This window comes from Acomys russatus, chromosome 9 (genome assembly GCF_903995435.1).
Source record: "Acomys russatus chromosome 9, mAcoRus1.1, whole genome shotgun sequence".
Classification (NCBI taxonomy): domain Eukaryota; kingdom Metazoa; phylum Chordata; class Mammalia; order Rodentia; family Muridae; genus Acomys; species Acomys russatus.
In genome coordinates, this window is record NC_067145.1 from 41,690,357 (window position 1) to 41,978,714 (window position 288,358).

At 41.5% G+C, this 288,358-nt stretch overlaps 2 protein-coding genes across 2 annotated transcripts; both read right to left on the minus strand.

Annotated features, from left to right (window-relative positions):
- Positions 1-9,526: 9,526 nt before the first annotated feature.
- Positions 9,527-65,901, minus strand: Gad2 (glutamate decarboxylase 2). Its single transcript, XM_051151237.1, has 16 exons — positions 65,504-65,901; positions 64,772-64,831; positions 64,432-64,581; positions 63,225-63,458; positions 58,744-58,834; positions 58,147-58,259; positions 53,078-53,193; positions 42,626-42,705; positions 30,209-30,263; positions 28,226-28,342; positions 26,683-26,747; positions 22,616-22,694; positions 16,837-16,986; positions 13,234-13,341; positions 12,846-12,935; positions 9,527-10,505 (listed from the first exon to the last, which is right to left on the minus strand). Exons 1-16 carry the CDS (start codon positions 65,577-65,579, stop codon positions 10,332-10,334), a joined length of 1,758 nt encoding a protein of 585 aa, XP_051007194.1. The 5' UTR covers positions 65,580-65,901; the 3' UTR covers positions 9,527-10,331.
- A 4,204-nt stretch (positions 65,902-70,105) lies between these two features.
- Myo3a (myosin IIIA) lies at positions 70,106-230,416 on the minus strand. The gene is made up of 33 exons (XM_051150895.1): positions 230,237-230,416; positions 226,986-227,120; positions 212,079-212,183; positions 211,238-211,337; positions 197,189-197,265; positions 192,772-192,917; positions 190,177-190,242; positions 187,257-187,412; positions 169,694-169,793; positions 166,780-166,896; positions 165,524-165,628; positions 165,348-165,431; positions 161,081-161,283; positions 150,547-150,645; positions 150,342-150,456; positions 137,656-137,782; positions 131,231-131,441; positions 126,272-126,416; positions 116,079-116,232; positions 114,157-114,245; positions 112,239-112,368; positions 110,489-110,568; positions 110,090-110,167; positions 107,023-107,228; positions 101,392-101,503; positions 98,824-98,986; positions 97,217-97,340; positions 92,164-93,064; positions 90,451-90,595; positions 76,079-76,185; positions 73,792-73,832; positions 72,636-72,779; positions 70,106-70,226 (listed from the first exon to the last, which is right to left on the minus strand). The coding sequence occupies exons 1-33, from the start codon at positions 230,402-230,404 to the stop codon at positions 70,106-70,108; spliced, it is 4,854 nt and encodes a 1,617-aa protein (XP_051006852.1). The 5' UTR covers positions 230,405-230,416.
- Between the last annotated feature and the right edge of the window lie 57,942 nt (positions 230,417-288,358).

Consider the following 288,358-nt stretch of genomic DNA (forward strand, 5'->3'; position numbering starts at 1 on the left):
GTAAGCATTTGAAAAAGGAAAATATTTCCATTATTATTGTTACTGCTTCAGTTTTTTGTGGAAGTTTTGTGATTTTCCTTCCTCAGCCTCCAAAGTGCGAGGGTTGGAGGGACAGGCTTTCATCTCTGGCCTGGAAACATGATTGATGGCTCATTAGCTTCTAGTGATTGATGTACAGATCTCCCTGCAGTCCACACTCTCCCAAAGCCGCCACCGAGCCAGTTTAAATCACTTTTACTAAGGGCTAGGCTAGACTTATTTTAAACCTGTAATCCCATTGTTTAGCTTCCTGAGTAGTGGGATTATAGATGGTTGACCCCATGGCCAGCTAAATTTGTAATAAAAAAAAACATTTGAATTACGATTTTTATTTTCTTTGGAAGTATACTTGATTATTTCTGTGGTTAAATTGTTCTTTTTTTTTTTTTTTTTTTTTGACTTTTTGACAACTGCACATATGAATAAGGTACATTCTGATTTCCTGAAGGTCCGTTTTCCCCAATCTCCTTCCTATTCTTATTATTCCCTTTGCTGCTGGTCTCTAACCCACAGGTGTGTTTTCTGTTTTGTTTTGTTTGTTGTTTGTTTGTTTTCTTTTTTGAGACACACCAGGTTTAAGCAGGAGTGTCCGGATTTGAGACTATCCTCTGAAACCTGGCAGACGCCTCAGGTATGGCCCCATGAGTGCCCCCCTGATCCATGATTGACTTGGTAAGCCCAGCCTTGTGGAGGCTCATTACTGGGAGCCACAGCTGCTGTGAAGTCAGGACTAGATTGGGTGAGCCATGTCCTGAAGACAGTAGCTCCCAGCCCTTTTTCCTACTGATAGGACCAGACCAACTCCATTTTGAAAAAGAAACTCCATTTTGTGTTAAACCTAGCCAAGGGCTGAACCCAGATTCCAGAAAAGCCACAGACTAGTCTAAACAGAAATCAGCTCACTTTGGGAAAGTCCAAATATACTCTCTGCTGGTCAAGCTGACCAGCAGGTGGTCTGGCACATAGCACCAAGCAATTAGGAGAAGCCAGGCCAAAGTTCCTAACGCCCCCGTGATTGCTTCAGTCTTTTCTATAGGCCAACTTGCCCCTACACCTATTACCCAACCATAGAATGCCAAGGCTTGTAATTCCCTGCTTGCAGCTTTTCTGCTCAAATGCCATCCAATAATATACTGTAAAACCCATTTCCTTGTCTAAAACCAATAAAAACCTCTCTCAATTGATACTCAAGGATGCTTTCCTGCATCTACCGTGTCAGTGCACAGGAGGGTGGCCCAGGTTCGAACCTGCATTAAAGACTTCCTTGCCATTGCATTTGGACTCAGCTCTTGGGTGGTCTGTTTGGGGAGTCTCTCGAAATTTTGGGCATAACACTACTTTTTGGCTAACATTCTTTCTGCTCCGTCTTATATGATGAACCCCAAGCCTGACCAGGGGTGGTGTAAATGCTCCTTTTAGGCTTGTACAGTTGTGCATGCCTGAATCCACACTGTTCATTGCCAAGAGGCTTCTGTAACGATAGGAGTAACATTTATTTATGTGTACAAGCATAAATATTTAAAAGTCATCTTGGCACCATGATAATTTAGCTAAACAACACTAAGTTGACTCTAGAGCTTAAGGCCTCCTCAGTCGTGGGTTTTTCACTGCATTTATAGTACCACGCTTAAACCCTCCACAGATCAATCCTCAAATCCAACCAGAGAGCAGGTGGTTATCTCTATAGCATTTGTACCACTATTGCACCGGTTGGCACATCTTGCCTGGCAGATTGGTATTGTAGTTCAAAAGTCAGTAAGTAAGACTGTTAACTCCTTTTGTTCCCCAGCAGCCTGTATAGTTGTACCTTTTGGCACTATGAAAAGCAGGAAGCTTCCAACTCTGATTCTCTGATTCTGTTGCCTGCCTTTGGATCCCTTCCCTCTAACTGGGCTGCCTTGTCAGGCCTCAGTGGGAAAGGATGTGCTTAGTCCTGCTGTGAGTTGAGGTGCCAGGATGGGTTGGTACCCCTTAGGCCCCTCTTCTTTAAGGAGAATGAGGGAGAGGAGGATATTAGGGTGGGACTAAGAGGAGATAGGGGAGAGAGCTGGGATTAGGCTGTAAAGCATTTAAATAATAATTATAATTATAATAATAATAATCAGTTACAGCTTGGCTCGTCTATGCCTTGGAACCACAGTGTGCGGTGTCTTCAGCAAGGATCTTATCATCTAGTTTGGCGTACAACCACAAATGGAAAGACCCCTGCAGTATTTGGGGGCTACTAGGGCATCTCTGGACCAACAACTCTGAAGAAATTATTTCACACTTGGCACTGAGAGTTTTGCCTAATAACCCTTGAGTTTCAGGAGCGGCATTATCCAGCCAGACACACCAGGTGTCTCCCTTCTGACTACCTTTGACTTGTATTTTTAAGTGACTTACAAAGCAGTAAGTTTCCATATGGCTTTTTTGTACATGTCTGGTTTTAGTTAACTCTTCCTCCCTCCCTCCTTCTTAAGCTTTCCATCCTCAAATTCCCCTTTCTCTTTTCCTATTACCTATGTTTTGCTATTCCTTTTCTCTTAAGATGTCCCACACTCAATGGCCCTTTTCTAGATTTCTTACTTCCATAATTATTCCAATGTAGACACATAAATATGAGCATTTGAAGCCAATATCCACATATGAGGGGAACATACAGTATTCATCTTTCTGAGCCCAAGTTAACTCTCTAAGTATACTTTTTGCTTAGTTTCATTCATCTATCTGCAAATTTTGTTTTTCTTTACTGAAGGGACCTGAGTACTGTGGGGTGCTGGACTCTGGACTCCTGGTTAGGCACAGACCATGCCCAAACACCAACTTCCAAGGAAAAAGCAATACAAAGAGGTCCTTTATTAAGCAAGGCACAGAGATAATGTGGCTAAATATGACTTGGGCAGAAACAGCAGCAAATATCTTCACAAGTATTAATTTTAAGAGGAAAAAAGGGGGCCTCTGGTGTTAGAATGAATTAGGACATGTTGGTAAGTTCTGATTGGGTATTTTAATTAGGCTAGTAAAAATAATGAATTTTAACTGATGGACCTTGATGGTTTTTAAAAAATTATTATTTAAATGCTTTACAGCCTAATCCCAGCTCCTTCCCCTATCTCCTCTTAGTCCCACCCTAATATCTTCCTCTCCCTCATTCTCCTTAGAGAAGAGGGGCCTAAGGGGTACCAACCCATCCTGGCACCTCAACTCACAGCAGGACTAAGCACATCCTTTCCCACTGAGGCCTGACAAGGCAGCCCAGTTAGAGGGAAGGGATCCAAAGGCAGGCAACAGAATCAGAGACAGCCCCTACTCCCATTGTTAGGGGACCCACATGATGACCAAGCTGCACATCTGCTACATGTGTGTAGGGGGTCTACTCTGCCCTATGTAAACTCTTTGGTTGGTGGTTCAGTCTCTGTGAGTCCTCAGGGGCCCAGACTAGTTTTGCTCTGTAGATCTTCTTGTGGTGTCCTTGACCCTTCCAGCTCCCTCTAACCTTCCTCCCACTCTTCCACAAACCTTCCCAAGCTAGGCCTATTGTTTGGCTGTGGGTCTCTGCATCTGTTCCCATCAGCTGCTGAATGAAGCCTCTCAGAAGACAGTTATGCTAGGCTCCTGTCTGCAAGCATATCAGAGTGAGTGTCATTAAGATGTTTTGATAGTTGGACCTTGCTTATCAGCCTAGGGAGTGAGTCAGTAGCCAGAAAAGGGAATGGACCTTAAAGGTTGTTTTTATCCAGAAATGTTTTTTTCTACCTTAATTATAACAGATAGTTTTGCTGAATATAGCAATCTGGGTTGGCATCTTCGGTCTTTCATAGTTTGAAGTACACCACTCCTGCCCTTCTGGCTTTTAAACTTTCCATAAAAAATTAATTTTTCATTGTTATTCTAATTGGATCTTTTTCTTACCCAACTTGAACCTTCTCTCTTGTAGTTTTCAATATTTCTTTGTTCTGTCTATTTAGCCTTCTGACTATTATATGACATGGAGAATTTCTCATCTGATCATGACTGTTTGGTGTTCAGTGTGCCTCTTGTACTTGGATGGGCATCTCTTTCCTTAGATTTGAGGAATTTTCTATGGTTTTAGTGAAAAATTTCTTTGCCTTTGACCTGGATTATTTCTTCTTCTCCTCTTCCTCCTCCCATTTTTCCTCCTCTTCTCTCCTCCTCCTCCTCTTTCTTTTATGTCTATAATATTTATAGGTTTGCCTTTTCATAGCACCTCAAAGATCCTACATGTTCTGGCCATGTGACCTTGATTTATTGTTTTATTAGACTGAGCACCGAAGTTCCTCTACCTTGTCTTTAAGCCCTGATGGTTTATCTTCCAACTCACCCACCTACTGGTGGAGTTTTTTACTGAGTTTTTTATCTCAAGTTTTATCTTGGTTTGAGTTTTATTTAATATTTCAACTACTTTATTAAATTCCATTTTCACACCTGGAACTGCCGTCCTTGTTTTGTATGTTTTCTTAATCTTCACGCCTTCACCCATGTTCTGTTTGCGTTCCAGGAACATATACAATTGTTCTTTTGAGTTCATTGTCTTATGTGTCAGTCATTTCAGCCGTTTTCACCGGGGATCATTACTATGGGAGTGAAGATTTCTGGAGGAAATCTTTGTTTTTCATGTTGTGATTTTTAATGAAGAGGACCTGCGTGGGTGTCTGGTGTTAGGTTTTTGGTCATGACATGGTCTGGCCCACCTCAGTGGAGTGGGCATTTGCTGCTCTGTTTACTGTTAGGCTGCTTTGACAAGCTTTGTGTCAGCTAATGCCTAAAGTTCAAATCAGTCTTAGGGCCACTCAGTGCTGACTTGTGGGCAGGGCAGTGGAGGTATTTGTAGCTTCTGGCCTGACCAGCAGACACTCCGGAGACCAAGCAGACTTGTTCCTTGAAGCTCCTCAGAAACTGAGGTTAGTGTGCCGGAGAGAAGTAGAAATAGAGGGCTATGGCGGGACATTTGGATATTCAGCACAGGCCCTCAGATAGTAACATTAGAGTCTCTGAGGGAGGGAGATGTGAGAGCTCTCCGTGGAGCAAGCAAGCCAGCGGGCAGGTCCTCATTTGTCCAGCATTAGGAGTCCAGACAGAGGAGGAAGTGAGCATCCCTTGTGGAATGAGCAAGGGACTCAGAGCAGCCCTCTGATGATGGTGCTAGGTTCCAGAATTAAAGGGAGGAGAAAAGCATACCTAAGGGGAGAGTGAGGGATTCCACACGGATACCCTGATGGGAGATAGTAAGCACGAGGTATGAGATATGAGGGCCTTTAACATGACAGGCACTTGAGGGAGTGTTTAATTAGTCACAGGGCAGAGTTGGAAGGAGAAGGTCTGGGATCTCTGACCTGTAAAGGCCGAATGGAGACAGGCCTAACTTTGTATGTTGAACCATGTCTCAGCCACCTTCTTTCTAGGACCCATTCCCTCAGCTCAGGGAGGTCAAGGACATTAGTGGACTTAATCAAGATTACACTAAACATAGGGGAAAGATGCACAGGATATGAATGGAGTGACTTCTCACTGTAGGGTACGACAGGAGACTGTGGGGGAATCTTGCTAGGGCTCTATGTGTTTTCGTTTTCGTTGGGGGCTGAGTAGAAAGGACCAATAGGATGGCTGGATGGTGTACATGAGTAAGCAGAAGACAATGTCAAATATGACTTCTGGGCTAAACTTGTTAGTTGGGTATCCAACTGAACGCCACTGACCTTGGTCAGCAGAAGAGGAGCACAGTGGAGGTTGAGTACTTAAGGAGGTGACTTAACAGAATTCATGTAAAATTAACAGTGGTATGACACAATCAGGATTTGTGGGCAGCTCACTGGATGCTGTGTCTGTTCCTTTTCTCATTGCTGTGACAAGGTGCCCAACAAAAGCAATTTAAGGAAGGGAGGATTTGTTTGGCTCATGGTTTGCTGGGATACAGTCCTATTTGGAGGGAAAGCGTGGCAGCAGGAATGAGAGGTGGCTGGCCACACTGCACCTGCAGTCAGCGGGTGGAGAGGGATGACTGCTGGTACTCAGCGCTCTTTTTCCTTTTATGGTTTTTGCTAAGTCCAGGACCCCTGCCCAAGGCGTGATATTATCCATCCTCAGAGTGGGAAGACGCCCTCATGGGCAGATGTCAGGTGCATCCACTCAGCACAAGCTCCAAGAGCCATGCTAGGCACTGTATATACATCCATCTTAGGCAACACAAAAACCTTATGTAGAAAGCTGTGAGACTGGGGGACAACGTCAAGGGGCTGGGTGATATTGTTGGGACATCTCAGAGGGTCAGTGATTGTCCTGGGTAACCCAGCTACAGAACTTACAATTTTGAGCTGGGCACAGTGGCGCACACCTTTAATCCCAGCACTCGGGAGGCAGGGGCAGGTGGATGGATGTGAGTTTGAGGCTAGCTTGGTCTACAAAGCGAGTCCAGGACAGCCAAGGCTACACAGAGAAAAAAAGAAGAACTTAAAATCTTAGTGTTCCTGAGACATATTCCATCACACAAGAAAAGAGTTGGGGATTCTTCCTGGGCACAGAAAATGACAGGATTGTGCGTCCCTTCTATCTGAGAGTCTTTATCTTTACTCATTCATAAAAACATAATTTGCTCTTGGGGAGAAAGTAGTGTAGAGACATAGATTAAATAAGATTTGGGCTCTACAACATTAAGGTTGAAGACAATGTGGGATTTTGTTATGTTGTTTTTCTCATTTTTCTAGGTGAAATTTTTAAAATGATAAAATAGTTTTAATTGATCATTGATGTTTGAAGAAGAAATCAGAGTTTGTGCAATGTTATCCTCCCCATATGGCAGGAGAGGGTGATAGCAGAAGTAAGGACCAGAGACAGGAAAGTCATTAAACATTTCCTTCACACCACATGGCAGAGTGGGAAGTGAGCGCGCACACAGCCAACATGTCCACATTTACACATTTATTTTGGTTTAGGGAGAAAACACAGGTAAAATGCTTTGATCATACACAAGTTTATATTTGGTAGGAAGAACAGGTTGCCACGCTTGTATATTTTGTTTGCATTTTTTTTCTGTCTTTAGTAATGGAGGGGTGCTGGGAAAATGTTGGTGTTATTCAAAAACACCAGTTGGTAACAAGAGCTTCGCACACTAATTAGTACACAGTGTTTGCAGTTAGCACTTGATAACAGAAAAGCACGTGCAGGACGACACCTGGTTTGATGATTTGGATTCTTTGTCCTGTTACTATATTTACACCTGTGCTTCCTTTGTCCCTGTTCTGAGGAGCAGCACCTACCCCAAGTCCCTGCAGTGTCAATGCCTGCTGTGTCAGCAGCTTGTGACACTCTGTAATTGGTTCCTCTGGCCTCAGAGATGAAGCATCTCTCCCTTTGAATCTCTGTGCAATCATAGGCTCCCAAAGAGATTCCTTAGGGTGGGGCTTAGTTGAGGTGATGTTCACTCTAAGAGCTGATGATGTACAGGGTACACAGCTTTGGACATGGCGAGAGGGTGAAAGAGAAGAGAGGCAAGAACAGGAACAGATGCAAAGGTAGTTCTCATAATCTCAAAGTTCAGTACAGCTACCACACAAAAGACATACTGATAACGCATTGTCCTAGCTTTTACAGCAACACAGGTTGATTTGCAACATGACAGAATTCAATATAAAGTGCATAACCCCAATCTGAGGTGATAGGACACACACACACACACACACACACACACACACACACACACACACACACACGAAATTTTCTTTTTTTTCTCAAATCCTGTGACAGCACATAAAGTCTATGTCTATACCATTTAGAAGTCTCAGAAAAACACATACTGCACTTTTTTTTCAAGTATTTTAAATAATAAATGAAATATTGCTGCATAAATAAAAATGGCCATATTAGTTCTGATTAAAGCTGAAACCAATTTTTTAAAATGAGAGAAAAAATGAGAGGGACAAAGGTCACAGATAAAGACCTTTGGCACTGGGAATTTGGACCATTGCTGAGCTCAATCTCCCTCTATTCATCTTCTTTCTTCCCATCTTCCTTCCCTCTCTCTTTTGAGTGGATGGCAGAGCTACAGTAAAAAGCATCTATTAAAGCGTTGGGTCCTATTAAGCTTGCATACACCTCCTCCTCTAGGATACAGTGGGAAGAGGTTTCCGCATCTGAGCAAGCCTCCTAGATATTTTGAGAAAGAATCGGAAGAAGGGAATTGATTTGATTCACTAGTAAAAGTATTTTTGCTCACATGTGGATGCAAGTTCTTTTTCAGTTCTGTCACCTCATCAAACTAGATGCCTGCTTCTGCTACCAAGATTGTCCCCTGAGGGCTCAGCTTTCTGTCTGCCAGGACACTAGGCCCTACTGCCTTCTTTCAGTGGGACAGTGGGGTGGATAAATGGGTGTCTGTCTGGGAAGTGAGATCTTTGGGCCTGAGGCTCACAGTGGACAGACAGCTGCATGTTTATTTTCCGCAGCCAGTTTCTAGAAAGGAATGGCATGCTTGCCCAGTAGAGAGTGTCTAAAGAGGGAGGCCATCCCTTTGTGCAAATCTATGGGTTCTCTAGACAGTAAGGGCCTGAAGCCACGCTCACACCGAGGGTCTGTGTTTGCACCGTAGCCTGGTCAAATAAGGTCTGGGGTAAAATCACGAAGCTCCCATGGTTGTTAAGGACAGGGCCTTGTTTCTTCTGTCCCTGTAGTCTGTCTGGTCCTGAAATGCCCATCCATACCGAGTGGGACAATGTTTTCGGACATGTATCTAACACTCGCATGTGAAAGGTTCTGCCAGTGCTTAGGTCTGTGCATCTGTGACTTCCATTATCATTGGAGCTGTGGACAGCTCTCGGCCCAGTTTATGGGGGAAAGAGACTTATTCTTAAAATATTATTTCAAATTTTAGTGACCTCCGCATACTCTGGTCACTGTGGAGCTTACTGGGAGGCAGATAAAAGATGTTTTTACGCTATCTTGGACCCGCTCGCACAAGGAACTTATTTCTGGAAAGGAAAAGAGCCACGTGGGATATCCATTTATTACAGGGGATCTGGGGGCAGGGACTTTACCAAGAGAGACTTGAAAGTGAGACTTTAGAGAGAAGGAATGGTAATGAGAGTATCCAGGATGCAAATGACCTTTCCCTCAGACAGTAGTAAAATCTTCGCATTTGATTAAGCCATTACTGTCTCCCATGGCTGGGTATCTGAGCTCCTAACACTTAAGAACTGTGTGGCACCCTGTTTGCTAGTGCTGATGAGGTTTTTATTTTTAGTTTTTTTCTTATCAGTCTAAATGACCTAATAAAAAAACATGGTTTAAAAGACACTTCAAGAACTAATATCAACTTTCTGTTCAAAGCAGGCTACATGGGAAAGCAGACAGGGCATGCTGGCCCGGATTTGGGACCATTCTGGGCTTGCTAGGCTTATAGAGTGGGTCTTCTAGGGCCAACTAGTGCAAAGCCTGAACAGAAAGAGAATCTCAATTGTTGATCTGACCGATTGTTTTTAGAAGTTTCATTTGTGTGTGTGTTTGTTTTGAAATACTATCTTTAGGGATATGATAAGCTATAATATATACTAAAGTAAGTTATTACATGTTTAAAGAATTTTGTGGGTTTCTATGTTAAAAATTACCTAGCTAAAGTATTTTATTGTGCCTCCATGAAAAGAAAAAGAGGGAAAAGGAAGAAAAAAAAAAAAAGAAAAAGAAAAAAATCTGGCTTAGGTTTCATATCTGCCCCTGCAGTTTGTATAACCCATATAAAATAAAATCTATATGTTACAAAATAGGATTTCTTTTAATATATATTTTTTCTTTTTGTAAAATTATATGTATTTAAATACATTTGAAATGTTGCTATAGGTAAATTAGAAATTTTTTTCTAATACTATGAAAAAGGCAAGAGTTCCTATTGTCAGCATACATTTCATATTTACTTTGTCCTTTTCACTGCACCCCAGAGAACCTTTTATGATTCAAGGGTGACTTGGCACTATTCAGTATGACTGCCCTGAAGTGAAAATAAAGCTGGATTAGCATACTACATTAAAAGGGAAGTGTTTATAACAACTTTATGCTTTCCCTTACTGATTAGAACATAGCCTTTTGTCACTAGTTATTTAGAGAGGTATTCTAAACTTAAGAAAGGATTTTTTTTTTAAGGAGTGATGTTTCTTGTTTGTTTTAAGTTTTTTAAACTGTACTCTACTGTGACACCACAATATAGAAATAGATTTACTTTGGAACAAACTACAAATACATTTACACAGTTTGTGACAACTTAACTGTCTACCTAGAGAATTGAAACAGTTTGATGGGCGAGGTGATTACAAATCTTGTCCCAGGCGTTCGATTTCTTCAATGAGGAAGTCGATGTCTTGGTGAGTGGCTGCAGGATTTGAGATGACCATACGGAAGAAGTTGACCTTGTCTCCCAGGGGCTGGTAGCTGACCATTGTGGTCCCGTACTCCATCATTCTGGCTTTAATCACTGGCGCCACCTATAGGAGAGACCACATCAGTGCAATACCGTTCTCTCAGGACTCGGACCTCCTTTCTGTGAGGAACCCCACAGCTTTTTAACTCAACAGGACCACAGTTTTCTCTTGAAGGAATTGCTTCAAGTTTTCATCAGATCAGAGAATAAAAACAGCTCAAAACATTAAAAACCGTAAATATAATAAGAGTAAGGCACAAAAGGCTAACAGGCTCTTGACATCTTGATTTGTGTGTATTGCAGGGAGTGGTAAGAATCTGGTCCTGGGGCTAAAAAGGTTTAGCAGTACTACATTGGAGACAGTTTCACCCCAGAAAATGCCAAGTCAATGAAAGGAAGAATTATTGGTAGAATTATTATGAGGGATAAACCTCAATATCAAGTGATGGATAAAAGTAGCAGACCTCTGAGGAGCTGGGAGAGTGCACTTGCTTGAAAACATGGGAGCATGTGTTACCCTAGCACCCATATAACAAAGCCAAGAGGGGTTGCATATTCCTGTAGCACCAATTCTGCAGGGAGGAGACAGGCTGGTCCTAGAGCTCACTGGCCAGCCAGGCTACCTGAAATGGTAAGCTTCGAGTTCAGCGAGAGACCCTGTATCAAGAGACTAAGTTGGGACTGGAGAGATGGGTTAGTAGTTAAGAGCACCAGCTGCTGCTCTTCCAGAGGACCTGGGTTCAATTCCCAGCATCCACGACAGATCACAGCTGGCTATAATTCCAGTTCCATGGGAGCCAATAACCCTCTTCCAGACACATGCAGGCAAAACACCAAAGGACATAAAAAAAAATCGTAAATTTCTTTTTAAAGAAGTAAAGCAAGAGACTAAGTCAGAAGCAGCTGAGGAAGGCATCCATTGGCTTCTTTTGGCCTTCCCCTCCCTCCGAACCCCAAGGGTACATTCCGCACCACCACACATAGACATCAAAGAAACATAAATAAAGACAAACATATTTCTGATAACTTTCCTGTGATCCCAAACTTTTCCAGTTTCTTTTAATGTTCTTTTAAAATTGTTTTCACTTATGAGTGTTTTGGGGGAGAAAAATCCCTTAAGGATAATGAAGAATTATATGGGAGTAAATCCACAAGATTTCCTATACAGAAGAGTCTGTCAGGCAAGAATTCAGTATTTTTGTTAGACTGTTCATTGCAGTTTCATGGGTTCTATTTTTGCTGTTTCAAATTCAGTTCATGCTCTCTAGCTTCCCACAAAGGCCTTTTGTTGTCAGCTCCAAGAATTCGTCTTCAACTGCTCACCAAAGTGAATCTTCAACTCTGACAAGGGTAATTTATTAAATATCCCTTGAACCATCTACATCTTTGTCATTTCATGTCTATCATCAGTCTCATCATGGGACACCCTCCCAGGCCACACCCTCCATCCTCTGCAGGATGGCCCCACAGTGCTACAGCAGCTGCAGACCCTTTCCTGCCCATCATCAACCTTGTAAGTTGTAACTATGTGGTCCTTTCACGACGAGTCTAACAACATCCTAATTTCTTAACTTTAGCCTTGCATTGATGAACAATGTATTTTCTCTTTCTACCTCATCTGTAAGCTGATGGAAGGTAGGCACAGTGCCTTTTCATTCCTTCATTTCCAAACATAGTTCAGGGCACACTTTACCCATGTGCAAATGTTGGGAGCAGGTAGAGTTCAAAATTGTATTTAAAAAGTATTTTCCTGACCAGAGGAGACTTTGGAGCTCTTTGGGCTCTGGAGTCAGACTTACTGTGAAATTTGGGGAAAATTACATTTTCCTACTGGCATTCAATAGAATAGGACAGCAACCGCGTGGCCATATCAACTCACATGGGCTACTATGAGACTTCAAAAGACCTGAAATCTGATAAATATGGGGTCTGGGACACAATATACACTGTAAATTGTGGCTGCTAGTATTTTTGCTCCTTCCACTGGGTAGCCTTGACCTTGGTATCTCAAGAGATATCTGCAACAGCTTTCCTCCTCCTCCTCTTCCTTCTCCTCCTCTTCCCACTCCTCTCCCCCTCCTCCTCCTTCTTCTTTTCTTCTTTGTCTTGGCTAATCCTTTCTGATACTTGAAGTTTCTTTTGTATTTGCAACTGATATATTTTTGCTTTAAAAAACACCCACTAACCTTCAAGCATAGTTCTTGGTACTTTCTGAATTGGATTATCACTCAGTCAATTATTTTAAGACATCATAAACTCTTTCTCTAGAAACAAGTGAATGGAATTGTGAAAAGTCAGGAAATACAGGCTTTGCGCCTCCTGGCTCTGTCAGAGTCCACAGAGGGTATGGATCCAGGCACAACATAAAGAGGACACATATAGCATGGGCACTCTCAGCACCTACCTTTGAGAGGCGGCTCATTCTCTCTTCGTTGTCTTCCAGAACGCGCAGACTAGGAGGTACAAACCAGAAGCAGACATTTGTGTGTTGAGGCTACAGAGAAGAAAGTAGGGTTCAGACCCAGTCCAAAGTTCCAAAGATGTCTCAAATGTATTTATCCTTCAGGTTCAGAACAACTAATTGCCTTGGGAGCACCTCCCTTTCCCGTTCTGCAGAGTCACTTGTGAGTCTGATCTTTATTCCAGCTCCAAGAAGCCATCCCACCACCTACTGCTTCCCCTTTGTAATGGTCCCACTCAGACAGACAGCACATTACTGACATCAGAAATTGCCGGGGGTGAGAAACGGGAATGAAGATGCTTGTGGCGATTGTAGAAAGGTGAGTACATACCTTCCCGTCAAACACCATTTCATATCCTTCCCGGTTTTTTATGATATTGTATAAGTACTCTGCCAGCTCCAAACATTTATCAATGTGTGCTTCAAACCCAGTGGTCCCCTACAAAAGAGAGAAAGGAAAAGCCTTAGGCAGACCGAGTGTGCGGGCAGCTCTCAGATGGAGATGGAGGACATGGCACGAGTGCTCAGGAGACTAGCGGTCACCCTGACCCTTCTTAGACAAGTCTGCTCCTAAGGGCGGTTCTGGTGATTACTCTCTTTTCACTCTTCCCCCCATGGTGCATTTGTCCCTTTTCATTACGAGGCCCCACACAGCTGACTCCTTTTGTTCCCAGGGCTTAATTCCCCAGGCAATTATTTTGATTACTCAAGGGGAAAATTTGCCCCTACAGCTCTTAGATGCAATCATGGAAGTCATTAATAACAGAAGGGCTGGGCTAGTCTTTTCCTGTAGATAGGATGCCTTGTCAGGGAACATCCCCCCCCCCAAATGCCTGTTTGGCCTGCACTCATGATGGAAATTATCCAGCCCCCAAACTCCTCTACGCATGAGTAAGAACAAACAGACACTCGCTAAATGTCAGTTGATCAAACAAATGAGTCTTAGGAAGTCTGTCACTCCGCCTAGCTTTTTGGTGTTCTCTGTGCTGACGCATGACTCATGTCAGCTGAGGTTGCCACTGAAGTCTTTTGCTTCTCAGCTCTGGAAATGTTGCATCTGGACTTAGGAAAACCAGCACAACAGTCTTGGCCTGGAGCCGTTTAAGCAACGTCTGGTCACACAAGGGAACTGATTTCCAAAATGCCTTTCCTCCATTTGCTAAGAGCAAATGAAAATCTCGGAAAAGCAGTCAGTGTGTTGGAACTGGCATGCCAGCTAACCCAGCATGGAGACCAGGGGAAGCAGCTGCAACCTTAACGGAGTTAAGATGAGTGTGTTTTCCCTTTCTATGCAGGGACTTCTTGTCCCCCAAAGGGAAGACGCAACACAGCCCATGCAAAGCCTGCTTCAGGATGAGCTGCAGTGAAGAAGTTATTTCAGAAAATGTTGGTTGCTGAAGTGATGTTCATCTCTTATCTATTCCTCCTCATTATTCGTTTCTTTAGATGAAAGAAAGATTATCACACATTCAGTATGCCAAGGCAAGCGGATTGCTGTGAGTTTGGGATCCGCCCCACTTTCGGACTAGAATCTTGTCTCAAAGCCATGTAATGAATGTAGCCAAATGGTCATTCTTGCAAGGACAGCTTGAGTCCCATAACAGGCACTGTGAGGGAGTGGTGGATGGGACAATTATCCACACTTCTGTCTAGGCTGAGGGACTGGGCTCAGTACTTTGATAACCATTATCATTTCATCTTGGAGGAAAAAAATGAAGCTTTAAGTCAGAAGTCAAATGAAAAAAATTGTTCCATTTGGATGTTTCAGCTATTTGAAGCTCTGTGTAACAAATTGAAAGAAGCGCTTAAGCAGTGCAGAGTGGCCTTGCCCATCCACCTCTCTCTGAGGGCTTTGGTTTCAGGACTGAGGAGAGCTGGCTCCCTCCCCCTCCTCTCAGGGGCTGACATGCCCCTGCTGTTTCATCCACTCCTGCTATCCTTTAAGCTATGTCTCTAAGAACCCAGGGCCGCCCACTCAGGAGCGGAGGCTTCAGGAGCTGGTGATCATCACTTAATACAAGCATCTCTGGAGAAAGCAATAGAAAGAACTGTGCTTGAAGGATGAGAGAACTTCCACCCTACCTAGACACTAACCTTTCTTAACCTACTATCTGGTGTCGCTGATTACTACTTTGCAATTCCCGTTCATCAGTGAAATGAAGCCTACTAATTTTAAAGGTTCATTGGGAACACACCAGCAGTGTATGACCTTATGTTTCCTCCTCCAAATCAAAGTTGTGGCTGAATGACCAAGTCTTATGCTGAGGAACAGGGGCTGCTTATATGTCTTTGGCAGATGCTCAACTTTGGCTTTGTTTTGTTTTTGGCTCTGTGAGACTGGGTCTTTTTCTATACTTTTGGTTCGCCTCCGACTTGCTATACTCATCAGGCTGGTCATGAACATACAATGATCCTTCTGCTCCCAAGTATATGCTTTCAGTGTGGGTGGAGTGTGGGTGGGATGGGGCTGCCAAGGTCCGATGGGAGCCCAGTACACTACCCATAGTAGGCTTACTAGGCAATGGTGACACTTGAAGCAGTTTGAGAAAACTCAGTGGGGGTAAATGTCACAAAGGAGACTGCCTGAAGGACATGCTATTCTGGGAACCACTTCAGAGTTACTTCCATTTAAGCTCATCTTTCTGTTTAAACTATGTCTTTTGTTCAGAATAGGCTTAAAGGAGATTCTACAAAACACTTGTGGACCACACTGTTTCTCTATCAAGGAAATAGTTCCTCTTTCATTCTTGGCCATGCCGTGTGTATCTGAACTGTATAAGATCACTCCCTCTATTTGGAAAAACTTCCCAAAACAGTCTGTGGAGTTTATCACTCCTGACACAGTTTCTGCCTCTTTACAGAGACCCTTGCCTGCCTTCTTTCTGGAGGGAAACATGCTGGCTGATGAGTTGCTTACTTCAACCTGTGGGACTGAGCCTGCTGCCCATTGTGTAAGCAATGAAAATGCGGAGTCAAATGTGTGGTCAAACACACAGGAAGGGCATGCCCACTTCCCTTTCACGTAAACCCCTGGCTTGTTTTCCGTTGCTTTCCCTGAAATAACGTTTCTCAGTTAGGTTCTGCGGCATATGCATTGTCTGATTTTGTGATTTGCAAATTGAGAGTCTAGTCAAAATTTAACTAAGTGCCTCACAGCAAAATCAACCCCCCCAAGACTATAGAAGTGGGATTTGGGGGTGGGAAAAAGAAAGGGTAGATGGACAAGCATGACTAGAGTGCATTACACATATGCATGAAATTGTCAAGAACTAGATTGATAGAAATCTAATCTCTGACCTGCACACCCTGCATACATTTAGCACAACTGTCTGCTTCCAGAAGGCTGCAAAGAGGTCTGGCCTATACTGGACACCAAGAGCTACAGAAGTGACTTTGCTGGTATAGAAAGGATCGTCTCCAGGTAAACTTTGGTGTATACAGAGGCCCATACAAATGACTGGGGACTTCTGAAGTTTTAAAAAATGTTTTCTCATTAGAAGTCATCCCTTGAAGTATCCTCTATGAGTGGTCACGGTCAGCACTTTTCATTCTGGCTTTTTCCTACAAAAACACTAATTTACCCAGTCATTCAGATGGATCATCAACCAAGATGGAGAAGGGGGCATAAAATAAACCAAATGACAGTGAGGATAAGGATGTCAACAGTAAGAGGTACCTGTTGAAAAATCAGAGTGTCCTGCCAGATGCATCAAAATGGGTTTTTGAGTTGAGTGAGCATTAGCAACAACTAAACTTGAGGGGAGACAAGACAATGGGTGTAATTGTGCTCTTTGCCTGTGGAGCATGCAGGCACGCAGAGGCAGGGTTAAGGAGAACTTCCTGGAGTAAGTTTTCATTCACCGATCACTTTTTAACAAACGTTGCCTGACAGGCTCCCTTTTCTTCAGCTGCCATTCAGCTGGCCTGTGCTCACCTTTGCCCGCCACATGAGCCATAGTTTAAAGACATCAACGTGCCGCCCACACTGCAAGGCCTTGTCCCCGGTGTCGTAAGACAGGTCATAGTGCTTATCCTGCTGGAAGAGGTAGGAAGCGTGCATCTGGTTGCAGCTCTGCATCAATCCCTATAGAAGCAAAGAGAAAGTTCAGGGCACTCGCTTCACTCTCCCTTAGCATTGCATTGTGGTGGTGATCGTTTAAAAAAAGGACAAATCATAGACCCAAATGTTACTGTGTCTCTTGGAAGAAGAAAACACTACGTAATAAAAAGGAAAACTACTGGGCAAGCCTGTCCAGCAAGCAGCATAGCCTGACTCTGGGACAAAGGCTCAGGTAGAATGCTGCCAGAGGTCAACAGAAACACACATTTTTATTTTCTTTATCCTAAGACATACATTTATGTTGGGTGTGATGGCACATGCCAGTAATCCCAGCACTCAGGGAGGCAGAGGCAGGCAAATCTCAGTGAGTTTGAGGCCAGCCTGGTCTGCAAAGCAAGTCCAGGATAGCCAACACTACATAGAGAAACCCTGTCTCAAAAACAAACAAACAAAAAAGCCCAAACACATTTATAAAAAACACATAGATAAATAAAACCCACAGTGTGATGCTCATTTTCTGAGAGATTATATTAGTCTAGTTTTGTGGAAATTAAAACATTTCAGAAACCCAACACTTGGGAGGCAGAGGTAGAAGGATTGCTGCAAGTCTGAGGTCATCTTGGTCTACATAGTGAGTTCCAGGGCAGCCTAGGTTACTCTATTAGAGTAAGATCACCCTTTTAAATGGTAAGACAAGGAAAGAGAAGGAGAAAAAGGAAGGGGGAGGAAGAGGCTTCAGAAACTTAGGTTCTTTGGTTTTTAAGATTTATTTTATGTATGTGGGTACTTTGCCTGCAAGCCTGTCTGTCCACCACCTGTATTAGTGCCCAAAGAGGTCAGAAAAGGGTATTAGATTCCTTGGAACCGGAGGCACAAATGATTGTCAGCTTCCATCTGGGTGCTGGGATTCAAACCTGGCTCCCCTGAAAGATTAGCCAGTGCTCTTAAACTTTGAGCCGTACTCTCTAGCCCCAACTTTCTTGTTTGTCAAATATGATTAACCGTGGTTCTTCTAGTACTTTCACTCCTTTGTAATCATTAGAATTTGAGCTATTCAATAGCTCATTGCTCTTATTTTTATACATTGGAATGTAAAAAATATCCAAAGACACTGCGATCCTGAGTTGAACCCAAATGAACAAACTTTCCCATCTCCTGTTCCTTTCCCAAGGACTGGGCTTAGAGATTGCATTTTCACATTCAGTTGTTGCTTATGGTAGTTGCAAAAGAGTTTCCTGTCAGTGACCATGAATTTGCCCAAAGCACCATAACCCTAATATAGAAATAGGCAGCGAAGCGATTGTTCCAAGGAACAGTGAATGACTCATGCTTCTAAGACTACAATAGCATTGCCGCTCTCTTACTGGAAACCCCACCATGACTCCATTTATCACATCCACTGGGAGCTCCTGCGTCATCTGTCAGCTACTGTGTAATTGTGATTTCAGAACAGCTTTGACATTTGGTTTTCTTTCTCTCATGGCTCGTGACAAGAGAAGAAAAGACGAAAACGTGATCACTGAGCTGCAGTAGAAGTGAGAAGCTTTTGAAACAAGTCATCCAAACTAGAACCGAAAGCAACGCGGGCAGTGTTCTTGGTAGACAATAGGACTGACTCCACCATTAGCTTGAGCTTTGTATTACGTAGAGTCCATAGTTGTCTTTGAAAACAAGAGACAAATGACGTGTTTGTATTAGAGCAGGAGGAAGGTACTGAATTTGGAAAAGCCTATCCCCTTACAGACTAGTAGGGTGCGGCATTATAACAGGTGCTCCTATTTTGTTTCATGGGCACAACAACTTTGTGCCAGTTTTTCCTTGGCATTGAAAGCTCACAAATAGATGTGATCAGCACTGAAGGAAAGAACCTCAGAGGGCATGGGTGTGCACATAAGGCTTCAGTGTGATAATGTCCTGGTTCTGAGCAAGGAAACAGCCATAGACCAATGAGCTCCAAATGAACTCCCACACATGGGTGCTGCACAAAACGGAAGTCTCATGTTTAAATAGACTTAGGAACCTATATATTTAAATGTCTTTTGTTTAGATGTTGTAATGTATAACAGAATGTTTACAGGCTTCAACAACCCCTTGGAATGCTAGGATTTGTTTAAAACTCTCATCAATACATTTCAAACCTTTTCACTACAGAATGCTTATTGCAATTTTATATGGTACCATTATTCACTGTATTCCAAGGGTTGGGACTGTGTGTGGTCAGAGCATTGTATGCTCTTGGAACTGAGAGAGTGCTTAGACTTAATCTATCACTTTCTTTTCTTTGATTTATTTTTATTTTAATTATGTATCTTAATGTGTGTGCTAGTTAGTTTTTTGTTGACTTGACACAAACTAAAGACATATATCTGAGAAGAAGGAGCCTCAATTGTGAAAACGTTTTGATCAGATTAGCCTATAGGCAAATCTGTGGGGCATTTACTTTATAAATGATCCATATGGGAGGTGCCACTGTGAGTAGGCGGCCCTTAGTTGTATAAAAAAGTGAACAGAGAGCCAAGGAGAGGCCCTCCCACAGTGGGCTGGGCCCACCCACATCAATCATTAATTGTTAATGATTTTTTATAAAGTGTTCCTTACGGTTGGAAGTTTCACTTCATGGGGTCCCATACATAATTTGACATCAAGAGAAATGAAAACACTGCAGGTGGGGCCTAACCTGTGGAGATACCAACATTTTTGCACTGAATTTATACATCTTTTATTGGTCTCATTTGCTTTTTTTTTTTTTAAATAAGATTTTGGTTTGTTGTTATTGACCCTGTACAGTACACACTGAAGTCCCCTGTCCTTTTCACAAGTCCTAGCAGTAAGTGAAATGAGCCCGCCTCCTCAAGGTCAAGTGTAGCCTGCCCAGCGTTAGCCCTTCTTTGATGTGCTCCCCCATTCATCCCCTTTGGAACAAGAACATTTACTCTGTGCCATTGTAGGTCTTTAGGTTTTCAGTGGTTCGCAGCCGACAGGTAGCGTTGAGTCTCTGAAGAGACTTTGGGACAATGTTGAAATTGTTGAGTTACAGTGATTTCTGCACTGTCTGCATTTTGCATTATGAGCTAGCCACGTGTGTATGGATGGCCAGGGGGAGGATGCTGCAGTTTGAATGTAAAATGTCCCTTCAGAGGCACCTGGTTGAAACCTTGGTTCTCCAGATGGTGGTAGTGCTGTTTTAGGGGACTGTACAAACTTTAGGAAGAAATGGCTCACTAAGGGGAGGTCTTGGGGGTGACTTCCTAGCCTAACTTCCAGCCTATTTGTTTGTGCTCTGTGGAGACTGGAGGTGGCGAGCTATCTCAGCTACATGCCGTACATGATTCCTCATCATGATGGACTGTGCCACCTCATACTGTGAGCCAAAGGAGACCCTTCCTCCCTTAAATTGCTTCCTATCAAGTACTTGGTCACAGGTGATGAGAAAATCAATTAACACCAACCCCCTTTTGAGATAAGACTAGTCTGTAAGACACAGCCTGTATCAGATTCTGCCTTCCTCTTATCTGAAGCAGATAGGCGCTTCCATGTCTCAAACTGTCAATGCGTATTCGGGATGGGAATGGGTTAGGTGCCAAGCCACAGGGCTCTATTCTGGGTAGCATCAAAGTGTCAGACCTTTCTTTCCAGTGCAGACATCTAATCAGATCCAGATCATCCTGTTTCCATCTGACTTGCATTTCTCTTTTTGGCTGGCTGTGACAGAATGCAAAACCACCACCAAACATCCGGCTGAGACATAAATAACAAAGATTTATTCTTTCCTTTCCAGCAGTACAGCTGAGGTGCACATGGGCTAGGGCACATGATGATAAAGTAATTGAGTGTTTCTTTCAAAAGCAGTCCCAGGGGATACTTTTACAATGTGTTCCTCACTTTTTTTTGGGAGGGGGGGGGGGAGAAATTGTCTTCAATTTGTGTCCAGAATTTAATTTCTTTATTAAAGACACAGAAGGCACGCTGCTTAAATTTATAGCTGTTAGGGAGAATGAGAGGTGAAGGAAATAATAATGCCCTTTGGCACAGAAATCCTTCTTAAAGGAATTGATAATCAGAAAAGGGATAAAGATAAGGATTTTTCAAGCAACCAGGTATTATGTGATAGAATATTAATAGACCATTAAAATGAAGTTTTTCAAGGCCAGTGGATCTAAACCAAGTGGTGGGGGTGAGGGGGGGGGGGGAAGGGGGTGGGCTGTACAAACTGATGTACCAACCAAGGACCATGCATACAGAAAACCTAGACCACCTGTCCAGATGTAGTGAGTGGGCAGCTCATTCTCCACGGAGACTGCCTCTGATATGAACTCTGTTGCCTGCAATTTGATCACTGCCCCTTAGAGGAGAGGCTCTGAGGGCACACAGAGGAAAGGTGGGGGGCACGGAATGTAGGCTATCTGGATGAGACATGATAGGCTGTGGTCAGATGGTGGGGGAGGAGTGGCCCCCTGTCAGAGGTCTAGGGGAGGGGAATAGGATGGAGAGTGGGACAGGAAGATACAAGGAAGGAGATGTAAGATGAATAAATTATAATAAATAAAATTTTTAAAAAATTTAAAAGTGAAGTTTTGAAATAACTGTGTTCATCCTAGAATGTTAAATATAGAATGTATGTATATGCCATAGATAGTATCAATTTTATTTTGATGCATAAAAATGTATTTATATATAACATATACATTCCCAGAGAATTGTGGGAAAATGTATTTAAAGACAGTAATGATATCTATCTCCAAATAACAGAATTTTGGGTGAATCTCAATGCATCTGTGTTTTCTAAAATGAGTGAAATATTGTTAAAGCAAGTAAAGTTAAATATTTAAATATTAACCATGACCAAATTTAATTAGGATAAATGGAAACTCTTTATTCGGTTCTTGTTTTCATTGGCTTGGTTTTGTCGCTTGTTTCAAGGCAGGGTCTGGCTCTGTAGCCCAGGCTGGGCGGGCTTGAACAGTCTCCTTCACGCTACAATGTCCAGTGTGAACCCCACATTTGGCGCTTTGCTTAGTTCTTATTAACAAGATGAATGTAAAAGTGAGCACATTTGACATGGTGCATCCTGGCACCAGGAAGGTAGATGCAGAGGTGTTGGCAACAGTGAGACTCTTTCTCAGACTTTTCAAATATCTAAATACCTTGAAAGAAAGTGCTCCTTGCTCATTCTTGTAGTAAATACGTATTAGATGGGCTAAATCTAGATTCTGAATATGACATTCAATTTTAGATTTAACTATGAGATATATAATATACATATGCGTATATATCATGCATATGTATCTAAATCCTAACACTAACTTTAATTATTATATGTACACTTCCTATGGTATAAACTATTCCTCTTTTTCATATTTCCAAAAACAAACTGTGGATTTAATTTTCTGAGGTTAGAACACAGAAGGTCTCTGTATGCAGGGGTGCCAGGGGGAGGGGTCCAAGCTGAGGAGAGAAGTTTGTAGCAACATGCAAATGAAGTCTAAAGGCTGAGAGTCAAGTCTTCCGTTCCCCTCTGGACATCAGATCTTTCCCCTCCAAAGAAGAGGTCAGAGGAGCTGTCTGTGGGAAATGGGCATCTGGACTCCGGGAGGGAACAGGAGAACAGTTAGATCCCACCCCTGGACTGGGCCCAGAGTCAGGAGAAACATACCTCCTCCCTAACCAGGAGAGCCGAGCACTGCAAGGGGACACCCATCATCTTGTGTGGATTCCATGTCACAGAGTTGGCCCTAGAAAACAATCACATAAGAAAGAGGGCCACATCAGGCTCAGGTGACTGAGGCCCTGCCCTTTGCCCCACAAAGCTTCCAGTTGGCTGTGCTTTTCTCATGCTCCAGGATGACACCCCATGTGCAGAAGTGTAGCCTTCCACTGTTCACAGAGAGGAGGAGGCAAACAGGATTCTATCTCTTTCCATTCTCTGCACCTCCAGTGGATGCACACATTTGCCTCTATGGTGGTCTCGGGGCCCTTAAGTGTGTCTTGAATCACAACTCAGGGTCCTGGCTTTAGCTACTGTTGACCCAGAGCACTGGGCAGATGAAAGGATCACCCTTGAACTTCTGTTGTCCCTGCTTCTGACTCTGTCACAGTGGCCTGCATGAGGAAACATTACCACATTGATCATCGGTCCCTCCTTTGATGGCATTTGTCCTACTCACATGTGTCTTCCCAGCAGGCCTTCTGGCTATGCCTCGGAGGCCATCTTCCTCTAACCCGATTTTATGTGTGGTGAGCAATGCGGCCCATACAAGGTTCTACTCCGCTCTCCTCTCCTCTCCTCTCTTCTATTCTTTTCTCTGAAACAGGCTCTCACTACAAAGCCTACGATGATTCAGAGTCCTTATCCTCAAGCCTCAGCCTCCCGAGTACTGGGATTATGGGTATGGTTGCCTATACCTGCCTTACAGCAGAGATGCCAATCAATTCTGCCCTCGTTCATTTGAAACACTATGTTCTTTCAGTAACTGTGGCTCTGAGAGGCACAACTCAGGGACTTACACGACATTATGACCATGGTCCGTATTTCTTTAGTAATAATTACTATTAGCTTAGTCTGGCGAGTCTGAACTGACCCCCACCCTGGCACTGGCATTATTTTACAGTTTTCTTTATGGTCTCTCTTCTTCCTATACTGTCAGCATCCACCTTTCCCTATAGCTCAGATTCCAAACTGCAGTACATGGCTACTGATGTCCCAGGATGACCTCTGTGTTCAGCCTGTATCCCTTCCCTTCCTTTAGTAACTTCCATTACACCAGATTCCTTCTTGTTCTCTGAATATTCGATTCTACTCTTGGGCCTGCCCTCCTCTTTGTGGTTTCACTTTGTTTAACTTTATTTGTCCCTTCGTCCAAATTTGTAAAGCATCTCTGCGGGCACACTCAAGCTCCTTTAATTTCTCCCCTTCACTCTGGCTGCACTACTCCAACCTCTTCCCTCCCAGCGCCCAGAGAAATCAACTGTTCCCACCAAGAATTCCATATTCATCAAGCAAACTCAATGCTTGCCAGGAACCTGAAGGCCTTTGGGATGAGACTCACAGCATGACTTTTATATAAAGACATCTACAGGAGGATGAAGTTAGTGGAATACAGCCCATAGCAGCTGTGGCCACAGTGCTCTCGCTTGCTGCTCCCCTAACCCTCCTTTCGAAGCTTAGCATCCTTGGGAAGAAATGGTGAATGGAGGATGACCTCTTCCCAGACAGAGAACACTTACTGTACCAGGAATCTTATTTAAGCCCATGAACAATCCAGCTCAGGAGTCCGTAGCGTTTGGACAGCATCTCCAGTGACATACTTGTGGCAGATATTCTGTCAACTCCTTGGACAGAATTTCTGTATTTCTACCACTTTCCTGCCCTACCTCTACACAGAGGGTCACAAACATACCCTACCCTCCAACCAGACCAAACTCAACTTTCTTCCAGGACATTAGCAAGCATCTCTGCTCCCCAGCCATGATACCTTGCTTTCCTTTCCATCCCTCACTGAATGATGCTGGGCGCCAGTGATGTTTGGTGTATCAGATGACATCTGGGAAGAACCATTTTTTTCCTCCGTCTTTCTTATCAGCACATTTGCCGTGGTCTCAAGTAGGACTGGAGGCAATTGACAGTGCAGCTTCTGTTTTACTGCAACCCTCAGAGAGTCCTCACTTAGGTCTCCCAGAAGAGGGGACTAAAGACTTGGATTGCAACATCAGACATGCTCTGGCATATGCAGGCTCCCAGCAGGCCTTCTTGACTACACTGGCTTTAGAAAAGGCAGTGCTAGCAAGAAACAGAGTCACCTGAAGGATCTGGTTTGTTCCCAAAGAGGATGTTGGGTAGCGCTTTGCTATTATGCTGTGAGAATGTCACTTATGAATGCCCTGAAATCACAGAGGGCTGAGAATACACCATGGATTTCCCTCCTCTTTCGAATGAGTCTTAAACTTGAGCTTGGGATACTTAGAGACTAGCTATTTCTTTCCTATAATTAAGTCCACATGCATAACAGTTCTCTGATCTTATTCACCAAAGAGAGAACACAGCATGCTAAGAAACTGTAGGATGATTGTCATCTGCTACATGTGCCAGAGCACATGACAGTGCCATTATTTCTGAGTATTCCATCCTTGGCTGCTCCACTTGGTACATTTAGTTATAACCTGGTTTCGAGATTTGTGGCAGGAAGAACACAGAGGACTCCATGTTCCAAGATGAACACTTTGAGCTTTTCTCTCTCAAATAACGGTCTGCAGTATAAAAGCGCGTGGGTGTTTATTTTTCTGAGGCTCCAGGCAGGTAATTTAGTGAGCTTTCAAAGGTGGTGGCAGTGGGGTGCTCCGTGGTTCTTGGTGCTTGGAGCGTGAGGAAGCCATTAAAGGTAGTATAAACCGTGCTTGTTCCCTGGAGCAGTCAGAAATAGTCACAGGAGAGAAGGTATTGTGCATTGGCCACTTCTGCAAGCACACGAAACAGTTCTGGGTAGGTATGTATGGTACTAGGGATCTAGCTGAAATTAGGTGGAAGTACACCTGTCTTTATCTCCCCTTACCCAAGGATAGCCTAGTGACTTCACTTTGCTGGGCCTCAGTCAGGCTTCCTGGTAGCAGACCCAGGGACGGTCACCCCCATGATATGGGGCTTGGCTGCTCTGTCTTGAATCTTCCCCAACTTTGTTTCTGCTATTCAACAGGACACTCTTGGCTCTACCCTTAACCTTCTCCTCCCTTCCCTCTACCCTCATGGGTTCTGTGTATGTGAGCAGGCCTGGTATCACACAGATCCTCTCTGGTCTGGCCTCTGCGTGCTGACAGATGCTCCCAAGCTCACAAAGCCTGCTGCTCTCTGGTCCTGACATAGGACTTATGCCAAGATGTCTAGGGGCACAGCCAGGGTGAGGCTTTTCCTGGGTGGCATCTGGCTGCTTGGCAGGGCATGGTAGGAAGTTGGCAGTCTCTGATGAACTAAAGCTTTCTCTGTGGTCTGGAGTGTCAGAACTCACAACTGCAGCTGACCTGGTTGGCTTGCTATGTGGTGATGGGAAAACTGGTCGCCCTCTGCATGCGGTGCAGAACACAGCCCGAGGCTGTATTTTGTATTCTCTATTTCCTCCCTCGGACCTCAATATGCTTTATGCTAATCAAACATTACTTCCTTTGTGCTTTGCAGCCTTTCTCAATGGTCTGCTGCACCGGCCACAAACAAAAGCTACTTATTGCATCAATCAGAGAGCTAGGTCAGGAAAGGGTTATTGTAGAATGAAGCCAGGAGCGTGAAATCACTGGCATGCCTTACTTTGACTCACCTGACTGTGTCTAATCCCAAAGGCAACTTTCAGCATTACAAATGGCAAGGCATTTACCTGCTTGGAGAAAACTATCTATTGCTTTTGTTAAAGCCTTAAATGTTATTCTTACGATAACATGAAAGCTATAGCACATCTCTCCAGAGAAACATAGACAGCCTGCCCATTTTAAAGTCATGGTGGTTGATCCAAGACACCAGGAATGAACTCTAGAGACAAACCCCCATTTTTGAAATGGGGTTACTGGGTTACTTAATATGTTATTTGATGTTTTTTCTTTTTGTAGCTACACATAGGCAAGGCTCCCAAATATGAGCAGAGTGGTCTTGCCAGCATCCCAGGACTTCCTCAGAAGTGGAATGCCATTTTCTCTTATGTAGCTTTTCACATTCTACATTATGAGCCAGGAAGTTACGCGTACCTCTCCACACCGCTCAGCTTCCACTTGTGTTTCCGGGACATCAGTAGCCCTCCACCCCAAGCTGCCTGAAAAAGCAAAACAGACAAGGAAGAATGCAGCACCTTTCAATGGTATGAAAAGGACCTGCACAGTTGGTTAAAAGAGTGGACCACTTTCTCCTAATGTGAGGGCTTTAAATTTCAAGGCTGAAGCCTCAGACTCCGTCTTACATTTACATATTATAGATTTATAATTCTGGAGCCAAATCGGAGACACATTTCCTCAATCTGCATAAGCTGGAGAAAGATGGCTGTCCTAGCCCTTCCTGCGGTGTTTCAAGTTGCTCCTTTGGAAGGCCCATGCTCTCAGAGTGAGAAAGCCTATGGTTGCCACAGTTGGAGTAGGTAAGATGGCCCGGGGAACCATTAAACGGGCTCCACCTTGAAAGTCCGGATGATTCAGGTCTGTGCCACCTGCACTTTTAGCTTACAGCAACATAAGGAGTTTGTCCCTGGATGTGTAACAGAGTATCCCTCCCCATAGGGGAAAATACTGAAACAAAAAAGATCAGCTGAACTATGCATTGCACTTAGTTGGCGATGGTTTGTGGTCCTTTCTTTATCACAAATATCTTAGCTCATTGTGGATGGTTAGCAAGCACTTTGCAGATGGCAACCTATCTTCAAGCCATACCAAGCGACACACCCAGTTTAAATCCCTTCAGTTCAGCTTTATAAAAATGGATGTATTTTCATTAGAAAATGGTGGTGTTCTTCCTTCATAGTTTGGCACAATTAAGCCTTATGTTAAAACATCTCAAATACAGTTTGGCTTCTTCGTTCACCAAACCCTCAGGGATTTGGTAATCTGTATTTCCCAGTAAGCTGTCAAGCCTGTTTTACCCACTGAATACACAGTTATCTAACTTGACCTTGAGGTTTATAACTTTTTTGTTTTTGTTTTTTTGAGATGGGTTTCTCTGTGTAGCCTTGGCTGTCCTGGACTCACTTTGTAGACCAGGCTGGCCTCGAATTCCCAGTGATCTGCCTGCCTTTGCCTCCCGAGTGCTGGGATTAAAGGTGTGTGCCACCACATCCAGCTAGAATTTTTTGATTTTTGTTACAAATATAAGTCCAGATTATACCTATAAAGGAGACCTGCATATGTGTGACTGTGTGTATGTGAGTGTTTGTGTGTGTGTGTGTCTGTGTGTTGTTTTTATTCAAGGACATTATGGATCAACAAATCGAGGACCAATCATTCAGCTCAAATAGTCATGTCAATAATATTTTCATGTGGGAACCTTAGTACATAATCAGTCTCAGGCTGTTTCTGTGTAAGACTATACACTATGCAAGTTCCGTGACTCTGAAATCTTTAAAAGCTGAGATTCCACCTTTCTGAGCATAAGGAGAGAAGAGAGAGAGAGAGAGAGAGAGAGAGAGAGAGAGAGAGAGAGAGAGAGAGAGAGAGAGAGAGAGAGAGAGAGAGAGCATCCTATTCCATGAGTCTAATGTAAAAGCTCTGCAAAGGTGTTTATGGGTAGCCATTAAGGGGTACTTACATCAACGTGCATCCAGATCTTATACTTTTTGCAAATGTCAGCAACAGCCAAGAGGGGATCAAAAGCCCCATAAACAGTGGTTCCCGCTGTGGCGCTCACAAGGAAAGGAACAAATCCCTACAAAGACAACAAAGCCCCAATTGCGTAAGTGGGGTCTGTGAGCTTATTTATTCATTTATTTTTTGAGACAAGGTCTTGCTTTGTAGCTCAGTCTGACTTGGAACTCAGGATGTAGGCTGGTCTCAGTATGTGACAGTCTTTCCTCCCTGAATGCTACAGCAATAGGCATGGGCACCACACTAGGATTCAAGGCTTCTTTTAGTGAGATGATTGAAAACACGGAAACTCTCCCTGCCGCATACTTTGTTTTATTCATCAGAAGACTTGTCATCACTCCAGATTGGTAAACCAAGGACTCCTCCAAGACGCTGAAGTGTTCACTAAGCTGCATCTGACAGGTGCCCTATGACAGCAGCAGGTAGCCACACTGGCTTTGCTGCACTGGAGGTTTTCAGTGATGTCACCAAGCCATCTGCATACTCCAGGTAGGTTGACAGGTCTTTCTCATTTGTTTTTCTCATTTTCTAGTATTTCCTCTTCTTCACAGCCAGGGCCCTTAGCTTAACTCCTGCCTTAGCATGGGCAGGTGGGAGGGGTGGGGGAAAAGAGGGACTTTGCCAGGCTATGCTATGCTCCTATGTAGAATACCTTGGGTGATTTGTTTAGGGTCTTAGAGGGGAGAGCCACACATGGGGCCAGCCATTCTCCAACCCATGCCAACATGAAAATTGATTTAAATAATACGATATGGTAAGAAGAGGGTGGAAGAAATGTCACTCTAGGCTGCCTTGACTGGCCTGTTGGCTTATAGATGCTGATGTGTCAGAGATTGTCTTTAGGTGGCAGCAAAGCTCTAACCCCATGGTGTATATTACTAGTCACCTTTGTAATACAAGGAAGCTGTAGGAGAGAAAATAAACTGCACATGGAAATAAATGATTGCTACTAAGCACATAGCTACTACGTCTACTGCTAAACCAGGCACGGTACCTTTTATTTGCTAAATATTAATCAGAGGATTCTAAGAGCAACTTCTGTCATGAGCCACTCAAGGGCACATCACTTGATAGACAATGTTATTTTTATTTTTATTTTTGAAACAAGCTCTCCATATGTAGCTGAGGATGACTTTGGACTTCTGATTTTCTACCTTGACCACACTTAGTTTATGGATGCTTGGGACCAAAGCTGGGCCTTTTTGCAAGCTAAACAAGGTCTCTATCAATTAAGTCATATCCCCAGCCTGGTATTGCTATTTCTAAAAGAGTTGTAAATCTGTGCCTTCCGAATCGGATTATGCTTTAATATGGTCCTCTCCAATATCTGCAACAGTCACTCACATGCTGCCTGAGCATGCTAGCTGCGAGAAGTGTTGTTTGTGTGTTTACTCAGTGGCAAGCTCAGCATGTAGGGAGGCTTCAGAAGCCCATTTCTGTATAGCGTTATCTACTCAGCAACTTAAACTTCTGTGAAACACATATATACATGTACATACACACCACATACATGTGTGGTATGTGTGTGTGTGTGTGTGTGTAAGACCAACATAATGGGGATAACCATTCTCCAAGCCATGGCAACATAAAAATTGATTTACATAATAAGATATGCCTGAAAGAGTGTGGAAGAATGTCATAGATACAATCAGCACAGTCACTCTAAGCTGTCCTGACTGTCCTGTTGGTTTATAGACCCTGATTTTCAGAAACATGTGTGTGTGTGTGTGTGTGTGTGTGTGTGTGTGCATGTTTGTGTGTATACTTAGAGACCAACATGTTGAATGTATATAAAATTCATATTCTTGTTAAAGCTTGGAGATTGGGGTTTAGATCTTTTTCTTAAAATAAAACCCAAATGATGTTTTTTAAGGTTATAAATTGAAATACATGTTGCTATGGGTCAAAGATCACTATAAAAACTTACTTTCTGTTTGACTTCAAGGATTCTTCTTTCAAGATCGGATGGGATCATTTTCCCTCTGCAAGGAAAGAGGAATATGCATAGATTTACTTGGATGAGTTTGCTTTGCTGTCTTTACAGTATAAGGAGCATCAAGACGGTAGACTCCAACTCATATCATTAACTAGTGCTTAGTTAAGACAGCTCCTTGGCTGTCTCGAGGGGCAGAAACAAATGCATGTGTGACATGGGACTACTGCTTCATATGTTTGGGAGATACTTGACCACAGCATGTTCTTGGTAAAATGGCCACACTGCCCATCTACTTTGCCCACAGACTGCCAAAACCCATCCTTTTGATTAATTTGGGACATTCCTGGTTGAGAACAAGGTGATTTGGCAATGTAAAACAAACTCAGAAAATATTTTCACTCCAAATCTTCCAATGGATTGATATGTAGGTTTTAAGAAGCAAGAATCCATTGAGACATTTGGATGAAAACTGTAGGGCCCCAAAACACCAATATACCCACTATGTCTGAAAGCATAAAGTAAGCCAAAAACCAAGAGATGCAATTTTCAAATACTTAGACGAGCACACGAGGAAGAAACATCATGTCGTTCCCAATAGATCTTTCCCAAGGGACAAAGCTTCCTCTTTGCTTGCTATGATAATCCCATAGGAAGGCATGAGAAGAAGAGGCAGCCTGAATTAGGACACCATTTCTTTCCTAAACACACAGTGACCACTGGCTCCTTCATCATACCTTCTGGTGTCCTTCCAAAAATATGTGATTTTAATACACGTTAATCCTTAACTTTTCTTTAGTCTTTAATATAATCTGAAAATTCTGTAGTGAGCATGCCAGTTACAGTTTTTCTACCATCTTTATTACAGATTAAAAAAAAGAAGAAGCATGGCAAAATAGTTGACATTAAATCTCAAAGCTTTGACACCCACTGGCTTAGACGGTTCTGCCAGAGCAAAGAGATTCCTACGTGTTTACACAGGTAATAGTGGTGGGTTGGGTTTCTAGGGACTGGGTTGTCAGGTTGGAATTTAGCAAAAGGCATTAGAGGTATATTGCTGTGAAGAGCAAGTCCATAAGACCAGAGCATCCCATCTTCCAGACTCCTGCAAGATGGCAGAAAAGAGAGAGGGAGATGGGCTTGGGAATGAGCACCTCACACCCTACACATCCCATCTTTCAGAGATTCTCAGGATTATCCTGTAAGGTTCAAGCGTCCCTAGACCAGCCTTCTGAAACATTTTATTCTATTCATGGCTTCCTTTGCCCGAGAAAGTTTTGTATGTTCTATACACAGATATAGAACAGGTGCACAGGCAAAGAAATTTGTTTTATCTTATCTGCAAGTGTGTATGCATGTGTTCACATGGTCGTGTGTGTATACAGGTGCACATGCCTACAGGTACACACGTTCGTGAACGCATGTCTGAGGAGGCTGGTTCTAAGGTTCCAGACACAGTTTCTTTTGAGGTAGGGTGTTCTGCTGGCCTGGAACTCACCAACTAGGCTAGGCTGACTGGCTAGGAAGCCTCGGGGATCTGACTGTCTCAGGCCTAGCTTTTTAAACATGAGTTTTGGGGGGTTGAACTCATGACTTTGAAAGGCAAGTACTGTAGACTGAACCACTTACCTAGCCCAGAAACTTACATTAGGCTTTGGCATGCATTTAATTCTACTGTTTGTTAAGGAAGGAAGCAAACATGCAATAAGATGCAGGCACCTGCTTCATTTTACACAAAGAATTAAACCTTGGCTGAATACTTTATGCTCTAGGATGAAGATCATCTTCAGGATTTTCCAGAGTTGATACATGTATTTATGATGGCAGTTAAAATTAATCATTCTAACATATAATCCAGAAATATACTAATTTGATATTTTTATGGTGAAGTGTGACAAACAAAAACCATTAAAAGTCTGTTTTGTAATTGAAAAATTGAGTTACTAAAGTGTCAGAAGAACTTGTAAGTACAGTTAAAGCACTGAGTTCCTAGAGTCCAGTAGCCGTTAGTCTTAGCCAGGTTGTTATGGCTGATGGTTGTCAGTACTGTGCAGCCTGGAGGCATGCACTGAACACAGGGTGCCTGCCACACCATTCAGAACCAGGTCTGCAGCAAAGTTGCTCAGTACAGACATGAGTGGGTGCTGCCAGAAGCATTTTGGAATCACTACACCCTGATTTTGAATTACCATTCACTCGTTGCTCAGTCATCATCCTTTTACTGATGCCAGACTTTTCATGGCCCCACAGTTAAGTGACCCTAGATTGGGTTGTGACCTGCCATTGACGAAGCTGTGGCCCAGATCACAGAATGTTCCACCCTGCTTTCAACAAACTGTTCAAACTTCAGAGGAAAGCCTCCCGATTACAAAGCAAGTTAAAATTGGCATTGTATTTTTGTAGGTAAACACGGAACTTCAAAGGAAACTCTTGGAAACTGGTTAGGCATTTCTTGAATATCTACTTTCCACAAGTGTGGAGAGTCTGGGGTGGACTGATAATGGACGTTTGCTCATCAGATTACATCAGGGTATTTTATCTCCTATGAGTCACACAGCTGTCACTGAGTAGTCAAGAGTTGGGGCACATTACAACTGGGGGTGACCTTAAGGCCTGGCTCTAGTTCACCTCATTTATCAAATGGGGAGGAGGCTGAGAGGGGAAATGACCACCTGACACAGAGGCTGCCAAAAGGTCATGGGTTATAGCAAAAAACCAAACCAAAACAAAAAACATAAGGCTTCCAGAACAGACTTAAAGGGACTGCCATGCTCTTAGTAAGGCTATTTGAAAGGTTGGTTTTTTTGTTAGTGTCTGAGGAGTTTATACACACATTTATTGTGTTTTGATTAAATTTTCCCTCCACTATCTCTCCTCCAATTCTTCTGCTCTCTTCACCATCACTGTTTCTCTTCATTGGCTCTTCTATTTTTTTTCTGACCCACTGAGTCCACTTTGTGGGGGCTGGCTGTGTGTAAGTGGGTGTGGGAACACCACTGGGACATGGATAGATAGTCTTCCAGTGGCCACATCCCTGAGGAGAACTGAGGAAATGTTCTATTCTTTAATGATAACATTCTGCTTTCAGGAATCAGACTTAGCATCCAGCACCTGGGAAACAGCAGTGAATGCCGAGTTCACTTCCAGTTACATTTCCATAGTGCAATACAAGAATGTCTCTCTCATCAGAGAGACAGTATGGGGCTGTGGACATAAGATTTATCATCTTTTCTTATTAATTTTATTTTGTTTTGAGAACTTCATTTGTGGGTACTATATTATGTCACTTCTTCCCTCCCTCCCTCCTCTAACTCTTCCTGTGTTGTTTCCCATCATCCCAAATTCAAGATCTTTTCTTGGACACATGTGTATACAGGCCAATGAGCCCATTTAGTGTTTCTCAGATGTACATGTACCCACCCCCCTCATCAAAGAAGTTTCTTTTAGCTATAGATGGAATTATTGCTGAGATCTACAACTGGACAAAATGCAGAGACTAAGTGACAGTGGGATGCCCAACTCCAGCTGATACACCTACAGTGCAACCCCTACACCCAAGGATCCAGGAGAATCTCAGAAGAGGAGGCAGAGCACTCATAAGGGCCAGAGGCTCAGGCCACCTGTTGATAGACAGTGGCCCCTAGACATGACAGGAACTATATACCCATGATATCTCAACAGTGTGGTTGCCTGCACGAAGCTGGTGTAATGACCTTTGCATTTTTTGATCTTAGAATTCACTGGATCACTTTGGGACACCAGTGCCTAATATTTAGCATGCCTAAAAACAATCACTCAAATACTACTTTAAAGTGTGAGTTCCTTGGGTTCAATCTCAAGGATTTTGATTCAGGAGGTCAGTATAGAGTTGAAGAATTAAGCTATTGGACTAATATTAATGAGCATCCACAATGTGCAAATATCATTTATATCATTCTTTGATCTGGGGTGCAAGGTGACAGAACAGGAGTTTTGTGTTTTGCTTTTTGCTTTGGTTTTTTGAGACAGGGTTTCTCTATGTAGCTTTGGCTGTCCTGGACTCACTGCAGGGCTTCTCCCATGCTAACATGGTAGAGAAACATTAGAGAGAGAAATCTATAGGACACCCACCCACGTGATTATGATGCAGGTAGACCCAGGTTCACACGTACAGAAATAGTGCTTTAGCAATGTACACTCAGCCTGGGTAGCATTGAAATAAAGTAATGAGCCAGCTTTTCATATGATCTATGGTTCAGGCAACAAGCAGAAGGGACTCCAGATGTAGCAGACACCCTCTGCCTGCCCATATGCTGTGGGGCAGAGAGCACTGGGTGACCACCAGCAGCCTTTCTGAGGATTTGTAGCTGCCTGTCTGGTTTCTAGCCTTTCCAGATGAGCACTCCATAGCACATAAGAGGCTCTGTATCCTCTCTATGCCTGGCCTACCAGGATCACTATAGTAGAAATGTCTTTCACATTTACACATCTAGCATCCAGTAACCTCACAATAGCCAATGGTGTGCACCATTAGTGTGGTGGAAGGCACTGACAGCTAGGTGAGGGCAGCTGAATCAAGCTGAGGGAGTGGTACAACGATTTCATATTGAAGTTCTTGGTAAGTGGTAGTTTTAAAAAAAGTCACACTGTAGTTTCAGATACAAAGTTGCTTAGGTAAAATTTTGGAAAGATGCTAGTCAGTTAGGAAAGTCTTTGTGGTAAGATACCCTGGACTGTGGGCTGTGGTTCATCCCTGCATACCCGTGGACCCAAAGGCAAACACTGTCTTCCTCCATGGAGCTCATAAATGGAGAGGGTGTATCTGTACATGGAACTCATTCATAGAGCGGGGGCGTCTCCAGACAGGCTTCTAGATGGCTACAGAGAAGGTGCTGCATTATTGCATGACCTTGTCTATAGCTCTTCAGAAACTGAAAAGTTCCTACCAGTTTTTCTCAAGTTATTAGGAAATGGGCATGGCTTTGTCCGGCGCGTTCATGTGCAAAGAGAGGACTTATACGAAATCTAGTGCGCCATATTTGACCATGCCCTCTGGATGGGGAGGCCTGGCAGCACTCAGAGGAAGGATAGCAGATTACCAAGAAGAGACTTGATACTGTATGAGCACATACTGGGGGAGGAGGACCCCCTCAGTCACAGTCATAGGGGAGGGGAGTAAAGGGGAAAATGGGAGGGAGGAATGGGAGGATACAAGGGATGGGATAACAATTTAGATGTAATATGAATAAATTAATAAAATATATTTTAAAAAATTGTTACCCATGTTGCAGCGCCTCTGGCAGCAGTAATGAATGGGCAAGCTTAGAAGCATTCACCCCGTTACGCTTGCTCACATGATCCCTGATCTCCCTGCCAGCAAGGCAAGAGAATCATCACGGCTTACTTGGTGGATAAGGAAGAGACAACTGAAGATGGGAGAATTGGATTCTGTCGAAGATTCAAGGCTTATTAGCGGTATTAGAAGAGATAAGTTTTCCTTGTATTGATTTATAAAATAGTAGTGCTTGCCTTGTGGATTTTCTATGAGGACTAAATGGTGTGGGAAACACAAGCACTACAAAATACAAAACACGAAGTTCTGCCTCGCATACAACACAATGTACGAAACCATGCTTGGCTATTCTAAATAACATGAGAGGTCAGAAGAAAGTAAAAATGGCTTTGATAGAACATAAAAAAATGAATGATTCTGGAGGCCTAAGTCAGGGTAGGTTCTCAGGGGGATATGAGAGGGACTCTAGCAGAGATTCCTAGTAGCAGGGGCCACAGAGACAGAAGAGGGCACCTCTAACTAGACAAGTCTCCTAGTAGAGGGAGGGGAACACCAACACACCCATAAAAACTTCGACCCAAAATTCACCCTGCCTACAAGATGTGCAGGCTTTTTTTTTTTTTTTCCTTTGAGAGAGGGCTTCACTATGTTGGCCTCCAGATACTTCTGCCTCAGTTTTCCAAGTGTTGGTATTACAGGCATGTGTGGACACATCTAGATATGAAAGGCATTTTTAACAATCAGCAATATCTATTCCAGAGAAGGAGGAAGGGGGAGGAGGAGGAAGAAGAGGAGGAGGGAGGAGGCAGGGGAGGTGAGTGGAGAAAAAAAGAAACTCCTGGTAATTTAAGAAAACTAGGGCACTTCTGTGACACAATTAAAATCATCTATCTCAAAGTAAATGTCAGCATTATACAAAAATGTAGTACCCTAGATACTTGTCCATTAAACTTAACAACAATAACACTATTTAATTTTTTTTCTTGCAAACATTCTTCTTAAGTAACAGAAATTCCAAGCATTAACAAGTAAAGAGATTGAATTAGAAAAAAAAAAAAAAATTACCATGAAAACCTGCCTCAGCACCTACTGTCTTTACTAGTGAATTTTATTAAACATTTAAATTGAGGCTTAACAAACACTCTCTACAATCTTCTGCATAAGGGGAGAATTATTATTCCAAACTCTTTCTGCAAGAATTACTTTGATATAAAAATAAGGAAAATACAGTACAAGAAAAGAAGCCCGCAGGGTAATAACAGATGAAAGACTCTTCCAGGAAACCAGGAAGTGCAACACAGCAATATTTCAAAAGCAAGCGACACTGCAGCCAAATCTGATGTGTCCTTGTCATACAGGATGAGCCAACATACACATATATCAAGAGACTGAAAGACAAAACCATCCCCATCTCCACGGCTGCAGGAGCAGCATCTGACAGAAGTCAACATCACTTCAATGTTAAAAAACGCCCAATGAATCAGGTATAGAGAAAGTGTATGTAAAGGCACTTGAGGCCATATATGAGTAGCTCATCGTATTCAGTCCTGAATAATTGGAAGCTTAAGGTCAGAAACAAGACAGGAGTGGCATGACTTGTCACTCTTCATAAGCCTCGCACCCTAAGCCCTAACCAGAGACAGCAGGCAAGGAAAAGAAGCAAGACACAGCCAAGTGTGTTAGAAAGTAAAGATTCTGCTTCTAGATGACATGATCGGATGTAAGGAAAACTAAAGACTCCACCAAAACATTGCTTAGAAACAGTATTGAATTCAGTGAGGTCTCTGGACACCAAAATGCACAAGGGGGAAAATATCGGTGTCATCCTAGATGCCACCAATGGTCTATTCAAAGGAGAAAGTAAGAAAATAATTCATTTCAATAGAAGAAAAAGAATAAAATACTTAGGGATAAATTTAACCAAGGAGCTAATAGAGTTCTATACCTCAACCTGAAAATGGATCAATAAATGTGGTACACATGGATACAATGGGATATTATTTACCTCTGAAAAGGGATAAGCAGACAGACCTTGAGGACATTATGCTAAGAATTCCCACCAAAAGTCACTGTGTGATCATCCTTTCATGAGTGGGGACTGAGCGTGACAGAAACTTCTATCAAACTCATAAAGAATATACAATAAATATAAACAGTGGTTGGCAGGCACGGGGAGAAGGTGGTGAGCAGCTGTTGTCTGATGGGCAGACTGGCACCTTTCATTTATGATGAAATGTGCACACAACGCAGTTAAGGTGGTGCTGTGCATTTGATTGTAATAATGATGCTCATGAGAGAAAGTAGTTTTCTTAACTGGTGAAAGTGAGTAGTTCTCTTTTGAGTCCGAGTCCTGACTCTTTACTGACCAGCCACGTGGCCTTAGACATAGCATCTCTGGACATATTGTTTTAAATTGTTGCCTGTGTGTCAACATACCGCAGTACACTGTGTTGGTAAGGGTACGTGTGAGGCAGTGTACCACTCTGAGATCAAGTACGTACAGCAGCAATGGGTCTCTGTTGTTAACTCTTTCATAAGTTCCTCAAACAGGACATCACAAGTTCCCCAAATCCTTTGCATAAAAACTCAGAGGAAACTGGATGCTTGGGCTTCCCAGCTCTGCTCTGTGATAACCATATCTCTGGCATAGTCTGCCCTGTTACTGTGCTCTCAGGTGCTCCCTGGGGCCTGAAGGAGCTCATTAGCACTCTCAGTGGTAGCACTGGCCACAGTTCAGTTAATTTAACAAAAGAGTTTAATGACCCCAGATTATGTACAGTTTCAGTTGTTTTAGTAAATTGTATGACAAAATGTGGCACCTTAGCAAGCATAGGGAGCTATACTCTTAAAAGCTGGGTGAGTGTTTTTAAAACAGCAAAAATGTGTACAAAACATTAGTAGTTAATCTGTGTTCTAAGAACATTAGTCAGAGTAGCTTAATAGAATCCTTGCTGCCTGAGCTGGGTGCAGCCAGTCACCCCCCTTCTACCACTGTGCCAGCCAGGTATTGCATGTCTCTGTCAGAGTTATCTCCTGTAGAGCCACAGCAAATTACTAGCAATTGAGATAACAGAAAGGGAAGTCTGAAGGGAAAAGAAAAAAAGAGATGGAGACATGGAAGAGAGGGGAGAGAGTGAGTGGGAGATGGTCACGGAGGGGATCAGTTTCTGGAAGTACCCATGAGTCCATGCAGGTGATAGAGGAAGAGAGAGAAAGAGAAGATACAAAAACACAGGCCTCCCCTTCCCCTCCTGTTGAATGTAGGGTTTGACAAATAAGCAAGAAAGGATGGAATTAGAAAGGGACAATTTTGCAACCATCAAAAACAATTCAGATAAGAATTAGAAATGGACGCTCAACTAACTAGAGGCTGGATGCTGCAGGACTCAGCGCAACTTCTTCAGTCATGCATGCACTGCCAAGAGAGTACAGTTGTTCTGTGATGTTTATAGTTGACATCACTAACAGTGAGCCCAACCTCCAGAGGCAATGCTCAGGAGAAAACATGTTTCTATGGAAGTCCTTCTCCAGACACATCCCTGGAATTGAATCACGAGTAGAATCAGATAATCCAAATAAATGATCTAGCTCTTCAGACATAGGGTCAGGTGTTCTCAAGCAATCCCAGGCAGGAAGGCCAGCCTGAGCATCAGGGTGAGAGAGAAGGAAGGAAATTAAGACAGAAAAGAAAACAGATCATCTGACGAAAGGCAAAGGACAGCAGAAGCAAGGCTCCATGCTAAAGGAGAGTGAAGAACTGTTTAACTAGAGTGCCAGGTGGTGGTCATGGTGGTGGTCATGGTGGTGGTCATGGTCATGGTGGTGGTGGTGATGGTGGTGGTGGTGATGGTGATGGTGGTGATGATGGTGGTGTGGTGGTGGTGCTGGTGGTGGTGGTGGTGGTGGTGGTGATGGTGGTGATGGTGATGGTGGTGGTGGTGATGGTGGTGATGATGGTGGTGGTGGTGGTAATGGTGGTGGTGGTGATGGTGGTGGTGGTGATGGTGGTGATGATGGTGGTGGTGGTAATGGTGGTGGTAGTAGGGCTCAGCTAGCTTAGATTAACCAGTGAGTTCCTGGTCCATGACAGATTTGTCTCAAAAACAGGTGAGCAATGTCTGAAGAAAACAAATCAGGTTTTCCTCTGGCTTCAACATACATCTGCTTACACATACACAAACACACACACACACACACACACACACACACACACACACACACACACTTTAAAAGTAATTTTAATATAAAAAATAAATTATTACTGCTATTATGGAATATTTCTGAGTTCTATTTGGTAGTTGATTTTAATTATTATATATTGTTTTCAAATCAGATTATAACAACTTTGAGAAAAAGATCATCATTGGCAGTTATAGTTTCTGTAGTGCCTATTACTTTACATAATAAATGTTAAAAACTTTACATTTTTATTAGCTAAAAATTGAAAAAGTAAAGCAATCATGCTCAAATCATCGTGGGTTCCACACTTCTCTCCTGCTTTTGACCTATCAATATTAAAAGACACACACACACACACACCAGCCATGGCCTCAGCTTTTCTGGCATCAGCATTTCTAGGCTCACCCTTTAGGACACAGACATTTAGCTTTGGTGTTTTCTTCCTTTCCACACCTACCACTCAGTGTCAACCCCATAAACTGCCTTCTGCCTTTCCTCCTCCACTGAAGCTGCTCAGACAGCCTAATCAGCTCCCTCCTAATTATAGTGCTATATCAACGGGCAGCTAGTCACTCACCTTGGCTGGAAGCAGAGCTGACACTGTTAATCAGTTTCTGCCTCTAGAAACTCTCCTGGCCATTGAATCTATGCCCCCCCCCCCATCTTCCTCTGGCCACTCTGGATCTCCTCTCTTGACCATTTCTTTCCTGGGTTCCTTCCTAGGCCCATTGCTACATGACTTCTTTCGTGTCCCGAGCTCACCTGTCCAACCACCACTTGTTACTCTCCCTTGATATCTTTTACACTCAACATCTCTATATCTCCTCAGCTCCTCCCTTAGCCAGAGCGCCTCACCTTAGAGAACAGCGCTGAAGCACCCTAGCTGAGAAGCCAGAGTCCGGCATCCATCCTGGATGCTCAGCCTCCTCAGTGGCACTCCTGCACTCGTCTTCCTGCTGGTTGCTACTCCCTGTTCACATTACTCCCATAGCCACCAGCTTCCAGCCGTTATCCCACATGCCACCCTCCTTTAAGATGATCCTGAAAACAGAGCTGTAACGTTGCTTCCCCGCTCAGGACACTTCAGTGACGTCAGCTCACGAGCTCCTTCCTGACAAGGACATTGTGACCACACCCTGACTCATGTTTGGAATGTGCTCTGGTCCCTGTGTGAAACATTTTTTCCCTTTTCCTCTTTATCCATCTAACTCCCAGCATTCTTCCTCCAGAGGCACATTTAGGTGTGTATGAACCAACGTGTGACCCCCCCCCCCCTCTAGTAGTACTTCCATTCTTCATCAACTGCTGCTTGTTCCACGGCATTTGTACCGTCTGTAATCACGGGCATCGTGCCTGCCACTGCACTGCAGCCAAAAAGTCACTCACAGGGCACATGTTGACCACATATTAACTTCATATCCTTCTACCTTATCATTCGTACAACACACATTTCTTTTCCTCTTCTTTGACTAAGTCTTTGAGAAATATCTTTTTCTTCAGGGGCTTATTCTAACTGAATTATGTAGCTTTTTTCCACACATATTTCCCCCTAAGTATTAATGCGCTTCTATGTCCTTAAGACACATGAACATGCTACTGATTTGGATTCCACTAATTCAAAAATCTGTGACTATTACTTCTAAATGAGATTGTACCAACTTTGAGAAAAGACCCAATGACACACGAATAAAAATTTAGTAACCCTATCACCGAGAATATTAAAACTTTTACCAGCAAGCAAGGAAAACTCTTAAATTTGGGTTTGTGGGTAAAGGACTTACTTTACACCTCACTCCTTTGGTTGCAATTCATTTTTACATATAAACATAATTTTCAGTTATGGTAATTTCTATTAAAGTACAAATGATGAACCAAAGATTTATATTGCCTTTTCTTACTCTACTTTTATTAGAGTATATAAAAATTTAGAATGCTTCTTGATTTTCAATGCAGGAGAACACAGTCTAATCAAATGAAAACTTAAATAAAATATGTGCAGCATCTCCCCTTTATGGTTTCAGCTAAGGACTGAGTTTTGCTTTAAACAGACCACCAAAGCCAGTCCCCATGATAGCTGTGGGCGTCTCCCTCCACATATGGGTGTGGGTCTGTCCTCTGACTCCCGTCACTAGAATAGTTCTCTCTAATTGTGAACCTTTGTTGAAAAAGAAGGGCAAACCCACTACTGCACCCACAATATATACTACACTGAAAATCCAACCATACAACAGTCCCCTTCTGATCCACAGCATCTTTCCACCTACACATCCTGCTGTCTAAGTACTGAGATGAGATGTCCAGAGCCTGGTGACATGGTGACAGTCAGAGCACAGCTGTCTGATAAACACCTTTGGACCAGTCAATAGCTGAGTGAACTGCTTCCTTTTAATTTAGTGAGACTTCTTACTTGATCCTTTAAAGATTGGATCTGATTTTTCCTAAATTCCAGATTTATCAGTCAGCTTGTACTTCACATGGATAGCCTAAAGATGATTTTCCCTGCTCTCCCCACAATGGTATCTCACCCATTTCCTCAAAAGCTATGAAGTCTGGGTACCAATTAGGAAAGACTTTCCTCTGCTGCCCAAAGCTGTTGAGCTGATGAGGCATCATTTTCTTCAGTAAGTTTACATAACCCATGCTGCTAGGTGCTGACTCAGCATCAACTAGTGCTTCACTCTCCCAGGGCTAATGTGCCCAAGTGATAAATGTCCCTCTACAGCGGCTAGTGCAGACATTTTTGATTGATTTAACAAAGGTTCCAGTCCATCCAGGAATTGTGCAAGGCTCCGTGCTTTCGAGAAACAACATCTGGAGAATGCAAGCAGGCCTGTGCTCCAAAGGAACTGTGCGGCCGGCCACGGCACTGGTACCCAACAGTCAGCTCCTCTTTGCACAGAGGTAGCTGTGGGGGAATTTCTAAATTGCTAACCAACGGGGTTGAGGGTTCATTTGCTCACCTCTCATCACATTTAATCAGAATCACGCTGTCTGTTCCGATCCCTAAGGCGGCAGCCCCCTTCTTGAGAGAAAAGTGGCTCTGTTAAAAAAAAAAAAAAAAAAGCACATTTATGATTAGTTCTCTCTGAAGAGCACATCTTATCTCTCTGCTGGCTTTCTGCCTTCTTGTTCTCCTTTTGCTGCTTTAATGCCTGGGCTTCTCAGGGGATAACCCAGTCACTCATGCAGGTTTTTGTTCATTTTAGTTATTATGTATATGGCTTTTATATTTTAATTAGTTTATTTCTATTATATGTGTGTCTTGCCTACATGTATGTCTGTGTACCACGTGGGTGCCCAGTGCTCACAGAGGCCAGAAGAGGGCACTGGATAGCCAATGATGGAGTTACAGACAATTGTGAGCAGCCACATGGGTGCCGAGCTGGTTGCCAAGGTCCTTCAGAAGAGCAACCTGTGCTCTTCACCTCTCAGATATCTCTCTAGCCCTCCTAGCTATTATATGTCTTAAAACAATATCCTATTTTAATTAATTCTTTGAGAATTTCATACATGCCTACAATGTATTTTCACTACATTTGCCTCCACTCCTCCCCTGTCTCTTCCCAAATCTACCCCACATCCCCTTACACTTTTTCCAACTTCATGGTGTCTCATTCTTTTTCCTCCTCCTCCTCCTCCTCTTCTTCCTCCTCCTCCTGCTCTCCTTCCTCCTCCTCCCCCTCCTCCTCCCCTTCCTCCTTGTCCTCCCTCTGTATAACCCACTAAGTTGAGTTTGTGCTACCTACTTATTCATGAGGGTGGAGCCATTCACTGCAGCACAGTCTACCTACCATGTATGCTCTTAAAGAAAAGTCAACCTTCCTTCCACAGCAGTCATCATTCTCAATATATCCTCAGCTAGAGAAGGGGTCTGTGAGTCCCTCCACACTCTGTTATAGAGCATAGATTGGCTTTGTCTTGTACAGGTCTTGTACAGGCAACTACAGCTGCTGTAAGTTCATAAGTGCAGTGATCCAATCATGTCCAAAAGACCTTATTTCTATCTGGTCCTCCCTGACCTCTGGCTCTTGTGATATTTCTACCCCGTCTTCCACGATAGGGCTTATGGGAGGGATGGGGTGTGATATAGATGTACCATTTGCACTGCACAAATATTTAATCTCTGCACTTGGACTAGTTTTGAGTTTTTGTGTTAACCAACATTTTCTGAATAAAGAAATTTCTCTGATGGGGGTCTGAGAGCTACAATACTTTAGGGGGGCAGTCTGATATTGTGTCAACTTAGCAAAATAATAAATATTAGTAGGTTTACCTCTGAAACTGATGAGCTTCATAGCCCTGGGTTTTTGGTCAGATGCCAGGCATGCATTTCCTTCTGTGGAGCATGCTTTAAAGCCCATCGGAAACCAGCTGTTTACCCCCATAATACTCATGCCACTATCGCACCCACGGTTATAGCTTGAGTTTGAAGGGGTCACGGCTAGATAGTCACTCACGGTTTTAAAGATACTGTGGTGACTTGTATGCTTGTATAACTTGAATAGCGTGCTGACCGTCTCTGAGAAATAACCATTTCTGTGCTCTTAACTATTTCCACATCGTTGTGCACCAATTACCACCACCTATTTCTCAGAACCCTTTCATGTGTAAAACCAAAACTCTTCACTAAACAGTACCTCCTCATTCTCTCTTTCCTCACCCCTGACAGCCACCATCCTGTTCTCTGTCAATTGGACTGTTTGGGGCATAGCATTCACTACATTTTCTTTATGTCATCTTGCCATGGACACTCGGGTTACTTCTACCTTTGGATATTGTGGATAGTTCTGCTAGAAACACAAGTGTAAAGATACTTCTTCTTTCAGTTGTATAAGGTAAATACTTAGAAGCATAATTACTGTACCATATGGCTAATACGATTTTAACTTCTGAGAAACTGCCATACTACCCTCTACAGCTACTGTGGCATTTTTACACTCCTACCAACAGCGCACAAAGGTTGCAGTTTCTCTACATCTTCACCAAGGCTTATGATTTCTGCTTGATTTGGAGACAGGTTCTTTCTGTGTTGCCCAGGCCAACACTGGCTCTGGTTTCAAGTGGTTCTATTGCCTCAGCCAACATGTGTTTTTCTGGATTTTGAGGACAGTCTCCTAACACCTTGTGCTTCCGCTCCGCCCGCCACCCCCTCAAACATAAGCCAGGCGAACTCTGTCCCCCTTGCTCTGGCTACTGCTCTCATGTTTACATCTTCCATCTCCCAGGAGGGACATACTGGAATTACAGACACTGTGAACATCTAGTTTGCATGTGGGTTCTGTGGGCTCAGAATTCAGTATCTTTTACCCACTGAGCCATTCCCCCAACTCTGAACCATCTTTCTACAAACACTCCAGTAATGCTGCGCTATATGACTCTCAGACTTACAATTCAGAGGTTAGGTTCCTTCCTTTTGTCCATCCTTTCGTTCTTCTGATTTTTTAAATCAGCAAAGTAAAGAGTTTCACTGTGGCGTTCCCATACATAGTGTTTTCCCTCGATTCATCTCTTCTGGCCCTCTCCCCCATCCTCTGTTCCTCTCGGGCTGGCTTTCTTTCCTCCTCCCTGTGGTCCCCTTCTGTTTTCACATCACATGCTTTCTATTCCCCCCTCCCCCACTTCACACACATCTTAAGATCTTCCTCCTCCTGTTCTTTCTTGTCTACTTTCAACAAACTATACCTAGCTTTGGACAAATTTAGTGACATTGTATGCATTCAAGTAGAGAGAGAGAAGTTGTCCCTAAGTCCAGCACTCTTCCCCTGAAGGGATAGGAGGTGCGATGTGTCTGTGGCCAGGCAGGTGGGTCATACTGACAACCAGCTGCCCACTCTGTGCTTTCGCTTCCTGCCTGGATTTTCGGTGACTGTAATCACTATAGCATTTGAAGAGCTGAGGAGACCTAACCTAAGCCCAGCTGTACTGCATCTGCCCATCAGCCTCTTACTATTAACTACAGATCATTAAGCTGTCCAAAAGGAGAGCAGCTCCCTCAATTTACATCTCCAAAGGCTGCTGAGTGGAATTTTAAATTGTGCCTCTAAAAGAGGCGTTCTCTTCTCAAATGCCCAGTCTCCACTCATCCGAAATTTTAAGTAGGCAGTGCATAAACTCTTCACATGTATATTTTTTAGGGAGACTGTCTAATAAAGCAGGAAATCACATTTGTAACAGAAACAAACAACATCAACCAATAAAGGGAACACACCAAAGGGATGAGTCTTAAAAACCTCAGTGTAGCTGTTACTAAGATACCTGGGAGCTAGGAGAGAGATTGCTCAGTCGGGCCAGGGATTTTGAGCATGTGAGGGATACCTGTTCCTCCTCCACCCTCTTTGGCCACAAACCATTCTTTGTATTTGGCAGAGACTAGGGAACCCAGAGTAGAAGATCAGAGGGAAGCAGTGCACAGCCTCTTATTGCCAGGAGGGCTCAGAGCAGAGAGGCCAGCTACTGTGCCTGAAAAAGCACAGATACCCCAAATCCTGCCCCTCAACAAATGTGCTCTGCAGGTTGGCAAATTGCAGCTAAGAAAGAGATCTGCTGCACCTGCCCACGAGAGGCGCATGCTTGTCTGGTCTTTAATGAGAAAGACCAGGGATCTGTAATTGAGGAGTAATTACGAAGGATAATTGATTGCTGTAAAAATGCCGCGGATTTAAGGAAACCCACATGCCCCAATAGAGAGCTTAAAGACGGGGAACAAAGGTGATGCGAGGCATGAAAAAAGAAAATTAGGCACCAAGCACTATTTATATTTCGGGAAAAAGAGCAGAGGCTTTTAGCTAAGTGGTATCTACAAACAGTAAGGCATCCATGGACAGGAAGGAAATTCAGGGTCACAAAGACATTTAATAAAGAAGAAACAGCATCGGCAAGGTGCATGGCATGCCTTTCTATGTACGAGACAACATTTGACAACCGTGTTTAATCCTTAGTCTCTGGTAATAGAACCATTTGTGAATAAAACAGAGGAGGCTAGCATCTAAAAGCCAGTCTCCTTCCAGGATGCTGAGCATTCTGGGGAAAAGGGTGTCCAGGGAGCACTTAAAGAACACTTGTCAAAAGCACAGTAACAGGCTCTGTTCATGAAGGAATGAATAGCTGTCCCAACATGGGGCCGGGAAGGATACAGAATTCTTTCTGGCTGGCTTCAGAAGGCCAAATTATGAGCAAATTTGGAAGCCTCAAGGACAAAACTTTGTCTCCCAATAATGAGGATTAGTGCACTATCCTCTTGCTCATCGCTGGGCACACTCCTCTGTTCTTCCTTGATTTGGAAAATGTAATCAAGCTTTGACAGAGCTCGGTAACTACATCATATTTCCATTCATGAGTAACAGGCATTAAAACACACCTGATTTTTATTTTAAACTAAACCAAGATTCCAGTTTGATGGAAAGTTTCATTTCTGTATTTTTAACAAAGAAATATTGAAAAATGCCAGAGGAGGACACTTTGGAACAAAGTTACAGGAGACAGTTTCTGAGCCACACTAGCACAGAAAGCAGACCCCCAAACTGACAAATGAGACTTCATAAAATGAAAAGCTCCTGCACAGCTGAGGAAACCAGCAGCAGAACGAGCTGACAGCCTGTAGGATGGAGGAAGACCTTTGTCAGCTCTACCGCAGACAAGGGGCTAGTATCAAGGGTATATAAAGAATAGCAGAAATTAAACACCTCAGAACCCCAGCTGCCAAGCCACAAATGGGCCAATAATCTGAACAGTTATCAAAAAAAAAAAAAAAAAGGAAACACAAGTAGCAAATATGTATTTTTAAGTGTTCATAACATCTCTAGCAATTAGAGAAATGGATTCTAATTCGCCCCAGTTAGAATGACTACAACCAAGAAAGCAAATGACAACAAATACTGGCATACTCCTCACAAGGATGTCTGGGAAAAGAGGAACCCTTATACATTGCTTGTAGGAGAGTAAACTAGTGTGGTCACTGTGGCATTCAATGTAGAGGCTTCTTAAAAAACTAAACACAGAGTTGTCACATGACCCAGCTATACCACTCTTGGGCAGTTACCCACAGGGCACTCCAGAGACACGTGCTTAGCTGTGCTCACTGCAGCCCTCTTCACAATAGCCAGGAAATGGAATCAGTGCAGATGTCCTTCAAGTGATGGATGGATAGTGAAAATGTGGTGCATATACACAACAGTTTTGTTGTATTAAGGAATAATGAAAAATGAAATCATGAAAATTCCAAGAAAATGGATGGAGCTGGAATACATTATATTAAGTGAGATTACCCAGGCTCAGAACCAGAAAATGTTCTCTCTCATGTGTAGATCCTAGCTTTAATTGTCAAATATATGTGTCCAAGTGAGGGAAAACAAGGAGGGCAGAGTACAAGGAGAAAGGAAGATGGGGGCAAAGAGTAAAACAGGGAAAGTGAGAGCAGAGAGATAAAATAAAGACTTTCTCTTCTCTCTCTCTCTCTCTCTCCCTCCCTCCCTCCCTCCCTCCCTCCCTCCCCCCCCTCTCTGTCTCTCTCTCTCTGTGTGCGCATGCGTGCATTTGTGCATATGCACCTGGTCAACCTTGAGTGCCCTCTTCAATCAATCTCTACCTTATTTTTGGGACAGAGTCTCTCACAGAACCTGGAGCTCGCTGGTTGGCCCTGGGCTGCCCTGGCTGATAAGCCCCAGAATCTTTCCTGTCTCTGTTTCTCCAGCACAGGGATTATGAGTGCACATGGCCGTGCCTGGCTTTATTACATGGGTTCTTGGGGGGCGGGGTTCAAATCCAGGCCCTCACGTTTGCATGGCAAACACTACTGACTGTGCCACCCCTCCAGCCTGTGCTCCTTCACTGCTAGTAGGGACAGCAAGCTTCACCCTCTGTTGGTGATGGGAGGGGAACAGGTGGAATGGCAGGCAGCTCTGAGACAAACCACTTCCGGATCACAGCCCTTGTCATTATTAGTCTTGGAGGAAACAAAGAGAGCTTAGATAGCCCTGAGTACCCAGCCGTCTCTTCTCTTCTCGCACCCCTCCATTCTCTAGTTTGGCCATTCTGGTCATCACTGAGCTTGCTAAACTTATATTTACCCATGGCCTTTGCTTACTGTCCCATCTTCCAGGACTTCAGCACTTACCATTCAATTGCCTTTCTGATAATTATATGTATCTATCCCTCATTCCACAGAGGTCTCTGTGTCAGCTGAACAGGGAGACCTTTTATACCTACTACTCTATAAGACAGCCACTTACTGCCATATGAAATTACAATGAGTGCTAACTAGTTCGCTGTCTGACAAAGGAATTGTATAGGGACAGGTTTTGTATATGGTTGATAAATGTTTGTAGACATTGTTGGCCAGATGCTCAGAGACTAAATCCAGCAGAATGTTCACCATTTACTGTTTAGGCTATCTAGTCACAAATACTAGTGTTGAGGTGTGAGTTTGGTGCCTAGCTAGATCACAAAGGACTGAATGGACAAGGTCCAGTCTAACAGCAAATCCAAAGGTTTTTCTGGCCAGAGGCTTGGAATGGCCACCAGCCCTTCTACCCTGACCATCTGCTTGGCGAAGGAGAAACAACCCATAGACTTCAGAGGAAAGAGAAATGACACAGTGCTTTGGGAATCTCTTCAGCACCCAGCTCTTCAGACTTCCCATCAAATGCCCTACCTTCCGGCTTTGAGAATTACTGGGTATCTTTGGGATTGACACTTTTTCACTGATGGGTCTCTCACATCTTAACTGATTGGGGATTTCCAACAACTAGATCTGGAAGCCAAATCTATAAATGAACTAGAATCTGCCTCTTTAACTATGTCTCAAGCTTTAAGCAGGCCCCATACTCCTCAGTGACCCTCAGTACCCTCCTGCAAATGCCTCCCATATATCCTTTGGTTTACCTTCACTGAGGTGCAATAGATCTGCCCTCACTGGGGCTAGTGTGAGAACTGTAAATACAGTATATGAAGTACTTATGGAACACACAGCCCTCAGTGGGCGCTTACAAATCATAGTCCTTTTTCTCACATACTCTTACCCAGTGTGATGACATCCTCAGGTCTCTCAGGTGGAATTTTGAAATCTTCAAGTAAAATTAATGACAACTTACTAGATTTCTTAAAATAAATGTATGTTATATGGAGTTGTAAGGAAATCTGAAAATGATATTTATAGCAATAGAGAATTTAAACTCTTCTAGCAGCGTAAATGCTGGTCATCACTCTGTTCCTGGAGGTGAGGAGCTGTACCTGTTTTAAAGAATGAATACACCCCAGACATGTCCTCATCTCACCTCTCTCTCTGCTGCATCTATCTCGCCTGGATTGCTTCAGCTGTTTTTACACAAGAGATGCCACTGGGTGTCTGGCTACAGCAGCAATGCTGCCCGTCATCACTGGAGTCCCATGAAGGGTCAGGCAGGTGGGCTCTGCCCTTCCCATGTATTTATCAGCCTACTGCATCGTTCCTACAACTATGTGGGTAGTTGTTCATTTTACAGAGGAATAGGAAATGAAGCCACTCACCCGAACTAATGCCTACAAGGAGGCTAAGATACAACTATCCAGGCACTTCTAATCTGGTCCTCCACCTGCCGTGGGATGCAGCTTCTTGAGTTTTAAGAAAGATGACTTCCCTCCAGACTTTTCCCATGACAACAACATAAGCTCTTTAAGCTCCCACATTGGTCTCTTGCTACTATCTCCCTCAAGAAAGCAACACAGGAGAGTAGGGAAGGGGAAAGAAGGGGAGGGAAGTTGAAAGAAGGGAAGAGGAAGGAAGGGAAGGGGAGGAGAAAGAAGGGGGAAGGAAGAAGTAAAGAATTCATAGCTCAGGGATTATGCCACACTGCCCTAATCCCTTATTAGTCACTGTTATAAAAATACCTACAGGAGACATAGATTGTGGTTTAGAGTCATGTGCACCTAGACAGGGCTTTTTAAGTTCTCCGTCAGGAGTAATCCTGAAGAGAAAGCAAGAAGAGAGTGGAAAGAAAACGAGGTACAGGACTCTGTCACCTGCCTTTGGATCCCTTTCCCCTAGCTGGGCTGCCTTGTCAGGCCTCAGTGCTAGAGGATGCGCTTACTCCTGCTGCGACTTGAGGTGCTAGGGTGGGTTGTTACACCTTGGGGCCTCCCCTTCTCTGAGAAGAAGAAGAAGAAGAAGAAGAGGAAGAGGAGGAGGAGGAGGAGGAGAAAAAAGAAGACTAAGAAGAGGAAGAGGAGGAGGAAGATTAAGAAGAAGAAAAAGGAGGGGGAGAAGAAAAAGAGGAAGAGGAAGAGGAAGGAGAGGAAGAGGAAAAGGAGGAGGAGGAAGAGGAGGAAGATTAAGAAGGAGGAGGAGGAAGTGGAAGAGGAAGAAAAAGAAAAGGGAAAGGGAGGAGAGAAGGGAAGGGCCTGGGATCAGCCTATAAAGTGATTAAATAAATAAAACATCTTAAGTGAGGTGCAAACGCAGAAGGAGATTGGGTGTATTGAAGTTGAACTGGCGCCCAGTGCGTGCCATTGCATTTCATGAGAGTCTCCCTTATCCATGCTGTGTGGAACATTAAAAAAAAAACTTTGTGTATTTTTGTTGTTTACTTAAGGAGAACTACTTTGGGAACTGATGCCTCCATAATGCCATATATAAAAACTGTAAACTCTTTTCTACTGCACTTTGGAGAGTCACCTCCCAGTTCCCACGAGAGGCCAGAGCAGGTGTCTGATGACCCATTCTAGAAGACATGGGCACATGCAATAGTTGATCCGTGAAAAGTAGAGCGAATATTTTCTACCAATTTGCCTAAAAGATCCCTCTTTCTCTTACAATTATGAGGTGATTTTTCCTCAGTGACATCATGCTGTTTCATGGAAGCTATTTTCTGGAAGAGCTTAAGTCACATGAAGAAAAAAAAAAAAAAAAGAAATAAAAAGAAATGTGAAATAATACAACTCAAAGTGTGGGATTTCAGAGGTTCAGAGTGACAGATGAGATCTGAGCTGGGATTTTTAGCTCTCTCTCTATCAGCTTTTAAGAACTTACCCAGAGCTCATTAGACTACTTTCTGTCAAGCTTTTCTTTCATAGAAGACTTGGGGGAGGTGATGATTCAGCAGAAGGTGACTGTGGAATAAATAGACTGTATGGCCCTTCCAGTGTCGTGATCTTGTGATGCTATATATTGCAGGGAGATTGTCTTAGAACTCTTTGCTCATGGCCTCACTACTACTCTTGCTGCAGTTCATGGACTCACTTGCTTTTCATGCCATTTGTTTAGTTTAATCCTATCCAAGTGTTTCAAGAAAGAAGTTCATTTGAACACAGAGAAAAATGTAATAGCTTGTCCTGCTTATCAGCTAGATGAAGTTCCAGTCTGCACTGATCTCTGAAAAAGAGGAAGGTAGGCTTGGTGGCAGGGGTGGCGCGGGGGTGGGGGGGCGATGTCATGTAAGAAACAAAGGATGACTCCCCACCCCACCAGTGTGTGACCTTTCCAGTTGGATGTAATGGGCTATGGAGTTGCTAAACATTACTTTCATCTCCATGGCTGCGCTGGATAGTTTCATGTCAACATGACACCAGCTGGAGTCACTGGAGAGGAGGGAGCTTCAGTTGAGAAAACACCCCCATAACACTGGCTGTTGGAAAGCCGGTAGGGCATTTTCTTAATTCGTGATTGATTGGAAAGGGCCCAGTCCATTATTGGTGATGTCACCCTGGGCTAATGGTCCTGGGTTCTATAAGAAAGCAAGCTGAGTAAGCCATGAGGCACAAACCACCTGAAACCAGGAGGGAGAGTAAATCCCCCCCTAAGCTGTTTTGTGCTAAGCTGTAACTAATACAAGACTAAGTCAAGTCGGCCAGCTTAGAGTTAAGTGGCTAGAGGCACCACAAGGTTCTAAACACCACAGCTGCAGCTTTAGTCAGAAAGAGACCATCAACAAGGCTTTGTAGTGTATAGATTAGATACAGCACTGCATCGGTGACTCGGAAGAGTTGAAGATCACACTGCCTCTTCTCTTGCTCCCATCCCCCAACACACAGCATTACAGAGACATGGAGAACGGGAGCCAGTTGGTTCAGTGGTTAGAGAGCCAGGTACTGTTTTTGCAGAGTGCTTTCCATCCATGCCAGTTGGTGCTCACAGCTGCCTGTAACTCCTGTTCCAGGGAGGCCTCTGGCCTCTGTGAGCACCAGCATACATGTTCACACAGCCACACACAGATGCACATATAATTGAAAATAATTCTTTAAAATAAAAGGTAAAGGTTCTGCTTTATCTTTGAGGTGTCCCTGCGTTTCAGGGACAAAGAAGATACCCCAGTGGACATCTTAGCTTAGTCAGCTCTCCCCTCATTCTCTCAAGAAGTGTCTCCTAGGAAGTAAACATCTATAGACAAAGCATTTCCGGGTGTTGTTCATTCAACTGGGCTTATAAACACATAAACACATACATGCTCTGATGTGAAGGCGATCAGTCTGGGCACTGCAGCCATCCCTTTCTCCTTGACTTCTGGAAACATCTTGTAGCGGGCAATAAGCATGGCGTACATGTTGGAGATGGCGCCACCTACAGGACACAGAAACAATTACTTTCTTGTACATCAACATTTCTCATGCAAGCAACATTCTTTATTTCCATGGATCTACAACAGTTTCTATTTATTTATGTATTTATTTATTTATTCTACAACAGTTTCTTAAACTGTTGTTCACAGCCCGATATGGGATCGTATATCTTAATTCGGTGGGGAGCAGGGGTTAAAAAAGTTGACCACAGTAAAAGGTTTCTGAATACACAACAACCAAGAATTATTCCAAGATCAAACATGTAATGAACCTAAGATGTTTCTTGTTCACGTTACATCATGCAAACTCACTGTAACCCTGGTTCTAAGCACACACCATGTTCACTTGGCCCTGTGCACCATGTCTGCAGTACCAGAGAACATCAGATGCAAGAGTATTGTATGTTATGAATAGCAGTGTTTTTACTGGACACACACACACACACACACACACACACACACACACACCACACAATTTTCTACTATTACAAGAACTTGATGACTTAATTACATAAAACACACATTTACTATTTCTTCACATCATTGTTAGAACATATCTATGTACCTGGATTGTAGATTTACAAGCTATGACTATTTTATTTATGTGCTTATTTTATATGTCTACAAACCCAGGCAGGCTCAAAGCTTCCCAGGTAAAAAGGGGTCATGAGAGCTGGGCAGTGGGGTGCACGCCTTTAATCCCAGCACTTGGGGGGCAGAGCCAGGCAGATCACTGTGAGTTCGAGGCCAGCCTGGTCTGCAAAGTGAATCCAGGACAGCCAGGGCTACACAGAGAAACCCTGTCTCAAAAAACAAAACAAAACAAAACAAAAGGGGTTATGAGTAGGAAATGTTGAAGAAACCCTGACCTAACATTCTGGGAAAATGCTTATAGCTCCTTTGAAGCAGATTCAGATTCGAAGATATAGCTAAGAGGTTTCAGGGAAGCACATTGGGCTCAACTGCAGCAAGAAAAACATCTTAAATGCTTGGCTTGGTAGTGCCTGCATTCAGTGCCAGCCTAGTCTATGTAGTGTGTTCCAGAACAGCCAGGACTACAAAGAGATCCTCTCTTTTTTCTTTTCTTTCTTTCTTTCTTTCTTTCTTTCTTTCTTTCTTTCTTTCTTTCTTTCTTTCTAAAGCACCTCAAGGGGAATTTTCATTTACTCCACTTCTTCTGGGAGCTCTTTAAAAGATTTTCTCATGATCTTAATTCATGATTCTCCTGTCTCAGCCTCTCAAGTGCTGGGATTCATGTATGTACCACTATGCCCATCATGTAGAGACTTTTGAAAACAACTTCTTTTTCTTTCTTTTCTCTCTAGTTTATAAGAATAGCCAGTCAGCATTCGTCCTGTAAGTCCTAGTACTTTGATGGTGACAAATAGGTATTTCTTTTCATTTCCAGCAATGCTTTGTGCTTCAACTGAGACAAATAAACTGCTGTTAATGCTGCAGGCTGCTAATGGCTCCCACAGAATTCGAGATAAACATCTACGTTCGTCTTATCATTCTTTGTTCATTCCTCTAAATAGGTCTTTTTTCCCCTCAAAGATATCCCTGAGATACAATTGCATTCATTAACAGAATGCTGTTTGGTGATTTCAGCTTCATATAGAAGTACATTTTCTGTATTTCCCCAAGACATGATAATGTTTTACTCCAGTCTTACTTCACGAGCAATGACACTTTTCTGCAGAATTGTTGAGAAGCTTAGGAATTTTGCTATCCAGAAACTATGAATGCACTGACTATGCTAGCACAGAGGACATGAGACCAGAAGGCAGAGTGAAGTGAAAGTTATATCTGCCCCACTCCAAAGAAGAAACTCTTGAGACTATTTCATGGATGGCTTGATCAAGCATGTCTTTTAGCTGAGGACCAGGCTCTGCCAAGTCAAAGAGCCCAGGCAGAGATATGACCTTTGCCTTATGAGCCCCGAGCTCTAAAAGAGGCAGGCCACTTGGTACAAAGCAGCCATTAACCAGACCTTGGCATCTCTACAGCCAGAATGCAGGCAGTTACTACCTTGTTAGATACTAGAGATCCAGGGCAGCAGAAAAACAAGTCAAGTATGCGCGGATCGGATGCCCGATTGAAAGACAGACTGTGTTTCTATGATGCTAGATTCAAAGGAAAGCTTTTGAGAGAGTCTTACTCTACTTTATGCTTTCTCAGTCTTAGCACTTACTGACATTTTGAGCTATAGAATCCCTTAAAGGCAGTGTCTTAGGCAATGTGGTGGTTTAGCCTCACTCATGGCTTCCAGTTGCAAGCAACATTTTCTTTAAGCCATGGCAACTCAAAATACCCACAGACATTGCCATTTGTTCTTCTGGGAGGGTGACACTGGCTCCCTAGTTGAGAACTGCAGCTGTTGTTACATTTCCCAGTCTTGGGAAGGGGTTAGAAAAGAAAGGGGACTGGGTGCCGAGAAAGTGCTCTTCATATGCAGTTACTCCAGAGGCTTCCAGCCATGGCCTCCTGCTCCTCACTTTGTACCTCAGCCACCCTCCAGCTAAAGGCTCTGCAGCCCTGAGGATGATGAAGAGATTTGTGTAAAACCATGTGAAGATGAGAATAGATGCCCAAGTCCTACAACCTCTAAGGGCTCTATTAGGAAAAGACCGGTGACTAAGCCAGGCCTCTTCTCCCTTAGTCCTTTATGACCTGACAAAAGGTGGTGTGTTCTCTGATTCTCATGTGTAGGTAACATCACATATACAGAATCCTTCTAGGAGTCATAAGGAAATTTCCGGTAAAGCACCAAGTCTCTGGGTGTTAGTGGTAGGAGTGAATAGAACTGAACAACAGCCAAAACAAGGTAAACACTTTGTCCAAGTCAAAGATCCAACTCTTAAAATTTATTCCCAGGATCTCAGAAACCAAGGATGCGCCTGTGATTCCAAATTCCCTACTCCCATCCTTTGAATCGTTTGACTCTGTAGGAGCAAGGCTAACTGTTATCTAGTAAAACTTCTACTAGCAAATGAGGATGCTATGAGGCACCACCCTTCTTGTGGGAAATTGAGCAGAAACAGATCCTCACTGCTTTCTGCTGCTGTCCCCTCTGACTTTGGGATATTCACATTACAATGTAACACCACGTCTATAGCTTTCACACCGAGGTGAGAGCATATAAGTCTTCAGGTTCAAAGGAAGAAACTCTACAGTGTCTAGGAATGATTTTCCACCACCCACTGGGTCACACAGAACCCAGCAGAAACATCAGTGAGGATTCTTTCTTGGGGTGTATGTTTTCTGGGGTGTGGGGGGTCCTAAGGCAAACTAGGCAATTAGGCATGCCCGTATTTAGACTAGCCTGACTTTTTATAATCGAGAGATTCCTACTTCTATGAACCACTAAAGTTGAACCAGGTTCCTCTTGTTACATCTCAGGGTCAGCCCAATCCTACAATCAACCCTATAAGAAAAGGAATAAAGTAGAAACCATGTTGACATTGTAACCCTTGTAACCACACCTAGTTGTTCATGAAAATATGTCCTAAGCATCAATTTCAGACAATAAAGCGAAAGGGACAAACTTCACATCAAAAGAGACTAAGTACGAAATTGCCTAGAAAAGGAAAGAATCTAGTCGGGTGGTGGTGGTGCACGCCTTTAATCCCAGCACTTGGGAGGCAGAAGCAGAGGCAGGCAGATCACTGTGAATTCCAGGTCAACCTGGTCTACAAAGGGAGTCCAGGACAGTCAAGGCTACACAGAGAAACCTGGTCTTGGAAAACCAAAAAAAAAAAAGGAAAGAATCCGTCACTACCAATGTTCAATGACTTGTTTTTAAAGGCTAATTTTCTGTTCCATTTAACTAACACTTTTCCCTTTAGCATCTGTAAAAACATGCTATGTGCTTAAAAACGTAGACTAACAGATGAGACATGGTTAGACAAACATGTATAAGTCTTGCCCACCGGGCCACTCTTGCTTGGTCACTGTTTCATCTTCATGCCTTTGTTTTTCTCTCTCACCCCTCACGTGCCTTTGCAGATTTGCTTAGGAGGGGTCCGCATCTGGTCCTGCTGTGCCTGACAACTGCAGGTGTGCCTCTGGCCTGTCAGACCCACCCATCATAGGGCGCTGAAGACTGGCATCTCTCACTGATTAGGCATTGCTCTTACACTAAGCTTCTTTTTTCATGGGTCAGTGACTTTTTCCATTGCCTTCCTAAACTTCTATTTCATCTATGAATCAAGTGAAGGTCACATTCCTAAGCTAAAGGCACAGACTGTTGTTTGTCTCTGGGTTGATTCTCTGGGCCGGAAGAGGTGTAAATACTGGAGCTTAGTATGCAGAGGCTGGTAATCAAAGGCGAAATGGAAAAGATCCGGTGACACAAGGGTACTGTCTCAAAGAGGTCACCACTCTCCTTTAGCCCTAAGGTGTCACCTCCCCCACGCACTCTCCGCCCTCCTTGAAATTAGTCTAAATCCACGTCCCTGCCTGTTATTCCAGACACTAGGGAAGAAAATGGACTCTTCCGAGGAAACCCAGCTCAGTACACGCCTTCACACTGTGAGTGTTGTATTAAATGGATTACATTAACAATCGTTTTCATTTCACCGACGGTGGGAAATGCGGCAAGGGTGAATTTCCTCATCAGCAGTCACTACTACAGCCACTATCTGTACATCATACACATAGGGTCATGGTAGACGTATGGGGGCAATGCCATGGCGGACTGTCCTCTGCTGAGCACAAACAGCTGATGTCTATAAGCATGGGATCAGTAAACTTGAAGGAGCGCTCACTGGACTCAGCTGCTCTCTCTTTATTTTGGCAGACGCACAGCCAAGGCAACCTAATTGTAAACTCAGAATGGGTGTTTAATTTTCCTAAGTTTGTAACATGGCATACCAGAAGAAGAAAACAGAGAAAAAAATGAAATATATATATATATATATATATATATATATATATATATACACACACACACATACCAGGAGAAAATATCCCGTCGCCAGCGCCACCTGGCCAGCCAATGATTTCTCTCATTTTCTTTAGCGTGACATATTCTAGTAGCACGAATACAGGAGCAATCTCATAGGTGAACCTGAAATCGAGAAATTACCATATTTTAGGTACATAGCTCTGACACATCATTTACTACCATAACATCACAGAATTTCTCCTTTTTAAAAAAACTTACACCCATAGATGTAAGGATTATAACATTAAATATAAAAGTATTTATAAAAGGTTTTCCAAAATATTGCTTATTTTTTTCTGTTGCCTTGAAGTTCAGACCTTCAAATACTGGTGTAATGTGCAGGGGTAGGTTTATCACATCGGATTCGGAACATTCCACAGTGGGAGTAGGTAAAAGGTGACACTGGGCTCTATTTCTCTTTCACACAACACGTTGTTTTAAATAAAAAAGTTTAAAGTCTCATTTGTATTTTAAAAATTTGCATACTTTGATAAAATAAAAAAAAATAGAGACTATTTTTTTTTTTTTCAACTTAAGCCAGAGTGAGAAGAATACATGGTGCAAAGTGATGCACACAGAAGAGGTCTTTGTGTAATCGACTACTTACATGTTAGTGTTTGCTGTTGATGTCAGCCAGTCTGCTGCTAATCCAACCATATCCAATCCAGTAGACAGCTGATTAAAATATCGAGGATGCCCTGAATAAAACGCAATCAGAATTGCAACCAGTGAAAATCAACTGTCTCTAAAGGACCTTGAAAGACACTTCAGCTACAAGAGATGCATATTCAGAAATTAAATATGCAAATGTGCCTGCGAGCACAAGACACAGGATCCCATGCACCCATGTGCACACACATGCTCAAGCAACCTTTCCTCTAGCCAGAGGCTGCTGAGGGTTTAGTATTTCCTAGGACACACTTGAAAGATCTCCTCTCAAATATGTCCTATAAAAATAATATGCTCTTTGCAGTGCAGAGACTAGATAATTTCCTACCATACTTCCAATATAATTGCAAAGTAAGATGCTATGGTATCCCAAATCATTAGTCTTACTTGTGTTGATGGTGCTAACGGCCCTTTTGTTGAGCTGTTCTAAGAATCAGCCATACCATGCCGTCCTTCGGGCATGCCAAAATTCATAATAGTATCAGTGACAAATGACCGATGATTACAAAGACAGGACAAAAATGGGAAAATAGGACACTGTGACGAGTGGTCAGCCCTGGATTAAATGGTGATGAGTGGCTGGAGATGGCACAGACAAAGCCAATTCTTGACAGTTCTCCCCTGTCTGAATATTTGATTATAATCCACACAGCCCCCTCAGAGCTGAGATTAAGAACCGAGCTGAACACTGTCCGCGTTACTGTCTTGCCAACAGACATGCAAAAGAATATATTCCATAGATAGATTGATCCATTAAAAGGATTATCTAATCAACTTCTGGATTTCTCTAAAATTCTGTAAATGGATTGACATTCACATATCCCCCCCCCCACTCCTTTCCCGAGACTGCTATATAAAATGTGAATATAAATTCTCATTGGGAGTCTGGTTTATCAGCTTGTCCCATAGAAGCCTACCGATAAATCCATGTTTTGTTTAGCATCAGTAATTTGGGAAGAAGCGTAATTATGGAAGTGGCATCTGATAAAAGAAAACAAAACCGGTTTCTGTCACTCTCTGGACATCTGTCTGGTGCCTACAGTGTGAGTCTCACATCCCCAGCATGGGCAAAACAAGATAAAGAACGGCACTAGAAAAAGCACATTGCTTATCTCGGGACTAGAGGGCTTTCTTATCAGCCCCAGGCACGTGGGGAGAGAGTTTGACAATGGGGACAGATAAGCAGAGGAAGAAGCCCATTTTAGAGGGGCTGGTATTTATGTGCCTCTAGTTAATTCTTAGCATCACCTCCTTTATGGCCTCATCAGGTCCCTACCCCCCCTTTTTTTTTCTCTTCTGCAGTCCCTTTGACTCCGACCTCATCCCTTTACTCATTCAGAAAAGGTATAAATTCCCTCAGCTGCTGCAGCTGCTGATGCAAGACACCACCCCTTTCTCTCGCCTCATTGACTCCCCATTTCATTGTAGCCCTAAGCTGACATCACAGCCTACTTCTTTCTCCAGAGAGCCCTCCACTCTTCCATCCCCAAATCATTTTTTGAGTGAGGAAATCAATCTGGGTTTATAGCTTTATATGAAAATTTTAGATCAACCTACCTATTACCACATAGGATTTAACTCTGTGGGAGTTCTGACATGAAAATCTCTACATAAAGCTTAGAGGAAATCTAAGGTGCACACAGAAGCTCTGGACATCAGAACTCCAGGCCACTCTGAAAAAACATTAGAGGTAAAATAAAGGCGAACTTGATATCTCTTTTTACTGGGTCTCCTTTGCTTCTTTTGACCAGGCTCTGCTATTTTATCTGACTTTCTCTTGCATCACAGTTTTCATTCAGTGATTGTGATGTGGAACTACAGAGGGAGGTAGTGTGACAGCTCAGAACAGCATGCCATTTGGGGTTCTGGCAGAAATATCCCCCCCCCCCAATTATATTTGTTCTGCTCCTGTGGCCCCTAACCAGCTCCAAGGGATTCCCACTTCACCCATCCAGGGCTGTCTGAGAGCTTGATAAACTGCCTCTGTATCCATCAGCCATTCCAGCAGTGTTAGGCATCCATCAGCCCCTGGCCCATGCGATATGAACACGCTGAGCAAGCCATACTCCCCTTCAAGCACAGGAAGTCTTCTGCACAGATGAACAAATGAATCCCAAAGAATGCACAAAAGCTAGTACCTGGCAACTGAAGCCCGGTGCTCAGTCAGTTGGAGAGGAGCCAAAGGCTTTCTAAGACTGATTTTTGTGGACTGACAACCCACAGAAGGATGCCCCTCCTACACTGGCTTCAGTTTCCTCTGCAGACAACAGTAACATCACCCTATTCTTTCAAGCCACCACCAATGAACATAGCAATCCCCTCAGATAAGTATCCTAGCATCCTACCATTCCTGGAAGCTTCTAGTTCCAACACTTCTTTTCAAGGGATTTGAACAAGAAACAGACACAGCATTTAAAAATCTCCACTGCCCTTTAATCTTTCCTAAAGTTTGAGGCCAAATGGAGATTAGGTTAAGAGAGACCAGGTGACTTTTTTTTTTTTTTTTTTTATAAAGTGATCTTCAAAGGGTCATAAGAATACTGGATGGTCACGGGAAGAGCAACTGCTCTGATAGACTGGGGGCAACGCATAACAAGGCGTAAGCTTTCCAGTTGAAGACAAAAGCTGCCTACTGATGATTTTTTTTTTTAAAGTGCTATTTGGAGATACATGGGTAGAAGACAAAACATGACATGGTTAATGTTGAGATACTCATCTTAATCCTCCCTTTAAATACATTTTATCCTCACTGTAACTAAAATGCACCAGAGCAGCATTTGACTAACAATTTTACAAAAACTATAGCAACAATCTAAGAATTTAATTGACCCATTTATTTCTCCTGACAGTAAACAGAGCATTGATATATAGAACTATTACTTTCATTGACTGGCAATTCCTGTTATCTTAACTTGAAATTGCATTTCAAAGACTAGCCGCTTTTAAGAACAAAAATGTAAAAACAAAAACAAGTATGCATTTTCTTTATTTGTGAGCAGCATAAGCAATAGGTAGCAATTTGCTATTAGTGTATTTGAATGTCAGGCGTGGGGGATGGGCAAAGCAGAAAAGAATTAAACGCATTGCTCAAGGTTGCCTGGATGGATACATGAAACATAGGCTGGAGCAGAGAATCATTTCATGCTTTGTATGTATATCCTGCTGGTTTTTCAGAAGGACTAACTGGTGTTATTTAATAAATGTCCAAAAATTATAACCCACAGAAATCAACAAGTTAAACTCATTTCCCCTCATATCTATTTCCAAAGCTTACAGTCTTAAAAGTGGAGAATAATTACACAACAGATCAGTTTCTGCAAGCCTTCTATGCAAACCTTTCTTCTCTGACCATATAAAGAATGTTCAAGGGGAGAAAAGGCTAAACTATTTTGCTAGCAAAATTCTTAAAATGTCATTTGTTATGCTAATAAATTACCCATGAAATGGCAGCATAAAATATGATGTTCTCATGGTAACTAATGCTTACTTAATATTTCACATTTATTAGTTGTCAGAAAAATCTTTTTAATTCTACAAAGCACTGTAGATCCATAAGCCTCCCCTCCTCCACCTGGGAAAGGTCTTCATATTTATCACTTCAATCTGTCTCACTGTGTATCAAGAAAATTCGAAACAATATAGAAAAAAGGGCAGGGCACCTTAAGGACCTGGGTGGAAGAAAGCTTTCAAGGCACTCATCTGGTGTTGTGCCTGGAACCACTGCATCATTTTATCCTGTTTTAAAGGATGCGATGTGAATCTAATAGCGCATCACACCATCTTTAAAATGGACCCTTAACCATGTCAGATATTCTTATCCACATATGCAATAGCTGTGAGGGAGACAAATCCTTGTGTAATGCCTCTGGACTGCTAAGCTGGTCTATGTTGTAGTGTGTGTGTGTGTGTGTGTGTGTGTGTGTGTGTGTGTGTGTGTGTGAATTAGAATTCAAATATAAAGTTTAGTCATTTGAAACAACGTCACAACATTCTCCCTCTAGCCAGAAGATTATACAGGTTGGCTAACCTGGGTTCTTTATTAATTCTCTGCCAAGAAAATTGCCTGAGGCACACCTGAGTTCAGGCTTACTGGGTCACACCTTTAGTCTTTACAGCTCTCCTTTCCACATTCCCTTTCTTTTTCCATTTTAGGTCCTTTCTATTGGCCCATGCTGACAAGTAGTTGCTTTTACAACCTCTCATTAATCTCCGCGCCAGTCTGACAATTTATACCCCCCATGATGGCTCTGTTATTATTAACAGGGTGCTTTTGAATCACTCTATAATAATAGCTATTTTTAAACAAATGTAACTCTGCAGTTTTGAAAATAACACAACCCAACATAACAGAAACGATTTTTAAAGAAAAAAATGAAAAATTGCAAAAAAAGGCTTTTATTATCGCTGGTGGCACAATACCTGTTTTAATGGCATATTTTAGAGTTGTTTGGCAATGCGTCAAAATTTCCTCCAAATTTTGTGGCTGGTCTGCCAATTCCCAATTATACTCTTGAAGAAGCTCATTGGGGTAATGGAAATCAATCACTTTAGTCGATCTATCGAAACTTTTCACCACATACTGAAGCAAAATGTTCATAACGTCTTGCAGAAATGCCAGCGTGGGCCTTTCTCCATCACACGCTGGCAGCAGGTCTGAAGAGCGGAACGGAAAGGACACTTTAGATTCCACTACGCGAAGATCCAGACAATTACTGATGTGCCTGTTTTGCTTTGAGCTGATTTTATTAGCCCATTAATCGCAGTGCTCAAGAGTCTGATGCAAGGGGGAGGGGGTCGCTAGGAGTTGGAGGCCAGATCTGGCTTGAGGGGAGTAGACCCTGTCTCAAACAAAACCACAGCATCTGGAAACACAAGCGAATAAAACCTCCGCTCGGAATTAATTTTTGTATTTTATTCGTAACGTATCGTGTTGCTTGGTTTATTCTTTCCCACAAAGAATGGCTCAGCTTGTCTGTTTCACAGGCGTTGGTTCTAAATGTCCTATTTGAGTAAATCATCTTAATTGCCTGTCAATACTCCACTTTGGAAATGTTTAAGAAGTGCCTTGGGGCAAACAAGGAAAAGTGGATCCTGCCAGGTTATGATCTCTGGCTCTTGAAGGCCAGATGTTTCCAAGGTTGGGGTGTGTGGGTGTGTGCGCTTGCTTGTTTGCTGGTTGTTTGGGAGACGCGAGCCATGTACATGGAGGTAAAATTTAGGGCCCAGAGCTCACGTATACAGAATCGTTCTTCGATAAAATAACGGTTAGAAATTACTCTGTATCTAATCGAACACCTAAAAATGCTTGCCGTTCCGAACTACTTGGCAGTACATTTGGAAATCTGTCCTCCCCAGGGGCTGGGGCAGCATCGAGAAGCCAACCAAGTCTCACACGGCTGTCTCTGCCACCCCCAGCTTTCAAGGCTGCACCGCGCAGAGCGTTGTGGCCACCTACTCGAGTTGGGAAAGGCCAGGGCCGGGTTTTTGGCGAGCTCCAGCTCGCAGACCCCAGATCCCTCCAATTCCGAGGGAGATTCTCAGAAGGCCCGCCCCCGCTATCCACTTGGCGCCGCGGGGTCAGGCGTCCATGGGGCGGAGCGCAGTCCTGGCCAGCCGGCGCCTTTACCTGTTGCGTGCAGAAACGCGTAGTTGACATCCGCTTTGGGGCAGCTGCAGGGTTTTTGGTCACAGGTGCAGACGACCTTCCGGGAGGTGGCCCGCGGGGCCACGCTCCCGCCGCTCTCTGCTGGTTTCTCGGAGTCTCCGTAAAGCAAAGCTGGACAAGGACAAGGGGCGCGGGGCCTGGGTTAACCCGCGACAGTCTGGGTTCCCACATCCTCGCCCACCCTCAGCCGAGGACAGGCCTGAGGTTAGCTGCGGGCGCCCAGCGGAGCCAGTGAGACTGCTCCCGCTAGCCCCGAGTCCCCGACCTTGCCCGCCCTTCTCCGCAGCGCGCCACTACTCACCACACAGCTTGTTTCCGATGCCACCAGTGAACTTTTGAGCTACCTGGCACCAAGCTCTCGCTGCAATCGCCGGGGAGGGGAAAGCGAAGCGGAAAGAGAACAGACGGGCGAGTGAGAAATTTCGTTCCGAGTGCGAGGTCTCTGCGTCGGGAGTCTGGCGCCAACCTCGCGAGCGGACGCGGGCTACTTGGCTTTCCGCAGGTGGGGAGCCCAAGAGAGCCTGAGGCTGGGGCCAACCCTCGCTTTACCTTGTCCCAGGAAGAAGCCCACTTGGTGGCTCTTTGCATTTGTTTACCGGGTGCTCTGGTTTCCAGGTCTTCCCTTCCCGCGCCCGTGCCTTACCTAGACCCCAGGTTGTTCGTTTCGCCGCTCTTGCCTTTCAGATCCCAAACTCTACTCTATCCCTTTCCAATTTTGTCTAGACATTGCAAAGCCAAGCCAGAGTCCTTGAATTCTGACTCCCACAGAAGCTGCACTTTTTTTTTTTTTTTTTTTTTTTTTAAGAAGCCTACGCTTAGGGGAAGGGGCCGAGTCACCCTGGGCCTTTTCCCAGGGGATAAAGGGCTGCGGAGGGTTGGGGTTCTAGCACAGTTGAGAACTTAACCCAGAGAGTAGGGCAAAGCGCCCGAATAAGTTTCCTGTTGCAGATGTCAAAGCGTTGGTCATCTGCGTAGCCCTGCAAACCCCAAGCCACACACAAAACTCTCCTGCAATAGCTCCTGATTTTCCTACCTGTGCCAGGATTCTCGGGGTCTCCAGAGCCATCTTCAGATCCGAAGGACCAAAAACCGGAGCCGGGAGAAGCCATGGGCTCTGCGAGATTGGCGCCGGTCGCCTCCGAGTGGCTGAGGGCAAGCTGTCTTCGGCTCGACCCTGCACGCGCGTGCGTGCGTTTGTGAGTGTGCGTGTGGCGGGAGGAGGGCACCGCGCGACGAGGATGGGTGTCACACAGGGACAGGAAACGTGCTGTCTGCGTGTGTCAGTGTTCCTGCGTGTGTTCGAGACAGGGCGTAGGGACGCGCCGCTGTGCTTTCTGGCGAGGTAAAATAGGAAGCCGCCAGGATCCTCGCAGTCTGGAGACTTAAAAGTAGAAAGTGCCCAAGAGATTTTCTTTTAGGGAGAAGGAGCTTGGTGAGGAGGTGAGGGAGTGACGGAAGGGAAATGGGGGAGCTGGGTCGTGAGGTGTGCGTTCTTGCGCGAGTCAGATGCGGGGGAGGGAGGCGTGCCGGCGCAGCGCTGACCCAGCTACAGGCGCTTGTAGCCCATTTCAGCCCCTGCGCGCTGTCCAGGGTGCTACTGCAGCTCGCAGCCCGCGAAACGCGGCTACCCTAGGCACCCGGGAGACCTTGGCAAGACTTAAAGGGTAGCCGAGACCGTTTTTTTTTTACACGCGCATCGATTGGCTCATTGTTTGAGGGCTGGCTCTGGCCGAGCGTAAGCGGTTCTCGCTCCCTTATCCCTTTAAACCAGTGATGAGGTCGCTGTGACCTCAAGAGCTCAGGCTACCTGGTCACAATCGTGTACAGCTCCAAAGAATGGAGAAGGTCCCAAGGGCGGGGAGGAAGGTAGGCTGCCTACACGCCTACGGACTCATTTCATCTTCTTAGCAGAGCCTAACGTCTGCCTGCTGAGTTGAGCCAGCCCGGGGGGCGCACGGTTCCTGTGCAGTCATGCGCTGGATCCCCAGACCCACGGTCCAGATTTTGACTGACGGCTGAGGAGAAAGACCGCTGATTGAAGCAATTAAAATCCACGCTGGAGTCTATCACTGAAGACCTCAGGCTGGGAAAAAATTAAATAAATAAAACGAGCAGAAACTTCTTGAAAGGGAACTGGGGAGAGATGACACAGCCCACAGAATTTATGGTTGATGGAGGAGGGGATCGGGTTACTCGATGACCTTGGCTTATAGAGCCTGCTGCATATGCGTGGCTTGAGAAATGCCTGAGCATAGGAGGAGTGCTGGGGTAAGCAAGTCCCAGGAGAAAATGCATCTTTTCAGGGGTACTCAAACCTCTGCCCTTTCCTAAAGGAGTCCTTACCATCATGGGGTGCATAAGAACATAAGATTGGCAACTTCTAGGCCCAGAGAGAAGCAGTTCCGTTTTTCCCCCCTTCTAATAAAGGAATGAAACAACCCTTTCTGTTTTCCTTTCCCTAAACTCTTAAACACAGGGACGGCGGTGCGCCTTGAGGATTTGAGGTTCCCGGAGTTCGCTTAGCCTCCTCCTGCCTATAATATACTCATGGCTCCGGGCTACAGAGAGCCCCCCAAAAGAAAAGTGCTGCTGTCACCCATTTCCGACCTCCCCCGCTACAAGTATCTGCAGTTTTCAGGTCTCCACAGCCCTTCCTTCATTGAGTTTTAAAATGAGGCACCAAAGTTGCCTTCAGAGCAAGGACCCTCGAACCTTCAGTTTTGGCAACCCGGCTCACTTTTTTTGTTAGGTATCCTGAGACCTTGGGTGACCATGCAGAGGCCCAAGGCCAAGGCTTAGGTCTCCAAGCGCGTGCGTTCTTTCCACAAAGCTTTATCTTCTTTCTAAGTGCCCAATTCCAGGAGGCCCAGAGGATCTAGCTAGTGGACCTCATTGAGGCCACGGGATCCTGGGATGCGACTGGCAGGGTTAAATGCTCCCCAAGGCTTGTCTCCAAGCTTGCTCTATCAAGAAGTAGTGGCATGCTGAGGGAAGGCTGTAATCTTGACCCTAGGCCTCGCCTTGGTCTGCCTTTAGGGCACTCCAGTCCAGCTCTGGTCCCTTTACGCTGGCAGAGCAGCACCAGCTTCTGGAATGCAGAGAGCTTGGCTCCCTGACTACTGGACCCTTGTTCCATCCAGCCTTGCCGATATGACTAGGAGAGCCTGGTTCTTTGTTTAAATCCATACCAAATCCTGCAAATAATTCTCTTCAAGCCAGCTGGCTGGGGTTGAAGCGTTTTACTATGGATGAGTGGTCGGAAATAAAAAGGCTCATAAACACACACACACACACACACACAGCCCTACCGTCCAAGGAAAAAAATGGATGAAAACAAGAGAAGGGTAAATTCTCAACATCCGCATTTAACTTTCTCGAAAGCAGTGACTTTAAACTTTAAACGGTAATATTAAATGCAATTCCGCAGCTCTGAGCATTTTTAAATCGAATGGTGTTTACATTAAAAATGCTTTCCCCTACTCCCCTCTTCAGATGGAGGTTGGAATTGGGTTTATCCCCCCCCCCTCTTTTAAATCCATCCCTTCTTAGACAGCAATTTGCTTTGTAAATTTTTTTTCATTTCCCACAAGAGCCCCCCTCCCTTTGCTCCTGGTTGGTGATAACAAAAGAGCTCTGGGAGGTAATAATTACAGTCATTAGTTCACAAAGGAGGCAGCACAGACTGGGAAGGGAAAACTGCGACTGTGGAAGCCTTTTCCTCTAACTAGGAGACCCACACCAAAATCTCCAGCATAGCCCACAGGAAGATTTCATGGGGAGATCTATTTCTTGTCCACTGTGCACCCCAGAAATCCGCAAGGCAAATGGGGTTAAAGAAAGATATTTGGTACAAGTTTTCTCTGGTGTCCTTTTGGTGCTTAAATGTTGAGGGGCCGAGAAAGAATAAAAAGAAAAGGGAATTTTGAAAACAAGGGCAACATCGGACTGTTTCCTCTTCCAGCCTTACGTCGGCAGGTAGATCTGTTGCCTCTCTACTCAGCAATTGAATATACCTAAGCAGGCACTCTTTGAGGACTCTGCTATGCGGGGGTCCATTGGAAGCCTGGATAAAGGACAGGGCAGCCGGGCAGGGCTCCTCCCTGCTGTACCTGCTCCAGGTGGGGCGCTGGGGAGCAGGAAATCTTAGCCAGCCCTGGCGCCAGCACTCCTGCCTCCCCCATATCAGTCTGTGAGCCCCGCTGTTTCGGTTTCCTGTGCTAGGTACAGGTCCTACCGCTCCAGGGGTTTGGCACATTTAGGTGACTCCTTTGTCCAGTCTGTTTTTCCGGAGCGGAGTTATCTAGGGAAGGAGCAGGGAGGGGAGAGCACTTGAATTTGGGACTTGACGCTGTCACAACAGGAGGCCCCTCCTTAGCTGGATCTTAATTGTAAAATGCGGGGCCAAGTAAGCACCTCTCTGGGTCGCTTTAAGGGCTGACGCTGCCTAGGCTTTGACAGCTCCTGGACACAAATGTTATCAGTGCCCTCTGCTTTGTTTTATTTTGTTGTTTTGTTGTTGTTGTTTTTTTAAACGAGGAGCTAAGCCCTGAGCTGAGCAGAACTTGTTTGTCCATTCAGTCTCCCTTAGAACCCCCACCTGCGCATTCTTTCCCCGATCAAGGTGGTGTAGAACTGGAAAGTGTCTGTTAGGGAAGGGTTAACCTAGAGGTCCGTTCTTTCCTCCTTTTTCTTTTTTGATAGGTTACAGCTGGCAGCGGTGGTAAGGAAACTCGTGCCTCCCACCTGCTGCCCTTCGGTTCACTTTTATGTGGCCAGCTTCCAAGGAGGGGAGGGCTACTTCAAATCCGCAGAGTGAAAGAGCTTAAAATCGGACAGTCCTCAGTCTGAGGATCAGCGTGCAAGCAAGGCACTGGAAGGCCGCCTGTAAAAGATAAGGTTTGAGAGTTTGTCTGCAGTCCGCAGCATTACTAGGTCAAGTTTAAACTAGACCGTGCTTTAAAGTGACTGGGGCAGGTGTGTGTGTGTGTGTGTGTGTGTGTGTGTGTGTGTGTAAGAAAATTTGCTGATGAACACAGAAGTCATCTCAGGCCCAGCTGCATATCAGAGACAGAGGACCCCAAGGCACAAGGCAGACAAACTCTTGTACAACACAGGCTTTCCAAGATGCTTATTTTATTTAGCGGTAGTTGTAATCAAGAGGGGGAGAAAACTCAAGTGTGAGATGAGTTTACCTTCAAAGTTCATTTCTCTCCCAACTTACCTTTGTTCTGGCCTACCCAACCAAGAGTGACTGCCATTTGGTCCTGGGAAAGCCATTTCAAGAAAAGCAATCTCTTAAATCATTTTAAAATGAGCAAGGGGATAGTGACAACTCTGGGGCAGTGGGTACTGCAAATCACAAACAGCTGAATAAAGGGCTACACTAGGAGAGTGGGGGTGACAGGCGGTGGGTGTAGGAGAAGTCTGGGGGTCCAGCATTTGCAACTACCCAAGGGGTTCAGATTCTCTTAATCCCAGGTTCTCTTGGGCCTGGAGGTGGCCCTGGCATTTGAGAGGGAACAGATCTGGCAGGCCATCAGAGGCGTCAGTGACTGTGGGTTCTGGTACTGGCTGCTGCTTTGATCTTTGTTGTAGCTCAGGGTCCCGCACTTTCTAATGCTCTGTAGGTGTGCTGCTACAACTGATGCACCAGGCGCTGCCGCTGGGAGGTTTTGCGCAGAAGCCTCCTGTAGTCATAGGGATTGGCTGAGATCCCTGTCTCTTCCTCTGGGCTTTCCGCAGCAGCAGTCCAGCACCTGCAAGTCAAACCTGTTTTCAGAGTCCATGGCAGCTGTTTGCAGCGGATTTCCAACCGCCCTCCCAGAGTTAGTTGGTTCTCTTCCTTGAGCCCTTGAGCTGTCCACCAACCGCAGGCAGTTAAGAAATCACAGTGTCAGGCTAAATGTTCCAATGTAGCTCTAAAAAAATGCTCTGCAGGTTTGCAAAGTTGAAACTAGTGGCTTTTGTGTTCAGATGAGAGCGAAGCATTAGCAAAGTAGATATCACAAAGGCTGCTTTGTTCAGAACAAGAATAATTCACAGCTAATAGAGAAATACTTATTTTAGTGCCTTATTTAGTTTCTAAACGACTTTCACTAAACAGGAAGATTTGAAGTGCATAAATTGATGCCCACCTCCTGGATTTTTAACCCGCTCAAATGTTTCTTTTAAACACCAAGTGGATCTGACCAGTCACTCCACACAGGGACTATTTGCTCTTTTGGCAATCTTTTTTTTTTTTTTTTCAAGATTTTTTTATTATTAATTTATTCTTGTTACATCTCAGTGGTTATCCCATCCCTTGTATCCACCCATTCTTCCCTCCCTCCCATTTCCCCCTTATTCCCCTCCCCTATGACTGTGACTGAGGGGGATCACCTCCCCCTGTATATGCTCATAGGGTATCAAGTCTCTTCTTGGTAAACAGCAGTTAAAATCATTGACTCTAAGTCTACAAAATCCTATGTTCAGATTCTCTGGCTCCATCAATGAATACGTGGGTGACTATTTACAGTCACTAAGCCCTGGAGACTTAGTTCCCACACTCATGAAAGAGGGCAGCCAAAGTAACCATCTTGCCTGTTCAATGAGATTGTAGCATAGTACCTAGGTCAGAGCAAACGCTCACCCAACTTCTTCTAGTGGGTATTACACACACACCCATGGATGCTGCTGGGAAGCAGGCAGCGTTTCCGGGATGTAAAATCTTTACAGTAGGCATGGATCTATCTGCTAGTGAAGGAGAAAGAATACACTGGAGAGGAAGTGGAGTCAGCTGCTAAAATAGAGAATGGGAAGTAACTGGCTAGAATATGAAATCCCTGGGCTGGAGAACCCTTGCTCAGTTTGTGACCTTAGACAAATCATTTAATCTCTCAGGCACCTGCCATTCTATTCTCCTGCCTAGAACTCGGTGCTTCTCCTAGAACACACTAAGTTTGAACAGGCCGTAGATTTTGGTTCCAAGATGGAAGAATGTGTCTTCTTTTTTGGAGACAAGGGCTTAGAAATCCCAGGCAGATTTTGAAAAAGCAAAGGAAGATAGACAATAACAGCCATCCTTATTTATAGAAAAACCTCTTCCATGTACATAGTGTATAATCGCTTTATCATTTCGTTTAATCTCTATAACAAGATAGTGAGGCAGCAATTTGAAAATTCCTCTGGAAGTGTGAAAACCAAGGCTCAAAGAGCCCAGAAAACACAGTTTCTCAAGTAGCTCAACTAGGGTCCAAGGTCCAAACCTAAGGCACTTTGAAAGCCTTCCCGAGAATCACCATCTCACACAATAAAAGAAGGATGAGGGGGTCTGTGAACCCACGGCTGACGGGATGATGGCTAAGCATTTCAGATCAGCTCCCAGTGGACCCGCAATGCTATTTCCCATGCAGCATGCTTATCTCCTACTATGCACCTCAGTCTTGAAACTTCACAATAAATTCTGGAGGAAGGGAGAAAATTATTCCTAATGTTGTAAATAAGCTGCAAGATAAATTATTTAATGCTCCAAATTAGTGTTAATTTGGAAAAAGAAAAAAACTCCGCATATCCAAGACACCTAGTTTTTACTATGGATCTTTTTCCCAAAACAGTTTTTAGTTTGGCATGCCTCAATTCTGAAAATCAGAAACATAATTTAAAAATCCAATATGGGAGGCCAATCAGGGTGGCACACACCTTTAATCTTAGTACTTGAGAGGCAGAGGTAAGTAGATCTCTGTGGTTCTAGGCTAGCTTGATCTACATTTCCAGGCTAGCAAAGTTAAACGGTGAGACCCTGTCTCAAGAAACCTTTTGTAAGTGACTAATATCACATTATTTAGAGGTTAATACAGCTAAAGGTATACTGTATAATTAGGATGGGAACACAGGTTATCACTTAAATTGGCGCATTTTAAAGGGACATGAATAACTATAGCAAGCAACAGGGTGTGCTTGGGAACTTTTTCTAGGAAACGTAGGATGTGTGATTGTACTGCCATCCCATGCATGGCTTTACTGTGAGCAATATATCAGTAATGAGACGAAATATTTGGGAAAATATGATGTCATTATATATATATATATATATATATATATATATATATATATAAAATTGCTTACATTAAAATTTAAATTCCCATTCAACGTTTATTATTGAATGTTATGCAGCCTGTAAATCTTACCTTTCATTCCTCTCACTGCATCTGTCCTGGGGTTCCTTCTTTGCTCTTCCTCCTCTTGTGTTAGAGCTGTGTTCCTGTGGTCCAGAAGGAGTAGGCAAAAATTCCTTATAGTAGAAATCTTCCAAACCTAGTAGTTTCCCTTGACTGAAAAGGAACACACAAACATGCTAATGAACACACAAACATGCTACACAACCAGTCTAGTGTCTACTCACCTGACTTACAGGCAAGTGTTTTCTTCTTTGGAAGTATTTACTGTAACTTAAAACATCCCACACATGCCCACGTATATGGGAGAAATCTTGAAATGTAGACAACAGTACATCCTGTTAATTAAAAGCATCATTCATCTCTTACTTTGACTAAAACATTAGCTGTGGGACAGGCTTCTCCTGCTTTTATCAGGCTTAGTTAAACATGAACTGGTAGTTTCTAGAACTGCCAGTGGCAATGTTGTCCAGTTTAGCCAGTCTATGTTCCCATTCACACCTGGGTCATGGGTAATTGTCATGAGAACTGGCCTTGACGAGTGAATACAAAGCATTTCAAATGTTTTCATCCATAACCCTAAATGACTTCCAATATAGGTACCACCAGGTGATAAATAGGGAACCCTGTTTATACTCTGTATAAGCATCCTCTTACATCCCTAGCCTTTTCTAAAAGTTATTTGACATGATGATAAGATTAAAATGTCAAAATATTGGAGTATTGAAGGACTGAAATATTGCAGGGAAAGGCAAGTCAAGTAAAGGTAAGTGTGCCATACTTACAAACATCGCAGCCCCTGCCATCCTAACAATCCACAAAAAGTATAAAATGTGACAATGAACATGTATCAAAGGACCATAAAACAAAAAGGGAAAAAACATCTGTGGATATTGAAGTGTTCTTATTGCTTAATTGCCATTATTAAATGGGCAGAGGAAAGCAGCGTCTGTCCCAATGACGCAGTGCATCCAAATCATAGCTGAATTCTTAAAGAAAGCTTTGTATAGTTCTGGTCAGTCTATTTAATTTATAGGTTCCAAATGATCCTCACGTATATACATATTGAGACCATGCTACATATATGTGATTTGTAATAAAATTTGAACATAAATATTTATAGTTTTAATTGAACAAAGCAATGCTACAATTTAGAAAAGATAATTACCTGTCTTTTCTTGGTCTCCGTTTTTCTTCTTGGATTGACTTCTAAAGGGAATAGAAGAATTGAAAACATATAATATATAGTAACATGAAATCATTATATATAATATTATTTTAATAATAGATAAGAAAGAGGGAGATTCAGGATAAGGGATTACTAGCTTATAAAATTATTTCATATTACAATACTATGTGATTCAGTTTATATGAGATTTTATATGAGGCAAGTACATAGATGAGAGTCAATTAGTGATTGCTTAAGGCCTTGGTCAGGAATGGAGTGTGGAAGTGACTGATAATGGGTAGAGTCTTATTTTGGAGTGATAGAAACTTTGGAGAATCGACTGTGGAGATGTTTGTACTAAAACCCATTTTGTTGTGTTCTGTGTTGTGTTATTTGTGTGACCTGTGACACATCCCAACACAGCTGTATGAATGAATGCACCTCTGTCTGAACCTCTCTGTGTTCACATCCCTGTAGATTATGTAGTAAACATCAGGTTGTTTGCTATTTGTGTTTGGAGCCAAAAGTCCTGAACTGGGCAGTGAGCAAGGTCATGACAGCTGATGAGATTGTTCTCAGGAGCTGAAAGGCAAAGAGGTTGCACATTTGGAATCTGGGCAACGTCATGAGAGAGATGAGCATCTTGCAGAAATGTGGAGAAGTCACTGGAGGGAAGAGAGAAGACTAGAATTGGCCCAGCTAACTGGGAAATCATGTGCGAGCCTCTCGTTTTGCCTGTGCTGTGTGACTCTGTTTCCAGTGAACTCTTAGATACGCTGTGATTTCAAGGGCATGGAGAAGTTTAGCTCCTCTCCACCCACGACACTGCAGAATGTGGGCAGATTATGTATTAGGAGGGGAGGGACCACTGGGGTCAAAGGGAGCCTGACTTGGAGGCTTAGGGGATGCTGTTCCCTGAGGCAGTTTAAGCTGTTCCTATGGTGAGCCGACATAGGGGCAGAAGCTATGTTCAGTGGGGAAGGAATTGGAATCTGGACTTCTTGCTGAGCCAGTTGAAGTAGGGACATAATCAGATTCATGGCGTGGAGAAATCTTCTGGCATATGTTGGGGAGGATGAGATTTGGAGCCTGAAACAGTCTTCTTGAGAAATGGTGGCGGTCAGAACTGGGGAGACTCTGTGTGGCAAGAGAAGGAGGATGAACGCGTAGCTAGAAGGCATAATGTAGAACAGCTAGCACAGGTGTCAAGTATAAAAGGAAGGCCAAGACCCAGGGTAGCCGCCAAGTTCTTGGGTTTGGAAACCGAGGCGACGGCAGTGGCACCCATGGAGGGCAGTAACATAAGGAGAAAGAAAGCCTGGTAGAGACCATCCCAGTGACTTCTCCTGGTGCCGACTAAGTGGATCAAGGAGACGTCGATGAAGCTAGTGGGCCTGATTGGAAAGCTAATGTGTTCGCCTGTGTCTCATGATGCTGACCTGAGATGTGAACATAACACTAAGGGCTGGCTCTAGGACCCACTAGCACAATGGTTATGCATACATCTCACTACTGGTCTGGAATTTGCCAAAGCTCAACAAAGGGTCACTTCTCTTTTACAACTTGCATAACGACACAATCATTTAAATGAAGTTCTAAGTGTTGGAGGGCTTTCCCACTACGAACTTCCCTTTCTAGGTTAGCTCAGATAAGCCATGAGGTGGCTTGAATTGGTGTGGCCCCCATAGACTCATGTGTTTAAATGGTTGGCTCATAGAGAGTGGCACTATTGGGAGGTGTGGCCTAGTTGGAGTAGGGGTGGCCTTGTTGGAGGAAGTGTGTCACTGTGGGGGTGGCCTTTGAGGTCTCCTAAGCTCAAGCTATGCCCAGTGTTGACACAGTCTCTCTCCTGCTGCCTGCAGATCAAGATGTAGAACCCTCCGCTCCTTCTCCAAGACCATGTCTGCCTGCATGCTGCCATGCTTTCCGCCATGATGATAAGGGACTAAACCTCTGAAATTGTAAGCCAGCCTCAGTTAAATGTTTTTCTTTATAAGAGTTGCCTATGGCCATGGTGTCTCTTCACAGCAATGAAACCCTAGTTAAGACAAGTGACTATCAGAAAAAGTTTCTTGGAGAACACAGTGTAGGTCCAAGTCTACAAGAGAGGCCAGGACCATGAGGAAGTGGACTGGAGGAAAACAAAGGGACTGTTTCACGGGCTATCTGGGAAGCGGAATCCGAGGAGGGCCTCCATGTTGCAAGGCGTTCTTCTGGGGCAGCTTAGTGCAGCCACAGTTTCCACTGGTCTTCAGTTTGATGGTAAGAACACGCTTCCTCCACTTACATGGAGTAGACAGTAGTATGTGGAATCTTCAGGGTTATTTAATGTTTTGGGTTTCCGGGGTCGCCTTGGAGGTCTCAATATTTTTGGCTCTCCACCTTTAGAGACACCTATGGGAAAGGTAATCACAAATAAGTTCTGGATTCCAGACACTGTACAGTGTTTTCCCTTGGATAAACAGCAGCTTCTATGCATGCAAACTGTGTTCGTTCTCTCATCCACCTGCATTGTATCACTGGTTGTGTGATTTCTTCCAGTTGTCTGGTGGTCTAGGACTTGGAGAGCAAGAGAGGAGGGAAAAAGAGCAAGAGGAGTTGGGAGATGTGGAATAGGGATGCAGGTTCACAGGAGGGATAAGGCCAGGACCAGGCCTAGAATATATAGGTCAAATGTACTTACCTCATTTTTACCTGAGTGGCAAGAATTATAAAAACACAGTACCAAGTTAATATATATATATATATGTATATGTATATATATATATATATATATATATATATATAGTATTTTTAGAAACACTTTAAAGTTGCCTGTGACTAAATTTTCACTTGACTCTAATAGCATTTAAAGCCTGAATTGATGTATTAGAACAATACTGTTGTAACAACAATAAATAGAAGATGTCAAAGACTCCGCATAATTGCCATGTGAGTGAGGAACAAAAGGATTCTGAGAATAAAGGAATTCTTGGCCCTGCATCTATCAAATTATCTCTATTCAGTCTGAGTATTATTACAGATTCCATTGAACATGGACCGGGCAGGCACGAAGGAGGAAGGAAACAGGGGAGGGGGGCAGCGGAGAAAGAAACAACTAAACAACAAAAAAAAATTTTTTTTTTTTTTGAAAAATGTCACAATGAAGGCTAATTCTCGCACAAGATCAAGCCAGCCCAATCCTAGCATGGCTGGGGGGCGGGGCGGCTCGTGAAGTCCCAACTCTTGTCTATGAAGCTATTGACAATCAATGACAGCTGGAGGGGAGGAGGTTGTTGTCAGGGCAGAGGTGCCTGAGCTGCTACCCACGCTCCAGTACCTCATCCCGTACAGTAACAAGACTCAGTGGGCATATAAACAAAGAGAGAGAGAGAGGACATGCAGTTGTTAGAAGGGAGAAGTGGTGGGGAGTAGAGGGAAAATTAGAGTGAAGGAATGGGAGGGTGGACCAAAATATGTTATCTGGACATACAAATATTAAATAATATATCTTGTTGTTATTTACACCTCTAATTTGTTTTATGTGTATGTGGGCATCGTCTGTGTACCATGCGACTGCCTAGTGCCTGTAGAGGTGAGGAGAGGATGATGGATCCCCTGGAACTAGGCTTATAAAAGGTTGTGAGCCACCAAGTCGATGGTAGGAATCAGACCCGGGTCCTTTGCAAGAGCAGATAGTGCTCTTAACCACTGAGCCATTTCTCCAGCCCCGTAAATAAAGCATTATTTTGGAAAAAGAAAATACCTTCTACAAGGCCAACGATGCCCTTCCTAGGCAGACTGTGGGCCCCTTTCTGTCCTATTATCCCTGAATCCCTGAGCATCACCCATCATTTCATGCCTTCCAACCTAAGGACTGTATATCTGAAGGTGGACTCCCTTTCTTGTTTATTCCTTAACTCCCAGAACTTCAGGAAACATATAATAAGTACCTAATGAACGTTTTCTGGTTGGGGTTGGAACAACAGCTCAGAAGTTATTAAGAGGGCTTGCTGCTCTTTGGTTTCCAGCACCCACATCAGGCACCTCCCAAGCTCCCATAACTCCTGTGCCATGGGAATCTGACCACCATTTCTGGCCTCCATGGCACCTGCACATACATCACACACACACACACACACACACACACACACACACACACACACACACACACACACACGCACGCACACACTACTCATGGACACAGGGACACAGGGAAAACTGCACTGAAAGCCAGGCTTCAGAGGAAACCTAGTGACAATACTGTGATCTCAGATTTTGAGCCTCTAGAACGGAAGGCAACAGATACACTGCTGTAGCCACTTGGTCTGTGGTTTGTTGTGGCAGCCCTAGCAAATGAATATAGAACCCAAGCCTGTGTTTGTTACTGTTGCCTTGTATTTATGTTGCTACTGTTCTGCTAGTCTAGGTAGCCAGCCTGTGCCTGGGATTCCTGTCTCTGCCTCCCTAGTGCTTTTCTCACGGTCACTGTGCTTGCCTGGCTTTTATGTGGGCTCTGAGGATCTGAACTCTGGTCCCTGTGCTTGCAGGGGAAGCACTTTATCACCTGAGCTGACTCCCAATCCTTGCTGCATAGGACCTTTGTCTATGATGCTTTCATACAATGTGTATAGAGAGCGGGGGTGGTAGGGATGTCCTTCTGAGGGACTCCTGATCGTGCCTTGGTGGGCAGCATGGGACAGTGTGGGGCAGTGTGGGGTGGAGCTCTGCATCCACATTAGCTGACAGGAATGGAGCTGAGTGGACGTAGATGCTCAATATACTTTCATTAACTGGGCCACTGGCTTCTCATCACAGATAAAAACAAATATCCAGTGCTCCAAAGATCAATGTAAATAAGACAACTAATAAAAGTCTGGGAAGAAAATGCAGGCGAATTCATGAAGCACTTAGGGCTATAAATACCTTAATCAAAATTCAGGAGTCAGAAAGCATATGTATTTGCTCATCATAAGTATCTAAGGAACCGGGGATGTGAGCAGGTCAGGTGCTGGCCTAGCACGTTTGGTTCAGCCCCAGCATCATTATGATCTTTATGTCTTCTATAGAAAGACTAAAGCCTTTATTTAGTAATAGTCAAAAGGCACCAGATAAACTTGGGAAGCTGTATTTTACAACCCCGCTGACAAGCAATGGGCTGTTGCTTTAAATGCAGTGTGTGGACGACAAAAGCCTACAAAGGGACAGAGCGACAGGAAAATGGACAAAAGATACAGATGAGAAGATCAAGATGAGCACATTAGTAAAATAAATCAGCAATGAGGGCACTTTGACAAGGGGAGGGGGCGGATGCTGCAACAATGACCATTTTACCCCAGACCCATGAGCAAAGATTACAAAGAACCATAATTGTTATGGGCAGGGTGTCAGAATAAGTGTGTGATCACAGAAGGCTGAAGCCAAGGCCAGTTAGAACAACCTTTGAGGAAAGTAGACTCCCAATAAAAAAGAAAAAAGAAGCAAAACAAAACAAAACACTTTTCCTCTCAGTAATCCTATTACCCCTGAAGTAGCTCCCAAACAATTACAACTCTAGTAAAACAATTACAATTCTAATAAACCAAAACAATTTTGAAGATGTTTACTCCAATATTTTTCAGACATAGCAAGTAAGAACACATACACATATTTGGAAACGTAGGAAAGCATAAGTTACAATAAGGCTTCTGAAGAGGAGAGCTAAGTAGGTTAGATACAGGGAAGAAATCATGATAAAAGAGAGAAAAAATGTATGCTAAGAACACATTTATGAAAATATTTATAAATACGCATGCAAGAATGAGTGTATCATAGGCCTAACAAAGTGCAAATACACTGCATTGAAACATCAGCATTTCTAAGTATTTCTCTAGTTTATAGAATTCATATTAGCTTGGTTTTTGAGCTTTTCTTCTCCAGGACAATCTAAAATGGGGGCAGGCCTGAGTATTATTAAGGGGTGGGCTTCCTAAGACATTGCCCTCTGAGGTGGACAACGAGGGAGTAAAAATGAGTGATTGGTTTGACTGCTCTGCCAAATTTCTCTGGACTATTTTGTTTTTTGCTTTTTTTTCCCTATGAGTTCATCACACACAAGAGAGGCACAAGTTTATTCTGTGCCCCATTGTCCTTCTTCATTTTGTTCCTTTGGGGGAACACAAGCCTTGTCAACTAATCACCCTGTCCCCATAATTACAAAAATGACACAGACATTTATAATCGCAAACTTTCCACAGCATATCAATGTTGACACTAGCAGAATTAGATTTGTGGCCACTCCATGTGATGTGAATGATAAATGTTAGCTTGCAAAGGTTACAGCCAGGAGGCAAGGCATTTATTCATATTGTAGTGCTGGTAATAATTTCCTTAAGTGTTTTAATTTATCAGAAATGTATCTTTCAGATAATAAATTGACGCACATTTCAATATTTTTGCATTCAGAAGAAAGGAGACAAATTAAAAACCCATTGCCAGCATTTGCTTTAGAAAGTTAAACTTCAATACTTTCCTCATTTTGGTAATAACCACATTATTTCACTGAAGGGACCACAGAGTGTGATTTGCGGAAGTGTCAGGTGCCTAAGTCAGGGCTCAGCCAGGTGGGCGTTAAGCTACCCTGACCCTTTTCTTAAGAAACCCATTTTTCAGTTTTTGTAAGTTTCCATTTCCTCTTGGCAGGCTGTGACCTTCAAGAAATACGGTGAGCTACAGAAGTCTCCAGGACTTCTCCTCAGGCACCTTAGAATCAGACGCATCCAGGACTGGTGACTGCTGGCATTTCCCCCTTCAGCTCATCTGCCCTTCTGCCAGGCTAGGAAGCCTAGAGATCCGAATCCAGGTCCCGAGTGTGCAGCTAAGGTCTGAAGTCCTCCTCTGCCTGGCCAGACCTCCTTCCTTTCCCTCTGCAGATCTGCTTAGTTATCCCAGGACCTGGTTTGATCTTTCGCTTTTTTCCTGGGCTCTTGTGTTCTCTTGAGCTAACTGCAGGACCAGGGTTAGGATAAGGGGCTTGTCTTGGCTGACTGTCCTCAGCAGCACGGGTGGGACATGTACTGTTTGAGTGGATCTGTTTCAGTCTGCTGACGTTCTCACCAGGATAGCTACTGCTCCTCCTCCACCTGAGCTGACTGAAGGAGCGCTGCCCTTCTAGGCCTGGTTGAGCCTCATCAGGAACTGCGTACAGCTGTGTGCCTAGAGTACCAGGGGAACTCGGTACTTGCATTTAAGGTCTTTAATTATGCCTTGGATCTTTCCAACTAATGTTGATTTTAAACTATGTGTAAAATATTTGGATATATAACTTGAGGTAAAATAGCAACACCTTGTATTATTTTCCCCAAACACACACACACACACACACACACACACACACACACACACACACATACACACACACACACACACACACACACACACACAGAGAGAGAGAGAGAGAGAGAGAGAGAGAGAGAGAGAGAGAGAGAGAGAGGGAGGAGAGGAGAGGAGAGAGAGAGAGAGAGAGAGAGAGAGAGATTTGGTTCTGTATCTGTTTAGATTTCCCCTGCTGAGAGTTTGAGAGCATTCTCAAAGAGGTGAAATATGTTAGTATTTTTGAAAAGTCATTACTCCTTCTTAGAACATGGTAGCTGGAAGAGATTTCAGACCGGCCTTGGCATATTTGGAGATGAGACACTATCCAGCAGAGGGTGGATGCTCAGCTTCAGGTTGCAATGGCATTATATGGGCTCTCTCCGTTTTACCCAGAGCTGAAGCCAGCAGAGCAGAGGTGGAGCATGTTCACTCAGCTTGTTCCCTTAGCCACTCAGCCTTCCTAGGGCTCCCCTCCATGAACTGCCTCTCCCTGCGGGGGGAGGGAGCTGCTTTATTTAAAGAATTACAATTCCCACTCTGCAGCAATGCTTTGGCCTGTGTTTGGATTAGCTAGCAGACTGCTATGGTTGTTCTTGGAGAAATGCATGTAAAAGGTATTAATATTCCATGGGCAGAGTGTCATTACTTATTAATCTCTTTCCTCTTTCTTTTTGTCCAATTTTTTTTTTTTTTTTTTTTACCATGTTCACACATTTTTCTCTTTTTAAGATCTGATCATTTCCTTGGCTACTTCCTCATAAATGGTTTTATTGGGTCAATTACATAAACGGTTTCTTTTTCCTCCCTCCCTCCCTTACCTGCCTCTGTTTCTTTTTCCTTCTCCCTCCTCTGTATTACTGTGCCATTTTTCAAAATATTGAGTATACTCTCAGTCTTATATTTGGCAATAACAAATTAGTACATTCTCATCACTGTTAAACTCTTTTTTTTTTTATACTTTCCATATTGATAAGTAAAAACAACCACTTATTTTCACTTGTACTCTTTATTCCTTGATGTCATATACCTGCTCATTTGCCAACCATGTACTGCTATGAAAAGCAATGAATTCTCCAGTCCGCTTTCCATTGCAAGCATGCCTGGCTGCCCTGATCGGGACAGCCTGTTTGTATCTTGGGCACTAACCTTCTGCATGTTTGTTTGAAACACTTTCACTAGTTTGTCTTCGGCTCTTCAGTCTTTCAATGCTTCTTTTCACTCCCTAGAAGGTCTGCATAGCCTAATTCAACATTTTCACTCCTGCTCCTCATCGTTTCCTGCTTTGTCTCCTTCTGAGCCGAGAAAAGAAAGTTCTTAGGCCACAGATGCTGACTTCTGCATTCCTCAACCTCAAGAGAAAAACGAACCTGGAAAAGCTTTTGTTAGTCAGTGAAGAGAAGGAATCTAGTGGATTCCTTCTTCCTCACACCAGAGATAGTTTTAAGCACTATCCACTGGTGTCTTGTTGGCTTGTTGCTCCTCTTTACGCATTTAATTCTAATCCTTCCCATTAAAGGAACAGTTTCTACTGTTTTATAGTTAATATGATGTTGGCATTAGTTTAGGAAATGTACACATTGTTGAAGAATACCCTTTAGCTTTTAGTTTACTGGGCTTCCCGTTTTATCAATATGGGTGCTGGATTTTATTAAAAACAGCATTAGTATTTATCAAGACGGCTTTTTCTTCTGAGCTTTTGATATAGTGTTACATCCATATGTATCATAAGTGGTACATAAAGACAGTCTTTCCATATACTCTTGCAATGGCACATTGTCATCACTGTTCATCACGTGTCCACCGGTGAGTGCTGCTTTCAGGGATTTTACCTCTAATTCTGTAACTGGGGTCAACAGAGTCAGCTTTTACGAAAACAATGCTTCAAGACTTTTAGTTCTAAGATGTATAAACTTTCACATTTTTTCTCTCTCGAACATAACACATAGTGCGGATATTCACTGTTCTCTGAACATCTGAAGGCATTTGCTAGGTATGTTAAGCTCTTTGAAACTTTTTTGGAAGTAATTCTTTGATGGAATTACCATTGTAATATTTCTCTTGGAAACACATATTACATCAAGGGACTAGATTAATTGCCTTTACAGAAGGTAGATATTTTAGTATTTTCACAGTATAGTTGATAGAATCTTATCTTATTTCTATTTATTTGTGGATTAAGAATTATCAGGACTTTATTCTTTCATGTTTTTAGTAGCACTGCTTTAGCTTCATTTATACAACTGCATTCCTGCTGCACAGCCCCAATAAAGCCATCATGCTTAAACTCCCGAAGGGATGAGTCTTCACTGGGTGAGAGGCTTTGCTATTTGATGGTCTCAGGAAATGCCTTTACAGTCCATATCATATGGATTTTTATCTCATTACAACTACAGAGGATATAGAAGTAACAAGGAAGTGTAAAGCAATTAACAATGTGCTAACAAGTGCCCATTAAGTTCTGATAGAGAAGCACACACGAAGGCCAGTGATGCTGGCAATGTTGAGCTGAGCAGTTTCCTGGCATGCTTGGACACTGTAATAATAATTTATACAAGATGAATTCCAACAGAAATTACACAACTGCACTTAATATAATAACACTGTAAATAAGGTATATTCACATATCATGCATTTATCATTTCATATCACTAGGAAAAAATCTAGCATGGGGCCGGGCCATGATGGTACACGCCTTTAATCCTAGTATTCAGGAGGCAGAGGCAGGCAGATCTCTGAGTTGGAGGACAGTCTGTCCTATAGTTCCAGGACAACCAAGGGTACACAAAGAAACACAATCTCAACATCTGCCATCCCTCCAAAACAAAACAAAACAAAACTAGCATGATTTTAGAAACTGGTCTTGTAACTAGTCATCACTGGTTTAGGCTAGTTCCTAAACTCCTCAAAAGAATACTTAGGCCAGGGTACTGTTTATGGTCATCATGATATTCTGAAGTAAAGAAACAAATTAAGTGAATAGTGTTTGCCAAATTCTCCTGCTGGAGTGCACAGTCCCCATCCAGATGGAGTTGGCCCTGACAGACTGAGTCCACTGAAGCCCTGAGCCAATTCTCCTATCTCAACAAGTTAAGGGTCCTTAACTTATTCCCTTGGCATTTTGTCACATGACAAGAAAAGTAACCAACATATCAAGGCTATTTTATGAGTGACACATAAATTTCAAAGTAAGTAAAAATACTGCTATTTCTTCCCCAGCATTTGCTCTGAAAACACCATTACACATCTTCCTTTGGTCAACTGTATGCATGTAGAGAGGGGCTCCCTGCCTTGGCACTGAATTCATGGACAACGCCATGCCAATGACATATAATAGCATCCTTATTTTCCAACTGTGCACCATCCAAACTTGCAGCCCAGGAGATTAGTCAGAGCTCCTCTCTGTAAGAGGAGAAAGTGAGCTTACTTCTACGGGTCCAGGGTTGTTTGTCCCACAATCAATCTTTGTTTCCCACTCTTTATAATGTTCAATGCAAATTGCCAGGTGTAACATAATCAAGAGCTAAGGACTGGAACTCAAACAAGACAGGACTGTGGAGGCAGGCGCTGAAGCTGAGAGCAGGGAAGGGTGCCACTCACAGGCCTGTTTCCAATGGCTTGTTCATCCCTGGACCAGACAGCCCAGGCATGGCACCACCCAAGACAGGCTGGGCACTTCAGGATCAGTCTCTAACTAAGGAAATGCCCTACAGGCTTGCCTATAGCCCTGTCTTATGGGAACATTTTCTTAATTGAGGTTTCCTTCTCTCCGTGACTTAGCATGTGTCAAGGTGACATATAACTAATCAGCGCAATTCTGTTGGCTCTTATAAGGTTCATTTAAAACAGTTCCAAACACATAAAGTGAATACACACTGCTGTTAGTTTTAAACTTTATAATCAAATTAGTCTATTAGCCTTCATTTGGACATTGTTTTTACCTGACATTTAGTATAAGCTAGATATTCCAAAGAAATATGTAAAGATCTCTTTAAGGCCATAATATAATTAGTTCAAATTAATTCAAAAAATATAATGACATTTTCTATGTTTTGCATGTTTTCTAGGGCTTTTGGGGGGGTACCTCTGAGAAAAATTCCCATTTCTGCATGACCTCACAGAGGCTTAGCAAGTTCTTAAAAAGGGGATTGGGTACATCAATTAGCAAGGATACCTGCAGGCATTCAAGGCATGAAATGATTAGAGTCTGGATCATGTATTATTTTAGTGGTGGAATTATTTGAAAGTGAGCCTTATTTGGCTTACTAAATGGGTTTTTCCTTAGAGGCACAGGCTCTGTGAGGAAGTGCATGGCAGGAGTGGCCTGTTGAGTTTGTGCTCCTAAGGGTTCACAGGATATCAGCCATCTGCCTGAGTCCTTTCTCCATAGCAGAAGGAAGGCGCCAACATAAGAACACTTTCCTTAGATGAACTGTAAGGTGAATAGCTGTTCCGCTTAATGAAGAATATCTATGTCAGGCCTTCTTTGACCAAAGGAACTCAGAAGCAAGCAATATAAGAAAATCAGCAAAGATTTAAGGAGTGAATTGTTGAAGAAAGAAGAAGAAGACGGAGGAGGAGGAGGAGAAAAAGAGGAGGAGGAAGGAATAAGAAGAGGAGGAAGAAGAAGAAGAGGAAGGAGAATAAGAGGAGGAGGAGGAGGAGGAAGAAGTTGAGGGAGAAGAAGAAGAAGAAGAAGAAGAAGAAGAAGAAGAAGAAGAAGAAGAAGAAGAAGAAGAAGAAGAAGAAGAAGCAAACTCACAAAGGCTTATTCCTCGGACACTATACTTTGTTGTGCTTGTTCTATTTAGAGGAAGTGAAACAATGTCCAAGCTGATTACCAAGCAACTATCAAGTGTCTACTGTGTGCTGAATAAGTGACCATGTAGTGTGTGAAATGATCCTGGGTGGGAAAGGGTTGGGGTTAAGTAAATGCAGACTGTGGTGCGGATAATTTATTTCTGCCACATGTACCCAGACACTCCTGTGAAGTGATGAACTGAAGTCAAAGGATAAGAAATGGAGAGTTGGGCTTGTTGGTTTATGGTAAGTTATGATGCTCTATAAAAGAAATTAGTATCTAAAATTTAGGATGGGGTTTGCCTAGCCTAAGATAAAACTGACCCAGATTCTGTGAAGGAGTCCATAGTGCTCAAATAACACATGCTTCAATTAAACTTCACAATGAATGTTTATAAGCTATTTGATAAGTGTTTTCTTTTTTAAAAAATTAAAAAACATGGATATTTAAAACATATGAACACATGAACTCAGTGGAGGCCCACAGCTGTAATTGCAGTATTCAGGAAGGTAATGCTACAAGTTCAAGGCCAGCCCGAACTGCATTGTGAGTTCTGGGCTAGCCTGGGCTACAAAGTGATTTCTGTGTCCATCTGAGATATTGGGTAAGTTTCTATTTCAAATAAAAAAACCCAAAATATATTAATCTAGATGATCTTAATAAGACTCAGGAACAAATCTCTCTGAAATGGCCAGGTGATGATCTGCACCCTCTCTCCACCCATGCCTTTCCTAATATTCCAACAGCACCTGGGGAATTTAGAAGCAGCTGCTACTGAGCGGGAAGTCCCACAGGCTTCTATATTTCTTTGTTCAGGAGCTCTGAGCAGCATTCCGTGTAGTGTCCTATTTCCCATGTCTATCAGGTTCTGGCTTCCCTGGGTGTTCCGTTTCTCTGGGCACCCCTCTTTGCACACCCTGTCTATGGCCGAATGTCATCCACCTCTTCTTTCTTCCCTTCTTGCTCTTAAAAATTTCACCCTAAGAGGAGACCTACTTGGAAGAGGTTAGGTCACTGGGGGTTCTCCCTTGAGGGGGATATTAGAGTGCAAGTTCCTTCCTTCTCTCACTTCCTGGTCTTCCATAAAGCAGCTTCTCCCACCATATTCTAGCACCCTCTTGCTTGCCCCCTGTTTCTCCACTTCCTGCACCACTCTGGCTATTCTATGGATTCAGGAACTGTGTGGCCATTGTGCTCATGTGCTCTGACTCTTCTCTGTAGCGAGTCCCAAACCCACACCATACTGCTATGCTTTGTGGAATCCTTCCCACTGTGGCTATGGCCAGCTGATCATGTTAGAATCCTTGACTCAACTCTTTTTCTCATAAGGCCAACCACCCAATCCTCTGTGCTCTAGCAGTGAATTATAGATAGAAAATGCTCTTCATTTCTTTGCTAGCCACCCACAGTTTCCTTCATGCTAGCAAATCCTATTCACACCAGACATAAGGACTTATCCTAAAAGATGAAGATGTCTACACAGGACAAAATGCATTTTCAACATTGCAATAATTCAGATATACAATATGTAACTTTTTTCTAAACTGAATTTAATCCCTACCTCTTGGTACTCATTTTTATTTTCTATCATTTGAAAAAGTATGTGTGTGTGTTTACATATGTGTGATTACGATGCATCATTCTCCATTGTATTTACTGAGGTAGGGTCTCTTTATGAACCCAGAGTTTGTCAATGTGGACAGATTAGCTTGCTGTTTTGCCCTGGCCATCCTGTACCTACTTTGTGAGTGCTGGTATTACAAGCAGGTTGTGACACTCACCAGGCTTTTACCCCTGGGCTGGGGTGCTCATGCTTGCACAGCTAGACTACTCTCCACTCCCTTCTCATGATTTCCCACAAATCCTGCTCAACTTAGTTGCTTTCAAGTGTCTTAATTGCTGATATTAATACTTTAGAACCCCCTTTTGCTAACTGGAGCCACATCTAAATTGAAGGTGAGGTGAAATGTTAGCAGCTTCCTGGCAGGAATGCAGAGAAGCCATTTACTCTGTGGTCAATTGTCAGCACCTTCTGGTCGACCACCTCATCTAGCTCTGCCTTGTGGCTTGAAGACATCTCCCAACATTGCGGCTTTACTGCTGGGCTTTGCTCTGTCCAGTCATCTCAGATCCTTGCTGATTTGCCCTCTCTTTCTCCTAGGCACTTTCTTAGTTACTACTGAGTGTGCAAAACTTTAGAGGTAGAGTAGGACATATGTTCTATGTATATGCAAGGGACAAAAGCCTCAGGTGGCTTTGAGAAGTGCTTCTGACTTACAGTCTTTGTCCTGACATGGACAGCTCATGATCAGCTCATAAGGAGACAATGGCAGGTTGAGGAACAAAGTCAACACCTGTGGTTTCTGCTCTGAGGCCTGCCCAACATTCCCAAGAAGAACAAAGCAGAAAGCTGGGCAGCACCTCCACAGTTTAGATTCCTTCCCAGGACTCTGCCTCCTATCTCCATCTTTCCTTCTGTGCAGTGGATGGGGATATGAACTGCTGGTGTTTGCCTGGCCCTTCTCAGTCCCCACAACACCTGTATTTTCAGCTGCATATAAAACCTAGAGCAATTGACAGCTACTCCTGCCCCTTACCTGTCCCTGAGCCCCGTCCAGTCCCTCTGACATAGGACACAGTCAGAAGCCAACCTCATGGGCTCCTGCTGAGTTTTATTCTTCTCACTATAAGATGTTCTGGCCAAAGCCAGGGAGTATGAGAGTAGTAGCATCCAAGGCCACTGTATGCACAGCTGTGTTTGTTAAGCGTTACCACAAACAATGTGGCCTGGTAACTGACAGAAACTTGCAGATACTGTCCCTTTCTCCCAGGTCAGGCAAACAGCCATAGTCATCTTAGTACTTTTTTTTCCCCTTCAGAGATTTTAGCAAGGAAAACAAAAGAAGCTCCATGAGGTCACATGACTCTTCCTATCTTTGCTGAGAGCTATACACTACAGAAATGGAGTCAGGTATCTGTGAAGAGAGAAAGGGCTTGAAAGTAGAGGGAAATAAAACATTTTCTCAGAAGAATCATGAAGAATCAGCAAGGCCTGGAGGGGTGAGTAGGGCACCTGAGGTTTTTAGTGGCACCCTCCCACCCCTGCCCTGCCCCAAGAGGTGATAGACCACAGAGAAGAGGCTTTTTGGAATATGGGTGAGTGAGGTGAAATGCCAGATCTTTGGCTTTCTGATCCTGCTTGCAGGACATGCTGATCCCACTGCAGAGATTGTAGGGGCCAGCAGGGGTTATGGATATCCTTGATAGTGACTCATTGTTAAAAGACTGGAGATTCTACCTGACCCTTCAGAGCCATAGAAGACCCCAAGGTCTTTGCACGTCCCTAGAAAACTGGGATCAAATAATCCCAGAGATGGGGCAGAGTTGACTGAAGATGCTGCAGATGAGGATGTGAGCTCAAGAGAACACTTACTTATACACTACTAATGGGAATGTAAACCAGTCCAGCCACTATCTGTGGAAATCACTGTGGAGGTTCTTCAAAAAATCTAACATCAGATCTACCATATGATGCAGCTAGACCACTCCCAGGTATTTACTCAAAGGACCCCGAGTCACCATCTCACAGAGATACCTCTGTGAGATGTTGCAGTGTTATTCTTAATAGCTAAGTTATGGAACCAACTGAGGTGCCCAACAATAGAGAGATGGAAACAACAACAACAACAACAACAACAACAACAACAACAACAACACACACACACACACACACACACACACACACACACTGGAATTGTTTTCAGCTATAAAGAAAAATGAAGTTGTAGCATTTACAGGAAAATGGATGTGGGTGGCAATTACCACACTGAATGAATTAGGTCAGTCCCAGAAAGGCACATTTATTACTTTCTCTTATTTGTGGTTACTAGATTTTGTACAGATATATGAAATCATGTGTGTGTATATGACATGAAAGGAGCAATGAAACTGTCTAGAGGAACAAAGGGGACTAACAGGAAGGGGAAGGGATGAGAAAGTGGGGTAAAGTTATGGGAGAAATGTGCTCAGCACGCAACTCATACTTACATGAATATGTTCTTAAGCTGCACAGCATCACGGACAGTCAATACATGTAATGCAAAAGCAGAGAAAACAAAACCTCGGTCCTTGTGTGTGTCTGAACAGAAGTTCGCAGGCTCCACACTCTTTCAGATGCAACCTTGAAAGAAGGCTATGTCCCAAGTTTGCTTTCTCATAGGAGCCTGGCATCATAGTTCCCTCTTGTTCTTTGCTGATGTCACAGGCCAAGGTAAGGTTAAGTTGTATAAATGGGGGCAGAAAATGAGGCAAAAACCCCAGGAGAGTGGAATCTGAGACAGCAGGAGGTAGGTAGAACATTCTGGAAAATTGTGTGTCTGTTTATAAAAAATAGAATTAAATGAAGGCATCAGTTCTTTGTGTGAGGCAGAGTAGCACCTTGAGTCTGCCACAAAACACAGGTGAGACACTAAGACACAGAGTTTGGAAGTCCCTTTACTGTAGGTGGCCCTACCATGCCTGACCCTTACCTGGCAGGTGTTGATGAGTAGAAACATGTCTGTTAATTGGTTTACAGTGATAGAAACCCAGATAAAGTGGCTTCAGTTGCTGGGACAAAATCATTTCATTCAAGTTTTTCTGCAGAGTGAAATATTCTTCAGATAACTTTGATATCTAAAAAGAAGGCCATATATCAGATTAAGTCGAAGACGAGAATTCCAGGGCTTTCCAGGCACATGAGCTACACAGAGCCTTACCAGACTCCCGGGACCTCTCAAGCTCTTCTCCAGGAACTACATGGCCCTTTGTATCCAGGACTAATAACATCCTCAGTTTACATAATCTTCCACTTGCTGCTACTTGTCCATGACACTTCTTTTTTTCCATCAAAAGTCGCAAACCGTGATGCTCTATTCAACACCTACCCATCTGTCTTCCTGGGGCTCCTGAGATCTGGCTTACGCCCTTGCCTTGATGCTGTGGTGGTCTACTTCTGAGGTCCCTACTGACCTTAGGTTGTGCTAAACCTTCCTTTTCTCTCCGTCTGCTTGGCTGACTGCCAGGCTTCGTCCTCTTCCTTCCTTGCCTCATCTCCTCATCTCCACACTCTACCATACGGCCATTCTGTCCTTTATTCCCCACATCCTGGCTCTCATGCTAGGGTGTGTTGTGTAAGGTTCATGATGCTGTTTCTGGGTTTGCACTAGCCGGTGCCCCCACTTCTCTTCATCTGTCTCAGTTGCACGTCAGCTGTGAGGTTCTAAGACCTCATTTGATCTTTGGTGAGAAACTTTGTGCATTAAAGAAACAAAAAGATAGCAGGCATGTAAACCTCACTTTTTTAGTTGCTTAAAACTAGAAGAAGAGGAAGGGGCTAGGAAAATTAATCAATAGCAGATCTCCACTGACATCTGAAGGGCAGAGATGCTCGGGCCCACCCTCAAGGTAGAGACCCAGGGCAGGTGTTATGCTGTCTTAGGATGCAGCTCTCACAGGGAACAAACAGTGTAGGCACCAGGGCTAGTAGACATCCTCCTCACTACAGAATTTCTTCAGTGATTTCAAAGACCACTGACTACTCTGGTAATTTATGCATTTCAGAGGTCATCTAGTTCATCTGTTACTCTATATAGGATGCAGTAAAAGTGTTGACATGGAAAGACCTTTCCTTAAGGTCAGGTACCTAGAAAGAGAGAGCAGGAATAGGCTCGGTGCTCCCATGGTCTGTCTCTCCCTGGAACATTCTTGTCAGAGGTACAGAATTGCTTACTGCCCTACTTAGCCACCTTTCAGATTTTAACAGATAATATGCCATACAAACTGAAACTTGAGGAAGGGATAAAACCTATGATTTCAATTTCAGTTTTTAAAAACACTAAAAAATCAAACCAAACAAAACCAAAGCAAAGCAAACCCAAAACAACCTAATACATTTTTAGTGATAACAAAGATTTCATGGATACATGATATTTTCTACTCTCCAGTGGCAGCAGCTCATTGAAACAAACCAACATCTGGTATCTTACTACATGCAGCTTCTATCATAATTTTATTCTTGATTCTTATCACAGTGTACAGGCATAAAAGAACATGGCTACTTAAATAGTACAGCCATCAATATGTTTTATTTAAAATGTCACATAAACACAGGAAAAATGATTCCCCAGTTATTTATTATATATTGAATCAGTTATTGCATAGTTCTTAGACATTCTTATCAGTAAGTAAGTTTATTTACGTACCTGTCTTGAAAACATGGCCAAATCACTTGCTTCTTTTTTTGAAGCCGTTTTTGAGTCTCTGTCATTTAGCACCTTCACGTGGTGGGTCCCCTCATGCTCTGGAGGACAGGAATAAATATTGTGAATGTTTCTTGCTACTTCTGTGGGTGACGAAAGGATCTTTTGATTCTTAAAGGAAGGTGACATCCTGTCCTTTCCCAACTGTTGCTTTTGCTTGGAACCCTGGTATTTGCTCTGAATGAATGTAGCAGCCTTGTCTTCCTCCTGGGACACATCCACTGGTCCAGTGTCTTTTTCTCCGAGGAACCCTTGCAGGTGATAGTCTCTCTCTAGGTTGCTCAGCGGTGCATTCTGGGTAACCACAGATGTCTTCTTTTCTTTTTCTTTGCCGTCTGCATTCTGATAGACTGACTTTTGGCTAAGGCTAGGATCCATAGTTTTTCTCAGATAAATCTCCTCAGTTAACCACAGTCCTGGGCAGCTTGGCTTATCCCATGTCTCCCTCCCTTCTAGATGTGTTGCTTTTGAGTTTTCAAAGTTTCTCCCCTCTGTGTACCACCGACAATAACTCTGGATCACAGCATCCTCTTTCTCCCCTTTCTCCTCTTTCCTCATCTTTCTGCTTTCTTCCAGGTCTTGCCCATACGTCTTCCTGGGGCTTACTTCCACCCAAGGGTCCCCCACAATGTAGAGTTCTTGATTGTGCTCTTCCCCACACACATTGCTTATTTTCTTCTGAGTCTGAGGTCTTCTGTTGTTACTCTCGATATTGTTGGCTTTCCCCCCAGCTCTGAAGGCAGATGTCTTTCTAGAAGCTGGGCCCCCATTGTTGTTTGGAGTTGAAATGTTGGATTCATTAGCGGACACTGCATTTTCTGTCTGTTTCTTCACAAAAGATTCCCTGCACAAAACATGGATCTGGACATAAGATGACGTTAAACTAGAGCATATTACTTTTGTTAGTAGGTGTGTGCAATGCTGTATTGTAAGAGAGGCAAAAGAAGCAAAGAAAACTCACAATAAAGACGAGTTACGTGTCATTAATAAAGTACTTCACAAAGCATTTCCTGTACTGATAAATGGGGTGGCTATTTGAATAAGAAAACCAGTTTCAACTTGGAGTGAGAAACAGGCTAGCATGGGAAGAACTGTATATCTATTTGATGAGGCACCAAAATTCTACGCACCGTCAAGACAGTCAAAACTTCAGTGTAGGTGAGGAGGGGCTCAGGAAGCCACACTCCTGGCTTAGGGGCTTTGGGATGAAGAGAGTGAGTTTTCCTCAGGCAAGTGCCCCTGTTAGGTTGCCCATGCTCCACTGGATAGCCCAGCATGTATGCATGTAAGGACAGAATAGCCTGGAGTCAGTGGTCTATGAATAGAGGACAGGAAGCTGTGACGGATATGATAGGAGGTGAGGTCATCTGGGAGGTATAGGAGATGAACAGGGGATTGACAGGATCAAAATGCATTGTATACATCTATGAAGTTCTCAAAAAATGGAAAAATGCCAAACTCTAGGAATTTAATCCTTTCAAAATATAACCTTTAGAACAAAAAGTATACAATGGTAAGTTGTAGGAAATACACCTGGCTTTGGAGCCAGTAATCAATCAGTGTGTTCACCAGGTTCATGGACTGAACTTTAAGAAGCACCAATCTTATTGCTCACAGGAAGTGTCTTGCAAAGATAAAGTTAAATCAGTGTCCTTGGTCCATTCATGATTTTTATGTGTGTGCTGGAGATTTGAACTCAGTTTTTTTATGCTTGTATGGCAAGCACTTTGCTTCTTCATTTCTATCATCTATCTATCTATCTATCTATCTATCTATCTATCTATATCTATCTATCTATCATCTTTCTGCCTACCTAATCTATCTAATCTTTATATGATTCATAATAACACATAACTATAGTTATTAACTATATTAACAGGGTACTATGTGAAGTTTTACATATTTACATAACATCCAATCAGATTAATCCTACTTATTTCTTCAAACACATATCCATTTTCATGATGAAAATATTCAATATCCTTGTATGTTTTTAATGTCTGATTGTATGATCAAGCTGTCCAACATCAAATATTTCATCCTAGATTATGTGGGGACAGTTTCTTATTAATACTTGTGCACCCTAAAGAGGAACTTGGAGACAGTAAATTTCTAATTATAGCAGCTTTATTCATAATAGCCAGAAAATGGAAACAACCAGGATGTCCCTCAACCAAAGAATGGATAAAGAAAATGTAGTACATTCACACAATGGAGTATTACTTAACTATTAAAAAAAAAAAAAAAAAGAATAACACCATGAAATTTTCAGGCAAATGGATGGAACCTGAAAAAAAAAAATCATCCTGAGTAAGGTATCCCAGATCCAGAAAGACAAACATGGTATATACTTATCTATCAGTGGATATCAGCTATAAATGAAAGGATAATCATACTATAATCCACAAACTCAGAGAAGCTAAGTAACAAGGAGGGTCCAAGGGGATGCATGGATCTCCTTGGGAAGAGGGAAAGAATAGATACTGCAGGGGAACTACTACAGGAGGCATCAGGTTGGGTGAGGATGGGGGCAGAGAGTACTAGGAGAGACAACTGGAATTGGAGGCATCTCAGGATGAGCTAGACACCCAGGGCAATGTTAGCTCCCAGGAATCTATGAGGGTGACCCTAGCTAAGACCCATAGCAATGGGGGAATATGGAGCCTGAACAGTCAAGACTTCCAATGAGGCATTGGGACACCAACCCTGCCCCCAAACCTTCCACCTACAATTTGTCCTGCCTACAAGATGTGCTGGGGTAAGAGTGATGCAGAAACCGTGGGAGTGGCCAGCCAATGACTAGTCTAGCTTGAGACTCATGCCATGAGAGGAGCCCACCTCTGACACTACCTAGAGGACCAGGAACCAGAGGATGGATAGCTCAGAGACTTGATAGAACCAAACAGGACAGGCAAAAATAGTCAATGAAATAATTCCTAATAATATTCTGTTATTCTCCTAGGCAGGAGCCTAGCATAATTGTCATCAGAGAGGCTTCATCTAGCAACTGATGGAAATAGATGCAGAGACCCACAGCTAGACATTAGGCAGGGCTCAGGGAATCCTTTGGGAGGTGGGAGAGGAGAGTGTAAGAATCAGAAGGACCATAGAAACCCCACAGAATCAACTAACCTGGGCTCATAGGGGCTCACAGAGACTGAACTGACAGTCAGGGAACCTGCATAGGACTGACCTAGGCCCTCTGCATATACGCTAGAGTTGTGTAGCTTGGTCTTCTTGTGGGGCTCCTAACAGTGGGAGCAGGGGCTGTCTCTGACTCTCTCGCCTACTTTTGGGACATTATTTCCCTCATACTGGTTTGCCTCATCCAGCCTTAATGTGAGGGAAGGTGCCTAGTCTTACTGCAACTTGATATGCCATGTTTAGTTGATATCCATAGGAGGCCTATTTCTGAAGAGAAATAGAGAAGGAGTGGAGGTGGGAGGAGGTGGGGGGAGAGGGACTAAGGGGGAGGAGGAAAGGGAAACTGTTTAGGCTGTAACATATGAGAGAAGAATATATTTAAAACATTACCATTTTCTGTAAACTGAAAACAAATCCACGGTGTCTTCAGAAGAAAGGTGGAAGCCAATTGGTGTACAACTGAACTGCAGATTTCCTCAATACATGTAATATCTACCAACAGTAATTATTTCTAAAAGTAGTAAAGTTAGTCCCTCTTTTTCCTGTGTGCCATCAGTTTACATGCTTCTGACTCCTGTCATATGGGCCCTGCTCCTGAGGCAGACATGGGGTCTCTCTGGAGTTTGTAGGGCAGTTAACACATCATCTGAACCATTACAGGCAACATCAAAGGACACACACACACAGGTCTCCGAGCATACACACAAGAACCTGAGAATATAAAATGCCTCCGCATTTCAAATCAATAGTGTTGTTTGTTTGCTAAGTAAGGAAATGAAGTTTGCCTGGACGATATGGGGAGAGTAACCAGTGTCCATGAGACCACTGTTGGTTTGCGTGTTGGGTGTGAGAGTAACACATGTTGTTGACTGGAGAGGAAGGACATCATCTGTTTTCCATCTTTAAATTTTTTTTAAAAAAATTGTTTATTTATTTATTATTATTTATTCACATTACATCCTGACTGTACTTCAACCTTATTTGCTTACCTGGCTAATTCTGGTGTTAAAGACAAAGGAGATGGGGCTAAGTGTAGAGTGATCTTCATGTCTCTAGAGAACCATTCACTCGTTCATTCATTTTATCATCTGGACCAAAGCTATTTTACCTTCATTCATCTATAGCAATCAAGACAGAATTCTCCATACTTTGCCCCTCCATGCTTTTTGCATAGCTAAATGACATTTTCCTTTTTGTCTAACACTGAGGACTGAACTCAGGGCTTTAGTTACACCAGGTAAGTGCTTCACCATGGCCTTCCATATATATATGTATTATTAAGGGCCAGCCAACCTTACTAGCGATTTATTGGTCATGTTTGTTTTCATGATACTATGAGTCATTTGAGGACAAGGACTTTGTTTCTTTCATCTCTGCATCCCTACTACCAACATAAAGTTTGCCGAATGAATGAATTCTTACAGATTTGCCAATAGGCATTTTGACACATGCAGAGAGAGGCCCAGGGGAGGAGGAAGAGGCTGCCAGTGATTATGACTTTGAACTGGTAGTGTATTGGCTGTTATGCCACAGGAATAAATGGGAGAGCTCAGGGACATTTAGATAGGGATGGAGATGTTATTGTGGATACCAAGAGATTATTGTCAAGGGGCATCCACACCTGAAAGTTGAACTGCATAGAGCTGTTCCCTAGAAGCCAAGGGGGTGGGGAGCCTTCTGCGAATCAGTGTGATCATGAGTGTAAGATGCCCATGGCTGTGTGTTTTGCTGGGATTTGATACGTCAGTATTAGGAGCCCAGACAGGAGCAGCAAAGACTGGCAACATCATTCTGTGATCTTGGCTTTGAACACCTTGTTGACAAAATGGTGCCCGAAAAAACATCATTGTACCTTTTTGTTTCAAAGTTTTTCTTGTAGTCGAATTCCTGGTCATTAGTCTGGATGTTAGTTGCTGCTGGGTTTTCCCCACTAGCAGTCTCTTTTCCTTGTTTTCTCATGAGATGTCTTCTCGCAGCTGAAGCACATAAGCAACAAAGTAGTGGTTGTCACAAGGAATAAAAGAATATTAAGTGAACGCAAGCTAGTAATTCTGACCGTCATTGTCACAGAGGAAAATGAAAGTACAGAAGTGAAGTGGGTCATTTTTTTTAAATGGGGTTCATTAACAAGGCTGCTTCCGATATAATCGATAGCAATGAAATCTCCGTGGAACTGCAGTGGCAGATACTGAGAGCACGGATGGCAGCGTGCTCCTTTGCTGGAAATGATCTCCGTTTTGCTATGTTCAGCTCTTCATGGAGAAGTCCCTACTTATCTGTGTGTATAGTTTGGACATTTTCACCAGTTATCCTGGGAGACATAGTTTAGAATTCAGTTTTCAAAGTTCTACTTCATTTTAGAAAGGTAATATGGAGTAGCTATATGTCCAGTAATAGTCCCCTGTCAGGAGAGCTTCTCAAAGCAAAACTCGGGCACATTTCTTCACAACAGTAGATGATTCCAACAACTCAGAATGAGCAGAGGACTAAATCCGTCTCACTTCGTATCAGGATATATGTTGAACTGACAAATGAGTCATGAAAATCTTTTTAGCCAGAGCTGTATGTATGCATTTCAGAGTTGAGGATGAGATCCCAAAGCACTCTGAGGTCTTGGGGAGAAATTAACAGTTTGAAATTCCCCAAAACTGAAATGGTGGCCCATTAAAGATGGATGGAACTGGGAGCAGAACATGGGTTGTTTACAGTTGTCTATCATGTGCACCATGTGAGTGTTCTTCAGAATGTGTCTGTGTCTGTCAGTGAGCTAAAAAACCAACCTGGTGAGCCTAGGCTAGCACCTAAAATGTAGCAAAATAGATCAGAAGTAAAATGTCAAAGTGAAAGTAAATTACATTTTTTCATATGGCAATTTTTTTTGAGAAACACTATGACAAGTCATCCTAGCCATGATTTAAATTTACATATAATTTTAAAGGCAACAATAGTGAAATCCAAAGTCTATCAATCTATTTTAATAAAAATTTGTTAAACATGGTCCTATATATCACTTTCATGAGTTAATACAGAGAAATGGATGCCCTTTAACAAAATAAAATGTAATTAAATTGTCAAAAAAAAATTATGACAATTGTAACCTTTGGGATGAGAGTAGGAAAAATCTCATTGCCTAATGAGTTATTGTATTGTAATGCGATTCTTGAGACCCACAATTAATCTAATTGTTTGCCACATCAAGCAGGATCGGACAACTACGCTTCGTTAATCCTTGACAGGAAACTCAAAACCTGAGATTATTTAATTTAAAACAAAAACATTTATTCAAATATTAAAAGTGTCAATCATTGTAACAGCCTACTTTAGAGCAGCATGGGGGTAAACACAAAAGTGACCTGCAAATTGGAGGTCTGCGATGAGGAGAACTAGAAGATTGGACTGACGACCATTCATAAATACCAGATTATGTTCTTTGCACTACAGGGCCATCGTGGCAATTACCTGACTGTATTACCACAGCACTGTCTTTCCTCTTCTGCTGTAGCTTTTGGTATCTTCTTGAACCCAAGAATGCTCGGACACAGGCTTGGATCAAAACGAGCTTGTCAATGGCTTCCTTTCGCATAAGGTTCAACTGTTCCACGTGGTAATATTTAAGGAACACCTTAGGAGAAATAAAATAAAGTACAGTAAGATTGTGGCGCATGGAATGTACAGTGGCCGTGTATTACGTGCGAAGGACAATTTGCACATTGAACCTCTTCAGGTTGTGGAAGACATATTTGCTGCTTGTGGAAGCTTGGCTGATGCTTAGATTTTGATGCTTAAAGAAAACTTTGAAGAAGCAGCAGAAGGTAGACCCAGCAACTCTGGGGTTCTTGGAATCTGATGATAAGCATGGAGGATTCTGGGCTCTTTCTAGCAATATTTAGAGCATCATATATTTTGGGTTACACTCATTTTTATGCTTAAAACGTTCTAAAGATGATGCTGTTTCCTAGAGTTAAAATTCATACAAATCTATCTGTAAATTAAAGGGCAGTCAATTCATCAAATGATTCTTAAAAATTTAGTGTTTTTCCTTATCTGCTGGGCATACACAGCTGGATGTAGTAGGGGACTATCAAGGCATTGTCAGTGGGGAAACTAAGGCAGAGAGAGGATCCCAGAAGAATCAACAACATTCTTGACAGACTAAACATGAGCTGACTTCAGACCTTTCTAAAGCTAACTTGAACTTGGTTAATGGAGGAGCCTCAAGACTAAAAGCATTATGCACATCTAAGATTTTTAGCTCCACCTTATCCCTTAAGGGAATGCCTTTCTTTCTTTTAATGGATAAATTCTTCAAGAGAGATCACCTTAAGGAATTCATTGTGCCCATCAAGAGAATAACTTAAGTCAAATATTACAGCTGAGTCATAAGATACGGTAACCTTGAGTGTGAAACTCTCCCAGCATGCCATTGAACGTGGGGGCCAGGCACCACAAGCAAACAGTTGGACATTATGGAGTTTGATTGAATTCAACTTTAATTTCTACAGGACTCTGGATGTTAATATATTTAGTTCATTCTGTTGTTGACAATTCATTTAAAATTCAATGTGTTTAAAAAGGTCATCATTTTTTGCATAGCATCAGAAATGTTCTTATATTAAACACTTTTATCCATGTTAATGAGTTGGAAAGGTGAAGTGGAAAAATACAAATAGCTTTAAAATGCTACTTAAATATCATGCAGAACTAGCAGGCGAAGGGCCCCTTCATAAGTTAAAACTCCATTTGAACTTACACATGCATTTCTGACCATACATGATGAGGTTTTAGCCTGACAGAGTTAATCTTTGTGAGCATTTTATAGAAAATGGTCTGAATAAAAAATATATATCCTCTGAGTACCTTGAATTCTCCTTATGAAATATCAAAGTATTACTGAGTGTAAGGCATATGACCAGAAAAACCCTTCAAATTGTTACACAGATACTGCATCCTCTGAACATCATGGAATTCTCTTTCTTCCTATGTCCAGGGCACAATACTCAGATTTCTTTGCAAATGAGGGTGTTTGTTTTAGTCCTGATGGGGTAGCTGACAATACTTACTCTTGAATTGTCAGTCTGTATTTCTTTTAACTTTGTTCTTTCCCCTATCCTGTCTTGGGGACTATCTGATAAAATTCCAAGACTCATTTAGAGTGTACTGGCACTTGCCCCACCTTAAGATGCTCTTAGGACACATGCCAGGACCAATGTATCCTTTTTTCCAAACAGCTGCCTGTTTGGCTTCCATATTCAAGATGATTTTCCTTTTAACATTTTGTGGTCTAAGGGGTTAAATAAAATCCCCAGGCTCCAAAAGTTAATTATATATGCACCGTACTCAAACACATGATGATGTTAAACATTTTGTGTCAGGTAAATTTAAAATTTATAATAGAAACCAAGTAATTAAAAAAAAAAAGAAGATAGAAGCAGGAATCCCATTCTGATCTTTATACTAGCTTGCTGGCTGCTTGGAAGTGATAAAATAGATAAAACAATGACTGGGCATGGCAGTGCATGCCTTTAACCTCAGCAATGGAGGCAGAAGTAGGTGTGTCTCTGCGAGTTCCAGGCCAGCCTGGACTATAAAGTTAGTTCCAGGCCAGTGAGGGATTCACAGTCAGACCCTGATCCTCTCAAAGAAAAACACATCGGTTTGTTTTCAATATAATTTGAAGGTAAGTATATTTAATGCCAGAGTCATTAGGTTTTTTTCATTTGAATAAACCTTTGAAATAAAATTTCTCATAATGTGTGCATTAGGTTTGCCTATGGGCATGTCTATGGGGCATCATTTTGATTTCTAACTGATACAAGAAGGCCTAGCCCACTGTGGGCAGTGTCATTCCTAGGCAGATGGGCCTGAGCTTTATAAAGATCAAACGTATTTTATCTTTACTAAGGACGGCTTTATGAATTACAAGTTTCACATAATCTCAAAAAATTCATAATAGTTTCAACCACAGTAAAATGTTATAACTCCTGCAAATTCAGTCATTTCCCCATCAAAATTACATGAAAACATTACTTTTGTTTTTCCAAGAGCCCAATTATCAAGACCAGCCTTTTCCAAAATGGTAGCGCAGGTGTCTGGGCTCACTGCGGGCTCTTCACTCGACTTGTAGCAGAGAACATAATACCTGAAAATGATAAAAATGGCTGGTTGGTTCATACAGTGGTCCAACATCTCAACAGTGGTAGCCTCCTAGTAGCTTTGTCTTGTTGGAGAGATAAGACTACTGATTTAATGCTTGGCTTTCTTAAATATCCCCCAATGACCACAGAGCAAAACAACTCCAGACAGATACAAACCTAGAACCATCTGTAGTTTCACTCCTGCGGTTGTCCCTCATCTGGGTCTAGTCATAGACTTCATATGCAGGAAATCTTTTAATACTCACAAGCACATGAAAATAGGATGCTTCTGACCTGTGTGTACAGATTACTAGAAAATCAAATTGACAGCCTGTAGAACTTAGGTCATTTTGAGGTTGAATGCTTACTAAAAGACAGAATTGGGGCTCAAGGCTGCGTCTGACTTTCAAGCAGGAGTACTCCTGTGTGACTGGGCTGTCAACCTGACACGCCTGAGAAGAGAGAGCCTCAGTTGAAGAACTGTAGGCATCAGGTTTGCATCTGGACGTGCCTGTGGGGCATTTTCTTGATTGCTAACAGATGTAAGAAGGCCGCTGTCACTGGTCTCATCCCTAAGCGAGTGGGCCTGAGCAGCATAAGAAAGCTAGTTGAACGCGAATCTGGGAACACGTCAAGTTCTTCCTTCAGGCTCTTGCCTTGAGCTCTTGCCTTGGCTTTCTTCAATGATTGACTGTAACCTGTAGGCTGAAATTAACCCTTTCTTCCCCAGGCTGGCTTTTGGCAGTGTTATCACAGCAACAGAAAGCCAACTAGAAACCTACTATACTCTCCTGCCATCAGTGAATTCTGCTCAGGGGGTTGCATGTCAAATGTCTGTGCAAAGATATCAGTGTGAAATGGAGCTGATTTCTCTGGATCTTAGGATAGGGTTTATTTGGAAAAAACAAAAAACATCTGTGCTACGGTTTAGAGCTGACATGTCTCTGATGGCCCATGTATTAAAGACCTGTTGTGTGGGGCAGTTTTTGGAAAACTGTGGGAATCCTAAGAGGTGTCATCCAGCGGGAGCTCTTCAGGTTACTGGGGATGTACCCTTAAAGAGGTTATGGGGACCCCATCCCCCTCCGTGTCCTTTCCTTTTTGCTCTCTGGCTCCCATAAGGCAACTGATTTTGTTCCAACATGAGAGTGTGATGTGCCACCATAGGCCTAAAGTCATGGAGCCAACCAATGACTGGAAGCCCAGATCATATCTTTATCACTTGGCTACCTCAGGCTCTTCATTGTGACTAGTGGAAAGCTAACACACCTAGGGTCTTGTGCAAAGTGAGATTATACTGGGCACCTTCCCTTAGGGATGCTCTCTTGTCACAAAGCAGAAAAGTTTATCTGTAGTCGCTAAGGAAAAGGTCTGGAGAATTTTCCACCCAAGGAGGAGGGTTACTCAATGCCAAGGCAGGGCACATCCAAGAGGGCTATTTTGAATTTCAGGGGATCTTTAATAACTGTTCTGCTTTCTGAACAATCTATGCCAATTTGGGTGGCAGTTCTCAAAACAGTGACAGAGAAAAAGGTTTAGCCTTTATTTCTAGAACTTTCTGTTATCCATAGAATTTTACCTCTTTTTTTTCATATTTATCATGTAGCAATTTACTATTCTATAGCCTCATGGGGCTTTGAAACATAAGTGAGAATTAAATCTTACTTTTTTTTGTCCTTTGGGATGGGGTGTGTCTGTGTAGCCTGGCTGTTCCTGAAACTCACATTGTAGACCAGGCTGGCCTTGAACTCACAGAGATCCACCTGCCTCTGCCTCCTGAGTTCTGGGGTCAAAGTTTTGCATCACCACTGCTCAGCTAACTCTCACTTCTTAATTTCTAAGTAAACAAATTTCCTGCAACCAAAGCATCAGACTGGATTGAGTTTTCCTTGTGGCATGTCTATATTATAAAACCATGGACATTTGAAAGCATACAGCTCATATATTTAGCCCAACTGGTTGTCTCACTTCCTCCTTAGTCACTTCACTAATGCATACTCATCCAGTCCAACTTAATCCAAGTTCTCTTAGTTTTTTGGCACACCAGTTTTATTGGGACCCCAATATCTTCCTTTCCATCTCTTTTTCACTCCCTGGTCCCTGAGGTAAGCGGTTTTGTTTGAATACATGGCCCTGGAGAGCCATTACAGCTCACTTCCTGTATAAACCCTCACTTCCTGTTTCCCCTACTGACTGCATGCCCTGCCAGGATCTGGCCTGTGGGTCCCAATCTTGACATTTTAATGTAACATCCTTTCCCTCTGTAGACTCTTAACTGTGCGCGCCAGTCTCTTCAACTTGTCATTTTCTACTTTGCTTTGCTTGTTAACATCCCATGTTTTTGGCTCTGATAATCCTAACTGGATCGTCAATTACTGAGGATAAGCCAGTTTTAAAATTGTGTCTCCACAGCTCCTAGCACAGTGGCTAGGTATACATATAGTGTATTAGTAATATTTCAGTGGACTAGGTGGGAAAAGCCAATTATTAGAGTCTAATTTAGTGATTTATTTGAAGTATTTCTTGTGCTGCCTATTGTCAAGCGTGATTCCAGTTGCTACCGGGGACAAAATGACCAGGAGAAATGGCTGAAACAACAGTCTGTTCCCCTTAGCAACCTGACCACAGAATCTTATACCTTTAAGAAAACAAAGACCCCAAGCTATCTGCCATATACATTTCACTTCTGGGAAAAGTCCCATTTGATTGCTTGACCCACTTTGTGGTTTTATAATATAAAATGCAAACTGGACTTAGACTGAAGTTTTTGGGAGCTATAGTTCCTGGATTTGGTCTACTGGTAAACATGTCTCCTCTCTTCCACTGTCATTGGTGTCAGGGTGCTTGCTCCAGAGAGATTCTTGCAACAATGTCTACATTAACACTTAAGAACATCTTCTCTCCTCATGACACATAAACTACATGATAATAAATTAAAATTTAACTTTATCCTCAAAACTTCTTTACATCTGATATTTTTAGATTATGTTCTTTCTTTCTCTTCTTGTGTGTGTGTGTGTGTGTGTGTGTGTGTGTGTGTGTGTGTGTGTGTGTGTGTGTGATGTTTTCCAGATAGGGTTTTTCTGTGCAACTTTGGCTGTCTGTCTTGGATTTACTTTGTAGACCAGGCTGGCCTCGAACTCACAGAGATCTGCCTGCTTCTGCCTCTCTGAGTGCTGGGATTACAGGGGTATGCCACCATGGCTGGCTCTACTTTCATAGATAGAACTGAGGAATTATCTACTGGCCAAATAAAAATCTCAATACTTTAAGGGTTTTCACTTGTTTACAAATTTGGGGCTGAGCTACAGAAAGTAAAGTCAATTTCATTCTATTTTTCAATTCTAAATTTTAAACCTATAAAGTTGGCCATAAATGTCTTTAAAACTCTCTAGTATAAACTCCAGAACATTGATGTAATTTTTATATATATCATGAAAAAGTACAGTAGAGTGTTCTTGATTTCAGGGCATTCTAAAAAAACCTCTACCTTTACTTTCCTTTTTGGATATTTAAAGAAAAAAAAAAAAGCTATGATGAATTGCTGAAAAACAAGAGAGTCATCAGAAAGAACTCTCATTACATTGACTATAGACCTTAGACACTGTTACCGGTTGAGCAGGAAGTAGCCCACGACGGCACAGGTGTTGCAGGCTGGTTCTGTGCTAGTGTGGTGCTGCCTAGAGCTCTGCAGAGCACAAGGACATTACCTTCTAGTAGGGTAGCTGGTGGGCTGTTGGGAGCTGGGATCTCATTGGAGGCAGTAGCTACTTAAAGGCACAGAGGCATGAAGGCACCTGCACCTGAAGGGTGTATCATTCGTGTCCCTTTCTCCCATCCTCTTTCTCTCAGTCTCCCTCTACTTCCTGGCTGCCACAAGGACAGCAGATTTCTTCCATCATACTTTTCTCCCATGAAGTTTCTACCTTGTCATAGGTCTAAAAGCTCCAGCTGACCATGGAGCAAAACCACTGAATCCCTGAGCCCAGGCAAATGTCCCCTTTATCAGTTACACAGGCCAGGGGAAAGAAGCATGCTGCAACTCCCTCCTCCTCCTCCTCTTCCTCCTCCTCTTCCTTTGGTGGAGACATATAATCAGAATTTGTTGAACAATCAGAAAAAAATGCCTTGTTTTGTTCTTAATAATCTTTTATATACTTTGAAAAAGAAGACTGAAGAATTCTTTTTTTTTAGGAGTTTTTATGTCGTGGCAGGGTTTTAAATTTTATTTTATCTCATTTTTATTTCATTTTATTTTTTGCTCTTTTAAAAAGTTAAGTAATTATTATAATTTATTAATATCACCTCCTGATTGTTATCCCCTTGTGCTTGTATCTTCTCATTCCCACCCTCCCTCCCTCTTCGGCCCTATACCCTCCCTCCCCCCTGACCTCTGATAGGGGGCCCTCCTTTCCCACCGTATGACCACGGCCTATCTAATCCTCATCCAGACAGCCTGTATCCTCTTCCTCTGTGTGCCTACCAAAGGAAGGCGATCAAATTGGGGGTACCAGAGTTCATGTCAGAGGCAGTCTCTGCTCCCCTGCAATCACGGAGAAGGCGCTGTCCATTGGCTAGATCTGAACAGGGGATATAGGTTCTCTGCATGCATTGCTTTAAACATTAAAAATTCCTGAAAATTGCAGATTGTCTAAAACTTGAAATTTCTTTAAATATAATGACTACTAGAAATGACAAGATTGCCAGTTTTCCAAAACATGGGCATTAAAATATTAAATATTTAAATATCGAACCTTGGCACCACCACTAATGTATTACTTACTTAAAATACATTTACTACATAAGAATTAATTTAACAATGGTTCTAAATGTTAAGAACTCTTTGTACTTAATGGATTCTTTCTTAAATTAGAAAATATTAACGTATTGACTTCCTATATCTGCCAAGTCTCCATAGAAATGACATTATTCAATTTGATCACTATAACCCATCCTATCAGATGATCATAGCCGACTTAGAAGGTGAGGAAAGTGCTATGCATAGGCCAGGGTTTCTTAACCCAGAACTGCTGGGATTTGGGTCTGAAGAGCTTTGTTGTGGGAGCTGCCCTCTGTGCTGTAGGTAAGATGATTCGCAGCATCTACCAGAGGTAAGAGCACCCTCCTCTATGGCATGGCATCCCCAAATGTCTCCAGCTATTGCTAAGCATCCTTTGAGGGGTACCATCTCTCCCACTTGAGAATTGTTGGTGTAGTTCCATGGCCACGTAGCAAGTGGTAGCTAGCACTGGGCTGAAAACTCAGACCTCCCAGCTCTTCAGTACAGGATCATAGACCCTTGACCTTCCAGCTTTCCACATGCACCTTCTCCCATTGCAGAGACTTCCCAGAGCACAGCAGTTTCCCAGACTCAGCTAATAATGGCTACAGCCTCTTCTCGTTACGTTAGTAAAATGCTTCCACCCTTGACCTCCCAGACTATGCACTGTTTTGTGTTCTGTAGTTCTCCTGAAGACTCCAAGAAGTAGAAACTGCACAATGGAAACTTGAGGAACCCACATACCTCTTTATAAAGTTAGCAAACAGTATCCGGTGTGAGTAACCAAGCCTTCGAATTCTTGCTGTTTCCAAAATCCCTGTGCAGCGCAGCTGCAGCAGAACTTTCTCTTTGTCGTATTTTCTTGCCTGTCGCTCATTATTTGGCTTGATACAACGGACAAAATGAGGTTGGCCCACCACCATTTTAGATAACAAATCCATCAAGGAATACTATAATATACAAGAAGAATCAATTTCATGGTATGACATTAAAAAACATGAGTCAAAAAAAAAAAAAAAAGCATGAGTTTGAAAGTCTTCATTTTTTATCACAAGGGTCAGGTTTTAAAAATTAATGTTACAAATGGCTAATCACAGTAAGTGGAAAGAGATCTGATAATAATGAAAAGCAATTCATCCAAATTACAGATTCAGTGATAAAAATGTAGAGGCAATAGCTAGGGAGTTGCCTATGAAAAGTTTTCCTAGAAACTCTTAAGGCAGAATTAACTAAGTGATAAATTAATTTTTTTCCAGAGATTCTATCGCGAATATTTTTTATTTTACAGGTATCATTCACACAACAATTATTTAGGTAGCACTTACAGGCATAGAGGTTCAATCCCAATCCACACTTCACCCACACAACTGTACTCTAGACCTTCTGGTTCACCCCGCAGGAACAAGATGTATATTGCTTTCTAAACAGCTCCAGTGATAAATTATTTTTTTTTTTTTACATATTTTCTCTCTCTCTCTCCCTTCCTCCCTCCCTCTCTCAACATACATATTCATTATCAAGCAAACATACCAAATTATAATATTGAGACACAATTTGGTTAATTTACTTTATATACTAATTTCCTTGCCCTACTCTGTCTTTGTAGAAAATATAAGAAGCAAACTCTTTAATCTCTGTAGACTCGTTTAGTTTAAAATTAGGGCAGAGAAGTTAGTTTCATATGTAGGACATACAAAAATAATCGAAATGATATGCACTTCGCTATTTTACTCCGCTAAAGTTACCATCTCATCGATTCAAGGAGAATATTTTTACTAACTGAGATATTAAAACTGTATTCTGTGCCAATGGTTTATTAAAATAGTAGCTAATTATCAGTCAACTAAGAATAACCTATTAGGATTAACAGAGTTCATTAAAAGTGGAACCTCAGCAAAATAGTTATCTCCAAGACCAGGATCAGAACTTCCTGGCAAGGCAGTGAACAGACAGAGGGTGAAGAACTGAGATTTTTTTACCATTAGAAATGCAAATATCCAGAGTCTCGGGGCCACTGCAAGCCACATGCTGAATTAGACAACTGACAAGTCTGCCGCACCTGTATGCTTTCTTCCTGGGGACCAGCTCAGATTTCATCTTCCTAAACAGCTGCATCTGCCACCCTGCACCCTTTCATTACAGTATCTGTGAGTCATCACTCCTTTAGTCATGAAAACATCTGCCCGGCACAGGGAGCCAAAGGTGACAGTGCCTGCTAGCTTTCTGGGCATTTTTGGCACTTGGGTCTTCTTAGGAGTAAGGCAGAGTCACCCTCCCTCCATTCTTGTCAGCAGAATTAAAAATAGCTCAAGAGCATGTTACATACTGCACCGTCAAGTTTTATTGCAACCTGAAGTTACAACTATTTCATGGTCTGATGTGGTTTAACACAGTGTTTGATGCTAACAGCAGTAGCACGCTAACTTAAAACACAAACTAATCTGGTTGTAAGTATGTTTAGTGATTGACAGGTGCCGCCTTGATGATAGAAAGAGGCTTCCCTGCAGTGGACACAGGCCATATGCATGTAAGTGTACCAGGCAATATTCAAGTAGGGTTTGATACAGTGTCTCCTATGAACTTAGGGCTGTGAGAATATACATATTCACATATACACAACTATTCAGAAAGTTTAAAAAGTGGCTCAGGACTTCATTAGAGAAATGTGTAAATTCACTGAACACCAATAATAAGTTTCATCTGATTGCATCTGTCTTTCATATTAAATAATACTATTAATGATTTCCAAGTTGAAGTGGTGTTTTCTCCATCATCATGGACGAGTGGTTCAGAAGGGACAAGGGAAAACTGGAACTATCCTAAGAATAGCTATCTCAGGTTCATCAAGACACAGGGAGAAAAGTGCTTCCTTACTTTTCCTTCTCCCATATGGTCCAAAGAAAGGTCACTGTGCCCTGGTGTGCTATCATGCCTGGTGATAGCTTCCTTGCCTAGTCCTATAATGGGCTCTTTCCTCCTGCTGATGGTATCAGCTTATGTATGTGCAGGGAAATATTCTTCTGTGTTTTTTCATTCTACTAAGAGTGCATTTGGTTGTACAAACATTATCTATCTATCTATCTATGCATCCATCCATCCATCCATCCATCCATCCATCCATTCATCTATTTATCTTTGTATTTTTCAAGACAGGGTCTCACATGTAACTCTGGCTATCCTGGAACTCACACTTGCTCTCTAGACCAGGCTGCCTTCAAACTTACAGAGCTTTGCCTGACTCTGCTTCCTTCAGAGTGTTGGGATTAAAGGTGTGTGCCACTATGCCCATTTTGCTTTTGTTCTGTCTTTTTTTTTTTTTTTTTTTTTGAGACAGATTGTCCTGGAACTAGCTATGTAAACCAGGCTAGCTTTGAACCTAACAGAGATCTGCCAGCCTCTGTCTAATGAGTGCTGGGATTGAAGGCAAATGCCACCATGTCCAGTTTATATGGAAAAATTTTAATGAAGCTATAGAATTCCATTTCTTTTTTGTTTTGCTTATTTATTTGTTTGTTTTTTATTTTTGTTTTCTTTTTATTATCTTTTCTTTTTTCTTTTTTAAATAATTTATTGAGATTTAGAATTCCATTTCAATTTTCATGGGGTACCCTATTTCACAGGTGAAATATCAAAATAAACCATCCTACAAATAAAACTATGTACTAACATATCTTGTATCCAATGTAGTTAATGGGTATAATAAGCACTGCTTTTTTTTTTTTTTTTTTTTGCCAGTTACCACTTTTTGTATCTAACTCATTTAGAATGAACAGTATCCTTAAATACAACATGTCATTGTTTAGCATCTTACTCTAAAATATGATGCGACCGTTTGTGTTTTCATGTTGGTGGTTTCACAGGCGTGGCGTGTGGCATCTCTAGCTTCACCCTAGGGAGACCAAGAAGATAGTGAGCTACATCTTTGTATTTTTGTACGCAGCATTTTCCATTAGTTTATCTTTAGCTAGGTGTTTAAATGCGCAAAGCCACAAATGCTATCACCATTCATACGTCAGGGACTGTTGTATCAGTTGCACTGGTATGTTGACTGATCTTGTGCAGAGTGTTAATGTTTCTGACCCTGGCCAGATGTACACTTTAATTTGGCAATAGTATAAAATTTAAAGATTAAAAAGAGTTACAAATGTACCAGAAAGGCATGATGTTTTCACTGCTGTCAGTTAAGCAATCATAGTGTACATATTCTTACCTTGGTCAGGTTTGCGGATTTTTGTGAATTCCTCATCTGATAGTTTATAATATTTTTAGTTTTAGAAAGTGGCAGATTACCTATGGGAATATAGATAAAATTAATTAATCTCTTAGGAACCTTAGTGGTTGGACAATATTCCCATTTATTTTAAAGTATTCTGAGCATATTAACTTCAGAAGCTTGGTTACTTATTTATTCAAACAAGGATAAAGAATATTATGTGAATAATAATAATAATTTTTGGTTTTTCAAAAATGAGTTTCCTCTGTGTATCCATGGCTGTCTGGAACTCTCTCTGTAGAACAGGCTGGCCTCCAACTCAGAGATCCACCTGCCTTTGCCTCTTCAGTGCTAGGATTAAAGGCATGTGCCACCACTGGCCAGCTATAATAAATCATTTTCTGTTTTTGTTTTTGTCTCTTCCTCCTCTTCTCCATCCTCTTCCTGTGTCTCTTCCTTTTCTTCTTCATCTCCTTTGAGAGGATGTTGCTATACAGTCCAGGTTGACCTAACACTCATGACAACACTTCTGCCTTAGCCTCCTGACTTCCAGGAGCACAGACATGTAGCACCACGCTCAGCTACTGAAACCCCTAACATCAGGAAAAAAAAAAAAAAAAAAAGAAAGAAAGAAAAGAAAACCAAATGGAAAAGGTAGATGTGACTGACAGATTTCCTCTCAGCTATGAGAAGATATGGGTGGATTATGAAGGAGCAACTCACTTTGCGTTTGCGTTTCTTGAGTACTTTCTGAGTTTTTCTTTAACTCAAGATAGGCTTCACAGTGAACCCTAAAGTCACAGAAAGTGCTTTTAGCAAATCAGCTGTGAGTGACATCAATTTGAATTTTCAGTCTTAACATTCAAATGTGTATTTTGGTCAATTCAAAGCAGTGAAACAGTTAAGGTTGTAAAAGCCAGAAAGACTTGGCCTTGAATCACAGCTACTGTCCTTGTTGGGCTGGTATTGGGACACAGTCTCTAGTATGAATACATAAAAGGGGCTTACTTTAAAGCATGTAAATAAAATGTGCCCATGTGCATGACATGCAAAGAGTCCAGAACCAAACTTTTACATATATGTTTAAGGATGTCAAAGAAATTCAAGAGAGGGAGAATAATTTTTTCAACAAACTGTGTTTGAACAATCAGAGAAGATCATGGGGAGAGAAGGAGAGATCCTAGAGGTAGTGAGGGAAATCATGTGTGTGATTAACATGCTCACTATTGGTCAGGTCAGTGCATATATGGGGCCTGTATAGATGTGAAAACATTGAATTTTATTGCTAAGTATTTCAGTTATACAGCAATAATACAACCAAAAGTTCACAGAACAATCTTATACGACAATATAAAGAACTCAAATCATGTATCTTTGCCCAATAAATAAGTGAGGATGTGTAAGGAGGAGAGGATTAAGATGTGGGATGTCATGAACTTATAAATTGAGAGCCCATGAGCACCAGGGACCATCTACAGTTGCCCACTCCTGAAGACAGAGGCTTTCTTTGAAGAGAGCAAACTCTTCCATATTTTTGGGCAAGGATCTTAAAGTACTTTTTTTTTTTTTTTTTTTTTTTTTTTAAAAATAAAAGCCTTGCTTCTTTATATTCATTTTCATGACTCTCTCAGATTAAGAACAAGTGAATATTTAGTGAGTTGAAAAATAACCAAACATGAAAAATTGAGAACTATGGTCACAAATAAATGACAGAGATAGAAATGTTTCCAAAGGTCAACTGCCTTACCTGTTTTGGTCAGAGGGTGGTTGACAAGTTGCCGAATTACACTGTTTTCTGACGACCTCAAAAGCAGCACAATATCAGTTGGAAGAGTGTCTCTGTTTTTAGCCAAGAAGCCACTAGCACTATAGAGGACCTGTGGATACACGGTGTGATGGCGATTATTATAATCCATGGCGTCACTGTCATCCTCTATGCCTAATGAAAGCCTCATCCTCACTGAACATCAGACACACAAGGTTCTGCTCGCAACGCCTTACCATTTGGTCAGAAAAGCTCCTTATCTTTTTCTTTTTTTTTTTTTTTATGGCTGTGAGACTAGCCTTTAATGGCTGAGCCATCTCTCCAACCCTCTTTTTCTTTTTTAAAAAATATTTTATTTATTCATATTACATCTCAATTGTTATTGCATCCCTTGTATCCTCCTATTTCTCCCTCCCTCCTGCTTTCCCCCTACTCCCCTCCCCTATGGCTGTGACTGAGGGGGACCTTCTCCCCCTGTATATGCTCATAGGGTATCAAGTCTCTTCTTGGTAGCCTGCTATCCTTCCTCTCTTCTTTAGGAGGATGAGAAGGATAGCAGAACCATCCCCTTTCTCTGAGGACTGGTCCAGCTCCTCTGACTTCAACATGATAGGTCTTACCTAACTTGGAGACTGCACGCTGTAGCGGCATGTTTTGGACAGTTAAAAAAAAAAAAAAAAAAAAAAAGATTTACTTATTTATTATTTATACAGTATTTCGCCCACATGTGTGCCTGCACTCCACAAGAGGGCACCAGATCTCATTATAGATGGTTGTGAGCCACCATGTGGTTGCTGGGAATTGAAACCAGGACCTTTGGAAGAACAGACAGTGCTCTTAACCTCTGAACCATTTCTCCATCCCCATTTCTGGCACTATTTATAATTAAAAGAAGCTTATTTATTTTATGTGTATGGGCGTTTTGACTGTAAGCATGTCTGTGCAGCATGTATATGCAGTGCCTGCCAAACTCAGAGGAAGGCACTAGATCCCCTGAAGATATGGACAGTTGCGAGCTACCATGTGGTTGCTGGGAACTGAACCAGGGACCTCTGGAAGAGCAACCAGAGCTCTTAACCACTGAGCCATCTCTCCAGCCCCTCAAGGTCATTGGGACATTCGCTGGCCCATGGAAGTGGCCAAATGGACAAAAATATAAGACCTCTCAATGAGTTTATTTTCCAATGATTTCTCATATTATACAAGCTTTCTTCATTTTAATCTTCCTGGTACCTCAACAATTACGGCACAGTTCTGAGAGGGATGGCCCATTATTCTCTATGGAAGAGAAGGCGTCACCTGGGTGTAAGGAGACATATCCGAGGTTTGACAAGTGTGCAGCTGTTTCTACCAATGTATGAACGCTTCTCTTAAATCCAAGAGCATCCATTAGTTAGCTCCACACACCTGGGGCAGCTCTCATAGCTGACTGTTTCTCTTCTTCTCTCATTTAGAGCAGGGAGAGGCATTGGCTGAAAGTGTGGGGCTAAGGAGAGGGGGGGAGGGAGGAAGAGGGAGAGAGCGAGAGAGAGAGGGAGAGTGGGAGGGAGAGGAGAGAAAAGGATAGAGACTGAGAAAGAAATTGAGAGAAATAGAGGGAGGGTGACGGGGGGGGGAAGGAGTGACTGCCCCTCCTTCTTGAACAAAAGGTAAGAGACAGATCTGGAAAAGGCCCAGAACTATTGTTTAAAAGAGTAAAATACATTTAACTACTGCATGCTAGTCAATTCTGTCAGAACAAATGATCAGGAAGACATAGGCTGACAGAAGAATTAGGATGAGATAGAAGCACAACATGGCCACCACATTACAACTATCCCCCAGTAGTGTGGAGTCAGTTCTTCCTATAGTCCACTGACAGAACGATGGAGAGAAAGTCACAGTTCCCACGAGTCCTTACTTTTCCTGCATAATGATGAATGCCAAAACTCAGCTCCACTCTTTTGGGTCTCCAGAAGTATGGAGATTTCAGGTTATCTTCAAACTTTTCTGTAGAAGAAAATTGAACTCCAATATTATGCGGACAGGAGATCCTCAAGTAAAATTGATGGTCAGAAGTAAGTTTTCTCCCACACAATGCACAATGAACAGAGACATCTTAATATAGTGACTTCATGCAGATTTGGAATATTAATGACCACCCAAAATTCACAATTAAACATTTACCACTGCATCCTGGTTTAGAGCAGGTCTCAGTGGCTGAGATCTGCTTCCTAGAGCTCCTGTAAAAGGTTCTATAGGTAGTTTATTGTATATATATGTAATAATATAAATGTATATGTAAAAAATAGAAAACATTTAATTAATAAAAAATAAAATGTCAGATGTAACTATTTAAAAAAAAGCTTCTAGGGTGCCTGCCTGTAATCCCAGCTCTGGGTGCATACGTGGAGACAGGTGCAACCAAAGGCTTGCTGGTCAGCCAATGTAGCTGAAACAGTGAGCATCAGGTTCTGTGAGAGACCCTGCCTCAAAAAGATCAGATAGACAGTGGTAGGACAGGACATCTGTGGCTGACTCTGGCCTCAGCGTGTGCAATGCACAGGTAAGCAACAGCACCTCTCCCCCCACAAGTAAGTAAAAATATTGTTTTTTTTCATATAGCAGATTTTTCTCATTTTGCTTGCTATTTCTTGTCACATTCTAGAGCTGCCTATTTTGTTGTTTAGAGCATTCTATTCTGCCCACCAATTTCTAACTTGAGGTTCGATAATTTTCATGGTGGTTTATAATCCAAGATTTGATATTTGAATTTATACCATAAAGGAAGAAGACATCCAACCTCTAATCTTTTTTTAATCCATTAATAAGAATTTTACCCTATGATAAACACTTCCTGGTCTAGAAACTCTTCTTGAAAACCAGATATTGCAGGCTTTGTGACAGCTGTTTTCTCCCAAATAATTTAAAACAATTAAAAATTATTGCAACTTTCCTGGTGCCTTCATGAAGCCACAGAGTCATGCCAGGCTGAGACCCCTAGTAGGAGGGGGGTCATGAAGACTGAAGAGGACATCCTCTAACTAGATGTGACTCTTAGTGGAAGGAGGGGAACACCAACACACCCACAAAAACTTCGACCCAAAACTTACCCTGCCTACAAGATGTGCAGGGACCAAAATAAAGGAGAGATTGAAGAAATGTCCAACCAATGCCTGGCCAAACCTGAGACCTACCCCATGGGACACAGCCAACCCCTGACACTATTAGCAACATTCTCACACTCTGCTATGCTTGCAGACAGGAGCCTTGAATACCTTTTCTCTGAGTGGCTCCAGTAGCTGACGGGTACAGACGCAGAGACCACAGCCACAACATTGGGTGGAGCTCAGGGAGTCTTGTAGAAGAGTGTGTGTGTGGATTAGAAAGTCTCAGAGGGGACAGGAGCTCCACAAGAAGACCAACAGAGCCAACTAACCAAGACCCAGGAGGGGACCTGTGGAGACTGAATCTCCAACCGAGGATCATGCATGGATTGGACCTAGGCCCCCTACACAGACGTAGCTAATGGGCAGCTTGGTTTTCATGCATGTCCCCTAGTAATGGGCGTGGGGGTGTGGCTCTGACATGGACTCTGTTGCCTGCTCTTCGATCACTTTCCCCTGGTAGGGCTACCTTTCCAGGCCACAGGGGAAGAGGATGCGCTGAGTCTTGATGTGACTTGATGTGCTGGGGTGGATGGGTAGGCAGTGCTCCCTTTCTCTGAGGAGTAGGGGAGACGAGGGTGGGGGAAAGAGGGAGGGAGGGTGGGATCTGGAGGAGAGGATGGAGGGGGCTATGCCTGGGATGTAAAGTGAATAATTAAAAATAAAAGGAACTCACCTATGAGAGTCTGGTCGGTGGCCTTGGGAAACCTGCTTTCCTCATCAAGCAGGGACAGTAAGCCCATTGGCTTCTGCAGAAACATGTCTAAGAGGGGCCGGTTGTCCTCATATTCAATAACCCTAGCATCCACATCCTCATTTAGGTATTCATTCTGTAATACGTTATGATTCAGACAGAAAAAAAATCACTTGAAACTGTCAATAACGTGTAGGTGGATAGCAATTACCCAGATTCCTATTTTACATATATTATAATAAATTGCTATCTGCGGCATTGCCTTGAACAGGGTGAATCATTTTGTTTCTCCCTTTGCAGAACTTCTAGTCTATTAGAATCAGCACCGATTACAATCGGGAGACTAGGAAGAAGATGGCCAGTCTCTCAGAATTACAGAGGACTATGTTGATAATGGAAAGCAGCGTGGCCGTGTCCCAGGGTTCACAGACCATGACTGGAGCCGACCTTAGGCTTCTGCTTTCCCCGTTGTCTCTCCCAGGAACACTCACAGAACGCTCCGTTGTGATATCAGATACTGACGTTGCTAGTGGGGATGGATAACAGTAAGCAATGGGAACAGACAATAGGTTCAGAATCAAAGACACCTAGGTCCACATCTGGGCTCAGCTGCATAATCCTTTGGAATTTCCTGACTCTCTAAGCATTTCCCTTCTCATCCACTAAACCAACTCATAAGATAAAACTATATGACATACTGATCATTTGTTTGTGAGTGTATAATAAGATGTGCAAAATAAGAAGCATGGCGTGGTGGGTGGAACAGTCTCAGTCCAACATCTATGTTTTTTTAAAAATATATAATCTACGTCCCAAAGAGGCAGAATCCCCTCAAAGGCAGTTTACCCAGCATTAAAAATGAAAAAAAAAAAAGTTTCTTGAAGTTTTGTAGCATTTATTTTTGAAGATGACCTTGGGAGAAGTCTATAAACTTAGAATTACTTTACTGTTAGAAACATAATGCTGACAGCATATAATGGTTTAAATCGCAGCTGCAGAGTTCAAAAGAATTTCATACGTTTTATATAGAAAGTGCATGAGGTTAAGTTCTTAACTGATGCAATTGTCATTTCTATTGTTGGTGTCAAAACGCACTGCATGCTTTTGCAGCAGGTCACACAGTGCAGATAAGAGCAATCTGGAACACAGTGGTTTCCTTCCATGGACGTTTGCTATTATGGACTCCAGATAAACCATAGAGAAAAAAATATACTATTTTTTAAATCAGGGCTTATAAAGCACTTATAGTAAAATAACACACATTGTACTTTATATGAGAGACTATAGCAAAATGAACAACTAACTGTTTTTAAGCACATGTGAGAACATAAAGCTCATCATCCCTTGTCAGCTCTTGATTCTGTCCAGCACATCAAAAACACATTTAAAGAAGATGGTGAAAAGAGTTGTGAGCTGCACTCAGCTCAAGTGGTGAGAATATGCACCTCTGCTCTGCTTTCACAGTCTAAATTCCCTTTAGAAAACAGGGTGGTGCTCCCTAAGGCTCAAGGACCATCGTGGATGAGGGGCAGGGAAGACTGTAAGGGCCAGAGGTCAGGGAAGATGGGAGGGGGACAATGTCGTCTGGACATGACAGGACTACTGCCCTCAAGAACTCAGAGCAGTTGTGTTTGTCTGCACAAGACTTGCCCAAGATCAAGCCAGGTAACATTTTGTCATGGAGGAGCTCACAAGACCCAAGCCTTAACTGAAGAGGTACGGACAGTTGATTACTTCTGAGAGAGGGCAAATCAGTTTTCTTTGAGGGTGTGGCTCCTGGCAGATCAACTAAGCTCCACAGTCTCATATGTACAAGTGTACGGGCAGCCCAAACTGAAGGTCATTGTGTTCTCTCTCTCTCTCTCTCTCTCTCTCTCTCTCTCTCTCTCTCTCTCTCTCTCTCTCACTAACACACATAAGACAAAGTTGGGAGGAGGCATTAAGGGAAGCATGAAGGGTGGGAAATAAGAACAAAACACAAAGTATGACATTCTCAAAGAAATAATAAAAATGTTTTTTTTTAAAGAAAGATGGAGGTGGAAAGTCAATTAACTACATGTTAAGAGGGAAAGGAAACCAGGAGGCTCTGAAGGTTCTTCAAATTGTGTTTTTCATTGCACTTTGAGTGTGGGTGGGCAAGAGAGCCCATATAAGGTGCAACCCAAAGGTCAAGGCCCAAAGGAGCTTAAACACTCAATGCTTTAACCATCATCTTCTCTCCAGGGCAGGTCCAGGGTAATCCCACTGTGCCCCCAGATTCACACAGTAGCACGGGAGGATAGTTCCATATACTGATAGAGGCACAGACTTCTGCATGGCTTCTAAGTGCAAACTGGAGCACACCTTCTTCTGCACAGCTTAGGAACATGAGAAGGGTCTCCTGTTTGCAATTTGGTCTCCCCTCTTCTGAGAGACCATCCTTCAACCACCCAGACTAACTTAGCAAATTCCTTTCCCCAACTGGTCACATTTTATGCACCCTACCATACTTTAAATTATTTTTGTAGGGTTTATAGTGTTTGTGCTTATTATTTTCCATGTTTCTCATGTAATAAAAATTCCATGAAAACAGAAGCTTCCCAGTATTTACTTCTGTATCTAGAAAGAATCTGACATGTTAAACATCACGTGTATGTGCAGTCCACACTAGCTCCATTCTTATGTCCAGGCCCTAGCATCCGATGTGATTGTATTAGAGAAAGGACTTGAAGGAAGCACTTTGCAAATGAAGTCCTTATGGGTGGAGTCTACTAGACATCTTGATTCTCATGCACAGAAGAGACCCCTGTGAGGACAGATGGACATGATGGGCATAGTGACTCTGTAGAGATGCCTAGGGAGGAACCAACCCCATCAACACTTTCATCTCAGTGCTTCAGCCTCTAGAACAATGAGAGAATTAAGTTCTATTGGTTCAACAAACTTTCTTAAGGTCTGTAGTATTTTATGATAGCAGCCTCAGCAAATTAGTACAATGAGTGTTCTGGATTCTTTCTGCCTATAAGAATTGTTAAAAAAAAAAAAAAAAAAAAAAAAAAAAAAAACCAGTTTCCCCCAAGTGACAGCTCATGCTGTAAGAGAAATACTCATACATTGCTGGTAGGAGTTCAAACTCACACAGCCACTATGGAAATTGGTGTGGTGGCTCCTCACATGATGGGAATCGATCTGCCTCAATATCCAGCGATAACAACTCTTGAGCACATACCCAAAGGATGCTTCACCCTACCACAGAGACAGCTGTTCAACCATATTCATTGCTGCTCTTTTCATAATACCCAGAAGTTGGAAACAACCTAGATGCTCCTCAACAGAAGAATAGATAAAGAAAATGTGGTACATTTTCACAATGGAATATTACTCAGCGATTAAAAACCGACATCGTGAAAATTGCAGGTAAATGGATGGAAGCAGAAAAAAATCATATTTAATGAGGTTATCCCCAACCCAGAAAGATGAATATGTATTCATGTTTATGTGGATATTAACTGTTAAGTCAATGAATGATAACCAAGCTACAATCCACAGAACCACAGATTATAGATACAGGAAAAGAGGACTAGAGAAAACATATAGATATTATTAGGAATGGGAAATAGAATAGATATTTATGGATGTATGTGTGGTTGGAGTGGGAGGATCGAGAGGGGAGAGAGTGTAGTGGGAGGGAATATGGGGAGAGACAGCTAAAAATAAGGGCCATTGGAGGGGTAGTTTGGAAATCTAATACAGGAGAAACCTGTGTGTGTGTGTGTGTATGTGTGTGTGTGCGTGTTTATGAAGGTGATTTAAATAAATCACAAAATAATGGGAGAGACACAACCGGTCATCTCTCCTCACCAAATGAAGCTTCCAGTACAGAGTTGTTGGCCAAAGAGGCCCCATGTAAATCTCCAAACAATCGAGGCTCACTCTTATGTTGATGCTGATGCCAAGTCAGAGAGTCTGTTGCACATCATGGACTTCAGATGACACTGGTCATTAGCTTATCCTTGACAAAAAAATCTAATAAGAAAGCATTCTGGACAACTGCTAGCAAAATAATCATGTTTTTATTTGACCTTCATTTTGTTGAAGTTTGGAACGAGGCACTGTGGAATGGTGTCCCCTAGCAAGTTTAGTCAGTCAGAAAAAAAAGTGTATTGCAACATTTCAAGTTAGTTACTTTCTGTGTGAGGTTCCTAATCTTGAAAACCCTTTTAAAATTCAGAATGTTTCAAATCACACACTAGAAATGATATGGCTTATTCAATAGCTGGAGCCGGCAAAGAATGGATATCCACTTACAGAAGAATGAAGTTAGATCAATTTCTCTCATCCTGTGCAAAAATCGATTCAAAGTGGTTCAAAAGCTTTTAATTTAAAGCTTGGAATGTTGAAAATATTAGAGAGAATCATAGGGAAAGTACTTAAAAGTGTAGGATTTGATGAAATTGCCTGAAAAAGGACTCCAATAGCTCAGGAAATAATCCCAAGAGTTGATGAATGAGATGGCATGAAATGGTGAGGCTTCTCCACAGTGAGTCCTCAGGAGAATGACTAGATGGCTAACAGGAGATTTGCCAGCATTAGTTCAGACAAGATGTTAATATCCAGATTATAGAAAACAGGTAAACTTCAAAAGCTCCAACGGCGAATCAGCAAATGGGCTAACAAACCAGAATCCTTTTAAAATAAGAGATACAAATGGCCAATCAATATTTTTTAAAAGTTTTTTAAAAATAGCATCCATAGCCATTAAAATGCAAATTAAAAGATACTTTGAAATTCCATTTGATTCTGGTGAAAACAGCTACGGTCTGGAGAAAGAAAGACAACCAGTGCTGGTGAGGATCTGGGGGAAGAGGAGCCCATAGTCAGTCTTGATGGGAGTGAAAACTGCTCAGCCAAACTTGGAAATCAGTATGCAAGTTTCTCAGAAAAGGACAAGTTGAGCCATTGTATGACCTAGTTATGCCACTCTGTATCGGACTACAGAGGTGCTTGTACAACCTTGTCTACTTTTGTGCTATTCCCAAGAGTAAGGGAAGGAAACCGGCCTAGATACCCATCAATGGATGATGGACAGAACTGTGGTACATACACAATTTTATGTAGCCATAAAGAAAAATAAAGCCACAAAATTTGAAGGAAATTGGATGGATCTGGAAATGTCAAGCAAAATAAGCCTGACTCAGAGACAAATAGTGTTTTCTCTTGTACATGAGTTCTAATGTTTAATATTTATACAAACATATGGCTAACTAGAAAGGGAATCTTAAGAGGGAAAAGTGGTTTTTAAAATTTTTTTTTATTAATTTATCCTTGTTACACCTCAATGGTTATCCCATCCCTTGTATCCTCCCATTCTTTCCTCCCTCCCATTTTCCCCTTATTCCCCTCCCCTATGACTGTTCCTGAGGGGGATTTGCTCCCCCTGTATATGCTCATAGGGTTAAAGAAGGCAGGAGAGCAGACTAAATATACTTGACATGCAAGTGGGCAGGAGACTACTTGGAGTGTAAGGTACTAAGGGGAGGGACAGGGAATGAGGAAGAGAAGTGAGGGCTGGGCATTAATAAAAACAATGTTTGCATGAAAAAGCCATAATAAAACCCATTTCTTTGTATGTTAATTAAAAACAAACAAAATGACAGCAATTACATGGATCTATGCTAACTGTACACTTCATAGTAATTATCTTTAGGAAATGGCTCAGTGGTTAAAAGCACTGTCTGCTTTTCCAAAGGACCTGGGCATAATCCCCAGCACCCACATGGCAGCTCATAACTGTCTGTAACTCCAGTTCCAAGGGATCTGACACCCACATACCAATGCACATAAAAAAAAAAAAACTAAAATAAAAATATTTTTTTAAAACATTAGAAACAAAACCAGATCAAGTGACCAAAATAAGTACTAAAAATCCCCATATCACATTGAGTGTTGGCTCAGCTTCATCCAGGAAGGAAAAACAGACGATGTAAGTGATAGGGATCCTGAGACGAAGAACTGTGCCCCGCCCCTTGCTCCTGCACATCCTGGTCCCGGGAGGGGGAGGGAACAACAGACCCCCATCAGAAGCTGCCCACGGGGCTTCAGAGAATGATTTGGATATAAGCTTCTATATTCACTTGATAAGAAGTTGAAGGTCTATTTGGATGTGCTATCAAATAATTACTAAACCTTGCTGGAGTTTAGTGATAAACAAAGATTTGTTTATCAAAGGCTTCTAAATGGATTTGACTGTCTTAATAACTGAATAGAGTGCCCAGCAGGCACGGTGGTGCATGCCTTTAATGGCAGTGCTCAGGTGGTAGAGACAGTTTGAGACTGTCCTGGTCTACAAAGGTCCAGGACAGCCAAGGTCACACAGAAAAACCCTATCTCCAACAAAACAAACCCTAAATAAGACCAACCAAACAAGAAAGCATGTTAAATACTTTTTGTTAATTGGAACACACACACACACAAAAAGAGAGAAATCATCACCAGTATACACACAGTTTTAACAGGGAAGAAATTAGGACATTACCAAAAAAAAAAAAAAAAAAAAAAAAAAAAAAAAAAAAAAAAAAGAAAAATCACTCTTCTGTAAAACAACCTGGGGTCATTTATAAAAGGCTTGTTTTTAATCACCTACACAGTTTTTTTCTTTTACTTGATACTATTAAAAAGTTTGAAATGTAGGCATTGCATTGAGTGCATTTTCATTCTTCGTAAGTGCCACAATTATCTGCGGAAGCCTATGTTAGAAATGTGCAACACTCCAGGCTGTGACCAGCTGGAGACAAAGTTATCTAGATCTCTTTCCACAGGAGCAGCCATAGCAGTAAATTTTCATTTATTGCTTTAATATGTGTTTTAGTTTCCTGCTTATGAAACATCTTGACTTTCAGCTCTCACCCACAGAGTCTGTGTAGAAGCAAATATGAACACATCACCTTAAAAGCCAACTTTAGACCAGTCAGATATGTTACTTTAATGCATGGAGAAAGCTTATTGAAAATATTAAGAGTTAAATACAGATACAGAGTAGGTTTTCAGGATTCTAAAACAATGCCTTGCTAGCACCACACATCTTTACTGAGTGGCCTGTGGTTCTTAGAAACAGTGGCGTTTTTTTCCAATTCAAACTATAGTTGATGTGTTTTCCCTCAGTTTGAAATGTAAGTGAGTAGGGAGGCTTCGTTCACTGGGTGCCATGTTCTATACCACAGTGAGCACACAACATTATGTAAGTAGATGAGAGGACAAACCCCACTACAGCATGAAGAACCTTTGGTGATGGACTCACATTTCTAACATGGCAAATGTGACTACACACAACTCAAACTTGCTGACACACCTTGATTCCTGTTGGGTTCCCTCTCACAGGAAAGAAAATCAGAACACATAAACATCACACACACACACACACACACACACACACACACACACACACACACACACCAAAACCAATTCCTTGGCTACCTATTTCCTATGGAACTTCAGACTGATGGCTCTTATAGGACAGTGCATTTTCACCGGAAATCAGATAACATCTTTGCTGCCCTAGGCTCTATGAACCAAGAACCTTTTGGAAAATATGAAGATCAACAGCTTGTCTATTACACAAATTACAGGGAAGGCAAGCACGAGTGTTACATCTGTACAACTAATAAAATTGAGAAGACCATGCACTTTCAGCTCATTAGAAAGATTTCAGCAATACATTTTTTTTTTTATTTTTATTTTTGAGACTAGGTTTCTCTGTGTAGCTTTGGCTGTCTCAGATTTGATTTGTAGACCAGGCTACCCTTGAACTCACAGAGATCCGCCTGCCTCTGCCTCCCAAGGGCTGGGATTACAGGTGCACCACCACACCTGGCTTCCGTCTAGCCAGTTAGCTCAGGTGTTTAGAGCTTGGTGCTAATAACACCAAGGTCATCAATACATTTTTAAAAGATTCACTCAGGGACATTCCTCTGAAGGCTACAACAAGCCAGTAGTCCCCTTTCTTGTTTTCTGTCAGCCACAAGGTATGATGCTCCTCTGCTGAACTCCAGCTGCCCTGAAGTGCTGCTCAAACACACAGGACAGCGAGCAGGGATGGAGCCCTCAACAGTCTTAAATGAAATGCATTTTCCCTTTTAAGTTGCTCTCGTAGACATTTCGGTGAAAGAGATGAAAGCGTAACCAGTACACTGTAGTCTGTTTATTCTGTTTTATAGCAAAAGGATGCTTTGCTCCTAAAACAGGGTAGTAGGGATAAACCCAGGGGACGATGCTCAAAATACCCGGGTAACTAACTTTCCTCTAGTATCCATGGAACACTGCAACAAAATTAAAACTGAGCTAACTAAAAAAAGGCTTTCAGAGTAAACCATTGTTTAGAGTTCAGTCATAGAGCAATCTGGGGTTTTTTTGTTTTGTTTTGTTTTGTTTTGTTTAAGTAAGACAAGTGCTTTACTTGTGATGATACTGTCTAAGGAATTTGGGGTGGTGGTGGTGGTAAATTTGGAGGCATTTCTTTTAAACCTCTCAAAGATATTAAAAAATGGCTATAGGACCATTTTCTTTAGCAAGCCCCCCAAACAAAAGAAAAACATTAGGATCATGGGTGAAATGAAAGTTTACCAAAGTGCTCTATAAACATCAACATTCTATAAGATGTAAATATCAGTAACTGCTGATACATCTGCCTATGTGTCTCAGGTGAGCTGCAATAAATGCACAGACTAGCTCTATAAGAGAACAATGAGAGTGGTGTGACAGTACAGGCATTAACGTATCAGATGGGTGACGCATGAGGACATATCACTCTCTTACAGTAAAGTCCATAGACAAACACATTCACTTATTTCAATCTCTGTTTTGAATGGGTTCTGCATTGAGGTATTAGAGAAAAATGACATTAGCTTAATTAATATATTAACATCTTGTTATATGTCAGCCTGTGAAAGCACTAAAATAATCATGAGATGATCTTGATCTTGGACATAGGAATTTAAGACCTGGTGTAAAAGGCCATACCAATAGTAAGGCTTGGGCTATTTCAGTGTAGTAGGTGAGGGGACATGATGCCGTATGTTAAATATACTGAGGTGGGGAAGAAGTCAGTGCAATGAAAGGCATGCTAACATGCTTTCTTGGAGGTCTGTGTTTGTCTTAGAGGTTTGGAGGTTGGCTGCGAGTCCCGTAGAGTGAATGTCTTGGCCATAGACACAAGCAGAATAAAGAAGGGCTTTAAAGTTTCTATTTACTCCTAACTTTAAGGTGATTTAATGACGCATATAGGCATTGGGAGGATACCCATGGAGACAGGTGGAGGAGCAGCCAGAAGAGGGTTAGGAAGAGCAAGACACTGAATATATACTAGAACCTGGTATGGGGGAGGGGAGGGAGAATTGAACAAATGATAATAGAGTCTCTTAAATTTATGTCCTTTTCTTGGACTAAGAAATGCCGAGATTGACACATTTCCTTGTGACCACAGTTTTCAAACTGCAGTTTTGAAATGAAGTCTGAACCTTCGAAATAAATAAAACTAATGCACCTCCAATTTACATAATTTAAATTAAAACATCAGTTCTAATCAGTAAACAGCAAACAAAGTAACATAATTGAAAGGTAATAAATGGCGTGTGGATTGATATTAAGTATGACTCTTTTAGATTTAATAAAAATAATTTAAATAGCCTTAATATGACAGTGTGCCAAATGCAATTCAAGTCTCCACTTTCTCCAAAGAAAAACATTGTTGGAGCTGAGCCGTAAATTACACATTGTACCTGACAAAATGACTGCTTCATGGCATTTGCATCCAACCCATTATCGTGAATTGTGTTGCCTGGATACTAGAATTCGAAAGCTTAATGCACTGTAGATGAATATTGAAATTTCAAACAGAATTTCAGCAATGCATTCTTTAAAAAAATACTGGTAGACACAAAGGAAATGCCTTTGTTTGCAGAGGCTCAAAGTGGTTAAGTTTTAAAGTGCAGTGTACTGGTTTTGAGTGCAGGACACAGAACATCACATGTCTAGTCACACTAAACTCACACTGCATTTCTGTTTCCATTTTTACTACAGACATAGAGAAAAGTAAAGGTTTTCCTTGTCTTTGAATATTAAGGCATGAAATGTATGGCCTATGTACTATGTATTCTATGTAACTGTGTACTAACACACACATGCATCCTTAGAGGACATACCTGCTCCCACGCAAACACGTGCTGGTTGAAATAGTACTGGATCTGCTCATTTGCAATGTTGATGCACAGCTGCTCAAAGGAATTTTTTTTGAAATTTTCAAAGCCGAATATATCAAGAATGCCGATGCTTAGCTCCTCATTCCCACTGGAAGAATGAAGAAATGTTCGTGAGTTATCGCTCATTTCCTTAGCAGGCGATGTAGAACAGAGGGGCTTGGGATTCTCATTGGTAACTGAGTTAATTAAACAAGTCTCTCTCCAAAGGAAACAAAGATGATGGAGCTAAAACTAGCTTTAACGAGCGCACAGAGCAGTACTTTCCTTACTCTAGAACTCACTCCCATCCTCCTGTATACCTAAACAGAAGTCAGGAACTTCCCACCACAGGCTGGACGTACAAAGTCACAGATCTGTTTGAGTCAAGCATCAGAGAACAACCTGGCTGGCACTCAGAGCATTGCAGACATACAGACGACCAAAACTGTACCAGAGAGGCAAACAGTCTCTTAAAATTTATAACGTCTTTCTACAAGTGCCTTAATTATTCTCAGAGAACTGCTATTTATTTTTTATTTATTTGCTTATTCATATTTTAACACAGGTCACATGATGATGTAGAGAAAAATACAAATATGTAGGGATTCATCTCCCCCCCTCCAGTGGTAGTTTCTTTTTTTCTCCTTTAGTTAAATTTTTTTTATTGAAAAATAAAATCATTCATATTACATCTCAATTGCTATCCCATCCCATGCATCCTCCCATTCCTCCCTCCCTCCCGCTTTCACCCCATTCCCCTTCCCTAGGACTGTGACTGATGGGAACCTCCTCCCCTTGAATATGATGCTAGGTATCAAGTTTCTTCTTGGTAGTCTGCTATCCTTCCTCTGAGTGCCATTGGGCCTCCCCATCAGTGGGACATGGCCAAATATGGGGCACCAGAGTTCGTGTGAAAGTCAGTCACCAGTCTCCACTTAACTGTGGAGAATGTCCTGTCCCTTGGCTAGGTCTTGGTAGGGGTTTGATGATGACTGCACATATTGTCCTTGCTTGGTACCATAGATTGAGCAGAACCCCTGAGCCCAGATCTGTCCATCATAGTGTTCTTCTTGTAGATTTCTAGTACCCTCTGGATCCATCTATTTCCCTATCTCCTATATTTCTCTCACCTTAGGATGTCCTCACCTCTATCCCACTTTCTTCGTAAGTGAAGACTTTCATGAGACATGCCCCTTGACCTAGTATATAAGTGAGTATATACTATTTGAGTCTCTGTGCTTCTGCGTTAGCTCACTCATTATGATCACTTCTAGTTCAATCCATTTGTCCACAAGTTTCGGAAATTCCTTGGTTTTTTGTTTTGTTTTGTTTTGTTTTTTGTTTTTTTGGTTTTTTTTACTACATTCATCTTATAGATAAAAAGTTTAAGCCAGCTGTGGTGGCGCACACCTGCATTCTCAGCACTTAGGAGGCTGAGGCAGGAGACTTGATAGTTCAAGTCTGGGATGCATAGTGAGAGCCTGCCTCAAAACAAACATAGAAAGGAAAAATAAAAACTAACACAAGGGGGAAATCAAACAAACAAGCTTCAAATTACAATTAAATATTAATTTACCCATGAAATTATCTCAAAAGCACATTTCTTTCCATGATCCCATGTTGCTATTGCTAATTCTGTTCCCTGAAAATTAGGTAACTGATGGAAAATTCTCCCCCACTCTCCCTCCCTTATCTCCCTTCTCAACCTCCCCCAGTCCTCAGAAAGGAGTAGCCCTCCTCCCCTATCATCTGACCCCAGCCTATCAAGTCTCACCTGGACTGACTACATCCTATTCCTCTATGGCCTGGTATGGCCACCCTGCGAGGGAGAAGTGATCAATCAGTGGGTACCAGAGTCCATGTCAGAGGTAGCTCCTACTCCTCATATTTTGGGACCCACAAGGAGACTGTCCTGCCTATTGACTACATCTGAGCGGGGGTCTAGGTCCTTACCATGCATGGTCCTGGGTTGGTACATCAGTCTCTGAAGCAATGAACCTAGATCTGTTGGCTTCATTGTCCCCTCCAGGCCCTTCTATCCCCCAACTCTTCCATAAGACTCCCTGTGCTCCACCCTGCAGTTTGGCTGTGAGTCTCAGCGTCTGCTTCGATCCTCTGCTGGGTGGAGTCTTTCAGAGGACCGCTATGGTAGGATCCCTTCCTGTTCCTTATCTTCAACCTCTTCCTCTATTCTATTTGTCTTTCTCAATGGGAATTAGGCATCCTCCCTAGGGTCCTCCTTTTCATGTAGCTTCTTTAGGTCTGTGCATTGTAGTGTGCTTATCCTGTGTCATATGGCTAATATCCATTTATAAGTGAGTTTACACAATGCACGTCTTTCTGGGTCTGAGTTACTTTACTCAGGATGATCTTTTCTAGTTTCATCCATTTGTCTGCAAATTTCAAGATTTCTTTTTCTTTTTCTTTTTTTTAATAGCTGAGTAGTATTCCGTTGTGTAAATGTACCGGAGTCTCTTTATCCATTCTTCAGTTGAGGGACATCTAGGTTGCTTCTACATTCCGGTTATTACAAATAAAGCTTATTTATCACCCAGCACAAAACTAAAGTCCAGGTGGATTAAAGACATTAACATAAAACCAGACACACTAAATCTGTTAGAAGAAAAAGTGTGGGAGAGCTCAAACTTCTGAACAGACAACTTCCTGAACAGACACAAATAGCCCAGGCTCTAAGATCAACAATTAATACATGGGACCTCATGAAACTGAGAAGCTTCTGTAAGGCAAAGGACACTGTCAACAGAATGACAGCCTACAGACTAGGATAAGATCTTCACCAATCTTACACCTGACAAAGGGCTAATGTCCAAAGCATATAATGAACTCAAAAAATTAAACACCAACAAAGCAAATATCCAACTAAAAATGGGGCTCAGAGCTAAGCAGAGAATTCTCAACAGAGGGATATTGAATGACTGAGAAGCACTTAAAGAAATGCTCAATGTCCTTAGTCATCAGGGAGATGCAAAGCAAAACAACTCTAAGATTTCATCTTACACCCACCAGAACGGCGAAGATAAAAAACTCAAGTGACAGCAAATGTTGGCGAGGATGTGGAGAAAGGGGAACACTCCTCCACTGCTGGTGGGAGTGCAAACTTGTACAACCACTTTGGAAATCAATTTGGCCCTTTATCATAAAACTGGGAAAAGTGCTACCTCAAGACCCAGCTATACCACCCCTTGGGCATATAGCCTAAAGATGCTCCACCCTACCACAAGGACAGTCATTCAACTGACTAAAAGTTTTGCTTCTCTCAGTAAACGATAACTGAAGTATTTTTTATGTGTACTTTAAAAAGAAATTACAAAAGCTTCCCTTTGTGTCCACCCTTTAGTTAGTGTAGCTCATGGTCAGTGTTGTGTGCTGAAGATGTGGGACTGGCACCTGGAATCTGTAGGTGCTCCCACATTTGGGGAAAGTGACTGACTCTGGGCTTAGAGTGAAGGTGTAAGATTTCCAAAACTTCAGTCCCACTGAGTGTGATGTCACACACTATAATTCCGACATGTGGGAGGCTGAGGGAAGAGAATGTTCAATTCTGTGTCAGCCTGGAGTGCACAACCAGACAACCTACAAGAACAACAACAGCAACCACCACCACCACCAAATCTTAGTGTCTGCCTTGACAGAAATAAGTTAAACTATCACAGCAGGTCTTGGTTCAGCTTTTTAAACTAATTGCAATAAAAATCTAAGTCTTGGCTAGTTTCGCTAACATAAGGGCAATTCTTATTCAGAAGACATGTAGTAATGGGGTTTTTAGTACATCACCCTTTCTGGGTACCATCTAGTGCTAAGGCCGCAGACGAGAGCTAACAAAGTGAGGCCAACAGCTCTAATCATCTTGTCTACATTACATGGAATATACAAAGGTCAAAACATTGCTAGATTTCTCCATTTTTACAAGATGCTTAGTGTCATGGAGATGGCCACTAGTGAGAAAAAAAGCCATTTTTGCTATTAAGACATTGTGGGCATGTGGTGTTGTGATCTGAGACTCAGCTTAGTAAGGCTCTGGGTGAAGTTTAGGGACATTGTGGCATTCAGGGAGTTAAGCATGGGGCAACAGTGAGTAATCTAGATAGCCTAGCTGTAATATACGATATAGGATTGATTTAGTGGAAAATAATAAAGAATTGCACATATGAAGTGTGTGTAAGGTTTTTGTGTTTTTGTTTTTGTACTTAGTAAACAGGTGCAAATGAAGACAAGGTCATCTTAATGTGTGCATCCATCTTGCTTTTCCACATGAATCATTTCTAAAATGCCTATGACCTATGGCAGAAAAAACTTCAGGCAGAATGAACTTTGGTGGCTATGATTCCTATCCTTCCTAAAATGAGATTCCAGGAGGACCACAGATACAAGGTCGGGTGTTGATGTTCATATGCAGGCTACGATGACTATTACCTATCATGTCCTTGTGCATTTCAGAATCAGGTTTCCTTAGAAGTCACAGCACCTGTTACTGCAGGGTGCAGTGAGAATTAAATGATGAAAAGTGGATTTGCTTTATAGTCCCGGTTTAATTCAGGCCCATGAAACAAAAACAAAGAACTGCTGGACTGACACTTTATACAAGTGTAAAATGGCACACACTTCATGGTACATAGTCTGATTAAAAGAACATCTGAACTAATAATACAGCGCCGCACTTAAAATCACTTTCTACCGCGATTACTAGTGTTGCTACAGTTCTCATTATAGCAACCAAGACGTCTCATAGCCACGTGGACTGGTAATGTGATGGGTGCTACAAGGAGGCGAAGCTTATCTATAGGAACGCAACTTTGGTAATTACATTAAACCAAATCAGAAACATACTCAAAGGGACTCGTACAAATCCACAGCAGACACGCTGCCTAACGTTTTCAGGGAACGGTTGCGCAAAACATTTACCTCGGCGATATGTCATGCTTCAGCAGACTGTTAGTACAGTTCACTATCCAGCTAAAGAGACGTCCGTATAAAGTTTTAGCCATGGCATCTCGGACATCAGTAGCCTTTTCTACTGTGTTGGGCCGTATAATGGTTTCTCCTCTCGTGACCACGCAGTGCGACGTAAGAGCTTCCTGAAGCTCATCTGCTTGAATGCAAAGCAAAGACGCGGCTGCAAAATTCAATAGATTATTCTTAGGGGACAGTGAAAATGACTCTACTTTCAGAAGACAGAAATGTCACCATTCAACCGCAGCCCCTGGCATTCCATACACGTGTGACCATTTTGTGGTGTCCAAAGAAGCTACCGCTCAACATTAGTCTCCCTGCCTCTTCCTGATTGTTCATTTCTTGCCATCACTGGCCAAAACTGTGGCTTCTTTAGGCTACAACACAATAGCACAAGCCAAACTGTCTGGAAGAAGGGAACAGGAGCCCAGGCAGGCAGTTGCATATCTGAACACCAAATTCACCAACTTATGCTAAATACTTTTAAAGCACAGTGGATAGGTTTGGTATAATTTTGATATGATTATTACGTGATTAGTTCTAGAACGTGAAAATGAATTAGAAAACAACTTAGGGTTTGGAGGGGTTCTCAACAAGAGGATGTGAATGATGCTTTGCAATACATATGTGACAGAGCAGGGACTTGGCTTTCCTGTACTTCTTGGTAAGCTTTCTTTCGGTTTCATATTCCAAGTGCTAAAATTTGTCAAAAGTTGATACTGAAGAAAAATTTTAATACTTAATGATGTGCAAATATCATAGGAATTTATAGTTAATGATGCTGGAACTTAGTAAGGAAAATTAATTAAAAAAATATAACAAGCATCTTTTTGTGCCGAGGAATGAGCCCAGGGCGTTGGGTATGCTTAGCCAGTGGTCTACCACTGGGCCATCTCCTCACCTACAAAAGGCATCTTTAGCTAAGCCTATAGCACATAGAAAGGCTAAATCTTCAAACCAGTTACTTTACTTAAAAATTTCCCAACATTTTGAACCTAGACTTTTGACAATTAGTTTTGGTTTGTGACCAAGATCACTGAACTCTGTCTTAACCCATTTCTTCAGGTTGAAGAAGCCATATATGTTCCTTACAGAAATTTTGCCTTCCAACTTAACACAGTTCATTTCTTTCCTTACTGGTATGGCTATTGTCATAATTCTGCTCAAATTTTGTACCCTAACATAATATCTTAAACATTTCCCATTTTCAGCATTGTCTATAAATACCTTAATTTGCAGAGCAATATTCTAGTATCTATATCAATATGTTAGTAATTTTAAAAATCATTGAATATTAAAATTGTTTCCCTATGTACATAATTGTAAAGCAATGCTAACATAACTCTCTTGAGCATAAAAGATCACAGAAACGTCACAACTGTTCCAAACTATGTAAACACAGCTATGCTTTTCACAGAGCTGTTTAATTCCTCTCTAAATATTTGCCAATTCCATTCTCATTGGCCAATGAAAATCCAAGAAGATAAATATAATTTCATGGGTGCCAGGCCAGTTTGATAGGAAAGGTTTTTATTCTGTTTCAGTGGTTCTCAACCTTCGGGTCTCAACCCCTTGGAGGTGTTAAAACACCTTTTCACAGGGGTTGCATATCAAATATTCTGCACATCACATATTTACATTACAATTAATAATAGTAGCATAATTATAGTTATGAAGTAGAAATAAAACTAACTTTATGGCTGGGGGTCACCACAACATGAGGAACTGTATTAAAGGGTCTCAGCAGTAGTAACATTGAGAACCACTGTTCTATTTGTTTCAATTATTCCTTGTAAAGATGAATACTTCTCAAAATTTTGTGACTAGTGGTTCTCATTTTACAGACTGCCATCCATCATCATCTGTTCTTAATCAACTTTGAGAGCTCTTTATGCTTGCAGTGGTCTTTTGATATATATGTTGGAACTATTTTCTCTCCTTTCCATTTTCTTTTTTTTTTTTTTTTTTTTTTTTTTTTTTTTTATTAATTTATTCTTGTTACATCTCAATGTTTATCCCATCCCTTGTATCCTCCCATTCCTCCCCCCCCATTTTCCCATTATTCCCCTCCCCTATGACTGTTCCTGAGGGGGATTACGTCCCCCTATATATTCTCATAGGGTATCAAGTCTCTTCTTGGCTACTTGCTGTCCTTCCTCTGAGTGCCACCAGGTCTCCCCCTCCAGGGGACATGGTCAAATGTGAGGCACCAGAGTATGTGAGAAAGTCGTATCACACTCTCCACTCAACTGTGGAGAATATTCTGACCATTGGCTAGATCTGGGAAGGGGTTTAAAGTTTACCTCCTGTATTGTCCTTGGCTGGTGCCTTAGTTTGAGCGGGACCCCTGGGCCCAAATCTGCCTATCATATTGTTCTACTTGTAGATTTCTAGGACCCTCTGGATTCTTTTATTTTGCTGTTCTCCCATGCGTCTCTCATTTAGAGTCCCAATAGTATGCCTTCCCCTCTGTCCCAGTTTCCTGGTAAGTGAAGGCTTTCGTGGGACATGCCCCTTGGGCTAGTATGCAGATATAAGTGAGTATATACCATTTGATTCTTTCTGCTTCTGGGTTAACTCACTCATTATGATCATTTCTAGCTCAATCCATTTATCCACAAATTTCGGGAATTCCTTGTTTTTAATAGCTGAGTAGTATTCCATAGTGTATATGTACCACAGTTTCTTTATCCACTCTTCTACTGAGGGACACTTAGGCTGTTTCCATGTTCTGGCTATTATGAATAAGGCTGCTATGAACATGGTTGAGCAAATTTTCTTGTTGTGTGCTGGAGCATCTTCTGGGTATATTCCAAGGAGTGGAATAACTGGGTCTTGAGGAAGCCCTATTCCCATTTTTCTGAGATAGCACCAGATAGATTTCCAAAGTGGCTGTACTAGTTTGCATTCCCACCAGCAATGAAGGAGTGTTCCTCTCTCCCCACATCCTCGCCAGCATGTGGTGTCGCTTGAATTTTTGATCTTAGCCATTCTGATGGGTGTAAGATGGAATCTCAGAGTTGTTTTGATTTGCATTTCCCTGATGACTAAGGAGGTTGAGCATTTCTTTAAGTGTTTCTCAGCCATTTGATACTCCTCTGTTGAGAATTCTCTGTTTAGTTCCAAGCCCCATTTCTCAATTGGGTTATTCGGTTTGGTGGTGTTTAATTTCTTGAGTTCTTTATATATTTTGGATATTAGACCTTTGTCAGATGTAGGGTTGGTGAAGATTTTTTCCCAGTCTGTAGGCTGTCGCTTTGTTCTCTTGACAGTGTCTCCTGCCTTACAGAAGCTTCTCAGCCTCATGAGGTCCCATTTATTAATGGTTGACATTAAGGCCTGGGCCGTTGGTGTTCTGTTCAGGAAGTTGTCTCCTGTGTCCTTTCCATTTTCACAAAATGCTCATTTATATCAAAATGTTCTTTATTTTCTATGAAAGACTTTTAATTTTTATAGTTAAAAGTTACTTTTAAAGATCATTTGTCTTTGGCCTTCTGAATATAAAGTCAATTTTCACCTCAGGATTATGCAAGTGTGTTTCACTGGGTTCTTTCATGAATTTTCTTGCATTAAGATTTTTAGCATTTAGAATTCTTTATAGGGACCATACAGAAGGTTCAATGGGTAACGGTGTTTCATGCCAAGCCTGATGACCTGGGTTTGACCCTGGGATCTACCTGGTGGGATGAGAGAACCAAGTTGTCTTCTCACCTTTACATGTACCATATAATGCACAAGTAAATAAACAAGTGTGATAAAAATTTAAGAATCTATTTTGGCACGGGGTGGGGGTGGGGAGGGAGGGAGGGTGGGAGGATGGGACCAGGAGATGAGGGAGGCAGCTACAATTGGGATGTAAAGTGAATACATTAAAAAATTAATTTAAATTAAAAAAGAATCTGTTTAGGAATATGATGTTTGCAAGGGATTCAAGTCCCGTAGTTGCCTCACAGTTAGCCGTCGGTTGTCTCTACAACGGTGTGCCTAATTGAACTGTATGTCCTTGTGGTCATTTCAGTTGGATACATTGCTCAGTCTTCCACTGAGCTGTATGTTTGTGCCCATGCAGATACCGTCCATTCATCTCACACTCACTCTTTGCCTGTCTGCTACACGCAAGGCGCTTTACATGAGGATGTATCTTTATGGATGATGCTTTGGAAACAAAGTCTCAGTCTTGATGCTCTTAATCTGGAGGGAAGGGAAGCCAGCCAAGAAACTTAAGTGGGAGGAAAGAGGAAAAAGAAAGATGGGAAAGGAGAAGGGAAAGTAAGAGGGAAGGGGAAGAAAGAAGAGGACAGGAAGACAAGGCAAGGCTGTTGATGGAGGACAAGGAGGAGGCTGAGAGGTCACAGATACACTGGTCAAGTGGTTTCTGAATGAGGGAAGAGAATGAGGGGAGATCATTCACTTCAAGCAAGAGGTAACCATGCCATGGATGACAATGGTGACAATAAAAGAATAAGCAGAAATAGTTGTTCTTGATTTGGACAAAATCCTTTTAAATGAAGTTATAAGTAATTTCAATGCAAATCAATATATTTATGTTTTTCTACAAGTGTTCTGGAAAGTGGTTTGAATAATTTTAATTATATACATATATACATATTTGTAGCACTCCTTAGTGAACTATTTAGTTTTCCCGCTATAGAAAAATAGGTTTTAATGATCAAATTAAATTTTTAGTTTAATTGTTTCTAAGTCTATTCTGATGTACAACTATTATGTTCTGAGCACTATGTGTCTCCCAGTGGCCCAAATGTTCAAGGCTTGGTTACCAGACAGTGGTACGTCTGAAGGGCCTGCCTTTAGGAGGTGGAGCCCAGTGGAAGAAATTAGTCTATAGCGTTGCACCCTTGAGGGGATGTTGGGATCCTGTTCTCCTCGTCTCTTTATGCGTTCTTGCCACACAAGGTGATCACACTTATTCTCTTAAGTCTTCCCTGCCCTGATATTTTACTTCACATAGGCCCAAATCTTTCCTCCCTTTAAAGTGATTTATCTCAGGCATCTGTCTCATCAGTGCAAAGGATAATATCATAACCTAACAATATTGTGTCTCATTCTGCTGGCTACACATTATATTTCAGTTATGACTGGGTGGGAGGGTTGCATTTTATCAACGGTGTTACATGGCTATGGCTTCCCAGCTCATAATCTAATGTCTTGTGTGCCAATCAACTGATTCTATCCATGGAGAATCAGAGCAGGTGTTATCAAGGATTCTAGGTACATGGCAATCTCTATGCCGACCTTAAACATTTGCTCTGGTCTATTACAAAAATGCTTCCAAAGCCACGAAGGATACAGAAAATAGGTATCTTAGAGACAGATCAGGACCAATCACATAAGTAAAATGGGAGAAAAATGAATGTGTAAAATATTAGTATTATTATCTCTAGAATGCAAATGAAATTCATAAAAAATAAGGAATTATGGGGGTATAATGTCACTATTAAAAAAATGAAAGGACAAGATATATTGTATGTAGGAATAAAACTATTTCACTGGAGAAAATAAGCAGGGTGCTCTAAATTATTAGGAATGTTTTGCCAAACTCTACTATTGAGAGAAATTCTGATTTGGAGTAATAATGATGTGCATCTCTTAAATGGAAAGTGAAAATTAACTAATACATGATAAATGAGTGAGTGGAATCCAGGCAGAAAACACACACACATGTGCGCGTGCACATACATACACACACATAGAAGTTTTATTTCCATCACAGGCTCTAAACATTAGAAGACAATTTAAATTCTTTTTTTATATAGGTCAACTACATCATATCAATATTTTCTACATTTTTATATCAAAACCCAATTTATAACACATTCATTAAAGCTTAGTTTCTGGCAATACTGTCCATGGTAATCAGTTTGCCTGGGTAAAGAGTTGTTTTTATTAGCTGATTTCTTGTTTGTTTTGTTTTGTTTTGTTTTGTTTTTTGAGACAGGATTTCTCTGTGTAGTTCTGCCTGTCCTGTATACCACACTAGCCTTAAACTCAGAAATCCATCTACCTCTGCCTCCTAAGAGCTGGGAGTAAAGGTGTGCACCACCATACCAGCTTCATGGATGATTTTTACAACTTACTTCTTTTTCAAGACATGGTTCCCCTGTGTAGCCTTGGCTTTTCTGGACTCTCTTTGTAGACCAGGCTGTTCTCAAACCTATGGAGCTCCACCTGCTTCTGCCTCCCTGAGTGCTGGTATTACAAGCATGTGCTGCCACGCCCAGCTACAACTTACTTTTATACAACTGAACCTGAGCATTCCTGTGGGATCTACATGAGGACCAGTGTTTGAAATCATCCCCATGTGAACCAGTGTAAGATAGGAGCGAGTTCAGTTTTGAATGGAAGACAACATCACTCACAGTTTTCCAGCGCTGTGTGGTTGCAGATGTAGCTCTTGTCCATCTGGTATTCAGTTGCCACAGAGGAAAACTCAATGTTTCCAACATTCAAGACTGCGGCGAGCACACTATACACACTTCCAAGTTGCTAAAATACATAGAGCAATAGTAGGGTCAAGTGTGGATTAAAGCAATGTGGGGACTATGACTATGGCTGGGGAGAGATGGAGGAAAAGCTTTGGATTCCAGCACAAGAAGGTCACTCTGCATACCCTGATTTCAGTCTGAGACCCAAGCAGGCAAGGATTCATGCGGGCTCAGCTTCATTCATTACTATAACTTTAGAGGTCAGCACAAGGCTGTTTCCTTGTGAGCACTTAAAATATTTTATGAATGTTAGTATGAATCAAAATAGAAATGAGGAGTCCTCCTCAGAAGAAGTAGAACCATCCATTAGGCTATAGATAATCTATCCATGTGAAACTTTAGAACTTAGCATCATTTTTATTACATGCATATTTCCTAGAGGCCATCTTAGAACTGAGGTTATGTGTGTGGACAGAGGAGTGTCTACAAAGGAGAATCAAAGATCCTAGCACCAAAATCCAAGGATACATGACAGTTAAGACTAGGCATAAAGACTATAGGCTACAGGTCAGAGGTTATAGTATTTATTACACAGATTTTTATTATTCACCCACACATGCATGTATGTGGTTCTCTCTGAAGAAACTGGGGGGATTTGTCAAGGAGTCTCTGTAAGTCATGGCATTATTACAGCTACTTCATGGTGCAGGAGGCTCAGAAGACAACAACTATGGCCCCAACTTAGCATGCCTTGCAGCTCTCCTGCTGGGTCTCGAAGGTCCAGGTGTGGTTATAACACAGGGAGAAGTTGAGTTGTTCACAGCATAAAGACCCATCTAATGTCTCAACTGTCTACCTACAGACCCACCTCTAGGGCTGACAATCACCAAAGACCCTGAGATGACTTGTGTTTGATAGTAAGTGAAGTATTTCTTCTTACATACAGCGTCAAGAAAACTTTGATTGATCTAAAAACTTTCCATGGACTTTGAACGAACTGGGATTTGAATTCTGTCTCATAGCTCACAGGACGCTCTGGCCTTTCCCACTGAGGAAGGAGAGCATCTTGGAGGAACAGACAGCTTCTACAGTTCTGGGTACGTAGGCCAACTCCAGCACTAGCTGGTCTTTACCTGAGGGATGAACGGCATGTTGGGAGGCAAATACAATAACATGTAATCCCAGAGTCACAGTTACTTTCCAGCATGCTTCATTACTAGCCTGAAAACAATATCAAAATAAGAACAAACTCATCAGGCTTGAATTCTGGCCCATCGGGAAAAAGGATTTTTGTTTTGTTTTGAACAAGGAATTGAGATTACAAAGGAGACTGTATAAATTCTAAAGGGACTCAAGTATGTCAGTGGTTCACGGCTCTTAATATATTTTGCCTAACTTAATTTCAACCTATTTACTTTCTTTTGATACAGGTGTTATTAATACTGTGAACATAAAACTATTGCTTGCCACAAGCAATATGGCTCAGCAGGTAAAGATGTTTGTTCCCATGCCTGACACCTGGAGTTCAATCTCTGGACCTACATGGTAGAGGGGGACAACCAATTCCCACAAGTTGTCCTCTGATGTCCACATGCATACTGTGGTGCAACACACTCACACATGTACACACACATAATAAGTGTAATAACAAACTCAATAAACCCTGAAGTGCAGAAAGCAGTTCAACACTTTATCATAAAGCTATGAGATCTTTGAATCCAGTTAGACAGTGAAGAGATTTATTTGTATGGATGTCAAATCTTCCCCATTCAAATCTATACAGAACTGTTCAAAGCTAAGTTGGAAAGATTATAAAGTTAGTAGAAATAACACCTGAAAGTTGCCCAAGTTGTTTTCTTCCAAAAGCTGCCTGGTTGGAAAAGCATGATACTCACTGCTCTGACTTTGTTCTGAGAATGGAAACCAAAATCCGTTGGGGTCAGTGACCCTGGTCCTTTTGGTGACATTCCTTTCTGATAGACCAAATCCACACCTGAAGCCTCACTGAGGCCCTTGCAAGGGAGTGGAAGGAAAGGGGACACTGCCTGTATTGAAAAGCAGGTCAGTGCATAGTAGGCCAGGACAAGAGTATCCCCTCCCTGTGGAATGTGGCGCCACACAATCTAGTCCTGAAAGAGGCAAGGTGCTGATGCTGCCATTGACAAAGGACAGAGGAGGTAGGCTGAGGACCAGACACTACGGGAGCTCACGTACTGTTAGAGGCACTGCATGTTCTTTAACGATGCAAGTGAACATCACTCTTCAGGAAGGAACTACCATGTACACACTGCTAATTGTTTGTGCTGAGCTAACCTTTTGTATAGATGTCACCCGAGTGCATGGCCAGAGCAGAACTCAAGAGTCAGTGACCTTGGTGTTTGTGAACCCTGCTCCAGCTATGGAGAGGTGATGGTAAGAAGAAAAGTACCAACATCATAAACCACAAGACAAGGTTGACCACCTTACCAGAGGGACAAGAGTAAGGCTTGGAACAGTTGATTGCCTTTGCTTCCATCCCTATGTAACATGCTGGCTGGAGGTGAGATGTGAGAAAGATCTTTAGGATAGTTGTCTACTGTCTTTCCAGATCACTGGCTCTTTGAATAAAACACAGCTGAATGATAAACTCCTGTTTGTGCCTATGTGAGGGATAGCAGGGCCACTTACAATACCAGGTAAAAGGAACTGATGGGAAGGAAGGCCAAACTGCAATTAGCATTTGCAGCTGTTCCGCATAAGAGATTGTATGTTTTCTCTTCTTGGCTGCATTCTGCCGTCAACACAGTGAAATGACTTACCTGCAAACACTAGAGTGGAATCCAAAATCTCTCTAGCTTGGTCATAAGATGGAAGAGCTTAGAAAGTCAAAAGGACCTAAAAATTTAGCCACCTCCACCCTTCCTTTTACTGAATGAGAAAACAGAAAAGCCCAGTTATTGGTTTAAATCCACAACCAGAAATATTCAATGCCAAGGACTTCCAGCCAGGGACCAGGGTCCCAGCAGGGAATTAATTAGTCTACTCCAGCTGTCTCCTTGGTCTCACCCATCCATCAGATCAAGTCATCAGTGATGAGCAAATCTTGCAATTCTAGAACTCTACCTTGTTTTATGATTTTTGAATGAAAACCAAGGTTAGTTGTTATTACATCATCAAATGATTACTTTTGTATTATTAGCAAATGGCTGGGTAGGAGGGGCATGCACACTCCTCCCCAAATTAGCACAGCTCACTCTAAGGCCTGAGGCACTCAGAGAAGCACAGTGCTATGTATGATGCTCAAAAATGTTTAATTTCTTTCATAAATATTATTTGATCTCAACTAAAATTCTGGCTAAGAGTCCAAAGAAAACATGTCAGCCTGTGACGTTAGACTATTATAAGAAATGATTTTTTTAATTAGAGGAGAAAACAAAGGTCTTATTCATTTTAGACATAATGCAAAGGAAAACAAAAGTCTGTGGACTAAATGGTCTGGTAAAAACATTCTGGAAGTGAGTTGAGTCATCAAATCTCTTACCATTTATTGTAAAAGTATTGCAAGGTGGCTTAGGGAATAAATCACAAGGGCTTAAACATTTTGGGGTTTTCCAATTTGTGTTATTTTTAGAGATTGTCCAACTTTGATTTGTCTGTCATTGCTTTGGCTTGTGCTGATTCACAAATGCACACATGAGTGTAACCCTGGGAAGATTTGAGGGACATGAACACTTGGGTGTTGTCAACACCGATGACAGAAGAGGAGAGAAGGAAAGAGAACGGCAGAGCTACAGATGCTGTGCTACAGATAGCTGTGAGGGATGGACACTTTGCTCAGAAGGGGTAAGAATCGTGCTGCTTGTCCCTTTATTGAAGCTCTCCTTTCAGCTACTGACAAAGAACAGACCCAAGAAGGCCAGAAGGAGTGTAACAAAATTGGCACCGACATACAACAAAAATAATCACTAAGTGCAGGTCTATTGACTGTGACCCGGACCAGGCTTCCCCTCCCTCATTTAACCCTCAAACTCAGCCTTAGATGGGGGAAAACCTCCAGGGTGGGTCACATCGAACCAGAGCAGCAGCTTTCATAAAATGATCAGCGCTGATGATGCCTCAGGACCAGATACAGGTGCTTTAGACTCCTCTAAGCTAAGGTTCATGTTTAGATGTCCAATATACTCTGTAAATGTTTAAAATTGGAAAATACAGTTTGACACTCATGCAGGGTAAGTCACAGCTGGTCTTCATTTCACTGTTCCTCCACATTGTCTGCCATCAAGAGAGGTGCAAGTAAACACTGCCTGTTAGATGTAAACAAACCAACTTAAACTGGGCCCTTATTTCTAAGAGAGAAGCCTCTGGATCTCGGAGCAACTGGTAAGAAACTAGGGAGATACGTGATAAAGAAAAGAGTCATGCCAGATTTGAACTTTGACCCAGGCACTGGAAAGTGACTATGTCCAAGAAAGGGTCAGCAAGGGATGGAGTTAGGCTCATACTGGTGGTATCACAGCAGCCAGAGCAGCAAAGGGCAGAGGGGTGGGGGAGAAAATTCTTTCTTTCTTTCTTTCTTTCTTTCTTTCTTTCTTTCTTTCTTTCTTTCTTTATTAAGCAAGAATAGGAGCAAAAGATTCAAGCCAGTCTTGGAGGTGCAGGCTGTAATCCCAGCTGGCTGAGGCAGGATAACAACTTTAAGTCCTGCCTGGGCTACAGAATGACTTTAAGAATTCCAGGGCCATCCTGAGTAGCCCTGTGATCCTGCCTTAACCAAAAAAGATATGTAGATCAGTGGAAAGTACCTGACTGACAGGTGCTAGACAACGAATCAAATCCTCAGTTTGAAGAAAATGGGGGACAGATTCAAGTGGTCACTTCTGATGTCCTGGACACTGAATAAAGCATTTTCTCTTACTTGGTAGAGCAACATTGACTAACACTAAAATGGAGATTTGCTTCAGCCTGTGAATACCACTCACTTATTTCAAACAATGCATTCCAAAGTTAAACATACTTAGAATTTATTGAGCAGCTAAGTGTAAACCTATGTTTGGAAATGAATGGAATTGCCGTGAGGAATCTCTGTAGCTTTTTCATTTCTGCCCATCACCCACATATGGCCGAAGTGCATAAACTCTGCGGCAGAGTTGCTCTCTCTGACTAAAAGCCATTATACACATTTATTCATTAGGAATAAAAAGATCTGTTTCCTGGGAGCTCACAGTCATCTCCATCTCAGGGTGCTTCAGTTTAGATCTTGTGCCCTAAAATTAAGACCAACAGCAAAGATTTCACCATGACTGGACATCTGTCCTTTAGACTTCATGGAATATATAGGTACAGACACTGCCACTCTTCACATGAGGTCTACAGTGGGTTCCTTTACATCATAGCACAAAACACACACAGTGCTACTAGTCAAGCAAATTCCCCTGTCTTCACACAACAGTGCACTCATTCTACCCCGCCCACTGCCATCGCTTCAGCCACCTCCTCCCTTCCCCCTTCCCCTCCTGATTTTGTAGTGCATCTAGGCAGATGAAATCTACACAGTAGACTTTTTATGAACCAGATGCCGTTTCACTGGAAGAAAATTCTTGATGGCGTATGCCTCATCTAAGAGCAAAGTCTGCAAGTTTCTTCAAAAGTCTTCAAAGAGATAATAGATTTTCATTCCATTTTATAAGCTAGAGGCTATTTTGTGAATTAACTGAGAAAAGGAAACTACCATCTCCTTTTCCCCCTCAACATCACAGTAGATTTTACCTGGGAAATCAAGTCCCCATAAGGAATCAACTGAACGACTGAGGTAGAGTTCGTCCATCAATGGGGGTGGGGAGAGGGAGAGAAAGGAAGGGAGAGGGACTGAAGGAGGGAGGGAGAAAGAGAAAGAAGGGGAAAGGGAGAGGGAGAGGGAGAGGGAGAGGGAGAGGGAGAGGGAGAGGGAGAGAGAGAGGGAGAGAGAGAGAGAGAGAGAGAGGAGAGAGAGAGAGAGAGAGAGAGAGAGAGAGATAGAGGAGAGAGAGAGAGATATGTATCATCCAAAAATAAGGACAATCAAGTTAGTGTCAGTTTGTGGGGGGGGGGGTTGCTGTGAGTGAAGCGTTTTGCCGGTGGATCTGTTCAACTTCGGCTGCCACTGAATTTAGACCACAGTTCCCTTGTCCTTATAATTTACTTCCTTGTAGCAAAAATAGGGAACTCCTTTGGGAGAAGCCATTGTAACAATGTTACCTCTGTTCCCAGGAGGAGTTAATTCTCCTTGGTTGGTTCCTGAAACAAATTTGGAGCTCAAACTGTCTCTCATTTACTTGTCCTTATAATCAGTTAATACATTTAGAAACCAAGTAGCATGTTATTCAGATCTTGGTCCCTAAACCTTAAATCCCGAGGCAATAAAGTAGTGAGGGAAGCAGGAATGTCTGTCTCCATTAAAGGTAAATTCCTTTAGGCTCTAGAGAAGTCAATTAGAAGGCCCATTAGAAAAGTCTACCTAAAAAAGAGAAACATCTCACAACAGCCATTCCGTAGGCAATGGCAAATGAGATTGTAAGATTGTTCATTGTGACAGACACTGACTTCTAACCTTAATAATGTCTGTTCTATAGTAATTTTGATTTCTGATGTTTTAAGTTAGTGTAGTTAATATGTTGTGTTCAATTCTTATAGTCATTGCACAAAAAACAAAATATCTATTTTCAAGTAGTCCTTCATAAGATAGTTCTTAATGCAATAATTGAATACCACTTGAACTGATGTATGCTGGTTTTGTTTTGTTTTTCAAGAAAGGGTTTCTCTGTGTTGTCCTGGCTGTCCTGGATTCTCTTTGTAGACCAGACTGGCCTCAACCTCACATCAATTTGCCTGCCTCTGTCTCCCGAGTGCTGGGATTAAAGGCATGTGCCACCATGCCTGATGATGTATACTTAAAAAAAAAAAAAAAAAAAAAAAAGGCTTGGCAATCTACTTGTCACCAGTGTCACAGCAGCAGAAATCCACATTTGGAGATTGCCCTTCGTGGCCAACTTTTTTCTATGCTGAGCACACACACCTTTAGAAATATTGGCATTTATTTGTGCATGCATGCATGCATGCAACCCCTGTGTGCATATAGAGACCAAGAAGCATGTCAAGTGTCCTATCACACTCAACCTTATTCCCTCAAATCAGGGTCTCTGTTGACCTAGAGCTAGGCTGATGGCCAGCAAGTCCCAGACAACCTCCATCTCTGCCCCTCACAGTGCTGCGATTACAGCTGCACATGGGCATGCCTGGCTTTGTACAGGGTTTCTGGAGATTTGAACTCAGCTCGTCATGCTTGCACCCTTAATGCCTCTACCCGTTGAGCAATCTCCTCAGCCCTGTTTGGTTTCTGAGACAGGGTTGGCCTCAGACTCATTATCCCCCACCCTCTACTTCCCCAGCTGCTCAGCAGCAGTGGACAAAAGGATAGATACTCTGTCTCAAACAAGGTAGAAGGGTTAGGAGCAACATGACCCAAGGTTGTCCTATGACCTCTGCACAGGCACTGTGGCATGTCCACTCCCAGGAGCAGAGCTATTCTACTGGGGATAACCCTGGAGTTTGACACCCTGAGTCCGAGGTCAGCTAGTGATCCACCCTAGAGTCTATGATCTCTGAAGCTCAAGGCAGAACACTTGATACCCACGACACATCCCTGCAACAAAGTGACCAGTAAACACTTGAGGGGCATACAAAGTACAAAGACAGGGTCTCTACCTGTTTGGATCTCATGGCTGAGGTTGCCCCTTTCAATCCTCTTTGGCGTTTTGGCTCCCAGACAAGACATCAGCCACACCAGTGGGAAAAGTCTGTGGAAACTCAGGTTGGTGGGAGAAACTGTTCAGTGTGCAGACTGCAGAGCTGATGCAGCCAACACAGGCACCCGGGAGAGCAAAGGGAAGTTACTGCTGTGAAGAGGCTATAATGGACAGCAGGTGCTTGCCCAGCACAGGCTCAATATCAGCACAACACAGGACAAGAGGCCATACGTTCAACTGACCATCCTTCCACTGTAACTCAGTCTCTAACTTCCAAGGATCGAGACAGTAGCTGCTTCAATACTTCACTGTTCCCTCTTTTTTTTCTGGTTATTTTTTCCATGCCTCTTCTTTGTACCACGTGCTTCTGCTCTTTTGTTTCCACTATTCTTTTGGTTTATCATATTGAAAAGACATGCCAGGCTTTTATTTTATTTGCCCACTCATACATTTATCTGATTTTATTATCCATTTTCCTTTATTGAGCTACCTTTTCCATCTTTCTTTTTGTCTTTTTATTTCCCTGCATTTTATCTTTTTTCAAAAAACAAACAATAATCCATCCATCCATCCAAAGAATCAACAAAATATGAAGAATTGGTAAACATTTCCCAACAATAATTTTAAATTAAAAAATGGCTTCAATCCACTAGTCAGGATATAGATACAGATTATCTGAATGGATTAAAAGAGAAGATCCACTCTGTTTTCTCTGTGTTTCTCCAAGAAACACACTCCAATGGAAAAGATACACACAGACTGAGAGTAAAGGAAATAAGTAAAAATTATCAGAACATTTAGGTTGCAGCTACAGCAACTCTAAGAGGAAAAGCTACAGCTATAAAAGTTAGATAGATCTCAAATAAAAAACTTAATGATACATATCAGAATGCTATAAAGCAAGAACAGCAGAAACTCCAAAGATCTTAAGAGATAATAATGATCAACACAGAAACTAATGAATGGAGATTAGACAAACAACATGTAGAATATATTGAACATATAGAACCAGTCAGTTTTTTTAAAAATTAAAATCGCAAACTCCTAGATAAATTAACCAAGAAAAGAAGATGTAACAAATTTAGATAATTAGAGATGAAATTAGAGAAATTACCATAAATTCCATTGAAATTCAGAGAATCAGTAATACCTTGAAAATTTTACATTACAAAAGACTAGGAAAACCTAGAAAAAACAGATAAACTCCTAGGCACAGCATGACATACTGAAATTAAATCAAGAAGACATAATCAAAACAAGTATATCCACAGGAAGTAATGAAATTGAAGGAATATTAAGAACTCTCCCAAAAGAAAACTCTAAGAATACACTGGAAGGATTTATTGCAAAATTTTGTGAAATCTTTAAAGAAGAGTTAACACCATTGCCCTTCAAACTGTTCCATAACAGAAACAGAAGAAATACTGCCAACACCTTGCCACAAAGCTAGCATTATACTAATAGCCAACCAGAAATGAATAACAACAAAAAGAAAATTATAGACTATGTTTCCCAAGAAGGCTGTTCATAGACATGAGCATTGTCAATCAAATTCCTGCGAGTCAAATTCACTAAGCAGTCAGTACATAACGAACAAGTTGGTTTCATTCTAGAGGTGGGAAGACAGGTCATCACAGACAAGTCAAGAAATGTAATAGCACACGAATTTAAGAACTGAAATCACGTGGTATCTCAACAGATGCAAAAAGGCCCCTGAGAAAGTCCAACATATGCCCTCCTCCAGGAATAAACAAAACCTCAAAGAAACTAGAAGTGGATGATGCATACCTGAACATCATAAATGATACACATGACAAACCTATAACATAAGGAAAATTGAAAGATTTTTTTTTCTCTAAAATCAGAAATGAAGCAAAACTGTCAAATCCAGTACTCAAAGTCATAGCTGAAACAACAAGACAAGAAAAGTGAAAGAGATTTAAGTGGGAATGGGAGAGGCAAAATGACCCTTATTTGTTGACAACATGATCGTATCCTTAAATGGCCTAAAGATGCTGCAAGAAAATGCTTGGATCTGAAAAATGTGTTCATGAAATAGCAAGATACAGAACAGTACCAGAAACTACCAGCTTTTCTATATTCCAAGAACAAATATGCCAAGAAAGGAAATCAGCAAGCCAACTTCACTTATAATGACTTCAGCCTAACGAATGTAAAATAGTTCAGAATAAGTGTAACCAAGGAGGTGAAAAACCCCAGAATCAGACTTGAAGACACTGAAGGAGTTAAGCAAGATGCTAAAAGACCAGAAGACCTCCGCCATCATGGATGTGCACAATTTACTGTGAAATGGCACATTACAAAAAAAATAACCTACAAATTCAACACAGTCCCCATCAAAATCCAACCAACATTCTTTACAATATTAGGAAAAATAATTCTAAGATTCGCGTGAGAACAGAAATGATCCTGGACAACAAACACAATGAACTCACAGGAACCAAGGCATTAAAACCTCAAGTCCAGAGCTACGGCAACAAACCTGGCGTGACATTAGCACAAGAACTGGCATGCAGACAGGTGGAGGAGAACAAAAGTCTCAGAAATAACCTAGACAGTTGCAGACACTTTTTATAAAAAGGTGTCAAAATGCATCTGACAAGAGATGGCCTCTTTAAACGGTGCTGGGAGAAATGTGGCTCTACATGTAATTTAATAGAGCTAGATATCTTTGTCATACCTACCCAAAAGCAGTTTACAACTGATCAAGGATGGAAATCCTGCAACTCTGAAACAGCTAGAGGCAAAACATGTCAACACACAGGCACAGCAAAACCTTCATGAAAAGGACTCAAACTGCACAGGAAATAACTCCATAAACTCACAGGTGGGACTGCATGGCATTAAAATTTTCTGCACACCAAACCAAACCAAACCAAACCAAACAAAACAAAACAAAAAAACGAGACAGCTTACAAAATGGAAAAAAATTGCCAGCTACACTGTAGACTAGGATTAATATCTAAACTCCATAGAAAACTGTAAAACTTCAGCCCCAAACATAGATCAATCAATAAATGGACTAATGAATTAAATAGACAATTCTCAAAAGAAGAAATTTATACGTCACTTGAAAACTATGGGATAATCATTATGCTAAACAAAACAGGCTAGACTCAGAAAGGTAAACTATTATGTGGTTTCTCTCAAACATGTTATTTAGATTTAAATATATATAAATATGCATGGTCATATGTGTGTTTATGTGAAACATGAATGTAGAAAGAGAGCTATGGTAGGAGGGAGAAGAGATATAAATGAAAGTAGGTGAGGACACAAGGGAGAATGATGGAATAGAAGAAATGAAAAAGGAGGAGGGAGTGAAGGAAAGATAAACCCGTTTTTGTTAGGATCCCAAGTGCGGGATGGGGAAAGGCCTTGTGAGAGAACAGGTGATGTTAATCCACTAGGAGGCAAACCACCTCATGTAAGAACTTGATTGTTGCCAGCTGAAAAGATCCATGAACAGACTCTGGGAGGAGATATATAAGTGGACCAGAAACAAGATAGGAGGCCTTTGGAGACTTGGGATAGGTTTGGCTGTTCATCGCTCCACTTTGAGATGCTCCTGGAGAGAACCACTTGAGGGAAGGCTTTGGGGCTCCGGGCTCCTGCTGAGGTTCTGGGTTCTGGTTACTCCAGGTTCCAGCAAAAGAAATCCTGCCGATTATGCCAGGAAAATCGTTCCTCGGAACTGATATCCTTACGGTTTCGTTATTGTGTGCTTTAATCCTTTTTTTCGTATCATTTAGGTTAGGCGGGTTATAAGGGACATACGCTCAGTTAATAAGTTCGTAATAAAAGATATTGGTTAAAAATTTGAGCTTACAAGGGAGAAAGTAGAGGGGCCAAGGGGACCAGCAAGAGGGCAGGAGGGGTAAAGGAGATCAGGGAGTAGGCAAAATAAAGACGATATAATAACACACACACACTGAAAATGTTACAATGAAGCTCAATAATTTATATGCCACTTATAAACATATTAAAAACTAAAATAAAAAATAAAGTGAGAGAGCGAGAGATAGAGGAAAAATTTAGATAGTATAAAACATCGGCAATCAAGTCTACGGCTTAAATGTGAGTTGATTTCCTAGTGAAATTCAAGTAACTAAAAAAGGACACAAAATATAAATATGTACTTATTAAGGAAGAGTCAGAAAATAAGAGACTTTATATTAGGGCTGAGGAGATGGCTCAGTTGGCGAAGTACCTGCTGCAAGCATGCAGACCCCAAATTAAGATCCCCAGAACCCCTAAACAAAAAAGCCTGTGATGGCAGTGCATGCTGGTAACCCAACTGTGGGCCATAACTAGGCCTTGGAGGTAGAAAGATCTCTGAAGTCCACCTGCCAGCCAAGCTAGCCGAATGGATGAGCTTCAGGTTCAATGAGAGACCTTATCTCAAAGCCTAGGTGGAAAACCACCAAGTAATGGCACCTGACCTTGACCTCACGCCTCTAAATGCACCTTCATACATATGTGCACATACCCCGCACATTCACAGATGTGCCCACACCCATACATATAATGGGAGTGGCTGCTATGTAGAACCTTGAGCACAATTCTTGACATATATTAATTAGCCAGTCAGTGAGATGGATAACCCTCATCATCTGTGAGGGCTTTATTTTAATTTTTTTGTTTTGTTTTTTTCAAGACAGGGTTTTTCTGTGTAGCCTTGGCTGTCCTGGACTCACTTTGTAGAGCAGGCTGGACTTGAACTCATAGTGATCTACCTGCCTCTGTCTCCTGAGTGCTGGGACTAAAGACGTGTGCCATCACATCCGGCAGGACTTTAAAGAGAGACTTACAAAAGTGGTTCAGGTCTTTGGTACTTACCTCCATTGTAAAACCTATGACTTTGAAACATTGTTCAATTAATTCATACTGGGATTTATAGAAACAGTTATTCATCATGTCTTGTACTGTCCTGAGGTTGTCATTTTGTAAGTACCTGAAGAAAGTATGAAAGGAAGGATAAACATCTAAACTCCAGCTCACGGCGACAGAGAAGGCGTCATCAAAGCACAACCGGGTGGATTACCTGGGCGGCTTATTTTCAGGCAATTTGTAAAGGGCTAGTTTCTTCTTTTCTGCTAACCCAGCGTAAATGTAGTAAAAAATGTGAAAATTTTTTTCTCCACTGAAAAAAATAAGACATTTTCAGGAAAATGGTTAATAAGAACATTTATTAACTGCTAAAGTGACTCACCAATACTGTTGTTAGAACTGTGAGTGCCCACATGGCTTTCCTTGAACACTGCATTCTGGCTTGCTGTGCCTAATGCCATTCTTTTTTAACTATAAACATCATTGGGTGCTAACACTAAACATTATGACATTTGTAAGTGACTTTCTAGACATTTATTTTTAGGCACCAGGTACATAAAAGGAATGACACAGTCAGAAAAATTTAACTTCTAAGACTTCATATGTCAGTGGGAGTGGCTAAAAGAAGAAATAAAATGCATAGCATGCCGGGAGGAGGTAAGTGCTGTTGTTTCAATTCTCCACTGCAAGCCCTTGGGGTGGGCATGGTCTTCCCGCTTCACATATTCAGGACAGGAAGCTTAGTGCATCCCCTCTCAACTGGAGTCACAGAGCTGGTGGCCTCCAGGATATCTGACTGCAATGGTCACATCCCCTTCATTTTTTTAAAAGAAGATTTCTTTATTATCATGTATACAGTGCTCTGCCTGCATGTATACCTGCATACCAGAAGAGGTCATCAGATCACGTTATAGATGGTTGTGAGCAACCATGTGGTTGCTGGGAGTTGAACTCAGGACCTCTGGAAGAACAAGTCAATGCTCTTAACCTCTGAGCCACCTCTTCAGACCCCTCCTCCATCTTTTTATATTATCTTCCTGAGACTCTGTCTTCTCGTGTATGTAAGGCCTAAGAATTCAGGTTCCATGGTTCCCTGGTTCTGAGTAGGAAGAGTCTGCCCCAGGTGTTGGAGAAAATCAGCTCAGGCGGTGAGCATGAGTCTCTGCCTCAGAATGTTCCATAGCACACTGGTTAGGACTCAGGGTCCTATGTCCCCTCTGTCTTCCCTCAGATGGCCCTCTACAGATAGAGGAGCAGGCTCCTGACTTTCTGTTGCGGTCTTTCCAGTGTCTCCTTTTGTTCATGCTTTGATCACACACCCTACCCCCTTACCAACTCGAGCGGCCATCTAGGCAGTACTGGGATGTGCCTCTCTGTGGCATTCTTGTCCTTGCTTTCCTACTCAACCCTCCTGTTTTAGGATGTTCCTACATTCTGATTATGCCTTCCCTTATCACCAGGCTCAGGGTGGGAGCCCAGGTGGGGGTGGGAACTTCTTCCAAGGGTTAAATTCATTATAATGGCACAGACTCCAGGCAAGCCATACCTATGCCTCCCTCTTCTTCTTCTTCTTCTTCTTCTTCTTCTTCTTCTTCTTCTTCTTCTTCTTCTTCTTCTTCTTCTTCTTCTTCTTCTTCAAGTTAGCATAAAAGTTAACCTCCCACAAAGCTCTAGGTGCTTCCACACTGTTGACTCATTAGATGCTACATTTCCACTATGGACTCTCTTCTTCCATGACACCCTTGGCAGTTGCCTGAAATGGCTTGGAGTCCCTTTCTGTCATGGCTCCCCACACATAGATGCCAGGGCAGCTTGTCATGCTTCTGGCTCCTGCCTGTTTTTTTCACCACCACCACAGCTTGGGTCAGTGGGCTTTAGGGGCCATTGAAAGATTTAGAGAATGAATGATAATTATCAGCTTGATATTTTTATCTGAGCAAGAACTTTTTTAGAAAAGCTTTTCCATATAAAGTCCATGGGAATGGAAAAGACATACTTTTTAATGTACCATTCCACACAAATTATTTTACTGAAAAGATCAAAGAGTACTTCAAAACTCTTCCACTTCTTTCTCTTATTATGTGGTATACTATTAATGGAGACAGACTTTGGACATTATTGTTACTGCTATTATTATTGTTGCTATTATTGTCATTTTTGAGAGGTGTTACTATGTCACCCAAGCTAGCCTTGAATTCACAATACATCTGCCTTAGTGTCTATAATGCTTGGGATTTAAGGCCTGCACCACTATACCCAGCATTTTAAATAATTTGTTGTTCCATTACATGGAAATTTTCCTTAGAATAAATATTAACTGAAATGTATCTGTATAGATATATAAAGGTTTTGAAGATATTAGATTTTTCCACAGGTCCAGGATAGCTCAAACAGAGAGATATTACAGGAACAGCACAGGGTTGGGATGAGTTCAGTTGAATTGAAATGGAAGAGACGTGCATGGTCTGAAATTGCAAAGGTGGACTCAGATGAGAATAAGAAGTACATATTTGTATGCTGATTTCACAGAATTATACGAAGTCATGATGTCAACGAGAATATGAAGTGACAGTAGAGAGGAAAGAGAAATGCCTCGAGGACAAATCGTGGTAAAAAATAAACATTTTGGGAACGGATGAATGAAGTTACGAGAAGGAAATGCAACACACAGAGGAAGAGGAATCAGGAGACTCCAGGCAGGGGCATCAAAGAAGATAGGGTCTCAAGGCTGGTTGCAGACCAAGATCAGACATACCCTTTATTTTACACCTTTTAACTTAAATTAATTTCGAGCAGCACAGAGATGGAATCTAGGGCCTCATACATGCTGGGTAAGCACTGTACTGCTGAGGTACCCTACATCCTTCCTAGAAAACCACAGAGATTCTCATCTTCAGTGCCACCATCTGTTGCCTATTGCAGGCTCCTTTGAGATGTCGAGAAGTCTATTACAGACAACACTGTATACAGCAAGAGGAATCACAAAGACATGGAAGTAGCCTGGGAACCTGGTGGGATGATGGAGGCTGTAGGGAGGATGATGGAGGCTGTAGGGAGGATGATGGAGGCTGTGGGGAGGATGATGGAGGCTGTGGGGAGGATGATGGAGGCTGTGGGGAGGATGATGGAGGCTGTGGGGAGGATGATGGAGGCTGTAGGGAGGATGATGGAGGCTGTAGGGATAAGAGAGGATGCGAAGTAAGTGTGACCAGAATGTATTGTATACTGGTATGAAATAGTCAAAGGATAAATTAATTTTAAAAAGTTAGAACAAAACTAAAAGCTTAGTCTAGTTCTCATCTATTTGGTACCACCAAACAATACAGCTTCCCTGAGGTTAGCACGCTATATAATTTATTTGCTTCATTCCCCTGGCACCACATCGATTGCTCTGCATGTCACCTCTTAAAGCACTTCAGTGATGCAATGTATAATTAGTGAAGTGACTCATAAATGCACACATAAAAGCTTAGATTTCTCTCCCATTATCGGTTTACATTTACCAAGGCTATAATTTTACAGGGCCTAGAGTTACTCTGGGGAATGCACTGACCTTCAATGGGTAAACAACCAGAGAGTTAAAGCAACAAGAAAAAAACCAAAAACAAAAAACCAGCTCCAAAAGATACTCATCTTGGGTCCTGCCACAAGCCACATCAACTATGCACTGAAGATTGAGTGTCACAGGGCACACATACTGTTCCCAGGTGGTTCTCCCAGGATGAATGCAGGGTCTCAGAGGGGCACAAAAGGTGTTTCTGACACTGGTCCCGCTACTCTTCTGGATCCTCTGCTACTTTCTGAGAGTTCTTCTCAGCCACTTGTACGAATGCCCTCAAGGTAGTTGAACTGTGAGGAGGCACCATGAAGCAAAGGTCCCTAATACCTTCAAAACTGTGGCAAAATCCTCAGTATTGTGGCTTAGCTCATCTGTGACACATCCGAATCTTTGCTGAAGAGGCCAGAAGGCTGATGAGCTTTGCGCATCCAAAATTCCACAGCATGTCCGCAGAACAATAGTATTTTCAGTTTGATTTTGTTCAGTTAGAACCTCTTTCCCATAGACCGCAAGTCTCTTCCATCTTTCTCCTTGTGTTCCACCCTCTCATTCTCAGCAGCTGAGCTCATCTCCCACTTTCCTAAGAGACTAGGCTGAATGAAAAGTGAGCTTGAGCCAAGGCACACAGAATTCTTAGGAAATTATGAACCCCGACCCTCAGTCTTCATTGGTTTCAAATCTCTTGTGTGCACCACACAATAGGCAGTCAATAAATATTTGTCAAATAGATGAATGAATGAATGAATGAATGAGTATGGGGCTTTGGAGCTACCCAGAGAATGAGGTTCAGACTACAGCTTTTGGCATGAATTGATGTGATCTCTCAGTCTGGATCCTCCTGTGTGAAAGAGACCATGGAGCAAGTAAGACACACAAAGGCAGTGAGGTGCTTAACACAGTGCCCCACTGGCCCATAACCGCGAAGAACATGCCTGCCAGTTTGTTTATGACTCTAGGGAGCCTTGTAAAGGGCTGATGCAGGAGAGTAATGCAATCAATGCTTGCTGAACTCCAGTCATAACAGGAGGGAGACAGCAGATAACAGCTATAATTTATATTTATGAGAATTATCCAGCATTGTCTTCAATATGCTCGTTTTCCCCCAAGCAGCCTCTTTTTAATTTTTCCCCTTAGAACCCCCTACACTTAACAAAGGGGGCTATAGTGACAAGTTACTAGTTTGCCATCATGACAAAAGCCCTCTAAAGATGAATGCAGCCAGAGACCGGGGTCCTCTTAAAAGAAAGGCTAAGTTGATCCAAAAAGATACATGTCTGCTCTGGCTCCTCTCTGCTTCTCAGATTGGCTCTCTAACATCCTGTTTTGTTCTCTAGTGCTCAGCTCTGCAGACTGCAGGACCTCAGTCCCTTGTCCTCTAGCTTGTATAGAAAGAATGCAGACCTATGTGGCCTACAGACCTCCAGGCAGCCCCTGTCTTCAGCTGTGGCTGTCCTTGGGCTCTGTGACGTTTCTTTCCCCTGTCCCCAGAAGCCTTGGGGGCACAAATGGTTTCTTGCCCTTGTTAATCTGGACTAAACTATTCAGCTTGGTCTAAGCGTCCATTCTCGATTCTTTGATACACACTCTATCTTATACATAGGGTTTTCAGTGAAGTCCTTTGAGCCTGTTCTTTCTTCTTCATAGCCATGATCAATACAGTCCACTGAAATTAATACTTTAGAAAATGTACCTACAGAGCTGGGAAAGTGGCTCAGCAGGTAAGAGTGCTTGTGGTGTGAACATGAGAATTTAAACTCGAATCCCCAGAACCCACATAACAGGCTCCCCATGTATGAATGCTTGTCCCTATAATGCCAACACTGTGTGGCTGGGGCAGATGGTTCCTGAGAGCTACCTGGCCAGCCAGCCAGCCTGGGCAACGTGGCAAACTTATGACTGAGAGACCCACAAGAAGACCAACCTACAAAACTAACATATATGCAGAGGGTCAAGGCCAGTGCCATGCAGGATCCCTGATTATTGATTCCATCTCTGGGAGACCTATTAGCCCTGGGTAGCTCATTCTGTGGGTTTTCTTGTGGTGTCCTTCACTCTTTTGGTTCCTACTGTTCTTCCTCCCCCTCTTCAACAGGATACCCAAGCTCCACCTAATATTTGGCTGTGGGTCTCTGCATCTGTTCCCATCAGTTGCTGGATGGAGCCTCACTGATGACAACTGGGCTAGGCACCAATCTATAAATATCATTAGGAATCACTTCATTGACTTTTTTCTTTGTTCCATTCCAGGACTCTTGGATATCCAACCCCTGGATCCCAGCCCTCCAGGCAGTGTCAGATGTGGGCACCCTCTCATGGCATGGGCCTTAAGTTGGATCATTCATTGGTTTGACACTCCCATAATTTCTATACCACCTTTACCCCAGCACATCCTGAAAATAGAATGAGTTGTAAGTTGAAGGTTATGTGGCTGGGTTGGTGTCCCAAACCCTCCGCTGTTAGTCTTGCCTGGCTACAGGAGACAGCCAGTTCAAGCTCTACATCCCCTACTGCTAGGAGTCTTAGCTAGTGTCATCCTCATAGATTCCTGAGAGTTTCTTTTGCAGTAGGTTTCTAGTCTGTCCCCAAGAGGCTCCCCCCCAATTCCAGTTATCTTTCCTTGTATTTTCTTCCTCCATCCTCCACCCACCTGATCTGTCCTGTTACCTTCCACACGTCCCTATCTTCTCACCCAATCTACCCTTGATGTCTGTTCTGTTTCCTTTTCCCAGGTAAATTCATGTATACCCCCAAACCCTCCTTAATACTTAGCTTTTTTGGGTCTGTGGATTGTAACATGATTATCCTTTATTTTATAGCTAATACCCACACTTATAAGTGATACATAGAATGTTTTTCTTTCTGAGTTTGGGTTACCTCACTCAATGATTTTTTTCCTAGTTATACCCATTTGCCTCCAAATTTCATGATGTTATTATTTTTTAACATTATTTAACATTAACAATGGAATAATACTTCATTGTATAAACATACCACACATTTTCCTTATCCATTCTTTGGTTGAGATACGTCTAGGTTGTTTCTAGTTTCTGGCTATTATAAATGAAGCTGCTATGAACATAGTTGAGCAAGTGTCTTTAGGGGAGGATGAAGCATTCTTTGGGTATGTGCCCAGGAGTAGCACAGCTGGGTCTTGAGGTAGATTGTTTCCCAGTTTTCTGAGAAACTGGCACATTGATTTCCAAAGTGACTGAACAAGTTCGCACTACCACCAGCAATGGAGGAGTGTCCTTCCTCTTCTACATCCTCATCCACATGCGCTGTCCCTTGTGATTTTTATCTTGGCCATTCTGGCATTGTAAGGTGGGAAGTCTGTAGTAGTTTTGATTTGCATTTCCCTGATGGCTAAGGATGTTGAACATTTATTTAAGTGTTTGTCAGCCATTTGATATTCCTCTGTTGAGAACTCTATGTTTAGATCTCTACTCCATTTTTTATTTGATTATTTGGGTTTTTGATGTCCAGTTTCTTGGGTTCTTTATATATTTGAGAAATTAACCCTCTGTCAAATGTGAGATTGATGATGATCTTTTTCCATTTTGAAGGTTGCTATCACAAAACACTTCTTTAGAATATAAAATGCAACTCAAATGAACTAAAGTAGAAATAAATATAGTTTTTAATTAGTTTTGGAGTACATGTATAAGGTCCTCCATGGAAGATTCTTTTTTAGGTACTCCTGTAGAGTGGGCCTAAAATCCAGCCAGAGAGCCCTTGGGTGGCTCCAGTGGTGCAGTTGGCTATCCTTCACAACAGTCATGCCACTAGTGCACCTCATCTGGAGAGTTGGTCTTGTAGTTTGAAGGGTTGACAGCTGGGCAAAGCTGTTGATATTTTTTTCCTCCTGTGACCTAATACCACATTTTGGCACATTCAAGGTAGCCATTGGGGAGGATGCTAACAGCTCAGTTTCAGCTTGCTTTTAACTAAAGTGTGTAGTGTATACAGCGTCAGGGTCGTATTGTTAGTTTTAGTGGGCAACTAAGTGGATTAGTGAGGGCCGATATTATTTTGGGGCTTCTTGGGCCTCCTTGACCAACAAGTTGAAAGGATGCCCACACTTGGCAATAAGGGTTTTGTTTAATAACCCATGGCTTCTGGGAGTAGCATATATCTCCTTTCAAAGTCTATTTTTTTTAACGTATATCTTTTAAATCAGCTTATATAATATCAGGTTTCTATAAGGTTTTTTCATACACAGTTCACTTGGGTTTAGCCTTCCCTCAATGATCTCCCCCACTGCCTATCCCACCCCTATGGAAACCTTTCCATCTCCAGCAATTCTTTCCTCTATTTCTACAACATCTATCATAATCAGCTATCTTCTATGCCTTAGTGTGGATTCTCACACACCCCCGCCCAACACATACAGAAATGGCTCCAGTCTAACTTCCTGCCTTCTACAGGTAATTCAACTTAAATACACAAGCCTAAAAATTCTTAGCTAGAATTGACACATGAGAAAGAAAGTATAAGGTTTGTCTCTTGGGGTATGGGTTACCTCACTCAGTATATTTTTCATTTTCTGCCATTTACCTTTCCAATACTTTTATTTACAGCTGAATAAAATTTAGTTGTATATGTCCAAAGGTACTGAGGAGGCTATAGATCCTACTGGAGGAGGTAGCTATTATGGTTGTGTTATTAAGTGGCTATGGTATCAAATTGCCCTATAAACATTTGTTTATCCCTGTAGACCACTCTCACTCCTGGTGAGATAAGCTTCTATTTGCAGTGAGTGATGCTCAGCACAGAGTCTCACAACTGGCGAATGTGCTTAGAGCAAGCGACTGTTCAATGCTCAAGTCTAAATGAGCTACGTATACTCCCCATGCTCAGGCACCATATGCAAGTTGAGACACCGAGAATGTAAGAGAGGGGAAAGGAAAGGAGTATCTAAAATGTCTGTCTTCTGGACATGACCTGACTGCTGCCTCCATGGCTACCTGCACAGGACCTGTCCATCAACACTACATTATGGCTGGGAGAGGTGCTCCTAAGGCTATAAACAGTTAAAGGATGCAGGGGAAGTGTAGTTATACTCGTCAGTAGTGTAGACACTGGTACATTGCCCCCACTTAAGCAAATGACTCCCATCCATGCTTAGGCATGCCCCCATAAACACAGTGTTACCACACATACACTCATGAGAATGGGAGGGGCATTGGGAAGAAGAAAGAATTTGGGGAGAGGGAAAGAGATAACAGAGGCTAATGGGAGGCTTTGATCAAAGTAGACGTGGGTATAAAATTGTAATCAAATCCTTACAAGAGTAAAAATGACAAATAGGATCATAAAATACATAAATGAAAAAAGCCATATTATATAAACTACAAAGTAATTGGTATCTAATTTTATCTGAGTTGTAGCTCAACCCAAAGGCTAATTAGAGCCTTAGGTACTTTCCCCTATAAGTAATGTAGTAAAACTAAAATAGTTTCTTAGATCATTTAGGAGAGAAAAGGCTTATTTAATACACAGCATGCCATATTATCCTAATTGTGTTTTTCTTTAACACATTTTACAGTATTTGAATAACCATTAAGGGATTATTTTTATGGCTACAAACCCAGGGCTTCAGTGTATTACTCCAAAAGTTAGTAGTCTCACGCTATTCAGTATGAGTGATGTTCTGACCCATAATTCTACACAATATGCTAGAAACATGTGCCCTGACATCATGTAACATGGTGGTTCCATTGAAATACCAATAGGTTACCCTCACATTGTTTGAATTCACTCAATTGAAGAAGAGGCTGAAACTGCTGTGAGTTCAGAGTAAAGACTTCCAAGATGTGCTTGTATCTATACATGCATACGGCCATAGCTTCCTCCATGTGCAGGTGGTAAACACACGGTGTGCCTACAGGATCCTGGGCTGTGGGCACACACCAATAATGCTATCTGCCATTCATTAAATATCTTCCATTTATGGATGCTGTTTCTAATCTTTGCAACCACCGTAGCCATTCCAAATTTTATTGGTGTTCAGGCTCACCCAACCTTTCAACATTGTGACACAGCTGCGTCATCTACAAACCCCATGTTACGCAATCGCATTACAAAATAGAAGCTCGAAAACATCTCACAATGTTTTAAGTATATTCACAATTCTGTGATGGACTTCACTGACAGCAGTCTTCCTATGCGTGGTTCACTATGCTAAATCCTCTACTACAGGAATTATCTTAATGGAGAGGGATGCAATAGAGATAAAAACATGGGGAGCAGAGGTTAAGTAAACTGCTTTCAATCACACACACAGTAAGCTACAGACTCGAGATCCTATGAGGGTCTTGGATGGCATACTCTGAGTAGACTACCATTTAAAACCACACCTATCAGGCCTGGCTGTAGCTCAGTGGTACAGAGCTTGCCTAGCATGCACATGGCCTTGCATTTGGTCCTTAGCACCATGAAAGAGGTACCAACAAGAGCTTATGTTCCTGTAAAATTGGCTAACACAGTAATGAAAGAGCACATTTAACATGAAACCAATATGGGAGATTCTAAATTTACACTCTCTTAAAAAAACAATAAAAGCAGTAGGGTACCACCCAAGAGTGACTATGATTCCCTTGTGTGAACAGCAAGGGCATTTGGGGTCATTAAACAATGAAGACATTTTGTCATTTAGTTACAAACTGCTAAAAGGAACTCATTAAATCTAATATCAAAATAAACACGAGTGGTTTGATGACCTCAAATCAACTAGTAATAAAAAAATAGCCATACAGCAGAACATGCCTAAATATTTTATAAGGTCTATGGTGTGTAAACACAAAAAGAAGAAAATGAAAAAAAAAAACTTTGTTTATTTAGAAAAGGATAAATAGTTATATTTAAAAGAGAAACATAGTCCACTCTTTTTTATCCAAATTCCTCATTGATTTTTGCCTGGAGAAATAAGGATTTTCTACTTGCGCTTTTCTAGTTTGTTGGTACTTCCTCGGTGGTAGTATAATTATTAAGTCACTTATCAATCCCTCTATCAGATGCTAATATATATGAGAATAAAACACTGGGGAGGGGTCTCTTTACTTCCAATAGTAAGTGACTTACACATAGTAGGTTATCAATAAGCTGAGGAGTTAGAAAGAGCTTTTAGCTACATAAGTATTGTGCTTGCATACATTACTCTGAAGCTAAGGTACATCCGATATACACTTACATGGCTTGGTGAATGACACGGGATTTTTCCAGAAGGTATTCAGAAATCTGTGCCCCCACTACAGCTCCAGAAGAGGTAAATTTCATTTCTAAGTATTTTCCAAATCTGCTGGAATTGTCATTTATGATAGTGCAAGCATTGCCAAAGGCTTCAACCAAATTGTTCACTTGTAAAATCTTCTCTTGCAAGCTTCTGTTATTAGCCTAGGTAGAGATGTGAAGACATAGAAAGCAGTATAAAACCAATCAGTCCCTAATAAAATGTTTCTCTTTTGATAAGTAGTTTATATGCAAGTGAAATATAGGGGACTGTATTTTTGATCCAGTGTCAGATGCTATAATGGGGTCCCTCCCATAATGCTTTCACTCACTTCCTCAGGAACAGGGAAGGAACATTTTCTGTTTTCTTATTTACGCGTAGTTCTGTGTATGACATAACTTGAAAACACATACTACAGGCAGTGTGGACCTCCTAAATTTAGACTTAGATATTGGCCTGGGGCTACATGTAAATCTTTCCCAAAGCCAAATTGATTTCCCTTGCATCTATAGAAGCGTCTAAGCATAAAAATAAGAGAATAAAGACATAGTGTAAATTCAGAAGTGGAGGGAACAAGTCACAAACAGTGAGAGCAGATCATCAGAGTGGATGAAAAGAACGGAATCTCTAGCCAGATCAAAGCCTGCCTGGCTGCCCACCTACTCACCTCACCCTGCCTCTTAGAAAAGCATGTTTACAACCTGTGCTGTGACCCTTTAATATAGCTCTGCGTGTTGTGGTGACCTGAACCATAAGATTATTTTTCTTGGTACTTCATGACTGTAATTTTGCTACTGTTATGAATTGTAATATAAACATCTGATGTGCAGGATATAAATGGTACGCAGCCCCCAAAGGGGTCGTGACCCACAGGTTGAGAACCACTGTCTTCGGGAGTTAGGGGTACAAGTCTCTTGAGTCTTGGTGGAAATTACCTTCAGGAGATTTTCATCAGTGTCCAGCCTAGAACCTTGCTGAGACCAGAGTTAAGGGTGTAGAAGTTTTCAAGCTGAGGGAGAATATTACCACTCAGATCATGAGTGATGGCTGGATGTGAACGGATGCAAGGGGCTATCATAGTGAGGCTGAAAACTGCATGAGATTTTCAAGTATAAAGAAGTAATAATGGGCAAGAGGAGAGAAGAGGATTCTGGGACAGAACTGGCTCTGTCCAACATTTCTTGAGCTGCGTTTATTATGACAAGACAAGAGAGTATCTTCATCTACCCACATTAAAAAGCCTGGACCTGCTAAGTGAGGACCAGAGGAAAATTCCATCCACCAGACAACCTATTTTGCATCTGTTAAATCTTTATCAAGGACAAAAGTAAAAAACAAGACCAGACCAGAAAAGGGCAGAATTGCCTTTTGTCCACACACACAAACACACACACACACACACACACACACACACACACACACACACACACACACACACACCATCTGATCACATGTTACGATCTAGAACAAGGTAGAGATTAGATTAGACAATTTGCTCACCTCTACAGAGCAGCATCCACATATATCTGATGCATTATTGAAAACCTCTATCAGCTTAGAAATCAAGACAACTAGCAAGGCCCGTGAGAGAGCACTAGTGTCAACGAACTGTCATGCTTATACAGTGGTAGGCCAAGCCCCACTAATCCTCTCTCCAATTTAGATTTCCTTCCTAGGTCCTCCAACCTGAAATGTTCCCCCCCCCCCCCCCCTTTTTTTTTTTTTTGCTGCAGCAGCAGCGGGAAGCCAATGGGCATGGAGACAGGAAGGGACTGGCATGAGAGCCTCGTGACAGCACAACACTGAGGGGCCATATGAACGGAGGTCAAAGGTCAGAAGAAAGCATACTTATTTTCTATACTAACACATGCGGCAGGATACACCTGAAGCAAGTTCACTGAATTTAACAGAAACACAGAATTCTTTCTATGTATAATTTTGAACATGAGTTGGGCTCAGGTGAGCAGCTGTTTTTGGCTCTGTATCTTCAGTCGACTGCAATCGGCTGTTAGCTATGTATCAGACAACCAGTTTTTAGTTTTCTCAGATTACTGGGGATAGAATCCAGGCTTAACCTATGGCAGGCAAGTACTTTACCACTGAAGGGCAGTCATAGCCCTAGAGCCTATCTACTTTTTGAGCCTATTAATAAAGTCACTATGAGCACCTATATGTACACGGGCTTTTATTTCCCTGATAGGTAGCAGTAGGATTTCTGAGTTGCATGGCAAACAGAGTTTGACCACTGGTAAGCTGCTTTCCAAAGGCATTATGATGTCTTACTACTGCTGCTACCAGTCACCACTAATTTGCATCATCACTAATAACAGATGAGAGTCCCAGCTGCTCCAGGTCCTTGCCAACACTTCATCTTCTCAGATTCCTAAGAACAATTTTAGCCACTTTAATAGGCATTTAAAGGTATCTAATTAAAGCCCTAATTTGCATTTCCCAGGTGATGAGTGATACTGAATTTTTCATCAGCTGTCATCTATACAGCAGTTTTGGAGGTGGCCCTTTAGCTATTTTCCATTTCTTGTCATTTAACTTCTTAATATTGAGTTTAAGGCATGTTCGTATTTATATATTTGTATTAGTTATATAATTTGTTAACATTTTCTCTTGGATAAGGCTTACGTTGGTGCTTGTTTTAATTTTTAACAAAACCACCATAGAATAGAAATTATATTTTAGTAGAAATCAAAGTCTTTGTTCCATGAATTGTGCATTTTATGTTGTGTCTACGATGTCTTTCATCGATGTATTATCACAATAAACTTCCCTGCTTTGTTTTATAGTTTGTGGTTTTCCATTTATACCTAGTATCTACCTTGAGTTAACTCAAGGTTAGGGCTAGACTGAGGTTCCCTTGCTTGCAGCGGCACGCGAAAGTCTTCAACGCTTTCTTTTGAAAAGTAATTGTATTAAATGAGTAACCGTCTTTGACAAAAAGAAGTATGAATGGACTTTAATCTGTTCTGTGAGTCTGACGCCATTCCTTAAGGCTGCTCGTCACTGCTGCAATGTCCTAAGCCATGAAGAAGAGCACGCAGTACTGCAACCTGTTCTTTAAAGAAGCTGTTTTTCTGGTACAGTTCCTTCGCCTTTTCATACATTCAAAATTACTTCTGAAGAAGTGGAAGAAAGGCATGGGGGACTGGCAGGACACAGTGATTTGACAGGGAAATGGAAAAAGAGGGCCTTTTTAGAGAGGGGGGGAGAGGTAAGTACAGAAGGAGGGAGGTGGGTAAAATAACAGTATGGATGCCTGAAAAAGCCACATGAAACCAAACTGTTAACTATGTTCTTTAAAAAAAAAATCTATAATACCCTATATTATCTGAATTTAGTTTTAATGAGCTTTTCTGGGATGGTGGTGTTCCTTTCAAGACCCAAGACCACCTAACAAAACTCCAGTACCAGACATGAGCAGCTCCTTTTTGAGTTTTTGTCAAGGGCTGCCCAAGAGACTCCCAAAGCATACAGACCCTTCGTCTTCCCCCAAGAGGTGGAAGATCTCTCTCTATTGCTGAAGACATCATGTTCTTGAGAAACAGCACCCTGAGACCTGTGAGCTGAAACTGACTTAAACACCCTTTCCCTGGCCACTAGCTTCCATGGTACCAGAAGGCACCATGCAGACTTCCAAAGGAAGGGAGCAACCAGCAGCCCCATCAGCGAACAGCACAGCATGATGACTCTAGGGGTGCAGTAGTGGCATGTAGACCTTTGAGGTAACCAACACCTTCTGATTTGACTTAAGACCCACTCAACAGAAGAGAAACCTTGCCGGTTACTGGAAAACTACTTAACTACTCAGTGCTAATGAGGACGTTATTATTGTAGGAAAATCTACAGGCACTACATTACCAAACCAGTACAGTCCCTAACAACAATATAAGTGTGGTCCTCACACCTCACCAAGGAAACTTCTCTCTGCACCAGACATAGACCATTACAGAAAACCAAAACCAACCAAAACACAGAGCTCGGGGAGCCCAGTCCCAATGGATATGTCAACAAAACAGTCCCACACCCAATGCTTAGGGAACATGCTCTTAACCACTGAACTTTCTCCCACCCCATTTGATATATTTTAAAACTCAAATGGTAACAACTGTGTTTCATCATTTCCATGTATTATCAACTATGGGAGTTAGTGAACACTAATATATTCCGTATTTTAAATACACAAATGCTTCTCTTAGGAAAGGAAAAATGATTCTACCTTTCCAAGAATGGTGAGGTGTTGAACCAGAAGATGAGCACTCTGTGTCTTCCCAGCACCACTTTCTCCAGAAATAACAATGCACTGCATAGGAGGAAAGGAAAGCCATGAGGGGACTGCATCCCTGGGGAACCCAGTGGCTCCCAGCAAAGAGAGGGGTATGGAAGCCTGCTTACCTGGTCTGAGTTATACGTGACCATAGACTGGTATCCCAAATCAGCCATCGCAAAAATGTGAGGTGGGTTGGCAGTTCTCTTAGCTCCAATATACAATTTAGAAAGCTGAAGTCAAAGTGGATAAATCTTTCATAGAGCTTTTTTTGTCTTGTTTATGTTTTTATAGCATAGTTACACATAGAGTTCTAATTTTGGGAGCCAAAGATAAATGAAACATATCCGAGCAAAACATTATCTACATACGGCTCCTCATCTATCACATATATGTGTACACATAAACACATATGTGTGTGCACACAAAGCATACACAACTATATATATAGCCTAGATATAGGATATAACATGAAATGATAGAGTGACAGAGTCATGGCATTTAAATAATTCCACATGCTATTTCCAAAGTAGATTATGAGGCTTCAAATGTGATTATTTGTTTACATGAAAAAAATAAAACCTTACAAATAATAGGATCAGAAGTCATTTTGTTGACTACTTCATGGATACAACAATTTCTGACATGTGACACTTTTTTTCCTATCTCTTAATTTAATCTACATCATCTCACTTGATTTGTATGAACTTGTAAATTAATTAGCAGAATTTTGCTAATCCCAACCTTTTTTTAATCCATAGCCCAGGCCAACTCTGGTAAACATATTTTTATTTTAGATTGGCATTTAAATGAGATATTAGGTACAATATTAAATAATGTTTTAGAGTGAACAAAAGACAATAGGTCTAATTAAAAGTGAAAAACAGTCCTGTTTAATTCTATATTTAAAGCTTTGGTGGCTGAGTAATTGATAATTAAATACTTTTATTCATAAAGCATACATTGTATGATAGTAATGAACCAATTAACACATTAAAAGAAATTTAAAATATCACAGTGACAGATTTTACAGCCATTATGTATCCTATATATAAACGGTGTGGTTATATTTTGCCTCTCCAATACTCAGTTCAGAGGCAGACATTAAGTATCCTTATTTTTAGACATCATTTAGAAATTGGCTGTCACTAGTAAAAATGCTTGTAATTCACAGTCTCACATGTATTTCTGAAAAAAACAAAAGACCATAACCAGTACCTACATTGATTTCATATATTTTTCCTACATCTATGTCTAAGTTAGAATGATGAAACTGTCACAGTTTTCTCCAAGTGACAGATAATATTTTTGCTGGCATCCTTTTAGATTAAGAATCTGACTACTAGAGTTATTTGTACAGAGGGACTGCAAGCCATACACATACCTTTGTGGAATAAAGGCCCAGATTCTGGAATGGGTTAAGTGCAATGAGTATGTCTCCCACATAGATATAGATCTGGTCCCTGGAATAACACTTCTCAAGGTGTTCAGACACTGTGTTCTGTAGCAAAATCAAAACAGTTTCTCTCTTAAAAATCATTCACGAGTCAAGGATGACATTACAGACCTGCAGTTCTAGCATATAGGATGGTGAGACAAGAGGAGCCTACACTTTGAAAAGGCAAATAGAAAGAGTCATGGAGAGGGAGAGGAGAAGAAACAGAGTTATTTGTGTCCAGTTAACTACATTTCAAAAGCTGAACAGGAATTAAGGATACTAACAGCAGACAAAGGCCATCATGCTTGTAAACCACTTAGCTTGACAGGTCGTCTCCTTGGTTTTGAACCATGAAGATGAATATCGCTTTAAACACCATTTATTTACCTGTTGGTTTGTTTATTTATTTATAGATAAGGTCTCACTATGCAACCCTGGCTGGCCTGGAATTCACTATGCAAAAAGACCAGCCGGAGACTCACAGAGATCCTCCAGCCTCTGCCTCTGGAATGCTGGAATTATAGGTGTGCACCACCACGCCCACCGGAAGTGGCAATCTTAAGTGCACTTCACAGAGGCTCTATGTGTTGTCCATTATATGTCGCATATTATGTCTACATACACTATGTTAAATTCCATAGCATCCAGCCTTCAAGGAAATAAGTGTAGGAGATGAGTAAAGAGGAAGCTGGAAAGGATAGGGAAGCGTGTGCAGGATTTTATTCCAATTCAAGGTGATTTAACAGTGCTGTGTCTTCTGCTTTGACACACGGGGATGTGAAGCAACAAATTCAGAAAGCAACATGTCCAGTTGATCATGTGACTATAGTTTGCAACCCCTGGGCTTTCACAATAATAGGAGATTTGATAAGGAAAAAAAAAATGAGAAAGGCAAGAGCAATCTCTGCCTTACAGATGCTATTTGATTTCAAGGTCTGTGATCATCCTGAGCGGTTATTGTGAGAAAGTTGTTTGTATACCCTGAGTTTACTGAATGATCGTGGTAGTCACTTTTCCACAAATACTGGAGCTGTGGGCTGTTGATCCACTTGAGAAGTGGATTGTTCTGTAGGCTTGGGATGGTATTTGCTCCCTGGCTTTTGGTCCTGCATGGGTCTGTACACACAGTGGGAACATGTGTCACATATCACACAGAGGAAGTTGGGGCCAGGGACTTACACTCCCCTTCAAGGGATGCCTCCGAATTGCTAAGACTTCCCACCAGGCTCTATCTCTTAGTGCTTCCAGTGTCTCACAATAGTGGCCCAGGCTGGTGACCAAGCATCTAACACTGGACCCCAATGGGACAGTCTAGATGCAAATCACAGAAGATTGCTTCTGGGTTTGTTGAATTCCTGAGTAAGATGCCCAGGCATTGCTCAGGATTGAAAGCTAAAGTGCTGTTGAGCAGACAGGACAGAGGTCTCAGTCTTCACTCCACGGGGCCATTTATTTCTTTAATGACTAGATTTGCCTAGAATACAGAGGGAGGGAGGAAAAGACAAGGTGAGCCTGTGGTCTACCACCTTGGATCTGTAGTGTCACAAGGGATGTTGAAATGTTTCTGAGGCAACAGTGATGGGGGGTGGGGGGGACTTTCTAGCATAATGACATGGCCTCAGGCTGTGAGCATGAACTTTGTGATTTTTAAGGAGAACCACCGATTGTTCTGGCATCTCAGAGGCTTCTGCGTCCTGCTCCTGAGAACAGCAGAGGAAGGAGAAAGAGGCCACATGTGAGGTAGAAGAGAGAGACTGCTTCATGGGTAAATCATACTTTTGAGACAAATGACTGAGAAGAAACATTTGTGACATAACTCATGTTTGGGAGACCTCACTTCTTTCTCATTTGAGTATTTATAAAAAAGACAGCAGGACAGAAAGATATGGAAATCTGCTATTGTAAAGATAGGAGAGGTAAGAAGAGACAAATTATGAACTGAAGTGATCACAGTAATCCTATTTTTGGTTTAGTTGACTCCATTTTGTGCCCTTTACCCAATCTCCCCACCCCCAGCCCAGCTAACCACATCCTACAGAGCAAGCCATCTAGTCTAGCAGGCCCTGCAGGCTCAGAGAGCCCATTGTTTTCATCAACTGAAGCTTTGGAAACCTCTGTTAACAGCAGCTTTTGAGCATCCCCCTCCACTCTGCCCTCACCACCCATGTTAGGATGTAATTTTGGTCCAGGGTTGAGAGTCTTTTTGACATGAGCCTGCTCTTGACTACAAACAATTTAAAGACTCTTAATATGACCTTCCTTGCATGTTATTCTTTTGTATTTCCAGTGGGTAGGACGTGAGACAGACATGGTGGCTCATGCCTATAGTCTCAGCACATGGGGGGAGCGGAGACAGGAGGATTGATGCAAGTTTAAGGGCAGCCTGAGCTACATAATGAATTCCAAGCCAGCTGGGGGGGCTACACAGGGAGGGACTTCCTCAAAAAAGCCAGAAAGAGACACATGCACAGAGGCACATGCATGCACGTATGCACACATTCACAGAAAGAGAGAGAGAAATAACATGTATGACATTACAGATTGTCTTTAAGTAGCCCCTTGTACACAGCAGTTCTTTAAATAAAAAAGAAAATAGATGGAATGAGAGATGGCTCAGAAGTTTAGAGCACTTGTTGCTTTTCAGCAGACCCAGGTTCCATTCCCAGCACCTACACGGTAACTCACAACCATCTGTAAATCCAGTTTAGGGGATCTGATACCTTCTTCTGTCCTCCTTGGGCACCAGGCATGCACACGGTGCACAAACATACACTAACCAAACACTCATACATATAAAACACAATAAACACTTCTAAATTTTATTAAAAAATGTTTAATTTTAATTAAACCCAGTTCTTACCTCATCCAAAACATCTAGAGTTGCTAAGTCATCTACGTCCTTCAGGCTGGCAATGAGAGTTCTATTTAAGTTGCCTTTCTTGGTATGAATTCGTTCATGCCTATGAAGAGAAGCCAGTTCTGATTTAGAAGCTTGTTGATCATGTGTGAGGAAGTTTTGGGTACACACGGGGCTGCACAGCTCTTCTGTGCTGTTTATAGACTGAACGAGAGCTTATTAGAGAATCCTATCATGTCCTTGGTCTTTAGTTTTCTCCTCTGCATTAGGAGTAGATGACATGCTGAACTTAGCACGCCTTACAAGTGATCGAGGGTCATCAGTTCTATCATGAACCCTCCTCGACATTTCTGTATGTGATTGAAACTGTTACAGAGCAATGAATTTGGAATGCCTCAATTCACTTGGTGTCTGATTTTTTTTTTTCCCGAGGTAGTTTTAGGCTCCTGGCAGTAGGAATATGGCCATTTTCAAATTTTAACTGGAATGCACTCTATACAATTTTGAAATATTAAATGAGTACATTAAAAAAAAAAAACCTGATTTCATCTTCGGCCTCAAATCTTGCACCCCCTAACCAAGTAACTATCTGAAATTGTCATCTGCTAGCAAAGAAAAAATTAATTTTCTCTAATGGAGTCTCACTGGGTATACTAACCATACTTAATGTTAGGCCTTCTGCCAAGCAATAGATGGCCAACACAAAACAAACTCAGTGGTATTTTTATAGATCCAGAAGGTTCTATGTAAGCTGCTAAGGGAGGAAAGCAATCAATATTCCTATCGATATGTGATGACCATAACCCACAACAACGGCCAGCATGTCAAGATATCCCTCAGGGTACAAGAGTGGCACTTATAGCTCTGTGGTAACCAACAGTTATCTAATTCTGTGTAAGGCCTAAGCAAAAGGAGAGAAATTGTGCAGGATAGTTTCTGAAGGATTTATGCAATTTTTTCCCACATTTGCTATATCAAGCAGACATCCTCTTTTATACCCCCCTATATCTGAAGAGATTAATTTGTTTTGCAGTGTTCTTTTTTAAAAATGGAAAAAGAAATTCAATTATCCATTTAACCGAGGACAGTCTCTAGATTATTCTTCTATTGTTATGAGTCCACTTAGCACAAACACTGTTGCTGGAGAATGTGAAGAGCAGAGAGGTTGATCGATATCTAGCTGACAGAGAGCCCAGTCGGCCTCTCTGTGACGTCATCCTCTGTGATGATGTTTTTGGTTCTGGCAGTCAAAAACTAAAACACAATGTGGTTTCTATGGTGCTTAGTAAAGTAACCCCAGATGCTGACTCACTGTCTATAGTAAAACCTGAAACTTTCCTGGCATGGAACTCATGGCCTTCACAATACCATAGCACTTTTAGTACCACTCCCCATCTCTGGGCAGAGCATCCTCCAACAGGCCAAGTATCTTAAAGGCTCTGTACTACATCCTCTCTGTTTTCCTGGCCTAGACTTGTTTTCCTTTCCTATGTGGGAAAAATCCACTTCTCCCTTCACAGGTAAGCCCAGAAACACTTCTCACATGGAGTCATTAGAAAACTTGACAGAATACACTAGTGATATTCTCACAGTTACGTGGGTATATGCTCATAATTTCTACCAGAGTGAGAACCCAGTTTTTTTTTTTTTTTCACATTCCTATGTTGAATACAAAGATGTAGAAAACAATGCTGGCCTGAATTGTCATCATTGCTTTTACCATGACAATGTGCCTGCCGAGATAAATGGAATGGTCTGATGTTTTGGTAGACAAACGTCCTCTAGATGATAAGGTTTAATGGTGGGTATTTAAAAAAGTGAATGCATAGTGTTTTACAAGATTATCCAAATGTCTCAATTTTCCTGAAGCATTATCTCTTCAACTATGACTATTTATAGTGCTGGTCAACTTTGTGTCTCTAGCATCAAGTCATTAAATATATGTTTGACTTGGCTACATGCCAAGTGCCATATAGCAAAACTACCTGAAAAATAAATTATAACATTCTTCCCAAAATGTGCATGAAATGGAGTGCTCTACAGACTTTATAGCATCACCTTCTTTTGAACCTTTTAGTATCCATGTTGGATACCTTGTTACATTGAAGGCATTGAGCTAAGTGTCGTTATATTCAAAGTTCAATTGTGTGAACTATGAAAACACAAATATTGAAGAGCCACATGAGGCATATAGAAAGTGTTAAAACAGAACCAATATATAAAGTGTTATGGAAATGACAAGGAGAGGATGATTAATTCCTCTCTGGCAAACTGAGTAGGGTGCTAAGATTTAATATCTTGGTCTAAGTATGAATAGGGTTCCAGCAACCCATGAAAAGAGGGCTTGAACATAGTTTTGAAAGAACAGAGGGTGTGGAATGTGTAACAGTGGTGATCTGTCACAGGCTATTGTAGAGTGAATACCATGGACTCCAGGTCAGGGGAGGGCATGGCTATGATAAATGCAGGTATCTCGTGAGTGTTTAAATTCCAAATATCCAAAAGGAAAGCATGGTCTGTCCTCCAACAATCTGAAACTCCTCGAGTGTTTCTTACTTCGTTGACCATCCATCAAACTGTAGACATCAGAAACCTCTCTTGCTCACCCTACATTGATTCATGAAAACTACAGAGAAAAGCATTTCAAGGGGAGGAAATGATAGAGTTAAAGGATCCAGAAAAAAAAGGGGGGGGGATCCGATGATACATGGGGGCACAGCAGAGCAGGATAATTAGGTCACCTTACTTTCAAGAGACGAATGACAATATAAATAGTTCTGTACATTTAGATTTCCCTTGGAGAGGCTGACAGTGAAGTGTAGAGAGGAATACGTCTTGAGGAGAAACAACTTAGAAAATAAAAGAGTTCACAATGTCAAAATCATCATGGGTCCAGCAGAGAGGAGAATCCCGATGGAGTGCTGCAGGGAGTTCCACCAATGAACCAAGAGACAAGCTGGGCACTTAGTCACGGGCAGGAGGAGTGGGACTTCGTACAGGTGAGGAGTCAGGTGGAGATGCATTTGAATGTGTGATGGATAGCTAAAATCTAGGGGTCTGCATGTCCATGTTTAATAAAGAAAGGGGCACTCAGCAGACCTTGAAAGTATGAAAGATAGATGCTATTTTGGACAAACACACTGAAAGTAAGTTAGAAGGCAGACGTGGCGGGGCAGGGTAACCCACACAGAGATTCGCCGTCCACTGGAGACAGACTGTGAACATTCCTGTAGGCTCTGTGACTAGGAACCATTGGCCATGACAGGGGGGGATCCAGAGTGGCTGCTTGTATTAGCCAGGGTCCCAGCAGAGTGTCAGCCCACTCCAAGCAGATGTGACTGTGGAGCATTTGCTTTTTTTTTTTTTTTTTTTTTTTTTTTTTCCCATTAAGATGCATTGTGTGTTTTTAAAAAAGCAATTCAATAGCAGAATTGGATGGAAGGTACTAAGGTTCCCTGATGAGGGTCAGGCTCGCCCACTGTGAACACGGCCTCACACCACATTCTTCATAACCAGTGAACCCACACTAGCAGGTCATCACCAACAGTTAGCAACAGGTTCTAGTACATTCTATAGACTTTGTCAAAGGTGTAACAGCATTTATCCACAATTTTGATGTCTTTCAGAATTACTAGCCCTAAATGGTTTTCTGTGTTCTACCTATTCCTTCCCTCTATGTAGGCAATGACTGTTACCGGTGTTTTTATGTAGTAAAAGTGGAATAGTACAAAATATAACCTTTTCAGTTTGGCTTTATTCAGTTAGTGAATTTAAGTATTCTTCATGTCTTTTATGACTTAATAGCTTATTGCTTTGGAGTAAGAAATAATATCCCATTTTCTAGCTGTCTGTTTATATATGGGACAATAATTATTTTATACATTATTTGTCTGCTAATATTTTGTGGATTTTTGTGTCTATGCTCATAAGATGTATTGCTTGGTAGTTTTCTTTTCTTGTGTCTTTGTTTTCAGTCTCTGTGCACTAATGCAGCCTTGTGAGTTTAGTTGGGAAGCATTCTCTCTGCTTTTGTCTTCTGAAAAAGAATAGAATATTGATTAAGCCTTTTTCCTTAAACACTTGGTAGAATTAAGTCTGAACTGTATAGGTCTGGTGGTTTGGATTTTGGAATGTTATCAGTTATTATTTCAACTTCTTTAATGGACACAGATATGCTCGGATTCAAATATTTCTTCTCTGAGCTTTGACAGATTGTGTTATTCAGGGAATTTATGCTTTTTATTCAGGCTATCAAACTCCCTGCCCCCGGCCCCCATGCATCTCTTTGTGTGTTCATGTATAATTGAAATCCAGATTCCACATATGAGAGAAAAAACATGGCATTTGTCTTTCTCAGTCTGTCTTATTTTGTTTAACATAATGATTTCCAGATGCATTTGTTTTCCTTCAACTCTCATGACTTTATTTCCTTTATGGCTGAATAAAACTCCATTGTTTATATCCACCACCTTTCTTTACCCACTCATCTATGGCGGGCATATAGACTTCTTTTAGTCCATAGGTCTTGTGAATGGTATGATAATGGTCATGGGTAAGCATCTTTGCAGAACACTTGTGTGGTGTCCTTTGAGCCTGCGCTCAGGAGTGGTATAGCTGGGTCACGTGCACTCTCTACTCCTGTGAGGAACTTCTATGGCATGTTCCATGGTGACCTCACCATTTATCACACATTCCCACCAGCAGCGTCTAAGGGAGAGGTTTTATTTTTTTTTCTCTTAGTTTGCCCTCCTGACATCTGCAGGCCTTTATATTCTCAAAGCTAGCGATTCCAGCCTGGGTGAGAGGGAATCTCAAAGCATTTGTTGAGCATGATTTGAAGGGTTTATCTTCATCCTCCTACTCTTCCTCCTCCTCTTCTTCTTTTGAAATTGTCTTTTTCTATTAATTTGCTCATTCATTGATTAAACGGTTTGGGTTTTGGAGTTTAATTTTTTTTTTAATTCTTTAGCATCTGTTAGTTTATTAATCTTACGTCTTGTGAGCAATTGGCAAAGATTTTCTCAGATTTGGTACATTATCTCTCTCCTCTGCTGGTGTTTTTTTTTTTTTTTTTTTTTTCTATACATAAACTTTTAATTTTATGTAATCCATTTGCCAACTCTTGGGAAGATTTCCTGTGTTCTTTTTAGAAAATCCATGAGCATGGAGAGGGGAGTGTCTTTCCTCTCCTTGGCTAGGTTTATGCCTGGTATTTTATTTTTATATTTTCAACTATTCTGAATGGGTTTTTATTCCTAATTTGTGTCTTGCCAAGTTCACTATTGAGAAAAGCTACTAATTTTTTGGTGTGCTAATTTTGTGTAGTGGGATTTCTATTTATATGGATCCCTTTAATTCTTTTATTCTTATTTTTGCGTTACTGTTCTAGTTAAGACTTTGAACACCATATTGAAAAGGAATAATAAGAGTGGGCACAGTTGTCATGTCCTTGGATTTAGAAGAAATGCATTTTACTTCCCAACACTTAGTATCGTGTTGGCTCTAGGTTTGTCACCCTGTGTTCCTTACTTTCCTATGTTTGTCTGGATTTTTGTCATGAGGTGATGTTGAGCTTTGTCAGAGGCCATTTTCTGCAACTGTTGATGACAGTGTGATTTGCCTTTAATGTCTATGTATATGTGTATTACACTTGTTGATCTGCATATGTTGAAGCAAGCTTACTTTCCCTGGATGAAACCCAGCTCTTCAGATTTCTTTTTCCTGCTGGGAATGGCCAGGGGATCTGCAGCAATGGCTTCCCTTTCATTTCTGATAATTGTAATCTTGTCTTTTTTGTTGCTATTTCCTAGTTATCCTGGATAGAGGCTTAACAATTTTATTGGTCGCTTCAAATTGCCGGCTTTGGCATTTGCGCATTTTCTGATTTGATTTCCTGTTTTCAATGCCACTATTTTCTTCAGTAATTTTTAATCATATATTTTTTTTCTTTAGCACACTTTAAATCTAGTTCACCTATGTAGAATGTAAATGTAGTTCACCAAAGAAGAAGTTTAGATGATGAGATTTTAGACCTTCTTTCCTATTTTAGGCATTCAGTGCTGTGAACTCTCAATATGTCCACCATCTCTGAGTCTAGCTATAATACTTGTTCTATTTCTTCCAACTTCATTGTCACTGTATGCACATTTCCCTTTTTGTTGGCTGGTATTTTTTTATCTGTAAGAAGATATGATGCTTTGGGTAACACGACCACCCATAAATTGGCTTTCGTTAGGATGGAGGGAGGTGTGGGAGTCAGTGAAGTGTGCAGCAGTTCTTTGTGCTGATCCGGTCTGCTCCTCAGAATGAATCATGGCATCTGCACCGGAAACTTAGCAACTGCTTATGTGTCTTCAACTTCTCACCTCTCCACCCAGTTCGGGGTGGATTATTTCTTTCTCCAGCTTGGTTAAGGTTGAAGAACCCAAGTCTAGGTGGCCCGTGTTTTACTTTGGTAAAACACATCCTCTTGAACTTGTTTTTCTCTCCCTATAACGTTTTCCAGTATTTACACTGAGAAGCCATTTGATCTCCTAGAAGTGAAACAGAAGTGTGGGAGATCCTTGGGACTGTGACTTTTGTTGTTTTTAACTTTTCAACTCACTGTGGCTTCTGGAAATTCATCAAACAGTATGTGCTTATTGTAGCTTCTCCTAGAAAAGCCATCTACTCATGGGTTTGTACTCAATAAGAAGAAATTCTCATGGGCCTGCTCATCGGTTCTTTTACATATGTGACAGGAGTGAGCCTTTAAAGAAGTTGTGTTTGTGTATATTGGGGACAGTGACGAGAGAAATAACAGAGATAGTTACCCCCATGCTTATAAATTTAAGGGGAATGGAATATGGTTGAGTTGTAAGACATCTTCTTCTTTACCAATGTGTCTGAATGACTGTAAACACTGGGATGGTCTTTGGAAACAGAAGTCAAAAATGCCACCCTGGTCAGGATTCATAGATATCACTCAAAGAAAAGTTGCTATATCTGACACTGCCTACTCCATTGTCCTTCCTGCCTGTTATCATTTTATTATTGCTTTATTTTTGAGATTAATTATATCATTCTCCTCTCCCCTCCACCAACCCCTCTTATATACTCCTCCTTTTTCTCTTTCAAGTTTATCTCTCGTCTCTCTTAACAGCCTCCCTACTCATTACTCTGTAGCCCAAGGCCTCCATGCTGGCAATGTCTTTGACACCCAGAGCACTCTTGCATCTTTGCCTCTGCTGTGACTTTTTTCTTCCTAGATAGAGCCACAGGATCATATGCCACCCAAGGATAAGAGATCCAGCTGACCACTTTTTAACATCGAATCACACTTCCCATGGCAGAACTCTCAATTCTCTCTCTGTCATTTATTGTTTTACTGTGTATAACTATCTGGTATGCTATATCTCTTTCTCATGTAATATATACATTTTCTGAGTCTTCCCACAGGCATGTAAGTTCTGCCAGGAGAAGGTTGTTTTGTTATAATTTGCTGATGGATAATTTCATATTCTCCTTGAGCAGATACTTGTAAGTGGCAAGTGCTCAAAATATATTTCTAGGGTAACAGGTGAATATTTACTTTTAGTAAATGTTCATTGCTGTACTACTGAAGACAATTCATTTTTTAGAAATTGTTTTTTTTTTTTTTAAACAATTGAAATTCTCCAAGAGAATGTAAATGTGTATTTCAGGATGGTTTTATACTTTTAATATGTTTTTCTGGTCTTCACTTCATAGAACTGGTTGAGACATTCTTGATACTTTATTAAATTGAAGAAATTACTTTCTTCAAGGCTCAGATGGAAGCAAAGCCAAATTCCTTCTGTAAGACTTCTGTCCTCTTGGGGAAAGTACAGCTTGTGAACCAGAGCGTATTTCCCATTTACTCTGTAATACTAGAGAGACATAGCTTCAGACTATAAATAATTTCTTTGTGTTGTCAAAGGTCACCAATACCCGCAGGGGTAGTTATTATAGCTTCGTGTGTATTTCAGTTTTACACACTGAACAAGAAAAGAAATAACTTCTGTTTCCTTGAAGTTAAAATTTCATCTTTACTATCTAGCTGTATGATTTTAAAGTAGCAGCTTTGTTTGCTTTACTTTGGTTAAAAATACTTGTGTAAATAGCAATGTCTATCACCTAAGGTGATCCGGGAGCCAATGGGCTAGAAGAGCAATCTCTGTCAAACAGAAATCTCATCAATGCTTCTGTGTTGGTTTTCTTAACCATCTTTACATTTCAGTGACTGTTAGGACCAATGGGGATTCAGACTCTCACTGTTGTGCCCTGGGTATTGAGGGGTTATTTCTCTGCTTCTTAGCTCTTTTGACTTAAGTGTGTGAATTGATGGTGGGAAAGAAGGCAACCCCAGCCAAGGCAGACCCCCAGACCAACCTGTCTACTACAATAATTGATGCTACAATTGCCCAGTCTCTACTGAAGCTTTAACTGCCCTCTCTATTCACAGGGACCTGATACTTCCTTAAACATGTACTTCCATATGGTATGAAGAGATAAGTATATGTACATCAAACCTGTAGCTGTACCAGAAGGGAGGTGAGATTTGAAAGCTACATAGAACGTCCAGTACTATATTGAAGAGATATGGAGAGAGTGGGCAGCCTTGCCTTGTTCCCGATTTTAGAGGAATTTCCTTGAGTATCTCACCATTTACTTTGATTCTGGCTATTGGCTTGCTGTATATAGCCTTTATTATGTTGAGGAAAGTGCCTTGTATCCCTGATCTCTCTAAAACTTTAAACATGAATGGGTGTTGGATTTTATTGAATACTTTCTCTGCATCTAAGGAGATGATCATGTGGTTTTTTTATTCTCAGTTTGTTTATATGGTGGATTACATAGATGGATTTCCATATATTAAACCATCCCTGCATGCCTGGAATGAAGCCTACTTGGTCATGATGAATGATATCTTTGATGTGTTCTTGTATTCGTTTTGTGAGTATTTTTTTGAGTATTTTTGCATCAATGTTCATAAGAGAAATTGGTCTGAAATTCTCTTTCTTTGTTGAGTCTTTGTGAGGTTTAGGTATCAATGTGACTATGGCCTCATAGAATGAATTTGGTAGTGTTCCATCTATTTCTATCTTTTGGAGTAGCTTGAAGAATATTGGTATTGGCACATGCTTGAAGGTCTGATAGAATTCTGCACTGAAACCATCTGGCCCTGGGCTTTTTCTGGTTGGGAGACTATCAGTGATTGCTCCTATTTCTGTAGGGAAAATGGGATTATTTAACTTGTTTATCTGTTCTTCACTCAATTTTGGCAAGTGGAATTGATCAAGAAAATCATCCATTTCTGTTATACTCATTTATATCTGGACACTAGCCCAAGGGACATGTCCCATGAAAGTCTTCACTTACCAGAAAAATGGGACAGAGGGAAAGACTTCCTATTGGGACTCTAGGTAAGAGAAGCAAGGGAGAATGGGGAAATAGAAGGATCAAGAGGGTCCTAGAAACCTACAAGAAGAACATTATGATGGGCGGATCTGGGTGCTGGGGTCCTGCTCAAACTATGGCACCAGTTAAGGACAATACATGCAGTAAACTTCGAACCCCTACTCAGATCTAGCCAATGGACAGGACATTCTCCACAGTTGAGTGGAGAGTGGGGACTGACTTTCACATGAACTCTGGTGCCCCATATTTGACCACATCCTCTGGAAGGGGAGGCCTGATGGCACTCAGAGGGAGGATAGCAGGGTACCAAGAAGAGACTTGATACCCTATGATCATATACAGGGGGAGGAGATCCCCCTCAGTCACAGTCATAGGGGAGGGGAGTAAGGGGAAATGGGAGGGAGGGAGGAATGGGAGGATACGAGGGATGGGATAACAATTTAGATGTAATATGAATAAATTAATAAAATATATTTAAAAAATAAAAAAAGAGAGCTACATAGGAAAGTGTGAAAACTGGAACCCTGAGCTAATGACCATAGGTGATGCTTCATTGAGTAATTACAAACAAGTGGAATTTTTTTGTTGTTGGTTTTTGAGACAGAGTTTCTCTGTGTAGCCTTGGCTGTCCTAGACTCATTTTGTAGACCAGGATGGCCTTGAACTCACAGAGATCCTCCTGGCTCTGGCTCCCCAAGTTGTGGAATTATAAGTGTGCACCCCTGTGCCCAGCCTGACTCTTTCTTTCTTGATTACACCTGTTTACACGGCTTCTGAGAGACTCCATTCCTCTTGGTTTTTCCACCATTTCCCAGCTCTGGCTCATCTGTTTGTCTCTATGTATGGGCTTCTCCATGAATACCAGCTTCAGCCTTCACTTTTTATTGTTGATACCCACTCCGTAAGCTCATGCCATGCTATGCCACTGAACACTTCAGCAAACAAATTGCTCAAAAGCCAACTCCAACATGAATTCCCTCCCTCAAAGTGCAGACTACTTAAACCAGGATGCCTACTCAATTAACTCTACTTGATATTACTGGGCATGCTAAACTCAGCATGCCTCCAACAGAATACATAACTACCTTCCACATTATGTGACTAAAGACAAGGAATTATACTATTATCCATGGTTTGGGACCACGAGCATTGAAATTTGGGCTGCTTAGGTGAATATATATATATATATATATATATATATATATATATATATATATATATGTGTGTGTGTGTGTGTGTGTGTGTGTGTGTGTGTGTATATGTACACATATATAAATTCTATATTATTTGTACATTATATATATCATATTTCAATATACAACAATCATGTATATGTAACTCTCACACACATACATATGACTCTGTTGAGACAGGTTTTGACTTCACAGATTCAATCAATTCACATTGAAAATATTTGAAAAAAATTCAATCTTCATGGAATTTGTATAAATGTTTTTCATGTCATCATTTCTTATGGAATACATTATAATCTAGAAGTCATTGAAAGTATACAGGAAGTTGTACAAAGATTATTTACATAAGGGATTTGAGTATCCAAAAATTTTGTCACCTGTGGGGATCCCTGAAACAATTCCTTGTGAATACCAACTGATGCCTGCACACATTCATGTGCACATACACACACACACACACACACACACACACACACACACACACACAAACACACACATGTATGCACACACATACACTTTTTATACACACACACATTTGTCCCCTTACCACCACATCGTAGTGGAAAGTTTTGGGGTCTTTAAAAACTCAGTTATATTATGTAAGTATGTTTTCGTTTTAGTCCCAGGTATGGGATATGGGGCTGATTCTGATTGTCCACAGCAGCAGACTATCTGCCTCATGCAGGCTCTGAGAGGAGCTCTTTGCCAGCTGCAAATAGTTTAATTTTGAGGACTGTGGAAAAGAATAAATGCCAGAACTAGGAAAGATATGGGGTTGGGAGTGAGGGGAGGTAAGGCTCAGAGAAAGAAGACTACTGCTGCTCCTGGTTGCTCTTGATGCCATTTGAGGAGAAGGAGTTGGAGTTCTCCTGAAACAAAGATGGGACTTCCCCAACGAAACCTAGGAACCAGTAGGAAGTAGCTAAAGATAGCTCCATCCCCTCTCCCCACCTTTTTTCTGTCCTACCTGGTGTTGGAATGTTGGACGGGACTGGGTGGAGAAGAGAGAAAGAGCTATAACAACTTCAACTAAAATAATAGAAAGTACCTACATCAACACCACATAGACACACACACACACACACACACACACACACACACACACACATACATTTAATCACACATATATATCAACTACAAGTAATAATAACATAACCTGTTCCAATTTATGCTTCTATCACTAGAATTGCCATAGTCAGATATTTATGTATTTCCTTTTTTTTTCTTTTTTGATAAGATATTATAAATTTGACTTCAGATTTTCAGCCAAAAATAAAACCCAGCTGTGTGTATATATAAATGTGTGTGTGAGATCTGACTTCAAAATGAATCAAATTTTTTCCAAACTTGCTAAGTGTTACACTTTATATTTCTCCCTTTTTCTTTTATTTATTTTCCTCCTCCTCTTATTTCTCCTTTCTCCTCTATTTTTCTGTCTCCTGTCCCTGTCCTTTTATTCCCCTCTCCCCACCCTCTCTCTGTTTCTCCTCTTTTGCAGGAATTATGAAAACAAACTAGGAAGCAAATGAGATCAGGGCAGCTGAACAGCCAGCAATAAAGTTTTATGTGGCTGGCAGTAAGGAAGGAGGGAAGTGTCATTTTGAATTTGACTCACAATATTCTGCTTTAAACTTTGACTACCATGCTTAAGAAACATTCCTCTCTGTGCCTAGTGAGATGGCTCCATGAATAGAACACTTGCTATACAAGTGTCTTAGGTTTCTTTTACTCTCAGCTACAAAGAATGCAACACATCCAGTGCTGCCTGGGGTAGGACAGCTCTGGGCACTACACTGGCGTCTTCATGGTGAGAGATCAGGAACCAGAGGCTGTATAGCCCAGAGACCTAGGATAGACCCAAACAGGACAGGCAAAAAAAAAAAAAAAAAAAAAAAAAAAAAAGTCAACCAAATGATTCCTAATCATACTCTGATATACTCATAGACCAAAGCCTAGCATAATTGTCATCAGAGGCTTCATCTAGCAACTGACAGGAGCAGATGCAGAAACCCCCAGCCAAACATTAGTTAAAGCTAGTTAGGGGAATCCTGTGGGAAAAGGGAAAAGGATTGTAGGAGCCAGAATTGTAGGGAGTCAAAGACACTACAACAAAATGGCCCACAGAATCAACTAACCAGGACACATAGGGGCTCACAGAGACTGACCAGGGCTCATAGGGGCTCACAGAGACTGACCAGGGCTCATAGGGGCTCACAGAGCCTGACCTGACAGTCATGTACAGGTCTGACCTGGATCCTCTGTATATATGTTATGGTTGTGTAGCTTGGTGCTTTTGTGGAAATCCTATGAGAATGGCAGCTGTCTCTGACTCTTTTGCCTGATTTTGGGGCCTTTTTCCTCCTACTGGGTTGCTTTGTTCAGCCTTAGTATGAAGGGGAGGTGCCTAGTCTTGTTGCAACTTGATATATCCTATTCAATTGATATCCCTGGAGGCCTGCCCTTTTCTGAATGGAAAAGGAAGAAGAATAGATCCGGGGGGGTGGGGGCATGGGATGGGAGGGAAGATGGGAGGGGAGGCAACTGGAGGAAGGGGAAACATGAGAGAAGAATTCAAAAAGCCAAAACTTTAAAAAGAGAAAGTATAAAGCCTTATAAAAAAAAAATTACATGGAGAAAGAGACAAAAACTGAACTAGTTACGTTCTAAAAAGAAGCCAAGAAAATGAAATCATGACAGAGAAGCAGTGAGATGTTGTATTCAGCATTTGCTCCTTTGTGGGCTCCCTTTTCTCTCTTCCACCCTTCTCCACATTTATTAACCCCCAAGCACTAGATAGAAGAGAAAAAGGATAGACAGTGAGACGGCAAAGTTATCATTAGATTGTTTCCTGCTGAACGGGGGTGTCTGTTCTTTGGGGGCAAATTTGACCTTCACTGTTTGGATATCTGATTTCATCTTGGTTCTTTGCTCACGAGTACTTGACAACCAGCAACCAACAGCATCCAACCAACAACTAGCCACCAACAGCAACCCCGCCTCTTGGGGGTCTTAGCATTTTCACATAGCCTCGGAAAAATTCCCAGAATTCCAAATGTCACACACTTGGCAGAAACTATCCGCAGCTGGCAAAGCCACGTCCCTGCTACAGCACGAGGCAAATCACAGTCAGCTGCTGCGAAGTAGCCTCTTACCCTCACACCTGGGATTAAAACAAAAACACATTCCCATAACATTTCTGTGCTTTAAAAAAAAAAAAGAAACCAAATTAAAAAATTCTCACTCCAACATGCAGCATCGAATATGACTGAGTCCCCACAGAGAGAAGAAGAAAAGAACAAATGTTCAATTAGTTCCAAGAGCCAGAAGAAGGCAGCTACGAAAGATACGATGAGGCAAGTAAGACTGAGGAAGAATCCATACAAGGAGCTTATTAAAGCCCCTTCAAATCTCAAAACGTCCTTACAGAAAATGCTACTTAGAAAACCAGGGGAAGACTCACCACCTCAAAAAAAAATAAAAAAAAAAAAAATTAAAATAAATAAATAAATAAATAAATAAAATAAAAAATAAAAAAATGTGTGCCACCAAGGAGATAGGAGAGAAACATTCAGTAAAGTATAAGAAAGAGAAATAGTCCTCTGGGCATCTTTCAGCTTACTAAACTGACCTTCATGTTCAAACATGCAGGGCATTTTAGGGGCAAATGCACATACTCCAAGAGAAGGAGTAAGGAATTCAGAAAAAGGAAGGGTATGTTTTACACACACACACACACACACACACACACACATACACACACACACACTAAACTTTGGTGACTGCTGAATTGATTTAAGCATAAAAGGGACTATGAACCACTAGAAATCATGGTTATAAAAAACCTAAGAATGCTAAACAGAGACCGTGCCCGAGGGCCGTATCCAAGATACAGACATGGGATACGGAAACACAAATAGGCCAATTCATCCTTCAAGGCAAGGAAAAGAAACAGATATAGCCTAGAGTTGAACCAAAATTATTTTAGCCACTTAAACTTCGGTTAAAAAAAGAAAAGAAAAGAAAAAGAAGCCCCCCCCCCCCCCAGGTTCATACAGATTCAATTCAAGTGCAATCCCAACCTCATCAGAGAAGTGAAAATGATGACCACATAGGCAGCTAACACTTTGGTCAGTGCACTATTTAAACCAACTCTCTAAATGATGGCTACCTTGGGAAGTAGCATAAACTCTAACTACAGTATATCAAAGACAGACTAAAGCTAAGATTAAATTCCGATTCTGAATAAGCAACAGCAAGTAGGCCAAGGAAGCTAAGCACCAAACAACAACAACAACAAAAAACCCACTGCACAGCATATCGTGATTGGCAGGCTCTGCTAATGGTAAAGAATACAGAAGCTCATAGAAAGCATCAACCTGGAAGATGACTCAAGTTACGGCTTGAGCAGGACTCAGTGTCTCCAAAGGAAGGAGCTACATGAAAAGCTCTTTTCCAGAAATAGCAATCTAGGCTTGCATTTTGAAAATTCAAAAGGTATGGTGGATTCAGACAGGGATCTTAAGGCTTTGCATAATGGTTATTTCCATGTGTGCACTATCTGTCTATAGAGAGTAAGCTCCTAAACAAACTGTAAAAAAAGGTTTTTCCGGTCAGATCTTCCTGTAAAACCTTCCGCCAGGACTTCACACAACAGCTTCAGTATATGTGGAGACCACAAGGCTGCCAGCGTAGAGACTTCGACACCGGCAAAGGTTGTAAATAATATGCTTGGCATTGGTTTGAGTGGCAGCCCCATCCCATCCTGGCCCCAAACTGAGTCTTGCTTTTGACTGAAAATGGAAAGCAGAAGAGGAGAACAGGAGTCTGCCAAGGTAACCCCTGGATCTTTGGATGCTGTAATAGGTGAGGGGTGGTGACAATAATGAAGAAAGGGGGCAAGAAAGTAATCTGGGATGGGGTAGCAAAGGTTCACGCTTGGAGACACTGAGTTTGACGTTTCCCTGAGACATTCACATGGAGAAGGGAACAGCACAGAATGCTCCTATAGGAACTACTGGAACAGTATTTTAAAGTCTTGTCGGCTAAGGAAGATGGTAAATGTCCCCAAAGGTGACGGGTCCCCACCATGACCATCAACGTCCCTACAGAAGAATTATCCTGCCTAGAAAATAGAAAGTGAAATGGAGTCGTCTGTTACGTCTCATTGAAAGAGGCCTTTTATTACTTCCTATTGATTTTCCTGCTTTCTTAGCTCACTGCTCTGTTTTGTAAAATTAAAATCCTATTTGTGTCACTTTATACTGCTTAAAGTCTCAAATCTAAAAAATAGGTGAAAGCTTGAAGCAGGCACTGTAGCACTAAGTGGCCAAACAAGTTTTTAGTTAATCTTTCATATGTTAATCCTTTGACGTTTGTCTCAAAGTTGCCTTATTCTCTGTCTTCAACTACATCTATGGTCAAAAGGGACAATAAACATAACTGCCACAAAGACAGGTAGTATTTTGGGACTAAGCCACATCTATCTAAAACCTTGTATTTAGCCCTTGCTTCTGTGAAATTATATACAGAACAATAATTTATACACATTAACACTAATCAATACAAGAATATGGAGGTCACCAAGTAAAATACAAAATTAATTTTGATTATTATATAAATATAAAAATATGCTAACTATTAATACCACAAAAAGATTTAGAAACTGTTACCATTTTAAGGGGATGCTAAGCTATCTCTCCTAAGGGATATAAATTATACTCTAAATAATATTTTAGGTAAAAGTTCAAGGTTTTAAAAATATTTTAGGAACCTAATTAAATATTATATAGACTATTCTATATTATATAATATTGTATGTATAGACTAGTATATAGTATGGATGTCTAGCCACTGTTTCCACTGTTCAGAATATCTTTCTGAGAATGAGGAGAATTTACAAAATGGTTCAGAGTAGGCCTGTGCCTCTCCCTGGACATAAGTGAGGTGGCACCAGGTGATTTCTGCCATGTACTTTAACTAGAGCACAGGCCTGAGGCCAAAACACGAAGAATCAGATGGTCATGTGAGGCTCCAAATCTTGGAGGAGCAATGACAAGCTGAGCCTCAGTTTGTGAGTGTTGAGAGGGTCTCAGGAGCCCCCTCTGCAGGTGATGCTGGGCAGGTGTGAGGGCCTCGGTAGGCAGGCAGGTGAGAGAGAGGGCCTCAGTAGGCAGGCAGGTGAGAGGGCCTCGGTAGGCAGGCCGTTCTTGAGGAAGATAATGGGACCCTGACTCCTTTATTACATGCCTTTGACTCAGTTCTTATGAGATAGTCATATATGTCATTAAGTTGCTTTTCCATATTAGCTGACATGCATATGTTATTTATAAGTGACTTTTATCTATGCCCATTAGCTGAGGTAATTGATTATTTAAGCATTATATATTCAGAAGAAAAACTTAAGAATATTACTATTCAGTTTTTTCCCTCATTCAGTATGCATGCTGGCACTGTCAAGTTCAACTGTTGTGAGAACTGTTTCCCCGTGTTTAGGGTGCCTGTCTCAGGAGTGCTCATGCGCACAGGCATCTTCATTCCTCAGAACAGTTGGACACGCTCTGGGTGATTTGTGGAGTTAGGAGTCGGCTTAAGACAGACACTTCCTATATCCATCCCACTTCTCAATACTCCCTTTCCTGCCTAAGGTGCCTAACTTTGCAGAAAACAGTAAATAAATGAAAGTCAACATCAACACTAGACCAATAACATCAATCTGTTATAAGTTATAATTTTTGTTCTGATAAAGTCATTTTTTAAAATGCTGCCAGCATTTTAAACAATATGGGAGACTGACCTGGAGTCAACAAATGATATTCTCTTTCCATGCAAATATCCCATTAAATTAAAGTCACACTGAGAATGTGTGAGTTCCTGTCTCCTCGGCAACTATTGCATAATAAAACTTTATAGAATTTTGAGACACTTCGTTTTGGAAACCCAAGGTATGGTTCAATTACCTGGCCTTCTCTGTGTTTCCCAGGCATTGATGAATATTAATGAATTCCATTAGTTGTTTTTGTAGCATCACATCTTTGCCCTCGATCTGAGTAATAAATTTATGCTTCAAAAGATCAGACACTGTTGGACGCTTTTCATAATCTTTGGTCAAGCATCTGTACTGGCAAAAAGGAATATGTAATTATTAAATAACAGAGTTTCAAAATTATCATTCATATTGAAAAAAATCTACTCTGACTTGTTGCTTCTCACAAACTCAAAGCACATCTCAAATATGAAATGGCAATGTGACAAATGTTTACAGACGTGCCCATATCTGTAAGGGACCATGCTGTAGTGAGACCACATTTCACCCAACACCACTTTTGTTCATCTCCCAGCAAGCACTGCTGCACAGTGATAATCAAACTCTGATTCCACTTTAAAGTCTCCTCTGTGAGTCATGATGGACTGGAAGTCTTAATGCTTACACAGAATTAACAGAATTTCTTTGGTTTCATTTTTAATCAATACATTCCTTTCTATACATTTAATCAATCTATTTCCATATGTTTCTGATAACACAATAGATGGTTAATCTGCTAAGGAGGCTTAGATCTCACACCAGCAGGCATTTCATGAGGTCATGTGGTAGGTATTCTAATGAATAACACAGCTGTCTGTGGGTAGGATCGACTATGGCATACTGCACAGGAAGGGTAAGGCTAGTGAATGCCCTTGCCTGGGATGACTATCACAGCAATGCATTTGAATAAACATAGGGTGCTTATTCAGCTATGGCAGCTGTCTTCAAATATTTGTAAGAAGGATTTGGCCAGTTCTAAGTGGTCACAAGGGGGCAAAAATCCCATGGCTGATTGGTGAAAGAGATTTCAGGTCTGTGTGATTTTCATGTGCTTATCAAGGTAGAATGCATTGCTCCAGAAACATACTTCTCCTGAGGGCTGTAAGCACCAATTGAATGGCTGCACATGTTCTAAAACCCCTTTGACCTGGAGACACAAGGTCTTCATTATGAAGAAGTGGACTGTTACTTGGGGATATCAAAATAAATTAATAAGGAAAAACAAACAAAGGGAAGCAACGGCCTAATGGCACAGGTAAAATCATAGACTGAACTACAGAGTGCATTTAAAATTAAACTGGGTAACTTAGACACTGTCATGTAATAAAATAAAATAAACAATAGAAAAAGAGCTGGAGAGTGTAGTTCAGCGGTGGAACCCTTTTTAAAGGATATTATGAGGCCCTAAATTCAATCTTAGTGCATCAAAACAAGAAGGAAGGAAAGAGGAGGAGGAGGAGGAGGAGGAGAAGGAGGAGGAGGAGGAGAGCTGCTTCCTGGTCCTTGGCTTAGCCAGTGCCATTAGTAATCGCCACCATTGATCCTCCTGGGAAAATAATTTGACAATTTACTTCATTGGGCTTAACCAATAGCTGTCCCTTGGTATGCTAAAATCTGCTATGAAATGAGGTTGGTGCTGCCTAGAAAACGGAACAGACCCTTTTCGGTTTCATTCAGTTGAACAGAAAGAAGCGATTTCTACATCTCAAGCATGTTGGCATCTGCGCTAAGAAAAGTGACAAATTATTTTACTCAAGCTCAAGTTTGCCAAACAGCCAATGACTATCCAGGCACTGCTAGACATGGGGGTGACAGTGACAAGGAAGGCCGCAGTGTTCTAGAGCAGATTATTGTCTAGTTAGGCCAAAGGACATCAGAAAAGTTAAGCTCAATAAAAATTGGGACTGTCACCAATGGGATGGAAACAGAAGAACAGCGCACAGGACAGAATACTCAATACCTGGGGAAGAAGGGAAGTGACTCTCAGAAGGAAACTGAGAAACGAGTCAGACTAGCCCAGATCCACTGAGTGCCTGCACTCCTGTAAGCTGGAGACGGATGCTGTGGGGACCGCCAGCGATACCAGTGATTTCCACAAAGACATGAGGATGAGAGGATGCATGCACAGTGAATGCTTAGGGTACCTTGGCCATAAACAACTTTAAAAGTTATCAGCCCGTACTGAGTCCCCACAGACTCTTGAACTGGCTTTAGAAGGACACATGGATGTCTTGGCAGGAACCCCAGTGTCTGCATTTGCAGAGGGATGTGTAACACCAAATCATCACTGTCCTTCCCTTCCACTTACAACCAGGAGTCATCCCTTTCTTTGTTTTAGGTAAAGACAGTAAAAAAAAAAAAAAAAAAAAAAAACAAAACTGTGAGAAAGTTCAGTGGGCCTGATTTTTCTAAATGGCTGACCTGCTTCTGATTAATTGTTGGGGAGGCAAATCACTTCTGCTAAATTGCTGTCAAACGAAATTGTTCTCTGGATTTCAAATGCATTAGCCTTTGATGAATATGATCTTCAGACGCACTGACTGCAGTGAGGGTCAGTGAGGCAGACAAAGGGTTAAATGACTGACTGCACTGGTGATAGATGTGAGCAGGTGGGGGATGCTGAGGGCAAGGCTGCAAGGGTGGCTGAGCAGAGGAGCCTGTTCCTGGATGATGAAGCATCCTCGGAAGCGCGGCTACGTACAGGTGAATAGACTTTACCCAGAGCTTATCATTTAAGCAGCAGTAAATTCACCGAAACCTTAGCTGATAATACATAAGACAGATTTTCTTTTCTGTTTCCTTCCTTCCTACCTACCTACCTTGCTTGCTTCCTTCCTTCCTTCCTCCCTCCTCCCTTCCTCACTCCCTTCTTCCCTTCCTTTCTTTTTCTTTCTTCTTTTTTTCTTTTTCTTTTTTCTTGGAAATGGCGGAGACCTCCGGAGCTGCTTAACAGATAAGAAGAGAAGGATCCAGATGCTAGTGGCAACTGTAAAAGCCTCCACTCACACCGTCCAAAGTCAGGGCAGGCAGGCTGATAGTGCCTTAGTTTGGTTTCAGATTCTGTGGCTACTCACTTGCTAATGAAGTCGTTGAACTCTGCTGACCATAGCTCAGGCTGCCTTAGTTTAGAAGGTGGATTCCTGAAAGATAAGAGTCAAGGTTGGAAGCTGTGCATTGATCACATGGTGAAATATTGGGAGCAGAAGCAAGACCAGAGTTACCGCAGTCCTAGTTCTGCCTGGCTCATCAAAGATGGCTGTCATTCCCCAATTCCAAGAAAGACAATTAGCTAGTCATCATTTTTTATATAAAATGACAGCTTCCTAGTTTCTCTGAAAGTATCTAATGTATGACCCAATTTTCCTGTTATTATTATTATTATTTTCTCCCAAAGAATCATTCTTGGCTTTTACTTGAAATCCCTAGAAGGAAATGCCAACATTTATCAGAACAGAAACAATGAACCCTGGGAGAAAGAGTTTACTCTCTGAGTCCTACAGAAGTCCCTGAGGAGCTGCAGCTGTGTACAGAGGTGCCCTGGAACAAACAAGTAGAGGCTGCAGTGGGGAGGGCACAGTACCTCCTGGAGCAGGTTAGACCACTGCAGTGGGGAGAGCATTGTGCCTCCTGGAGCAGGTTAGACCACTGCAGTGGGGGAGAGCACTGTGCCTCCTGGAGAAGGTTAGACCATTGCAGTGGGGGAGAGCACTGTGCCTCCTGGAGCAGGTTAGACCATTGCAGTGGGGAGGGCACAGTGCCTCCTGGAGCAGGTAGAGGCTGCAGTGGGGAGGGCACAGTGCCTCCTGGAGTAGGTTAGACCACTGCAGTGGGAGGGCACAGTGCCTCCTGGAGCTGTTCTTTTGTTCCTAGGAAACAGGGCAGGAAGCACGTGTTTGGATGTGACAAAAGCAAAGAACCGGAAAATGCCATTAGCTATAGCACTCTGAATGCCACTTAAAAGATTTGGGTATTAATTCTTTTCGTTTTTTAAGCTGAGCAAATCTTTGCATTTTTGGAGCATCTGTGCACACAAAGGACCCTCACTTGACAATGAGGCTGATGTGACTCTGTAATCAAGCAACATTGACCAACCATGATGGCTAAATTTGCTGAAATGCTGCTTTATGTTAATTCTAACAGCTCTTTGTTTTCATTAGGGAGATGGAAATACTTTGTCTTTAGTCCTTCATTGCTCCTTAAACAGCTTATAATGAAATTAATGTACAGTTGGCACAGGCTCATTAAAGCCAAGTGCAGCTAACAACTCTAACCGGATCACACTGAAGAGCCTTTGAGTCCCGAGGACTATTCGAAGATTGCTAATTTGCATATTTTAAAAAATAATTTTTTTCAGCCAATAATTTTATTTTGTTTCATGTCCACTATTAATTTCCTTTTTATAAGCTATATTTGAAACTTTGAGTATAATGAAGTTGACAATTTCACAATACCCAGAACTGTAGCCTTTCAGATCTTCCTTTCCATATATTTCTACAGCCAGTGTTCACAGGGTTTCATTTTAAAGCTGTACTAGTAGCAGAAATAGTGAGAAATAATTAGCATAATATACTCTGCCGAACTCTCGGTAGACTGTTACAAGGCACCACAGATTGGTGGTCTCCATCCTTCCTGTTTGTATCCTTATCATTGAGTGATAACATGGGGTTAAATATGGCAGTTTACACTCTGACAAGGTGACTATAAAACTATATATAGTTTTACATTATATATTGGAGTATGACAACAGGAGTTAGAAAAATATTTCTTTCATTTTCAAATTTGTAATTAAATCTTTTTAAGCAAGTATATAGAAGATTTTCTCTTTCCTCCAATCTTTTTTTTTTTCTCCACATACCAAATAAACAGCATGTTTTATAAGACCTGAGATAACATTGGACACTGAAATATAAAGAATGGTGTAAGTATTAATATTCAGGGCTAATACACTGGAAATTCCAAAGTAACAAACAGTTTTTAATGCTTTGTTGCTAGAAAAATTTAATTACACATAAACTATTCCAAAGGGATCCATTTGGGAATGAATATAACATGGTGGCATCATTTCTTTAGGCCTCATTGACCACCCCGCCTGCCCTCCCACTCCTGGTATATGGTCACATGTTGAAATCACTACCTTTGATTAATGGTGTATGTAATTACTGACTATCATGCACCACTCTCTCTGGGTCCCTGGCAATACAAGTTCTCTGTGTGTGTTCCTTAGAATTAAGGGATAAGGAAAAATCCTTAAGGTCTCTAAAAATAACTGACCTATAATTAAGATGGATTTTTTCCACATTCACTTTCTGAGATATGTAGAATTTAGGAGCACTTATTTAAAATAGTAGAGAAATTATCCAGCTGTAGTAGCACAAGCTGGCAGGTAAACACTGAAGGTAAGAAGGCCACATGGCCAGTTCAAGGGTAGCAAAGGCCACACCTTGGTAAGGTGGGCACAGTATTGCACATCTGGAACCCCACAAAGGAGATAAAGCAGGATGACACTCTTTATCAAGGTCAACCTCAGGTACATAGTGATGTCTAGGGCAACTTAGGTTACATCATAGGTCTTTAACTTTCTAGAACACTTCTGCCCATTTCCATGATGAGAAGTCACTCGCTAGAAGAAGAAAAGACAAGGGCTGCTGGTCTTGGACCGATTGCCTGACCTTGGTATTTTGAAGAGGGCTCTCATGGGATGCAGCTCAGCAAGTGGAGGATCTCCATCACCAAGCTCAATAGCTGTGATACCCAGGGACCACGTGTCACATCTAGCATCATAAGTGGTATCTAATTGCTGTTCGCATGCAATCACCTAGAAGACAAAATCAGAAAGGGAAAGTGTCAGGGCCTCAACAAGCAAGGAGCGAAGTTTTCAGGGAGAAATCCAACTGCTTAAGCTGCTAAGTAAAGATAAAAGCAGAAATTGGAAAGGAAAAGGAATGATATAGGTAGTCACATTTTTATTCTGAGCACAGACAATACCATATCAGCTTTGCAGATATATAAGGAAAGGGCCTATGAAAAAGAACAGTTTACAGCAAACAAGAAAAGAAATGGCACCCTAAATGGAATGGTATAAAACACACAGCTAAGGGCTGTGAGGTGTTCTCTCAACAGGCATCTGAGGAGGGGGAGGCAGTCACCCAGCAGCACAGATCCCATCAGCGAGAACCAAAAGTGAAGGGAATCAGAGAAATAAACTGGAGAGCAGTCTAGTTAAGTAGCTTTTAACCTTACTTGCAATTAGAACACAAAAGCACCCTGGGATAAATGAGAAAAATTGGGAAGAAAGCAAACGGCTTAAACCGTTAATAATGAAAGTGTCAACTCAATAAAAATAAATACTGGTAGAAAGGTACGGCAGCTTATTTGAGCCACACTAAATTTTATAACTGCAATCAACTGCCACTAACTAAACATGACAGAGTCAAAACTAGAGGGTAATGGTTTTGCAATACTGTAATACAGTATTATACAGAAAATTATTGTATTAATTTTATAATATTTCTAAATGCGTAAGTACAAATGCAGAAGCCTATGAATTATCATTGTTAATATTGGTGATCACAAAAAGGAAATTCAACTTTACATTGTGAAAACCACTAATCATTATTATTTCTGTTATAGCTGAGATTATAAAATTATTACATCATATTTTCCTTCCCTTTCCTCTGTCCAAATCCTCTCATATAACTCTACTTGTTCTCTTTTAAATTCATGGCTTCTTTCCTATTAACTATTGTTACATCTACATATTTTTATACATATATAGTTTTACAAATACATAAATGCTACTTGTATGTATGTTTTCATGGCTGCCCATTTGGTATTGGATAACCAGTTGGTGTGTCCTTCATTGAGGAAGTCAACCTCTCCTGAGTCCCAGATAGCCAAGGCTACACAGGGAAACCCTGTCTTGAAAACCAAAAAAAGGTAGGTAGACAACTGATATATTAATGAATGATATATAGATACATAACAGATAGTAGAAAGAAGGATAGATGATAGCCAGATGGACAAACGGTAGGCACACGATAGATGATAGATAGACAGACAGATAGATAGATGATAGGTGAGTGGTAGATGATTGACAGATGAATGATACATGATAGATATACTATTCACCAACTATACACACATGAATAATGTATTTACATGTATATTATTGACCTTTAAACATTGATCTCCTTGTGCCTTTCTGCTTATTTCTTGGGAGCTTGCCCACAGCCCAGAACAAAGGCCTATCATCAGCATTTGCCTGCATCTGTCTGCCTCATCCCTGGTCTAAATCCTTTGCTGTCCCGTAGCTCTGTGGCCTTTCCTTTCTCAGCCATGAGAAATATTAAGGCAGTATTGGTCACAAAAGCAGCCATAAAAAAAAATTAGAAAACTAGTGTCTCTTGACTGAAGAATGAATACAGATAATGTGGTATATACACACAGTGAAATCATATTTAAACACAGTCCAAGCACTGATAAATGCTACAACAGGGAGGAATCCTTAAAATAAACCAAGGGAGAAAAGCCAGACACAAGGGACACAAGCACTTATTTTCTAGATGTCTCGCTACATAATTCAGGCCTTAGCCTTTCCCTACTATGAGGATTATCGGCATTCCAGCATGCCTGGTTAAAAGTGTCTTTTATATCACTAATTTTTTCTAGAAACATTGTTGTATCAGGCTAATGCTCATTTTCAATGATAACATACAATCATCTGGCATTACAATTTGGGACACTTCAGGTTTGGGTGAATTTATATTCCAGTTTGCTCAGAACATTCCTGGTTCATTACTGTTGTCCTTGGGTCTGTACACTTATTTTGTGTATTTTTCTACACTGGTATAGTAAGTTGTAACTTGCTGTGTACTTGCTGTGTAACTTGCTGTGATTGCTTGACCCTTCAAACGTGACACACTTACTCCAGGCAGGAAAGAATGGCTTTATGTGACTAAAGGACACCGTCTTTAAAGCACAATTAAATTTTAAAACGCTAATCAAGAATTCTACTCTCTAAGTGATTAATTTTAAAACACTGAAATATTCCTCAATTGTGAACACGCTGTATGTGTTTACTTATTTCCCTTTAATTCTTAGAAATGTGTCATTAAGTGCTTTTATCTCCCTGGTGCCTGGGCTTAAACCCAGGCCCTCATGCATGCTGGGCTCTACACAGAGCAGCTTCTGCACCCAGCAGAAATGTTCTTACTAACAACACAGAAGTAGTGCGTGTGCGATACCGTGCAGCTAGAAAGCTGGCTACTCATAGTATGTTCTTCAAGATCAGAGAGTGTATGCTGCAAAGAGAAGAGACCAGGCACAAGGTAATAACATCAAAACAGTGACTAGCAGTCACATATAAAGGAGTGCTTCTGCTTTATAATAGTGATTAACATAAAAAATAAAGCCTGAATATTTCTCATATAATACTATGGTCGTATGTTCTAATTTATATAAATAAATTACAATATTAGTATTTTATTGACTTCTCACTTTTGTAAATTAAAAAAAATACCAATCTTATGTCAGAACAAATTCTGAAGAGGCTCTTATTTCAGATTCTCTCAATAAATTTTGTGCAGGCTTACATGATTATAACTTCTTTTATTCTCAGGTGTGGTCCCTTTCAAAAAGGCTTTTAACTCATGGGAGCTTTCAAAACACTTATTAACATTGCATCTTTTCCCTATATATTACATTTTAACTTTTAAAAAATAAGTAATAACTGAAGTAACAGTTCAGAACCAGAATCCCAGGTTTTCACTTTCAAACAAATTTAATTAGAAGATTTTGCAATATTAATGCAGCATTTGAATCACTTCGCTCTGTGCTCCCTAGGACATCATATATAAATAGCAGAGCATTCCCCAATGGATGCAGAGAGAGCTTTCAAAAATAAGTGTTCTTCATTGATCAACATAATTAAAAAGATTAAACACATTAAATAGGGACTTTGGGGAGAAGATCTGATTCTTGAACTTTCAGTTATTTTAGCAGTTTATCTACAATCCCCCAAGATAATAATGGGGGAAAAAACCTTCTAAAGTTGCACTTGGTTCCCAGGCTGGAGATTTAATATAAGACCTCACCACATGGGTTGATGAACTCCTCGTATCTTACCTCACAAAGTCAAGGGTTCTCACAGAATGTTTATTATTGTTTAAAAAACAAAATGTAGCCAAATAATGGATGTAAGTGAGGGCACAGTAAAACCACTAAGGTAGACTCCTTCATGAGTGAAAAGAATTAGTGGGGATCAACTGCCAAGGCTATCTATGGCTTGGTATGTGTGGGGGAGTGGGATGCAGAGAGAGAGAAAAAGGCAGAGGGAGAGCAGCAGACTGGGGGTTGCCAGGACTATCTCTTGGGAGCAGAGAAGATATAAAAAATGATGTATTTGGGGGATGGGGCGTCTTGCCAGTTTTAAAGGGTTATGTTGCAGCAGGAGCCAGGCCAATTAGCTGGAACGACTTGAGGCTGTGGGGCTTGATCTGCTGGAGACTTGTTTGAGTTAACTAAGTACAGGTGTCCTCCCCAGATTTAGGGAGGGGGCTGTAAGATGCTACAGGAACGGGATGGTTTTTCCCGGCAAACAGAAACCCGCTGTTCTGTTTCTGAAGATATTGAGTGAGTCCAGAATGCTATTTGCAGGGCAGAGACCTGACAGTGAACGAAGAAGGAGGATACAGATGCCTTGTAACAAAACATCAAATAATAACAATGGGAATATAGTAATAGTAATAAAACACAAAAATAAAACGACATGCAAATATCCACACTACAGATACAAGCCTGACAACTAAAAGTAAAATTTAAGTATTCTCTTTAAGTATTCAATTATTCTCTTTAATTCATCTGACTTGCTCATTCGTCTTTTATTTATTTGCACATTCCTTCCCAGCTAGTTTACCTAGAATCCCCCATGTTCCACCTTGCCCACGCGAACATCCTCACATTACAACAACACAGGAGACATTTTCTTGTGATATATTCCTACACAGTTAGGGAGAAAAAGTATATGTAAAAAGAAAAGACAGAAAGGGTTGAATAACATCAGGCTTGTCTCCCTCAAAACTCTCTGACCTCAGGAGCCATCCAAAATGGTGTTCCTACGGAGGTGTTCAGGCGGTGCCGGGTGCTGCTGAGCTGCGCAGACACACCTAGAGAGAAGAAACGAGATGGTTTCTTGCATTAACTACTCGCGTGAAGAGATTCTAACTGCTATAGACTCTCTTACACACTCACATCAGAAGCCTGTTCCGTCAGAGCGGCCCGTGAACTGAAACATCACCTTTAAGGAGCGAAAATGCAGAGCGGCCCTATTTCTACAGCCACGTCCAAATTCTATGCGACTGTAAGCCTTGCCCGAAGGCTTCGCTTTCCACCCAGTGCCTTCTGCTGCTCTGCCCGTTCACACTGGTCCCTCTCTCTTCTGGAAGTCTCCACTGTAAACTACACGTATCACATAGTTTGACGTGTATTTATTATCCCTATCCTCTGCTTTCCCATGATCAGATTCCGTGGACCAAAGAATGTTGCATACGGTGTTACACACACAGCAGTTGAGTTGAGAATATGCAAACAGTTGCTTTATTCAGGTCACATGCCATCTGACTCCAAGTATCAAACTACCCACATCTACCTAAACCAAAACCTACGACAGCATCTGTTCCTTTCAAAAGTTCAAATTCGTTTCTAACTGTTCAAAACTTCCATAAAATTATGCACACTTATGAGCAACCTCTTGATATTTCGGTATACATACACACGGCAATGTTTAAATCAACTTGGACATGTCTATCTCCTCTGATGGCTAATGTTTCTTTAACTAACACAGTCACAACCACTTCCTCTTGCTTTCTGAAATACACATATCATCTTACACTAGTTAGAATTGGTTCTTTCTTTAGAGAGATTGCAAACTATAATGGACAGGTATAACCAAACACTCTAATCCTAGCTCTACTCCTCCACCTGGTTAGAAATGACTCCTACTAAACGTCATAAAACATGGATGCCTTGCCTTGATTTACACACACACACACACACACACACACACACACACACACACACACACTTCTGAAGCACAGTGCTCCTGGCCTCCACCCAGGCCACTAGCTTTCCCTGTCCTGGCTTAATCAAACACCCTCCCGAGTGAGTCCTGTTAAGGCTCCTCTCTTGCTGCTTATCCCAGCAAAGGAAAGCATTGATTGATATGCCATTCCTTTTAAAACACCATCTACTTTTTACTCTGGGATTAAAGGCCAGTATGGCCAAATAGACACTTCCATGGTGGAATTCTTGGCTAGTCCAGTGGGGACTAAGATCTGTGTCAGTTGCTTCCCTTAATGAATTCTTTAGCTGGGCATAAATATGGTCTTAATTTATTCTTTTTGAAACTTTGCCTTCAAAATATTATTTTTAGAAAACTTATTTACTATATATGATTTTTTCAAATTCAAGGACAATGATCTAATAAATTCTTAAAAGTTCATCCTTAATATTTCCTGACATAATATTTGAAAAAAGCATTATCCCATCTTTTCCAAAATATACCCTTTGTTCCATATATTTTATAATTGAGAAAAATTAAAAATTACTAAGCATTCTATTTTATTTCACATTTTCTATGAACTAAAGGCAATGTAATTAAGATTGGACTGTATAATTTATACAAATAAAATTAAACATTTTAAAATTTATAGTGATTATGAGTTTTCTAAAATTTATTCTAAAGATATTGAATTACTTACGAGAAAACTAAATTATGTTTGACCTTTGGTAATTATTTTTGTCTCAATTTGATAAAGATAGCTTAAGAGTTCAAATGTCATTTAAATGAGATATAAAGAGGAAGTGGGGGTGGGGGGTCAGGGAGAAGGCAACCCATAACCCCCCCCAAAAAATCAAGGTTTCTTCTTATCAGGAAAGTGAAATTAAGCTAGTCAACATCTCTTTTTCCTAGGTATAATGATTATGTCACCAGAATTGTTTTTGTTTGTTTGTTTGTTTGTTTTTTTGATAAGTTGTCACACCTAGTGCTGGGATTTCTAGACAAAGATGGCTTGCGAAGACATGGGAACTGTACATGGGAAGGACATCAAGGATGGAGTCTAGTGGTGTGGCATGTGACCCTGTGATGTCATTATTTTTCTTATACATGTGACTCATGAATAGAGACTCTCAAGGGGGCAAAGTATCAGAGCTCAGCCAAGCAATGAGAAGGCTTTATGTCTCCATCAGGAAAGCTCCCCCCTGAGGGCCAGGTGGCTACAGCTCTCCTTGGAGACCACATCCACAGCATCTCCCTCAGTTCTGTGAGCAGCCAGTGCTGTTCACAACATCCTCACCTAATATTGGTCAGAGTTAGTTTCTATTGCTTACAACAAAGGAACCCAGAATACAAAGTCCCAGTGAGTTTAGACCTTAAGCAGAAAATTCGCAACGACAATAGGCAATCTTGAGTTTTTAAGGCTGAGAGGTTCTGCATACATAGGAAACCACATTACATTTCTAGTTTATAATCATATGGCAGTAAGGATTTTCTGAGACAAACACTTGGCCTCCGGATTTTTGACCGAACAGCTTGAATGAGAAGAAAATTCTAAGGAAGCTCACTGCCTGTAGAAACAGATGCAGTTCTCTATACATTTAATAAGAGGGTGAAATATATTGAGAAACACTTTATAGCCATTTTAAAGGGTGCCATTACAATAATAACTCAACAGCGGTGCAACTATTCCTGAGTGGCAACAATAGTTTGCACACGCACTGGGTTAATATCCCCTACAAAGACCACTGGCAGGGCTGCTACGGACTGCAGCATCCTTAGACTCATTTGTCTTAGTTGGTGTCTGCTGAGATCTTTAAGAAGACAAAGCAAAACAAAACTAAACACACAATACACATCACTCCCCCAGGAGCAAACTCGGCAAACAAGGAAAATACAAAGACACAAATTAAGTAAAAAAAAAAAAAATACAGCCAGGTACAGAGAGGGGTTCTTGAGGATATTGAATGATTGTAACATTAAAAACAGACACACATCCAGTTCTGAGATAGCCGAACCCAGGGAGGCATTGGCTAAATTCCACATTCTAGATACTTCTGCAGTGCCCATTAAATCTCAAGATCATTTTATCCATAAAGTTCAAATCCATAGATAATTTGTTACAAAGTCTAACTTTCATGTGATTGAAACAAAGCTGAGGGGAAGTCATTTTTTGAGGATTAGCTGCACTTCTACTTGCCATAAAGTCCCATAAAAACAAAACGAAACAACAGCAACAACAAAACCAGCTCTGGAGATTTAAAAAAAATAAAACATAACTACGGAAAATTGGGTAAATTACTTTAAAAGGCCACAAGGATCCAAGGCATGAATGAGCTCAGTAGCCCCAGGAAGTAGAAAGATTAGGAGAGGCATTTTGTCCAGAGAGGAATGAAGGGAGTAAGTCACCAAAGGGAATAGTTACATAAGCACCTCAAGAGAGAAGATGCTGAAGGCTGGAAAATTCCAGGCAGAAAAGTTAGAATAGTGAGGTACTATGGAAAGGAGCAGAAAGCCAAAGAGAGATCAGGGCTGAACAGCCAGGGCAACAACCCACTCAGAGTCACAGCCACAAGCACATGACAAGGTTTATGCTAATGATCTTCAGCCTTTTGCTTTGCTGGGGAATTTTCAGGCTATTCTAGGCCCAGCCAAGGAACAGCCTGGCTGTTCCTATTGTATACAAGTCGCACATCCAGGAAGAGAGATGCACTGATCCGGGTGTCCAGGATGGTTCTTCAAAGCTTTAGGGAGATGGCAGAAATATCTAACATGTTATTTCTATGACAATTTTATACAAATGTGGCTTGCTACAACCCTGAGTGGAAAACTCTAAAAATGATGAACAACAACAATGATAAAATTAGATGAATGAGTTAAATTCAAAAACATAAAATGTAGAACTTTTCACTGTAAAAGGCCATAGAATACATCATATCATCGAATAGTTATCTTTCTCAAGTGGAGGTTAAGACAGAGTGATGGTTAAGGCCGTATCTAATTGATAGGGTTATGGTGCACAGATACCTAGTCAAATATTATTGTGGATATTACTGTGGAGATGCTTTTTGGATAGACCAGGATTTAATGTTATGGGTTATAAGCAGACAATGCCTCTGCAATGTGGGTGAGCCTTCATCAGCCGAAGGTCTTAATAGAATCAAGGCTGTGCTTCCAAGAAAAGAAGGGAAAGTGCCCATGGTTACCCTTCGATTGGGCTTGGACTACGAGGCTTATATAGGCTCCCCAGAGCTTACTCTGCACACTGAGGACTGGCTGAGAGTTCTGAACCTTGTGAGCCAATTCTATGAAAGGAGGCTGGTTAGGTTATAGGCATTCTAGCTGCTGCTTTAAGAGAAGCAGATGTTATGTCCTTGGAGGAAATCAGACCACACCCTCTGCATCTCTTTCTGGAAAGAAACTCTGCTGTAGCTTTGGAGCCCTCCCTCCCCTCTGTAGCTGCAAGGTCAGCTCCACTGATGCCCTAAAGGTCCCTCTTGAACATCTTCCTTTTAGAGAGGCAGAAAATTAAACCCTAGAGCATTCAGAAGCAACCACCAGGCTGGGGACCTAGCTCAGGGGTGAAGGGCTTGTCTGTTACACACAAGGCCTGCGATCTGGTCCCCAGCTCTGAAAAAGAAAATGTAAAATTATGACAAATGTGGGGACTCAGATGAGAGAACAGATAACAGGCTTTAGAGGAGTCCAAGGGGATTTTAAGTTTGTATTTTTTGGGCTGACCCTTGGCAGAAAGAAAGCAAGCAAAGGCATGCATGAGGATACCCACATCAGCACACCCTGGAGAAGAATCTACTTTTCAGAGATGCCACATCGTTAGACTTAAACATATCATTTCAACAGCAAAAACAAATCCAAAGGCATACAAAGGACACGGGTAATAATGACAAAGAAAAAATTAAGAAGCCCACAAAAAAGCGTGCCTGAGAAAGAACAGCACAAGAATGGGCTTGAAGCAGAACTACGCAAATGTGCTCAAAGAATAAATAGAGACACAGAAATATTTGGGTCTAAGTGAAATTGCAGGCAAACATGAAAAAAAAACAAAACAAAACCTAAGAGGAAACTCCATGTGATAGTTAATTTTGATTGTCAAATTTATTGACTGGCGAAGCAGTTATAGCAACCTGTGGGTGTTGTCCCCTTTGGGGTCAAACGTCCCTTTTACAGGGGTCACCTAGGACCAGCAGAAAACACAGACACTCTTAACAGTAGCAAGATTACAGTTATGAAATAGCAACTTAATATTATGGTTGGAGGTCACCACAATGTGAGGAACTGTATTAAAGGGTCTCAGGAAAGCTGAGAACCACTGACCTAGAGCATTAATGAGGTCTGCTTTTGGGTTGTCTGTACACGTGTTTCCAGAGAGGTTTAAGTGGACAGGGAAATCTCACCTAAAAGGGAGGTAGGAGTGTACCATGGGCTGCAGTCCCAGGCGGAATAGAAAAGTGAAAAGGAGAAAGCATGCTGTGGCCTAGCGCTCCCTGCCCTCTGCTTTTCTGTCTACCTAGGACGAGGATTCCTACCTGTTTATCCTTGACACCGTTTCATCTACTATGTCTTTACCACCATTGTTGTCCTGTCTTAAAATGTGAGCCTGTTTCTGTCTGGTATTTCTTCACAGCCATGAAGGCAAAGTAACTAAGTACACACTTGTGTGAAAAGTACAAGCGCAAAGATTTAAAAACTTGAGCAGGTAAAAAGAGTCAGTGAGTTTGAGGGAAGACAACTGACATTTCAATCGTGCAAACACAATGAAAGACTGAGGTGAACAGAGCCCAAGAGTTTATAAGACACCACTGAGAAGATAAAACAGGGCACGGTAGAGATCTAAGGAGGAGGGGAAAAAGGCAGGGGGAGATTACTTAAAACATAATAGCCAAAATGTTTCTGAATTCTATGGAAGACATGAATGAACATGTATGAAGGTTAATAATCTGTAAGTCAAGGACAGTGTTATGCATCCACACCTCCACCAAGACTGTCTGAGACAGAATCTTCGAACAGGGTCCCACCATAAGCAGGGACTTTGGGGCAAGAGAGAGGTAAGGAACTGAAAACTTTAGAACTCTCTTATTCAATAATTCTATACCTGCTAAATTATCATCCCCCCAAAAAGGAGGAATTCAGATATTCCCAGGTCAACAAAAGCTGGAAGGTTTTGATAGAGTGGCGCTTTCTTGGTGGGAAGTTGAAAGGAGTTCTGCTTACTGTAAGGATCCTACAGGATGACCATGAGCAGCACACAGACTGAAAAGGTGCTGCCATTTCCATTGCTGTGTTGTTGTTTTTAGAGACAGGGTCTCACCATCAAGCCCTGCCTTGCCTAGAATTCTCTACATAGACCAGCCTGTCTTGCAACTCACACGCACACAGATCTCCCTGCCTCTGCCTTCAAATGCCAGGATGAAAGATGTGAGCCACCACACCTGGCCCTACATTTTTATCTTGACTTAATCCCTGAGTTAGTTAAAAATTGGCAAAGGAAGCCAGGTATAGTGGTACATGCCTGTAATCCCAGCACTCAGGGAAGCAGAGGCAGGTAGATCTCTGTGAGTTCAAGGCCAACCTGGTCTACAAAGAGAGTCCAGGACAGCCAGGACTACACATAGAAAGCCTGCCTTGGAAAAAAAAAAGTTGGCAAGGGAGAAACAAGGTTTTCATTTCATTGTGTTTTGTAATGCCTGCCCCATTTGGTAATAAGCAAACTGCCCCAAACAATGCCCTTTACATCCTCAAACAGTCTGTAATTACTACAAAGAAGGCTATTCCTACGTTATAATCATCAAAATTGCTAGGTCTTAACTCATATACTTCTGACATGTAATCTGCAAACCTCAAGTTTCAAGAACAGTTCCAAAACTGCTCATTATAACAAAACCAAAATGCACCCAAGATACTTTCTCTCTTTGCGATGCCTTATCTCCCTGATCAGCAGTCCAGCCAGCTCCTCTATCATTCACTGCATCTCAAAACCTGTGTAGTTTTCAAATTTGAGGCCTATTAGCTCATAGACTGTTTCCCCGTTTGAACTGGTGGATATCGCCTCAATATTTGAGCTTTGGTGGGAATACAACAGATGTGACACCGGTTAACTGATTTTGAATCCTCTTGTGACCAGTCGTGTTCCCTCTGGCTGCTTGACGCTTGCCTGTAGTCTTCTCCTTCATGCCGTTTCTCTTCCGATGTGTCTAATAGACATTTTGTGAACAAGTATTTCACGCCTATGAGACTATCCTGTTTCTAATTAGAATTTAACCCATTAATATAGGCATCTACTGGATAAGTTAATTATTACTATGGAAACAGACAAATGATGACTTAAAAGTCCATTCTTCCTTCTATCCTTATCTGAGATACAAGGCGTTCACTTTCCTCTTCTATACGTGTGCATATGTACGGCAGGATGGACTAACAGACTTCTCTATTTTGTTCAGCTGATTTCCTTGATCCTCTCAGATGTGGTGATGGGGCCTCGCTCCATGTTAGCATCTTTGACGTGTGCCCTCACTCACTGAGACATTTTTCAATGTTTTGGACAAAGCAGGTTTCAAGCTATCTTATTCAGCCCTAAAATCATTCTTTCTCTAAAAGCCCTTGCTTCCTCTTAGGTGGGACTTGCTACTTTAAAACCAAGGTCCACCATTAGTGGAGATGGTGAGGGAAGGCTCCTCTCTCTCTCTCTCTCTCTCTCTCTCTCTCTCTCTCTCTTTCTCTCTCTCTCTCTCTCTTTCTCTCTCTCTCTCTCACACACACACACACACACACATTTCACAACACACGCTGTGCTTTAAAATAATGCTTTTATTTATTCTTTGAAAATCTCATGCATTTGTTCACATTCATTCCCCTCCCCCATCTCCTCTCAAATCCTCCCCCACCTCCCCAAACATCCAACTTCACATCCCCTCTCTTAAAAAAAATAAACAAAAACAAAAATAAAAACAAACCAACAAACAAACAAAAAACAGGAACTCTACCTAGTTTGTGTTGACTGACCTCTCCTGCGCATGGGGCTTATATTCTTATACTTTGTTTATACCTACACATATATATTTATCCCTCTTCATATTTGCAATTCTTTTTTTTTATCAGGCAGAACCCTGGTTCCTATTGTTCTGGCTAATTCCTGAGGCTATCAAGGCTGCAGTGTCTCCTCACCACCCTCACCACTATGCAGATGCTATCTTTACCTCACTTTAGGCCTGAAAACCCGCTTGACATCACTAATACCACCCCTCATAGCTGTCCTTCTTGTTCCACTTGGGAACTCAACACCCAGTCCCCTGCCACCATGATCACCACCCTCTTAGTGTGGACATCTTTCTTACCTCTGTTAGGATCTAAACGGTGTGGAACTGCATCTATTTTCAGTGCTTGCCTGTCCCACCTACTTACTAATGGCTCTTGTTCCGAATTCTTGAGATGAGAGAAAGGGTAAGGGTAGTTCTAGTTTTAAATTTCAAGTTCACCTTCCTCATTTGACTCTAACAAGTGGCTTATTAATGACTAAGTCACAACTACTCTTTGACCCACATTATGCAGCCCTGAAAAGGGATTTAGTATAAAATGGGGCATGTGGATAATGAGAGATTTAAAGGCATAAACTCTTCTGTCATAAGAACAGTGTCTAAATAAATCACGAGCTGTGTATCTCATACTCCTGTTCTGAAGTGCTAAGTGTCCTGTTAGAGATGAAGCTCCCTGGGAAATCCCGGCAGGGAGGAAAGCGGGAGCTGCCTTCAAACTGTGTCTCTTGATCACTTTCCATTCAAGATATGGATTGCTGTTTTTCAACATTAGTTGACCTGCCTACAGAAGTCGATCTCCCGGGAGCTCATTTTATTTATTGACTGACCGTGCACCCGTGACTGCTGATGCAGCTCATTCAAAATATTCACCAGCTCGCTAATCTTGTAGCTCTCTGAAGGCTCTGGTGGTTTCCTGCAATCCTGTGTCTCACTTAACAACAAAGACTGTTTTCAGACAGACTATGTTTCTGCTTAGTATTATCAAGCCAAGTCTTACTTTTTGTGTAATTAGATTTCTTTATATTTAAAATAACACTGACATTGCTGTAGTAAAGGGCTATTTATTAGAAACATAACAACCATGAGTCAGATATTTAAAAGGAGACAAAATGCAAATATTCTGATTTTTAAATGGTCTTATGTTTTTGAGAAATTCATACATGAGCATTGCATCTACCTCATTCCTGTCCCTCCCTCTCCTAGCTCCAACTCCTCCTGCCCTTTTCAAAGTCATGGTTTATTTAATTGTTATTTTTAAATGCATATACATATTTGTTCATAGACCCATATTTATCTATCACATGTCACAAAACAAGTCTAAATGGATCAAAGACCTCAATGTGAATCACGGCATGCTAAAATTGCTAGAAGGAAATAGAGGCAGCATCTGCCAAGGTACAGGTATAGGGAAGGGCTTTCTAAATTAGGATTCCATTTGTCTAGGAATTAAAATGTTTCCTAAGCTTTGCCCAGTGTTTGACTGTGAGTCTCAACATCTATTTCTAACCACTGTTGGGGGAAGCCTCTCAGAGGACAATCTTGCTAGGCTCCTTTCTGCAAGCACAGAAGAATATCCTTAATAGTGTCAGGGGTTGGCTCTCTTCCACAAGGGGGTGGGTCTTGGGTTGGGCCAGGCATTGGTTCCCTCAGTCACTGCTCTATCTTTATTCCTGCATATCTTGTAGGCAGGATAAATTTTGTGTTGAAGTTTTTGTGGGTAGATTGGTGTCCTCCTCCCTCCGGTTGGAGGCTTGTATAGTTAGACGGTGTGGTGTTCTTTTCAGTGCCCATGTGGCGGGGAAGAATAAAACAACTTGGAGGAGCTCTGCAAGAACAACAGAGCCAACTAAGCAGAGCCAAGAGGGGCTTGGGGAAACAAAAGCACCAAGGACCGTGCATGGACTGTACCTAGGCTCCCAACACAGACGTAGCTGATGGGCAGCTCAAGTTTCAGGTGGGTCCCTTTGGAAGGGGAGCAGGGGTGGGGGTGGGGGCGCTGTCTCTGACATGTTGTCTGCTTTTTGGTCTCTTCCCCCTTGTGAAACCCCCTTGCCAGGCCAAGGGGAAGAGGATGTGACTTGATGAGCTGGGGTGGGTGGGCAAGCAGGTGGTGGGGGGTGGGGGCGTGGGGCTCCTGTTTTCTGAGGAATATGGGAGGGGTGACTGGGAAGAGGAAGGATGGGACTGGGAGGAGAGGAGGAAGGAAGCTACCACAGGGGACATAAACTCAATAAATTAATTTTAAAGAAGAAAAGAAAGCAAGCTAAACACACAATGAAAAGCAAAAACAAAACAGAACTAAAACAAAAAGCATTTGTTTTTTTTTTGTTTTTTTTTTTATGCTTAATGCTTCCATGTTTTTTCTTTTTGCTTTTTTAATCATATATCTCTTTTAACACATACATTTGTATTATTACACATAAATAAAATAAACTACATACAGCAGAAAGAATCACAAGACAATCATGAGTTATATAAATGTTACTTTCATAGGGATTTGACAAAAAGCATTTGTAAAGCCAAGGAAACAATCAACGAAGTGAAAAGGAAGCCTACACGTGGGAGCAAATCTTTGCCAGCTACGTATCTGTCAGAGGGTTAAATCCAGACTATATAAAGAACTGAAAAGACAAAGACTGCGGAAGACGGACAACACAACTAAACACCGAGCTATGGATCTGAGCAGAGTTATCAGAAAAATAAACATAAAAACTAAAACTGGTTAAAATATGCTCGGCATCTTTAGCAATTAGGAAGATGCAAACTAAAACTGCTTTGAGATGCCATCTTACTCTACTCAGAATGGCTAAGGCCAAGAAAAGAACTTGACCACAAACACTGTTGGGAGAAGAGGATTCACTGCTTGTGGGATTGGAGGCTGGTGCAGCTACTCTGGCCACCAGTGTAGAGAAGTCTCAGAAAGCTAAAAATAAATCTCCCATATGACCCAGCAATACCATTCCTTGACATAAGCCCAAAGAACTCAACATCCTCCTCCACAGACGCTCGCTCACTCATGTGGCTTCTACTCTAGGACACGGAGACAACCTAAGTGGCTTTAATAGATGGGATAATGCAAATGTGGTTCATATACACTCTGGAATAACACTCACCTGAAGAGAAAAATGAACTCATGAAACTTTTAGGTTAATTGGTGGAAGCACAACATATTATACTGCGTGAAACCACCCAGATCCAGAAAGGTACACGTTGCATGTTCTCTTCTGCTGGTGGTACCTAGCCCTGGACACTTAGATGTGCATACATGACCTAGAGTAACAGCCACCTACTATCATCAGCATCCTCTAATGAGCTCAGAGTACATTTCAGGATGCAAGAAAGTAAAGCTAAGTTTACTCTAAATCCTTTTGTTCCAAGAAGCTGCCAGCACTGAAAACTCGATTTACACATAAAATGAGGGATTGCTTCGGGGGTTAGCTGTTGTAGTTTGTGCTTTACTCTACTTTACTCTTTCTGCTCCCAGGCAGCATTGCTACACCCTACCACCCTCATGTTTTAATTCATAAGAACGCTACTGACCATCTGAGTGAACCAATTCCTGTATCTGTTTAACCTGAAGAGAAGGCATAAAAGCATTGTGTTGTATGCTTAATGTGATATGACTTGGATATTGGACACCAGGAAAACATTTAATAAACAACTGGCCTTGTTTCTAATGACTGATGAAAGTCTACAAACAAAATAACCTAAAAGCAAATATCTCATTTTGTTTTGTTTTTTTTTGTTTGTTTTGTTTTTTAATCCGTGTATAGCAGGTTACAAAGATGTCATACAAGGTTACAGGTCTGGGAGCAAAATCTGTTTTGACACAGTGCTTGCCTGAGATATGTAAGGTTTAACACTACACAACAAAACGAACATCAAAACCAAAGCACCCATATTACCTATAATCTAGGTAGACGTTTTTAATTGACTTTGGAAAATATCTCTGAAAGTAAATTTGTCAAGGCCACTGGCATATAAGAGTTTTCTTTAATGTCTGGAGATGTTTGATTATAGTCGCTTCTTAAATATCTTTCAATATAGGTTACGCAGTTGAGAGCATGGAGATTATGAGCTCTCAAGTTCATTGTTGGGGTTTGGGCTAGTTGCTGCCCAAATGAGCAGACTCACACCCCCCCAAAACGTTTGTAACCTTGCCTAAGAACTTACTCTCATTTAGCCAATAAAAAGCCAACATACCCAAGCAGGGCAAATGGGATAGGCATAGGTAAGATTCCCCAGGCTGATCAGACAGAGAAGTTCTTAGGAGAGGAAGCTGGTCAGAGACTGAGGAGAAAGAGAGGAGGAAGAAGGCTGCACCATGGGTTAGGTGGAGGAGAAGCACATGGCCAGCGTGGATGGAGGGTTTGGCCCAGATGAAGGGCATTAGCTAGTATTTGGGATTAAGGAGGAAGGTAGCTCAATGGAAATTATTAGAAGTAGATGGCATGGGATTGGGACAGAATATGGGATACCTGCCCCAATATGGGATGTAGTTTAGGGAACTAATATCTGTCCTGCCACAGGTCAACTAAGGCTATTTTAAAATATAACAGATATCTGTGTCTTCATTGATTGCTAGCAGGTTAGAGAACACTGCTGTAATAATAATGAGTCTAATAATAAATATTTATTAGGCCTTATATTTATATTAACCACAACAGTTCAATATCAAGTTCTCCACTGGGTGTGTCTTAGAATGGAGACAGCATTGTTTTCTACATAGAAGACTGGTCCTGCCTGGGGAGCAATGGAGCAAAGTGTTCTTGCATTGTTCTTGCATTTTGAATGCCCGACCATTCAACCTAGACCGGCTGCATTCAGTGTATGAATCAGGTATTCATGTCAATCTCATGACTGCTCAACAGTTTGCAAAAGTTCAAGTGGGATAAACAATACTGTGCAGTGTATATTGGGTAGACATGCTAACTCTCTGAAAGCCAAGCTTGGCTAACTCAAGGGCATTACAGACTTGGACTTCCTGGTAATTTCTAAAATTAATCAGTTAATTTTTTCGAGGTTCAGTTTCTAGAATGCAAAAATGAAACTAAGTTTTTTAATTCAATTTATATTCTGTGACTTTCTATGGCCAAAGCAGTACTTCTGCAGAACTGAATGAGGTACAGTCTTGATTCTGAAAGGCTGTCAATCTACTTATATTTCTAAGTGTCTTAATTTGCCTGTAAAGACCACATAATTCTATGTGATAAAATTTGAAAAAAACAAACAAGGAAACTCACAGGATCTTGAAGCACAAGGTGGACACCTTGCCCAGCTGGAAGGCACAAAGAAAGAAAGGAATGCCTAAAAGCAACACCGAGATGTCCTGGAATACTGTCACCACTGTCACCACTGTCACAGGTTTAGAAGTTCAAACATGGCAAAGTACAGAATCACCTTTGAAGTGAAAACATCTTTCCAGATAAAGCACAGTATGTATCTTGGGCTATAACACAGAAACAAAACTGGCTTAGTAACCATGGGCATTTAGTATGTCACACAACAGAGGAAAGGCAGCCAGGAAAGTGGCTCAATCATGCCATCCAGAACCCCCTCTGACTCTATCCTTGTTCAGCTGCGCCTTCTTCCGAAGGTAAAAAGGTCAACAAAGATCTTATGGGCATCATGGTCAGACACATACAGAATGTCAGGAACACCTCTCCCGGTGCCTCCTCTTAGAAGGCGGGGGATATTCTTCAGTGCTCTTTGAAGAGCTCCCTCACCTCAAAATCGTGGATGTGGACACGTGTTTCTTCATAAGCAATCCCTAACAGAGGCCAGGGAATTCTCAGAATAGGCTTAGAGTAGTCATCTGGGATGCTGCCCGGCTGGTAGACAAACTGCACACAAGCATATAAGTTATGTGGGGACTAAGCCGGGTGACTCAGAAGCCAGGAGGCTTGTTTGCCAAATTATCTGAATGAGATTCTGATTTGTTTTCCTACTTTCAACTCAGAAAAGGTAAGCCTGTTGGAAAGCAATAAAAAAAAATCACCCTGGTCCTTGCACACTTCCAAGAAAACTTACCAAAATCTACTAGTTTTACTCCACCTTCAGTGGTCAACAGAATGTTATTTCCTTTGACATCGCGGTGGATAGTCTTGTTGCTATGCAGATGCTGAAGTCCCTGGAAGGTGGAAAATGTATAATGAGTCTTATAAGTGTAAAACAAAGAAACAGTTTTCAGAATCAATACCAAACACGTGTTAAAATCAGCATCCAAAACCCAGTGTTTTTGCATTGAGTTAGTCAAATCCAACCGTATCATTTCCAACTTGGACAACATAGTAAGTCACAAAATAAGAGCACACTTCTGAGCTTTACTCCAAAATATCTTTTTAAAATTATGTTTGTGTATGTATTTATTTATTTATTTATTTATTTATTTATTTATTTATTTATTTATGTGTGCGAGTGCACACATGTGTGTGCAAGTGCATGTGCAAGCATGTGCGTGTGGAAGTCAGTTCTCTCCCACTATGCAGATCACCTCAGGTCATCTGTCTGGCAGCAGGCACCATTACCTGCTGAACATCTCGCTTGCTTTCCAAAGCCTTAAAAATGTGTTGATTCCAACAATGGAAAATATTCTAGATACACTTATTTAAGATAGTGGCAAAGAAAAAAATAGCAATTAGAAAAATTATTTTCTACCTTTATAATTTTTTTTTAAAAAGATGCTTAAGAGTAGAAATCAGGATCCTACCAACACAGACAAAGTTGACTTCTAATAAGGAACCCAAATTGTCTATGTTAAATATTCAGGCTGCACAGGAGCCTGTTCTAGTCAATACTAAAAATGGGATCCACATTTTTATTAGTTAGAATTACCTCCTAATTATTGCACAAAGAATTCAAATGGCCTCACCATTAGTGCTTCATGTAAAATATATGCAATTATAGGCTCGCTCATTCTTTCTCCCCTCTTCAAAAATCCTTTCGCCAGATCGGTCACTGAGCCTCCGCTGCACAGCTGGAAATGAACGCATTGGATGGACATTAGTATGAGCACAGTGTTCTAAAGCTCTTACTGTAAAAGATTTTCTTAAAATGCTTCAAAAAAGTGTTCCAGCCTCCTATTGTAAGCAGTCTGCTAAATGGCCCTCATTATCCTCATGATCTCACAAATGAAATGAAAAATAGAGACGTGTGCTCACATAGGACTGAGAGCTAGAATTCAGTTTTCATGTAAATTAATTTTCAGAAGAGAACCTCCTACTTAAATTTAAGGATAAGAAGTATGATTTTACAATTTATCCCCCAATTTAGGACATAAGCCTCAGAAGCTATACTGACTTCTGATATTTCAATTAATAGAGTTCAACAGTGTCAATGGAAACCTATCACTTTAAATGTATACAGACTTAAAAAGAAACAAACCTTCTTTTAGGCAAAATTGAGAAATACACTGAAATAAAGATGACAAATAAAACTCTAGGAAACAATTTGGAATATTCTGTTGCCTGTACTCCCCAGTACCCTCCTTCTCTGACACAAAAGCAGAGAGAATCTGAACAGACAAGAATAAAGTCTGCAGTAGAGAACCCTTTCATATCTGGGCTCTGCAAAATTAAGTGACATTAAGTCCCACTGACAACTTTCAAAGGAGGCATCCATCTCCAGCATGGACCAACACTGATATAGCAAAGGAGATGAGAAGGTCACTGGGTGGGTGGGTCTGGACCAAGGCAACACCTCAAGGATGCTTGGATTCTACAAGCCCTTGGTCCCCTGATACCATATACTATGGACTCTGCCTTAAGCCTTGTTCTCAGCCAGGGATCTTGTCTGTGCTTTCTCTTGCCCCAGCTCTGATCTCCTGCTCCTCGTCCGTCATCTCCATCTGTATCACAGCATCACTGCCTGGAATCCCAGAGAGCCACCATTCTGACCCTCCAACTCACACACAGGCTGGGAAGAGGAGTGAAAGCAAATTTATCTTTAGTGTCCTATTTTGAAATACTGAATGAACTTTTCCCCAACATCTTTCCTAATTTTACTGGGACGCTGAACACTTCTAGATTAGATAGTAACAGACAAGATGGGCACTGGGCACACTGGCACACATTACTCATAAGCCTCACCATTTTGGGAAGTAGGCACCATCATCTCCATATTAAAGGTGAATAACTGGGAGCACATTCATAATTTGTTTCTTTCTTCACTCAAAGACAATTTCCAGCTAATGTGCGGTTATGTATAGCCTAGTATTTCCAGGTCTGTGGTTTCTTTTATATCAGGAAGATGAGCATAATAAAAGTGCTGCTATCCTGTATGCACCATACAGGGTCAGGCTGCCTCCACCATAGGCTGGCAGGGTCTCTTACAAAATTATTCCTGCAACATCTGCAAAGAAACTGAGTCCTTTAAAATGCCAGGCCATTCTTCTACAATAATGGTTCTCAACTTTCCTAATGCTGCAACCCTTTAACACAGTTCCTCATGTTGTGGTGACTCCAACCATAAGATCATTTCCACTGCTACATTGTAACTGTAACTTTGCTACTACTAAGAATCATAACGTAAATAATGGCATTTTCCAATAGTCTTAGGCAGCCCCTGTGAAAGGGCTATACAGTTCAAAAGAGCCACTACCCACAGGTTGAGAACCACTGTGGTAAAGGGACCCAGACATTAGAAACTAGTTGGCAACTTTCTGAAAAGCAATGCTAGAGAGTCCACTCTTTCCTTCCTTCCTCCCTCCCTTCCTTCTTTCCTTCCTTCCTTCCTTCCTTCCTTCCTTCCCTCTTCTCTCTTCTTCTCCTCTTTCTCCTCAGCTGCCTCCTTCCTCTCTTCTTCTTTTGCAATGTGTAGACCTCCCTGGTTGTACATTCTGTGGTTGACTAACATAAAAGAAATATGAACATGTCCAAAGAAAGTGAGGTCACTTATGTCAGCCTGACCAAAAATAAAGAGGAAAGGCTCACATGCACTGCTCTTTGACTTCTTCTATGACCAAAAACTGTCAGGACCACAAACCTACACAGAGGCCACCTGCTTCTCAGGCACATCTGCCCAGAGCTGCACAAGCTCAGCCTCAGACTGGTGCCACTGCTCTGTTAACCACTCTGCCGTGGATTAGCATCCAAGACAGCTAATGTACCTCGCTACTTTTTGTCTTTAAAAGCTTCCTTCTTGTCTTTAGCTGTTTGAATGTCCTGAATTAACTCTGGTCATTGCATTGCCATTGTGGACTCTCTTGTTCTGAAACAAATATTAGTATTGGGAGAATATCTTTGGCTCATTGTTTTGTTTAGGTCGACACCAACCGCTCTTAGTGAAGAAGTTTAAATTCTGGCTTCTTTTATTTAGCATAGTGAGCTCCAGATCCACCCATTGCTTCTTTATAGACAATATTTATATATTGTCTGAATGTTAATTATTCTCCTCCTCTTCCTCCTCCTCCTCTGCTGGTAAACACCACTGGATGGAGGGCCACTATTTACTTATTAAAAGAAGGATACCTGATTATTACTACTTTGGGGGATTTAGTAATATATCATTATTGGCTTGTAAATGGCAACAAATGCACCTCTCTTACGTAAAATGTCAGGACAGAGGAAATCTGAGTAAAGGAGGTTTCTCACCTGCTCTATATTTTCAGTTTAATCTTTCTGTAAAACCCAAACCACGGAAAACCTAATATCTGTTCAAGCAAGTAAGCAAAATCCCAGCTGCTAATACTGACACAATGAAAGGCCATATAAAACTTACTCAAGTTTAATTAAAAAATCATACCATTTTCCAGTGTGCTCTCAGAAATTATGTATTCTTGGTTGACTTTTTTTTCCCAACTCATTTTTGCTCTTTCACAGTTTTTAAACATGGATATAATGAATTTTGGTCATTTTCACTCCCACCGCCCTCTCTCATCCGCCATTCCTCTCTTGTTGAGACCCCTCTTCCCAACAGATCGCCCTTCTACTTTCATGTCTTTTTGTTTGTTTAGTTGGTTGGTTTAGTGGTATTTTGTTTTTGTTTGTTTTTTTGGTTGTTTGAGACAGGGTTTTTCTGTGTAGTGCTGCTTGTCCTGGACTCACTTTGTAGACCAGACTGTCCTCAAACTCGCAGTGATCTGCCTGCCTCTGCCTCTGGAGTGCTAGGAATACAGGCGTGTTCAGTTAGAGTCACTTGCATGAGTGGAAGTGGAAGGTTATTTAATGAAAATTGGACAATGGAAGAGAAGGGCAGTCTTCCCTGGCAACCACTAACTGCCAGCTCACCTGCAGGGTTGAATTTTACATCCAGTATGTTTTTACAGAAGTGAGGTGCTGACGTGGAAGTATTCTTGATGTGACACATACAGATAGGAGTTCATCATAACAACAATTATAGTCAAATGTATTTCAGAAGAATCACAACTTATTTCTTCACATTCCACAAATACTTGTTGAGTTATTGGCATATACAAAGGTTTTCAGGCAGATCAAAGATGACAAGGACACACACCAGTGGTTTTCAAGTCTACTTTCAGGGATACCTCACTTTCTATGATGGGGTTGGCAAGGAAACCGCTACTGGCATCTAGCGGTTTTGTCATGATGCCAACCATTCAAAAGCTCAGAGAACAGCCCTCTACAATGTAGAATCACCCAGGCCAAAATGTCAACAGTGACAACAGCAACTTCATTAGAGGAATAAAAACCAAATACATGGATCATGTTATATTTAACCTAAGCAATTTCACATTACCAAGAGAGAGGGAAAGCAAATTCATGCTAGGAGGTCAATTCCCACCCCCAAAGTATATAGCATTGCAACATAATGTGAAAACAGAGTCTGGATGCTCTTTAATTAAACAAACTTGAAGTATAATTTTCCTGAATCAGGGCTACACTAACTGAGAACATCCTCAACCATCTAACACACAGACATGAGCCGAAACAATCAGGACACAAGGGAAGGTATTCTGTAATCAACATCGTGGCGCTTCCAAAGGGCAGCTTTTGCAGGCCTTCTGAATGCATTCAGTACTTTTAAAGACAGATAACAAGATTTTTTTTAATAAACTGAAATTTATGAAAAAGGATTATTAATACCTGTAGGAAGAAATTCTTACTTTTGCTGTCTTTCATGTGCTTTGTTCGTTACCAGTGTGCTTTGAGGTCATCTGCTAAAACAGCCCATGTTCTGCCCTGAGACACAGAAGCACACCTTCGTTTCCCAGTGCTCACTCCAGTTTGGTTCTATTTGTTTCACAGAAGTGCTGTTGACATTCAAGCTTGAGTCTTTCTTTAGATGTGTGCTACGTCAGGGCATGTAGGGAATGCGGTGGCAGTGATGGCCTCGTTTTACACTGCCATGAGCAATGAAAAGGGTTCAGATTGCTCCACAACCTCCTCTGTTCCCAGCATCATTGGCCTCTGTAAGCCCAGCCGTTTTAGTGAATATCAAATAGCATTTGTTTGTGCTTTTAGCTTGATTTTCCTCAAAGCCTAAAAGTGTTAAACAGATGTCTTGTAAGTGCTTCTGTAAAGTGCTTAGGGTGGGTGCATTTTAGTAGGTGAGGTTTTTATTATTCCTACTCTCTAGGAGTGTTCAAAACATGGGCCCTGAATTTTGGCACACATTTAGATGGTCCACACACACCCCCCAACATATACTTTTACCATAGTAAATGCAATTATGGTCTGAGACCTTTTTTCTTTCAGCAAATTTATTTGAACATTTCAACAAGCTAGTTCTTTGGAACGAATCCCTGTTTTTTGTTTTTTTGTTTTGTTGTTGTTGTTTTTGTTTTTGTTTTTGTTTTGTTTTTTTTTTTTTTTTGCCAGTGTAAGGCTGGCCTCCAAACAGAAGGCAAAAAACCCAATTCTCTTTATAATATTTCACAGGGTTTTTGTTTCTTTTTTAATTCTACTATAAAGCATTCATGGATGCAGTATCTAGTAATCTAAACATTCATAAAAACCAGAGAAGCAGAGAATATTTACAATAAGAACAGAGGGCACAGAGCTGTGTGCAGACCACCTGCATTTCTCACAGTCTCCCAAGCCTGTGCTCTAGAAGCTACGTTCCAGGTAAGGACAAGGGGTCTCCTTCCTTTGCTGTGTCCCCATCCACAGGACAGAGGCCCTAATTCTGGTGCCCATGCTGCTAACACTTACTCCCACCCAGGCTTGTTCATGAGGTATAGGGTACAAGGCCAGAAGAGACAAGCTGAGAACAGAGGTTACATCCTTTCTCAGGAAGCAGGTGTCTCTGCAGGAGATGTGGGTCTCGGCCTCCTTTGGCAGCTCTGAAACAGTGGACCAGAGATTTTTGCCCACAGCCAGCCCTAAGAACAGAGGGCTGCAAAATTCTACCCAATGTTCCTAATAGTATTTGGGAGAGAGTGAGAAGTTCGAATCTAAAAAACCTTTTGAAAATAGTGAAGATTCTGGTAATTGCAAGGTGGTGTGACACTCTGTGAGAGCAGCAGGCTAACTATAGACTGTGCAGTTTAGGAGACAAGATCAAAGAAACAGCTAAGAACTCTGCTGGGGTCCTCGAGACTACTCACAGAACATGTGCTGGTGCTTGGCTGATCAAGCTGTGAAGCAATTGTTTGCCCTAGGACGTTGCTGAAATCCACAGAGGAATTAGCAGACCATGGAGTTCAACAGCTTGGTGCCATACAGAGGCAGACTGGCTAAATAGAAAAATCAAAGAAAGATACAGTTGGGGCTGGAAAGATAGCTCAGTTGGTAGAGTGCTTGCTTCACAAGTACAGGAACCTGAGTCTGATTCCCAGAACCAATCCATAGGTAGCCGAGGTAGCACAGGGTGCAATTGCAGCACCTAGGAGGCGGAGAGTCAGCAAGATCCTCGGGGCTTGCTGACTTTAGCCTAGTTGGTGCATCTGGAACTCATGAGAGACCATGTCTCAACAAAAAAGCTAGACAGAGCCTAAGGGATAACACCTGATGTGTCTGGCTTCCACAGAGCCACACGACCAGAGGCACGCATCCACATACATAAAAGCATGCTCCCCAATCCTCAGAGGTAGGAAGAAGTACCTGTTAAAAAGCACCATCATTCTTGGATAACTGTGACTATGTCAAATCAAGGCCCTCTGAGGAGTAATGTGAGGGTAAATCTATTGGATTTCCTCCATTAAACAAACAAGTCCAAACAGCAAGTCCTCTGAGAGAATTAGCATTTAGAATTCCTACAACAGGGTTGCCTAAAAAATGTCCAGTTTTTAGTCAAAATACTATGAGACAAAGGAAGAAATAAGAAAATGCTACTCTATAGACATGAAGAAAAGAGAGAGAGAGAGAGAGAGAGAGAGAGAGAGAGAGAGAGAGAGAGAGAGAGAGAGAAGGTAGCCAGGGCTGTATGTGAAGATGCACCAGTAAACAAAGGCATGAAAGCAGGAACGAACAAATGTGTTGAAATTGTAAGGGAAACCATTGTTTTTTTTTTTCTTTTTAAAGATGTTTTTATTTATTTATTTATTTATTTATTTATTTTATTAATTTATTCTTGTTACATCTCAATGTTTATCCCATCCCTTGTATCCTCCCATTCTTCCCTCCCTCCCATTTTTCCATTATTCCCCTCCCCTATGACTGTTCCTGGGGGGGATTACCTCCCCCTGTGTATGCTCATAGGGTATCAAGTCTCTTCTCAGCAACCTGCTGTCCTTCCTCTGAGTGCCACCAGGTCTCCCCCTCCAGGGGACATGGTCAAATGTGAGGCACCAGAAGATCTTTTCCCAGTCTGTAGGCTGTCGCTTTGTTCTCTTGACAGTGTCTCCTGCCTTACAGAAGCTTCTCAGCCTCATGAGGTCCCATTTATTAATGGTTGACATTAAGGCCTGAGCCATTGGTTTTCTGTTCAGGAAGTTGTCTCCTGTGCCAATATGTTCCAGACTCTTCCCCAGTTTTTCTTCTAAGTGACTTAGTGTCTCTGGTTTTATGTTTAATGCTAATACCAAAGAGTGAATATTAAAACAGAGAGTTTAAAATTTTTTATTATAACTACATCATTTTCTCCTCCCTTCCTTCCCTCCTCCCTCCCATTGTACCCCTTGCCTGTTTGCTCTCTTTCAAATTCATGGTCTCTTTTAACTGGGGCTGGCTTATAGTTCAGAGGGTTAATCCCACTATTAGCACAGAGGGAAGCATGGCGACATGAGGGCAGACACAGCGGTGGAAGTAGCTCGGGGTTCTGCATCCTCATTGGCAGGCAGCAGGGAGAGAGAGTGACCCTGGGCCTGGCTTGAGATTCTGAAACCTCAAAGCCTTCCCCTAGTAAAACGCTCCACCATGGCCACACCTATTCCAACAAGGCCACACCTCCTAGTAGTGCCATTCCCCGTCTTCATTTTTATCTTCCTTTATGAATTTTTAGCTGGGTCCAGAATTCTGAGATGGCGTCGTTTTACTCGGAGCGCTTCACAGATGTCATTCCAGGGTATCTTAGGAAATGCCATTGGCCGCCTTGCTCGGAGACTGCTCAGATGTGCAACACAGACTTTTCTGCTGTGCTCACAATTCTCCTCAGTGTCAGACTTTGGTATTCTCATTATGATAAATCTTGGTATAGTTTTCTTACCCAATTTCAGTGGGGACAATTGTGAGGTTCCTGTATTTAGATACACACATCTTTTCTCCAACACAGCTCATCTAAAGTTAACCTCCATTCTTGTGCTTTAGTTTGTTATTTTTCATAGTGACTGCTCTGCTTTAATTCTAGAAATTCCGCTTAGTCCTTTACAGATTCCATTTATTTCAATATTGTTAATTTTCCTTTAACTTTTTACGTTTATAACAGCATCAAAGGTCTAACTCGCTAATTCCAATGCCTCTTTCCACTGATGACATTTTCTTCTGACTGGTGCACATTTTCCCCTCTGTGCGTGTATCTTAATACTGCAACTGGACTTTGTTAATGTTATGTTATTGAATTCCTTGGTTTTGCCGTCTTACATGAATGAACACTGAATTTCATTCTGGAAGGCAGCTAATTAACATATAGATTAGCTCAAGCCTTCCAGGAAGCTCTTCTTTTAAGGCTAGCGAAGCCTTCCCTCAAAAGTACAACCTTTCTGGGGTCCCTAGAAAACGCTTCAGGTACCGTCAGTCAGTGAGAACTTGAGCACCTCACTACACAGCAAACCCACCCTGTGCAGACTGCAGCCTTGCACCAGTTCCTCCTCTGCCCAACACCTGCACACTCTGTTTGTTCTAGTCTGAATCCTCCTTGCATGTGTTTAATTTACATACACAGTCTTTCCTTTCAGGGGGCAGTTTTCTGCAGCACCTCCTGTTCTCTCTGATCTCTAACCATAGACACCCCCTAACCATGGACGCCCCCTCTCCAATCTTTTCAGTGATGTAGAACTTCTTTGGTCACCACTGCCCCAGCTGCTTTTCTCATCACTGTGATCAAATATGGTACAGAAACATCTTCAGGGATGAGGGATTCTATTTGGCTCATGGCTCAGAGGGTTTGATCCCTCAGGAAAGGAAGGCATGGAGGGTGGCACGGCTTCTCACATGGTACCACAAGCAGCTAGTCCTCTGGAGGGGAGGTGAAACTAAGCCATAATCCTGAAGTACCCTGGTTCCCCTACCACCACCTGACTTAGTAGCTTGTATCTTCCAGTTAAGCTCTTTGTAGGAAAACAGTGGTTCTCAACACAATGGTCATGACCCCTTTGGTGTGTGTGTGTGTGTGTGTGTGTGTGTGTGTGTGTGTGTGTGTGTGTGACTCGTGACTCATCAGCAACAAAATCACAGTTATGAAGTAGCAACATATGTAATTTTATAGTTGAAAGTCACCACAACATGAGGAACTATACTAGAGTCACAGTATTGGGAAGGTTGAGAACCATTGTTTAAAGTTTCACAACTTCTCTAAATAGTATGGCCAGGTGGAGACTAGATTCAAACAGGTGAGCTGCAGGGAGGTGGGGGTGGGATTTAACATCTACCTCTCAACTGCCTCCTAGGTTATGCCTTTCTGGGGACTATGGTGCAGGGCTTGCCTCTAAAGGTAAGCTTTATAATGTGTGGCACTTTCCCATTGTTTGAAAGATGCTTTACTTTTGTCCAGTTTTGCCCAGTATTCTGTTTGTGGATATGAAGTTAGCATGCTGACACAGGCACGATCATGGCTGGAAGCAGGATTATGGCTTAGCCTTACCTCCTCCTCTGCTTATTTCCCTGCAGACTGACAGACCTACAGGAGTGCTGTCTACCCTTTCCTGAGATAAGAATCACCTGAGTGTTTACTTAAAAATAGCTGCAAGCTGGGCAGGGTGGCACACGCCTGTGATCCCAGCATCTGGACGGCAGAGGTAGGAGAAGGCTAGCCTGGTCTACATAGTGAGTTCCAGGGCTACATAGACAGCCAAGGCTACATAATAGAGAGACTACCCTGTCTCAAAATAAGTAATAAATAAAATAGCTTCCAATTTTCACTCAAGAATTTTCTGCTTCATCAGTACAAGTGGTCCACACTTCTAATCAGACAGGTTGGAGGAAACTACAGGGCTCCTGCAGCCATTACTGTTTTCTGTCAGCAAGTTAAGATGACAGGCCTCCCTTGTCCCTTGTCAAAGGTCTTCTCTTCTATTATGTCTTAATATGTCTATTTATACAATAATTAATTTTAGCTTCAAATCATCTCCCCCACCACTACACTAACGATCTCTAATGTAAGTTCATCCTGGTTCGTACTGAATACTGCGGACCTACCATCATGGCCAGCCCAATGTAAGAGGTTCAGGAAATAAATGACTACATGTAAATTCTATGAAAGTATCCATGCATACAGACATGTGTGCACAATAACAGGTCAGTTTTCCCAACAGTATAGAAGGGTTCTGCTCAAAGTGTGACATGTTTCAATAAAACCTGCATTAATATTAACACATTAAATTCTAGATAGCACAAAAGCGATAAAAATTATGAAAACAGATACCACCCAAGAGGCGTTTCCTAATATGTGCTCATGTACTGTGTGATGCCTCATATGCCATTTCAGGGGATTATTGATAACTGATTCACTTGGGGTATACTTTGCAAACTCCAACACACTAAATCCAGATACAGAACAGCTCTCTCTAAGATGCTCAAAATTCCTGGGGAAACACATCACATATTAGGACTGGATAGTCAAAAGCCTATGACAAAGAAAAGCAATTTATCAGATGAACTACTTTGATGCACATAAGGAAAATATTAATCTATCAATTAGCAGCACAGTCCCTGAAGCCACACTGTAACCTGGCACTCCTGTGTGGGCAGCAGTGACTTCGGCAAGCCTTGATGTCTACCATGGGAAAATGACAGTGAGACGTATATATACGTTATTTATGCATATCCAGAGAGACCAGCATAAAGGAGGACACTTAGGCCACTTCCTCCATCTTGCTCTTTAAACAAAACCTTAAAGGAAATGGCTCCAGGTAATTGCTGTCTATTCTGTTGCAGGCATATGAAATAACAGCCTTTCAGATGAGAGCTGGGAATGGTTTTTCAGCCCCAAGAGCCTGAAAGGAATCACGCTGTCAGGCTGCTGCTCCACTGCAATTGTGAGCTGCCACAGGGAAGAAGGGACAATGCAGAGCTATGAGAGGCAGGCAGGAGCCAGCTTCCTGGCCACAGACTGCCCTGGCTTTTCGCCCCCTCCCAACTACAGAATATCAATGTGTTAATAGTGAACCAATAGAAAACCCTCATCCACTCTGTTGTCTTCATCATCCTGGTTGTTTTATTCTCCTCTTACAACAGACCTTGCATTACTTTCCAGATGTAAGCATAAGAAAAACCAGTAATGCCTGACGCATGACCTATGAAGGCCACTTCAATGACCTACGATGTATATTTGAGAGGCTTTGTAACTATTTACTGATTCTGTGTGTGTGTGTGTGTGTTCGCCTTTCAAACACCACCTGTAATTGCCAGTCTTTGATCTCCTGAAAGGGATATAATTTCAAAGAGGAAGATTGTCATAATTGGAAAGCCATGAAAGAAAGCGGTGTCACTATGACAGATGAGCAGCTCAGAGCTGACTGAGATGAAGTCCTGCAGCACCTCCCTCCACGGAGGAGCAATTGGCAGAGAGGCATTAGAAGAGAAAGGCTCTTTTTACAGACCAATGTCCCACTCTGAATTTTGGCTCTAAGGAAATGGCTCCGGAGTCTGGGTTTTCTCCTGGAGTTAAAATGCGGCTGTTCACTCAGCCAGGAAGGGGAAAATCACAGTGAAATCTCTGGCCTTCTTTTGTGCTCAGCAGTAGCAGCAGAGGATTAATGGGAGCGATTTAAATCGATGTGACTCCGTTGTGTTGCTCTCCTGGTTCCGATGAAAAGAATAGTCAGAAACCTAACCCGACTCAGTCACACACCCCACGTGGGTGTGGGCAGGACAACAAAAGTTAAGATATTGTATAAAGAGGCGTAGTGAAAAACAAATAAAATCATCTGCCTTGCCTTTATATATGCATCACTATAAGTAATAAAATACGGCGTGATGATAAGAACCTCCACAGGTGTTCCATAGACAAAGCAGAAGGCTCGGCCTAAGCTGACTCCCGTCTCTTTTTATGACCAAACAATGGCTGTGTTCACTAACCCAGGGACTAAGCAGGCAGGGCAGTCAAAGGGAGGCAATTCCTAAAGGGTTTTGTGCGCTATTGATGCTCAGATATTTATGGGGTAACAAAATGGATGGAAATAAAGAGTGACAAAGTTAGAAAAGGTAATTTTTTTTCAAAGTGAGAAACAGACTGCCCTCGCAAGATATGGAGAAGCTGTATTACGACAATCTCAATCCTGGATTGAAATTTAGGTGAAAAAAGCTATCAAGGTGAGAAGCCACTACAGGCATTTGTATAAGCTAGCATGGCCTTCCCCCACCTGGCAGGCTGATGGATCCTGAGGGCTGCCTCTCACAGCTCAGATTCAACCCCTCAGGAACACACCTTATTTATAGGAGGCCCCATTAAAAGCTGAGTGTTATTAGCATGATTCTTTGGGTAACATCACCCTCTCTTTGCCCAGCCTTTGGTTATATTCATACAAAATAATTTATTTGGCCTTTATTATGAGAAGAGGCAAAATTAGCAGTCATTTTGTAGCACAAAGGATTGATGCCACAGCCAATTTTGTAAAATGTGCCTCTAAGTAGCACCTGTACCATTCACGTTTATAAATCAGGTAATTGTTCTTCTAGGCACTTGTGTATATATGTAATTAGTATAATTTACATATTCAAATGATAATAATTTCATCCATTTACTAATTTCTCACTTTCTTTATGCCCACACAAACTTTGTTAGTTCAGCTAGATAAGGATCTTGATGTTTATTTTACTTTTCTCATTATTGTAATAAAATTCTCAACAAAAAGCACCGGAAGGGAGGAGGGGCTTATGGCACCCACGGGCTAAGTGTATATTGCAGCAGAGAGGTCTGGGCAGCAGGAGTGGACGCAGGTGGTCACACTGCACCCTCGGTCAGGGAGCCAGTTTGCGGAGAGTGGTGGATGCTGGTGTTCCCTGGCTTCCCTGTTAGTTCACTCTGGGACTTCAGTCCATGGGGAGTGCTGGCCACAGCTAGTGCAGGACTCCTCACTTTTCTCTGGAAACAGCCTCACAGGCACCTAGAACAATGCTTTGCGGCAGGGGACCCCAAGCCCAGTCAAGCTGACATGAAGTGTACTTTGTTATGTGGCATTATCTTCTTCTCTACAGCCATTTGGGGAAATGTGTGATATCTCTGTCTCATAGCAAAGCGTATGGACAAAGTTCAAAGAACCCTCTATGTCCCGACTGATTCATTATGCCAGAATAACACTCCGTTTCATCAGCTGGATTCATTAAAACCATTTTAGACAATCATTCCACCTTTTCTCAAAAAACAAAATAAAACCCAACATTAACAACAACAATAAAACAAAACAAAACAAACACACCCACCCACCCACACCCACTTAACTGTCATCAAGAGTTTTGAACTCCTTTCAAATAAATCCTAGTTCGTAGGGTTTATATTAAGAAATATTACTGTAATTAGAATGGAAGTTTGACAGGTTAAATGGCAAGATCTTATTTAATGTTTTTTAAGCTCTGGACAAAATGTCACAGCTTGTTTCCTTGACCATACAGATCTGTATCAGGCAGAGAATCCAGATCTCCGTTTCACTGCTGATCTCTTTGTAAAGCTGAGCACACATTATTAGAAGTATTTGATGTATATGCAAAATTGCACTCAAGACTCATACAGCAAAACAGCTCAGATAGATAAATGGAAAACTGAAGTAAAGACTCTAAAAACTTCCTTACTGATGTAAGAAAAAGAGATTTAGGTTCACAATTTGCATTCTATTACTTGGATAATTAAATTTAGATGAATAAAAGTTTAGCTTTGTTTAGTATATAATTTAAAATAAGATATAAAGCTATCTTATAGTAGAAAATATAGTTTAGCTTTGTAATAGTAAATTGTCTAATACTATGGAGCAATGATTTAAATTTTATGGATGTCAGATAACATTTCTTAAGCATTTCTTAAAAATATAATATTATGTTTCTGAAGGTTCTATAATATAATTAAAGGTTGCAGGTGAGAGACAGGTTAATTTCCTCTTACTCATAAATATCTATTTAAATGCTAATAAAGGTATAGAAACAGTCTGAGATACAAAGAAAACAGAAAGTGGGAGACCAATGGGCCAGATTCCAACCTTCACAGTATGGAATCATGTCAGCAAGTCAGGCCTGATGTAGCAAAGCAAAAGAAGTACAAACTGAAGGGCTCACTGAAGCTCACTGGTGCTCGCTGAAACGGAATAACCCGCACAGTACCAGGGATGGAAGGTGCTCGCTGAAACGGAAGAGCACAGTACCAGGGATGGAAAGTGGAAGGCAGGGCAAGAGTCAGAAAACAAAAGGTCATCTGGAAGCGTACAGTCATAAGACTGGACACTTCATGTAGGCTTAGTTTTCTTAACAAATCTATTTTATTAAGAACTTATTAATGCCCTCAAAGCTGGGTATTAGTCACTCACACCTGCAATCCCACTATTGGGAAAGCTGAGGCAGGAGGATTGCACGTTCAAGGTAGCCTGAGTTACTTGAGTGAGACCCGCACTCAAAATAAAATTGTAAAAAAACGGTTAAAAGAAAAAAAGAACCTATTAACTGAGAGTACCTTACTTATAACCTGACTAACTGAAACAATGGGAAAAGAGAATTAAAGAATACAATAATGAAACCGTAAGCATATCAGTTCCAAGAAACAATTCTCCTGGTGTAATCAGCAGGATTTCTTCTGCTGGAACCTGGAGCAACCAGAACCTGGAACCTCAGCTGGAACCCCGATCCCCTTCCTTTCTCTTAAAAACATTTTTAGACAGGGTTTCTTTGTGTAGCCCTTGGTGTCCTGGAAATTGCTCTGCAGACCAGGCTGGCCTCCAACTCATAAAAATCCACCTGTCTCTGCCTTCCAAGTACCAAATGTTTTTTTTTTTTTTTTAAACATACATATTAAGATGAGATTCCCTTGTAACCTGTTTCTCTGTATGACAAAATCATCTTATTTTCTTTAGTCTTTTATCATGGACTCATTTCCTTTTAATCTTCAGTGGTCTTTGTAGACTTTGACTTTCATGATGTCTCTAAGATGTCAGTGCCCAAACTGGTACAGTTTTATCCTGAAGACATCAGCATCAAGGGATACACTAGACACAGGCTTTGCATGCTGTAGTTGTGACATAATCACAAAGTCCCCCAAGGCCACAATGCAAATCCCCGTCACACAAGCAGAGCTGATCACTCACCTCAAGAACCAGCCATAGCTTGTCTCCATTTGTTTTGTCCTTCTTAAAGTAAACCCCATAGAATCTGACCACATTGGGGTGGTCGGAAAGGGTCCTTAGGATGTTATACTCTGCTTCAATCTCCTCATCAATATCCTGGGTTAAAAACGGTCATAAAAAGACATTGATCAGAAAACACAAACGATGCTAATAGAATAACATTAGGATACTAAATAGAGAATACCAAATAGGTTATAGTCGATGCTACAGAGTTTTGTGACACAGAATTGAAGTCTCTCATTACATTGTTGAAAGAGTTTGTCATTTTTGTACTAATTCAATGCATATCAATCTGGATTAGCATAACCAAGTTTTAAAAGGGAGAGATAAAAGGCTATGGTTGTGTGCAAATGGAGTACTACTCCAGATGATTTCATTTCTACTGTACTAGTGATTTGATTGCAATGACAAAGACTACGATTTAAAATTTTTTTAAAAAGGCTGAAAAATTAGTTTCTTTGGTTCAGAAATCAGTATATTTTAAAGTTATAAAAAACCATCATGCAGGCAATAAATTCCTCCTTAAAACACTGAAACGGGGCTAGTTCATATGAACGGATAAAGGTTAAGTTAGCTAACAGCTCATCCACACAAGTAGAATGAGTGGACACCTTAAGAAAATGCTGGAAAGCCATGTGGCCATGTTTCTAGAACACCATGTCTATATGGGGCAACTTGCAGACAGTAGGAGAAAATCTTAGCAGTACTGCTCTAACAGTCAAAACCTTTGTTGTTTCTCTACAAATCACATAATCACCACTGTATAAAGAAAATGTAAGTTCCAAGAAGGCAGGCTCAGAGATATTCGGTGGAAAATACAGGTCTACCTTCCAGTCCTGCTCATGCTGCCCTTTTCTTGCAGAGGATCAAAACTCAAAAAATTTTTTTACAAATATACAAAATACTAAGACTCTTTCATCTTAGAAAATAGATCCTAATATTTATTTAGGAAGTGGGGTGTATTCTAGGCTATGCTTTGTTTCTTTTTTAATTTGGCTTGTTACATGATGAATGAAGAATAAATAATTTTTAGGAAACTGTGTATGCTCTCCGACAAGAATAAAATCAGCAAACTAACAAATTAATTACCACAGTTGTGAAATCTTTCATTAAAACACAGTAGAAGGCTAGAGAGGTACCGAGGCTCAATTGGTAAGGTAATTCATTCACAAGCCTGGGGACCTGGTACTGATGCTCAACACTCATTAAGAATGCAGGGAACAGTTGTGCGCATTTGTAATCCAGCACTGGGCAGGTAGAGTCAGGCAGTCAGAAGCTTGCTGACCAGCCCACCTTTAACTGGTGAGCTCCAGGCCAATGTGATGAAAGAAACGGAAAGCATTTCTGAGACGACCAGAGGTGTTCCTCTGACTTTCACATGCTTTTTTTTTTTTAAATCTCTCTGTCTCTGTGTTTCTATCTCCTTCCCCCCCCCCCCCCCATCTCTCCCTTCATCTACCCTTCCTTCCCCTTCTCTCTAGAAATAGTTAAAGGTCTAGATCACCAAGTGTTGTATGAGCAGGGTGCATGAGTGAGCTGTGGAAGAGTGATGACCATGTGCATCATTAGCGACCTGCTCTTATCAATAAGGAAACGAGTGGGGAAGGTACATGTCATACTTCCACTGTGAGCACAAGAGTCCTTTAATAAAAGTGCCCCTCAGTCGATGTGGGAGTATGTGATTCTGACCATATCTATTGGGCTCCCTTGGGTGTTCTGGGAAGCTTAGTTATCTCTAAGAGGCTCAGATGTTTCCACACTGCCAACTCTTGTTCTCAAAAAATAAGCCTGGGGTGGGGTATACAGTTCAGTGTGGGGAACCCCTGCTAGTCACTCAAGAGAGAACACATGGCTGTACAGGAAGCTCCATTCTTCAATGAGGGACTTCACCCCGATGAACTAACACCATTTCTGCTACGGGCACACTTAGGCAGATGTGAAAATTCCCTTCTCTGGGAGAAATTCAATATACTTTTCTCTGTGAAAACACCTCTTAACAATGCCACTTTTTAAATTTATTTTTTTTGAAGTTCATACAAGAGGACTATCTATCTATCTATCTATCTATCTATCTATCTATCTATCTCACCTACCTCTACCTTTTCCTCCTCCAACTCCACCTCCTACATTGCCCTACTCCCTGTGAAATTCATGAGTTCTCTTGTCCTTACAGTTACACGCACACGCACGTGCATGCACATGCACATGCACACACACACAGAGAGAGAGAGAGAGAGAGAGGGGGGGGGCATTTAGTGCCATTTCTTTCTATTTCGGCCTGACCACCCGGAATTGATAGATCAAATCCACCAAGGGAAACCCCTGGAAAAGCTGATCCTCCCTCTCTCAGAAGTCAGTAAGTTCCTGAAGCATTTTTCCAGGGTAGAGCTCAGTGAGCTTTCCCCACCCATGTGGGCATATCGACTGGTTTCATGGTGCAGTTTAACCTTTTTTAACCTTTCCACTCCAGTTTGGCTTAAGAGAAATATTACCCAAGTGCAAGTGAGTGCAGGAAAAATGGAGCTCAGGTCTAAATTTTCAGGAGAACTTCTAGACCCAAGAGTCTATTGCTATGACACTTTTGAAGAATAAAATGCCATTCAATCAACTGCTTCCTTGTTGAGAGCTGCGTTTACATGCTTATCCATCTGTTTAAGTTATTGTGGCACCTTTTTATTACATGTGCAAAACATGTACAGGAGGAGCCAATGCTTAGCCCTCTGCTTGTTTTTCTATTTTCTCCTTCTTTCAGAATGACACCCTGATGAGTGAGTTGTCATAAGATGGCGTCATGCTTTCAAAGTGTTTAATCCAAGGAAAAATAAAGTAGAAATTTATATAATAAAAGCTAGGGGCTGGGGCAATCTCTCAGCTGGCAAAGTGCTTACCCAAGTTCATTCCCCACGACTCCTAGACCCAGATAAGAACGCTGAACATGGTGGTGCATGCTTGTAACCCCCGAGCTAGGGAGGCAGAGTCAGGGAGACCCATGGCCAGCCAGTCAAGCCTAATAGTGAGTTCCAGGCTGATGGGAAACTCTGCCTCCCCAACACAAGGCGAGTGAAGGCTGAGAAATGGCCTTCTATGCACCCGCACACACCGCATGCACATTTGCGTCCACATGCGCCTCCACACACATGAACATGCATACCCCCACACACAGACAAACAAGTAAATGAACACAACCTTTAGAAACACTCAGAGTGACTCACGTGGATCGGATCCAGAATTTTAACTGCCGCTTTCTGGCCATTCTTCTTATTCAGGACTTTGAAAACCTTCCCGTACGTTCCTTTGCCGATGGTTTCAATGATTTCCCATGTATCGGAAGGATCAGGAAAGTTATCAAAGATGATGGTCTTTCCAATTAACGGAAGCATCTCAAATGTTCAAGTCACTGGAGAGAAAAGGTACAGTTCCACCTACATTTGATTGCAGGTGCTACGTGGCATACATAAGTTGGTGGGAAATTATCTAATATTTTCACCAATGTAATAAGAAGTGTTCAACACTAACTAAATACACTTCAGAGTCAGAGGAAATTTAATTTCTCCTTTATGAGCAGATTAATGATTTAATAATTCTTTGTAAGCAGGACTTAATGTCTATTTTTAATATCGTTTGATATTTATTCATTAATATAGTTCAGATAAAAATGGCCTTTCCATATTATTCTGATGTCATTTTAACTAACATCCTTCGTACTTGGGAATTATAACAAAGTACATACCTTTAGCATAAACTCAGAGATGATAAAAATTCAATGCTTTATAAGTGATCATGTTTTATGTTGAATCTCTATAAAATACTATAATGGGTTCTCTTATTGATTTTGTAGTGAAATTTTCTTATCATAACATAAGAGGCCCTTTGAAAACCAAGCCATCACCTCCTTGGCCTCTTCTCTCCTCTCCCCCTTCCTACACTAAATGCAGCTAGTCCTGGGTCAGATCAGATTGTTTCTTTCTTTCTAAATTCTAACCCCTGAATTCTCTTTCAGGTCTCACACTTTCAAATGTGACCACAACGTGTGGCAATAGCACTCTGCGTTGCTACTTGACATCATTACCTCGCATAATTTTCAATTAATTGGTTTGAAGGCATGTGGCCAATGTGATCACTTATTAACATCACAATAAAAAGAAGGCATCCTCAGTATTTCTAGTAGCCCTCACATTTTTTCATTCATGTATATGAAAGCACATTCTTCTCAATGTTAAAATTTGCTTAGAGTTTATATGCATATACATAGAAACATTTACTGACAAATGCACTGATTTTCTCTTAGCTGTGATGAACTACCTGGCAGAAACAACTTAAAGGAGAAAAGATTTATTTTGGCTCACAGCTTCAGAGGTGCCAGTCATCCATAATGAGAGGAAGGTCATCGCAGAGTAGGAATGTTCATGGTGAACAGGGAACAGAGAAAAGTGGGATTCAGGAAGAAACCACTATATATGTATGTATGGATATATATATATATATATACATATATATATATATGTATATATATGTGTGTGTAGGCCCAGCTCGTTCTTTTCACTACCATCATATTGCGAGTCGACACAGGCATTAGAAATCCACTCATTAGGTCAGAACTCAACTCTGGAAATCCACCACACCATAGGTATGCTGAGTTATCAATGCTCGAGACATCTTAATCTAGTCAAACTGATCATGAAAATTAGCCATCACAACAGATGCATTAATACTCACTTGACAGACTGCACTAATGACTTTCAACTTCACCCACGTTAGAAATTTATGCGTTCTCTACTTCCTCTAGCCCTGCCAACCTTCCTCTGTCTCCACTCCCTATTCATTTTCTTCTTTCTCAGAAAAGACCCTATGACCTATATCACTAACAAACACTTCCAATGCTCTTATTTCTTTCTCTTTAAAAACCATAGGCCTATAGGGAAAACTAATCGACTCTGGGTAAGCTTTGAAACTTTATATCTGTATATTTAAATGAAAACTCTCACCCAACAATCTTGACCTCAGCACACCCACATGCGGACCACCAACAGTGCCAACTCCTCTGTTGCACCTACCCAGTTTGCGTAGTCCCCTCTCCTGGGAGTCACTGCTGTATATTACATCTCTCCCTGCCCTTCTCTCAGCTTGTTCCATTTGCTGTTCATTGCCTCCTGGGCCACCTCACAATATTAATTTATGTGACTGCCTTCACAAAATGATGTGACCACCTTTACATCATCAATTTAAAAATAAATTCCTTAATGATCTCATTCAAGCCCGTCTACATCAAACACAGCACACTCATTCCTAAGCCTGGGAACTCCTGTGTGTTGTGACTGGTTCTTTATTACCCTTTACCCTCCAGCTGAACTGGGACTTCCCAGAGTTCCACTTCCCTCATTTTCTGTTAGTCTTCCATGTAGTATACATGACCTTCTCTCCTTTTTGCTGCTGCATCCATATCTCCCAGAATCATGGCTAACACGTGACGAGTCATCAGCAAACATTAAGTAAATGAGCAGGTGTTTGTTAGTCTGTTGACTCTGACAGCAGAGGTGTCACTTATCTTATTCAGTTCTAAATCAAATCATGCTCAGCTCTGTGCCTACCACAGAATAGATTTTAAAACATAAGGCTGTTGAATAAGTGGATGAGTAATAGTTCTTAAGAAAACCTTTTTTTTTGAAAGTGGATGAGAGTAGATATGATAGAGAACTGAAATGAAAGTACGCATCATATCCTGGTTAACTACACCAAGGGCACATCATCCCATAAATGGCGATGAATAGCTGATCAGAATTATATCACTGCAGGAAAAGATGTTTCTGAATGGCCCTTGGAATACTCAGTCTTTATGAAATTTGTGCCTTTGATCCAAGATGCAAAGAGGCAAATCAGTCATAATCATCCTCTTTAATGGTTTCATAATCAGGGATGAAATAACCACATCTTACATCTTTGTTCTTGAGTCATGCAAATAAGCATTTACGCCCTGCATATAATATAAATGTTAGACAAAGAGAGACCAATTACACCTTGTTAAATGTCTGAAACAGGAGTTTCTCACCAGGAGAAACAGCCATTAGATGGAACACTTGCTTCCACATAGTAGTATTATTGAACATAGGCATCATTTCTGAGATATTAACTATTAGGAATTAAATGTTGAGTTTCAATATACATACATAAAATTGAAAAAAAAATCTCTAAACACAAAGTATGGGCAATATACTTCAATGAGTTTTGAGATACAAAGACAAGAAACACACACATAGGTTAAAACATGACTACCATATTACGATGCATATTTAGCCCAGGGGACTAAGCAATTACTTTTGAAGGGATAAGGAAAGATACGGGAAAATAAACAGAGTTTGAGCTGTACACTAAAAATAAACAGAATTTTGTCCAAAACCTGGCTTACTTTTTAGCAGGGGTCAAATATTTAAAGTCGTGAGTCACCGTATTATGAAACAATTATGGAATCAGGCATTTTGGAAACAGAATATACTGAGTCAAGTCCCATAGAGAACAAACAGGGCCTGCCTCAAGTGAAGCCTTTGGAAAAGATTTCTTCAGAATCACACAGACAAAATTTGCATAGTGAGACTAGGGAAAAGCTCTAGAGAAGGGAACAGTGGGATACACATGATATGAAGGGGGAAATGAGAAAATGGTGTGGAGTTTTTATTGGGGGAGGGGAGAGAGGACAATACGGAAAAAGAGGGAGAGGAGAGGGCTAAACAGCACTAAAGATACTTTAAAAATCACAGGGAATCATATTTTATTTATCTAACATACACATCTAATAATGTATGTGTGACTGTGTGTGTGTGTGTGTGTTATGTGAAAGGAGGCAGAAAGATTTTAAGAGCCAAAAGACTAGGAAGTTCTGTGGCAAGATTGTACTTTCTAGATAAGACAGAGAATCTATACCCATGAAATCTCAACAATATGGCTGCCTAAACAAGACTTAAACAATGACAATACCAATTGATATGACAGCCTGCATGGGAGAAGTCCAAGGCCCCATTCCCCAGATGAAGAGCTACACTACCCCAGGGATGAGCCCTTAATTGATTATCCAATACTAAGTGTTCAGCCTTAAAAATATGTACCTATGAGCAACAGTAAGCAGACTTAGGTTTTATTTATATATTTATTCATATATATGTTACAATAATAGCTGAAAAATAAATAGGCCATAAAGTTGAGAAGGGGAGGGCTATGGGAGAGGCTTGTGGGACAAAGGAGAGGAAAATAAGATAAATATAGTGCACATACATGAAATTTTAAAAAATTAGTTTAATTTAAAATATCCCAGTTGGTTACTAACTACTTCATCCACCATTAAGTTACATATTCTTTAAGAATAAAGAAATTGTCACATTTAGTAAATAACTGATTACTTAGTGGCAACAGTAAACTGCATTCTACACAAGAACAAATGTTTGTACACTTTGTTTAATTAATTAGCACTCAGGGTGTAAAAAATAATCTCTAGCACATAAAATTAGAAGCATATAATTAAGTTCCCAATTATATGAACATGTGAGCCACAGAATTATTTTCACTATACATACTTAATGCATTTTACTATGTGCTTTTACCATACTTCTAAAACGATGCTTTCAAGGTGGCATTTTAAAAGTGAAGACTCATCTTTTAAAAACAGATTTATTATACATTGAACTTTTAGTTTTGTTTTTTAACCAAGATACAAGATCCCAATTCAATGAAAAAAAAAAAAAAAAAGTATGTTGCTAACCACAGGAGGGCTTATAATACTCACCTCAGCAGCTGTTCTCTTTTTGGTTTTGAGCCTCTCTCTTGCTTAATCCCTAATAAGATAACTGAACTTCCATGATGTTCCGCTACCCTGCCGCTGCCTCACTCTCTCGCATCCTTCAGCTGTTATTACATCATCGCCACCGCCACCTTCGCAGTGGGCAGATGACTACCTTAGTCCTCTTGTTTAAAATCTCAGCCTGCTCTCCTCTCCCCCATTCTTCTGACTGAGCCCTAGCACTACGCCGGTTACAACCCCCAAACACACAGCACACTTCCCTATGGTTGTATCTTACCATGGTACTTCTTCCTCACGAACACGGGAGCCCTACGCCCTGGAGGAGGCCTTTTCATTATATGCCTCCTGTAACCCAAGCTGCTGTCAATCTCCATGTTGCAGATGACGCTGACATTGAATTCCTGGTCCTCTTGCCTCTATCTCCCAAGTGCTGGGATTCAGGTGTGTGTCACCAAGCTTGGCTTAAAGGCTGAAATTTTTGTCCACTTCACTTACTAATGCCCCAAAGACTTTAAGGCCATGACTAGCATGAAGAAGATACTCTATAAATACTTACGAATACTGAAAAGAAAAATTTAAGAAATAGGCAGAAAAATTTCAAATTAGTTCAACAATAAATTCTATCAAGTATTTTAAAAAGAACTATGTCTTCCTAGCCAAAAAAAAAAAATTTCAGCAACTAAACATACAAAAAACACTTGCAACTTTCTTTAATCAGATAGATTTTTATAAGACCTAGCAATTCTACTTAAAATGGAGAAAAAAACATAAATTCTGAATATGAAGAAATTGGAATGAAGGTTTCATAAAAGGAGCCGCAGGTCAGACAGGAGAATGTGAAAGAAAAAATCGGTGATCTGAAGGGAAGGCATTTGAAATTATTATCTAGGGAATAAGAGGAATGCAGAACGGTGCCCAGAGCCTAAGGAGCTATGAGAGCACCAGCAGTCAAGCCAATATATACGTTCTAAGAGTTTGAGACAAGACAGAGAAAGGGGAAGGAACCTCACCTGAAGAAATTCCGGCTAAAAATTTCACAAATTTAAGAAAGACACAGATCTATGAATCCTAGTGCTCAGTGAGGCAGAGGCAGGAGGATTGCTGTGAGTTAGAGGCCAGCCTGGTCTACAAAGTGAGTCCAGGACCGTCAAGGCTACATGGAGAAAGCCTGTCTTGGTTTAGAAAAAAAAAAAAAAAAAAAAAAAAAGGAGCAAGAGAGAAAAAAAAAAAAAAAACAACTCAGCACATGCAGAGATTCTATGTACGTTTATAAATAGACTTCTTAACTGAAAAGAACTCTTACAAGCTACTAAAATAAAAACTGCCAACTAAGAATTTTCTATCTGGCAAAACTGATCTTTAAAGATGAGGAAGAAGGGCTGGAAAAGCTCAGAAGGGAAAGGGATTTCAGCCGAGCCTGATGAGCAGACTTTGGTTCCTGGGCCCGACATGGGGAAGGACAGAACTAACTGCTTCAAGTTGTTTCTGACCTTTACACGCATGCCTGCAACATGGCGCACACAATACCTGTTCAAGCATATGCATATACGCACACACGATAAGCACTCTCTCAACTGAGGGTCCTTCCTTTCAGATAATTCTAGATAAAACTAGCCAGCACAGTGGGGGAGGGGGAGAGCTGCAAAGGGGTAGAGATATTATGTGCAGTTGAGTTAAGTTGTTATCATTTTTAACATTATTTCAAATTTGAAAGGGAGCAAGGAAGGGTACATGGGATGGTTTGGAGGAAATAACGGGCAGATAGAAGTACTGTGATTACATTATAAACCCTAGCATTTTTAACATTTAAATGTAAATAAATTGCTACCAAGTCCAAGGTGACAAACCATCTCCTCAATAAATACAAATAAACCATAAAATATATAGAAAAGAAAACGGGAGTGGAGTCAAACCTTGTCATTACACACAAAATGCCCTTTTTACTGAACACAAAATGTGGCAGAAATGGAGAAACTGAGAAGAACGTTATAACTTATCAAAACCACATTCTTCAAAGGCCATAGCAAGTCTTTCTTACTTGTCTTAAGTACTGCCATTTTGACGTCACACTCCATTTTACCTAAACTGACCAACTCTCCCTTTTAAGCAACAATAGTGACACAAAACATAATGTCTGTTCCTAACAACAGAAAGAACAAATGAACTGGATCAGTTGGGCAAAAGCACTTGCATTCAATGTCAATGATGGAGCGTCTGGGAAAGCCCCTAATCCCCAAGTTTGGATTGGTAAAAATCCTAACTTTACTTGGCTCAGATGCTCACAGGTTTCCTGCTTGTAAACTCTGCTTCTACCCCTGCCTGAGGAATGCCAGAAGAAACAAGGCTTCTGAGTCCTTGTCAGGTGGCCCTGACTGATCAGTGGCTCTGTTTATGTGGTGGGAAAAGTAAAAGACTTTGTTGTTTCATGAGCCCACTGGTGTTTTCTTTCCCCTTCCTCCTGGCACACAATGGACATGGTGTAACAATATCAGTATTTGATGTGAGATAATAAAGGAAGGGAGAAGAGGAGAGAAGGAGGAGGAAGAGGAGGCGTGGGTTAGCTACACCAATGTCACACAAAATAGACTTTAAGTCTAAAAATGCTTTCTCTGTGTCTCTGTCTCTATCTCTCTGTCTCTGTCTGTCTCTGTGTCTCTGTCTCTGTCTCTGTCTCTCTCTCTCTGTCTCTCTCTCTCTGTCTCTCTCTGTCTCTCTCTCTCAGGAGGAAGAGGAGAAGGAGGAGGAGGAGAAGGAGGCGGAGGAGACGGGAGAGGAAGAGAGGAAGGAAGGAGGCCAGGGCCATGGGTTAGGTGGAGGAGAAGCACATGGCCAGTGTGGATGGAGGACTAGGCTCAGATGAAGATCATTAGTAAGTATTTGGGATTATGCATGGGAGGTAGCAGGATAGAAATTATTAGCAGCAGATGATATGAGTTTGGGGCAGAGTATGGCATACCTACCCCAATATGGGAAGTACTTTAGGGGATTAATACCTGCCCTGCCCCAGGTTAACTAAGGCTATTTTAAAATGTAACAGGCATCTGTGTCTTGATTGATTGCTAACATGTTAGAGAATTACTGCCATAATAATAATTATAAGCCCGATAATAAACATTATTAGGTCATACTGATAAATTAACCACAACAATAACATGTCAATATTACATAAATAAATTCAATGCAATAGGTGTCATAATTTCAACAACAGTTTGCAAAGCAATAGTATAATAAAAAACCTACTTCCCCAAATTCCTATGAAATCGCAGAGGCCCCCAAATCATGTAGAAAAGAGCAACATTGATGGAGGCTTCATGTTATAACTCTTGATTTCAAAATTAACTTAAAGCTAAATAATCCAAAAAAGGTGTGTTGCTTTCTTGGGGACATTTATCTAGCTTAATGTAGTGAAATAAGAGAGCCCAGAAATAAACCCACAACTACTTAATTTCTGTAGTTTTCTGAGACCTTTAAATGGGAAAAGAGCAGCAAATGATATTGGAGAGACTAGATGCTCACATGACAAATAATGAAATTGAACATTTATCTTGACACTATGTAAACAAGGTAACTCAGAATGGATTAAGGAGATAAATCACATACATACAAATCACATATATGGTTCACAACATCATATTTGACAATGGTTGCTAGGATATGACACAAACTCCAGACAACAAAATGAAAAGCAGAGAAACTGGGCTTGGGTGTGAAAAAACTGCACCCTTCACAATAGCCACAAGCAACATAAAATATCTAGGAGTAACTCTAACCAAGGAAGTGAAACACTTGTTTGAAAAAAACTTCAAATCTCTGAAGAAGGATATTGAAGATGACAACAGAAGATGGGAAGATGCCCCTTTGTTTATGGATCGGAAGAATTAACATAGAAAAAATGGCCATCTTACCGAAAGCAATTTATAGATTCAATGTAATCCCTATCAAAATACCTATACAATTTTTAAAGACATTGAAAGATCAATTCTCAACTTTATATGAAAAAACAAAGAACTCAGAATAGCTAAAACAATTCTGTACAATAAAAGATCCTATGGAGGAATCTCCATACCAGATCTCAAACTGCACTATAGAGCAATAGTAATTAAAACAGCATGGTACTGGCATAGCAATAGGATGGTTGGTTAATAGAATTGAATCAAAGACCCAGAAATAAATCCACACACATATGGACACGTGATTTTTGATGAAGAAGCCAAATCTATTCAATGCAAAAAGGATAGCATCTTCAACAAATGGTGCTGGACTAACTGGATGTCTACATGTAGAAAAATGCAAGTAGAGCCATATTTATCACCATGCACAAAACTCAAGTCCAAGTGATTAAAGACTTCAACAGAAAACCAGAGACAGTAAATCTATTAAAAGAAAAAGTGGGGAAGAGCCTGGAACACATTGGCACAGGAGACAACTTCCTGAACAGAAGAACTCCAACAGCCCAGGCCTTAAGGTCAACAATTAATAAATGGGATGTCATGAGGCTCGGAAGCTTCTGTAAGGCAGAAGACACTGTCAAAAGACAAAGCAACAGCCTACAGACTGGGAAAAGATCTTCACCAATCCTACATCTTACAAAGGTCTAATATCCAAAATATATAAAGAGCTCAAGAAATTAAACACCACCAAACCAAATAACCCAATCAAGAAATGGGGCTCAGAACTAAACAGAGAATTCTCAACAGAGGAATATCGAATGGCTGAGAAACACTTAAAGAAATGCTCAACATCCTTAGTCATGAGAGAAATGCAAACCAAAACGACCCTGAGATTCCATCTTACACCCATCTGAATGAATGGCCAAGATCAAAAACTCAAGTGACAGCACATGCTGATGAGGATGTGGAGAAAGGGGAACACTCCTTCATCGCTGCTGGGAGTGCAAACTTGTACAACCACTTTGGAAATTAATCTAGCACTTTCTCAGAATACTGGGAATAGGGATACCTCAAGACCCAGCTATAGCATTTCTTGGAATATACCCAGAAGGTGCTCCACCACACAACAAGGACATATGCTCAACCATGTTCATAGCAGCCTTATTTGTAATAGCTAGAACCTGGAAACAACCTAAATGTCCCTCAGTCAAAGAATGGAACAAGAAACTGTGGTACATTTACACTGTGGAATACTACTCAGCTATTAAAAACAAGGAAATCCTGAAATTTCTGGGCAAATGGATGGAACTAGAAATGATCATATTGAGTGAGTTAACCCAGACTCAGAAAGACTCACATGGCATATACTCACTTATAGTTGGACACTAGCCCAACAGGGATGTCCCCTGAAAGTCTTCACTTACCAGGAGATTGGGATAGTTGTGGGGACCTCCTATTTGGACTCTAGGTGAGATACATACTGGAGAATAGGGAAATAGAAGGATCCAGAGGGTCCTAGAAACCTACAAGAAGAACATCATGATGGGCGGATCTGGACCCAGGGTGGTCTGCTCAAGCTACTGCACCAACCAAAGACAATACATGCAGTAAATATTGAATCCCTATTCAGATCTAGCCAAGGGACAGGGCATTATCCACAGTCATGTGCAGAGCGGGCACTGACTCTGACATGAACTCTGGTGCCCCATATTTGACCACTTCCCCTTGGTGGGGAGGCTGGGTGGCACCCAGAGAAAGAATAGGAAGGTTACCAAGATGAGAGTTGATAGGCTGTGACCATATGGTGGGGGAGGAGGTCCCCTTCTGGCACAGACCTTGGGGATGTGAATAGGGTGAAAGAAAGAGGGAGGGAGGAACAGAAAGAGACAAGTAAGAAGATAAGAATTGAGATGTAATCTGAATAAATTAATAATAAAAAATAAAATAAAACAAAATAAAGAAAACTTTGCATATATGAAAGGACACTACCACCCCTGAGATCTGACAATCTTGAAAACGAGAAAAAAATTGTAAACCATATATAGTTAAGGAGTTACAATCAATCCAGAGTAAATGAATAACTGAAGCAAAAAAATAAAAAAATAAAAAATTAAAAAATAAGAGAGCTGTTTCTCCAAATAATAAATACAAATGGTCAATGTGTATATGAAATAGTATTCAGTGTTCCTTACCACCAGGGGACTGCAAGTCAAAAAGCCACAATGACGTACAACTACTAAGCCCTTACAAGAATAACTGTTATTAAAATAAAACACGAAACTGAAAGTATTGTGTGGGTTGTAATGATGGTGGAGCTTGTATGCGTTGCTTATGGGAACATAGAATAAGACAACTATAATAAAGATTATATAATAGCTCTTCAAAACTTAAACACAAAATGGCCATATCTTGAAAAAAATAAAAGAACTGAAAACATGGCTCAAACAGATATCTATACATGTATACTGCAGCAACATTGTTCCTAGTAGCCGAAGGTGGAGCCACCCACAGGCTCAATTTTGTGTGAATGTAAGTAGAATGTGTTAAGTCCCTACAATGAAATTTCTGCAGGTTTTTTCTTTGTTTGTTTGTTTGTTTTGTTTTTTGTTTTTTTTCTTTCAAGATAGAGTTTCCATGTTTAGTCCTGGCTCAAACTCATTTGGGAGGCAGTTAGAATTCACAGCTTAGGAACTTAAAATACATTTGCATATAAAAACACTTATATTAAGCACTAGAACCTCAAAAATACCATAAGTAGCTTTCCCAAATATAAAAAGAAAACCTTAATTTTAAAGCTCATTCAAAGGGCTTGGAATGTGGTTCAATTGGTAGAACTCCAGCCTAGTATGCATAAAGCCTTGTGTTCAATCCACACCCGGCATAAGCAGGGCACAGCAGCACACGCCTGTGACCCTGGACTTCAGGAATTGACAGCCGATGGACCAGAAGCTCAAGATCAGTCAAATAGTCATTTTAATTTAAAAATCTCTGGGAGAGAGATTGAAGGAAATATTTTTTAATACAGAAGTGTAAGGCATAAATTAGCCCACCAGGAATAATTATAAATATAGCAATAATTACAATAATTGCTCATGGACCAAAAGACAGAAACTGGCAGTTACAAGCTGTGTGCATGAAATCCAGATATAAACCACAGAGAGAGAAACAGTGAAAGGAGGGTGATTGTACCACATGAACAGTAAACAAAGTGCCATGGCTTTCTTGACGTCAGAGAAGGCAAATCATATAGAGCCTCTTCAATTTAATTGATGACTTAAATCACCAAAAGAATTTTAGAAAGCATCAATAGAGTTCTAAAATAATAAAGCCTGAAAGAAATAAAAGGGGAATGGAAGAATTCACAAATCTACTGGGATATTTTAATTCTACTTAGTGCTTTGGTATTAAAGGACAAATAATAATATTTAAACAGCATAATCAATGAGAAAATTCAATGGGTATGTTGAAATATGTGGGAAAATGTACCCTAAAAAGATCAATATACCTTTTGAACACTTACAATTGCAATGGAATTAGATCAGAAATTAGCAACCAAAACAATATTTTATAAAAACCTAAACAATTTGGTTCTTCAATGTCATTACTTAAGCAAGTCAAGAACCAAAGAAAAATGTCATGAATATGGTCAGACAGATTTAGACCTGGCGAATAAGAAAAGTGCCACTCATCAGAGCTTATGAAACACAGCTAAAACAGTTTGCAGAGGGAAATATATAGCTAAAGATTTTATATTAGGAACACAGACTAACACCACAGAGCTGCAAACTAAAATCAGAGATTAAAAAAAGGCAAAAATTAAAAAAAAATCAAGGAAAAATTATATTGGAAGATTGACAAATACAACAGTTATTCAAGGAGAATTTTAAAGATTTGATGGATCTGTCAAGACAGATCATGAAAAAAGCAACGAAGGTGGGGTAAATAAACAAGTCTAAGGATAAAGCAACACAGAAGAGATTAAAAAATAAAATCACATCTTCCTGAGGCAAACTTAAAACATTAAGTAGTCATTTTCCTAGAAAAACTATAAAAATTTTTCAGAAAAAGAAAAGTTAGTTTTTAAAAAATATTTGTTATTAATGGGCCTTGATAGTTCAATGCAATTGAATAGTTTCTTTCTGTAACTTAAGGAGAAAAATATCAATCAATCCAAAAAGGCATCCTCTCCAAGTATCTTATAAAAAGTCTTTGTTTTTCATTGACAGATAATCTTGCTTGTAAGCTCAGGCTGTTTTGACCCTGAGATTCCTCTGCCTCAACCTTTCAAGTTCTGGATCTGCGAGGGACAACAAACACATCATTATACCTGGCTTCTCAAAAAAAAAAAAAAAATATATATATATATATAGGTATATATACATATACATATATACATACACACACACACACACACACACACACACACACACACACACACACACACATATATATATATACCAAAACTTTATCAACAAAAGGTGCTAGAAACAAAATTTAGGGATAATCACTTTGTGATTTAAAATGCATTTTTCTTCCTAATATAATGGAAACATAAATTAATTTGTTAACCTTCCAAAATACCTGCAAAGAGCACTCTCAACAAAAACACAAATTTCTGCACAGCATAGAGGACACTAAGAACACACATAGTTTTTCTCCAAAACAGAATTTACTTTGAATACCACGATCCTCACTCTGGTGGGCACTGGCCTTCTCCCATCTGTGTGGCAGTGTTTGAAGACCCTTCCCTTTGTGCACCTACTTCCGCCACGCTGCAGAACTGCATCCCAGATGCTTTCAGACTGGACACTGAAGGAACTCCTGCCTGGGATGGACAACATATACTGGAATGGTAGCAAATCAGACAGTGAACTTGTCTGTCTTCTGAGAGTAGCCAGAATAATCTTAACGCAGAAATCACGCTATCTCACTTTCCTATTCAAATCCTTCAAAAGTCCCACATTCCTACAACATCCTCCAGACCCTGAGTGATCTGGCTGTGCTGGGCCTCCTGAAACTCACCCTGTGTTCTCCCCCACATGATTCTAACGTGAGCCCATGTGCATATGAGAGGTCCAAGAATACCTTCTTCTGCCTTGGGATCTACTGTTGCTGTGGCCTAGATGTTTTCCCTATGCCTGGGCAAGACTGATTCTCATAAGGAATCACACCTGGGACCAGACAAGTTAAGGGACCAAACAAAGTATCTCTGAATCTAGCTGACTTTCTACATCCTTCTGGTATGCTTGTGAAAGAAATAATGCCTTTTAAAATGACAAGCCTGAAAACAAGCAAACAAACAAACTGAGTCACCACCACAGAAAATACCAGGCTGAATCGGCAAACAAGTTTTTCCTTGCTCTTCTCATGCAGAAAGCAGACTCAGATGTCTCTGGTCTAGCCTGATTGTAGATAAACAAGACGTACTTCCATCCTAGCTTTCCGGCCACACAGACAGTAAAGCAGTTCAAAACAAGCCCTATACGGCTATACACTCGAACCAGCCAGTACTCATTTTTATTCCATTCTAATGACTGTAATATTTTGTAGAGAAATGAGATCTGCATATAAACTTCTTTAAGTGAATTCTGCACTCCACTATTAGTTTTTCTCTATTTATCATCACAGACATAAAAGCCCTTGGGAGATGGGATTGTGGGAGATAATGTGGGGAGGGATAGGTAAACTGAAGGGCATTTTTGAGGGGTAGTACTGAAACCTTGCTGTAGAGATTTTTTTTTTTTCTGTAGAGAATTTTAATCCAGCAAGATGCCTAAGCTAGAAAGGGATCTCATCCAAAGACCTTCTAGGTCTCTGTGATCTGGCTGAAATGTAGACACACTCTGGATTACAGTATGATCTGGCTGGAATAAAACATACCCTTAGTACGCACCTTTAATCCCAAATAATGATGGTAAGGTTAATTTATAGAAGGAACCAGCTATGTTTGAAAGGGATGTTTAATTGAGGGGCACAAAGTACAGGAAAGACAAGCTACTGAAGAGCAGTGAGGGAGAAAGAAGAGTTTTTTACTGGAACAGTTTGACAGAGACAGGTTGCAGAGAGAACAAGCTAGACAGAGGTAAAGACAGAAAGAGCCAGAGGATGAGAAAGAGCCAGAACATTAAAGCATATTGCCAGAATTATTTTAAATCCAGGCAGAGCAATTCAGTGAGAAGGCAAAGGAAGCCAGTTTGAACCAGTCAGCTTGGCAAGGAGTTTGGGCCAGAACAGCTGAGTTAAACCAGGCAGTGAGAGTTCATAAAGAGTTAGAAAGGCTTGGGAACACCTCACCTCATCCCCTCGTCTGAAGAAATAAGGACAACACTTACACCTTGCACAGTGGAAACTTCCTAATGAAGATTCCAATGAAGTCTCCAAATAAAGAGGATGATAGCTTCCCAGCTGATCCTCTTGTCACAAAAATGGTCTTTCCAGAACCAGGACTGGGTTATATCCAATTGAGTTGGTCAAAGTGATCCCATAAAAATACCCAAACAACCCAGGCAGTTGCAAAGTTAATAGGTTATTTCTCTACAAATTGACAGCAAAGCTCCATTGCTGAAGACAATGCACACGCAGTTCCTTGATCTTGGAGGTGCTGAGCTGGTGTCTATATGTAACCTCCACCCACATCTTCTACTGTCTTTGGTAGAGAAATGTAAACACCAACCCAGTCACAAAACCTTTGATCTATAATCTTTCCTGACTGCAAAATACGGTAAGACAATGGTGGCACAAAATTTGAAGGAGTAACCAATCAATGTCTAATTTGATTTCAGGCACATTCCACAAGATGAAACCTATACCCCAACACTACTTGGTTGACCAAGAACTAGAGACCAAATAGCCCAGAAACCTAGGGTAAAATCAAATGCTACTGGTTTACAAAAGGAGAAAAGGAACAATAAAACAACTCCTAATGATATTCTGTTATACTCACAGATCAGTGTCTTGCTCAGCCATCATCAAAGAAGCTTCCTCCTACAGCAGATGGGCACAAACACAGAGACCCACAGGCAGACAATATGCAGAGAGTGAGAGACCTTGGAAAACCCATCCTGGAGACAGAAAGAGTGTAAGAGCCAGAGGGGGTGGAGGACACCAGGAGAATATAGCCCTCTCAGTCAACTAAGCAAGGCTCATATGAACTCACTGAGACTAAAGTAGCAGGGTCAACACGGGTCTGCAGCAGGTCCTCTCCATATATATATATATATATTTGTATTTGTATTTTAGTTTAGTATTGTTTTGAAACCCCTGAGTATGTGAACAAGTGGTTCTCTAATTCTATTGCCTTCTCTTGTTTTTTTTTTTTTTTTTTTTTTTTTTCTTCCATTGGTCTGCCTTGTCCAACTTCAATGTGATGTTTTTTTTTTTATCATATTACATTTTATTTTGTTAAAAATAAATTTAATATTTAAAAAATAAATAAATGTAAACTGGTGTAATCACTATGGAAATCAGAATGCAAGTGCCACAAAATACTAAAAATAGATCTACCACATGACTCAGCTAAAAAACTTCTGGGCAGCAAGCCTTTAGTTTCGGTACTTGAGAGGCAGAGGTAGATAGATCTCTGTGAACTCAAGGCCAGCATGGTTTACAGTCAGTTTCATGACAGACCTACACAGTAAGATGCTGCCTCATAGTTAATCACATCACTATTGGAGCCTATGAGCGGTACCTCCAGAGCTGGAAGTCACAGCCCCACATGTCTGCAGAGACGGATGGGGGTGCAGTACATCAGTGAGGCAGGTCTGGATGCAGTAACTGGGTAGTGATTGCCTTGTGTGTGAACAGAGGGAAGTTTACCGCAACCAAATGAGGTGAACAGTTCCTGGTTTTTCAGGAGATGTGGGACCTCTGAAAATGTATGCAAAAGTGGCTAATTTAAAAATGTTGGTTAATTACTTTAGAGAAGTTAAGTGAACCCAACAAACATATCCAAAAGGCCAAGTTCAACTCTTAAGCTATCAGTGAGGAGTTCTACATGAGGCTTTGTGCTCTTCATCAAGTAACGGCCAGGAAGTGAATGCTTATCCATTCACTGTCCACTCATTCCCAAAGGGAAACTCATATGTGGTCATAACTCACATGAGCTTTTTTCCTACATCCCAGGTGCCTAGTGTGCTTGTACTTTATTTCCATCATCCAACCACTCTGTAATCATAAGAAACTTCTTAGAAAGGCTCGCCATAACCTCCGATTTCAGGGAAGACTGGGGATTGGAGCGTTTCTGAAATCATAATGTGTATGTGAAAGAGACAAGAAGCAAACGATGTCGAACTTCAGAGTAGAAATTAGGTGTTCAGGGATAGACCACCTCAGTTCAAAAGGGCAATGTTCCCAACCCATGTCTCATGCTGGAAAACTGTCTCTTACTGATTGGTTGAAAGCCATTAAGCCATTAGGCTTCTGCTTAGATGCAGTGGATAAGTGTTTCTTGTTACCAGGGAAAAGAACTGTATGCTAGCTATCACCTTTCAAATTATCAATTCATAATGAAAACTAATGATGGAACTGATGCTTATTTACAAAACCTTAAAAATATCACAGAAATAACTAAAATATGTTATACCAAAACCTACATAATTTACACAAAAGAACTACATTTGAATATATTTGAGCTTTCACCTAACGGACCTTCAAATATTTTCTATTCGGCGGATACATTACATTTCAAAGAATGGAGACACAAAAATATATTAGGCTGCCAAGGAATATTTGAAAAGGGAAGCATAGGCGATGCTATACTGTTATGTGAGGTATACACATGAGCAGCGCACACACACACACACACACACACACACACACACACACAGAGAGAGAGAGAGAGAGAGAGAGAGGGAGGGAGGGAGAGCTTGGAATCTTTTCCTTTGTATTTTTGTCTCCAGTCATAGTAATAAAAAGGGAACAAGACAGGTGAAAGTAATCTTTCTCATGTTAGACATCCCATCAATGAACATATTATCTATGAGAGCTTTACGTGTCTCTGAACTTTCTCATTGAAAACAATTATCTTTTATAATATAATGAAAGTCAAAATGACACAGATAACACGAACCCTTGTTCATCTGTCAAAATTTGGCACTTAGGCCTTGGCAAATCCAGAAAACTCGTCAACATGACCTACCTTTAGCAAAGCTAGAAAACGACAAATAATATTCAAATGCCAATGCATAGAATATGTGTCCAGACAGCAGCTGTCCTTCTGGACCAGTAACACAACAGGGAAAAAAAAAAAACAAAAACAAAAAAAACAAAACAAAAAAAAACCACCCCATGGCATTATAGGGATAAACACTCAAGATCTGGGGGGAATCAGAAATTGAACTTAGGAATGACTTAGGCAGAAATGTTAGCACTTTCACACAGATAACGGGAACACAAAGCACCTTCTTTCTTGTGCTGATGTAGAACTCTGAAGCTACTGGACTAGTGAGAATTACACAATTTGAGAGATTAAGCGCAAATGAAAGATCAGTTATTTCCCCAAGAATTCATGAAGATGCTTAGGTTTCCCAAAAACATACACACACACACACACACACACACACACACACACACACACACACACACACATTTATATGTAGTATGCATGTATATATGTTTGATATGTGTATTTCATTTTAGAGTCATCGCTACTTATTTCAAGGCTCAGGGTCACTTTTAACTCCCTAAGGGGAATTTGAGCAAGGCGGAAGAACAAAAGTCCTGGACCGGGCAAGCATATGAAAGTTCAAACGCCCTCTGTGTAGGGTAATCCCTGCACTCGGCGCCTGTTTGCACTCCTCTGCAGACTCTGGTCTGCAGACCTTGCCACTCTGCAAGCCACTATGCCCTATATCTCCTCTCTGGAAGCAGGGAAGCCACAGGTAGGCCAGTGCCACTACCCACCGGCTTTGCTCACGTTCCAGCCCCAGCCCCGCCATGCTCTCCAGCACTCACTCAGCCCTCTGGCGTCCGAGGTCTGCGCTTTCCCAGGGGCGGGCACACAGTGTAGCCCCCGCCAGCTCCTCTGAGACCCCGCGCTCTCAGATGCTCTCTGCGCGCCCGCCCAGGGCAAGCACCCGCGGGAGGAACGGGGCGGGGCGCCAGCATGGCACCTCCCAGGGCCGACTCAGGTCCCAGAGCTCCTGCTCAGAGGCCAGCTGCAGGAGCAGGGCCTAAGAACTTGGACCCAGCCCAGATGCTCCCGCGATCTGGCCACAGGGCTGAACCCAGCGCCTGGTACACCCTTCGCCCCCCTTCCCTCCCTCGCGCCTCGGGCTCGAGGGCTCACTTAACCCTCTAAGAACTCCCAAAGTCCTGGCTCTGAAGATGGAACATCCCGGAGAAGGCCAGCTGTCACCTGAAACAAACTTGTGTTCCAGGCATCCGGCCAGGCCAGGGCAACTTAACTTTTCTTTGGTCCACTGAGGAAGTTGGGACTGGAAGCCTAAGGGCTGGACTTCTGCTGAAGAGCCTATTCGTAACCAGACCTCTGCCTCCTGGGACAGTCCATTCCCACTCTGTCTCCTCACAGACTGGGCTCCCCAAGTGGGTCCATGCTGGACAGTCTCAATAGGCATTTTGGGTAACCTCTTCTTCCCCTTCATGGTCAAAAGGTCGTTAGTTTCTGTCTTTAATCTAAACGAGCCTACTGTCCATATCAAAAGGAGCAATATAGAAGAGACTTCCCCCAAAGGTCATTTAACCATTAGCTCCAGTTATAAAAGGAAAGATGATTATTTGGGTAGATGTACATTCAAAATTCTTCCAATAAGACAGCTTTTTACATAGGAACTGAGCCGTGGATTTTTATTACATTGACCGCCAAATCAAGAGTCACAAACCGCTCCAAAATTTTAAGTTATATTATTTTTAAAAGATCACAATAGATATACTTTAACACAATTTTAGTCATTGTTGGATGTACCTGGAAGACTTAAGAATTAATGAGGCCAGGTACACACACAAGCATCATAAATTCAAGACCAGCCTGGGTTATGTAAGTGAGACCCTGTTTTTAAAAATGCACAAGTAATGAAAGGATATTCAAGGGTCCACATCTGGTAAAAAGCAATGGTTTTAATATAGGCAAGCAATACTCATACAAACAATAGAAAATCTGATCTCACTCATGATCACACAGGACCAGGAAATCACCAGAATGACAGTGAAAAACTGGAGGGGAAAATTTTATTTTTATTTTTTTCCTTTTTTTATTATTAATTTATTCAAATTACATCTCAGTTGTTAGTCCATCTCTTGTATCCTCCCATTCCTCCCCGCCTCTCGCTTCCCTCCCTATTCCCCTCCCCTATGTCTGTGACTGAGGGGGACCTCCTCCCCCTGTATATGCTCATAGGGTATAGAGTCTCTTCTTGGTGACCTATTATTCTTCCTCTGAGTGCCACCAGGCGTCCCCATCCAAGGGACATGGTCAAATATGGGGCACCAGAGTTTGTGTGAAAGTCAGATCTCCTTCCTGGAGGGGAAAATTTTAAAGGTGGGCTATTGGGGAACTATTTATAAAATATTTGATTAGAGATGTATTAAGATCCCTAAGTGAAAAGGTAAGATTTTAAGTATGTGATTTCAATGAATCCTTGAACAGTGTAGGGACTTGTTAGTGTCATTGCCACTAGTGACACTCAGCCCCACCACACTTCTAAAAACTGTGTATAGAGCTCTTGACTTTTCACAGTGGTGGCAGGACATTACTACAGTAGTGAATTATGTGCCATCTACAAATATTTTATGCATCCATGACACATCCTGTTTAATATTTTTACATATTCTAGGTTACACTGTACCTATGTGAGTTTTTTATCAACTTAGTACAAAACTCAAAAAGAATCTGCATGCAAATAATTATAGCATCTCACATCCTGCTGTGCAGGGGTTGACTGTAGCTTAACAGTCAAATACATCAGACTTTGTCTGAAAATGACAGCCTAGAAGACCAGCGGTTCTCACAGTATGGTCTGGGGGTTACTGGGGAGTGGCCACAGGGTCGAAATTACTTTCATAGTGAGCCTTTATTGGCATTCTTTCATAATGGTACAGTGACGTTTTCCAGTGGCCACACACTAATGTGTGACGTCACAGTGGATTGAAAGACTGTAGGGAGTGAGTACACCCCTGTATGAATGGACAGTGATGACAGGTGCATGGTCAGACTCACGGGAATGGCAAAGCATTCTTTTACTTCGTGTATAGATGTTGACAAACAGGCTGGCCTTGAACAGTGGTGAAAAAGTATGATGCTCCCTTACCCACAGTGACTTAGTAATCATGCCCAGAGATTAGCTAACTCGCCTACTCATTCATGCTGTATTGTATTGTCACACATTTGTACAAGGGACTTCATGGCCAAAATGTTCCTGGGTGATTGTATATTATTGGCAATGTTAAAGATGATAGCCAAGGAATCCTGAACTGCATGGGCAAAATCAGGAAAGAAAACATTCAGAAAGTATGGAAGCTCCTCAGCAGTAACTGTTTCAGAGAGAACGTATGAGAGAGAGAGAAAAACACAAATGCCCCTCGAGTTGTGAATGGGTTGCAGTTTTATAGCTGCTAATTTCAATTTCAGAGCTACTCTTTATAGTTCCATACCCAACCCACCTTAGTTGTCTAAGCCCTTCTATTGTTACGATACTTGCACAGAATTTTAGTTTATTTCCTCCTTATGAAATGTTTATTAGTCAATATTGTTCAGAAAACAGAACCAATAGAATGGATGAATAAATGCACAGGTGGGTAGGTAGATAGGCCGGCAGGTATATGATAATTCATAGAGAGACAAGCAGGTATATAGATATATGGATGATGGATAATAGAAAAAGATAATTATGAAAGATATGTAGGATGGTTTTTGTTTTTCTTCCTGGCCCTAAGCTCTGAGAATAATGACTCATGAGATACAAAATATATTTACAAATACCTAGGCCGTATAGCTAGGCTCTTCTCTAGCTATTTCATAACTTAAAATAACCCATTTATACTAATCAGCATTCCTCCAGGTGGTTGGTCACCTCTACTCAGGTACCATGCATCTGTCCTCCTCACATCTTCCCAGACAATATTTTCACGCCTAGCTCTATCCCAGAATCCTTTCTGCCTGCTGGATGTCCCACTGTCTATTCTACCCTTTCCTATAGGCTATAGGTTTTTTTTAATTGGCAAGCAATGCATCCATACAATACACAATATGCAAGATATTCTCTCTACAACATTCCATTATATTATAGGAAGTTCCATATCTGCTGTTTGCTGACTGGATGCCTAGGTGGAAAACAGGGTTAAAGTCTGAGTCCAAGTCCAAAGATCTAGGGATCAGGGGAGTCAGTGGTATAAATTCCAAGCTTAAGCCCCAGGACACCTGAACTTTGATGGCATGAGAGAATGGATGTTTTAGGTCAGAAAGAGAGATATAGTCTACACTCTGACCACGTTTTGTGTTCTAAGAGGCCCTCAATATAGTGGTGCCTAAGTATGCTGGTAGGGATGGATCTTTCCTACTTAGTCTCTGAGTTGGAGATGACTCTCCTCCAGAAGCCTACACACACACACACACACACACACACACACACACACACACACACACTGTAGAACATTTGGTCTCTTTAAAAACTTAGTTATGTTATATAAACATGTCTGTGTTTTAATCCCAGGTGTGGGATATGGGGGCTACTGCAGTTTGTCCACAGCTGGTAACAGCCTCATGAGAGGGTACATAATCTTTGCCAACAGGAAACTGCCTCATGTAGAGGCATGTCTTTGCCAGTTGGAAAAAAAAATATGAGAGCCCAGAAAGAAAGAGGAAAGAGGGCTTCAAGAACACTGCCTGGAGAAAGGAGAGAAGGCTGCTGCTGCATTTGTTGTTGCTGGCTGAATACCCTGACAATGGAGATCGATATTGCCCCCCAAAGAACCCTAAACAGCAGAAAGTAGCCAAAGAGAATGACGTCCCTTCTCCCTACTAACTTTCTTTCTCTTCTACATGGTGCTGGGGGGTTGGGTGGAGAAGGGAGAAAAAGATATAAGAAACTAAAATAAAAACAGACTTTAAAAATACAAATAATGTGATTTAACCTTACCAGCTATCTAAACATCTCCTAGCCCAGTCAAGTTGACATATGAAAAGTCACTGTGAACTCTTTTTTTTTTAAACTGGCAATAGAGAGGGCACTGGGACTAACTCTATACATTTAGCTTTATTTATTGTCAATTGGCCTTGCGCCTCCACTATGTACTTAGTATCTAGTTATGTTAGAATGAATAAGAACATTTTTTAACAACTGCAGCTCACGTTACTTCTCTAGGAAATGTAAATAACAGGAATATTATCTACATCACTGAGTTATTTCAAGAATTGCAAAAATTATCCTCACAGGGACTTAGGACAATACATAATTAGTATATGTTAGTTATAATTATTACTATGGTGCTATCTTTATTATAATTATCATTCCCTCACAAAAAGACTTCGAACTCTTATTACTGAACTGTTCCTCTCTTTTTCCCCATACACCTAATATTTTAATCATGAAAACTGATGGTCTCATGGAGAATGGATCATCATCATGGAGATTTATTGTGCTATATGCTATATACATTTTGTACATTTCTTTTACATCCCCCCAGCCTACATTTTTCTTACATGTTCAACAAGATGCTCTCAATTCCTTCCTGCAGATAAGAAGACTCAAATTTAGAGACCCTGTATGTGCTAAACAAGAACATTTGGGAGCCCCCAGCACTTTGTTGCCTTAAATTATGTTAACAATTATCTCTCGGCTTTTTCCTGCTCTCATAAAATATTCTAAACTATCACACTGTGTAGGCATGTATTTTTAATCTATTTTATTGGAGTTTCTTATGCCTCTACCTCCTTTCTCCATCCCAATCCCTTACAACGCCAGGTAGGAGAGAAAGGTTAGTGGGGGGCGGGGGTGTAGAAGGTTGGTGGGGAACGGGGGTGTAGGTGTCTTAGGCTGCTTCCTGCCAATTAGGGTGCTCAAGTTCATGTCATGTCATCTCTGAGCTCTCATCCAACCACAGCAGCAACCGGGAGTAGCAGGGGAGAACAGCAGCAGCCTTCTTCCTCTGAGTGCTCCAGCCGCCTCCCCCCCATCCCCCACCCCTGCCACCTCTCTCTGGGTTCTGGAATTTATTCCCTTTTCAGAGTCCTCAAAATTAAACTCTCTGCAGCTTAGAAAGATCATGCCCCTCTCAGAGCCTGCATGAACAGAGCAGCTGACCAGCTGCTGTGGCCAATCTAAAGCAGATTCATATTCCAACACCTAGGAGTAAAACAAAACAGGTTATCAAAAACATAACTGAGTTTTTAAAGAACCCAAAACTCCCCGCTACAATTCCGTCCTTCTTCAAAAGGGAGCCAGCCAAAGTCAAGACTGAGAGAAATCTCTCCCTAACAATTCTACAGATTCTCAGTGGAGACTGCTGACTCCAGTCAGGCCGTGTCCTCAGTCAGAGTGGCTCTTTAGCTGATGTGATGGGAGTGAGATTACCCTTTATTCAATGATGGGTTATCATCAAACCGATTACTCCAGCTCATAAGGAGAGCAGGTCCACAAGTTGTAAATACATATGAGGACATTTCCGGCTCGGAACTTGAATTGATACTTCAGGAAGACAGGCAACCTTTTCACTATAGCAGAGTCCTCTTGTTGAAGTTAAGGGAGTGGCCCTTGGTATAGGGCAAACTATGTTCCCAGAAGTAGGGGTCAAGCACACTTTTTCTCACATGGATTATACTTTAAAGTGTGTGGTGTCTTACACAGGCAATTGATTGCACATTTGTTATCAGTGTAAACTGCATGGAAGAAACCCTGAGATGTGGCATAAATTTTGGAGAATCCATGGTTATTGAGGTAAAACCACGTACAGGCAACACTGCTGTGGAAAACAATGACACATGGGCATCAGACTCTCCCTCTTTAGCCTTTGCTCTAACAATCCGAAATGTCTGTACACACAACAGGGAGGCACTGCCTGGATCTCTACCATGAGAGCTGCTGCATTCAAAGCATTTGCTAGTGATGTACAGTTCTCCCTCCCTCCCACCGCCCCTCTCTCTCACACACACACACACACACACAGTCTTATACTTGAGGCAAGGGAGTGTATACATTCAGATAATAGTGTAACAAGAGCTAGGAATTAACTCTCAACAATGAGGTTGCTACACTGAGCCAGAGTGAGCAGGAGGAGCTGGGGGTGGGGGGTTGTGGTTGCCTACATGACTTTAGAAGTTGACCTGTCTGGAGTAATGGGAGATTGAAAGAACAAGAAACACTTGTACAGAAAAACTGGAGCCAGGTGGACTGTGTGCTCTCAAGAGACACTGTCAACAACCTGCAAACTCACAGCCTCTGAGGTGGCAGGTTAGCTAATCTTGGTAGGACAACTGATCAGGGTGAGGTTTTGTTTTTAGTCTTCACAAGAGAGTGGAAGAATTTCTCCAAGAAGTTTAGCTGCTTCTACAAAAAGGCAAAGATTTTAATTTGCTATTTGAATTGTGCTGTTTTACCTTAGATAATATTTAGTATTTCATTGCCCTGCTTTTTATATAAAAGTTGTCATTTCTAGTATCTTCAAAACTATCACATCTTTAAAATAGTCTTTAGAAACCTACTAGTAAAATGTCTTGATGACCATCCTTTTCAATTGTATATATTGCCTATAAAGTACTCTGTAGAAAGCTAAAGACAAGCCTGTGGTTTCTGAGAACCTGCTGTTTGGGGGCCTTGTTTGTTTTTCCATGCTTTTTATAGACATTGTTTTTAAACATGTTCTTTATGTTTCCTGTTTTAAACTATCATCATATTTATATTTTTATTTTCAAGTTGAGATTCTTTAAGCTCTAGGTTAAGATCTGCTGCAAATTCATGCAGGCTGTGTGTCTTCTGTCACAGTCTCTATGAGTTCATACGTGAATCTGTCCTGCCTGTTTCCTTGGTGTCCCCCATCCCCTCTGGCTCTTAGACTCTTTCCACCTCATCTTCTGCAGCACTCCCTGAGCCCTGGGAGGGGGGATTGATGGAGACATTCCATTTAGGGTTGAATGCTCCCAGGTCTCCCACTCTCTGCATATTATCTGGCTATGGATCTCCGTAGTTATTTCTATTTTCTGCAGGAAGAAGCTTCTCTGATGATGGCCAAGCAAGGCTCTGGTCTATGAGTGTATCAGAGTGTTATGTGGAGTCATTTTATTGCTACAATCCTTTAGTAGAACAGTGATACTTGATATCCTCAAGCTCCTACCCCAGAAATTAATGCCAATTGACAGCCACTTACAAAGGAAAGAATTAGTTTTCTCCTAGGGGTCTCACTGGGGAAACAAACTACTCTTAGGGCTGGCTTCACGTCCAGCAGTTGATGGCCTACACAAAATGAGTTCAACTGTATCTTTGGAGGTTTTCTGCCTCAAAATGTTAAGTTAGGGATTTTTTTTAACCTTGTAGGTTCTTTGTATATATATTATAGTTTCTGGTTTTGTGCTTTTATGGGATTTCTGAGTGTGCGAACCTGTGTGTCTGCATCTATCTGTGTTTCTTCTGCCATTCTTTGACGTTTTTCTGTTTTGTCCTATTTTGATTTGTTTGCTTCTTATTTATCTTATTGTATTTTGTTTTATTATATTATTATTCCTTAGATGTCTCTTTATTTTCTAATGAGAGACAGAAAGGGGGTGGATATGGATGGGAGAGGAGGTGTAGAGGAACTGGGAGGAGTAATCAGGAAGTTGTATGGAAAAAAAAAACTACTTTCAACAAAAGAAAAAAAAATCAGGAGTCTAAACTAGCACAAAAAAGTATTAGCTTTCCATGGATAAAAACCATGGGCTATGGCTTCCATCTTTCTAAAGTAGGTGACTAAAGGTATCAAAGTGAAAGACACATGTAACAATTTCCTGGCTCCTTTCCAATGCTAACACTCCAAGGAATCCAGTCCTGTCACTGGAAAACTTCTCAGAAGTAAGTTCTGTAAGAGCAAGCCTTGGGGCCACCCCTGTGAGGACTGCAGCTGAATGGTTGCATCACATTTGCTAGGACTGACTTCATTACAACTAAAAAGCAGGTTGGACTAATTCATTCCAAATCTCACCCAGTCATCTGAAACATTTGGTCAATAACAGGTGGATAGTAGAGCAAATGAAAGCAGTCATTCTTAAGAACCAATTTCTTACCATGTTTCCCTTTATTTGGTAGTTAGTTCAAGGCTGCTAAAACAGGTGTTTTAACTACCATACACCGGAGGCAGAAACAACAGGATGAAGAAGAGGACAAAGAAAAAAAAAAAAAAAAAAAAAAAAAAAGAAGGAAAGAAAATGCTTTTTCTGTATCCTGATCCAAAGCAAGCCTCCTTCAACACTGTGAAAATGAAAGAGAAGTTGTACAAATGAGATTTAACGGACATGAAATAGAGTTTTTAGGGCAAACTCTTTTCACGGCGAACCTCTCCAAATTAGCTGTATAATTAGCCTTCCCTCTAATGACAAGAGATAATTAATAGGCCAGGAGTTCAGAACACGTTCATCTGTAGAAATTTATTCTCTTTGACTTAAGCAAATGTCAACAAAATTCTTAATGCGTGCTCTTTTCGAGAGATTATGGGCTGAGATGAAGGCACATCTTGATACAAAACAAATTCATTTCTGATTCAAAGTTCTTACAGACTCCTTTCGCCATGTAATTAATTTATTGGATGCTGAGTGGCATCAAATGATGGGCTCATGTGAGTTGTCTTCATCGTGTTAAATTACACATTTACCTGAAGCCGAGGTAAAGTAATCCCATGGAGTTTGTTAAAATATTTACATTGCCAATTAGTGTAATGGGGAAGAGAAGATTCTGGACGAGATAGCTGTGAAACACAGCAAAACTAGCAAGGCAGAGTAACAAAGAACAAAAGTCACTTTGGAAAGAAATTGTCTCTTCTGAGCCCAACATGGTGTTTCTGTTTCTATTTTTGTTTTTGTTTTCTGTTTTTTTGTTTTGTTTTCATGTGAGCCCGGGAAGAATGCAGTGTTTAACCATCCTTTAGAATGTATTGTACGGGGCTTAGAAACACCTTCCAAGGAGAGCCAATCAGAACAGATAACTTGAGCACTCTGGGGGGAGGGGCTGTCCCAGTTGTTGCTTTGGAAAGAGTCCAGCTTCCATAGGCTGGTAGGTGAATGCTGAGAGCTACTGCTTCCCTTCCCGGGGTGCCAAATAATTGATATCAAATGGTGAGTCCTCGGTCTGTAAAGCTGCCAGATCCCCACATCCTCGAGGAAACAGGGCCACCTTACTCAGTTTCCGATGTCTCTCCTTTGATCTTAGTCGATTGTGTGCTGACGGAGGAATTAATGATCATTTTGATGAGTTTATCTGTAGAAGGAAAAAAAGCACATCAGACGCTGATCTGCGCCACAAGCCTCTCGGTATATTGGCACGCATCATTTAATTTAATAATCATGTGGACCTTATTAGATAGAAACTTCCATCTAACAGCTCGATAAAACGAGGCTAAAGAGAGTCCAGTAGTTGTAAGCTGTGGAGCCAGGCAGAGAGTGTAATTGACATAAAGTGAACTTTGTAGCGTGCAGTATGCATGCAAGACTTGCCTCGTGAGGTCACCAAAATAAAGCACAAAATATTCGGTTTTTTTGCAGACAGTTCTGGGAATATATGAAAGATGTTAATGTGACATATCAATAGCCTTTTACAAAAATTGTGGTAAACATGTATAATATTAAGTTTACCGTATTAAGGACATTTTAGTTCCCACTTAGTATTTCTATGTATGCTCTTGTGTCACCACGACCACATCATCCACAAACATTTTCATCCTGTCTTTTGAAACTGTGCCCATTAGACAACAACTTCTTGCAACCTCTGTACTCAATGGGTCTATGAGTTCGATCACTCAAGGCACCTCACATAAGTGACATCCCAATTCCCTTTGTGACTACCATATTTCGTTTATCATAATGTCCTCAAGGGTCACCCATGGTGTGGCATCTATTATAATTCTCTTCCTCCTTAAGGTTGACTAACATTCCATTGCACATTTGCATTTTAAATGGAAAGCAAAGTCCACAGTTTGGATACACATTTATCCATTCATGGACATTGGAGTTGTTTGCACCTCTTGGACATTATGGATAACGGCGCTGTGAACCTGTGCGTACCGGCATCTCTTCGAGACTCCGCTTTCAGTTATGCGTGGCACATGCCTGGGGTAGAACTAGCAGGCCAAATGGCAATTCCATTTTTAAGATCTTAAGGAACTGCCATAGAACTGACTCCAGTGGGTGTGCCGTCCTACACTCCCTGCACTTACACATAAGAGTTGCTTCTTTCTCCATGTTCTCATCTATACCTGTGCTTTTATAGTTGCTGTGTTTGTTATTTGTCTCTATGCTGCTACAAAATATTGACAAAAGCAATGGAAGGGAGGAAGGGTTTGTTTGGTTTATACTTCTAAAGATGGTAGAACGTGACGGCAGGGCGGGGAAGGCTGCAGGGGCACGAGGCTGCACACATTGCACCCACAGACAGAACGCAGAGAGATGAACGCTAGTACTCAGCCTCAGCTCAGGATCCCAAGCTGTGGAGTGCTACAGACCAACTTCATTTAGCTGAAACTAGGAAATTCCTTAGGGACATGCCCAGAGACCTATTTCTATGGTGATTCTTTTTTTTTTTTTTTTAATTTGTTATATAAGTGATAATACAAAATAAAGACAGAGCCGAATGTGACAGTGCATGCATTTAATCCCAGCACTCAGAGAGGTAGAGGCAGGGAAAGGCAGGCCACCCTGGTCTACAAAGTGTGTCTAGGACAGGCAAGGCTACACAGAGAAACCTTGTCTTGGAAAACGAAAAAACCTGAAATAAAGACAGTAAGTAGTATATGGAAAAATGTTCCTTGGTCTAATATATCATGCTATTTTTTAAAAACAAATTTTGTCCAAATTGTGGTTTAGTCATAATAAACCACTTGCAGGTATACTTGGTTTTCCTTTGTATCCTAAATACTCCTCTATGCACCTTGCTACATAGTTATTATACGTTTCAGTTTATAGTTTTTCTCTTATTTTCATTTTGTAGCATTTCCCTCACTGCAGCTCTTGGGAGAATGATGTAGCAAACACCTTGTATGTATCATCTAGCCTTCGCCCTTGTCAACATCTCCCTTCAACTTCGTTGACATAAGCTTCACCTCTCCACACCTCCCTAAGCAGTGAGCTTAAATAGTTTACTGTAATCTTTAAAAAAGTTTTCACAATTCTGCAAGTATGCCAACAAGTTGGCAAGCGCGACTGGCCACCATAGTACCTCTCCTCAGCGACCTGGGATGTTATTCACAGAAAGGTCAGAAAAGATGTAAGTATTCCAAATCATGTCTTATCCGCTTATCACTAAGCCCAAATTTCTCTGCAATAATATGTGAGCAGTTCAAAATCTTCAAGAGAACAAGTATTAATTATTAATTAGTACTATTTGAGCAGCTCTTCTCATGCAGGAAAACCTTTTTATCGCCTAGATTATTACGCAGCTAGGAGATCTGAGCCCAGGTCCTCTGGCACCACATGCTAGGTTATCAAACAAAGACCAACGGCAGTTGGAAAACCACCAAAGGAAGAAGTGACTTGGTTATAGATTACTGGAGTGATGTACACAGAGCAGGCACTGACGCATGGGACATAGGATGTGGCGTTGCTTGGTTTGAGTGTCAGGTTTTTGAGGAAAGAAAGTTTAAAACGTTGGTGTTAGTGGTAAAGTCACAAAAGTGAGAGAAGCTAAAATTAGATACAAATAGAGCCCACGTCCCTGAGCTAATGAAAATAAGCCTGTGTTAGGAATCTGTTGCTGACACACCAAGATGCTACAGTTTGCCTCTTCAGAGTCTGGTTGCTAAAGGCCTGGTTGCCAGCCTGTGGTATTGCTGGGAGGGAGAGCCTCCCTGGAGGAAGTTAGGTCAATGGGTGTGCCTCAGATGGGAACACTGGGACCCTAGCTTATTCCTCTTCCTCATTCTCCATCAACTGTGTGACTAATCCCCTGTGTACTCTCTGACAATGTTCTGAGTTGCCACAGGCCCAATAGCAAGGGAACAAATTGACCAGGAACCAACATCTCTGAAATCATGAACCGAAGCCAATTTTCCTCAGTAAAAGTTGATTTACCTCAGGTATTTTTTAGAGACAGAAAACTGTCTTGAAGGAGAGATAAACCTGTTTTTTTTTTTATCCCAAGTGTGGGATCAGAATGGTCTTGTGAGAGAACAGGTGAGGTTAATCCACTAGAAGACTAATCATCTCCTGTGGGAGCTTAATTGTTGCCAGCTGAAAAGATCCCCTGAACAGACTCTAGGAGGAGATCTATAAATGAACCCAGAACTGGAGGCGGGGCTTTTGGAGACTTCAGATAGTTTTGACTGTTCATCACACCACTTCAAGACGCTCCTAGAGAGAACAGCTGAAGGGAAGGCTTCGAGCTCCAGGCTCCTGCTGAGGTTCCGGGTTCTGGTTACTCCAAGGTTCCAGCAGAAAAAAATCCTGCTGATTATGCCAGGAGAGTCGTTCCTTGGAACTGATAACCTTATGGTTTTGTTATTGTATTCTTTAATCCTTTTTTCCTATTGTTTTGGTTAGTCGGGTTATAAGTGACATATGCTCGGTTAATAAGTTGTAATAAAATATATTGGTTAAGAAAATTGAGCCAACACTGTCTAACACATGGCCAAGAGTGCTTCTCTTCTTGACTTTATACCTAAAAAATGGAGATCACTTACTTTTTCCAGGAGAAGTCAAAGTATCTGCACCTGATATATATCTGCATATTATGTCTGTAACATGGCCTGAGTTGATTCCCATATTCTGTTTGCTGAGTTTAACTCTGAAGAGGATGGACGATCAAACACTCTCCAGGTTCTACATGTGACTTACATGCTTAAAGTGAAAATCTGTAAGTGAAAATGTTCTGTTCTCTTTCAGAAATTGTTGTGGTTATTCAACTACTGAGGATATCATTCATTTCAAAAATAAACTTTTGGCAGCCAGGGCTACACAGAGAAACCAAGTCCCTAAAACAAACAAACAAACAAAAAACAAAACCAAAAAAACTTTGCCAAGTGACATGGCAGCTCACACCTTTAATCCTAGCACTAGAGAGCCAAAGGCAGGTGGATCTGTAAGTGGGCTAAACAGATCTACTGTGCTAGTTCCAGGACAGTCAGGCCTAGGCAAAGAAACTGTCTAAAAAACAATGGCTAAACAAACAAACACACAAACAAGCTTTTAATAATGTTTGACATTCTGGCAATGAAACTGTAAAAAAAAAATCACTTCAAAATCAGCATTCTAAGATACAGTAGACAGTCAGAAATGACATTACCAGACATCCTTAGCCCATCCCTTTGTCATTATTTGGTAACTTTTAAATATGATGATCATTTAGGCACTGGACAATTTTGTTCCCTAAATGTTTTGGAAGATGAGAACAATTGTCCATTAAATTCATAAATCAGATTAAGGTAGAAGCATAAGCAATGAGAAAAATACAGGAAAGATTGTAAAAATAATTTTAGAACCACCTAATATAAACAGATATCCTTAATATTCTCTGTAATTCCTATCAACTTCAAAGTATTTCTTAGTTGACTGACACTAAAGGCTGGCTTAGTCTGCGGGGGCACAGGCAAAGAGAAACAGGGGGATTTTTGAGTAGATAAATTAATAGTAAGGGCGATGTGTCAGACACTGAAGTGTTGTTCTACAGGGGAGGGAGGGGGAGGGAAAGGAAAGGAAGGAGGAAGATCAGGAGGGAGGAAGGGAGAGGGGAGGGGGAGGAGGAGAGATTGTACATGGAGCAGGGAAGGCACCTCTGGACAAATGAAACAGTTTGTAACAAGGGAAGTGGAAAAGCAGTATAGGTGAGATGAGGAGAAATGAGGGAGGACGGTGTGTGTGAGATGAGGGAGGATGGTGTGTGTGAGATGAGGGAGGACGGTGTGTGTGAGATGAGGGAGGATGGTGTGTGTGACATGAGGGAGGATGGTGTGTGTGAGATGAGGGAGGACGGTGTGTGTGAGAGGAGGGAGGATGGTGAAGCAGTGGATGAAGTATACCTGATTGTAGGTAGAAATGTTTTTCTCCCCCAGTTTTTGCCAATTCAAGAATGGAAATGGAAGGACCTAACTAGTGGAGTATTCGGGACTGGCAACAGGGACTACACACAGTCAAGGGTAGATTATCCAATGCCAAACTAGAGAAGGTTTCTTAAGTTTGGTCCATTTGAGATGCCTTCCCTTTGAAGATAGAGGTATACAAATCAAGTATTTTTACTCACAGTAAATGATAAATTGATTTAAAAACATATTTTGATATATGTATGTTATATCATTCTCATTCTGATTATGTTATTGTTCCTGCAATTTTTACCAAGCCCTATTTCACAAGCCCTAGTGAAGCAAGAGAGCAGTTCAAATTCTCCAGTAGAAACAATAATGGGTTCCTCTAAGCAGTCTTATACGAAAGTCATATTTGTGTGGTTTTTATATTCATTTATGTGACACCCTGCTCTATGGGGTTGTAGTACAAGACGTAAGCAAGTGGGTTTAAAATCCAGTGTGGGGAGATGGAAAGACAAAAACAAAAACAACAAACAAAACAAAACAAAACAAAACAAAAAACCAACAACAACAACAAAAACAAACAAACAAAACCCAACTAACTAAAATTGAATCAGATTTCTTTCTTTTTTAATTAATACAAGGAAAAACTTTAGACCAAGGCTATAAATACTGTGTTGAGCTCTGTTCCAGAAGGGGCCGGAGCCTGCCCAAACACTAGCTGGCTCCTTTTCAGATGAGATCTTGGCCTAAGGCATCAGCTTTGGTCATGGAGCTGCTATTCCCTGTCCAAACCACAGGCTACATGGGGCAGAAAGAGAGTAGCAAGCGGGAGGCTGACACATAAACTGTTGACTGCTCACTCCATCCGTTGGTGGTCTATAGAGTTTCCTTTTATGTGAACTTGCACCCCTGCGGTAAAGAAGCTGAAGCTGCTAACATTTCTGTGGCATGAAGTATAGATAAGAGCTATAAGAAATGCAATATTCAAATAACACTGCTTAGAGGAACCCATTATTGCTTCTACTAGAGAATTTGAACTGCCCATGCACTGCACTGGAGGTCTGGTCCACTTGACAAGGATGCCTGACAGATCTTGACATCAAGATAGAACATGGATTAGTCTGGGGTTGCATATTATTTCTTCCATGTATATGATTATGAGTCATTCTCTTGACTCTTAAATGCTGCACATTCTAAATATCCCTGGAAATACTTTTGAAGGACTTGACACTTTGATCCAGGACATCACAGTACATTTTTTCCCCTAAAAAAAAAATGTCTATGCTAGCAGCCACCTAAAACCAAGACGCTTGGCCCACTATAGGAGTGAATAAGCATCTGAGAAAGATAAAATGGATCTGATCAGAACCCAGCTGCATTCCATAAGCAATTTACCTGGGCTTCTCTCCATGCAAGTTTTCCTCTTCAATTTCTGTTGAGTAATTTTCCTTATAATATCTAATCGTCTCATCAGTATTGTTCTCCATGAGCAGGCATGTGCCTATTTATATAAATGTTACATATATGTCTTAAACACCATGTTAGAGTCTATGTGTAATCAAACATGGATGAAATGAGCGCTCTGAAGTACTTAATAGTATCTTTCAAGTTCAATAGCACGTCAGGAGAATCTAATAGCTGTTGTTTGCTCTTAGCTCAGTGCATCCTTACACACTTTCTTGCCTTGTCCCTGCTGATGTTTCATATGGGGAGGGAGTTTTTGGTGGAGATAGGATTCAAATGTAGTTGTCTGGAGTCTAAATCCTTTAGGCTGTTTATTGCAGCATTGGTTATTTTTAAAACTTGTAAGCTTTCAGCACTAAGAGTTCACTCTGAAAACAAGGATACAATCAGCCAAGTCCTTTACCTGTAAACCCACACCTAGATTTTGTTTTTCTTTTTGTAAAAAAATTAATTTATTTATTACAATCTATTCACATAACATTCTGATTGTTATCCTCTCCCTCTTATCTTCCCCTTCCCACACTCCCTCCCTCTTTCTCCGTGTTCCCCTCCCCTAGACCTCTGACATGGGGGGGGCTCCTCCCCCACCCTCTGATCACAATTTATCAGGTCTCCTCGGGGTAGCCTATGTCCTCTTCCTCTGTGTGCCCACAAGGCCGCCCCACCAAGGGGCAGTGGTCAAATCGCAGTCACTAGAATTCATGTTAGAGGCAGTTCCTTCTCTCTGGCTTTCCCATCCACATGGAGAATGAGCTGTGTGAACAAGGCGTCTAGGTACTCTGCGTGCATTGTCCTTGGTGCATCAGTTTGTGCAGGCCCCCTTGTTCCAGATCCGCCAGCCTTGGTGGTCTCTCTGTGGATTTCTGGACCCCTCCTGGTCCTTCCATCCTTCTCCTCAACTCTTCCATACAACTCTCAGTGCTCTGCCCAGAGTCCTGCTTCAAGTCCCAGTATTGGTACGGAATCCGCACTGGGTGGAGTTTCTCAGAGGACCTCTATGTTGGACTGATATACACTTATAAGTGAGTGTATACCAGGTGGTTCTTTCTGGGTCTGAGTTACCTCACTAAGGATGATCTTTTCTAGTTCCATTCCTTTGTCTGCAAATTTCAAGATTTCCTTGTTTTTTATAGCTGAATAGTATTCCATTGTGTAAACGTGCCACAGTTTCTTTATCCATTCTTCTTCAGTTGAGGGACATCTAGGTTGTTTCCCGATTCTGACTATTATGAATAAAGAAAGCTACTATGAAATAGTTGGGCAAACGCCCTTGTTGTATGGTAGAGCATCATCTTTCGGGTATATACCCAGAAGTGATATAGCTGGGTTCTAAGGGAGCACTAATCCCAGTTTTCTGAGAAAGCACCAAATTGATTCCCAAGGTGGTTGTACATGTTGGCACTCCCACCAGCAATGGAAGAGTGTTCCTCTTTCCCCACATCCTCACCAGCATGTGCTGTCACTTGAGATTTTATCTTAGCCAATTTGATAGGTGTAAGGTGGAATCTCAGCATCATTTTGATTTACATTTCTCTGATGACTAAGGACATTGAGCATGTCTTTAAATGTTTCTCACCCATTTCCTTTGTTGAGAAGTCTCTGTTTAGCTCTGTACCCCATTTTTAAATTGGATTATTTGGTTTTTTGGTGTTTAATTCCCAGAGTTCTTTATATAATTTGGATATTAGTCCTTTGTAGGATGTAGGGTTGGTGAAGATCCTTTCCCAGTGTGTACTCTGTTGTTTTGTTCTGTTGACAGTATGCTTTGCATTACAGAAGCTTTTCAGTTTCATGAGTCCCATTTATTAATTGTTGACCTTAGAGCCTGACCTGTTGGTGTTCTGTTTAGGAAGTTGTCTCCTGTGACAATGAGTTCAAGGCTCTCTCCTGCTTTTTCTTCTAACAGATTTAGCGTGTCTGGTTTTATGTTGAGGTCTTCAATCTGCTTGGACTTTACTTTTGTGCAGGGTGATAAACATGGACTTATTTACATTTTTCTACACATAGACATCCAGTTAGACCAGCACCATTTGTTGAAGATGCTGTCTATTTTCCATTGTATGGTTTTGGCTTCTTTGTCAAAAAATCAAGAGTCCACAGGTGTGTGAGTTTATTACTAGGTTTTCAGTTGGATTTCATTGGTCAACCAGCCGATTTCTATGCCAGTACCATGCTGTTGCTCTGTAGTACAGTTGGAGATAAGGGTTGGAGATTCCTCTGGAAGGTCTTTCATTGTACAGGATGTTTTAGCTATTCTGGATTTTTTGTTTTTCCATATGAAGCTGAGAATTGATCTTTCAAGGTGTATAAAGAATTGCTTAGGTATTTTGGTAGGGATTGCACTGAATCTGTAGATTGCTTTTAGCAAGATGGCCATTTTTACTATGTTGGTGCTCCCAATCCATGAGCATGGGAGATCTTTCCATCTTCTTTTATCTTCAAATCTTTTCTTCAGAGACTAAGTTTTCTTTTCTTTTCTTTCTTTCTTTTTTTTAATTGTACAAGCCTTTCACTTGTTTGGTTAGAGTTATACCAATGTTATAGAGAGTGTTGGTTGACTGTTCAGGCAGTAAACTGTCTCAGTCATTTTTTCATTTTGGAAGTTGCTAACCTTCACTTCTGGTTCACTCAGGTATTTAAGTTTTATTTCTTCTCAAGTCTCTGATGTGGTTGAAGACCAGATAGTTTAGTCTTACAATTAAGCTTAGTTATTTAGGGGTTAAGATGTTTTTGGATCAAGATAGATGTTTTAAGTTAATAGAGATGAGATATGATAGATATTGATTTTCATTCAGAAATTTATACTCAACAAGATAGGAAAGATGTTTACTTCAAGTTTGACAAATACAAATAGCCAAACCACTATGAATGTAACACTTATATAATTCCTGATCATCTCATGGTTCTTCCTGCTGTATGTATTTTATTTTATTCATGTGTAAATGTATATGTTAAAAAAGAAACATAATTTAAGAAATGGGTTTTTGTGCCTATTGTGAAGGATGTTATTTTCCTAATTCCTTCTCAACCCCTTTGTCATTTGTATACAGGAGGACTACTGATTATTTTTAGTTGATTTTGTATCCAACCACTTTGCTGAAGGTGGAAAGTGGTAGGATTTTTTGGGGTCATTTATGTATACTAGCATATCATCCATGAATAGTGATACTTTGACTTCTTCCTTTCCTTGATCTCCTTTAGTTGTCTTATTGCTCTAGCTAGGACTTCAAGTGCTATATTGAAGAGATATGGAGAGAGTAGACAGCCTTATCTTATCCCTGATTTCAGTGGAGCTGATTTAAGTTTCTCTCCATTGAGTTTGATGTTGGCTATAGGCTTGTTGTATATTGCCTTTACTATGTTTAGGTATGTGCCTTATATCTCTGATCTCTTCAAGGCTTTTAACATGAATAGGTGTTGGATTGTGTCAATTTTTTTTGTATCTAAGGAGATGATCATTTGGTTGTTTTTCCTTTCAGTTTGTTTATATGATGGATTACACTGATATATTTCCATATATTGAACCATCCCTGCATGCCTGAGATGAAGCCTATTTGGTCATGGTGAATGATATCTTTGATTTGTTCTTGGAGTCAGTTTGTGAGTATTTTATTGATTATTTTCGCATTGATGTTTATAAGAGAAATTGGTTGGAAATTGTCTTTCTTTGTTGTGTCTTTGTGTGGCTTAGGTACCAAGGTGACTGTGGCCTCTTAGAATGAGTTTGGTAATATTCCTTCTATTTCTATTTTGTGGAATAGTTTGAACAGAATTGGTATTAGTTCTTCTTTGAAGTTGTGGTAGAATTCTGCGCTGAATCCATCTGGCCCTGGGCTTTTTTTTGGTGAGGGGAGACTTCTGATGACTGCTTCCATTTCCTGAAGAGATATAGGACTGTTTAATTTGTCCACTATGACAACTGCTACTTCTAGTCCCTAGGTCGGGGCTACCTACAAAGAGAATCTGAGCAGGGATTTGTTACCCATTATAATCTAGTTTGGTTATCTATAAAATGAGTTTATTTTTATAATTCAAGATAAAATCTGGATCAAAGTTTTGTTTGTGAGCTGATTGATATTACCGTTAAAAAAAAAATGTTCTATTTTTAAGTCTTTAAAAAAATACATTACTCTTTTTGTTTGTTTTTCTCTTACATTCTGACTTAGTTTTCCCTCCCTTCACTCTTCCCAGCCCCGTTCCCCACCTTACTCCCTCCCCCACTCTGCCCAGACCCACCCCCTCCTCTGTTTCCTCTCACAAAAGAGCAGGCCTCCCAGGGCTGTCACCCAAACATGGCCTAATGAGTCATGCTGCTCTTCACTGAGGCTTTCCGTGGTCGCCATAAGCCAAGAGCCTCCGAGGCATATTCTATATCCTCAGACAATGTTAGAAGAGTTTTGTAGTTTGCAAAAGTTGAGCCTGGATTTGAACTGAATGGCAACTTGTTCAGCCGTTATGCCAAAGCCACCTCTCAATGTCATGGATAATAGACCATTTATGCCATCCATCTCCTCCAGCCTCAGATATTTAAATCCATTTTCATACCCTACTATATATAACTTTAGTTTTCTGCCACTGTTCTGTATTCTTGGAAGGTGTATCACCTGCCCAGACTTTGATTCCCTGATAGTCAAGGGGATTCTCACTTCCAGTGTCTCTGCCTGTCATCAGTGCCTGTCAAGGGATCATCTTGACCTTTGACTTCTAGCTGGCAACCTGAAGACCTAGCTCATATTTAGGTAGGCATCTAGTTCAGAGTCTGGCTGTGCAGGCTTGCTGGAAACAAGAAGTAAAAGTCAGTCACGTGTCACATGTGGCAGTTTTTCTGCTGGGAGAAATGTCGAGGGAGCATTGTGGCACAGAACTCTGGAAGTGTGGCAGCCACCACGGTCCAAGACTCCCCGTGGTGGAGAGCTCTTAAGGTGATGTTCTTGACTCGTGTAAAACGGAAATAGAGTTTGCATTGGCTAGGACATATTTGATCAAAATGAAATCAATAATTGACACGGGCTGCTGAGAATCCAATATACTTACATACCTTATTTTATCAGATATCTGTGTGAGTTATATGGCTATGTGGTGATTTTATCTGAAAATGTCCCAGCAGCAAGAAGTACACCTAGTAACGGAGAATTGAGGACAAGAAATCTGAGGCTAGAGGAGGAACATCAGGGTTAGAATGTAGGGAATTCAGCCGAACAAGTTAGGATTCTTTTCTTGTTCATCGTCTTGTTTTTAGCTGTTAGTTTATTTGAGTATATAAGACTAGCTGACCATTTCTCAGGTACTGGAGGTGTCCTGCAATGGTGCATATATAGGGAAGGAGCCTCTTTCCCTTCCTTCATCAGGTTTGCATTGTACTGTCTTCAGCTCTCATATGTAACTGACCACAGGTAGAGCATAATTTGTATGTTTCAAACATAGAAAGTACCAGCCTGGGCTACTCAAGACAATCTGTTATGAAAATTAAAAGAAAAAGTAAACCCATCCTACCTTAGCTCTAACCTCTGTGTATATTTTCATTTAGTTAAATCCCACATAAAACCAGATGTGAGGTTTCCAACTAAAACATTCAGGAGTGGTCACCTTTAATGAGGACGTTAATGAGGTCTCCTTACCACAAAAGACCTCAGAATCCTCCCAATGTCATGGTTCACTGAGTGAATTCTGAAGCCTATGGAAACAGGGGCATGCAGATCTCCCAAGGTAATTTCCATTGACAGGAATCTGCAGGCTCGAGGCATATAAGAGACAGAACTGGAATCTCCCATGGTTACGCTCTGGTAAAATCATATAAAAGTCTCATCTGTGATAATCACATGCAGAAATTGGGTGTCCTAAATCAGACCTGACAACATTGACAGAACATAGGACATTCAGAGAAGAATAAAGCCAGCACTGTCAGTGAGTTCCCTTAGGAGTAACCATACATTTCCTATGTTCTTTCTGTAGTGCACTCCCCAGGGATGTATAGGGAGGGAGTTGCTAAGGCTCTTGCTTTTCCTGAGACTGCAATTCAGCCCTCTGAAGCACACTTGGAGAACAGCAGGAAGCCTCCCAGAAGCCTCTCTACACTTTGCTGAGGATTGTGCTAGGAGAATTCTTCCCCAAGGGGAAAACGGAGTCGTGATAAGCTTGACCCAGAAACAATGCCTTAGTCATCAGAGTACAGAGCAGAACTTGTCACTCAAATCCTGGAACCTTGACTACATCCAAGGGCATCTGAGAAGGCTGAAAGGATGCAGCGAAATAGCTGTCACACCAGTGTCTTCTAGTGGGCAGCTCAAATCCGATGCTCTTTAATAGTGGTCACACAAAGAGACTGATCTGCCTATGCTGTTGGCTAAAACAGTCCCCATGCCTCAAAGATACCTAAGCATTTGTGGTGGTCCAAGGATGAGATGGCAGATATGATGGTGCTGCAAGACATCCAAATGCCTCAGAAACAATATGCCTGGAGAAGGATGATCTAAAGGATCAAATATTTATCTCCTGGGAAAAATATGCTTGCATATGATTTTTAATGTTAAATTTTAAATAGGTTAAATTTTAATTTCCTTAATTAAGTAGTTTTGAGACATTGTAGTCAAAGTCTTACATTTAGGAAACATGAGATTCCTTCTAAATTCCTAAATGGGAATTGGGAAAAAATGAATAGGTTTTTTTTTTTCTTTATTTTTTGATAGTGTCTCTTGTAGCCCAGGCTAATATCAAAGGTGATATGTAGCTGGGGATAACCTTGAACTCCTGATCCTTCTGCCTCTGTTTCCCAAGTGATTATCCATGTGTAGCTATGCCTGTTCTAGAGCTAAGTGCATTGATTAATACTCAGTCAGTAATTCAGGTTTTCTAAGCCATGTGTGTCTGTGGGTGTACTGAGACCATTTTCCGTCTCAGGAAAGCCTAGATTAGTGACAGTCCAGTCAGGATAGGTTCCTGGGTAGGTTCAGGGGTCAGAATAAAGACTCAACCCAAGAGCAGCATAAAAACGAAAGGAGGGTGTTTGTGGGCCAGAAAGGGTGAGGCTGGAGGAGATACTAAAAGCAAATCATCACTAAAGCTGAAACAAAGAAATGAGAGCAAAAGATGGTCTGGAAAACACAGGTCATGGGCTGAAGAATCTGCAAGCGGGAAACATTCCAGATCCTTCCTAGGAATGCTCCTGACTGACATCCTCAGACATGCTCGGGGCATTTACAGTACATCAGACAAAATCCTCAGACTTAATGGCAGACCCCTGGGACTGATATAGCAAAGTACTGGGGAACTCGACCCCTTAAACAACAGAAATTTGTTTGTTTTCTTACAGTTCTAGAGTCTAGACGGTCAAGAGCAAGGGAGGTCTGTGTCTTCTGAGTTAATTAGAAGATACCCTAAATTCTGAAGAGCTGGGAGTTAGGACTCCAATATAGGAACTTGGTAGTGAGGACACACACACACACACACACACACACACACACACACACACACACACACACGGGAGAGAGAGAGAGAGAGAGAGAGAGACAAAGAGAGAGAGAGAAACAGAGACAGAGACAGACAGACAGACAGACAGAGACAGACAGAGATTGACAGCTCCTGTCAAACTGTATATTATTCACAGTCAGTCTCATGACTCAGTAATTAGTGAGCGGTCCCTCTTGCATTATTCTTTGTAGTTGGGAGGCACCATGACATAGAGGAAGGAAGTGATTAGTGTTCACGCTTGGCAGTGGACCGTCGAGAGACTAGGCAGCATAACGTCTAATCTGCCACCAGCTTCATTTCTGGGAAGGAAATGTGCCATAGGCACTTTATCAACCCCTTTTCCAGAGCAATTCTTTTTTTATGTTTTAATTTTTAAAATGAATTATTCATTCTTATTTTATGTATATTATATGTACCTAAATGTATGTACGTATTTTATGTACATGTTTGTCTATGCAAGGGTATAATTCCAGGAACTGGAGTTACAGACAGTTGTAAGCTGTTCTGTTGGTGTTAGGATTGAACCTAGGTCCTCTGGAAGGGCATCCAGTGCTCTTAGCTACTGAGCCGCCTCTCCAGCCCCATGTTTTAATTTTTATTTTGTTTATGTGTAGGGGTGTATGTCTGTGCATCACATTATGAAATGCCCCAGGAAGGCAGAAGAGAGCATTGGATCCCTTAACTGGAGCTGCATGAGACTGCCAGTTCCTCTGTGGGGCTGGGGATTGAGCTGAGGTTCTCCAGGAGAGCAGTCAGTGCGTAAACAACTGAGCCATTTTCTGTAGCCCAGAGGGATATTTTTTAGAGAAAAATAAGGAGAAGGGTATGAAAATATGTTTTCAGGATTTATAAGAGTAGAAAATAGAGAAAGTAGAATTGGGGCAGAAGGAACAGCTAAACTCAATGGGGCCAAAAGTAATTCAACAAAGGTTGAGGCACACAGGCTACAGATATCCCACAGCACTCAGGGGCTGGAATACTCCTTAGGACTGTCCCACACTTCCCACTAAATAAGAGGGCTAGACTTCCCCTATCCACTCATGGCCAATGCCGGCAACAAATGAAGACCATTTCTTGGGCCATGACCCAATGCCTGTCTTTTCAACAATATTCTAGCATCTGGGAGAGAGGGTCCTCAGACCCAAAGGCTAGTTCAGGTAACTACTAAAGAATTCACTGTAGTCACCTTTGTATATTGGACAAAACACAGAGAAAACAATCTGTTTGTGCTTTTTGAGATAGCAAGACATCAAATAAGAAACATTCATCTAAAACAACAAATTACCTCTGCTTGCCCTTGACAGAAGGACGGTGAGTCCTGTGAAGCACCTGGCTGCAATGTTAGCTTCCGAACAATGTGTCATGTAGAGCTGGTAAGAGAACTTTAGAGATGGCCCAAGCACCCCAATGGTCCTGAAAGCATCCATTAACTGCAATCAACAAAACCGGCATTGGCCTCTTTGCCATGACCTCTTGTAGGCAGTAATGAACTCTTAAAAACTGGTCCATATAAAGTCAGATACTCCTAACCTCTTTAGTGTAGCTAGGCACATAAAAAAATGTTGTCTTGGCCTTTTTGTCTGCTCAGATGTTTCAATCAAGAGTGAGATTAAATTGTTTTTCCTGGAAGGTATTTTAGCATAGAAATTCCTAAGTGAACTATTTAAGTTTCTATGTTTTCAACAAACGTCTATTCAATACTTTCACTATGCCCAGCACTATGGGTAATGCTGAACACCATGAAGGCAAAAACTAAAAAGAAATATTCCCTGACTTTGTGAAACTGCTTGGAGAGGCAGGTAAGGAGAAAGTGAAAAAGTAGACATTAAAAACAAGGAAACAGAGAGACAAACAAAGATCCTTTTCTGGTGTTCAGAGGACAGGCTACTGAAGGATGAGCAGACCTGACTGGGTTGCCTGCTTTGCCTGTAGTACGGACAACAATCCTCTGAAAAAAGACCTTGAAATTCTGACTTGAGCATCCTTTCATATATTTACGAAACAAATGAGGAGTGGCCTTTGGCCAAGAGAACAGCATATGTAAGGAGTAGGAAAGAACATGTCTCTTCTTTTATTTTATTTATCTTTAGGTTTGGAGACAAGGGCTGGCTGTTTAGTTCAGGCTGTCCTGGGACTCCCTGTTCTGTGGCATCAAACTCCTGAATGGTAGCCTCACTCACAGGTTTGCACCGTTATACCTGGCAGGAAAATGGCTACTCCAATTGTACTGAAGAATGAATGATGGGAAGTGGTGTCCAGAGGGTGCCCTTAGTGACAGTCAAAGAACTCGCCACCATATTTTGCAAGTCTTTTGAAATACAGTGGGGAGTCCTGGAAGGGCTTCCAGGTGAGGAGGCAAGGGTGGCTTCCCTTGTGTTTTTAGAAGATGGCTGCAGTTTTATGCTTGCAAAGAGCAAGTAAGGATTCCAAATGAAAGCTGGGAACGCTCAGAAGTTGTTATAAGCATCCAGAGAGGGATACTGGGAGAATTATAAAGGCTGGAGTCATGTAAAAGGGTGGCCATCCAGTGAGGGAGCAGACCTATGAACAGTGAGTGGATCCTAAGTACTTGCCTCCACTAACCGGGTAGGTAGTTGTCCATTAGTAATTTGGGGAACAGTGAGAGTAGGGTGTGTATGTGGTGGGGGTGAAGTAAACACTTACCTTATATTTATTCTTTCATGTTCTCTCTCTCATTCTCTCTCTCTCTCTCTCTCTCTCTCTGCAAGCTCATGCATACTTTCAAACCAAGTAGGTGTTAATTACATGCAATAATCTAAAGATAATAATGATATACTAACTCTCTGTTTCTATTTCTGTTGTACCAGGGCTTGGATCTAGAGTTTTAGCCATGTGAAGTTAGGATTCTACCACTAGATTTGGCCCCAGCCAATCATTATGACAACCTTTATTAAGCATTATTCATAGTAACTTCTTTATTGCTACCTGTGAATATCACACAGAACCTTCACCATAACCCCAAGAGGCTGTGTCTATTTTCTTTTTCTGTGTGTGTGTGTGTGGGGGGGGGCATTGAGACAGGGTTTCTCTGTGTAGCCCTTGCTGAAGGGACCTCCTCTTAGCCCAATTCTTACATATTTGGGCTTTCCTTTCAGGCACTGTCCTTCTTCACCCAACAGTGGCAAATTGGTGAGATTTTTCCCTTAATACTATTCCTCCACCTACGAAGCATGGTATGTTCAGTTAGGTTTGGTTGGCAAATTTTCTTTTCATTTTTAGGGGTTGTACTGCCAGAACCTGGAGTCCTTCTCCCCTCCAAATAATCCTGTCTATCGGTCCCCAATTCTTTCTCGGACCCACTGGAGTCCCTCTCTTGGTGACAGAGTCTGGGTGATGACTCTTCTGTCCCAGAGATCTCAACTTTTTGACCTCTTGAGAGACATGAGGACACTCATCTTTTGACTTTGGTCAGCGACCTCAACTGGTGATGGAAATGTTCTCATCCATCTGGAAAAAAACTTGAACTGATAGTGTATTTCTGCACCAACAATCACGTCATCACCTGAATGCATCTCTGCTTTCTCTTCTGTCTGCTACAGAATGACATATACAGATGACAGCTCAACTCTCCTCTCCCCAAGTCACCTATCTTGGAGTCTCTCTTAAGTCAACCCATAAACACTCTTCTTTAACTGTTTTGCCCATCTCCACTCCTTAACTCTATGTTTGTGGCCCATTTCCTCCACTCATGGATTCCTAACTACTCACTCTGATACACTCTGTCTACCAAGCCCCTTCTGGCCTTCCTCCTTCCTTCTACCCACAAACAACTTCTTAAACTTAAAAGTCTCCTTTCTACTGCAGCCCTCTGCCTCCCATGTCTATACAAAACCTTCCTATCATTACACTCCCAAAATGCATAAACATTTCCTAAGACTTACCTTTGCCCCTGTTACCTACCTCTCCCAAACTCTGTAGAACACCATCCACGGCTGACCTCCTTGTCTATGCACTCTTGCCACAGCCCCTCTGCACACCTCTGAATCTAACAAATGAACTCTGGGACCCTCTCTCACAACCTGTTGATCCCCTCTCACCATCCATTCCTACTGTTCTCTCATACACAAGAGGCTCCTCTAGCCGCAGATCTGCCTACACTTTTCATACGGATCACAGCTCCTTCCTGTCAGGTGGCCACATCAGACCGACCCGTCCGTTATCAAGATTCATCCTCATCCTCAGGTTCCTGTTCCCTCATGATCACCTATTTCCCTGAAATCTCATCTCTTCTTTCACATGCCTACTTTTCTTTTGCCAAATGATTGTCAGACATCCACCACCAACTGATTCTTCTAAATTCATTAACTGCCAGACATATCAGATCTCAAAGCACTCTGAACAAATCCTACACTCCCAATTATAAGATATAACTAAACCCAAGCTATCCCCTTTTTGACACACACATGTCCAAGCCCTCACCTAGGTCAAGGTTATCCAACAAACTCCTAAATTCCACTGATATCTCCTTCAATACTACCCACTGTTTTCTTTTTCCCTCTCTTCAGAGCTCTCCATTGGTTAGTTGTAGTCTCTCTTACTGTTTATACCCCTGTAGAGTAATTTTAATTCAGAACATGGCAAAAGATCACATCTAAAGACCTTTTGGTTCATGTGATCCAGCTGGAATGCAGACATGCTGGGCAGTGGTGGCACTTGCCTTTAATCCCAGGAGACAGAGGCAAGTAGATCTCTGAGTTCAAGGCCAGCCTGGTATAGAGCAAGTTTCAGGTAGAGAAAGGCTTAGGTTCAGGTATGGTGGTACATGCCTTTAATCCCAAACAATGAAGGTAAAGTTAGTTTGTAGAAGGAAGCACCCATGTTTGAAAGTGATGTCTAATTGAGCGGCAGACAAAGTGATGAATCAGAGAAAGATTTGACAGACTAGGATAAGCCCAACTCTCACAAGAAGAGAGAGGAAGCTAGGTAAGGGAGCAGCACAGACAATGAAGGAGAGAGAAGTCAGTTTTCCAGAGAGAGGTTGAAGAGAGAAGAAGGTAGACACAGGTGAAAACAGAATGAGCCAGAGAATGAGAATGAGCCAGAAGATTGGAGCATTTTGCCAAAGTTAGTATGAGGCCAAGCTACACAACTGAATCAGAAGCTCAGAAGAGCTGGTTTGAATCACCCAGCTTGGAAAGAAGTTTGAGCCACAACAGCTGAGTTGAACCAGCCATCCAGAGTTCAGAAAGAACTAGGAAGGGTGAAATTATTCACCAGTAAGACTCAGATGCTGAAAACATTCTGGGCTTAGATTAGATTGTACAGAGGCTAGAAGCTTCCAGGACTAGGCCTATGTTACCAGGCGGAGGCAGCAAGCTTTGGAGATGACAATTAAATCATGCAAATAAAAGTAACTGTTACATACCCCGGTTGCTAATGCCTCGCTCCCACTACTGACTGTTTGTCCCCTTAACCACCCAAGTCCACTTTGGGAACCAAAGTCAAGTTCTCTCGACCTTCACATACCAAAACCCAAAACCTGGTACAGTCTGTCTCTCTGACTGTTTTTCAAGAGCCTCCCTGATCATCCATGTTTCTACAACATTTGTATCAAAACCCACCTAACAAGTTGTTCTCCTCACCAACGTCATACAGCCAATGTGAATTTTCCTGGCTCCTCTTAAGAACTCTCAAACAGACCCAAGATAAGTACTCCTGTCAACCAACAACCTAAGGGTTCCCACCTATTGCTTGTTCCGAAGGGTGGGCTTTCTACTCCTTTTCCTGGCCTTGGGATTCCTTTTCCCAGCTATCAGGATCATGGACCTAACAGTTTCAAATGTACATGTAAGACAGAAAAAAAATGTTTTTCCTACCTCTGTAACTTTACCTCTGTCCTCAGTTTTATGTGACCCAAAGATTTCGAATCAGCTACAGACACTGCTCCAGCAGTGTCAGGGCCAGCTGCTTCCTCAGAATCTATATCCTAGTCCAGCCTCACAGACCACACTTCCCTAGCCTCAGATGGTCCAGCAGAATCTGGACATTGAGTGACATAGCCCGCTGTTTCCCAACTTTGACCAGCAACTCAGCTTCCTTGAGTCCCCTAAAATGATACCCCAATGTCAGCGAGAAGTACCCAGATAGAACAAAATGCCTGTTTACCCAATACCCAGAGACCCAGTAATAAAACAAAAAGGTAGGAATGAAGGGACTTTGGCCAGGTCAAGAGTGGTAGGCATGGCTCTGGCATGCCCTGCACTCCCCTCCCCCCATTCCCTCTGCCTTGTTAAAAACCATTAAATCTAATGGTTCCTAAACCTAGCCACAAGGTCTGTTCCCTTATTTAGTTACTTTCTCCTCCTAAGACTGACTACCAAGGTCTAGCTATCAAAATATTGAAGTCCAGCAATCAAAAGCCCCGTTTGGGGCTAGTTAACATGCCCAATAAAAATATACCACCACATCCTAGCCCATTCTAACCTAGCCTTCCCCTTTTTCTCTTCTTAAAATTTATACCTGCAAGATCTTTTGCTGCTGTTTTCTGGCAGCCACTTTACCTTGTCTTCCTTGCTTAATAAATGATCTTTCTGTGAAAACAGATGTTTGGGTGTGGTTTGTGCCTCATTCAGGTCTGGGGGGTGGGGGTGCAGTGTCCTTCACTTGCTGTACTGCAACTCACTCTATAGCCCCGAACTCAGAGATCTGCCTACCTCTGCCTCTCAAGTGCTGGGACTAAAGGTACGTGTCATGAAAAGAAAGCAAAGAGTATGAAGTTCAAGTCACATGTGATGTACGTATCTGCCTTTGGAATAGTAACCCACCCAGCGTCAAAGCCTATAGCCGTTTTTCTACTTGCTGAGTTTAAGCCTTCGGCAGTGTTAATTTGTTTTGCTGTTTTCATGACACTTGCAAGTGTTTCTGAGTAGAAACTTATTTCCTTCACAGTGTCATGTGGTAGTTTCAGCCCATATTTCCTTGCCATATGTCATGTGTCTAGTTTAGCGTTAGTAAATGAAAGTCTGCAAATATTTTAAATCAACAGAAGCACCCTGGCTGACTTCAGATATGCTATAGCCGAGCCAAGTAGAATGCTTTCCTGGACGGTGTCTGCACTCAGCTTTGGATCTAAAAGGATGCTAGCTACTCTGATGTTCTGTGATATTGAACAGGCTCGTTAGATTAAAAAAAAAAAAAAAAAAAAAAAAAGGATTTGATGTCTGCTGGGATGTGTACCATGGGCACTCTCTCCCAGTAAGTAGTCTTTGTTAGTCTTCTCTGGCCATGTTGAGTAATTCAGGTTCCCCTGTATGCGCAGAGGTGTGACCTAGGCAAGCACAAGGTTGGGTGGCACTTTGCACCAGCCACTCACATAGGGTCATGTGGAACCCTGGCATAGGAACGGCCCAGCAGCTCGGCTCTCTCCAGCTCACTTTGTCTCCCTCCAGCTCTGCACTAAAAAGCCACAGAAAGAGATTGCTGAATCACAGCCTAGGGAGGGGCTCTTCCTAGGGCAAATGCTGGGTGGCCAATGCATCCTTTACCATGATGGCTGCTTTAGCATAGCCAGCGGCTTTCGCATCTCAAGACATCTTTCTGCTCATATGCTTTCCTCTTCTTCCCCTGCATATTATTTTATATTAACTACTGTTGTAATTCTAATCTCTTATTATTAAAGTTATTCTGAGAACTGAGACAAATTATGTCTCAATATAAGAAAAAAAGTCATCCATCTTGACATTATAAATAGCTATCCAGTATCAAAACATATTAACGGTAGGTCATATGTTTATGTACAGAATCCTTACATTTTTATATACTCTTTAATTTATTACTTTTCTATTGATTGATTGATTGATTGATTGAATGTGTATGTGGGTACAAGCCCATAATAGTGCACATGATTAGGTTGGAAGATAGTTTTTGGTAGTTCTCTCCTTCTCCTTCTACCACAGAATCCAAGGAGGGAGCACAGGTCATCAGGCTTGTGTGGCAAGTGCTTTTATGAGCTTTCCAGATTGTTTACAATCTCACCAATGTCCGCCCTCCTCCAAGAAGCAGCTTCAATTGAGACGAAGCTATTAAACAACAGCCTTTCTTAAGACTCCTCTTAACCTTTCTCATGGCCCTCTTCCTAGGTTCACAACTTATCCACCGCTGCATATATTTGCACATATATAAAAAATTAAGTGTAGGATTCTCAGTAGAGAGACTATCTCAGTAATCTTTTGACTCCATTCCAGTTTCACATTTGTCCTATGAATAACATTTATATAAAAAAAATGTGATCCAAAATTACCTTTTGTCCAGTTGTTGTGTTTTTGTGGTGTGTGTGAATCGACAGCAGGCCAATAGTTCATCGTATTCCCTAGATTTTCAGAATCCTGGCTCTTTCGAAGGTTACAGTGAAGTGATGTGTAGCACATCTCTCCTGAAAAGAAATCATGTTTTTTTATTTTCTGTTTTCTATAGCTCACATGAACAGGAAAGATATGGATAAAGAGTGGGGGTTGGGCACATTTTGCTCTCTCAAAACACAAAGGGAAAGCTGAACTACTTAAATGTGATGCCATTTAATGGCTTTATTACACCTTCTTTTGTTTTCTAGTTTCTAGGTGACATTTGGAAGAATAAATTTGTATTTCAAATCTAAGCCTAGTAAGTACCATGGGTAGGAGAAAAGTATGTCTAAACTGGCCTTAGACTTAAAATATGAAACATAGGTCTTTATTTTCATCAGATAAAATCCATGAGATGTCTGTCATCTGATCTCTAGTGTGCTTGTTTATTGTTATTGTTGTTTGTTTGTTGTTTGCTTTCCCAGTGGCTGAGGAGAGCAGTGCTTACTGGTGTTTCAGTCGCTGTGTAGCAGGCAGCACGGCAGCACCTCACCTTCATCTTTATTGTCAGTCACAGTCAGGGTGCCAGCGCCTACTTAATTTCATGCTCCACTGATTTACAAATGGTAACTGTAGAGCTGAGATCAACACAGTGGTAGACTAATGGGGGAAAAGGCCCCTAATCTCTTAAATGGTCATCAGGCAAATGTCCAGAAAGCACTGTTATCTGAAAGAGCAGCATTACAATGGACACACTGATGTTGGGAGACAGCAGTCACAGAGTTAGATGAGGGTGCTGGGTCATTGACGCTTCAGCGTTTCATACTGCTTTCGTAGGTGCTGTTATTATTCAGTCCTGTAAAGGTACCATCACCTAGAAGATGGTAAGTGGCCTCTAGGTAGTAATAGATTAAGTTAACTGAATGGAAAAGGAATACAGAAAATCTCTATCAGTATTTCAGTAAGAACAAGGCTTCAGGGACCACCTTTCTTCAATGGATGCACTGTGGTTGCTTGTAAAGCAATTCTTCAGGGCTATGGCTATGTCTTGTGCCCTTGAATCTTCAGTTGTTGGAAAGACGCTATCTGTGGGTACTTGAACGCACCCCAAATTCATGTGACCTTAAAATCACCTCAGTGCATTCTGCCTCACCACTTCCAACCCTTCTTCTTCCAAATTGTCCTAATTCTATTTCTTACCATTAGAAATATTTGCATAATCATAATAGTTAAATAAATAGAATTCCTCGTTCTCCCATTAGCCCGCACCTGGGACCTCTATTTTCAACCCTTTGAACAGTTAAATATAAACTCAATATTTTTTTTTTGCAGTTTTCTGTTAATTATTTTTGGATTCATAGTCTATTCCCTATAACAATGTTAGTTCATGAAGTTAGAGTGACATCTGTGTGTGCGGAGAAACAGCCCTGTAGAGCCCCAAGTTCTTAAGTGATCTCATTCTAGGAATCTGGCTAATATAGAAACTAACAAGAGTAAAACACCCAAGAGAGCTCCTTAGCTTTGCGCGTATATGGGGGCCATCTTGGGAGAGTAAATCTTGTTACATAAGCAAAGCATGATGCTTTAATACTTTTGGACAAAGAATGATAAATTTGCAAAAAAAAAAAATTTGACAGAAATAGTGGATCTGTGAGCAGAGGTAGAAAATTACAGGGACACCACTTAGAAATATAGAGCCAGGAAACTGGCCAAAAAATTGGGGTTAGCTGGAATTTGCTCATTCAGGTTCACTAAGGACCCCATTACCAGTCTGGATGACCAAGGCCATTGTGCAGTATTAGTACTGAAGGACAATTCCTTCAAAGTAGACTCTATGGCTTGTACATGCAGGAAAAGTCAGTTTGAATGGCCCTTTCCAAAACCCAAGGTCAAATAATTTTGGTATGGAACAATCATGCCCAATTTGGTATACTTCAAGATGGCACATCTCTAACTCTCTGTGTCCTTAGTACCCAACAGATGACCTGACATGAATGACAATCCAAATAGCTATTGATATGTTCTGCAAGATAAGTAGTTTTTGTCCCACTCCTATCCTGTGATTCCCAACAACGCCCATCCTAAGGAAATTGCCAAAAGCTGTCTCTTGGATTTTAAAATTCTTTCCAATACGGATATTTGGGTTATCAGACAAATGTACCATCCTGAAAGGAATGTAGATATTCCAAAGAGACACTTGCATCCTCCCTTTGGCTATTACAGTATTAAAACAATAGTCTGACACAAATTGGAATTTCTCCAGGAATCTCTCTGGAGGAGATACAAAATATTGAAGCTTGGTGCCAGGCTGAGGAGGAGCTTGCCTCTGAGGAAGAGATTTCACAGGATTCTGACCATGTGTCAGACTTTTTGCAGTAGACACTGGAGTTGAGGCAGTGGTGGGTCAGCGGTGTATGGGTCCACTCCTTGACTGGGACTGCTTATTTATGCATATGCCTTACCATCTATTACCATCTATTTAGACCCAAACCTCATGTCAGGACCTGAGGATGGACTTGGTGTGTGTGTGTAGGCATGGCAGAGCAGTCACTGGACCTTTCATTCCTCTTCCTATGGATGAATTCTCTTCCTGTTTTCTGCTCTCCACTATTATTTGTCTGATTAATACCCTATCAAGCATAGGGTGCCAAGTCTAGCTTATTAGGGCTGCTGGCACTCAGGGTCCAGCTCCAACCACAGCCCTGAGTCTGCAGGTGGGGTCTGTCATTTGCCAGATAGCTCACCTTACCGAGTGTTTTGATCATTCGCCTTCATATTTCTAAAATGGAAATGAGAAAAAGCATCTGTACTAAGCGGAGTATAAAATGAATAAATATGCCTAGCATGTTTCAGAAGCGCATGCGTGTTGGCTGGAGGGTAATGTGAAACGAGGATCACAAGATAAATCTCGCCCTAATTACCAATGTGTAGGAGGCTTCCTACACAGGAACTCTGTTTGCTGTTCAAGTCACCTTTTAATCTAAGAGTCTGCATTTCATCTCTTGGGACCATACTGTCTCTATTTGAAACTCGCAGCTAATCTAGACCGTGCTAACGGTGCTCACTTGGGGGGGGGGGGCTTAATGTGTTGCCACTCTTAAAAGACTTGCTATCTTAAAGGGCCCTTTAGAGGCCCCAAACATTTGTCCTAAAGATGAACTATTGGGGCACAGGGCAGGGAGGCCAGTAGTCCTGGGTCCTGCAAGGATTTCCATCTCTTTTGATTTTCATCCTCAACATCAACTGATGCGGGAGACCACACAGTCCAGGCATCAATCTGACAGTCTGAGACTGTGAATGGAGCCCCAGTGACCAGTCTGCTTGGATCTTGAATGTTCTTTTGTCCTTGTCCCAGAACCCATGGTCTTTCCGGACTACCAGCCATGTTGCTCTTCAAGTCTTTCCTCAGAGATCGCCATCCTCACTGTTGCTCTGAATCCTTCAATCCTACTGGTTTCCTGCTGTGATCTGGTGAAACTCCCAGTACCAGTTCCCTCTGTTCAAGGATTGCACAAGGCTGGCATTGACTTTCTTTTCTACTTACCTTCCTAGAATGCCCCGCCCGCCTCTGCCACCATTTCAGCCGCATGCCTGGGAGCTTCACGTCTTTCGTGCCGGCTCGGTTTTTACGGTGACTTCACAGCTTACAGAGTGCAAAGCCAGAAAAAGCATAGCCACGAAATAAAAGTGGAGGGAAGCTCAATTGCTGGCAGCAGGTTATGAAAATAGGGATGCAGAGCAATGTGTCCTTTGAACATAGGAAGTTTAGACATGTTCAATGTACATTCATATTGGAAAGCACTTCAGGAGTGGACACATTTCTGAGCATGCTCAGGAGGACCTTCTTGAACATGCTCAGTGTAAGGTTATTGTTTAAGAAGGAAGGATGAAGCCGGGCGTGGTGGCGCACGCCTTTAATCCTAGCACTTGGAAGGCAGAGGCAGCCGTATCGCTGTGAGTTCGAGACCAGCCTGGTCTACAAAGCGAGTCCAGGACAGCCAAGGCTACACAGAGAAACCCTGTCTCAAAAAACAACAAAAAACAAACAAACAAACAAACAAAAGAAACAAAACAAACAAAAAAAAAAAACTACAAAGGAGAAGAAGAAGAAGAAGAAGAAGAAGAAGAAGAAGAAGAAGAAGAAGAAGAAGAAGCAGAAGAAGAAAGAATGGCTGACACATTATATGGGGCTGCTTAGCCTAAGGTCATGGAATTTAAAAGGTTAAAATACAGACCAGAGATACTCTGGGGGATGCTCACCAACCAAGCACCATGCGTCATAAAGTTGGCAAGTAGGGTCTAGAGAGATGGCCCAGTGGTTAAGAGCCCTGGCTGGTCTTCCAAAGGAGATGTTTTGATTCCCAGCACCCACAGGCAGCTCACAACTGTCTGTAATTCTAGTCTCTTGGAATCTGATGGTCTCTTCTGGTCTCTGTGGGCACCCAGACATGCCTGTAGAAAAAATATCTATACACATAAAATTAATTAATTAGTTAGTTAATTAGTTAATTAGAAAGACAGCACTCAGGTTGTCGCTGGGCTTCTCAGCTCTCTTTACAAAGATTTACCTGAAAACAAAACAAAACAAAACAATACAAAAACAAGAACAACGAAAAACCCCCAACACTAGGAAGGTGCCTTAACATGAGTGTTTACTCCTAGGATTGCCTTACTTCACTTATTTAAATTTCTTTTTTGTCAGAGTCTAGCATTTTTAACCATTTTCTTAAAGACTTAAGCTTCTTATAATCTTCAGGTTGATATAAATGTGTATTTCAGTGAAACACAATTGTTCTCTCCACCCTCCATAGAATAGACACAAAAATGTAACAACTCAAACTAACTTAATTATTTTATCATACTTCGATCATATTTTAAAATGTAATTATTTATGAAGAGGCCAATAATCAAATTTCCAGTTGTGATTACAGAAGAGCATTTTAGCAATCTCAGTATAGTAACTTCCAAACACAGAAGTCTGTTGAGCACTAACTATTATTTTCTGGAAAGAAATGCAAGGCGAGAAAGCAAGTTTTATTAACAGTGATTACATTGACTGCTTTCATTTCCAATAAGTAAACACCACCCAAATGGAAACATATATGGATGCCGAGGGAAAAGTACTATTGATAGAGTAGGTCCAAATGTCAAAACCATGCAGAATCTGTAGTTTTGGAAATGTGCTCCAGGATCCAAATGTCATAAACCTTCAAGTGACCTTTGTGTTCCAAGCAGTTACCAAATGGCCAAATCTGGTTTGTGTTACCATGGAGACACACTTTGCCGGAAAGACCTCTGATGGGGTTGAGCAGCGTGAATGATTAGCAGGCAGTGTTGTGATAAATAAGAATTCGTGTCACTGTAGGGCTCTCTGCAAGAGATTAAGCATGTGTGCACAGTGCAGATAGCATTGTTTAAGAAGTATCTGATAGGACTAATGTCTATAAATGAAGAACGGGTCACAAGTGCTTTTAATGCCTTGCTTGATGTTTCTAATATAAAAATGACAAGATGGGAAAAGGACATCAGTATAATTTAATAACAAAAATTAACTACAAGCATGATTTATTTTAGTAAGCTTCTTAATGAATGATATTCTAAAAATACTATATAATAAGGTAATCAAACTTATCATAGAATTATTACCCAAGCCCATGATAAAAATTATTTTTTTTCTTATTGATGAAATGTGATACACAGTAAAATTAATTCAATTCATGCTCCAATGTTTGTATGTAGTACTTGAGGGGCACTGCTTAAAAAACAGTGGAAGTGCAAAGAAAAGGAAGCTAGCATGATCTGTTCTCAAGAAGTGATGTGGGTACAGGAACTAAATTCTAACTCTACCTCTAGATTTCTAGAACTGGAAATACCATGTATTGTTCATGAACGCTGAAAATGTATTGTTTTCTTGTCCTACAAATATATATATATATATTAATTTTTAAAATTTTATTGATTTATTCGCTTTATATCCCAACCATAGCCTTTTCCCTCCTCTCCTCCCAGTCCCCACCCTCCCTCCCTGCTTTGCCCTCCTCACTCCTCTACTCATCAGAAAAGGGGAGCCCACCCACCTACCCACCCCAGCACATCAAGTTGCATTAGGACTGAGCACATCCTCTTCCCCTGTGGCCTGGTAAGGCAGCCCTGCCAGAGGGAGCAATAAAAAACCAAGCAACAGAGTCCATGTCGGAGATAGCCCCTGCTTCCTTTACTAGGAGACCCACATGAATACCAAGTTGCCCATCAGCTACATCTGTTTAGGGAGCCCAGGTCCAGTCTGAGCCCTGGTTAGTTGGTTCTGTCTTCTTGTGGAGCTCGTCTCTCCTCCAGATCATTCTATCCATCCTCCTTGCCCCCCACTTTTCCACAAGATTCCCTACACTTTGCCCAATGTTTGGCTATAGTCTTTTTATTGTTTGGATCTGCTGCTCAGTATAGCCTCTCAGAGGACAGCTATGCTAGGCTTCTGTCTGTGAGCATAGCAGAGTATCGTTAATAATGTCAGGGGTTGACTCTTTGCCATGGGGTGAGTCACAGGTTGGGTCAGGCATTGGTTCAACATTCCCTCAATCTCTGCTCTATCTTTATCCCTGCACATCTTGTAGGCAGGGTAAATTTTGGGTTTAAGTTTTTGTGGGTGAGTTGGTGTTTCCCTCCTTCCACTAGGAGTCTTGTCTAGTTAGAGGGTGTCCTTTTCAGTCACCGTAGCCCCTGCTACTAAGAGTCTGAGCTTGAGTCCCCTTCATATCTTCCCAGAGGCCTATTCTGACGTAGGTCTCCAGCTTGCCAAAGAGATGCCTCCACCTACAGTTTCCCTTTTCTCTGCAGGCCTTCTATCCTTCCATTCCGTTCTTCCCAGGTCTAATCTCCACCCTCATTTCTCCCTGCTCTCCCTCTCCTTCTTTGTTCTTTCTCTTCAACCACTTCCACTGTCTATTCTATTTCCACTTCTGAGTGAGATTTAAGTATCTTTCCATGAGTCCTCCTTGTTACTTCTCTTCGTTGGGTCTGTGAGTTGTAGTATGTTTATCCTATTCTATATTGCTAAAATCTACTTATAAATGAGTACATACCACGTGTGTCTTTCTGAGTCTGGATTACCTTACTCAGGATGACCTTTCTTAGTTCCATCCATTTGCCTGCAAATCTCATTATTTCCTTGTTTTTAATATCTGAGTAGTATTCCATTGTGCAAAAATTACCACTGGCTCAACTATGCTTATAGCAGCTCTATTTGTAATAGCCAGAGTCTGGAAACAACCAAGATGTCCCTACAAATATTTTTACTGAGCTGGCTTAGAAACTGTATATACAAAAAATCTAGTGGACTGTTGTAAGAAAGAAATTACAATATAAAGAAATTCTCTTTGTTTTACTTCAGGAACATTATAGAAAATAGCTTTTGAGCTATATCTATCCACCTCTGGAAAGCATCTCTATATGATGTAAGACCATCTTTAGATCCAATTTGAAATTTCTCCCCTGACCACTGATGATAAGGAAGTTTCTGTGAGGATAAAGGTTTTGGTTAGTTGAGAGAAGGAAGTTTGGAAGCTCTGGCAACTGTGGATAATTTTCTTTTCATTTACCTTACTCAGATAATCAAGGGCTTGATGCTGGAGTGATAATTCTGTAAGCCCAACTTCATGGTCTGCAGGAGACATGCCTGAAAATACAGTGCCGCCTTCCACCTAAAACAAAGTAAATGGTAGCTAAAATATAGTCAATAAACGTAAAAGAAGCAACACAAAAGTAGCATTAATAACAGCTCTGATGGCTAATCTTGTCAACTGAATTACATCTGGAACCCAAGATGCTTGGTACACCTATGTGGAATTTTCTTAATCAAATTATTTGAGGCAGGAAGAACCATTCTAAACCTGTCTACACCTTCTGGTAGCTGCCCACAGACAAGGACATGGAAGAAGGAAGCTTTGCTCGTTGTCTGCTCACTCTTGTTCTCAATGGAAAGTTCATCTGTCCATCCCATTGCTGAGGCAGTCCTCACCTAGTATTTAAACTAACTTCTTCAGGATTCCAACACAGACTGAAGGTCACTAGCCCTCCAGGAATCCTTCAGGACTCCAGCATCATATTGGGACTGTGGAGAGATCCAGCCTTGTAGACTGGACAGTTTCTGGATTCTTGTCCTTTCCACCATGAAAGGGCCCTTTTTGGACTTTTCAGACCATATTCTATCAGTTATGTTTCTTTAGAGAACCCCAGTACACTACACAATGCAGAATGCAATGCAATTGTATATAGAGAGGAAAAATT

What these genes read in the sequence shown, in the direction of transcription:
- Gad2 (XM_051151237.1), bottom strand. Translation starts at nt 65,579, where the DNA reads ATGGCTTCTCCCGGCTCCGGTTTTTGGTCCTTCGGATCTGAAGATGGC. An exon ending in CCCCGAGAATCCTGGCACAG is followed by an intron (nt 64,832 to 65,503) that starts GTAGGAAAATCA and finishes CGGCGATTGCAG; the next exon opens with CGAGAGCTTGGTGCCAGGTA. An exon ending in CATCGGAAACAAGCTGTGTG is followed by an intron (nt 64,582 to 64,771) that starts GTGAGTAGTGGC and finishes GTCCTTGTCCAG; the next exon opens with CTTTGCTTTACGGAGACTCC.
- Myo3a (XM_051150895.1), bottom strand. Translation starts at nt 230,404, where the DNA reads ATGCTTCCGTTAATTGGAAAGACCATCATCTTTGATAACTTTCCTGAT. An exon ending in GCCCTCTTCAAAATACCAAG is followed by an intron (nt 190,243 to 192,771) that starts GTCAGGCAATCG and finishes CTTATCTTTCAG; the next exon opens with GAATCCACCTTCTAAACTAA. An exon ending in TGGGCCTTTATTCCACAAAG is followed by an intron (nt 165,629 to 166,779) that starts GTATGTGTATGG and finishes CTTTGACTTCAG; the next exon opens with CTTTCTAAATTGTATATTGG.